Source organism: Furipterus horrens, unplaced genomic scaffold, assembly GCF_987537825.1.
Source record: "Furipterus horrens unplaced genomic scaffold, mFurHor1.1.pri manual_scaffold_1, whole genome shotgun sequence".
In the NCBI taxonomy this organism is placed as follows: domain Eukaryota; kingdom Metazoa; phylum Chordata; class Mammalia; order Chiroptera; family Furipteridae; genus Furipterus; species Furipterus horrens.
Genome location: NW_028327171.1, coordinates 8,806,621 through 9,035,275, shown reverse-complemented (window position 1 = coordinate 9,035,275; position 228,655 = coordinate 8,806,621). Strand labels below are relative to the sequence as shown.

The 228,655-nt window shown below is 50.3% G+C and overlaps 3 protein-coding genes, 1 long non-coding RNA gene and 1 other non-coding gene across 10 annotated transcripts; 2 read left to right on the top strand and 3 right to left on the bottom strand.

Annotated features, from left to right (window-relative positions):
- Positions 1–17,750: 17,750 nt before the first annotated feature.
- RRP1B (ribosomal RNA processing 1B) lies at positions 17,751–43,060 on the bottom strand. 2 transcript variants are annotated; one of them, XM_090272063.1, is made up of 16 exons: positions 42,895–43,060; positions 35,666–35,748; positions 33,760–33,817; positions 32,191–32,276; positions 31,774–31,835; positions 31,285–31,414; positions 30,623–30,687; positions 29,973–30,151; positions 28,010–28,104; positions 27,428–27,525; positions 26,371–26,390; positions 25,436–25,564; positions 24,175–24,881; positions 21,077–21,232; positions 18,902–18,965; positions 17,751–18,015 (listed from the first exon to the last, which is right to left on the bottom strand). In XM_090272063.1, the coding sequence occupies exons 1-16, from the start codon at positions 43,010–43,012 to the stop codon at positions 17,822–17,824; spliced, it is 2,244 nt and encodes a 747-aa protein (XP_090128189.1). In that variant the 5' UTR covers positions 43,013–43,060; the 3' UTR covers positions 17,751–17,821. The 2 variants fall into 2 exon arrangements, with proteins under 2 accessions (XP_090128189.1, XP_090128184.1); XM_090272058.1 differs by lacking the exons at positions 35,666–35,748; positions 42,895–43,060 and adding an exon at positions 32,865–32,963 and having other exon boundaries at positions 33,760–33,794.
- Positions 35,378–35,514, bottom strand: LOC150020607 (small nucleolar RNA SNORA2/SNORA34 family). Its single transcript, XR_016513702.1, has one exon. It is a non-coding gene; the product is annotated as a small nucleolar RNA SNORA2/SNORA34 family (small nucleolar RNA).
- A 3,152-nt stretch (positions 43,061–46,212) lies between the features above and the next one.
- On the top strand, positions 46,213–122,814 carry HSF2BP (heat shock transcription factor 2 binding protein). Its single transcript, XM_090272070.1, has 7 exons — positions 46,213–46,363; positions 62,240–62,343; positions 71,401–71,550; positions 73,483–73,615; positions 77,890–78,007; positions 88,912–89,015; positions 122,387–122,814. Exons 1-7 carry the CDS (start codon positions 46,216–46,218, stop codon positions 122,593–122,595), a joined length of 966 nt encoding a protein of 321 aa, XP_090128196.1. The 5' UTR covers positions 46,213–46,215; the 3' UTR covers positions 122,596–122,814.
- A 44,683-nt stretch (positions 122,815–167,497) lies between these two features.
- On the bottom strand, positions 167,498–171,937 carry LOC150020604 (uncharacterized). 5 transcript variants are annotated; one of them, XR_016510065.1, is made up of 6 exons: positions 171,784–171,937; positions 169,878–170,721; positions 169,603–169,685; positions 169,022–169,165; positions 167,844–168,101; positions 167,504–167,559 (listed from the first exon to the last, which is right to left on the bottom strand). It is a non-coding gene; the product is annotated as an uncharacterized LOC150020604 (long non-coding RNA). The 5 variants fall into 5 exon arrangements; XR_016510064.1 differs by lacking the exon at positions 167,504–167,559 and having other exon boundaries at positions 167,739–168,101; positions 169,878–169,978; positions 170,489–170,721; XR_016510068.1 differs by lacking the exon at positions 167,844–168,101 and having other exon boundaries at positions 167,498–167,559.
- A 27,956-nt stretch (positions 171,938–199,893) lies between these two features.
- Positions 199,894–211,605, top strand: SIK1 (salt inducible kinase 1). Its single transcript, XM_090272042.1, has 14 exons — positions 199,894–200,060; positions 200,680–200,847; positions 201,270–201,386; positions 203,899–203,962; positions 204,152–204,313; positions 204,470–204,594; positions 204,693–204,816; positions 205,457–205,677; positions 206,006–206,155; positions 206,574–206,696; positions 206,819–207,032; positions 207,610–207,891; positions 208,587–208,818; positions 209,308–211,605. Exons 2-14 carry the CDS (start codon positions 200,692–200,694, stop codon positions 209,690–209,692), a joined length of 2,355 nt encoding a protein of 784 aa, XP_090128168.1. The 5' UTR covers positions 199,894–200,060; positions 200,680–200,691; the 3' UTR covers positions 209,693–211,605.
- The last annotated feature ends 17,050 nt before the right edge of the window (positions 211,606–228,655 follow it).

The following is a 228,655-nucleotide window of genomic DNA, read 5'->3' as shown; positions in this document are numbered from 1 at the left end:
CATTCATTGATTCATGCATCAGGACCGCCAGCTCTGCGCCCCGCCTCCGACCTCCGTCCCCACACTCTGGGGGCCGTGGTACCACTAACGGATCTGTTAGCAACAGCCAAGCAGGAAATGCACAGGCGCCGTGACGCAAAAGTGATCGCGGAGAGGGTGGCTGCGGAGGCGGACGGGGCTGGAAGTGACCGGACTGCCGTCCCCACGGCCCTGGTCCCCACTCCAGGGGCGACAGGGCCACCGAGACCCCCGCAGGGCCCGGAACCGGCGTCCGATTCACAGCCGACCCTCGGACCACCGCGCGGACCGGCCCGAGGACCCATGAGCCCCACGCCGCCCTGAGAACCAAGGTCCCAGGCCCACCACCGTCACGCGCCTGGGCGCACTCGCCGAGGGGATGCAGAGCTGATCGACGTGAGGCCGGCGGGCACCGAAACTCCCAAGAGGCCTGGTGGGGGCAGACATCCCCGCAGCGCCATAAGACAGACACTTGGGGACACTGAGGCACCCAGTCCCAATCCTGACCGTGTAGCTAGTGGGATCTCTGCCTCAGGGTACCCTGGCTGGACCATGTGGCCCGTGCCCGCCCCACCACCCATACTCTATTTCCACCTTCAAAACCGGCTTTCCATGGGATGGGGACCCAGCCCCACCTTCACAACCCCCTCTTCCTACCCTTGCCGCAGCTGAGGCGCTCCTGCGGCTCCCCTGCCCCTACCCCCACCCCTACCTTCAGCCCTCCAGACCTGGTGGTTTGTGTCCTTTTATGGTGACTCAAGGCAACATGTTTAGAGCTCTCTAGCCTGCTAAGGAGGCGATGCAGCGGCTGGCAAGTGCCGGGATGGTGAGGAAGTGGGACAGTGCAGGAGCTATCCAGGTTTTGAAGAGAAAGTTAATACTTGTTGATTAATAATCACTAACACTTATTGAGCACTTACTATGTGCTAAACACATTTCTCACATTAACACATTTACTCTTGTTGTAACTACATAGAAACTTCATTTTTTAAATATGATTTTCCTTCCTTTTAATGTATCCCCTATCTTCTCCTTGACCCCAGGTAGCCCAAGGTCAAAAGCCTAAGAATGGTATTTTGGTGAATTCACTTTTCCTTGGACTTTTGGATCTCTGTTCCTCGTTCCCAATGCCTATGGTCCCCAAGCTGGTCACATAAGGGTCAGCTCAGGAACCTGGGAAAGCAGTTAGGGACCCAGCCCTGTCTGGTGTCACTAAGCCTGTCCCCCTGTGCTCTCTCAGCTTTTCAAATGCTTCTGAGACCACCCAAGTTTGAGACACTGTCTAGGCAGCTGAGTTAATTTGGTATTTTTATAAGCACTGTCAATTGCCCGTAATTACCTGTCCAAGAACAAACCTCTCTCCTTGATGAGTCAGATAGTGAAGACCTTTCAATGTGTTGGCCATCCAGGTGATGGCTAGGCTGCCTCACCTCTGCATCAGGGTGAGGGGCAGAGCCCCAAAGGGCCCCCACCCCCATACATACTCATTCCCATGTTCCTCTTGGTTGCTAAGCAGCCTTTCCTTGGAGAGAGTACTGCAGGGCAACCCTGGGCTGGTTAGGAAGGGAGGGCACCCTAAAGGGTCCTCTGGGATGAGGGTGGCTAGTGAGGCAAATGGATGGTGTCCAGGAGAGGACCTTTATTGTAGTTTCCATGAGAAAGGCCAGGCCAGGCAGGTAAGCAGGATGAAGTCATTTTGGCAGGCGCTGGGGTCTAGCAGCTGCCTCTAGTTGTCTGTTCCCTAGTCCTGGGGTGGTTCAGGCAGAGGGCTAGTGCTTCCTGGAGGGTATGGGCCAGACAGAGGTGTGAGTTGCAGGGTGGGCTCTGGATTGGTGAGTTTGCATGCAGAAGGCATGCTTGCTATCTCTAAGGCTTAGGTGGCCCTGGGAGGGACAATCTCTCCCTGTCAGTGAGGCACCAGATGCCAGAGCGTCAAGAATGCAGGAAATAAGAAAATGTAGTTAACGCACTGGGGTGAACTCCAGACTCTGCAGCCACACTGCCCAGGTTGGAGTGCAGCTCCTCCAATGCCGTGTCACCTTGGAGTGACAAATTAGGGTCAACTCTTGGACTCAGTGTTCCCCTCTCCTCAAATGGAGAAATAGTAACAGGATATCCATCAAAGTGACGTTAGGGGATCCAGAAGATTGACCCACGTGGAGCCTGAGAACGGGGCTTACATGAGCCCGTGCTCAGGAAAGTTGTCCTGTCACTGATTCAAGTTTCCCTGGTCCTGGTGAAATGGAAAGTCTGCTTTCTCTCCAGACTCGTGGACTGACTCTAAGCTGCCATTTTAGGAAGTGGCTCCATCCTTTCAGGAAGAGTTTTTTGGATATTTCCCAATTCCAGAATGTCTTTTTTTTTTTTTTTCCTTCAGAATATCTCCATAGGCAACAACGAACTTGAAGCCTGGATTATAGGGCTTTTTTTAAAAAAGAGTTTTATTAGAGAATTGTCTTTTTTCCTTTCCTTTTGGGAATAGCCAAGGTTTTTTGAACCTTTAAAACACATTGGCCCAGGGTCTTTGAAAACACTAGAGAATACCCCAGATTTTTCTTGAACTGAGTGCAATTTGACTTTTTTTTTTTTTTTTCAGCACGGTTATTAAAGCTGGGGCAATGAAACAATGAAGGGCTTAGGACAGAAGAGGCAACAAGAGAGCTTTGGTGGGGCTGCTTTAGCTCACTGAAAAGTCAGAGGAAAGGGGGACTTGGGGACAGGTTCTGGGGGGTAGCCTGGGACAATCTGCCACCCTCTATCGCTCCCTTGGTTGCAAGTCTCCTAGGGACCCTTAGAGTTTAGGAGATGCACTCCTGAGAGGGAAGAAAGGTATGAGCATGCTCCAGGGAGGAAGAGTGCGGCAATTTGACTTTTTAAACCTCAAATATGCTTATCTGGTTTGACGTTCACCTTGCAGTCTTGGATCAGTGAGCGGGCGTCATGACAGCCTTGCAGACTCTGATAGTGCAGGCCCCACCTGAAACAACTCCAGTCCATCTGGAGAATTTTCTCCCAAGAGTTCAGAAAAGTGTGTCATACATTTCAGCTTAAGCCTATGAGGGACTGTCACTGTTCACAGCCCTCCCCCTCAAAGAAATAACCTTGAACCTCACTCTTTATTCCTGACCAGCCTTTATTGGAAGTGCTTTCTCTCTCTCCTTAGTGATACTTTAATTAAGAAGAGAGTCAAAATCTGGGAAAATAGCTTAGAATTTTAGGCCCTTAAGGAGCCTGGTGAGACAACTTATTCACCAAGAAAGAAAAGAAGAAAAATAAAAAAATTCTCTTTTCTACTGTGAGTTCATCTCTCTTGTACAAGACCATTTGGACTTTTCTCCTATCTAACCGGAAGCAAGTTTGCTGACCTAGATAGATGCTTTGGGATTATCTTTGCTGCAATGGTTGCTTTTCCTATTATAAAGTGCACCATCAGAGATTCTTCAACATCATTCACTGTGCCTCTAGTTTGGGGAGAAACTTGAGTTGTAGAAAACTTGGAAATTTTATACACATCACAAAGAAAATGAAACCCTCATTGTCCGAATTCATTGTCTTGGAGTGTATAGCTTTCTGGTCTTCTTTCTATGTACAGCTGTCTGGTTTTATACAGCACACAATAAATGCTCAAGAAACATATTGATGTTAGATTTTTTAAAATTGGGATTGTAATATATTGTGTATATACATAATATATTTATACTTTCACATAACATCCAATATATCAGTGATTGTTCATGGCTACATTGTTTCCATCACATGAAGTTACAATTTTTTCTCTAATCCCCTATTTTTGGATAGTTAGGTTGTTTCCAGCTTTCACTATTGTAAATATTTTATTAGTTATTTGTAAGTCAATCTTCATGTGCATTTTTTATTACTTTCTTACTATAAATAATGAAGTGGAATGACAGGTGAAAGAGTAGTATACATCTTTAGATTCTTAATCTATAACCCAAATTATACCCCAGGGAAGTGTGTAATCAACACTCTTGTTGGCAGCTGATGGTAATTTTAGCACAGCTTCATCTGTATTTTTAAAGAATTCTTGAAAACCAGCAAATAGCCCTGGCCAGGTGGCTCAGTTGGTTGGAGCATTGTCCTATAGACGGAAAGGTCTCAGGTTTGACTCCTGATCAGGGCACATGCCCAAGTTGTGGTTTCAATCTCTGGTTGGGTCGTGTACGAGAAGGCAACCAATCTATGGCTGTCTGTCTGTCTCCTCCCCTCCTTCTTCTTTCTCTAAAAGCAATGGAAAAATGTCCTTGGAGGAGGATTAAAAAAAAAAAAAAAAAGAAAGAAAGAACAACAACAACAAAAGAACAATATGGTCTCTAAATACAAGTCAGTATTTTTTCTGGCGCTCAGAGCAACAGGGCTCCGTTCCAACACTAGAGGAAGAACTGGTCACTGGCCTGCACGGAGCGCCTCACGGAGCTCCCCGGCAATTGGTTCCACCTGAGATCCACCTATGGGGTAACTGTAGACCCAACTCCTGCCTTACGAACAGCTCTAGGAGTATATACTTGCACACAACCCCCCCCCCACACACACACATAATTCTCTTAATGTCAGATTTCCAGCAGTGGGACTTTTGGATGAACAGGCGTGTGCATTTCCAAGAATTTGGATGCCTGTTGCCAAGCTGCACTTGTGTGGATGTGTGCCAGAGAAACGCCTACCAGCTCTGTCTGAGAACGAGGGGGATAAGTACATCTGAAGTGGGGCAGTCAGTGAGGGATTTCACCGGAGACGGGACGCAGACAGGATGAGTAACTGCAAGCTGATTAACAGGAAATAGCAAACTAGAGCACACAGAGAAAATAGAATCTTTAAAAAATCATAGAACATCAACAACACATGGAACACAGTTAAACGTCTCATGCCTGTGTAGTGAAAGAGTCCCAGGTGGAGAGGAGAGAGAATGGGGTTGAAACAATCTTTGAAGACAAAGTAGCTGAGAATCTTCTGAGACACCAACCCAACAAATGAAGAAACGCAGTGATTCCCAAGCAGGACAAATATAAAGAAGATTATTTCCAGGTACATCGTAGAAAAATTGCTGGAACTCTTTCCAGCCCATGCCATCCCCACAAAGGGTCTCCAGTGACCTCTATGGACAGTGGCACTCAGCTGGTTGTGTCCAGCTCAGGGTGCTTTGGGTCTGCACCCACTTTTGATCATCCAAGGGTTAGGGTGCTCTAGTGGCTTGCTTTTTGGGCAAGACAGGCTTCCCACCCAGCAAAGTGCAGGATCATCCCCCACAAAAAGAATTGGCATTTATGCAAGTGGGTGAAAACCTGTTAACGTGATCCCAACTTAGAACTTAAGGTGTTTTACACCAAACCCCTGCTGTGAACTGAATTGTGTCCCCCCAAAATCCACATGTTGAGGCCTGAACCGCCAGTATGGCAGCATTTGGATCAAGAAAGTAATTATGTTAAATGAGATTGTAAGGGTGGGGCCCTTATCCAATGGGTATAGTGTCCATCTATGAGGGGACACCAGAACGAGGACACAAAAACTAGGAACAGAACTCTCACCAGATCCCTATGACCATGCTGGCCCCCAGATCTCGGACTTCCAGCCTCTACAGCTACGAGAAGTTAATGTCTGTGGTTTAAGCAGCCCTGTCTGGGGAATTTGTTATAATTGCCCAAGCTAATACAAGCACAAAGACATTTTTGCATGGCTTTAATATAATTTTCCAGGAGTTCAAACTATGCAAATGGACAGAAGATTCTACTTTGATTTGCTCTGACCTTTACCTAGAGCTCTTCAGCCTTTCATAAAATCACATTTCCCATGGCAGAGCCTGATGAGATCTGAGTGGTCCATTTGGTGCATTGCTGGCTTTTCTAGCTGTTGGAATGACTCTGCCAGTCAGACCAAGCACAGCCCTTGCCCAGGCATTTCCATGTTGAGATTCAACTGATGTTATTATAAATGTATTTCTCCTATATCTCCTTTATATTATACTCAGGGCATTATATTGACTTTTATTTTTTTAATTAATTAATTTATTTTTAGAGCAAGGAGGTGGGAGAGAGAGAGAGGAATATAAACATTGATGTGCAAGAGAAACATCTGTCCATTGCCTCTTGCGTGCCCCCAACTGGGGACCCGGCTTGCAACCCAGGCCTGTGCCCCTGACCGGGAATTGAAACGGGACCTTCCAGTTTCTGGGATGACGCCCAACCCACTGAGCCACACCAGTCAGGGATGACTTTTATTTTTAAATAATCACTGGCTTGCCTTTATTTTATTTTAAAACTCTTATTGATTGCTTTAGAGAAAGAGGAAGTGAGAGAGAGAGAGAGTAACACTGTATTTGTTGTCCCACTTAGTTATGCACTCATTGGTTGATTCTTGTGTGTGCCTGGACTGGGGATTGAACCTGCAGCCTTGGCGTATCGGGACAACACTCTCTCCAACTAAGCTACCCAGCCAGGGCCTATATATTGACTTTTTAAACCTTGAATGTAACAGTTGGTACATCCATTTTGTGTCAGAAAGGAGGTGTTCTGTTTTTTATTACAAAGGAGAGGCCTTAAATCTGCAGGAGACAACGTGTCATTCAGGAATAACATTCTTCCCACCAGACATAAGGCTTGAAGCTCTCGGCTCCCGAGGAGCTCACCTCTGAATTCAGCTCCCGCCCAGGGCAGTCCAATCCATTTTGATGCATTTCAGCAAATCTTTGTGGAGAGCGAGTGTAGACAGGGGGTGATGCTCGTGACCTGGGTTGAAAACTGGCCCCATCACTTCTAGCTTATAGGAGCCTTCTCTGCCTCAATTTCCTCATTTTTAAAGTGGAGTGTGTTAGTTTTCTAGGGTGGGGATAACAAAATAACAAACTGGGTGGCTTAAACAACAGATTTATTCTCTCCGAAGTCTAGAGGCCAGGCTTCCAATTCTGTGGGCAGGGCTGGTTCCTTCTGAGACTATGAGGGAGAATGTTCTCCATCTTCTTCCCCAGCTTCTGGTGGTTGCTGGCAATCATTGGGTTCCTTGGCTTGTAGAAGCATCACCCCAATCTCTGCCTCTATTTTTACATGGTGTGATCCCTGGGTTCCTCTCTGTGTCCAAACTTCCCTTTTATAAGGATACCCATTACATTGCATTAGGACTCACCCTAGTGAACATCATCTCAACTTGTTCAGCTGTAAAGACACTTCTTCCAGATAAAGTCACATTCACAAGTCCTGGAGGTTAGGGCTGCAGTATCATTTTGGGGACAGAATTCAATGCATGGCAATGGGGTTAACAACACGGGAAATTAAGTGGGGTGATCTGAGCCCCGAATGCATTCCCGTGTTAATTTCGTAGACTCGCTGTGCACACAGAAGTCAATGCAGTGAACCAATACACACATAGTTCATGAAATCTGAAGGCACACAGGATCCCCGCTCAGCCAGGAGGTGCTCACCGAGCTCACTGCACATTCTACAAATGTTTAGAGCACCTTCCACGTGGTTCTGAGGATTCAGAGCTGGAGGGAAGGGCTGAACGTGCCTTCCAGCCCAAGGAGCTGTGTGAACAAGGTGTGTCAGGAGCAGGGCGCATTTGGGGACAGGTGAGCTGTGTAGTAAAAATGGGCTCAGTGAGGCTGGGACTGAGGGAGGGGAGGCCAATGGTTCCAAAGGCAAAAAAGAGGAACTTGGCCCCAGCCTTAAAAAAATTGTCATCGCAATGACAAGAAACCGAGTGTGCATTTAGGAAAAGAAATTTTATTTTGGCCTAACTGAGGACATGCCTGAGAGTGGAGTTCCAAGAAGCCTTGAAACAGTGTCAGACTTTAGGTAAGTGTGGGGATGCTGACACAGGCAGGAGGACAGAGAAACGCACCTGTGCACAGCAGTGTCGGTCAGTTCGTTACATACGTTCAAGGATGAAGTTTGACATCAGGTGGAGAGAATATTCAGATAAGGTAGGGGCGTCAAGCACTTGAAATTGGGTGGTCTGGACGCAATTATTTTCCCAACTTTTATCAGGATTTAGAAGGAACGGGCACTGCCTTCCACTTAATTGAACCGTTGGAAATATTGTCAGCCAGCTCCCCAGGAGGACCTTGGTGAGGAGCTGACTGTCCCCTGGTTACGGAGCAAGTTGAAGCAGTGTAGACGCCCTTCCCTTCCTCGGTCACAGAATCTCATTCCCCTTTCTTGATCGCATTTTTCTTGGCAGGCTTCAGCACATAATCACACGTCTATCACATGAGATAAATTTGCCAGCTCAACAGTGTCAAAACAAGCAGTGTTGCCAGATTGCTTGTGGGGAGGAAAAGGCGACGTCTCTTTTTACCAGGAGGTCAATTATTGGGGGAACCTATGAGGGTCGGAGCCCCCTGCCTTTTCAGAGTTGCTATGGTCAGTGTGACATTTGTGAGCTGTGACAGCAATCAGTGGTGCCCCATAAAAGGAAGCTGTTTATAAAGTGGGACTCAAATCCAGGAGCTGCCAGTAGAGTACATTTTCAACTTCTATTCTTAAAACCCTAGGCTGAGAAATAATAATAGGATTTAAAGATTGACGAATCAGAGACTTAGTCACCAGGCAGTGACTAATGCCGGGAAGAATTGCAGCCATATTTAGAGTGGGTTCAGCAAGGTAGTGAGTCCCTGAACAAAAAGCACGTCAGAGCCCTTAGGAAACGTGGAGGCGGGACCACGGTCACCACGCAGGTGCCTGGAAATCAGTTCGTTGGCTCCTGCTGGCTGTGTTCAGGGGCCCAGTGTGACCCTGCTGGCTGTGTTCAGGGGCCCAGGGAAATGCACCACCATCACCCACAGAGAAGGGGGCACACAGCCTTCCCTGAAATAAACTGGAGCCTCACGTCCCCTTGGGTCCCACAGTCAGGACTGACAGCAAGGACCTGATTTGGTCCCACCCTGAAGCCCCGGCCCCTTGGGCCCCAGACCAGGCTAGTCCCCACGGCACCCGGAGATACCACTCTTCTGGTGGGTGTTCGCAGAGGAAGGTCAGAGGGCAACACAGTGTGATGAATTCAAGTGGCTGCCCCCCCTCCCCCCAGAAGACTGGAAGCCCTCACCTGTCACTTCTCTGAAGCCCCACCTCCAGCCTGTCCTCTGCTCCTCGGTCACGTTGGGCAGCTGAAGGCCAGTTGGAAGGCCAGCCTGACTCCTAAGTGGAGTGAGGACAAGGTCTGCATGCTGCCCAGCTCCCAGCTCTTTCTGGAAGGAGGGAAAGGGTGGCCTAGGGCATGACCCACGCCAGAAAATGGGAGTCACCGTTTTCCCATTACCCAGGACCTCCCAGGTGGGTCAGAAACCTCCCTCCACCTCCCAAACCCCCTCCCTCCCTACCCCTCCCAGCTCTGCCCGGCTGAGCTCAGACCTCTGGCCAGTCCTCCAGCCTCTCCTGCATTCCACCTGTCCTTTGCCTGCTGCTTGGCAACCACCCACCTCAGCTCAGCCTGCCTGAAGCGCTTCCTTCAGAGATCCTTAAAGTGTCCCCAGGACAAGTCCAAACCCTCCTCAAGGTCCTCACAGTACTCCCTGACCTGGCCCCACCTCTGCGCCTTGGCTGTAAGGTGGCCCACTTGTCCTCTAGGCAAACCTCATCTCACCTTTGGATGCAGAGCCGCCATGGCCTCAAGACACAGAAAGCTGGGATGTGGCTGGTCCCAAGTGATACATGCCTTTGGCATAAAATACATACTTGGTTTCACAGACTCACTACAAAGAGTCTGCGAAATAGCTCTGTACTTTCTTAGATTGATTACATGTTGAAATGTTAATTTGGGGTTTTTGGGGGGTAAATGAAATGTATTATTAAAATTGGTTTTACCTGTTTCTCCCTTTTGTAATCCTTACTTGAGGATATTTTTATTGACTTGCAAGGAAGGGGGTGAGGAGAGAAACATCAGTAGGTTGCCTCCTGTGTGTGTCCCAACAGGGGATGGAACCTGCAACCCAGGCATGTGCCCTGACTGGGGATCGAACCCACAACCTTTTGGTGTGTGGGACGGTTCTCCAACCAACTGAGCCACCCGACCAGGACTATTTCTCCCTTTTTAAAATGTGGCTACTAGACAATTCATTGAAAGGGACAGCTGTGACTCAGATTTGAGGCTGGTGGTGATTTTCTGCTGGACCAGCACTGGTCACTTTCTTTCTCTCTCTCAGCACCCCTCATTGGGATGCTGAGCAGACCCTGTGGCCTTTCATATCTGTGCCCTGGTGCCTGGCGCTTCCCGGGCAAATGTACCCAAGGAGAGGAGAGCACTTGGGGCGCCTTTCTCCAGAAAGTGTGGGGGGTGCCAGGGCTGGGGAGGGGGCGGTTCTCCTGTTCTGGCTGTGGGTTGCACATAGCCATGTGCTCAGGAGGCAGCTGGGCATTCTCCCACCTCTGAATCCCTCAGCGGGGCACTAGGGAACATTCAGATCTGTGTTTAGATCCGGTTCCTGCAGGGTTTGCAGAAGACAGATGTAAGCCCAGTCATTTTTCTGTGTACATGTTTTTAAACAAAACTTTGACTTGGCTTAAGTTCCATTTGTAGAAAAGTGATATTTATTTAGTTGGGGTGTTGGTAAAATAACAAAGTTTATTCCAGGGTTCTATCCGCTCACTGCACTAGCCTGCCACGCGTGGGCTGCCTGACTGCTAACCCCAGAGTTTATTGACCCCTGAGGTCCTCTGTAGATCCACAGCTTAGAGACCTCTGGGGAGATGGTACCACTGGGTCCCATGTCCCCACGGTGCCTGGCTTAGCTCCTGGCCAGGAGAGAACTGGCTGCCTTGGGTTATTTTCCTGAGACAGAGGACCAGCCGATTCCTGTGTAAGGACCTGGGCTGTCCGGGCCCAGGTCTCAAGGAAAACAAGCCTGCGCTCCAGGAGGTCCAGTGCTGATGCTGGGAGCAGGGAACTGCCCTTCCTGGAGTTGAAAAAAGCCCCTCCCTATCCCAGTTTCCTGAGAAAGCTGCAAAGCTGAGGTTGGAGCTATCATGGCAGCCAGCCCATCACCCTGAGGCCTGGCCTAGCTCAGCATGGCCAGGGGTCAGACTGCCAGGGCTCCCATACCGGGTCCCCATGACCAAGTGGAAAGGTCACAACCCCTGTTGGACCATCCTCAGGGCGATCACAGCCCTCCTGTGGGCTATGGGGTCCAGGTTAGACACACTCTTCAAAAATGCCAGGTCATGAGACAAAATAAGGCAGGTTCTAGAATAAAAGAAACTTGAGTCACAATGAACGAGTGCAATGTGCAGTCCTTGGTGACTTTCTGGTTAAGAAAAAATGTTTGGGGACAACCGGGGGGGAAATCTGAACATGAACTTGTGGGGGAAGTGTCAGATTTGGTGTGACTGCGATTGAGACAGGCTAGTGAGAAACTAGGAAAATTCCTGGGCAAGTGGAATGGGGAAACTGAGACAAGAAAATTAAACAAGGCCAAACAGTTGGAGCAACTTAGAGCCCAGCTGGTGAATCGCAAGAACTTATCTCTCCTAACCAGGCACACTTGGGAGTGAAGGTTCCTACCGCTCCTTCCTAACCAAAGAATACACAGCTTAAATCTCCCTGGCCTGGGAAACAGAGAACAGAGACCCGATGCATGCCATTTGTGCCAGCTAAACCCAAAGACAGATGAAGTCAGGGGAACAAACCACAAAAATCCCATTAAAAGCCAGCCAGACCAAAGATAAAAGTAAAACAGCAAAGCAGATCAAAGAATGTCCCCAGCCCCTCCCCCTGCATGTGCTCATTTTGATACATCCGCGTATGGAAAATGCACCTGGGAAGCTGGTGAATATTCTGCTGAAACGCTCCCCTAAGAGTCTCACCTGCGGAAAAAAAAGATTTAAGAAGCCCTCAGGACAAAGACTCCGTGCAGGCTCGCTCTAGAGCAGACCCATGCCCCTTCTTGGGCATGAACTTTTTGTCCCCTCCTAAACTCTAACGGTCCCAAGGAGGCTTGCAGCCAGGGGGAGCAGTGGGCAGCAGCAGCTCATCCCAGGCTTACCCCCTGATCCTGACTCCAGGGCCCCCTTCTTCTCTGATTTCCCAGTGAGCTCACAGCAGCCCCACCTTGGCTTACTCCTTTCCTATAACTTTTCTAGGGAGCCATAGCAGAGCACCACCCAGGCTCTCTTCTGCTGCTTCTTCTACCCTAAGTCCTTCCTTTGTTTCACTGTCCCCAGCCTTAACAAAAACACTCTCAAAATCACCTAGAGTTGGGTTGTGACATCTTTCCTACACAAAGTCAAGAACCTACATGCTACAGCTGGCCTGAGGCAGACCCACTCTGGTTCAGGCCTTTGTCCGGTAACCCCCTGATGTGCTTATAGAGATCGCTCTTGGGCAATGTTGGCCCGAGCGTTCGGGAATAAAACGTTATCCATAACCGACTCCGAAATGGTTCAGTCAAAGAGAATATAAACCAGACACACAGCACCAGGTCACTCGAAGTGACAGTGTGTGTGCCGTGTGCTTCTGCTCTCATGTATGATGAGAACGTCAAAGGCTGAGGCCGAGGGGTCTGGCAGGAGTTCCCCTGGTTTGGACCACCAGGATCTCCAGCAAAGGAAAACCCCTTTGGTTCTGCGGTTTTTTAACTGGAGTGAATTCGATGCAGCAAATACTTATTGAGTGAGGGCCGTTCTGTGTGGAGGGCGTCCAGGAAAGGCTGCAGGTCTTCGCACCAGCTTACGTGGCCTGGTGAGATGCTGATTCAGTGGCTCCAGGTGGGGGTGTGGGCCTGCGATTCTGCACCCCTAATCAGCTCTGGAGGTGCCCTGCTGCTGGCCAGGGTCTAAACTTGGAGAAGCAAATTCGCAGCCTGGTGGGGCCAGGGGTTGCAGGGGTAGGAGTAGGTCAGGACCTGGCCTTTGCAGACCCAGGGAGCTGGGATCAGACTCCCGCTCAGACACCTATGAGCTGGGAGGACTAGGCAAGGGCCTGGCTTCTGCAAGCCTTGTTTCCTCATCTGTGGACAAGCACTCATCAAACTTCCCTCCTGGGAAAGCTGTGGGGCCGCCTGCAAGTTGCAGAGCCTGGCAGAAGAGAAGGCTCTCCCCAGGAGAAGCTCTGTCACCTCAGAGGGAGTGGAGAGTGACACAGGCTTTTGCTCCCTGTCGCTGAGTCCCCTCTGTCTGAATCTCGGAGGGTGCATCGTCCATGGCACCTACACCAGCCCTGCACCTGCCTCGGAGGCCTGCTGCCGGCGCTCCCTCGGGAGCTGTGGGAGCATATAGGTAAATGTCTCTCTGGCTGCTGGGTCTGTGTGGAACGGCTCTGCCACCCCAGGGAGATGGGGATGGGGGGCTGCTGCTCAGCTGCCAAGCCCACTGAAGCAGGTCTGCAAGGGAGAGCTGTGGGCGCATGGTTGCAGCCAGCCCCAATGTCATAGCCTCTCACTAGTCTTACCCATAAAACCTGGGAATTTTATGGAATAAACGCTGCTCAGTTTGTTGTAGCCTTTTGATCAATCTCTAGAGACTCCGAATGACTGTCTCTGCTAATTCGGCCAGCATCTCAGATGTCTTCCCTAGGGACAGCTGGGTTCCCCGATCTCCTGGCACTGCCACCTGGAGATCCCTGCGGTTCCTTCTGTTTGCAATCCTTTCTCCAGAGACCCACATGGCTCACTTTTCAACCTCTTTTGGTCTCTGCCTTTTTATAAACAAAGAGCACTGGCCAGCAGAGTCAGATAAATTAGGGAAAGAAAAACATAATCCCTGGCCAGATAACAACTTGTTGGAGCATCGTCCTGATATTCCAAGGTTGTGGGTTTCATTCCCGGTCAGGGTACACACACGAATCAATCAATGCATCAGCAAGTGGAACAATTCGATGCTTCTGTCTCTCCTTTCCTCTCTCTCTCTCTAAAATCAATCCAAAAAAAATTTAAAGAAAAAGACATAAATTATGGATTCAGTTTAATATTCTTTTCAATATTTAATACCTAGCAACTGCTTTTTAATTGTCTATATACTTCTTTGTGCTTGAAGTTCAGTAAAAAAAGGAGACACATTTGTCAGGTTGGATAGCAATCGGTACAAAACTGTTCTGACCTCCTGGGGTGTGGGGTGCAGGTGTCCCTTACAGGTCAGCACCCGCATCCAGCACATCTCTGCCTTTTCCTTGGTTTGCTTTCCCACCGGAGCTCTCGTCCCATTGACAAGCATGGTTATCTGCTTGTTGCCCGCACCAGGTCAGACATGGTGTTCATCTGCCACCCGCTGCACCTGCCGCATGTCGCCCAGGACAACGCCAGGCACAGCGGGCGTGCAGCACCTGCCGAGTGGTGTAGAGCACTCACTGTCAGTGACCGCAGGGGGAAGTCGCCACTGGCACCGTGTCTTCTGGGAGGGGGGCTCCTGTCACAGGCAAAGCTGTTCTGCGCTGAGCACCTTGCAAGCGCAGGTGGAAAGAGGGGTGACAGCTGAGCCATGGGGGCTGGAAGGAGCTGAAAGCTGTGCATCTAGGACAGGAGGGGTCGGGATGGCGGGCGCCCGCCCCTGCTGGTGCGAGAGCAGGGGCCCGCTGGCGGCTGAAGGCTCAGAACTACAGGTGCGGAGATGGCAAGAAATCCCGGTAATGGTCATCCTGAATAATGACTTCGAGTGTGACCTTGTGGAGGGAAGGTAATGTAACCTCTATCCTAACGCTGTTCCCTGATGCCTGCGGCATCTTAGCAGGAGGGTCCTGGCTGAGACCCTGCACCCCTATTTGGGTGAAGGGACAGAGGACAAGAATCAGGCAGAGGAGACAATCAAGCGTGGGGTCCTCAAGAAGAGAAGCCCTTGCGGGATTCTGCACACACCTCGGGAAGTGTCCCGATGCCTGTAGGCAGGGAATGGGAACCTCAGTGGACACTGGAGCCAGGTGAGAGACTGAAACCTAAATGCCCCGTAGGAGGGATGAACACAGGTGCACCCGAGTGATGCAGAACATACGAATGGTGGGGGTAGGCCTCAGTGGGGGCTTAGCTGTTCTGACCGTGCCCTCAACACCACCTGGTGGCGGGCATGCCTGTGGGATGAGCTGGGGAGTCCATCCAGGGCTGTGGCACCTCTGCGCTGGTCCTCACAGGCCTAGGCCTGGCAGCAAGTGCCTGCTTCCCCCGATCCCGGGACTGTCCCAGCAACCTCTAGCTGGCTCTGCGCAGTGGACGCACGAGAGAAAGGTGCCTCAACAGTCTGCTTCCAAACGCTGACGACAGCCGCCAGCACCTTCTGCCCCTGCTGTGTGTGCTGTGACAGTTCCCAAAGAGGCACGTGTTCATGCGCACTGACGGTCACTATCCAATACACATCTGAGGGCAAAGACAGGTGTTTTTTTTTATTGAACTTGGCTTTGATGAGTACTGACAAACCCTGCAGACACCACTACAAACTGATTGTAAACAAACAGTCCTTGCCGGCAGTCAGGTAAATTCAGAGAAAATACACAAAAATCAAAAGATGGACTCAATTTCATATTTTCCCCAACACCAACACTGATTTATACTTCCCTTTGTGCTTTCAGATCAGTAAAAGTTAGAAAGGACAATACATCAGAAAGTACTATAAATTGTACAGGCGGTTGTTTTACAAAATACAGTGCGATCACCAGCATTAATTTAAAGTATTTCCTTCTGTGGACTGCCAAGTCCCCTTGGCAATTTTACCTAGGAAAATAGCATGCATCAAGTAGAAAATCGTTATTCTAAATAGTTTCTTTATGTGACACACTCTTGTTGTGTGTCTACGTAATGAGAATTTTTAAAAACTGTTTTTTTTCCCTCCTTGGTTGCCACAAATTAGAGATTAAAAATAAGCCACAGTAAACCTAGCGGACTTATCCACAAAACGGAGTGAGTTAGGGCAGATTTAGAGAAGGACAGATGCCATCCAAGACACCCGGTCACTTCTGGACACAAGTCCACAGGCAGGAGGTGTGTTTATAGGACATGCCACCGATGCCTCCGAAGAGACAGATGACCTACAGAGGCCAGGAAGACAAGGTCCTGCACGCATCTCAAGGAGAAAGACGCCATTTGTGCGCCAGAACATCTTGTTAACACGTCTTAACGTCAGCGTTGGATGACATGGGCCATTTGACTCTAAGACCTATCTTCGGAGCTGAAATAAAAGTTGTTAGAAAAGTAATTGGACCAAGGATAACAAAACTTATTAAAAACAAAATTAAAAATATTTGACTACTCAGATCTCATCTTTTTCCACTTCCGTTTCGGCTCTGACGCGACTTCGGGCACGACAGCAGGCGCAGCACACGAGACACACACCACAACACATGCCTCGTACATAAGACTTCTCCTTACAAGGACTAGCTACCAACACCACCACGTTTTCTTTCTTCCTGGCCTAATTGTGACACTTTGTTATAGAGCAGGCAAAGAACAGTCCCCCTTCCTTTTCACCGGGGCATTTGGGGGCATGACAGACCGCCTCCAGATTGCAATGAAGCCCAGCCTGGTTGTGTGATTAAGGAAACCAGTCAGCTGAATGATGCAATCACAGAGGGCCTCCCTTCACCCAAAGCCACGGCCCAAAGCACTGAGGACACGCAGGGGCCCTGGGCTGGGAAGTAGCAAAGGGGGCTGGCACTGCTTTTGGTGAAACTGGGGCTCTGGCTTGGGGTGGGGGGTGGGCAGGCTTTCACTCCTAGGAGGCCTGAGATCCCTGAGCAGAGAGTGGGCTGGGGAAGCACTGGGCACCAGAGGCAAAACTGTCTCCCTCGAGTTACGACTCCTCCTTCAGGTCTGCAATGTGTTGCTGTGCAAATGTAAGAAAGAGCCGGGGCCCAGGGGCTTTCCTGAGGTGACCACCCGACTCCCAAGTCTGCGTCTCATCCTTCGCTCAGGCTCGGGGCAGACCAGCTTCCCTATACGAGGTCAATGACCTGGTATCGCTGCCCCAAGTTGTGTTTGTTTCTCCAACTCAGGTCTGTGTGCCTTCCACCCCCAATTTTTTGGAATTAACTAAAATTAGGATTTATAAAAATCTGTAAGTGCAAGACTTCATATTTGAGATATAAGGTAGCTATGAGCAAATAAATACGCACAGACGGTCCTGAAAGCAGCCATGTCTGCCTCCCAGCAGGAGCTCGGCTCCCCAGAGGCTGCTGCCACACCCCTGGGGAGCTGAGCTTTCGTTTCAGGTGAAAAAAAATGCTCTGTGGACGCCAGACGCCTAGGCCGCTGGCGCAAGAGCAGCCCGAGCACGATGACCTGGATGGGCGAGCGTGCCTGGCGCTGCTGCCCTGGTGAGGACACTTTGGGTTGGCTGAGAGGTAGGAACACAGGGAAGGACACAGGCCACAGGGCTCTGCTCGCCCGCCCCCACTTGCAGGTTCATCCCCAGCTGAGCGTATGTGGAAAAATCACGGCATTGTGCATGCAGGTACAAGAGTCACCCCAGTCAAAAACCGCCAGCTACCCACAGAGCGCGGGAACACAGTCCCACGTGCTTTTTAAAAGACGGTTACAGGGAGACCTGCCAGAAGAGCAGCCTGGCGCGGCGGCCGCGAGCACGCAGCGACGCACGTGGGGACAGCTGGCAGAGTCCAGCTCCAGGCGGGCCACGTGTTCTTAGCTCCCGCACTCGGGGAGGCATGGAAGGCCCACGCATGTGGGACCCTGGTGAGCTCCGGCACAAATGGTGTCTGCAGCGAGAGCCTCAACCAAGATGCCCACAGTAGCGCCACAGCTCACACTCACACCCTCGTATAAACAATTTATGGGAATTTATAAAACAATAAAAAACACCCCACTTTTTAAAAGTTATAATTTATAGAGTAATCTGTACAAAAGTAGTCTTTACAAATAGACTCTGCTACTCTCCTAAAAGAAGTCCATAGCCGTCGGCCTTCTCTTTGGTGTGGCGGTCAGCGGCTTCTTGGTCCCCGGGGGGGTGCTGGCGGGGGAGCTGGTGGGTGTTTTCAGCACCCCGTGGAGGGGCCTCTGCTCAGGGTTGAAGGCCACTCGGGAGGCGCCCGTGGGACTGACTAAGATGCTCTTGTCTGTCTTCTTGAATTCTGTCAGATGGAAGGAAGCAAGGCCTCATGTCAATGGGTATAATTTCTCTGTCCCATCACGCCCAGACGGTGTCCCGCCTCTGTGCTGTGTCCCCTGCTCAAGCTGGGAGTCCGGGCACTCACCGCTGGGCAGAGAACCAGCCCTGGGGGCTTTCTAAGGAAATGAAGGTCACTAGCAAGAATGAATTGACTCTCCTAAGTAAAATGCCCTGAGGGCCACCTGGATAGACCTTGAGGGGAGTGTGGGTGGGCAGGGCTGTTTCTGGGACAGGGCAATGGGCGATGCCGAGGTTCAGTGAGGAGCTGCAGGGGGAGCCCTTCCTTCTGGGATCTGTTCCTCCCACTGCCTCTAGCTTTACAGACCCGACCTGCCCTGCGGGGAGGGCGGCTGCCCAGGTCTCTCCTGACACCTGCTCCTCTGTGTGCGGGCAAGCATACATACACACACTCACACACGCAGGTACTTGTCCCTAAAGAGTCAGGTCTTAGACGCATATACTTTAAAAACATTGGTTTCCTTTGAAAGAAAACAACACAAACGAATCACAGCAACGTTAAAAGCTGAAAGACAAGAGAGCCCTCTCTTTCCTTCTTTTGGGCAGGGCGGTCCTGAGTTTAGGTGTAGGTGACTACTGCTGACAGGCCACTGAATCTCAGGCCAAGGTAACTAATGCCTGCTAGGCAGGTGGGCATGGGGAGATGGCTGTTCACATCACCTCCTACCAGGTATGCACCTTCCGGAGACCCCCCAGAAACCTTCACACAACACCCTGCCCCTGCCACCACCTCCCCTGGGCGACCGGCTGGGCTCAGCCAGGGACTGAATCTGCCACTGGACCGGGACAGGGCAAGGGCCCTCCTCCTGGGGAGCAAACCCCGCACTCACCCGCAGTCATGTTTCTGTTCAACCCGAAGGTGACCTTTTTGGAGCTGGATGGTGCTTTGTTGAGCTGCAGAAGGAAGAAAACCGTAACAGAAGTAACAGAGGAGTACAAACGGGCCCAGGGGCCTTGTCTGTCGAGAGCTCCTGAGCACTCACAGGGGACCCCCAGCCACCGGGAGCACGCAGCGCGGAGGTGCAGAGGCCTGGGTCTGCCTCCGAGGCCTCATCAGAAGCTCACTGTGCACATCCCAGGCGTGGGCTGCACAGAAGTGCTTTTGCATGTGTTTGCAACAGGTCTGAGATGGGCAGAGCCAGTGCCGCTCTGCGGTGACCTGCTTCATGGCTGGCTCCTGCCTCTGTCTCCTGGGGAAAAACTACCATGTTTGAAACCTCCTGAGTTACAGGAAAAGGTTTACCACTGAAAAATGGTAAGGAGCTCCCATTCATTGTGTCCAGAGTTTCGGCTTTAACTGAGAAATGAAATTGATTACATTATGCCTATGATGGGATTGAACTTCAGTGGGCAATGGACCCACATTTTCCAACTTTTTGTGTACAGGACTCCAAACTGAGTTGAATATTCTAACAATTCAGCAAAATCAACTAAGTTGAGCCCTGGCTGGTGTGGCTCAGTTGGTTAGAGCATTATCCCATAAGCCAAAAGGTCATGGGTTCGATTCCCAGTCAGGGCACATGCCTGAGTTTTGGGTTCGGTGCCCAGTTGGGGCACCTGGGAGAGGAAAATGATTGATGTTTCTCTCTTGCATCGATGTCTGTCTGTCTGTCTCTCCATCCCTTCCCCTCTTCTCTAAGATCCATAAGCATGTCCTTAGGTGAGGATAAAAAAAATAAAAAGTTGTTTCACATTTGAAAAATATCTAGAAGCTGACTCATTTTGCATTATGCAGCACTTTTCAAATTCCTTCCTAGAACCCGCATTTCGGTGTGAATCCCCTAGATCTACCTCCTACCATTTTTGCTTTAACATTTTAGGAGAAGAACTGACTTCTGTAAGCCTGAAGCCATTTACCAACATCCCTAAAGTGTCTCATACATGAATATCAACACAGGCTGTGGTCACTCTGCCGGTCCGAGGCTACTTAAACAGCACCCACTCATGGGTCTCCCAGCAGGACCAGCCCAGGCACCTGGCCTGCAGCTCCACCCAGACCTCTGTCTTCTGGAGGCAACCCCAGATGAGCATCCGGCATACGATGGTCTGTACCTTGTCCCACCTCCTAGTGGCACTTGGCAGGGACGACCCTTTCCTTATGGTCCCCATCCAGCTTCCCAGAACAGTGCTAACCCTCCCCCACCATGACTGGGGGCTGCACCTGCTCCTTCTACGAGCCTGAGCACCCGCCAGTGTCCTTCGCAGGCCCCTCTGAGGGGGGAACTCAGTGGTTGGACAATTTTAAGTTTTAGGTAATAGTTAATACATGTAAAAAGCTATTATTCCAGGAACTGAAGGTATGGCCCACCCTGACTCTAGGAGACCAAAAGCAAGTCAACCTTTGTGCTCCAGAAAAGACCATAAGCAATCAGGATCGTATCTGAGCTTCTGTGTTCCAGGGAGAGACAGTCCGCTGCACAGGACACAGATAAAGAAAGTTGCCCAGGAAAGGGACACAGGACCCAGATAAAAAAATCACCAGCCAACGGATGAAAGGATGTTAGGAAAACTGCCAGACTGCAGCTTTTGTCAGATTAACCTCTTCCCTGAATTCCAAATCCCTTACCTACACATTTTTCTCCTTATAAAAAGAGCAGCTTGAAAGGGAACGTAAGACGGTCTGTTAGGGTACGTAACCTGCGCTCTCCTCACATGGCTGGCCATCTGAATCACCCCGTTCTGGCTCCATCTGCCCTTCTCTTACATCTGACTTTATATCCAGGGCTCTCGGGGCGCCTCCTGCCGCCCCCCTCACTACCCGACTCTCTAGATCTCCCCTGTTCCCGTGAGTTCTACGATGAGGCGCCCCTCACCAATCCATTGGGGTCCGCACCAGAGCCAACGCAGGCCCCTGGGAGCCCCAGCACAAGCTGCACAGCAGACCTGGGCTCCTCGATCAGGAACCTGTGCACTGTGAACAGAAGCAGAGGCGAAGCAGCAGCGTGCTGAGCACAGCCCCAGGCCCGGCACGCCAAGGCCCTTCCGGTGCGGGGCAGAGCGCTTACCTGCACAGCAGGGCTTACGGAGGTGGCAGTGCTGCTCTTGGCTTTCCTGAAGAACAGGGGCTTTGGCAGGAAGGGCGTATCAAATTTCACAAAGTCATTCTCGGTCCTCAGCTGCTGCTGCTGCTGCTTCAAAGGGCTGAAAGCGCCACTGCTTCCCTGAGGGCGGGAGGGGCGAGAGGAGAGGGGAGGTCACACCCAGAGCCACCTGTGCCACATCTACACACAGGAAGGCAAAGTAGGACGACAGGGTGCAGACGCCACGGGGCGTGAGGCCACAGGGCCCAGAGCGGCTCGGATGAGATCCATTCGCTGGCTCAGAAACCCCCCACCTTGCTCTTCCCGGCACCAGATACGCAAAAGCCCCTTTTCCGCAGCAGAGCAAAACTGCCACGTCTCCCTCAGGGCTCCCATGCCAGCAGGGCCAGAGGTTTCTCCTCTTTTCAGCCCTGAGAACCATTTCTATTTGTCTTCAAACATGTTTGAAGATTTCTGTCTCTCAAATACTACTGCCTGCCATGCACAGCTTGAAGACGGGGACACGTTCTGAGAAGTGTGTTGTCAGGCAATCTCATCACTGCGCAAATGCCACCAAGGCCCTTAGACACATCTGAACGGTACGGCGCCCCGCTCATCTCGGCTCTGCGGTACAGCCTTTGCGCCCGGGCTATAAGCCTGTGCAGCGCTTCCTGCCCTAAGTATTGCAGGCAGCTAACGCAATGGTAAGCTCCTGTGTATGTGAACACAGAGACGGTTCAGTAAAAATGCAGTACAATGGGAGAGGGCCCTGGCTGGGGCACTTCCCACGAGTGGAGCGTGCAGGACTGGAAGGGGTTCTGGGCGAGTCAGTGAAGGCCTGGTGCGCGAATGGGAAGGCCCAGGACGTGGCTGGGCACGGCTGTGGACTTTATAACACTGTGCACTAAGTGACGCTAAAATTTATAAAACATACTTTTCTTTCTTCAATGAATTAACCTTAGCTTACTGTAACTTTACTTTATAAATTTAAAATTAAAAAACAAAACAAAACAAAAACAAAAACAACCTCACCTGAGGGTAAGATTTTGAGAGAGAGAGAGAGAGAGAGAGAGAGAGAGAAACATTGATGTGAGAGAGACACATCGCCCAGCTGCCTCCCACATGTGCCTCAACCAGGGATCGAACCCGCAACCTTCTGCTGTACAGGACAACGCTCCAATTAACTGAGCCATGCAGCCAGGGCTAAACATTTTTAACTTTTTGATTCTGGTAATAATAGCTGAAGACAAAAACATTATACAGCTGTACAGAAATATTTTCTTTCCATATATCCTTATTTTACAAGCTTTTTCCTATTACATTTTTTTCCCCCCATTTTTAAAAGCCTCTTTTGCAAACACACACATTAGCTTAGGCCTGCACAGGGTCAGCAATCAGCAAGACCACTGTCGCCCCCTCTACCTCTTATCCCACAGGAGGGACTTCATGGCAATGACATGGTCGGAGCTGTCACCTCCCATGGCAACAATGCCTTCCTCTGGAATACCTCTCAAGGGACCTGCTTGAGGCTCCTCTTGAGGAGGTGCCGTTCTTCTCAGAAAGCACTAGGGTGGCCAGGAAGCTACTAGGCAATAGGACTCTTTCAGATCCATTATAACATTATGGGACCACTGTTGTATATATGGTCTGCTGGTAACTGAAATGTTGTTATGCAGCACCTGACTTATTAAATTCATTTTTTCCTTTGTGATCAAAGACATCATTGTACATCCAAAGTCTGGCACGAAAGTGTGACCTCCTGCTTAGGTCCCGTAGGTCCATCTAATGCAGCCTAAGAACGTTCACCAGGTGCTTCACAACTGACCACCGCCCCACACAAGGACACTGCTCTAGTTCTGGGACCTCGGAGGTCTGGGCACCCCAGTGCTGTGGCCAATCTTTGGTGCCCTTGGCTTGGAAGCTTGCTGCCTTCCCTGAGCAGAACCCATGAGGGGCAGACCCAGGAGTCCTCTCTCACGCGCCCTCCCGATCCTGCTGGCAGAGACGCAGAGGCACACCGCCCTCTTTGGGAGGAAACCCTCCGACAACCCCGTCATTTATTGAGCAACTGTTCAATCCTCTCTAAGACAGGGTGCAGGGGCCTGAGAAATGAGATGCGAAGGAGTTTTCTCTGCCATCCTCAGTGAAGAAAGGGCAGCAGGTGAACAGTGAGTGAAGGGTGGAGGCTGCAGAGCCAAGCGAAGGTGACGCGGTGACACAGCTCGTCAGGGCAAGGTCTAGGGTGGGAGCAGACTCCCAGAAGTCCAGGCGAATGCTTGGTTTTCCCCCGCGGAGCCTTTTACTGACCAGAAACTCAGCCGAGCACCCGTCCTGTGACAAAGGCCTCGCCCTCACGAGCGCCACACAGCAGTTCGTGCAAGCCAAGCACTGGACAGGGCTCAGCAAGCCTGCCTGCAGGGGCCGGGGAGCAGACAACTTGGCTTTGAGGGCCACAGGGTGTCTGTCCCAACTACTCATCTCTGCCGCCAAGGAGGGAAAGCAGCCACGGAAGCGTGCGCACGAACACGCGCGGCTGGCACCAGTGATCATGTGTGCGGGCCACTGGTACAGACGCACCATGTGTCAGGAGCCAGGGTGGAAACAGTAGACCCAGAGCCTGGTTGGTTCTCCTTTATCTGGGGCTAGAGATCCAAGCAGGAAGAAAGTCTTTCCATTGAAAAAACAGGCCGAACAGAATTCTGGGCCCAGGATTGGCCACGAGTTGAAGAAAAACAAGACCAGCGTTTGATGGAGACACTTGTCTGCCTGTTCATACAGCGGGCCAGTGTGCCTGCCTGGGCCACAGGGACAATTCTCCCAGCTGGATGTGGCCCTTCTGTAGCCCCTCGGAGTGAGCAGCCTGGTGGGGGTAGGCAGGGGGTAGACCAGGACAACTATCTCAGCCACTGAGACTGCTCTTATTTCTTTCCTCATTGGAAAAGGGTATCACGAGCCATGACAGCTCCTTAGTGCAGAGGTCTGACCTGCCCCCCCACTCCCAAATTAAGGCCTGAGGAGGTAAGAGCCCCTGATCTTTCGGCACAGGAGCCTTGTCCCCCCTGCCTAGAACCCAGTCGCCTTACCAGAGTCTGGACGAGCTTGAGTTCAGATTCCAATACTCTGCTGTGTTCAACCAAGTTCAACACCTCTTTCATTTTCTTCCTCTTTTTGAAGATGGCAGTTTTCTGAGAGGACAGGTTGTAGAGGTCAAGACGGCTGGGTTCCCCCTTCTTTTTCTTTAGTCTCCCATCCTGGGGCAGTGAGGCCGGGCCCTCCACTCCATCTGCTGGGCTTGCTGCAGGGCCCTCCTCCTGGGGTGGGAGCCAGGCCAGTGTGGAGGGGCTACCATTGAGCCAGGGAGCCCTGAGTTTCCGCTTCCGCTTCAGGGCTGGGGCTCCACTGGCTAGGGAAGCTTGGGGGGCAAGCACCTGAGTGTGACCATCGCCGAGGCCACCTTGACACAAGTCGTCCAGAGGTGACACTGCTGACTCTGTGATCAGTAGTCCCTGGCACCGCGGGTTCCTCTTCCTCGGTCGTTTCCTCCTGCTGTGCGTGGGAGGGTGCGAGGCAGGGCGCTCTGAGCGGTTCTGCTCCTGGGGGCTGGGCACGGCCCCTGCCCCCAGCTCAACCACACCTGCCTCTGGCTCACTGCTCCCGTTCTGTTCTGGGGGCATGGCTCCATCCCCTGACCCTAAATGTTCATGCTGAAGGTGGTTCTTCTTCTTTTTCCTTTTCCTCTTCTCAACACCACCTTTACTCTCCTCTTCCTCTGCAAGGAAGAACTTGTTTCCTAGAAGGGCAAATAAACCAATAAAAATGTGCCCCACTGCCAAGTGGACTGTGGATGTCGTAGGGGATTCTGGGGCTGTGGGAGTGGCTCTGACCCCCTGCACACCTGAGCTCCACTAATTTTCTCCTTTGGGCCCATTTCCTCGCTTCCCCGACTGTGATTAGAAACTTTCCAAATGCCTCTTCTAATGTAGATGGAACTGAAATATATTCAGACTTCTACCAATTTGCAGGGCGAAGGTAAAAGCCACAGACCCAGGATGGTAACAACAAACACTTCATAAGGCACTGAGTATCTGTATCCCCACATCCTCAGCCACTTTCTCCAAAGATGCCACCAGGAGTAAACAAATGTTTTCCGTTTAGGGTATGTGGGTGCCCCAGAAAAATCAAACACATGGAAACAATCTTAACTTTTCAGCCATAAAAGCAAAAGCTTTTGCTCTGTAACGGAGACAGTGGCTCAGATGTTCCAGGACTGCAAAGGCGCCTGCTGTCCCCGAGGGCCGTCCGCCCCTTTTCCCAGGCCTCGCAGGCCCCAAGCCTTTGTCTCACCTTTCCCTTTTCCCATGCTGGTTTTCTCTACAAGTTTTTTTCTTTTTTTCTTATGCCTTCCTTGACTGAAGGTTTGGTCATCTTCATCAGCAGAAATGTCCTCAGCAAAACTGAGCTGAGGTATACTGCCTGCCGGGAACCAAAGTCACATTTAGTCAGCTTCCCAAGACCCTCACAGCTGTCCCAGGGGCCTAAGAGCCATGTTCCCTCCCAGGTCATGCATGTAGATTTTCAACCTCAATTTTTGCTTCATCACTGGTCCTCACTACTTCTCCAATCTAAACCTCAAAGGTGCTGAACACAGGAACTTCAGACTTAAAACAACTTTGTGGCTTCCTCGTCCAAGGCAAGGGACAATAAACCTTGGGTGACAATGTCTCCAGCTCAGCTCCGGGGCCTGCATGCTGTCTCCACCAGGTCTGAACACGTAGGTCTAAGCACGCCCAGGGACCCAAGGGGTAGGGGCAGTGGGCAACCAATTGGCTCAAATGTAACGAAGTTTATAGAAAGCAATTCTCCCCCAGGGGACAACTGATCAACAAAAGGGACCCTGAGAGATCACTGTCCTTCATAAAGGGTCAAACTGAACCCTTTGGGGACCAACAGAAATCCTTCTTGTTAAAATACAATCCGCCCCCGCAACACTGCCCTCCAGTCTTACTCCATACTGATGAGTATAGCCTTGTGTCTGGCTCAGCCTGGTCCCTGGGATGGGAGAGTGGGTGGGCAAGACGGGAAAAAAAAAAAAGGCTGCACAGTGTGGCTCTTCTAAGGGCTTCTCTCAGCTGTGCATGCAAGTGGTGTGACTGACGACCTTCCAAAGGTGAAGGCCACTGCTATTTGTGATATTTTCAATCTTGCGTTCTACTATGTGGCATATAAGGGCTGAGTAAGTATTTAGGTAAGAACATCAGTTCTAACCCTGACTTCCTCACCTTCAGAGAGATCTTGGAATCTGAAAAAGAAAACAACAGAAGTTCATTAAGAAATTCTTCTTTCTGTCTTCTATAAAGATACGCACAAAACTTTGAAAAACATGGTATTTGTAATTCACTTTCTTTTTCCTCCAGAAGGGGAGACAAAAGAGGTAGTGCGACTCAAAGCGCAAACCTCTGGGACAAGACCATGCTTGTCATCTTTCTTGTTTCTTAAGGCTGAAGCAGCTTAGATCCCTGCCTCTACTTCGCTCTCCTCTTTACCAGGTAGAAATGCCAAGCAGTGTCTTATCTACGAGATTTTGGCGCATTACAGCACGAAGGGAGTGAGCACGGCTGTGTGGACTCGGGGGGCAGAGCCCTGGCGGAGTGGACAGGAAATCTGAGTCCTGCCCCGTGTCTGGCAGCTACGACCTTGGGCAGCCGGGCCAAAGCGGTGACTTCCCTGTGCCCAAGTTAACCCAGGTGTTGAGTGAGAAAATTACAGAAGCCATCGTATGGGGCTTTTCTTAATGGGAAATACGTAATTTAATCGCTGAGAACAGTGCCTGCTCATGTGGAGTGCCATCAAACTCAGCTGTTGTACGTCGTCCATCATAGCACACCAGCGGGCTCTGCAGTGAATTACTGGGACAGTTCTAATGACATTACTGAGCATAACCACAGTGAGAGGTGGGGGACGCGGTGAGAAGCTACACCCCTCCCCATCTCAGGAGCGCACCAGCAGGCTAACACCTCAGCACTACATTCACGCTGCAATTTCTCAATCTACTCGTTTTAGGCACCATCGCTAGACTTCTTTGTACATCACTATGAAACAGCTAAGAGAGATGAGTATGCCTGCATCTGAAGAATGGAACTGGAGGCAGAGGCGGGGGTGGGGGTGGGGGGGCAGGTGGGCGGCCGTCGTCATTAAACATTACAGTTCATATGGATATAAACACGCTATAAATAGAAAGGTAAGTGGTGACAGCTCGTCTTATACCACGGGATAAATGAAAGGGCTGGACTTATACGTGCATGAGAATCAAGTGACATCCTCTCACCCAATACGTACTTCTTGATTAGTTTGGAGAGACGTTTCCTGTTGAAGGGAGGGATGTTTTTCCTGTTGGTTATTTCCAGGAGTCGGTCAGCAACGGCCTTATAGTCAAACTACAAGAGAAGAAAAACTAACATAAGCCCGCAGTAACCTGGGACTGTAGAAGTTCTCACACAAGACCGTCTGGACAAGCACGTGCTAAGACTTGGCAACCAAAGGCTTATGGGAGATCTCTGAAAAACTGCTTCTATTTCTTCTTGGGAGAAGCTAGCTGTAATTCTTTCTTTTCTAATCGGCACTTGGTAACATAGTAAACTTTATCTGAGAAGCACTATTGGGCTAACTTTGCTGAATGGAATAGAACAGATCTTAGCAATTCAAGCCAAAATGAAGACTGATGTCTTTCCAAATTCCATCCTATTTAAATTTGTCTCCAATAAGCTCATTATGCAGAAGGTTGACATCAGAGAGTGAAGGGATGAAAAGAACTTTACGCATTAGGCCTTAGAGTTTAATTAGTTCTGACCCTAATTCCCAATTAGCCAGGCCACTCCACAGTGGCTCTATCTTCTATAAAAAGCAACAACTGCCACCAACCTGGAGAAGCGGCCCCGTGTCCTCCACGCCTCCACCATTGTGTCTCTCACCTTCATCACTGATTCCGTCTTTCCTAAAGTGATGTTTGTCCAGTGCTATCAAAACACAGCCAAAGACAAAATTCTGTAATTACACAGCAATGACCACTTCTGAAGGAGCCACCGTCTAATTAGGTGTCTCTTAGTGAAAACGAAAATTTCTTTAAAGAGGAAAAACCGTGCAAATACATTTATAATTTCCCAAAGATGTTTTGGTTTTTCAGCCCCTGGACATGACAAAAGCTCTGGGAGCAATCACAAATTCTGTCTTTTAAATCCGTTCCAGACAAGCCTCACAGCCTTCCCCGGTGTCCAGACTGTGGCAGGGGCTGGCAGCTGCTAGGCCAGCGGCTCAGGCGCAGGTGGCTCTGGCCTGGGAGGAGGAAAGCGGACTCAGGAGCCTGTGCCTAACTTCAGATTGGTTTGGGCTGCAGCAAACATCTATATCACGGTACACTAACTTCATGGGGCTGCCTCAGGAAACCCAAGTTAATATATCAAAGCAGATTTTAACATTAAATAAATAATTCAAAGCAGCACTAAAGCCCATGAAAAAGCAGATAAAAATGACTAGGATAACTCAGCTTCTCAAACTTGTAGTGTTTTGGATCCTTAGGAACTATGAGGGTGCGAGCTCAGGGTGCAGAGGAGAGAGAACAGGGTCCACACCGCAGGTGCTCACGAAGAGAGGGACACCTCCAGTCCAGACAGAAATGAGGGGAGTTGGTGTGTGTGTGTGGGGGGGACCCAGAGACAACTGCCGTGACCACACACAGAATTTGCTCAGGGATTTTAGTTAACCTGTCACTTATGTGGAATTTAAAATTAAAATGTTTCTTCTTTTCCTTTCTATTGTTTTCCTGATTAAAAAAAAAAATTATGATCCATGTAGAATATTTAGGAAAACAGACAAAAGTACAAAGCAAACAGAAGTCACAACTCTGTCACATAGGGCTATTAACGTTCGGATATATTCCCTCCCAGATATGAGGCACACGTAAATGTTAAAACAAATCAGCCCTGGCTGAGTGGCTCACTTAGCTGGAGCGTCGTCCGTGCACCGAAAGGTTGCAGGTTTCATTCCCAGTCAGGGCACATACCTAGGTCGTGGGTTGGATCCCTGGTTGGGGCGCGTACGGGAGGCAACTGATCAATGTTTCTCTCCCCCCCCCCCTTTCTCTGTCTCTAAAATCAATAAAAACATATCTTTGGGTGATAATTAAAAAAGAAACCAGGCTCTTTCCACAGAGTTTTGTGTCCTGCTTGCAAAAATATGAAATTTCCTTTGGTCACTAGTTTTAGAAAACTTTGCTTTCCAATGGCTTTGTAACACTTCAAAAGTGCGGTGTGCCCCGACCGTTCACTGCACTGCACCCCGAGATGCCGCGGGGCCACAGCCAGGGCTCTGGCAAGCTGCAGCTGCAACACATGCTCTCCGCACGACGGCGCGGACATAAAACGGGTAGGAACGGTGACAGCCCACAGTGGGCATTCAAACACCTCCAGAAAAAGAACCCCAAAGGAACCCAGGGATCAGAAAGACTGCGGAAACACGTGTGCGCACACAATAGACTGCACACGAGGCCTCCCGCCGAGGAGTCTACAGATTTCGGCCCACACTATGTGTTTAAATACAACAAAAACGCCAAAGCCACAGAAACAAGCAAAACCCAAAGCCACAGCAACGAGAATGCTAAGCCCTGGAGGATGTGTGTGAGGAGCAGGGTCTCCCCCAGAGCGCCCTGAATGGGTGCAGGGGTTAGAAACATGTGTCTGCTTCCTGTCTGAGGTGGTGTCCACGGCAAAGCCAATGCTGATGAATTCTGGGTTGTGGTCAGTGAGATCCCAACCAAGGTACTAACAAGTGTTTGTCGGATGAGGACTTTACCTAAAAAGAGAAAGACCGTTCCCGGAAATTCTCTCACCTGTCTTCTTTTTACTGAATGTTTTTGTCCACATCACCTCGTTTCCGGCTCTCTCTTCCGCAGAGAGGTTGCTGTCGCCCACTTTAGTTTTCTGCTCCTCCGTTGTCTCTTCCGGTACAGAAGACTGATCTACAATGACTTCAAAAACACCCCTAGCTATAGTCTGCACCAGTGTATGGCTGAGGGGGAAGCACAGCAAAGAGGATGTGATTAAAACCGATGGTCTGGACCTCGTTATCTGAAGAAGGACAGAGGGATGAGAGGAGGAGTCACCGAGCCTCCAATTTCAGCCGACCCAGAACCCGGTGTGACCGCTCAGCCACTCAGCCAGTACACTTCCGTGCTAACCCACTGTGGCTGCAAGAAGCCAGCCAAGGGCCTTGTGCCAGAAGGAGTGGGACAGACAGACTGAACTATGGGTAGGGGAGGTAAGACTCTTAGAATGACTGGTGTCACAGAGCAAAGCTAGAAGAGCCGAATTATGACTCAAAACTTCAAGCATCTTGCCGTTGGGAATTAAGCATTTGGCTGTTTTTAGCTTTGGACAACCATCCCAGGAACCCTGTGTCATGTTTCACGACACAAAACAATCCCCTCTGCCCCCAAATTAAGCACCAGCTGCAGGAATAAAAAACATGTGAATCACTTACTCCTTTGTCTTGGCAGCAATTTTGCAGAATGGATCAATAAATTTGAGATTCTGATCTGCCAAAAGCTGTAATTTAGAAATAAAATAGGAAAAAAGAAATAAAAATAAGGGGAAGAAGAACCTTTTCTCCTTTCTGACATGTCCTTGAAAAAGGAACCACTTGTTTTGCCACATGGGCTGAATCAGAGTGAGTGGCACTTATAACGCCCAAACGCACTGGGCACGCACTACCCGGATGCCTGGAGCCAGGCTGCGGCCGCGGCTGTCCTCCAGCCACGCGGGCATCTCGGCGCAGTGACTGCAGGCCTCCGCCCCGTCCAACCTGTGTTGCTCCATCCTTCCTCCGCTATGGCGCCATTCTGTGTAAGTACTGTCATAAGTTCTGTCTAAAGACTGCGGTGAGGGGTTGTTTTTTCACTAAAACATATATACTGTTTAATTTTTTAAAAATCCCTGTTCACTGCAGAACGCTTATGAAAAAAAAAGTAAAAACCGCTCACAATCCCAAATTCAGAAAATCGCTGGCACGCTGAAAACTGTTCCCTTTCCAGTCCTTTGCCTACACCGGTCCCAGCTCACAGCAGTATCTGGGGGCAGCCAGAGCCCTGCTCAGGCCAGCTGTGGTCTCGGCACTCTGCCGGCAGGTGCCAGACTGTTTCTTACCTCTTTCCCTCCCACTTTGGAGAGTTCATCCAGATAAATATCAATGAAGTGGAATTTCACTCCATTAGGAGACTGACTCTCAGGGTGCAAGACTTCCTTCATCAAGACATCGAGAAAAAGCTTGATTCGGCTAAAGAAAAAACACACACAGCTCCGTTAACCACGGCACGCCAATGCCCCGCTCTCCCCAGAGACGTAACATCCAGCCCCACTGCACAAGCCGCGTGAGGCTGAGGAAGTTTCACAAGGGAAAAGGCAACTACTGAAATCCGTATAAAAGGCTGACCGGCACGGGCACTCAACTTTTATATTGCTCTGCTGGATTTTAAGTTCTTTACGCAAAGGGCGGTTTTGCTTGTCACAGCACTCAACGGTGGAAGACACAGATCAGGCAAGTCATACTTGCTGGTTAACTGAAAGGCTTGAAAAATTCACTATTGCTTTAAAAGCTTTCAGGCCACCGCACGGTAGCCCAAATAGTTTACCAACCTTTCTTCCCAGCCATTCCGCTTCAGAACTACAAAGGACTCCCTCAGGACCAGACGGATCAGCTAAGGACAGACAACTTGTGTTACAAAAGGAGAGCAACAGTGATTGATCAGCTTCGCAAGGGTGCAGCCCGGATCCCCAAATGAAGAAACATTCACAATAATCATGTTTAACTTCTAGAACGTAAACTGTGAACTAAAGACCCAAACTCGTCCCCAGTCGCTGACAGGGACGAAGCAGAGGCCCCCCACCCCCCAGGCTTGAAGGCCGTCCGAGGTTCCCGCCGTCCTCTCCTCTTGGCACGCCTAGACCTTACTTCCCTTCACAAACAGCCTCCCCACCATTCGTAAGGTGCGGAATGCTCTCCCCCTCGCACAAGCCTCTGCGGTAACTGGGATGAAGGCCTGCGGGTCTCACCATGTAGTACTTGTCCAGGTGTAGCCTGTCGATCCCCTTCCACTCTCGGTTCATGGTTTGCCAAAAGGTCTGAATGAACAGGTATTCTGCGGTGAACAGAAGGCTCTGAATGCTTGGTTTTCAGGTTAACATGTTACCACACAGCACAAAAGTAACGAACAGAAACAGACTAGGACTACTCATTATTCAGTTTTCTCAAGAATTCTTGGATTGCTAGAAAACTTGGTCAATCATTAAATACACTCAATAATTTTTTACATTTAAGTAAAAGCACATTATTGTAACAGGAAGGCTGGTAATATCTTAAAAATAATTTTTTTAAATCCTCGCCTAAGGACATGATTATAGATTTTAAAGAGACGGGAAGGGAGTAAGAGGAAGGGAGGGAAACATCTATGTGAGACAAATATCCATTGGTTGCCTCTTGCACGCACCCTGACTGGGGATTGAACCCGCAACCCAGGCATGTGCACTGACCAAGGATCGAACCCACAACCCTTTGGTTTACGGGACAATGCTCCAACCAGCTAACCTACAATGGCCAAGACAAGACTGGTAGTATTATCTTAATGTCTAACTACAATGCTCCCTGTAACATTTTTCTTTATACACTGAAAGCATATTTCTAAATCAAAGGATTTTCTGAGCCATGCCTATTGGTCCTTTCCACCCACCTGTAGCTAACAATCCAAAGCCAGTAGTTCTGAAGAACACTTGGACGGCCCAGGAGGAAACTCAGCTTTCTGTTTCATGTTCAGCATCAGCTAGGAGAGCTATATAATAAAACATTCTATTTTTCTCTTCTGAGCCATGAAACTAGCATTTTTCTGTCCAAAAATTTTGATTTTTTTTTTTGTTCCACTTCTTTTTGCAGAACTTTCTTAATACAAGAAAACCTATATTATATTCTATGTGTAGAATTTTGTTCATTACATGTCAGCTGAGGCTTGGCTAAAGTTCGGAGGACCACGAAGGGTTACGAAGGCCATTGGGATGTTTTGTTCTCAGGAATGGTGAGCAGAACCAACCTCATTCTGCTGTCTCTTTCATCCTCTGTAAGTAATCAAAGCCTGACTGTCCCAGAAATAATGTCTCCTTTTGTTTATTCTTTTTATAAGGGGGGTTACTTTACACTCTATTATGAGTGACAACCTTAAATGGCTCTAGTTACAAGGATAACCTGGCATCCAGAGGTTACGGCACACACTGGCAGATGGATACACAGCTTCTAAGAGTGTTAAAGCAACTCAGAATTTGGAGATTCTGAAGGATTATCATCTAAAATATTTTTTTGGAAATCTTTGAGAGATCCAATATGACAGTCCACAAAATACCTCCTTCACCCTCTTTCAGAGTCAACACCTAAATTTATCATAGTTTCTTCCCGTGGGAGAAGTTTGCCGCCTGACATCTACGCACTGGCAGCCCCAGGTTCACGTTCAAGTAGACCACTGGGAGATGGGAACTTGGAAAAAAGGAGAAGAAAGAATATGGACAAGATATCCTAGGCAAGTTACTAAATCTGAAAAACAAAGAAGTTTTGAAAGTCATGAAAACATCAGGACTTACGGGCCTCTGAGTTCTTCACAGCATGGATGAGCTGAGAAATCGTGTTGGCTAGCTCCTCCTGCAAAGGTGGGGCGGGGAAAAACACTGGGGTTACTCTGTGGCAACACTGACAGAGGGCAGCACCATGGCCAGCGCCTCCTCCCGTAGCTGCAGGGGGCAGGGTAAGTGGGAATTTGTAGCCTCAGCTCTCAATGTCACTTGTGCTAAGACATATGCATAAGAGTATGTGAATTGTATTGAAATTCATATAAATGCGAAATCCCCAATCTCAATGGACTATTGTGCCGATTTCATATGCTTCTGAGATTTGCTTAAGCTGCATGTTTGAAAAAGCATCTCTAGTTATCTGTTCAAATGACCTACAGAAGAAATAAATTAGCTGTCAATTCCTGGCTTTAATTAATTATATTAACTTAAATACATTAACTTAAATATATTAGAACTTAAAACACTGATGCTCCAGAAGCAGCTGTCGCTGTAGTCAGACCCAGGACTGTCACTGCTGGGAGCTCAGTGAGTGGTATTGGAGAGCCCCTCCTTGGCTGGCTCAGGGACAGGTGGCAGTGGCAGGGTGGCAGGGGCACAGGAACAGCACTCTCCTGTGCTCTGTCTGGGACCAAGTGCCATTGGAAGCACAGCCAGCCTGTTTGTGGGGAGAATTTGGTGATCTGGGTCTATGGGGACACCTGCCTTGGGGAGTGTCACCAGATGAATTCTGTTTAAGAAAAGACAGACCCTCATGAATACTATCTGCACCTCCCCCGGCCTCAGGTCTCCCTCGGCCATTTCAGATGAACTCCCCAGACTTGAAAGTGGTGTTCTTGTCACGTTTTCTTCCTCCACTACAGATGCCGGCTCTTACTTTTGGATATAATTTTAAAATATTTTGCCTCGCTATCCTATTCAAAATGTGTTCAGGGGAGTAAAAGCGGCAACGTTGTGCCCTAAAACCTAGACAAGTAAAATCTTCCCAAAATGTTTTAAACATCAGAGGGTGTCCAATGGCATTGCAAGGCTTATCCCTCCACTTTGCTTTTACCTATTGCAACAGAGCTCTTCAGACAGTAAAAGTCATTTTTCTAACTAGTTGTGGTGGGGGCGCCAACGACCTCGGCAGACGGGGTTCAGATGCACACGCAACCCTGTGCTGAGTCCCCGCTGACGTGGGGGCCTCGGGGGGGAGGCCACTGATGGCTCTGTGAGGACCCTGAGCCCAGTGAGGGAGCTGCCTGGTTCCAGGTGCCCGGGCTGCTCCTAAGTTCTCAGACTAGTGCTGTGCCAATGACATTCTGACCACAAAGAACGGAAAACTAACAGAAACTGTAAGTACTGCGAACCCTACTGTGGAACTCTGAAACCATGGCAGAGACATAATAAACCTTTAATTTATGTGTCTTCTTTTTTTTTTTTTTTTTGCCTTTTTACATTGTTATTCTTTTACAGTTGGCCAAATTTGTATGCATTCGTTCTTATTTGAAAAGATAATTAAGCTCGGGTGTGAGGGCGATCTGGCTGCGACACCTGTCACCCCACTGATCGCCAGGGCTGCAAAGGTAATTAACCTCCATGCTTAGACACTGCGTCCCTTTCTTCCTTTTTTTCTCTTTTTTTTTTTCTCAGATGTTTCTTTCTAATGAATTGACCATTATATTTCCTAAGTTCTGAAATGGCCAACAGACCATAGAAAGACATTTCTTTAGGCTCCTGCTTGAAGCCAGCAGCTTCAGTAAACTGCTAGCCTTGATTCAGGGCCAATGCGTCCCTTTCTGTAGGACAAAAGGTGACAGGGAGTCCTTGAAGCGATGCTTTTCAGTTTGTCTGGCACTTCAGGGGACTGATGCAGCAAGGCTCTCTCCTCCCTGTACGCCAGAGGCCCAGGAAGACGGCCAAGGGAAGTGTGTGTTACCTGCAGAAGGGGTTCGTCCTGCACCCACAAGCAGTGGAAGAGTCCTTTCCATATTTTCAGAAGCTCTTCTGGACTGAAGCCTCCTAGAGGGCAAAACGGCACAAAAGTCTTACTTGAGAGCCCTCACACCTCCTTTCTCAAAGTCCAGAACCGCCACGGAAGCAGTGAGAATAAAACCACACACGTTTCCATCTGCAAAGGTCTTTTAAAAACATTTTATTTGAAGCACACATTTCCTTGTTGTTACAGAACAAACACACAGGAATTACGCAACTTTACCACTGTGGGGGCAGGGTGGGAGTGATGGCGTGTCCCCACTACCCACGTAATGTAAGGGAGCAAATGTCATCAAGACAAAGACTAACTAATGAAGTGCGCATGGACGAGATGAGCTCCCCAAAGTGCTCTTTCGCTTAAACTAGCATCTCACCCTGCACACCAACACTCTCATTGGTCATGAAAAGGAAAAGTGCAAATCCTATAAAAGATGCAGAATTTCCTCAAGTCTCATACCACTGGCCCGAGGGAAAGTGGCGCAGAGCTGAGATATTTCTGCTAAGATGACCCTTTTAAGGATTCCGCTATGAGGTCACACTTGGCTGTACCCTGATCTACCCCACTCCCAGTTACGGTTTTCATTTACTGGGCAATTTCAGTCTTGTTTTAACTGGCACCACCTTGGTTAGCCTTGTTCTCATTATTCAAGCCCTCTACCTCTGCCCGTACCACCTATGACCAAGCCACAGGACACGCACAATCTTCTATCCATTGGTTCAACCCCAGGTGCCATGAAATAAATGCTGAGTGACATAAGCAATCATAAAATCAGGGAAATGTACACCTTTGGAGTTTCCAAGCCCATGGAGAATAAACCAAACCCTCAAGGCTTACTGCAGCTTACAAATGGTCTTTATTAATATTCCACTAGGAGGTGCTAAGAAAAGTCTTTTAGAGCAGCAAACTACGACTGACTAGGTAAATGTAAACAAGTATATATTTGGAATCAATGTGATCTCAATACTGTAAAAGATAATTAAAAAGTGACAAACATCCTTTTGATTGACTGAATGAAGTTTAATTAGTGCATTCTGAGTGAGCTTCTACCTTTATGAGTACTGACTTCCAAGTTACTAAAAACTTTTCTTATATCAAAAATTTGGTAATGGTGCATTTTCTTTCTGATATTCTTGCTTAAGAGCAATATACCAGAAACCACAGTAAAATTAGTTGTATTCAAGTTCATTTCCTTCAGAGGTTGGGCATATGATGTGCCAATTTTTTTTCTCTCTCTTCTTGTTACAAACAAGCCACATCTGGGGATCTGCCTATCGAGAACTCAACAACACAGCTACGGTGCGAGTGATCAGTTCCGCCAGAACTGAGCCTACTGCAGTCCCGATCATAGTAATTTTGTCATTTATGTGAAGACTAGTGAATTAGTAGATCGGGGCAAGGAGCAGCAATGGCTGCTAGAACATTAGATTAAACATTACTGAGAACTTTAAAGTGGATAAATCAGACCAGTAACACACAAACCCACTGGTTCAACTCAACTTGCAAAGATCAGCAACTACTCATTCAATGCTGGAGAACACAGCACCATCTGTTAAGTAATCTCATGAAAACAGAAAAGTTGCTGTGGGGGTTCAGAATGAGTCACCCAAGATGTGCCTCTGTGGTATGCAGCCTGTTCTGAGCGGAAGGCAACCGAGACCCTGCAGCCTCAAGAAAAACTCTTACTTCTCCCTCAATGAATTTATATTAGGGTCCTTGCTCATAAAATAGCACCAGAAATTACTTTTTTTTTTGATCTCTCTGTAGGGCAGGACAAACTACTGATTACTGAACATCTGCTTTTCTTATCATCCTGCAATGACCTTCTTCCCTCAGAAGCCCCAGGTGCCTTATCTTATCCTTAGCTCAGAATGTCGCATGTATCTATATTTTGTCTCAATTTCTGTACGTGGGGATCTCTGACTCTCGCATGTACATGGGATTCCCATATGTACATATGCAATGAAATTTGGTTATCTTCTCATTAATCTGCCTCACTTCTATTTAATTATTAGACCAGCCATAAGGTAAAGTTTCTTCCTCCGCCACGTTAATGTACATTTCGTCAGCTCTCACGATTGATACCAATTTGTAGGAAATGCAGGGGACAGAGAAACACGTCAAATGGGACCCTGAGATGCAGACAGCACAACCCTAAACGTGGGAAACTCTACAGGACAAATGACCCAGTTTCGCTAACAAATAAATAGCAAGGAAAACAAGATGGATAAGAACTGTTAGAATTTAAAACTTCACTGATACATCAACCAAATGGAATGGATAGCTCTTGTTTGAATTTGTCATTTAAAAATTTTATGAAATGATGGGACAAATTCAACAGCTTGAATATTTCATATTAAGATATTTTTTAAAAGCATGTGATGATTGTACTGTGGTTATGTTAAAAAAAGAAAAAGAGTCCTTATCTTCGAGAGATATATACTGAGGATCTGGAAATGAAATGAGATGTCAGGGATTTGCTTAAGGATGTAGTGGGAAGGAGGAAGTGGACAGATCAGACAAACTGGCCAGGCACTGATAAATGCTGAAGCTGACTGATGAGTAGACTTTTTATATAACTGAAATACTCCTTAACAAAAAGAACACACCCCCAAAATAAACAAACAGACAAAAAACCCTCTATGATATAACCAAAGTGTTATTGTGGGCTCTTGTCTCTCTTCCTGTTTAGAAAACTCACTCTTCATAATGAGATCAGAAAAGCACGAACACTGATGACGGGATTTAAGTGACTCTGGTTTCTCATGAGGCTTGGTACTGGGCATTCCTTGACTTTGCTGAGCAGCTACACCTTCTTCCCCTCCAGGGCTGCCCACTATGAGGCAGGGCCTGTGGAAGGAGACAGTGGCCTGAGCTCAACTCCTCCACAGGGAGCAAAGCAGTGGACGGAGCTTACGCCAAACCAGCGCCAATTCCCTTGGCCACAGGGCTGGTTTGAGAACGGACCCCCTACAGGAACAGGTAAAGATCCCCTAGCTCGGGCTTTAGGAAGGTGTCCAATTCTCTCCCAGTACACTTGAAGAAGGCACAGTTTGGACCTGCGCTCAGTCACTTTGCCACATGATGGGCGGGGAGCCTGAAAGTGAAACCAGTCTGGGGGGAGCAGTTTGCTACAGAGAAAAACTGGGTCTGGTATCTTTAGTTGAGCTCTGCATGAAGCTGTTTCAGTTTTTCCCCTTAAAACAAGGGTGGCTTGGATGTTTTGCCAAGTTGCAACTGCGAGAGACCTAACCAATAAAAACATTTCACTGCAAAAAATTCATATACTACATCAAGTTCACAATCAAAAGTGCTTTGTTCACTGCCTACAGAACCCCCGTCTCCTCCCAGAGGGACTACTGTTAACTACTGATGTGAATTTTTCCAGATCTTTCCTATGCATTTACTTACATGTGATACGGAAATGCACAGTTGTGTGTGAGAGAGAGACCTAAATAGCATCACATGTTCTATATATTCTGTGTTCTGGCCCTTTTCACTTAAAAATAACACAGTGTACATCTCCATATGGCACTTCCAAGTGCTCCAAAATCTCAAACTAACTCTTAAGTGGTCACTTGTCCCTCTGGGCAACCCACACCTGCAATGGGTGAAGGTACAGGATGATGTACCAGATGCTTCTGTAATTGAAAACAGATTTCGGCACAGTAGCTGTGATTAACAGACCTTGGACGGCGGGCAGGAAAGGGAGCTGGACCTGCAAGCGTACCCTGACTGCTTCATCCCACAGGAGGAAACAAAGCAGTGCAGTGGAATCAAGTGCTTGGTCAGGCCTGGGCTTGCCACTTACTAGCCGTACAGTGTTACAGAACTGTTGCTCACTGGTCAGCTGGCCTGTGTCCTCACCTATAACATATACAATGTTTATGGTTCGGGCCAAAATTATGAGCAAGTATGAGAAGCATTTTGTAAGAGCAAACACTCAATCTGGGAGTATTAGGACTGTCTCATGTTCCCTTCCCTAGGCTGTTGAAGCTCTTCTTTCATTTAAAATATCTATTTTCAACATAAGTATAAAAACCACTTGTTTTCATCCAGGAAATTACCTGGTAAAAACAAGGTACCAATTTTTGAAGCATTTAGAGCAAAACAGACACATGTGCACATGTCCCAACACAATCTAACAACATTGTTTCGAACGAAGTTAAAGACAACTAAGCGCTACTAGAACCACTTTATGGAAAAAAAACAGAAGAACTTCTTGTCCAACCCAAGAAATATCCAAAGCGGACCTGTCTTTTCCTTGGGGGTTGAGATTCTTAAACTTTATACAACTAAGTTTCTGACAACAGTATAGGGTTAGTTAGTTTCAAACTGAGATGAAACGAAAGTGAGACGCGCACGTAGGAAATACCAAGCTTTGAAATGAGAAAATGCTACCATCTGTCTCATCCCGAGTGAGCACAGGAGTCGTTTCAGGTGGGGGTGAAGTGATATACGCGAAGCCACACCTGTGTCAGAACAGGTACAGTTCCAGTCATTACCACTATGGGGTCGAGACACTTATCAGTATGAAAAAACACTCATTTCTCCCGTTAGCGCCACAAATCTAACACCTACCAGCTGTTAGGGGCACTGTCATTTTATGCGCCACCAAAAGAAAGCAAGAATGCTAGTGAAGGTTGCAGAATTGGTGCAACAGGCAGGGTTTTTTTTTTTTTGTTCACGGTTGTATTACCAACGCCAAAAATAATGTACATTCTAATCAAAGCACATAGTAAGCACTCCGTTCATATTTGCTACATACAAGAATGAATAAATAAGGACAAATGAGCTCTCCTGAGTAAAACCACAGACAGTGATCATTCTGTGGTTGGGAATACGCAACACGAACAGTTAAGCAGTAGAGCGACAGTTGCCTTAAGCAGTACAGACTTCTAATTTGTTTTCAAAATCACAAAGCTATGCTGCTGGTGGAGAGTTTATATATCTGTAAGAGCAAAGTCTCAGGTTCTCTCTACTATGCCTAAGACAATACGCAAAAAATCTGAACCTGCCAATGAGACTCAAATGTCAGGCCCTTATTTCCAAACCTGTTTCTAGTTTGATGGAGCACAGCTGTGGCAGACAGCCTTTATTTTGTCCGATCCTCACTGTCTATAATACATTCTCTTTGCAGTTAGTGTCCTGAAGGCCCACTATCCTCTGTGCAATGTGGATACAGCACTGAACAAGAGGTACCAGACAAGCCGCTCTAGGTGTGATGGGCGCCAGCCAGACAAAACCTTGGGACACTGTTGTAAACCCACTGGCCTCATGCTCCTGCCTCAGCATTTCAGATCCTGGACCTGCTCACCAGAGGGGTGTGAGCAACAGGTTCTTTCTCAGCCCCATATGCATCGCATCTGGCCTTTCTTCTGTTCTTGTACACAGCCAGGCCCTTTTAAGCCTGGATGTGCTCCTGCTTCCAGCTAAGTAAACAGATGGGAGCTTACAGTGTTTGGATGGAAGAGTGACACATTAGCAGATAATTAAGAAGCACTGTAGCTAAGTGCTACAACAGAGATAAACTTCGTATTTCAGAATCCTAAGGGAGTGGGGGTGAGGTAAAGAAAGTGACACTCAATACTGGGAGCCAGTCATGGGTGGGAATCTTTCAGGTGTGCGCTGGAGAAGCAAAGACGGAGAGGTGAGAAGTGGGGTGTTGTCCACCAGGACCCAGGCATGGTCTGCTGTTGATGGAGCACGGAGCAGTCATGTAGGAAAGGGGGTGGGAAGAGAAGGGGAAAGGCGGTCATCTGCAGACCTGGAATTCCAGGAAGGTGGCGATGTGTTTTAGGAAGATGACTCTGGGCTGGTTTGTGGAGGATGGGTTCCAGCCTAGGTGTGAGATGAAGAAGATGGGCCAGAAAAGAATAATCAGGGGATGAAACAGGTAGGATCAAGGGACACTGGATGCGGGGTGGGAGACGTGGGGGTTGGAGAGGATGCGGAAAAGTCCAGGACAGTATCATGTACCCAGCTAGTCTGAGGGGACAGTGGGAACAACATGAGAGCACAGGTAGCAGGTGGGCAGCAGAAGAGAACAGGTTTTGGGGGGAAGAAAAATGAGTCACTTTTAGGCATTTTAAGTCTGAGGTGCTTGTGGGACATCCAGGTGGAGATGCCAGGTTAGCAGGGCATTGCGGAGCTGAAGTAGCAAAGGCCTGGGCTAGAAATTTAATAAGAGCCTTCCAATATATCTGGGATACCTGAAACCATAAGAGTAAATTAAGTCTGTCAGAGAGGGACCAGCAAAACTGAAGTCAGGAATTTTGGTCTTTATTCCTCTTTCTAGCAGATGTCCCATAAAATTGTATTTCCTTTTTCCTGGGTAGCTTTTTGCAATTTCTCTACTAAATAAACTAACAAGGTCAGTACAGAGGGGAGAGAATATCTATTCTTTCAAGTAGACCCCGAATGTATTAGTAAATAAACCACACTTTATCTTAGGGCACTAGAAAACCTCCATTTCATACTGTAGCTCACACCTCGCGGGGGGGGGGGGACGACGACAAGGATCAATAGAACATTTTGCATCAGGTAAACGAAATCCTTCAACGGCACTCACTGCAGTTAAAATCCAACTACAACCCCGCACTCGACCCGGCCCCACCCTCCCTGACTTCCTGGTCTCTTCCAGCCATTGCTCGAGCACGCTCCGCTCTTCCTCCCGCCTGTTTATATATGTTGAACATCACCCCAGAGTGGCCTTCCCGGACCAGCCTCTGTAGAGGAGCGCTCTCCTCCCCTGATCTCCATTTCCGTTACACTACACAAGCTCCGCTTCAGCGATCTCCCTTCCCGTTTTTAAGAGCACACGTTCCTCTACGGTAGGGACAGTCTCTCCCGTAACCCCAGCTCCTAAAGGTGTTGGTCTGAGGACGGCGTGAGTCGATGAGCACAGCAGGAGAAACCAGGCTGAGCCCAGTATTTAAGGTACAGGCTCGGCATCGGACAGACCGGGTCTCTTCTCAGGCTCCCTCGCTCAACGTGACTTTCAGCAACTACCTAACCCCTGCCGGCCTGTCCCGCAAATGTAAAACCAGACTAGACCCAGCAGGACGCGGTTCCGATCACACAGAAGCACGCGGCAGGAGCGCGAGCCAGTGCTCCGCCCGCGGCTCGGCGCCGGTCCCGCCGCCATGTGGCGCGGCTGTCCGCCGGCCGCCCACCTGTCTCCCTCTGAGTCTTCACGCTGATGTACTGGCGCAGCTTCCTCACCGCCCGGTCCCGGATGCCCTTCTCGTGGGACGCCAGCCGCTGGGCGAACTGGATCTCGGCCGGCTGCATGGCGGGGGCCCTCCCGCGCTTTGGAGCATCCCCGGCCGCAGCGCGCCACCCCTAAGCCTCCCGCCGCTGCCCAGCGACTGCCGCCGTGCGGCTCCGGGTGCGACTGCGCGGAGGAGAGTGTCGGAGCGCGGCGTGATGGCGTCACAGAGGCGCCGGCAGCCGCTCGCGGCGCGTTCTGGGAGCGAGCGCGGCGGGCCCTGGCACCTGGCGCCGCAACCCGGGGCGGCTTGGCTCCGCGCCGCCACGCCTGCGCCGTCTTCCGGTAGCCAACGCCGTTGACGGCGAGGTCGGCCAGGGGTGGGTCTTGGCCTGGGAGAGTCGGATGGCCAACTGTAAATGGTCTTGAATCTTTTAAGTCCGATCACACACACACACACACACACACACACACACAAAAACCCACCCCTATTTCGTTGGCAGCTGTTCTACAAAATACAAAGCACCGAGTTGTTGATCGTATTATACTTCTTGGACCCCCTGGGCAGGCGGAGACTGGGAAGAAGGGCCGTCCTTCGGCTTCTCGGCGGGATGCCGGGGTCAGCCCCATGGAGAGGCCTCCATGGCCTGTTGCAGGCAGCGCCCCTCCAGCATCTTCCAGTGTCTTGGCGCCCCCTGCTGGGACAGTTCCTGGGGCAGGGGCAGGAGCAGGAGCAGGTCTTAAGTTGCGCAGAGTGAGGGGAGGAACCATAGGAGAACGGGCCATGAGTTTAAAAGATTTATTTGGCCAGGTGCAAACAGACGGGCTGAGATCCAAAAGGTGTCAGCCCTGAACAGCAACAAGGCAGGGGTTTTAAAGGGATAAGAGGAGAGGGATTTGAAGGGACTTGCTGCAGCTGGCTCTTTGGCTCTGAGAACAGAAAAGTTAGTAAATTCTTGCCAGCAGACTAAGATATATTTGAAGGGCACAGGCAGTCACTGGCGTCAGCAGTTACTCTGGGGGCAGCAGACTTATTGGGGCTTGCTAAAATTTGACCTGAATTCCCAGAACCCAGGTCTTACGCTTAAGAGCAGGTGAGAGCAGGTGCTGGGGGCAGGGGGCAGGTCCATGTGCGGAGTTAGGATCTTGGTGCAAGTGTGGGCAGGTCCCGGGATAGGGAGTGGGCGGGCAGGGATTTGGAGCCTGGGCTTGGGAGACTGCTCTCATGTCTGGAGAGCACACACTACTCTGGGGGTTTCAGAAACATACGAAATCTTAATTGTGAAGTAGCCCGGTACTTTGCGAACTCAGGGGGCCTAATGGGGCAAGCGAATGGACTAGGTGACGTCTCCAAGTTTATGGTGGTCAGCTTGTAGGGGCACCAAATATTCCCTGTAAGGAGTTTCAAAGGTCTGCTAAATATGTAGATATGTAGGGGCTTCAGATATTCTTTGTAAAGAGTAGCAAGGACTTGCTAAAAAGCCTGGAAAAGGGGAATGTAGGAAGGAGTGTAGCAATTGGTGATTTATAAGCTAAAAGGACCTTAGCCTCTATCACCTTCCATTTGCTTGCTTGTGTCTGGTGAAGGTTGGTGTGCTTGTGAAGGTTGTGCTTTGCAGAATGTCTAGCACTTTGAAGATAAATTGCTTCGCAAAAAGACCCTCCCTGGCTGGAGAGCTGTGCTGCCACCGGAGATAACCTTATAGCCTTGCGAATTTCTGTTCCTGTTACTGCCAAGACATTCCTGCAGTCCTGCCCAGCCCCCTCTTCCTAAGGCTGTTTTCTGCCAAAGAAGAAACAAAGGGGGCCTCATCAGTATAAAAACTCAGCGTTTTAGACGCCATTGTAGGTTGGAGCATATTAGACCAGCTCAGGGTCTGCGCAACTCCTGGCCATTATTAAAAATCCTTTGCTTACTTTATACACCGCTTCAGTGTTCAGTCTCACCTATGTAGCCGTAACAAGCTCAGTTAGAGCCAGCTGCCTAGACTGCTGCTCCCTTATCAGGGGCACCCTTCCCGGGGAGCCTGTTGTCTTAAGGTCTTGCTAAAGGAGTTCAGAGCTAGCGCAGGAGCATGGCCGCTGGCTGCACGGGTGGCAATTCTGTTGAATTCATTGCCCCTTAGTCTAGCATCTCTCGCCACCCAGGAAAGGCCAATTCTATTTATTTCACTTGCCACTTATACCTGGGTCTTACTGTTTTTCTACTTTGCAGTTAACAAGTTTAAAACCGAAGCGAAGCCAGAAGAGCCGAAGCGGAATCTAGCCGATCGCACGCCTGGTCCGCAATGCAGAGAATGCTGCTCAAAGTCGATGAGGTTTGAGCCTCGCCGCGCTCCATACCCGACGCCCGCCCCGCCCCCCCCCCCCCCCCCCAGTAGGGGACAGGTTCCCGCACTTTCTGGAGTGAGGGGTCAGAGGGCACGCCGCCGAGCAGGCACACGGAGCCGGGGCCGCCACGGCCATGGGCGAGGCCGTTGGTGCAGAGGCCTGCGGGGTTAGTGAGGAGGCCCTGGGCCGCCGCCTGCGGGTCTGAGTTGCCTCCATTTGCTTCCCCGCGCCGTGCTGCGGTCTGCGTGCCCAGTGCACTTGTTTATGGCGCTGGGCCTCGTTGGCCGACAGCGTGACCAGGCCCTGGGGTGCGGGCCAACCGGCCCCTGCTGTGAAACCGTGGTTGCGGGCCCCGAAGGCTGCGCGGTTGGGCGGTGGGTGCGCGAATGGGGGATGATGGTGGCGCCCCGCAGACAGCCACAGCCGGCCCTCCCCGCGGGGCTGTGACGCTTCTGCCCGGGTGGGTTCAGAGCTGCCCTGACGTCACTTCCACGGCACGTGATGGGGAAGAAGGACCTTGGTTCTGTCCCCTGTTCTTGGCGGTACTTTGAGGAGGTGACCCGGCTTCCTGGTTCTGACGTAGACAACCTTGAAGGGCTGTGGCGAACACTGAGTGCGGTGGCCAGCCAGGCCCTTGGCCGCCCGGCGGACTCCTTTCCTCCTGGTCAGCTCCGCACTGAAACGATAAGGAAAAGCTGCTGGCGTTTCCTTTGACTTTCAGGCCCCGGGTCTCGTACGCACTTAAAGAGACAGCTCCCATTTGGAAGACGGGCTACAGCCCTTAAGACGTGATATGTACAGCAGAGGGCACGTTAAGCGGAGGCAAAAAAATTGAAACTCGGAACGTAAGAGGCATTAGAAAGGAAACAGGGTGATGGCTTGCGGAAGAGAGATGTAATAATCTGAAGATCTGTTGGTTTTTTTTTCTTGTTTCGTTTTTATTTGTTTTTAGCTCATGGGAACTAAAGAAGAATTTGTTAAAGTTCGAAAGAAGGACCTGGAACGGCTGACAACTGAAGTGATGCAAATACGGGACTTCTTACCCAGAATACTAAACGGGGAAGTACTGGAAAGCTTCCAGAAATTAAAGATTGTAGAAAAAAGTGAGTCTTATTTCACCTCTAGCGGTCGTTGCTGGCGACAGCAGCAACGACCGATCTTACGTAGGAAACTGGAAAGTAACTGTAAATAAGCTGCGAGGTACAGTTGTGGTCCTTCGTTACGCCTGGGAGCGTCAGTGAGACACGGAGGGACAGGCTTGAATGAACAGCTCGGACATGTGTGTAAGTTTGTGTTGGAGGAAGGGTTGCGATTTTCCTGAAGTATCTGTGTGAGAATTACCCACAATAAGACACCGGGACACAGGACTTAGGCAGTAAACGAGGCCGTTGTTTATTCACGGATTTACAAGTCGGGGCGCAAAGGGTGCACCCTTACAAAGGGCGCAGAAGCTCGGAGCAGGCCGCTTTTATCCTACCGTGAGTAACCCCCCCTTCCCTCCGCTGCCCCTTCTTCTGCGTTTCTCCCTACTGGGTACTCCTGAGGTACAATCTAACGCAATTGACTTAATCAACTAAGGGTGGCAATTAGCTCATAAATAAGTTTCCTTAACCCGCCGACCATGCATAGTGCCCAGGTGATAAATCTGCCATGATGGGTGCCCTCATACTTGGTTAACTCTGTTTATGTTTCCAGCCTCATTTCCCTTGAAAGTTTTCTTAACTTGCTTATCGCATTTTCCCAGGTTACAAATATTATGTCCTTTACACTCTGGGTTAACTCTGTTTCTCAGGTGGTAAATATTCCTTAACTCTGACTATCTGTGTCTCTATTTCTTAACCTGCTTACCACATTTCTCTCTTGCTGCTAATCATTTCTTACCGGTTTGAGTGTCAGTTTTATTTGTCCCTCACATCTGTTACCAGCTTCTCTCTTTCCACCTGCCTTCCTTGGCAGAAGAATTTTATACTTTTATAATTGGAAAGCTGTGCTCTGAAAATTAAGTCCTTATGGGTGGAAGTTAAGGACCTTGCCCTGGAGTTACATGTGTCTGCAGAGGTGGCTGGTTGTGTGTTTCCCTGTCTCCAGGTTGATGGATGGGTCTGTGCTTAGCACTGGTTGTACAGCTGGCCAGGACTTGTCCATTTAGACATGGGATTTAAACTGAGCCCTTAATGTCACATGGCGTTCTAGGAGCCTGTTGAAATTCTTGGAGAGGTTCTCAGATTGATTCGGCACTCTCCTGATTAAGGCTGAATGACAGTTACATTAGGTTTTAGGGGTTAAGGTGAACTCACCATAGTGCATCTGACTCTTCGCCATCACTGTTAGGAAAGGGGCCCCTAGGGGCCCCAGGCTGTGTTTCTAGCTCTAGTCCAGGTGGGAAGGTATCTTCATAGCACAAGTGTCTGGTTTGTGCACACACGTTTGGTCAAGAGGCAGCCATGTCCCGTTGGAAGGGAGAGTGCTCACAGTTCCCCTAACTCCCTGCCTTTTGATTCTCTCTCTGGAGTCCTCAGACCCACTCTCCTCTGCCTGGTGCGGTGGACGCCTACACACTGCTTGCCTCTGGTCCCCTTGCTGGCTGCCAGGGGGCTCACCCATGGCAGGCATCCATGGGCAGAGGGAGGGACCGGGGTGTTTCTTCCTGCTCTCTGCACAGCTGGCAACTCTGGGGAGGACTCCGTCCACAGCCTCAGCTCAGGCTCCAGGAGCACTTTCCTCCCCGCATCCTTTAGCCGGGGGTCCTTGCTAGTTCTTGAGTGCCTCCCCATCCCTGCTGGGTCTCTTACTCCTGCTCCCCCATAAAGTCTCAACATCGGGGTTGATTTGTTTGCCATCAGGACCCTGCCAGATACGTCCATGTTACTGGTTAACCATACGGTCAGGTCATTAGCTTCTTAAATTCCCCAGTTCTGATGCCACGCTCGTCCACCTTCTGAGGACAGGCATACCGCGTGCATTTATTAAGTGAAGGGAAGTGCTAACCAGTAGCAGAGTGTGCCAGTCTGGTGGGTGGTTAGGGCTCTCTCTGCAAATGGGCAAACTGGCGTTCTGAAAAACGCATCAGGGTCTGGGAGGTGATTAGCACCAGTTGACCTCTGGAGGCCAGTCCTCTCCCAAAATCAAGTCATGCGTACGAAAGCAAGGGTCACACGTGACTGTGAAGATGTGATCGGAGTTAGACCTGAGGCCGTCTGGCCCCGTAGCCCCTGGCCTTCCCCAGACATGTAGTCGTCTTTCTCCTCTCTGATCTCCACCCATTTCTTCTCAGGCTCCTTTGCGGACTCATCCTCTCTACAGCAGCCTGTCGGCCGCGGGAGCTTCCTGAGGCTCAGGCCTGGGCCCCGACCTCTCTGGGCAGTCTTGCACACACACAGCTTCAGTTGCCGCCTTGGGCCAGAGGCTCCTGGATTTATCTCTAGCTCAGAGCTCGCCTCCAGGCTGTGTCTGACTGCTGGGTGGCATTTCTTCTCACAGGGGTGGCAGTCATTTCAAATTCTCAATGTCTGTCCTAGCCTAATCAGTCTATGACCATGAGGAAGGACCTGATAGTCTCAGAGGGTCAGGTTTATTGGCTCATTGCAGTGAGGGAGACCAAACACCACAGGGACGGCGGGCATCTTGCCAGCAAAGGGAAGGACAGAGTTGCTGTGGGATTTGGGCCAGGGTGGGCTTCCGGTAAAGTACAGATGTGGCTGTGTTTTGATGGGTGTCAAGCAAAGTAGGGTGTGAAGTGGTCAGCATCAGGTCTATCTGCAGTGGACCCAGGTCCTGTTTCCTTGAAAGCTATAAAATTTATATAGACATGGAACACAGTGTCTAAAAAATCCTTATTTGAATCTCTGCAACTAGCTGGATAGCAAGGCTGCTGCTCTGTGTCACTGTGATTTTGATCTTGCAGACAAGAGTGGGATGTCTCCTCCTTCCTGGTATAAGCAAAATTTCTGATAGCGTGGCATTTTACAGAGTAAGCTTTCTCTCAATAAGAGACTAGTAGTCACTGAAAGAAGGAGTCATTATGACACTTGTGCAGTTGCAGTGTGTCCCTTGGGAGAAATACTGCTTCTTGTTAACGTGGCAGCTGGCTTTATGTGTGTCTGTTTCTCCAGCCCGACAAATCGCAGGACCGAGTTTCACTCTCTCAGAGCAAGCTGGTTTTTCGCCTTCTCACGTGTGACTCATGATATTCACCCCCCCTTACCCCAGACTGGGCTGCCTGAGTCTCCCCAGGGTACCACCATCCAGACTAGAGACGGCCGAGCATTGTCCTTGTGGCCCTCCTCTCCTGCTCACTATTCACCTGTCTGCCAGTAAGTCCTGTACATTTCCCCTCCCTTTGCCCCAGTCTCTGCCCCCTGGCAGTGTGCGCTCTTCGCCACTGTCCCGTCTGTTCTGTACTGCAGCTCAAGTAATTGTTTTAGGTATATTTTATTGATTGTGCTATTACAGTTGTCCCAATTTTTCCTCCTTTGCTCCCCTCTGCCCAGTACCCATGTTCCCTCCAGCAATCCCAGCCCCCTTAGTTCATGTCCATGGGTCATGCAGTTATGTTCTTTGGCTTCTCCCTTTCCTCTATTCTTAACATCCCCCTGTCCATTTTTTTTCCTACCAATTATGCTTCTTAATCCCTGCACCATTTCCCCCTTTCTCTCCCTTCCCCTTCCCCACTGATAACCCTTCAAATGATCCCCATACCTATGATTCTGTTCTTATTATGGTTGTTTGCTTAGTTTATTTCTGTTTTTATTTTTTAGATTCTGTTGGTGATATTCTGAGTTTGTTGTCATTTTAATGTTCATTTAAGTAATTTTTAAAAATTCAGTCTGATTATGTCATTCCCCTGCCTAAGTCTTCAATGGCTTCTCCTTGCTCTGAGGATAAAGACCAAAAACTAAGCAGTACACCCACCAAAATCCACTACCACCCAAAAACCTAAACGAAACACAACACTCATGCCTAGAAAGGCTGTATATTATTGGACTCAGCTTCAGGCACAGTCTTACTTCCTTATCTGACTGCCTAGATAGGATGCATCATTTGTTAGATGTTGTCAGAGCACCCTGTACTCCTCCTTCAGACAAATAACTGGTTTTATTCTCATCTTATGGTACAAGTTGGTGGGAGGGTAGGGCCCTGTTTATATTCTCTGTGCCTGGCTGAATACTTGGACCTGAGGGACTTCCCTGCCCACCCTCCTGATTTGTGTGGTATCTCATGAAGTTAATATGCTATAGGAAACTGGATGTTAAGAGAAAGGAAGGATCAAAGTGGATAGAGTGGTTGTAGGAGGCTTTACTGTGAACTTGAATTTCAGCTGGCCCTTGGAGACGTCTGCTTCTCTGCCTAAGCCCGACCTAAAGTATCTTTCACCTAATTTTGGCTCATAAATTCTTACCACTTCAATGATAGGAAAGAAAACAAAAATCCCCACCCCCACCTTTTAAGGATTAGGTCTGTTGGCCTGTTTTGGGCCTTCGCAGGAGCTTATCTTCCTAGACTAACTGAGAGAACCATGGTTTGGAGAATGGATCCCACAGAGGAAAAACAGGGATCACATGGTGGCAGCAAGAGCTGTTTGATATGTGGTTCTTCCACCCTGCCCCTGGCCCTTGGCTTTGACTGCTAGCAGAGCTCCTGTTGCTTCTAGAGTTGTCATGTGCCTCCTATTGTAAGTGACGCCGAAGGGTGCGTGAAGGTAGGAATGAACGCGGGCAGGGCGGAAGTAGAGGGAAGCGTACACCTGGCCTGAAGGGGAGTTTCTTTTGGAGGGTCGGTTTGGCTCTTGGATGGCTTGGATGGGCTCCGGTCAGAGGACTTACGTTGATATGAGTATCAGCTAGAGAGTGGACTTAACTGTGGCTGTAGCACAGGAAGCTGGGCAGCTAAGTGATGGAGTTTGGAATAATACTGAAGAAGGTGCTGTCAGAGAATCGACAGGGAATAGGTGACGTTGAGAGAGGCATGATTTATTAGAAGGCAAAGGGGAAGATGTTGTAGTTGTTTAAAAATTCGTCTTTTATTGGTTCTAGAGAGGGGAAGGGAGGGAGAAAGAGAGGGAGAGAAACATCATTCCATTGCCTCTTGGTGTGTGCCTGACTGGGGACCGAGCCTGCAAACCAGGCACATACCCTGACCAGGACTGAACTGGCGACCTTTCCGTTTGTAGGACGATGCCCAGTCAACTGAGCCACACTGGCCAGGGCAGAAGGGGAAGATGTTTTAGACTAGAATGTTGGCATGTATGGAAGCCACAGAAAGGAGTGAGCAGAATTGCTTGTGGGTTAATGAGCTGATTTTTCTGCTTGACACGTGGACCAAGGATTGGGGTATGTATAGTAGAGTCTGTAAACCCAATATTGGGATCACCTGTTGGCCTGCTTTTATTATGTACTTTTCCTCCTGGTAGTTTTATTGATTAATGGACTTTTAAAGTGAAAACTCGTGGAGGCTCTGTGTGGTGGTGGTGGTGGTGGTGGTGGTGGTGGTGGTGATGTTGGTGATGTTTTTCAGTAAGGACTTTTTCCTCTGGCTTCTGCCAGTCAGAATACAGTCAGAGTAGATCACCTTAATTTAGTCAGAGATCCAGCTGATTCATGGCTGGTTTCAGTCTTAGTTCCAGCTGGCCTATTTCTCATTCATTGTTCCTCTCAGGGTTTTAGTCTTTCAAGGGCGTCCAACTGAGAGCTTGAGTTGTTTCCCAGCACCCTTCCATTTTGGTGGGCCCCATCTTTTGATTTAGATCTCTCTAGGGCCAGGAGACCGATTACAGCCCTGCTTGCATCCGGGCCTCTCCTCACTCTGCCCGCCTGCCTCTGCAGCCTCTCTGTGCTGCTGACACTGCTGGGTGCCTGGCGTGGAGAAGCAGCTCTGGTGGCAGCTCATGATTCTGTGCTCCTCTCTTCTCCAGGATCGTGACCTACTCTAAGTCTTGGCGCTCTGCTAGCTCTGTACTTTATGGTTATTTCCCTAGCCCGATGAGACTGTAGACCGCTCTGCCCAGCGCTGCTGCCTCTTTGCCTGTGCTGCTTTTGAATATGCAGATGCCCAGGGAGGAGTGGGTGGAAGCCGTGCCGCTCACGTCACAGGTTTTGGTCCCCAAGTCCTGTGTGACGTGGTAGCTCTCGGGTACCTACGAATGGTTTTTGTTTGTTTATAAATTCTCCTTTCTAGTTATTCTTGGTAGGAAGATTGATCTACTACATCACCACCATAGCTGGAAATGGAGTCCTTCCATGTATATTGTTGTAATTTTTAAATTGTAAAAATATATTGTAATGTCATACAGAAAGGCTAGGTTACGAGATATTCCAAATTAAAGGAGGCTAATAGTACATGACAATTACATGCAATACAGTACCTGACCCTACAGGGGATATTGTATCTTGAAGGAAGAAAATACTATAAAGGGCAATTTTGGATCATTTAACAAAGTCTGAACATCAGTTCCAGATTAAATAAAGGTAGTAATATTAATTATTATGGGTTGACAGCTGTGTATAGTAGGTGTCTGAGACGTTACCCCTATTCTTGGGAAATAGTCACTGAAGTATTTAGGAGTAATGGGCTGTGATGTAAGTAGGTAATTTACCCTCAGTGGCTCCGAAAGTACATGGTGTGTGTGTCTGTGTCTGGTACAGACGATGAGCAGGTGTGGTGAGATGTTAATAGTGGGGAAGTCTGGGCAAAGGCTGTATGGGTAGAGCATTCCCTTCCTTATCGCGGGTATTACGTTCCAGACCCCCCGCGAAGTAGGAACCTTACATTTATTCTACACTCTTAAACCTACATAACTTTTAACAACATACGTATACAGTACCGCAAAATCCTGCGATATAGCAAAAAATTCACAATAAGTAATTAAATACAATATTTTTAAAAATCCCGCGATACAGTGAGGCCGCGATAAGTGAACCGCAGTATAGTGAGGGACTGCTCTATTCTCTGTATTATTTTTATTCATGTAATATTTTATAAGATTGAAAGTATTTCCAAATGAAAAGTTTAAGAACATTGTAAAGTAGAAACCCTGATTAACTGTCTACAGAACCGTGAGTGTCCCTACTGTCCTCTTGGGTTCTCAGCAGCGATTTCTGTACCACATGGTTTCTGAAGAGCTGTGGGGTGACTTGAGATTAAGTTTCCAAGAGTTGGACATTAATGACAAGAGAAGGGGACCTCTGCTTCAGCTCAGGGAAGAATTATTATTTTTGGTCCATAGAAATATGAACTAGAGAGATAGTCATGAAGAGGGGAACAAACAAGCGAGTGCCAAGAAGAAATTACTTAATTTGACCAAAAGTTATTGTGGCCCAAATGAGATAAGATCAGAGTGCATCACATCCATGTCCTTGCAGGAAACAAAAGGGATGAAAAGCCCTGGCCGCTGTGGCTCAGTGGATTGAGCGTCGGCCTGCGAACCAAGTGTCACTGGTTCGATTTCCTAGTCAGGGCACATGACTAGGTTGCAGGCCAGATCCCCAACTGGGGGCGCGTGAGAGGCAACTGCACATTGATGTTTCTCTTCCTCTCTTTCTCCTTTCCCCTCTCTCTAAAAACAAACACAAAAACAGATAAAATAAAAGTAACTTTGTTAAAAAATAAATAATATATATTTTTAAAAAGGGATGAAAAAAGAATATAATGAAGGAATGGCAGACCAAGGTGTGGGCAGGCTTGGGGAACCAGCCCAAGGTTACTGTAGCCCCAGGAACTAGAAAGTGGGGCACCATGGCTTCCCCTGGGCCTGAAGGATGGCAGGACGGCTACCAGACTCGCAGGAGGGTAGGTGCTGAGCAGGACCACAGCCTTAGCCAGAAGGTCACATCACTGCTGACTTGATGCAGTGGGGGAAATCAGTGTTCCAGCCTCAGTCTCCTGTCCTTGTTCCTGGCGGGGCCCCTACTCTGCAGATCCGACAGGAAGCCAGTGCGAGGGGAGCTGGTTGCTGTGGGCTTGGACTTCATCGTCTCTGGGGCACAGGGCAAGGTGGAGACTTGTCTAGAATACAGGGGACTGGGAAAGAAGAAAACAGTCTCACAGGGGCTCCTGGACAGGAGGTTGAATAGTATCTAAGGGAGCATAGAGACGTTATTTGACTAGATAACTCCTAACCCCCAATTGTTAACACTGTGTTTGTATTCATATGCCAGTAAGTGAAAAGCAAGATTCCCTGACTCTGATTTGGGAAATACTTTTAAGAATTCATTTGAGTTCAGCAAGATGGAACATAGTTTTTTTTATGTGATATTTAAAGTCTTCCAGTAAATTTAGTTGATAAATTAATCTGGTAGGCATTATCTGCTGGATATTTGTCAGGCACAGCTAGGTAATGTGGGGATAGAAAAAGGATAAGATCGAATCCTTTGATAATTTACAGATAGACTGAGGAGTTCTCACATGTGGGTGTGAAAAAGTAGTGATACAAGGTAATGCCAGGTACATTGGCAGCACCAGCATAGACAAATTCCTGTTAGTCATACGTTTTCTTCCTTCTGTGAAAGATTACTCCAGTGGCATTTATGTTAGAAAAACAGTGGTTTTTGGAAGCAGATTTTTGGCAGTGCAGAAAGAAGAAAAATGCTATTTCCATGTTCTGGCTCCAAGCCCCCACCCCCACCCTACCCCTTTGGTTTGTTTTAGAAATTGGACAGTTAATTAAAGTGTTGTTTGGTTGGCTGAGAATGGGCCCTGGGATTTCAAATTCATTAAAACTCTTTGAGGGATTTTAAAAAAATGAAATCTGGAATATTCTCATTTATTCACTTTTTCAACTTATATTTTCAACATGCTGCCTCTGGCACTGAGATGGGAGGTGATTAAGTTAGAACGAGGTCTTTAGGGGGCCCTAATCCTCCTTATAAAAGGGGGAAATTTGGGCACAGGAACAGATGCACACAGAGGGAAGATAATGTGAAGAAACGGAGAAGGCCAAGTGGAGGCGGAGGTGGATTGGAATTGTGCTGCCACAAACCAGAAGGTGGAAGGAAGGAAGGATCCTTCCGCTACAGGTGTTAGAAGGAGTATGGCCCGCTGACACCTTGGTTTCGGCCTTGTAGCTTCCAGAATTGTGAGAGAATACATGTATTTCTCTTCTAAGCCACCTAGTTTGTGTGCTACAGGTATCCCCCGCTTTGTGAAAGTGTGTGTTCCAACACTTAAAAGACCTACATCAGTACCTGTTTTCACTCATTGAAACCAATCTGAAGATGATTTTTGCTTTTACAAGAAAACGCCGAAAGCGAAGATAGCATTCAGTGTTTGCTTTGCGGCGAAGGTTGCAGAGGCAGCGCGCACCGGGAGCAGGGAGAGTGGTCCCACCAGGCTCCTGGGCCCGGGACCACGCTCAGCGTCTCAGCATCAAGCCGCCAGAGCTTTCAGCTGAGTCTGTGAGCACCTGGGCGTTGTCTCCGTTTATTTTGTGCATCTGCTAGTGAGACATGTCCTAAGGTAATTGCTTCTTCACTTACATCATTTTGGCTTATGAGGGTTTCCTAGGAATACTCTACTTCTGGATAGCAGGGAAGTCTGTACCAGGAAATGAATACACCCTCCAAGTCTCAGCTCGAGTAAAGATGGAATTTATCAGTAGCAAATTCTAAATTCTTTTCTAGACCTATTAGTGATAAGAAGGTAAAAGTTAACGGCTTTTAAAAAGACTTTATTTTGGATGTGAGACTCTTTCCATAGTTATTTTGATCAAAAACAAATATTTCATATTAATATGAAACAACTGGTAATTTATTATAGACATGCCAGGTGATAAAGAAAGGGTAGGAGAACTTGATCCCTTTTGTATAGTTTAGATTTCTTTTGTTAGTGTTTTCATTTATAGTGCTCTATCCTGCCTATATATAGTTCTCTGTACCTTTCCTGTGAATCAGTTGAGCATTAAGTGATACATTCTCATATTATTATTATTTTTTTTTTTAAGTATATTTTATTGATTATATTGTTACAATAGTTCCAATTTTTTTTCCCCTTTGCTCCCCTCCGCCCAGCACCCCCCTTCCCCAACAATCCCCTCTCCAAGTCCATGCCCATGGGTCGTACATACAAGCTCTCCCGCCTCACCCTTTCATATATTCTTCTTCTTCTTTTTTTAAAATTAATTAATTAATTAGTTAAATATTTTAACAATAAAAAATAACAATTCCTCCCTCTCAGACTTAAGACCCTTTACAATCTTATAAAGGACAATGGATGAAGGTCTCGAGCTCCTCTAGCTGCTTCAAGCTGGACATGGTCGTCGTCCTACCTACCCGTGGGTCAAGAAATCCCTAATAAGAGTGGGGATGTGGAGGGGAGGGTGGCCTTCCCACAAGGGGAAGGATCGTGCAGACTCCAGGTTGGTTGGCTGTCTCTGGACAACGGCATGCTTGGTTTGACAGGCTGGCATCCTTGTTGTATTCTGGGGGCAACAGGGTTAAAGGACATCATTTAATCCGTAACCACTAGATGACAAAAGACAGGTATTAATTTTTCAATGTCCCACATTAGGGAAAAGAAGGGCTTCTTTGGAGGAAGGTGTGCCAGGTACATCTCACCTGTCCAAAACCCTTTTGCCCATTATACTTATTTTGGACTGAGGGAAATATTTTAGGTTTCCCCCATCTCAGGCCTCTGGGCTTTTTCTGTCCAAGCCATTAGGATAGAAAAGAGAAACCAGTTTTAAAGTGAAGCCCACAGACCACCCCGTTCTTCACCAACCCAGCCACTTAGTTCAGCCAAACCATTGAGTCTCAGGAGGCAGCAATGCAGACAGGATTAAGTGAGGCCTATGCATACAGATAATCACTCAGGTAATGAGATTGTAGGCTTATGCCCTTTGAAAACAGAAAACACATGTTAATTTATGTAACATAACCCACATACAAGTCTCTAAATCTGTAGGACTGTCTTATCGGAAGGAAAATCCTTGTCCTTCTAATATTCACTGAACTTGCATTTCTATTCTTTATATTTTTATTCCCCCCCCACTAAAAAATTTTCTGTTTGTTTGTTTTTCCACTACAGTTGTCTCACTTTTTTTCCCCCTCTTGCTTCCCTGCACCCTGCCCCCCCCCACAGTCAGTCCCCACCCAGTTGTCCATGTCCATGGGTCATTCATACATGTTCTTTGACTAGACCCTTCCCCTTCTTACCCCTTCTCTCCCTCCCATCTCCCCCTTTGTTACTGTTAGTTTATTCCTTGTTTACATACCTCTGGTTCAATTTTGCTCATTTGTTTGTGTTGTTCATTAGTTTCCTGTAACAGGTGACAGCATAAGGTAATTTTCTTTTGTTGCCTGGCTTATTTCGCTAAGCATAATTCTCTCTAGTTCCAATCATGTTGTTGCAAATGGTAGAAGTTCCTTCTTTCTTTCAGTACTTATTCATTGTCATTTTCCCCCTTTGTACTCGTGTTCCTCTCTGTCTCTCTGTTTCTTCATCTTCTTAAAGCAGACCCTTTAGCATCTCTTGCAATGCTGGTTTGGTGGAGATGTATTCTTTTAGCCTTCTTTTGTCTTGGAAACTCCTTATTTCACCTTCCATTTTGAATGAAAGCCTTGCTGGGTAGAGTATTCTTGGTTGTAGGCCTTTGTTTTTCATTGCTTGGAATATTTTTTGCCATTCCCTTCTGGCTTGTAGTGTTTCTGCTGAGAAATCTGATGATAGCCTTATTGGAGCTCCCTTGTATGTTATTAGTTGTTTCTCTCTTGCTGCTTTTAGGATTCTCTCTTTGTCTTTGAATGTTGGCATTTTAATTATGATGTGTCTTGAAGTGGGCCTGTTGGGGTTCATCTTCATTGGGACCCTCTGTGCTTCCTGGACTTGCGTGACTCTTTCTCTCGTCATGTTAGGAAAGTTTTCTGTCATTAGTTTTTCAAAGAGGTTTTCTATCCCTTGCTCTTCTTCTTCTCCTTCTGGAATTCCTATGATACGGATATTATTACGTTTCATGTTGTCCTGCAGCTGTCTTAGAACCTCTTCAGTCTTGTTCAGTCTTTTTTCATTTTGTTGCATTGTCTGGGAGTTTTTGTGTAGGTTGTCCTCCGGCTCGCTGATCCGATCTTCTGCTTCCTCTAGCCTGCTTTTAATTCCTTCTACTGTGTTCTTCAATTCAGAGATCGTATTTTTCATTTCCTCCTGGCTCTTATTGATAGCTTCTATGTCCTTTTTCATGCTCACGTAATTTTCTGTGAGTTCCTTGTAGTTTTTCTGGAGTTCTTTGAAGTTTCCGCTGAGCTCATTCAGCTTCTCCATAATCCATGTTTTGAATTCCATATCTGATAGTTCGCTCCCCTCTATTTCATTTAGCACTCTTTCTGGGGATTCTACCTTTCCTTTTGATGGGAGGTTGTTTCTCTGTCTCCCCATTTTTTTGACTCCTATTGTTTGTTGGTGCTTCTTGGAATGATCTGCACTTCCTGGATCTGCCTCTGGTGGCGTCAGATCATCACATTCTCATATTATTAAAACTTTCCAAAAGGATTGTAAAGTTCAGAAGACTTATAAATGTTGAAATGGCCTGTTATTTAGTTTGTTTTTATGTATTTGTATTCTGTCTAGGCCACCCTTCATTCAGTTAACAGTTATATGGAGATTTTTCCGTTATTTTGAATGTTAAAGATTAACTGTTGAAATACAATCTAGGCTGAGTGGCAGCCCCTTCCCTGTTCAAATAGTGAGGCTGGGCAAGATAATGTCCTGACTATATACAGTATTTCATTCACTGTTCATATTCTGTCTCTGATTTTTAAAAAAATTGCAAAAGTAGTACTCATTATAGAAGAATGAAACATATAATCAAAGTAGTTGTGTTTTTATTCAAGGATTAGCAGAAGGAATGTATAAAGAAGTGAAATTTATCGTTGAGACAAATATTTATGAGGTGCCTACTACGTGCCCTCATGCTGTTGTAGACGGCAGGTGTGGTGCAGGCCACGCTGAAAACGCAAGGTTGTCCAAATTCGTATGTTGGGGTCCTAACCTCTCGTATCTCAGAATGTGACTTTATTTGGAAACAGGGTCTTCACAGAGGTAATCAGGTTGCAGTGAGGCAATTAGGATGACCTCTGATCCAGAGTATGATGTCGTCGTCGGCAGCCGTCCGTCTCGAGAGACGATGGTGTAGCTTCCCAAGTGTCTATCTGCACCGCCGAGAATGGCTGTGCAGTCCGACTTGGGAGTGACACGGCATCTGTCTCCTCCCGTGTTGAATCGACATCTTGCGATGACGCTGGAGTGTCCTCTCCAGTGGAGCTGAAGCTACAGAGCCTGGGCAGGGTGATATGGAGGGTCCGCTGTTGCCCATGCAGCAGACCCCCCCTCTCTTCGCAGCTGAAGGGTCCAAGGGAAAGACGGAGTCGATACAGCTTGGCTTCAGGTGCGCCGCAGGAGTTGCCGGTGTTGACTACAACGTCAAACCGCCTTAGGGACTCCGGCTCCGGATTTTCTGTCGGGGTTTACTCCCTTAGCCTTTCCCCAGAAGAGGTATGCCGCAAGGCAGCGGAGGTTTTTTGGAGTCAGAGTTTTCCTTCTCTGATGTACCCTGACTGGAAGATCGAACCAGCGACACTTAGCTCGCAGGCCGACGCTCGATCCACTGAGCTAAACCAGCCAGGGCTGTAGAGTATGATGTATGTTCTTATAAAAGGGGAAGTTTTGGACATGGGGATATGTGTAGAGGGAAGACAATGTGAAGAGACCAAAAGAGAAGCTGAACCAAGGATAGAGGTCTTCCTAGCTCCTCGTAGGAACCAGCTCTGCTGCCACTTTCAACGCAGACTTGTAGCCTCCAGGATTGGAAGATAATAAATTTATTAAGTCAAAAAAATAAGTAAATAAAATAAAAAAAGGAAATGCAAGGGGGGAGTTTTGTCAGTTGAGGGCAGTGGCAGTGCTCCCATCTGGCCACAAGGGGGTGGCCTCGCACTGACGAAAGACACTTGCTTCCTCCTGGAGACTCGGCAGGGGCGAGTGTGGTGTCCCAGACACAGTTCTGTGGGGTGGCCTGGAGGAGAGCAGGGCGTTTTAACCCCGTCCTTCTGTTACGTTAACTTACAGGGAGGTGGTGTACAGCTATAGAGTGAGAGATGGTGAAGTTACCACCCCGAAAGGGTCAGATTTAATTCCTACAGATTTTTACACATGGTAAGGCTTGTAGAGTTGTACTATCCTGTCTTCTTTACAGTGTTTGAGTAATGCACAGTTTAGTAATAGAAGAAACATTTAAAGCTGCAAAAAATTTACATCAATAATTTTAGTTCCTTTTTTCATTTTGTTTCTTTGTGACCAGTTCATACTTAATACATAATTATAAGTAGCATATTTAAATATATCTTTATTTAGCATTGTTACAAAAGGCAACTATGTAGTTTTCCAAGCATAGTGCTTGATTGATAGTTGATTTCTTGTGTGCCCAGGATTGGTGGGACAAAAGAAGGAATTCCAGCAAAAGTCATGTTTTGGCATAATACATCATAAAAGGGCAGGAAAAAAACATTTATGTCTCATGTTACCTCACCCTAGTTTCTAAGAAACACCTTTTTTTTTTTTTTTTTTTTTTTTTTTTTTTTTTTTTTAAGAAACACCTTTTAAAAGAAACTTTGCCGGTTTCATAATCTCAGTATTTAGCTTTAGGTCTTCATTTTTCTTCCAGGACAAAGAGTCTCGAGGAAATACACACTCCCTTTATTCTCCAGAGCTTTTAGGATGCCCATGTTGTTCTTGGCAGGCCCTCTGAGCCTCCTGTTTGGGCTTCCGCTTGCCTTATCTCTTGAGACCCCAAGGTTACAAAGCCACACCCCTTCTCTTTTGTCTGCACGTCACTGGAGGAAGTGTCTGTAGGCCACATTTCTCTACGGTGAAGTAATGTTCCATTTCTTTAGGGGTCTGTTCTCTGAGGACCTCTCACCGTCCTCTGTTTTTCTGCCCTTTAGCATTCCTGCAGCTGGGTTCCCTCCATTGCTGTCACTAGTTATGTGCTGACGTCCTTTTAATTAGTGACGAGAGACCAGGCTGTTGTCCCAGGGCAGCTGTCTTCAAAGTCTGTTCCCAGACCTGCAGCAGCAGCCTCACCGGGTAGCTTGTAAGAAGTACAGAGTCTCAGGCTTACCTCCATTGCACTGAGTCAGTCTGAGGACTGGGCCACGCAGCCTGTGTTTGAACAAGTCCTCTAGAGTCTGAGAATCACTGTCCTCAAGTATTTCTGCTTTAATGAGGAAAGTGACACCGTTAGCTCTGAGCACACGTGTCTTCCCAGTCTCAGTACATGGCAGCATAAAAACTGATGACTTCTCAGCCCTTGAAATCAGGGCACTGAAATCTTGAAGTTACATATTTCTTGGCTTTTTGATTGCCAGTATTTCTGCTGTATAATACTCTTTAATTTAAAGTGATAATACTTTTGATTTCAAATTTATTAATGTGATGTTTTCTGGGGTTTCTGTTCGTCATTTGAATCTCTAAATGAGTGTGGTGTAGAGGAAGTATTCCGTAGTCCTCACCTTTCACAGCAGCCTTTTCTTGTCTCTGTCACCAAGTTCTCCTCCATTGACTACGACTGCAGCTGTCCCATTGAGTCACACTGCCCGTTGGTGAGACCAGCTTTGTGAATCAGCCCCGACTGGCACTGTCTACTCACTGAGCTGCCTTCTGCTTTTCCTGGAACAGATACAAGTTTGTGCCATGAGACAGTCGGGCTGCTCAGCCCTGCCTCCAGTCCTTTAAATATACACTTTCTTAAAGCCTGCGTGTAAGTTTGGCAGTAACGTGAGGTCCTAAAAACAAAGCAGAAAACAGAAAAAGTGCTTTTTACTATGGGCTAAAAACTGATAAAAAGCAGGACTCGTAGAATATTGGTTATTTAAAGACTGGTTATGCAAATACTACTACCTAGGAGCTCAGTATAAGTTTTCTGAAGAGATCAGGCAAAATGGATGCTTAAGAGACATTGGTGATTTTAAACAGTGGGTTTTTATGTCTCTTTCTTCTAGATCTGGAAAGGAAGGAGCAAGAATTAGAGCAGCTGAGAATGGACTGTGAGCACTTTAAAGCCCGCCTAGAGACTGTGCAAGCCGACAGCATGAATGAGAAGCAGGTACGGTGCTCACAGATGCTGCCTGAAACACCAGCGTCCTGGCTGCGTCCCCTGCGGGCTGTTGGCGGCAGTCTTTCTAGCCTCCAAGCCTCAGGAGATTGTGTTTTTAAATGTATATGTATTCTGAACGGGTTGGAAAATAGTTGAACATTTGGATTTTGTACTATTTACTGTGAAGATGATTTACATGATCCCTTTTAATAGTCAGTTGCTGTTAATTTTTATATTTAAAGGGCCATACCAAAACATAAAAATTCATAAGAAAAGTCTTGAAAAAATGTTGTGCACATAATTTATATCCACAGATAGATACATTAAATCAGAAATGTTTATAATTAATTTAGGGGATCATTTACTGATATTTTAAAAATAACCAATTGTAATATTAGGGGAGACTAATATTTTTAATTACATATTAATTTTACTTTTTATGTGGAAGAAATTATTTCTTCTGTAAAACGAACTGTTCTGCCACTTACAGTAAATTTTGGAGCTTGGATGTATTTTTATTTTTGGTAGTAAAACAATAATCGACTAGTAATACCTAGCTGGTGTGCATCGTCCACTGCATGCTGGCAGGTGCTCAGCAGCTGTCCATGCATCTCACTGGCTTCTCCCAGCACTACTGGGGCAGCAGGTACTACTAACTTACACGGATGTCCCCCTGCCTGTGTACAGAGCTTTGTTTCGTACTGTCTTCATATGTGAAGGGATTCTAAACGTGGCTCACAGAGGATTTCCAAAACGGGGATTTTGTATAGACTTTAATATTGAGCAAGTAGAAGAGGTTAAGGGAAAGAGTTTTAATCTCAAAACTGAGTTAGGTGGAGCATCACATACGGAAAGATGAAATTTTAGCTTTGTCATATTCTGCTTAGATCATGATAAACTGAAATTGCAGTGTGGTGAATTTGCCTGGGCCTAAAGGTATCATGGTCTGAAAGAAGTTGACCAACAGGCAAGAAGGAATTTAATCAGTGTTAACAATGCAATCCATTGGTTCAGTTTTTTCTTAAATTTCTGAGACATTCTTGTTAAAGTTGAAGTTGAAATTGAACAGAATCTTAGATTTCCTGTTTTTTAAATCGAAAGCATAGGAAAAATGCATGTTTGCTGGCATGTTAGAGGTAATGTTTAAAAATAAGCCATTCAGCCTTGGCTGGTGTAGCTCAGTGAATTGAGCACCGGCCTGCGAGCCACAGGATGGCTGGTTCGGTTTGCAGTCAGGGCACATGGCTGGGTTGTGGGTCAGAACCCAGTTGGGGGCATGTGAGAAGCAACCACACCTTGATGTTTCTCTCCCTCTCTTTCTCCCTTCCCCTCTCTCTAAAAATAAGTAAATAAATAAAACCAAAAACCTATGCATTTAAAAAGAAATAATAATAAGCCATTCTGCTAAAGTGTCAGTATAGAAGATGAAATGGCCATGAAAAAGCAGCATCACATCACCACCATGTTATTGCCCTCACACTTGACCTTAGTTAAAGTGAGACTATTTTACATTAAACTATTACCTGTTGAGTTTGCTGTTTAGTAGGCCCACGATATAATTTCAGTTTGTGTGACAAGGCCATGTCTCTCCTTGCTATGGAGAACTGGCAGCTGCCTTTTCTGTGGTCTCTGTCCAGGTCTGCTCAGGTCATGTGCCAGACTCGGGGAGCTCCCCTTAGAGTTGAAGAACGAGGGGAGAAGCCAGGGGCTGTATCCTAAATCAGCGTATTGCTAGTAGGTACTTCAGCGTGGGTGCAAGTCTTTAGGGAAAGGTGGGAGCTACTGAATCCTGTATGTAAGAAGAGATCAGATCACAAAGTGTGGACTCAAATTCGTACAGCAGCAGTTCCCAGCCCCTCTAGAGGACGGTGACTGGAACAAGGAAAACTTGGTTCCTGACCTCAGTGATGCCTGAGTCAGATCAGTGAAGGAGGCCAGCTGGGCCTTGATGTGATGAACTCAGGGGCTGGCCTGGAAAGACCTGGCAAAGCAGCCTTTGAACTCTAGAGAAGAAAGCCCAGCTTTCACGGTGTAGGTGAAGCTGTCAGAGGGTGTCTGCATGACTTTTTGAAGGACTGCGCTGTCACTGAGGTTAGAGGAGGCTTTCCACAGAGCCCCTGCTGGCAGACCTTTGTTAAGGACCTGACTGGCTTTCTGGGTGGGAAATGATCACAGGCAACGGACAGTTAGTTCCCCTGTGTTCTTGGGGAGCAGGCCTTTCAGTGGTTCACCTGTGGTTTCGTCCTCTCGGTGTTGCTTCCCTATGGCGTGCGCTTTTCACAGTCAGTAAGCTAACTGAAGTGCGGACTGCTAGCTTTTTGTTATCTATATTTTTAATTTGGTAGGAAAGAGTTACTACTTTTATGGTGATAAAAGGCAAGTTGTTGCGAACCTTGTACATTATTTCAGAAAACTTAAAAGAAAAATTAACTGGTAGTGTAGTTGAGTTAAACAACCAGAAATGAACTACAAGTTTTTGAAGGAATCTTGGAAGTGTTGTGCTTGATACCTTGTTATGTATCAGTGTTCACTTTAAGTAAGCAAATACATCAGGGTTGATTATTGTTTATTTTAGAACAACTTTATTGAGATACATTTATATACCACAAAATTCACCTGTTGTACAAGTATAGTTTATAATTTTTATTAAATTTATGCAGTTGTATAACTATGACCCCACTCCAGCTTTTCAAAAAAATTTTTAGCTACTGATTTTAAAGAGAAAGAGAAACATCGATTTGTTGTTTCACTTAGTGACACTTTCACTGGTTGATTCTTGTATGTGCCCTGGTTGGGGATCAAACCTGCAACCTTGGTGTATGGGGATGATGCTCTAACCAACTGAACTACCTGGCCAGGACCCCAATCCAGTTTGTTTTTTGGTAAAAAAAATTATGTTGAAATAATTATAGATTCATAGGAAGTTGCAAAAAGTCCAGGGAAGGTCTGCTGTGCCTTTACCTAGTTTCCCCCAGTAAAAGCCAAGAAACTGACATTGATTTTAGCTGTAGGTTTTTGTAGATGCTTTTTATCTGTCTCTGTAGATTTCCCTTTTCTGAACATTTTGTAGAAATGGAATCATACAATATGCCGTCTTTTGTGTATGGTATAATGTTTTGGAGGTTCATTGATGTTAGCTTACATTGTTTGTTTCTTTTTGGTCCTGAAAAATAATTCATTGGCTGAATAGACCACATTTTCTTTATCTTTTCACGCTAGTTGGTGAATAAAGTTAGATTATTTCCAGTTTTTGACTATTATGAATGCTGCTATGAACATTCTTGTACAAGTTTGTGTGTGGACATGTATTTTAATTTTTCTTGGGGAAGATACCAAAGGTAAAATTGCTGGATCATACAGTGAGCATATGGTTAATTTTCTAAGAAAGTGCTGAACTGTTTACTAAAGTGAGTATCATTCTGTATTCTACACAGTAATGTATGAAGGTCCTACTTTTTCCATATTCTTGTGAACATTTTGTATTATTAGTCCTTTGGATTAGAGCCATTTCAGTGTGCATGTAATGGTATCTCATTGTGGTTTTAGTTTGCATTTTCCTCATTACTAATTAAGTTGAACATCTTTTCATGTGTTTATTATTATGTATAGTTTATTTAGTTAAATATTAAATCTTTTGCCTATTTTTAATTGGGTTGTTTATTTTACTTTTGAGTCCAAGATGTCCTTATGTAGTCTTCATACAAGTCCTTTTTAGAGAAATGATTTAGAAATATTTTATTTTAGTACATGGCTGCCTTAACTTTCTTAAAGTTGTCTTTTGAAGAGTAGAAGTTTAAAATTTTCATGTTCGATTTACTATTTTTTTAATTAATCATGATTTTGTTGTGATAGCTAAGAAATATTTGCCTAATCCCAAGGTCACAGAGGTTTTCTTCTAGAAATTTTATGTTTAGGTCTATGATTTATGTTGAGTTCATTTTTTTCACATACAAATATCTAGTTGTTTTAGCATCATGTTTTGAAAAGACAAAAATTTTTCCATTGAATTGCCTTGGCACCTATGTTAAAATTGATTCCCATAATGTCAGGGTTTCACTGAACTACTGTGTGTCCATTCTTATTCCAGTGCCACACTGGTTTGATTTTTATAGCTTTATGGTAAATTTTTGTTTTCGAAATCAGTGTTGGTCCTCTAACAGTTTTTCAGATTTACTTTGCATTTTCACATCAATTTTGGAGTCAGATTATTACTTTGTACAAAAAAAGCCTACTGAAATTTTGATAGGGAGTGTGTTGTATCTGTGAATCAATTTGGGAAGAATTACCAATTTACTAGTCTCGAGTCTTCCAGCCCATGCACATGGTGTGTCTTTCCATTTACACAGGCTTACCTTGGAGATACTGTGGGTTCCATTCCAGACCACTGTAATAAAGCCGGTCACACAATTTGTTTTTGGTTTCCTAGTGCATATGGAAGGTTGTTTTTATATTATACTATAATCTCTTTAAGTGTGCAATAAGGAGCATTACCTCTAAAAATGTATGTACCTTTACTCAAAATATTTTATTGCTAAAAAATGTCACCATCATCTGAGCCTTTGGTGAGGTGCAGTCTTTTTACTGGTGGAGCATCTTGCCTCCATATTGATGGCTGTTCACTGATCAGGGTGGTGGTTGTGACAGTTTCTTAAATTAAGACAACAATGATGTTTGCTGCATTGATTGACCCTTTCACAAATGATTTCACTATAGCATGTGATGCTCTTTGATAGCATTTTATCTACAGTAGAACTTTTTTCAAAATCGAAGTCAGTTCTCTCAAACTCTGCTGATGCCTTATCAACTAAGTTTATGTAATATTCTAAACCCTTTGCTGACATTTCAACCATTTTCACAGCATCTTCATTAGGAATAGATTACATTTCAAGAAACCACTGTCTTTGCTCATCTTTAAGAAGCAAATCCTCATTTGTTAAAGTGTAATCATCAGATTACAGCAACTCAGTCCTATCTTCAGGATCTAATTCTAGTTCTCTTGCTATTTTCACCACATATGCAGTTACTTCCTCCACTGAAGCCTTGAACCCCTCAAAGTCATCCATGAGGGCTGGAATCAATTTCCAAATTCCCATTACTATTGATATTTTGACCTCTTCCTATGCATCACACATGTTCTTAATGGCATCTAGAATGGTGAATCCTTTCCAGAAAGTTTTCAATGTACTTTTCCCAGATCCATCAGAGGATTCACTATCAATGGCATCTAGAGCTTTATGAAATGTATTTCTTAAATCCTAAGATTTGGAAGTCTAAATTACTCCTTGGCCCATGGGCTACAGAATGGATACTGTGTTAGCAGACATGAAAACAATATTAATCTCATTGCACATCCCCACCAGCGCTCTTAAGTGACCAAGTGTGCTGTCAATGAGCAGTAGTATTTTGAAAGAAATTTGTTTCATCGCGTCTCGGCCTTTTGGCTAAGATCAAGTGAAAGAAATTTGTTTCTGAACAGTAAGTCTCAACAGTGAGCTTAAAATATTAAATGAACCATGATTGTAAATAGATGTGCTGTCATCCAGCCTTTATTGTCCCATTCATAAAACATCAGCAGAGTAGAGTTTGCATATTCTTAAGGGCCCTAGGATTTCCTAGATGGTAAATGAGCATCGGCTGTAACTTAAAAGTCACCAGCTACATTAGCCCCTATGAAGAGAGTCAGCCTGTCCTTTGAAGCTTTGAAGCCAAGCACTGACTTCCCTTCTCCAGCTAGGAAAGCCCCAGATGGCATCGTCTTCCAACATAGGGCTGTTCCATCTACATTGAAAATCTGTTATTTAGTGTAGCCACCGTCATTAATGACCTTAGCTAGATATTTCCGATACCTTGCTGCAGCTGCTACAACCGCATTTGCTGTCTCACCTTGCACTTGTGTGTTACGGAGATGGCTTCTTTCTGTAAACCTCGCGAACCAACCTCCACCAGCTTCAGACTTTTCTTCTGTAGCTTCCTCACTTCTCTCAGCCTTCGTAGGGTTGAAGAGAGGTAGGGCCTGACTCTGGATTAGGGTTTGGCCTAAGGGAGTGTTGTGGCTGGTTTGATCTTCTGTCCAGACCACCAAAAACTTCCTTCAGACCAGCAATAAAGGCTGTGTCACTTTCTCCTCATTCATGTGCCCCCTGGAGTAGCTCCTTTCATTGCCATCGGGAACTTTTCCTTTGCGTTCACAACATGGCTAACGGGCAGCAGGCCTAGCTTTCGGCCCGTATTAGCTCTCAGTATGCCTTCCTCACCTAAGCTTAGTTGTTTCTAGCTTTTGATTTAAAGTGAGAGATGTGTGACTCTTCCTTTCACTTGAACACTTAGAGCCATTGTAGGGTAATAAATTGGCCTCATTTCAGCAGTACTGTGTTTCAGGGAGAGAGAGCCAGGGGAATGGCTGGTCCGTAGAGCAGTCAGAACACGCACAATGTTTGTTAAGTTTACCATCTTAAATGCGTGCAAATGCCGTTTGTTGCTCCCCGAAATAATTACAAGAGTAACATCAAAGATCACTGACCACAGGTCAGCATAACAAATATAATAATAATGAAAAAGTTTGAAATATTGTGAGCATTACCAGAATGTGACATAGGGACATGAAGTGAGCGAAGCTGGGAAAAATGGCAGCAATAGACTTGGCTTGACACTGGGTTGCCACAAACCTTCAACTGGTAAACAAGCAAACAAACGCATATCTGAGTGCAGTAAAGCAAGTGCGATAAAGTGAGGTCGGCCTGTATTTAAATCTTTATTTTTTCTCAGTAATGCTTTGTAGTTTTTATTGAACAGCTCATGAGCTACCTTTCTTACGTTTACTCTTTTGTTTTTAAAGATTTTATTTATTTATTTTTAGAGAGAAGGAAAGGGAGAAAGAGCTAGAGGAAGAGAAACATTGATGTGAGAGAGAAATATCAATCTGTTGGCTCTTGTACACACCCCCACTGGGACCGAACCCACAACCCAGGCAGGTGCCCTGACTGGGAATCAAACTGGCGACCTTTGGCTTTGTGGGATGATGCCCAATCATCTGAGCCTTACCAGTCAGGGCCCTGTTTTATTTTTGATATTGTGAATGGAATTGTTTTCTTTGATGATTTTTTTTTTTTTTTAATATTACTATACTATGGGTGCAGCTGGAGGTCAGGGCATATCTGCCTGTAACCACCAAATGGGACCATAGTGAAGGCAGCCCTGCCTGGTCACTTTCAGCAGTTCTTATGTGACCTTGCAGAAAAATCACCATCACCAGACTAACAGACTGCTTCAATTGTGAGAAAAGCTAGAACTCTTTTCTTAAATTTCCATTTATTTATTTATCCCTTTTTATTGAACTTATTGGGGTGACATAGGTTAATAAAATTGTGTAGGTTTCAGGTGTACAATTCTCTAACACACCATCTGTATATTGATTTGTGTGTTCACCACCCCAAGTCAGTCCTCCTTCCATCACTATCTACCTCCCCTTGACCCTCTTCTGCCCTCCCACGCCCTTTCCCTTCCCCATAATGTTTTCTATGTCTATAAGGTGTTTATTTCTTAATCCCTTCACCTTTTTTCACCCAGCCCACAACCCTCCTAAAAGCTAGAAATCTTAAAGGAAGTGCTGGGATCCAGTTTTTTGCGTATGTCACCATGACCTGAGTGGCTTCCGCGATAGACGCCTAAAGGATGAACCTAGGAATCCAGATTGCTGTTATGATGAAGTCAGACCTTAAGAACCCAGAGTTGAAAAATCACATAATGCATTTTTAGCGTGTGTCATTGGTTCAGTGACCACTGTTCTCCTAAAATAAGTGTGAACACATAGCGGTGGGCAAAGGTAGGTTTATAGTTCTTCGTATGGAAAAAGACATGCAGGCTGTGATTATTACCATAGCTTTATCAACTCTGTGTTTCGCGTACTCACAGCTGTAAGCCTCGTTTTGCCCTTCCTGTATGTGGGATGTGTATGAAGCTCCACATAGCAAACGCAGCCTCCCCAGGTAGATATGAATGGGCCACCTGAGGCCAAGTTATGAGGTCAACAAAGTTTGATTTGTCCCCACTGCTCTCTTTTCTCCCCAAGACGAAAAGCCCCTTGACGTTGTCCTGTACTCTCCTTCTCTAAATGAAGAACCTGGAACATCTAATACACTTTAACTTTGTGGGCTGTTGAGCCCATCATACTTTGGAATAAGTTAATTTATGTTTTTATATTTTTAAGTTTATCTCTTATTAAGGAAATACTATCACCTTCTAAGGGAACTGCAGGTAACAAGGAACAGTGAAACTGGCGGTGGTGGATGGGGAGGGCAGGAATTCCCATATCGCCTAAGACCCACCTAGAGGTGCGCCTTGAGGAGGGCTTGGTGGTCAGAGGTACACCAGGAGGACAGGTCACCGTGTCTCTCCTGGGTAAGAACCCCACTCAGACTTGCCAGGTGGGTTTCCTCAGAGGCTGCTGGTGGGACAGTGAGAAATCAGTCCTAGCCTCCATCTTCCTGAGACGCTGGCACTTACCTCGCTGTGTCAGCGCCCGCCTGGGAGGCCCTTCCTTTGCGCTCCCTGCCGTCCTTCACCCCGTCTTTCCTGTGTGACCTCGGCTGTGCCCTGTAGCATTCTTACAATGGAGGGAGCCGTTCGGAGGCAGCAGGCTCCTTTGTTACAATGTTGCTGTGTGTGTGGACTGCTGCGTGAGGTTGTCACGTCGTTCCAGTGTCCCAGCTGGTGCTGCTCCTGGGGATAGCCACGTGGGACCTGGGATGCCTAATGTTCTCGTGTGACTCGAAGATGAACCTGTGGCCCTGCTGCTGCCTTTTCTCCCCCGGGTGAACAGCTTCTCGACTTCGGCAGTACATGTCTATAGACAAACTAATGCAGTAGGATGTTCAAAAGTGTTAATTTTGCCTCTGAAGTTGATTTCTAAAATATAGACTATGGCTTTCTAAGGACTAGTTTTCGTTTGCCAACTATTTTCCGTAGTTTTGCGTGTACTCCTTTTCTTTAAAATGTCATTGAGAGAGAAAACATGAGCTATTTTGAAGTTGAATGCTCTTCATTTTTCTGATCTTGTTTTGATTTCAGGAGAAACTGGCTCTTCGCCAGCAGCTGAATGAAACAAAGCAGCAACTTCTGCAGCAGGCAGAGTATTGCACGGAGATGGGGGCGACAGCCTGCACCCTGCTCTGGGGCGCTTCCAGCAGCGAGGAGACCGTCAAAGCCATTCTGGGAGGAGTAAGCACAACCGGCTGGACGTTGTTGATTAGAGTTTATGTGAATGGCAGGATACAGCGTGTCTGCTAGGGCTCACGGGCTGCATCCATTTCTTTTGTTCACTCATCAGATAATTTTGGGATGTCGGCTCTGTGGGGTCCACCATAACCTGATGCTCTGGGGGTATGTAAAAGTGAATGCAGTAAGATCCCAGAAGCTGTATGGCATTTGTGGTGATAGTACCACTTTAGTATTATTCCTTGGCATTTGTATACGTTTAACAAAGTGTAAAGTGCTTTTACATGTGTTATCCATTGGGTAATGCAATGTCTAATTGATTGAATGTTATATGTGATTTAACATACACGTTAATAGCGTGCATGCACACACACACACACACACCAACAGAGGAGGAGAGAGAGTTGAGATGGACCTTGATGAACCTGAATAGGCAGTGATGGCGTAGAATGAGGAGGGTGGCCCATGAGTAGAGAAACAGCACATCGAAGGCACAGGGCGAAGTCTGAAGTTTGTTTAGGGACAGGGAGTGAGTGAGTTGACACAGACTGGAGGGCTGTGTGGTGAGAGCATGGGGAGAACAGGCTCTCAAGGTCAGGCGGAGTGTGATTTTGGAAGATGGTCACTGCAGGCTGGTGACGCAGCCTAGGAGGTGGGAGCACGGGATTCCTGGAGGTTGAGTAGAAGTAGATGGGACGAGAGGAGAAGCTGGGAAGGCTGACCTGAGGGAGAGTGATTAGAGGTAGGGGGCGGGGTCTGCCGGCTGGACAGAAGGGCGAGCTGGGGTTCCAGTGGCTCAGGCTGGGGTGAGCTGAGCTCTGTGAGCGAGGCCGGTGGGGTGACAGCGTGCACTCCAGCTGACGGAACGGAAGGAACCGAGGAAGACTGAGGTGTGAATCTGGGAGAACGGGGTGTCACGAACGGGGGTGAAGGTCAGGAGTGGATATTTGGCCAGAGGCTGGTGATAAACTACACATCATGTATAAAAATTACAGTTGACTTTCAGGGGAGAGACTGAATCTATTTTTAAAGTTTATTGAGCTTTATCGAGCTGTAATCTACACAGCGTAAATTCACCCGTCTGGAAGTGTACTGCTCAGTGGGGTAGCTGGGTCCCGGAGTTGTAGCGTGACCACAGTCCGGCCCTGGCACCTGTGTGTCATCCCTGAAGCTCCCTGCTGCCCTGGTTTCCAAACAGTTCCTCAGAGAAGTGCTGCAGAGGCTCTGCAAACGTGGAGTGCTTTTTGCCTAGTCACACACTGCTGGATAAGCCTGTTCACTGTCTTATCTCTTCCACATGTTGAGATTTCAGTTAAGATTTTATTTGAAAAGCAGTTTTCCCAAAGGTTTGAAAACCTCTGGTTTCATGCCTGGAACAAACAGTGGACATAGTTTTCCAGTACATTTTTGGGTGAATTCATCCCAGTAGTTCCATCATTGTGTGAATTTCGAGCTGTTTCCTGTATGTGTGTGTGTGTGTGTGTGTGTGTGTGTGTGTGTGTATTTAATCCTCACCCAAGGATATGTTTATTGATTTTAGAGAGAGCAAGAGTGGGCGGGGGAGAGAGAGAAACAAACATTAATATGAGCAAGAAACATCAGTTGGTGCCTCATGTATGCACTGCGACTGGGGATTGAACTTGTAGCCCTTTGGTGCGCCGAATGGTGCTCCAGCCAACGGAGTCACCTGGCCAGGGCTCCCATTATATATGTATTTTTACTCTTTGAATTAGTCTTCAGTGTAATTTTTTTACTAATAATTCTATTAGAGTCTAGTAAGGTAAAACCTTGTTTTCCTCATCTTTTCAAGAGAAACTTTTAATGAGGAATAGATTTTTAAATATTGCTTCTATAATTAACACCAGAGTCTTTCTTAAAATGTTTTCATACTGCTGTTTGTGAAAGGGTATGATATTCTCATTTCTGGACTTTTAGGATAAAGCTTTGAAGTTTTTCAACATCACTGGTCAGACAATGGAGAGTTTTGTGAAGTCACTGGATGGGGATGTCAAGGAGCTTGATTCTGATGAAAATCAGTTTGTGTTTGCTTTGGCTGGAATTGTAACAAGTAAGTAATTCTTTGAAGCATATAACTGTGACAAGTGTGTCCTAGAGCAGTGATGACAGTCAGGGACGTGAGCATAAACATCTCTCAAGGACTTTTTCAGGTGCCATGTGGTTCTTACCCTAGAGACGCCGGGTGCGTGGACCGGGGGCGGGTGCCAGGCATGTGAGCTGCGGCCCGTCGTGCAGGTCGTGCTGGCAGTGTGGCCTTGCGGAGCGAGCACGACTGGCCTTCGGCAGCCCGGGGGCAGGTGGCGTGTGCGGGTGGTGCGGCTGCGAAAGTCAGAGCAGAGCCGTGCGTCGAGCTGCCCGTTGTTTGGAGTCATGGTCGCTTTCCTGACGTCTAGTCAAGTAAAAGCCTGTGTGAAGCTAAGCTGTGCTGTGTGTGGCTCAGTAATTAAGGAGTTCCAAAACCCAAATTGTCTCTTTAGTAAAATTCTCCCAGGACTCATAGTTCCGATTATGATAGAACTCTGTGGCAAAGCTGCTGTGAAGAATATACCCAGATAAATAGCTGATCTCTGGGTGCAGCAGGAGGGGCCTATGCTAGTGAGGGCTGATGCTCTTTGTTCCGAAGTCAGCGGAATAGGTAAGTTGCTGGGACTTAGTCTTTCCATGGCTCTTCTGTCTCTGCTGTGCATGTTGGGGTGATTCTTTGCCACTGAAGAGAGGGGACGTCTTATCTTTCCTCTCGGCATTATCCTTTACCTACTGACATACTGATGGGGCGGGTCCTGGGTACACACTGTCCCTTCATATTTCCTTGTGCTCCTTCTGGGGAGGCGCTGGGAGTCGTGGTTCCCAGGCCAGTCCCGGCTTACCCAGCACCTAACCTGCTGCAGGGCGGCAGGCCCCACGCGCTCCTGTCCTCGCGTCTTTGGCCGCGGGAGGCTTGCGTTGGTGTACCTTAAAAAACACTTATAACAGTGGGCATTTGCAAATGGCACCAAAAGTCTCTGACATATGTGACTTGTCATTCTGCTGAGCTGTGAATTTGAGCTGCTTGAGTTGCCAGCTGGTGTGTAGTGGCGAGGCAGCGGGCCAGTGCGTAGAGCCAGCCTGGTGCCCAGCGTACAAGCTAACTTGGCTTTGTTTTCCTCTGCGTGGAGTGGCTCACACAGGAGCGCTCACAGAGTTGGGAAGCAGACACTTATGTGTCCAATTTTTACTTCCATGCTGATGAGTTTTACTGGGAGTATTACATAGTACGGCGGTTTTACTAAAGTGCCGTTGTGCAGAGGCCTTGGGAGCTTGTGCATCTCCAATACTGAGACACTGTCCCTTGGGGAGTAGCCAGGACAGCGGAGACCTTGGTTAGCTGTCACATAGCTGTCCTCTGCCTTCTAAAACAAGGATTCTTTTTAAAAAGTTCCAGACAGTAAATTCATCCTTTACAGTTTTTTCCTCACCTTTTGTACAATTCCGAGGTTTTGACAAATGCCTGTTGTCGTGTAACCAGTGGTTAGGATGTGGGATAGTTCCGTTACGTCCCCAGATCTCCCGAGTATCTCCCACCCCTTCCCTATGCAGTCACCCACTCTCTACCATCAGCCCAAGGCAGCTGCTGCTCTGGCGCTGGGTTACAACTTGTAGCTGGAGTTCTCTTCCTGGCTTGTCTGGCATCCAGCGTCTGCCCCCAGTAAGCAAGTGCCCGCCTCCTGTCTCCTCTTGGAGCTTCTGCCTTTTCTTATGTCTTGTGTTAGTTGGTTGATCTCTGACCTTAGCTATCAGATGTGTTCAAGAAAAGTTGTTATTTTGCAAATTACTGCCCCCACCTTTTAAAGAGTTGAGGTGTAGCTCTTTCCTGTTTACTGGATACTAAAGCAAAAACTGAAAGTCAGGGGTTTGTTTAAACATTGACGTTGCAAGACTTCTCACTCGCCCGTAGTCTCCGTCCTTAGTAATAGGTTAGTGTAGGGAAAGGGTCTGGATTTTCAGGCACCGCGAGTCCACTTCCCAGGCTGTAAGTTACCTGGGTTTTCTGTTCCTCATCTGCGAAGTGGAACACTAGTACCTGCTCTGATGGCCTTACACACTGTTGTAAATATTCTGCTGAACTATGGCAGGGGATAACATATTGTAAACGAAGCTGCTGTCCAACAGAGGGAGTGTGACTGGTTTCAGTAACTAGTGTAAGGGGACAAATGAAGAGGGTAAAGAAGATGGCAAATTGTTATCACAGTCCTGTGAAGGGGAACTTGCTTTCCTTGCAAGTGTAAAACTTATTTTTCTAACTGCTTTTTCTTCTTTTTTTGGTTACTCAAAAGTCATAATTATACTCCTTGCCTCTTTATTCTAGGTTTATTCATTCGAACAATATTAAATAATGATTGCAGAATCAGAACTCCTTTTTGACTGTTGATAATTTATGGGCAGGACTGGATGCAACTTATCTTTCATGGACATAATTGTTCCACGAAGTCAATGGAGTATCCTCATGTCAGTGACCATCACGTCTCCTAGCCCCCCGATATTTCTGCTTCCTGTTCCCTTTCTCCACACACTCCCACTAACACAGGGAAGCTGTGTGGTGCGTGAGAAAGAAGACGGGATGGGCATGGAGGGAGGCCCAGTGTCCAGCTTTGCTTCCGCCACTGACCAGCCCTGTGTTCTTGCATCCGTGACCATTGATTCCGTCTTCTGAGAAGAGAGTCCTAGACCTCAGCTGATGGCTGGGGTCTCCCCCAGCCCTGGCTTGTGTGGTTCAGCATGTTTAAGAGTAAGGTGCCCGTTCCACTGTGTTCTGCTAGTTACACCTTAGTCGTAGGTCAGGGACAGCCAGGGTTCCCCGTCAGAGGCATAGTTCAGTGGGAAGTAATTTTTGCCAACCAGCTACCAAAGTTCACAGCCAGGACATATGCCTTCCTGTGGGCTTCCAGAAGGTGGTCAACTGTAGTTACGTGAAGAATGTTTTTTCCCTGAAAAATGATTTTAAGATGACTGTTTATAGCTTATGATGCCAAATGCTCAGAGCTTCATTTCCCCTCCTAACAGTTCTCTAGAAAAAATAGAGTGTATCATAGGCTAGAAAATATAGTTGTCAGATTCAAATTCATTGAACAAAGAAGTGTCCTGTTAGTAAAGGGTCCTGTCTTTTATAAAGTTATAGCTATCATGAATTATATACCGGATAACACAGCACCAATTTATGAGGCAAAAATTGCTGGAAAGACAAGGAGAAATGGGAAAAAATGGTTAGATTTAGGAAACTTCACACCTCTTGTGATTCTTCTCAGTGCAGGAAACAAAAATAAATAGGAATGTCCAGGACCTGAATCCATGAAGGTGATCTGGTAGCATGACGAAACTATATTTTGCCAACAGAACACAGTTAAAGGACAAGCAAGCCATAAAATTCATCCTCAATTCTTGATAATTCTGAGCAAAATGAAAATACAAGAAAATGACCTTGAATTAGTAAGGTAGCTACCGGAATCCTACCTGAGGCCCCACACTTGGCTGTGATGACCGGAAGCATTTCCGTTCAGTCGGGGCAACAAGGATGCTGCTGCCCTGCTCTCTGCCACCGTGGCCGCTCGCTTCCGTTAGGGGCTTGGCTCCCTTTGAGTCATGTGTTCGATTCAGCTGAGAAAAATCTTACCAACACACACGTAAACGTACTTGAGTGTTTGATGTGTCCGCACAGGTGTTCAGGAATGTAGCAGAGCCAGTGCCACCTGCAGCAGTGGCCATTGGAAGCGATGGTCTCTGGAGGGCCTTGGGCATGAAGAAATCCGATAGTTGCTAACCCACAATAGGATGTAAAAATTAGAGGAAAAAAAGCTTTTTTTCAGAATTACTTTTTATCCTCTTTTTGGCCTCATGAGTTGGGTTTGGCATTGTGGTTCAAAGTCATTAGGATTTCACTCCCAGGATTGAAAGAAGACTTCAGTGTCCTTGGTCCCAGATAGAGTACTCAGTCCCATTTCCGTGTGGACCCAGACGGCCCACAGCGGTCCCTCCAGGGTTCTGCAACATGGCGTCCACTTGCTGTCCCATGGTTGGCTGCAGACGTGTGTAGATTCCAGTGCTCTGTTTCCCTGCCCAGGTGTTTGCTCATCACAAAGCACATCACTCACTGTCTGAGTAACTGTTGTGGTTGTCGGTTCTTTCTGGGCCGTCAGCTCTGTGGGCAGCGCCGCTTTTCTACACCTCGCTGGCTACTCTGTTTTCAGTAGGTCTTCTAGGAGAAAAACAGCACCAAGTACTCATCGTGGACAAACTTCTAGAGTCTGAAGTTAGAGAGATTTTAAACTTGTTTTTCTCTCTCCGTTGCAGATGTTGCTGCCATCGCGTGTGGTCGTGAATTCCTGGTTAACTCCAGCCGCGTGCTCTTGGACACCATACTACAGCTTCTGGGGGACTTGAAGCCAGGACAGTGCACCAAACTCAAAGTGTACGGTGGACAGTGTTAAAGAGTTAATGTGTATTTACAAATCAGTCAGAATTTAGTGATTGGACCTCTTTTTCAGGAAAACGCAATTTAGCAAGTCCTAAAAGAAATGGAAAAAACAAATTACCTGGAGAATTCAGGGATGTAGCCTATTGAGTACTATTTTAGAAAAATAATATAAACAAAAGGAATGTTCTCACCTTAGAGCAATGAATAAATCTCAAATGCCGTACATGATACTTAAGGATTATATGAATGACCTCAAAATGAACTTAAATAGGTATTTGTTGTGGCAGCCCTTCACTGTCCACTTACTACTGTTGTGTAACAAATTACCACCAACTTAGTGGCTAAAATAATACCTAGCTCACAGTTCTGTAGGTCAGAAACCTGAGTGGGTTTAACTGGGTTCTCCATCTGGGGTCTCACAGGGCCAAAATCAAGGCATGGTCCAGGGTCAGGCTTATTTTCCAGAGGCTCTAGGGGAGAATGCGTCCAGGTGCATCCACGGTACGGAGGAATCCAGTTCTTTGCCTTTGTAGGACTGAGGTCCTTGTTTCCTTGCTGGCTGTCAGGTGGGGGCACTTGCAACTTCCAGGGATGACTGGATTCCTTACCACATGACCTCTCCTTATCTTCAACCACAGTAGCTCACTGAATCCTTCCTGGAACCTTTAGGCTTTTGCTGGGCTTAGATTTTGATGGGTTTAGATTAGGCATAACTGGATAGACTCCCTTTGATTAACTCAGTCAGCTCGTTAGTAACTTAATTATATCTGCCATTTCTCTGCCATGTAACTTCCCAGGGTGTGCTATTCTGTGCTCAGTCCCAGGACCTAGGGCGGCAAATCGTGGGCCATTGTAGGATGCTGTGTACCATTGATTTTGAGTGTTCCCTTTTCTTCTTGGAGCATTTCTCATAACAGCCTCTTTAAAGTATTTCTCAGATATTTCCAAAATCTGTGTCAGCTTGGCCTTGGTGTCTCTTGGTTGTCTTTCCCCTTTGAGTTGGTATTTTCCCTGTTTCTTCGTATGCTGAGTGACTTTGGGCTGCATCCTGGACATTTGAATATTATGTTTTGAGAACCTGGGTCTTATTTAAATCCTATGGAAAATGTTGATGTTTTGTTTTAGCGGGCAGGCAGCCTGGTTGGGTTCAGGTTGCAAATTCTGACCAGCCTTCCCTGTGTCGTGGTCTCAGCTCAGCTCCGTCATCAAAAAGCCTTTGCAGCGTTCTTGGGCCTGCCCCTCAGGTGCGCCCCCTGGGGCCAGTGTCAGCCCTGAGTAACAGTGGATGTTTTCCTTCTCAGAATGCTGGATTTGCTGTTCATGATCAGATCAGTGCTCGCGTAGCTTGGGCCGAGCCAGGAGTTAAAAACAACCTGGAGGGGTCACTTTCCTGAGCTTTAACTCTCCACAGTGTCCCTGGTCCTTGCTGGTTTCCCAGGGCTCCCCTTTTCAGTCATCCATCTGGAATGCTGGGCTTTTGTGTGCCCTGCTGTGTCACGTTTCTGCACCCAGGCCGAACTCCTCAAGTCTGAGCCCGAGTCTTCCTGGCACCCTTCCCTGTGTGGCTCAGTGCGCTCCGGAGGTGGGGGCCGAGTGGCCAGCTCACCACCGGTTTGGTGGCTCTTCCACTGCTGGTCTTCTTCCCAGTCCGCCTGCTGCAGTTTACTTTCCGGGGCCTCTCGTGGCTGTTCCATACATTCCGTTCAGCATTTCAGGCTGCATTCAGTGGAAGCCAGTGGGTGGGTGTGTTGACTCCATCTTACCTGAACCAGAGGCTTTAGTCCATTTTGGTGTTTGTACTAACAGATATGTGTGCGCGAGCAATACACATAACAGTATAATGTGAATTATATAGTTTTGTATAGACTTTGTAAGTTGTTTATGGATTTAGTTAGTTCTTGTTAAATATCTGTCATCAAAGAAGATGGGACATTGGGCTATCTTTTCCCTGGCTGATGGAAGTTCAGGTTATTTTCAGGTTTTACTCTACAATCATAAGTGAACAGCTTTGAGAGATATCTCCTGCTAACCTGGGTGAGATTTCTTCTAGCAGTTTTTGCAGAAGCGGAATATTGGAGAAGCGGGTCACGCATATTTTCAGTTTTATAAGATTTTGCCAAGTTAGTCACTGAAGCACACACTTCGCCGTCAGTGTTCTGTGCTTCCCACACCCTCCACATGGCATTATTGATTTGTTCTCATAAAGAACTTGGTGCTGTCTGTCGATATCTATCTGCCTGTGTGTCTTCACACTAGATTACCAGTGAGGCCGAGACCTTTTTCTCATGTTCAAAACATTTGATTTACCTGTTCGTGTCTATTGCGCATTTGCTATTGAGTTATTTTATTTTATTTAATTTTTGATGATTTGCTCTTGTTCCTTATGTGTTCTGGATACTAAGCCATTGTCTCTTTTCCTTCTGGGTGTGTACAATGTCAGTATTTATGGGTCCAGCTAACCCCCTCCTCCCATTTCCAAGGCAAAGCTTTGTGTGGTGCCTGGGCTGCTTCTCTGGTCCCGGTACAGGGAGCTCGTGTGTCCTAACGGGCCCTTGTCCATCGTGTTGAAGATGAGGAGAACTGCCTTCAGAGAAGGCTGCTCACTCTATTGGTAGCCTTCCACCTGACCACTGGGCAGAGCGCACGTACAGTTAGTCTCAGGCCCACGTGGGGCTCAGTATGCGCCAGACCGAAGCGGGTCTTCTCACTTCCTAATCTTGGGCTGCCTTCTGGTAGGCATGCCATGTGTTCGCTTTCTTCTTCCCTGCTGACGCTAACCTTGAGTCCACTGGAACCAGGACCTTTCTTATACTCTAAGCTTGCTTTTCTTTCTGGCCTCTTCATTCCTTGACTGTAATTTGCCTCTTTCCTGGGGATTTTGCTTTCTTTGCAGCCTCCATAAGCAAAGGCTACTCATTTCGGCAGCTTGGGTGCCTCAGACCCAGAGATGAGATTTAAAAAAAAAAAAAAATAAGAGACTTAGGTGTTTGTTTTTTTGAGCAGTTTTAGTTTCACAACAAAATTGAGAGGAAGATATCAGAGATTTCCCCTATACTCCTACCCCCACTTATGCCATAGTTTTGCCTTTTCCAGAATGCCATATAGTTGGAAGCCTTCTCAGCTTGGCTTCTTTCACTAAGTAATATGCACTTAAGGTTTCCATGTAGTTTTTCATGGCTTAATACGGATAATTTCTTGTTAGCATTGAATAACATGCCGTTGTCTGGATGTGCCCAGTTACTTCATTCACCCACTGAAGGACCTCTTCCAGGTTTGGGCAGTTATGGATAAAGCTGCTATAAACGCTGTGCATAGGTTTTTGTGTGGACACAAGTTTTCAGCTCCTTTGGGTAAATACCAAGCAGCATGACTGCTGGGTCATATGGTGAGAGTATGTTTAGTTCTGTAAGAAACCGCCACACTTTCTTCCCGAGTGGCTGCACCATGTTGCATTCCTACCAGCAGTGACCGAGAGTTCCCGTTGCTCCTTGTCCCCACCAGCAATGGGCGTCATCGGTGTTCGGGATTGAGGCCGTTCTGATAGGTGTGCAGTGGTGTCATGTTTTAATTTGCGTTTTCCTGATCCTATAGGATTGGAGTGTCTTTTTAAGCTTATTAACCATCTGTATCTTCTTTGGTGAAGTGTCTGTTAAGGTCTTTGACTCATTTTTTAATTGTGTGTGTGTGTTTTTCCTTACTGTTGACTTTTAAGAGTTCTTTGGTCAACTGTAATAGAAAAACAACAAATAAATAAATAAATAAACAAATAAATAGATGAGTTCTTTGTGTATTTTGGATAAGAGTCCTTTATTAGATACATACATCATATGCAAATATTTTCTCTCAGTCTGTGGGTTATCTTCTTTCTCTTGACATTCTTCTTTTACAGAGCAGAAGTTTTTAATTTTAATGAAGTCGAGCTTATCAAGAAATTTGTCATGGCTTTTGACTTTGGTGTTGTATCTGAAAAAGGCGTCATCATGTCTGAGGTTTTATCCCCTGCTGTCTGTCGTCTAGTTTTATAGTTTCACACTTTACATTTAGGCCTGTCATCTGTGTTGAGTTAATTTCTCTGAAATGTGTGAGGTCTGTATCTAGGTTCATTGTTTTCCATGTGGATGTTCATTTGTCCCTGCACCATGTGCTTCATTGTATCGCCTTTGCTCCTTTGTCAGGTACTCAGGTGGGCCTGTTTTTAGGCTCTCCATCCTGTTCTGTTGACTTACTGTCTGTTCTTTGGCCAGCGCCACACTGTCTTGATTACTGTAGCTTTAGAGTAAGTCTTGATGTTGTATAGTGTCAGTCCTCCAACTTTGTTCCTCTCCTCCAGGGTTGTATTAGCTATGCTGGGTCTTTTGCCTCTATATACATTTTAGAATCATTTTGTCAATATCCATAAAATAATTTACTAGAATTTTGATTGGGATTATATTGAATCTGTAAATCAAATCAGGAAGAACTGATATCTTGATGGTATTGTGTCTTCCTAGCCATGAACATGGAATATCTTTTTATTTACTTAGTTCTTTGACTTCATTAATCAGAATTTTGTAGTTTTTCTAATACAGGTCTTATATGTTTTGTTAGATATATATCGAAGTATTTCACTTTGGGGATGCTAATGTAAATGGTATTGTGGTTTTAATTTCAAATTCCACTTGTACATTATTGGTATATAGGACAACATTGACTTTTATGTATTAACCTTGTATCCTGAAACCTTACTGTAATCTTACTGGTTCTAGGAGGATTATTTTGTTGATTCTGGTGCTTAGTAAATGTTACTAAATGAGCAAAGGAGATGCAAATAACTTTCTGGGTTATAATCATACCTTGTTTGTTGTTAAAGTCATACATGTGTTACCATGCATTTGGGTTGCCTGATACCTTCTTCACAGGAGTGGCTTAATGCCAATTGAAAGAAATCTTCTGAATTGTTTCTAATCAAAACTTGTTATATTAGGTAATAGGAAAGTTATCATTAAGGATGTTATATTTCTAGGATGTTGGTTAACAGTTAAATATTTTGAAGACAAATATTAGATAATGTTGAAATTTCTTAATTTAGAGTTGCCAGCATTTCCAGATATTAACAAAGGTCACCAAGCTTCTAAAACGTTTATTTGTAACACTTGGGGTCTCGGAACTAGTACATATTATTTTCCAGACAGTGGAGCTTTTAGCCATAAAATGTTTAACATCCACTGAATTGGGCTGGTACTTAGTTATAAATTAGTAGTTGGTGCTATGAACGTAACCTCAATTCTTCTGAAAGGCAGTTTTGGGGTCCCACCCTATCTAGTTTGATCATTTTATGTACATTAAAAAAAAAATCTATATTTGGCTTTTTCAACAAGAAAAAGGCAAATAACCTAATATACATAAGGGCAAAAGAGTTCATTAGGCAGTTCACAAAAGAAACACACCTATAATCTTCATAAATATGGAAAGGATTCTCAGCCTCAGTTGTAATGTGGATTATAACCATAATGAGCTTCGGAGAGGATGTGAGACTAGGCAGAGCTTACTTGCACCTGCCCACTTGCTGGTGGGAGAGTGATGGAGGCAAGTGAGCAGCACCTGTTCAGGTTGAATATGCTCATGTTGAGGGCAGGTGGTCCACATCCGTGGAGAAAGTTTTACCCACAAACCCCAGGATGCTTGTGCAGAAACGTGGTAGCAGGTGTGTTGGTAATAGTTTGCACTGGGAACTTACCTATACCTCTGTCAGCTGAAGAATAGGTTGTGATCATTTAATATGTTAGGACACATCAGTGAAAATGTGTTAGAACTGTAGAAATTGACATGGAAAGCATCTCACCGTGGTGTGGAAGATTATGTTCAGTATGCTGCTGTAGATACAAACCTGTCAGGTTCTGTATATATTTTGTAAAACTTTATAGAAATGCATGGCTGTTTCACATATCAAATGGTGATAGTGGTTCCACCTCCCTGGAGTAGGTATTCAGAGCAGCGTTCACAAAGGGTATTTGACTATGAGAAGATTTTCCTTCTTAACTAGGGAGGTATGTATTGTTCTTTATATCTTGTGTGCCTTCAATGTTACATAGTAGGTAAAAGTTAATCTATGGCTATTTGATTACATATGGCATTGACCACAGATTTTTAGTTTCTTGATTGGGGTGGGGACACAGAATCTAAAACAAGAATGTTAAGTAGTTAATTACTGCACTGCTCTTCCAAAATCCGTGGGCCTGTAGCTGCTGGTTTCTGTCTGCCATGTGCTGGGAAGTGTCTGATTGCTCTGCCACTTGTTTCTCTGTCATGTAACATCTGCAGTCTTCTGTGAGGATTGCATTGCTCATTGTTCCTTAGAATTACTTGATGGTGCTAATTGAGCTTCTTTGGATTTTAGCCAGTTTTGGATGGCTGATGTGTGGTTTTTGTTTCTGATGCGGGAAACATCATAATTGTGCCCTTTTGTTTATTTTTATTGTTGGTGTGTTTTGAAGTACTGGGTGTGTTTATTCTATGTTAGTTGTAATTTTTTTTAAGAAGAATAAGGAAGTTCGGTTGAGTCACTGTTACTTTTAGTGAGCCAGCCTTGCCATCAGACTGTCAGGAGGACTTTCTGGCTTCTCTCAGGGAGAACCTGTTCCTTCCAGCCTGGTGTCCCCACGCGAGGGAAGCGTCCTTTTATAGTGAAGGAGAGTTACTTGTGGTGCTGTTGTAGCGTTTTAAGTTTGCCGGTCCCTTTTCTCTTGCCTTGCCTTCAGTCCTTTTGTGATCAATGTCAGATGTCTCTAAAATTCTCAAGACTGCAGAGCCTGTGAAGTTGTTCTTTGGAACCTATTGATCCACTTGTAACGGATCTTCCACTTAAGTTCATGGTAGGGAGCAGGGTTTGCCTGCCTTTTCTGTCATTGGAAGGGGAAGTCTCACTCCCAGTTCTTTGGTACTTTGGAAGTGACATTTGCATTTAGTGTCTCAGTACTAGAAGAGCCAGTTGAACAGCCAATTTCTTTGGACTTGACAATTGGATACTTGATACAATTACTTACAGAATACTTTTGCTTGGAATAGAAATGTTGGAATGGAAGCATTTGCTTGAGAAACCCATTCTGGATTTGTTGTTTGCTAAGACTTGTGTGACCTTGGAGAAGTTGCTAGTCTTCTGTGAGCTGTAGCCTGGCAATCATACGGAGTCTCACATGGCACCATGGTCATTGCAATTACAATTTGTTCTATCTTAACTTCTTAAGGAGGGCTGATTTTGACCAAGGATGAACTTTTAAAGATATTTGTCAATTTGTGAGTAATTTTTAACACCTTAAAATGAAATGCCATTATTGGAGACTTTCACCTGGACACGTGTTCTGGAATTTGCCCCATATTACAGTTATCTCCCAGAGATTAATTTTGCCTTTTAAGATCTAGAAAAGACTGGTTTCTTTTATTATCATACTCTAAAGCAGAGGTTTGCAAACTTTTTCTATAAAGATGTAGATAGAGAATATTTTTGTCTCTGTGGGCCAAAGGATCTCTGTTGCGATGACTCAGTCCTGCTCTTGTGGCATTAAAGCAGCTGAGACAGTCCATTTAATTTTAAGGAATTCTAGCTGTCTGTGTTGGTCATCTAAAGTAGAAACTTTTGCCCTGGCTGGTATGGCTCAGTGGATTGAGCGCCAGCCTGTGAACCAAAAGGTTGCTGGTTTGATTCCAAGTCTGGGCACATGCCTGGGTTGCAGGCCAGGTCCCCAATTGGGGGCGCACCAGAGGCAGCCACACATTGATGTTTCTCTCCCTCTCTTCTCTCTCCCTACGCCTCTCTCTAAAAATACAAATAAATAAATAAATAAAGTAGAAACTTTTCGCTCTGGCTGGGGTGTTCAGTGGGTTGAACACTGTCCTGCGAACCTGAAGGTCACCAGTTTGATTCCTGGTCAGGACACACGCCCACTGGGTTGTGGGCCAGGTCCCCGGTTGGGGGCATGCAAGAGGCAACCCGATTGATGTTTCTCTCCCTCTCTTTCTCTTTCCCTTCCCCTTTCTCTGAAAAAAGGAAAGAAAAATATCTTAAAGTAGAAAGTTTTCTCTTCTTGGGATATTGGATTAGAGATCTCAGAAAATTCTAGTGAAGGTGCTGAATTTTCCTCACAAATATGACATTTGAATAGCCCTTAATAACTTATTAAATAGTGCATAGATTCCAGATATGTATAAAAATTGTCAGAAAAATATGAAAGGATTGCAATTTTGGCCATGTTGAGGCCTGAGAGGAGGTTGGGGATCATAATGAGAACTGGGTGCTGCTCCTGAGCTGCTGCTGCTGGTGGTGTGTAGACTAGCCTGGCCTTGACTTTGAAAATGCTCGCGGAAGCGCAAGGAGAGCCTGTCTCTGTGTGTTTGCCCTGCTGCAGCTCTCTGCCTCTGGGAGTCGCTCACTTTCCGTGTTTACACTGAATACTGACTGTGTCCTGGATGGTACCAGCCCTTGTGGCCCATAGAGATGAACAAGCCATGGGGTTGGCTTTTGACAAAATAGGTTTAGTGGGGAAACAGAAAACTAGAAAACATGTCCCCTGGTGTGCATGTATCCATGTCCCGTCATTTATTTAGTTGGTCCCTTTTCAGTGGACTCAATTGCCATCACTGATTTTCCTTTTACCAAAAGCAAAATTATGTCTTTGCATAGCACTGTGACTGTCCCTCCCATCTTTATTTAAAATGTTGATATATTGCTAATCGTGGAGTCTTTTTGTCTGCAATACTTTTGATTTAAAAATTTTTGTATTGCAGTATATTTTACAGTTTTGGTTACTGAGCATTTCAGCACCCCTTAAATTTGCATCCCAAACAAATGCCTTATGCTGCTCACCCCATGTGGCCTTGCTAGTTAAATATCCGATTGTATGCCAAACGTTGTTGAAGATACGTTGTGGACTCTGGACTCTGCTGCATTTCCCTGAAGAGAACTGATGTTTGTCCTCGCAGGTAGTTAGCTTGTCCTGACTCCTCAGCTCTGGCTCCCTTGAGCTGGTCAACAGCCAAACCCCACATGCCACTGCTGGGGGTGCCAACTGTCCTCTCCACTGGGCTCCTGCTGTCAGCCTCGAGCCGGCAGTTTGAAGCTCCGGGGCCTGGATCAATTCTGTGTTTTGTGCTTCCCTTGTTCTGGGGTCGGCCTTCTGGGGCTTCCTCCTTCTTAGCTTTGCTGTTCGCTGCCATCTCTTCGGCTCCATTTTCTGTGTAGCATTTCTCCTTTACCATGTGCCAGGTGCCCTTGAGTTTTACAGTTTGATTATTATAGTTTCCACTTTTGTAAGTTTAACTAGGTTCTCTTTTGAAGTACCTGGTCATTTATAATTCTCAGATCTTTGATCATGTTTTTAACTTTTTTGAGTTATTTATGCCTATTAAATATACTCATTTTCTATTCTGCAACTGAAACCTCTAGTATATGACCATTTTAAAAAAAGTCTGGTTCTCATTTGTCCTTTGTGCTGTTACTTATAATGCCTTGTTTTTCATGTGTTTATTTTTATTATGAACTCACATTTGTTAGTACTGTATTTGTGGGAATTCTTTGCAGACCAGGTTGAGGGTCCTTTAAGAGAATGTTTGTTTACTTTGGCCAGGCAGCTAAAGGAGCCCCTATCCCGGGTCTCTTTGTGTTAAAGTTATTGGCTCGTGGATCTTCAGGCCATACAAAAAGCATGGACTTAACGCTAGGCTTGAAAGTTAACTTTTTCCTGCTTTCTGCAGGGCTCTGTGGTCTGAATCTGTCTTGCGTTGGTCTGAGGCTCTCTGTCTACGTGAAGCCATTAAGTCTTAAGCTCTGTGCTTCCGAAGTCTGTCATCCTCAGCGCTTACCTCCCTGAATTTGTGCTTTCACTTAGTTCTTGGTCAGAGATATTTCCCCTTCATTTCTTGCAAGCCCATCCATTCTTTTAAGGGTTTGTAAAATATTTGTGTAGCCTTTTTTATTGCGTTGCAGTGTGAAGTTTTGGAGATCTCTATTTTGCAGTAATGTCAGAACTAGTCCTATAGTTTTCCAGTTTCCATTAACTTCTATATTACCAGTTGTGGTCAGTTCCCAAGATCGCTTATAAAATCCTATTTCACTTTGCATACTGTTTTTTTTCCCTGGTATTTATTCATTCATTCATTCATTCATTCATTCAAGTCCTCACCCAAGAATATGCAATATGCGATGAGAGAGAGAGAGAGAGAGAGAGGTTGATGTGAGAGAGAAACATTGATTGGTTGCCTTCTATACGCACCCTGGCTGGGGGAGGATCAAACCCGCAGCTGCAAGTATGGGCCCTGACCAGGAATCAAGTCCCCACTCTTTGTGTGTAAGGGGTGATGCTCCAACTAACTGAGCCACCTGCCAGGGCTGCATACCGTTTTGTTGGTGTTAGGAACGGGAGTGGCGTTCTTCATCGCGAAGGCTGGGGATTAAACAGGCTGGTGAGGCCTGTCCTGGCTGCGCCGGCGTCATGGGTAACGTTCATTGGATGAAAAGATAAGCTTAAATTTAAACAGCTAAATTGAACTTTCAGAGTACAGTGTACATACTTCTGAATTGAGGGTTACGTGTGTGTAAATGCAGGGTTGGTAACAAAAGAGATGACTCCATAGGGGTGGTTTGTGAGGTTTCTTCTCTGCATTTGTGTCTCTTGATTCTGTGAGCCTGTAAGAGGTGGTGTGATTGACTCTGCTGTTAAAGTTTCCCGTTTTCCTGCAGACTGACGGGAACAAATATTATTTCACATGCCTTTGCTTATCCTTCCTGTCATCCAGACTTTAGAATTGGACATTTGGTGTGTAAGGATCCCCTAAATATGCTCAGGTCTTATTAACCAGGAGCTGGATTTAGGGTAAAGTGCAGCGTGGAGGGGCCAGTACTTCACCACCTTCTCTTTGCGTTGCAGGTTAATGCTGATGTCCCTGTACAATGTGAGCATCAATTTGAAAGGCTTGAAGTACATCAGCGAGAGCCCAGGGTTCATCCCTTTGCTGTGGTGGCTTCTGAGTGGTAAGGAAAGTTACCTGCACGTCTCCCCATACAGCTCACATACCTGAACTCTGTGGCTGAGGGACGTTGTCATGTATTAGAAATTAGGACCAACTGTCCCATGATGTTACCATTTCTTCAAAGGAATATTTCAAATGATAGAAAATTCATTTGTGTGCCAAGCTATTTATAGTTCTGTTTCTGAAGTATTGCTTTAGATTTAGGTATCATTTTGTGACACAAAGAGAAATTACGAAACAGTTGGTAGATGTTGTTAACCTGTTTTGTCCTCTGAGGACTATAGTCCAGCACTGTAGATGTTGTCTGTGACTATCGGGTGAAGGAAAAGTCCCAGTGTTAAGGAATGTGGGGAAAGGAAATCTGAGCGATACTACAACTCTACAGCTTTTACATACACACACACACACACTGTAATATATATAATTATATGTAATGTATATGTATTCTTTTTGTTTTCTTTGAAATAGAAGCTATCCCTACTGTCTCTTTTCCTCTTCTCCTTCACAACTAATTAACCTACATTTTTGTACCAATCTGTTCATCATAATTTTGTTTAATCCTCACCTATGGATACGTTAATTGATTTGGGAGAGTGAGAGAGAGAGAGCGAAACATTGATGTGAGAGAGAAACATCAATCATTTATCTCCTGTACATGCCCCAATTGGAGATCAAAACCCCAGTGTAGGTATGTGCCCTGACTGGGAATCGAACCCACAGCCTTTTGGTGTATGGGATGACACTCTAGCCTACTGAGCCTGCTGGCCAGGGCTGTTTATTATAATTTTTAACACTGTATTTAGTAGGTACATATTTCACTCAAGAGTGTAAAATAATTGACTTATTTTTTTCTAATTAAATAAACCTTTATGTTTGAGCTTCAGTTCCATGTGGTGGCAAATGTTCATTTTTTGTGACAGGTGTTTTCAGGTATAATTGTTGTGCAGTGAACTGCACACAGTTAAGGCAAACAGCTGATAGGTTTCCACATACACTTACGCCTGTAAAATCATCACCGTAATCCAGATAGTGAGCATATCCCCCGCCCCCGAAGGTACCTTGTGCTCCTGCCTCCCAACCACCCACCCTCTCTGTCTGCACTCTCAGTCGGTTTCCATTTTCTACAGTTTTACATAAATAGGTTCATATATTTCGTTTTCTTTTATACCTGGCTTCTTTCACTCGGGAGAATTATGTTGAGATCTGTTCGTGCTAAATAGTATCCTATTGTGTGGACATACCACAATCGGTTATTTATTCAACTGTTGGGTTGTCTCCAGGTTTTGGCTGTTATAAATAAAGCTGCTATGTACAGTTGGTATGACTCTTTGCATGGAGATATGCTTTTATTTCTCTTGGGTAGATACCTAGGAGTGGAATACCTAGGTCATGTGATAGGTGTATGTTAGTTTTCGTGAAGCTGTCAAACAGTTTTCCAAAGCGGTTGTACCACTTTACTCTCCCCCAAGCAGTGTGCTAGCTTTCTGGCCTCTGCATCTCCTTGTCAGTCTGTGGTGTGGTCGTCCTGTTCAATTTTAGTCATTCTAATAGGGCTGTATCAGTACCTCACTGTGGTCTAATTTGCATTTTTGTTATGACTAATGAAGCACCTCAGAGATAGGAGCCTGTGGTCTGGGGGACTTCTCAGCAGTACTTGCCTCTGAGTCCGGCTTGGCTTGGCTTCTGAGATAGGACATCCTGAGACCATATGCCCCTCTCCGCCTCAGCCAGCTTGCAGCCAGAGGTCCTCAGCGCCTCTGCACATCGGTTGCCTACTCATAAAAAGAGGACCCCTTCTGGTTCTCGTGCTCTGGAAATTTGCCTGGGCTGAGGGAAAACCGTTGTGAGTTTCAGCGTACTTTGTGCAGCTCCCCCGTGAGCCAGCGTCCCAACAGGGCTCCTCACACTCGCCCAGCCTGCTGCTCTCCAACCAGGTAGCTTGTTCCTCTTTAAAGCTCGGTCATGCTCAGTGGGGGTGGTGCAGCTTTTTGCCACGGGGGCATCAGGCTTCCTTGTCCATGAAGTCAGTACCTTTTTTTTTTTCTTTTAAACAGAGTGAGCATAGCTCAAACCCTCATAAATCTTTTTTAAGGTTAGAGTTATTTGTTATCACAGTCAAAAACAAAGTCTATCAAGCCCAGGATCTTTGACCCCTGAATTGTGTGTGGAATTACCTTGATTTAAAAATTGAAATTTGTTATAGAATTTGGTGTGTATTTCAGGAAGGTGAATTTGTATTTTACTATAGAATAGGAAAATAGGAACAAAAATAGGTCCCTGAAAAACAATGTCTGCTTTTTTTTTTTTTAGACAGTTGGAAGACAGATTTTTTAAAAAATTATTATTTATTTGTTTATTTTTAGAGAGAGGGGAAAGGAGAAAGAGAGGGAGAGAAACATCACTGTGTGGTTGCCTCTCATGCACCCCCAACTGGGGACCTGACGTGCAACCTAGTCATGTGCCCTGACTGGGAATCGAACCAGCGACACTTGGCTTGTAGGCCGATGCTCAATCCACTGAGCCACAGCAGCCAGGACAATGTCTGCTTTTGTTGATGCTTGGTTCTGGTGGCGTGATTGCTTTCAGAACTCTAGACTATAGTAGCTGTGTAGGACTAGGAGAGAATTCGAGAACTGGCTTATTCTAGACAAATAAGAATCTCGTCTCATTTAAGAAAATCTAGGGAAAATGATTTTATTCTCTCAGTAATCAGCTTCTACTTTGATCAGTTTTTCCATTAGGAAATTCGATGTATTTTAAAGAACATGGACTTTGGATTTATTAGACCCAGACTGAAATTGCTGCTCTCCTACTTGGAACTTACCTAACCTTTTAGGATCCCTCTTTTCTGATCTGTGTGTAAGTGAGGATTTTTACCTCAAGGGTCTTCATGTTTATTAAAATGCAGTAGTGCCTGGGCCACACCTAGTACTCATACAGTAGGTGTTAAATAGGTGTTAGTTTCCCTTTTTATTTTTAATCTGAGTCTTTCATGCCAAAATGAAGGGTCATTTTCTTTTATATCATCTGACCTAAAGGTGGCAAGTTGCTTTCAAGCATCTGGACTTTTCTGATAATAATCATTTCTGACTAAAGAATCTCATTTCTTTTAACCTTTGCTGGATATCATTTTCCTTCCCTTTATTCAGCTATGTGGCTGGCTTTTTCCCAGGCGTTCTCCAGATTCTTCACATTCCTTTTAAACCACAGGACTGGCAAAGAATTCCAGCAAATAGCTAATGAGGACAGAGTGTATTGGGATAATGACCCCATGTCATGTAACCGTTAATACAAACTAGTGTTATGATGACTCTTTTAACAGTAGTGCTGCATTTCCTACCCATGTTTACGTGTCGACTAGGCATTTGCAGACCGTCTTACATTTATTTGGTTTGTCTAAGTAATATGAAACAGTGGTCGGTTCTGCCAAATTTGTATCCCCAGCTCAGGCTTCTCCCCTGAACTCCAGACTCATATGTCCAGCTATCTACTGACATCTCCACATGGACGTCTAATAGACCTTCAAACTCAATGTGTTTAGACTAAATTCCTCATCTTCCCCCACACTAAGCTCTACCTGTGGCCTTCCCAACCTCAGTTGATAGCAATTCATTTTTTTTCCAACTTCTCACGTCTTTAAAAACCTTGGAGTAATTCTTGTCTTTTTTTTTTTTTTTCCTCTCAACCCACATCCTATCTGTTGGAAAGTCCTGACAGCTCTGTTTTACGATATATCCAAAATCTGACCACCATTGACCATTGCCATTTGGCTTTGAGCCAGCCATTATCTTTTGTTCAGAGAACTTCAGAGCCTCCTACAGCTCTCCCCACAGTGCCCCCTTGCAGGCCAGGGATTGGGAGCCAAGGGAAGGATGGGATGGATCCTAGGCCAACTCTCCATGCTGAAAACAGCCAACATGTGTTACTGGACTCTAGGGGTCTATTTATTTGCCTGCACGCATCAAAGCCCAATAAAACGGAACAGGAGTTTGCAGCAAAGAAACTAGAGGTTTATTTAAGGAAATGGCGCTAAACCCAGAGGCATAGGTGAACGAGTATTCTGAAACCTGGCTTCCTGCAGGTCTGCGTGGGAACAGATTATATATGGGAAAAATTATTAATTGTGGTGACTAAGGGAGTTGGGAGTGGTTGATCATTGGTAGCAAGTCCTAATGTCAACAGTGGCGTCATTCTGTCTAATTTCGTGAGAATGTGGTTGGTAGGGTTGTTCTGTTTTCAAGGGCCTGGGGCTAAAAACACAACTGAGGTCAAAATGTTATCTTTAGTTTGACCTAAATGTTGTTTCTGTGGTTGACTGGCCTGAGACTTTGTCCTTAAAAGTTTGATGCAGACCAGGACCTGATGTCCTAAGGTCTTAATGATTAAGGACAGACAGAAGGAGAAGGTCATGCTGGGTGACATCTACACAAATACTCCTCTGAGCTAGAAAAAAAAGTAGTTGTACCCTAATTGAAAAAGCAGAGTGAAAGTGGGATGCCAGAGAAGTTAACAAAGAAATGCTTTGAGGGCATTTGTCAGCCTTGACCTTCAGTTTCCATGGCCTTGGGAGGTGGGGACAGGAAGCAAAACCCAGGTTGCACCCCAGCTGAGTAGCCTAATAGGGGACTCTCCAAGGTATTTACCAACAGTATAAAGGTAAACTGAAGACACTCCTCCAGCCCTTGGGGACTGCAGGAAAATAGCCCGTTTTGACCTTTGTCATTGAGCAAAATGGAGGAAAAAATCTGTTAGAATCAATCATCAGAGGCTGGTTTCCATGCAGCCTTTTTTTTTTTTCTTCATCATTTTAAAAAGTTGTTTTTCTATTACAGTTGTCCCACTTTTTCCCCCGTTGTTTCCCACCACCCCGCCCACCCCGTCTCCCCCAGTCAGTCCCCATCCCGTTGTTCATGTTCCATGGGTCATTTATACATGTTCCTTGACTAGACCCTTCCCCTACTTTAACCCTGTTCTCTCCCTCCCCTCTCCCCCCTGTTACATGCAGCTTTGAAGACTTAATTTAAACCATCTGGGTGGTCCCCATTTAGAGAACAATGCAAATTCTTTCTGGAGAATTCTTTGATTCAGCCAAGTCCTTAAAGAATTTTGCAGGTAAAGTTCTAAGAACTTGAGCTCACATATTAAAAATCACAAAGCTTGGGAAACATTATTAATGAAATAACAGGTTTCCATCATCAGATATTCATCATCAGAAAAATCATCAGACCAATTGCAATAAGGACATTTAATGTGTTTAAAGAAATAAAAGAAGGGATAGATAAAAAAAAAAAGATCAAAGTCTCAGTAAGGATATACAGGATTTGTAAAACACAGTCACCCAATTTGCCCACTGGATGCATAGAAAGAATTCTCCAACTATATTTGTTTCAAGCACGCAGGGAACCTTTATAAAAGTGACTATTTTCTGGGATATAAAGAGACTCTCAGTAAAGTTCAGATTATCAGAATCATGGAATATCTTCTTTAACCACAATACAATGAAACTGGAAATTAGTAATAAAAAGAGAATTGCTAAAATCCCACATGTAGGAATGAACCCACGAGTAAAAGAAATTGTAATAAAAATCAGATATTTTGAACAGAATAATAAAACTATTACATATAAAATGGGGAAAATGGGGAAATATATCTAATTCAATATTTAGTTGAAAGTTTATTAGTTTGAATGTGTATATTTAAAAAGAAGACAGCAGAAAAATGGGATAACTATACGAACTTTATTTATTTATTTTGCATGAATAGTTTTAAACTTTAATTACTGTAACTTTTAAAGTTACCATTAAATAATGCTGGTCTTGTGTCCTGAGTTTTGGAATGTAGGAGCTATAAGGACGTGAGGTTATACATTAAGCGGTTACGATTTGTCTACACATTTAGGGGCACGAGTAAACTGGGGATTGAAGTACAACTCAGTTGTAATTGTTGGAAAAACCTGTTCAGGACCGAACTGAGGTCCTTGGTTGCTGTCCGAACTTCCTTGACTACAGCCTTTATTAATCATGAGAAACGGCAACAGCAGGATGGATTAAGTCATTGGCGTGTGCCAATCTGGATGGTGCGTCACAGGGCTGATAGGAGGCTGGCAGCCTGGCCGGCGACTGCAGCTCATGGTCAGGAGCGGGGAGAACAGCGGGCTGCGAAGTCTAGAGGCAGAATGGCTATTTCACTCCATAAATCCTCTTTTTCCAAACCACCTCCTAGATGCTTTCCTCAAACAGGATACTATATGAACTTCTAAAAAAGTGAAACAACCCAACTAAAGTATAAAGAAGAAAGTAATAAAGAAAAAAGTATAAATTAATAGATTTCACTGAGCAGGTTGAGCAGCAAATCTGAGCTGGCAGCAGGAAGATTTAGCAAACTTAAAGGTAGATAAGGGTTATTCATTCTCAAGAACAGAAGCAAAGAATGAAGAAAAATGATCAAAGCTCAGAGACCTGTGGGACATTATCAAGGATATCAGTGTGTGCATAATAAGAGTCCCTAAAGGAAATATGAGAGAGAAAGGAGCCGAAAAATATATGAAGAAATAACATCTTAAAATTTCTAACTTGGATGGAAAAGTCTGTACATTCAAGAAATATAGTGTATTCCTAGTAGGATAAACCCAAAGAGATCTGTGTCTGGACACATGATAGTTAAACTGTTAAAAGTTAAGACAAAGAGAACATCTTGAAATCAGCAAAAGAAAAGTGTACAAGGGAACCACAATAAGATTAACAGCTCACTGCTTGTCAGAAACAGTGCTCATAAAGCAGGAAGATGTTTTCAAAGTTCTGAAAGAAGAGACTGCCTTCCAAGAATTCTATAATTATATCCAGATATACTGTTCTTCAAAAATGAAGGAAAATATATTCCTGGTTAGACAAAGGCAGAGACATTATTGCTAGCAGACCTTCTTAACCAAAAAGGAAGTTCTTAAAGCTGGAATAAAATGACACTGGAGGAGCTCCAAGTTCAAGAGGCAGGTCCCTCTCCTGAAGGTTTCTAGTTTGTAATTCTGGGTGAGTCCCTTAAATTCTGTGACACAGGATACACATACTGTTTTTGTCTACCTCAAAGGGAGCCCGTGGGCATTGAGTAGAACAGTAAATAGAAGTGCTTTGTAAGCTTTTTTTTTTAAGGAGAAAATAGTTCTTTGAGAAGAAGAGAGTCTAACAGTGTCAGAACTCAAAGATCAAGAAAACAGGAGTGGGGAAAAGAGTTGGACAACAGAGAACCATAGTGATGTTTGAGAAGACTTTCCATGGACCACGGAATTAAGAACGAGGGAGGTTTCAGGAGGGAATGGCAGAGAGGAAGCAGGAGTGAGGGTAATGCTGCCTGGGTGGTGGGTGGGGTTTAGTCAAAGAGTTTTGTGTGTTTGTATTTAAGACTAATTAGATTCAAATTTTCAATTTCAGATAGATATAATTAAAAGTAAGAATTAATATACCTGACTTCGAAATACACCATGACCTGAACATATTTTTGGACTAGGAGTTATTTTCTCTTCTAGTTCATCTTTAAATGGTGACTTCTTTTCTGGCATAAAACTTAAGTTATTAAAATGTGCTGTTTGCTTCATTTTTGGTGGTTTGTTTTAATGTAAGCCACTAATATTAGAATAATTGTTATAATAATTTTCTACAAATTCTGCATCATTCTTTTAAAAAGAATAGTATTTTTCATTAACTCACTGATGAAAGATCCAGGGCTTAGGATTATTGTTCTTTATGAGGTTATTAAACCCAGCTAATGAAATTTCCCATGTGATTTGTAAGCCTCCAGCTGTGAACATGTTCTACTGATGACATTAGTTATGGAACATCTCAGAAGCCGTTTTTATTCAGAAGTCAATAGAACCATTTAGAAGGTGAAAACTGGGGAGTTAGCATTCATTAAATATTTGTTGTTATATTTCTTCGACACAAATACAACATTTTAAGTGATAAAGTTGTAGAGAAAACCTTTCATCCCCCGAGGCCATGTGGTTCAGAAGAGGTCCTGGCTAGAACGGGAAGGTGCACAGCCAGGGCACCTTATAATCCTGCTGGCATCACCCTCCCAGCCAGGGTGTTCCACCGGGCCACAGAGACTTACTGCACAGCAGAGACGTTGCAGATGTGCCAGGTGGCCACTGTGACTTCAATCTAGGAGTGTGCAGAACTCAGGGACCACCATCCCCCACTGTCCAATTTGATCTGGGAAGGTGCTCATTAGAGTCCTGCTTATGTGCAATTTACAGGATTCTTCAGAGTAACCTGTTACAGTTGTAGCAGCTCATAGCGCTCTAAGTTTACTACCCCTATTTTGCATGACACAAAACTGCACTAGACAGAGCAGAGGGTAACACAGTTCCTGAGCCCGTTGTAGCCTGGGTTAGGAACCACACTGCCGTTCTTCCGTGACTTATTGGTTGTGTGTCTGTACTGGACGCTGGGCGGCCCCTTGTCTCTTCCTTGTACTTATTCAGGGCTCCACTCTCTCTTTCTCGGCCCGTATGACTTCAGGAAAGAGACCTTGAACTCCATTGGGGGTGTTTGTGAAGAAAAACGAAGGAAGGAAGGAAGGAAGAGAGGGAGGGAGGGAGGGAGGAAAGAAGAGAAAAAACACGCATGCACACGCGCACACACACGTACATACACTCCCCTCCCCTCCCCTGATAGTCCAGCTTGGTCCCATCTCTAATGACTGTAATCTAATTGGTTGGCAGTGGGGCCCCAGCATCAGGCTTTGTCACACCTCTTCAGGTGACAGGGTTGGGGCAGTCATGGCCGTCCTGTCATTATGCCAGTCACTGGTTTCAGTGTCAAGGCTTATGCCAGTTAGTGCATGGCTCCCTTCTGCCCACAGTCACTGGTCTGGAGGTGGACACAGGAGCTCGGTAGGTCCATCCAAACTCCAGGGATGGTAGAGAGCTTCTCCCCAGTGGATGTGAACAAGGAAATGCTTAGCCTTGAACCCTGGTGGCACCTCACCGTGAGTGAGTGTCACAGGTGATGCTGTGCGGGACAGAGAGGAGAGAACGGACCAAGGTTTTTGATGACATAATCAAGCCACTGAATGCAGCCCTGCTTCTGGACTCGAAATAGCAATGTCATTACTGCTTAAGCCACTTTGACCTGGAGTTTTATACTTCTAGTTGAAGTATTTTGAGTCACTGTTTCTGTAGTGAATATAGCAAAATCTCCTGAATTAGTTCCCAGTTTCTCAATACGCAGAATGAAGGGATAAAAAGAGGGTACAGTAGTTGGAGGTAACATCTGCGTTTGCTTGGCAACTATCCTGCCACTGACAAAACTATGAAGTTGCAGATAGAAAGCTGACAACCCTTTGCCTGTGGTGAGACGTAGAGGTGGCAGAGGAGGGATGCAAACCCTGCTTGTTAGTTGTTGGTCTTGAGCAGGTTTGTCGACTTGCTCCCCCTCTTCATCTGTGAAATGGTGTCAGTGACCTCTGCTGCTGAGCTGTAGCAAGGATTCAGGTCATCCATCCATACAGAGCCCCCAGCGCAGTGCCTGCGCACAGGGCCCGGTGAGCCCTGTGAAATTGCCGGTACTTGTCCATTTTAGACCTGCGAAGATGGCGATTCCACATGGTTTAGCTGAACAGTTTCTCTGATAATGGTAGCAGTTAATATAAATAATAAGTGATAATTGGGTACTGAAAATGTGATCAGGATAATTAAAATCATTATTTTGTCTTCAAATAACATTCAATGACAGTTTTTTTTAAAACAGCCATGTTTCACTTTACTTTGCATGATTTAAAGCCTCAACCAAACATAATTACACATATAATTTTTAAGATGGCAGACAGAGTGCTTAATTCTTAGGAATATGGATAATAATCGCCATTCTTTAAAAGATTCCACATCGCTAAGACAGGGCTTGCATCCATGAGATGTGCTGGTAGGGGGTTGCTTTCAACATTATATTTTGTGGAACAGGCATCACTGGCCTATTTGCATCTTGGATTCGGAACCGCACTGCAGTTCTCCCGTGACTTATTGGTTGTGCATCTGTACTGGACGCTGGGCGGCCCCTTTGTCTCTTCCTTGTGTCTGTTCAGGGCTTCACTCTCCCTTTCACGGCCCCTATGACTTCGGGAAAGAGACCCTGAACTCCATGGCTCTCAAGGTAAACACCTAACTTGGAGATTTTCTGGATGACTTCAGAGGGGTCAGCAATGTGTGGCAGCTGACTGATGAAAGGTTGGTGGGTTGTTTTTTTGGTCCAATTTAAGTGCTAAATAGAATGGCCGGTAGGTTGAAAGGGCATGGTAAGGTGACTGATGATTCCCAGCGGGAGCCTTGATGGTGCCCGTCAGCCTGCTAAGAGGCCTGCTGGGCTCGTGGTCTCTGCGTCCTCCCTCTGCAGGGCCCCAGGATGGTGTGGATAATGAAAGACTGCTTCAGGTCATGCTTGCTTGCAGAAACTGAGGATTATAGAGCAAGAGGCTAATGGAGTAGTTGACCTGGGGTGGTCAGTGCAATGATGAGGATGCTCTCATCCCCACCCAGAGCACCTTCTTCCTATGTCGCAGATTTGTCCCCAAAGCATGGGGAGGATGTGCAGAGCATGGAGGCAGATGAACCCCCAAACCTGGGGTGTCACACTGGTCCCTTAGCATGGAGCTTGGCTCCAGTGATGGGCCCGTGTTCTGCACAGTCCTCAGCAGCCTCACTAGCACTGCCTCTGTGTGACCTTACGCCACACTCAAGCCTGGCCGGCCTCTCCATTTTCATATGACCTGCCCCACCGGGGTGCCCAGCGTTACGGTCACACTGTCTGTGCCCTGTAAGTGCAGCCTCCGAGTCCTGTTTGAGGCTTATCTGTTCCACTGATATTTATCAGAGGGACGAAAGAACTTGGGTCTAGCCTCTGGAGATTGCAACAGGGTCCACAACTCTTCTATTTTCAGGTATGTTCCTAGTTTATACATTCTAAGTGTGGGGTTTTCCTTGTTGCACTCAGAGAAAGTGGTGGTATTGACAAGTTCCTGGGGGAACCCTGTGTCCCCTGGACTTGCTCACTGTCCTGGGCCACTGCACAGGGGGCTCACCCTCCCAGTGTGTGCTGAAATGGGCCACGTTCACCCCATCTGTCACATTAGGGGTCACAGTGCTAGAAAGTGGGGGAGCAGGGATCAAACCCGGCTTTGTGCACCCATGCAGAGATACGGCAGGTGACTTCTGGTGGACATGTTTACTCTTAAAATTCACTCCCTCATGGATTCATTCATTTATGCCCTGAACCTTAGTGAGCACCTACTACTTACCGAGGACTGCTGTTGGTGTGCAGGTGGGGGTGGCTGAACCTCCCCACCATTGGGATGTAGGAAGGCAAAGTAGAGCTGGTGACATAGAGTTACTCCTGTGATGGGGGACAGCTGGGCCAGATGTCATTCCATAGTGAAAGAAAAGATGAGCAAAACCCAGAGACAGAGGACTGGGGAAGGCCCTTAGATCTCACATCTGGATGTCCCAGATTCCCTGGGAAAAGCAGAATCAGCTGAGCTGTGGAGAAAACTGTGCTTAAGAAGGGCTGGGGCTTGAAGAGAGGAGGAGGGAGGGGGTGGCGGGAGCGAGGAGGCAGCTGGTAAGGAGAGGGGTGTCTGTGAGTTTCAAGGGGAGCAGCCTACACAGCATCAGTGCATACCAGAGGCTGTGGGACAGATCTCCGGAGTCTCCTAGGGCCTACAGTTGTGTCTGGGGGGCCTCTTAAGGATCCCTGAGTAATTTGCAGTGAAGAGAATGCTTCTGCATCTTTATGTTTTGAAAATAAGCGAATTGTTATCATTATACATGACCGATACACTATGTAACATAATGTAGTATATAAAATGTTTCTAGCCCTGACTGGCATAGCTCAGTTGGTTGGGCTGCGCCCTGCCAAGTGAAAGGTTCCTGGTTCGATTCCTGGTCAGGGCACATGCCTGGGTTGCAGGTTTGGTCTCTGGTTGGGATGTGTGTGAGAGGCAACCGATTGACATTTCTCTCACATTTCAATGTTTCTCTCCCTGTCTTTCTCCCTCCCTTCTCTAAGAACAAATAAAATCTTTTAAAGAAAATAAAAAATAATAAAATGTTTCTAACTTGTAGAGAATTGTGATACCATTCGTTTATTTGACTTTGTGACATCACCTACTTTTCAGTAGGTTGTATGGCACAAGCTCTAATTCAGACGGACTTATTTAGCTTCCAGATACTGTGTGTGGAGATTTTCCAGATAGCTTTCTGGTCCTGGCTAATTTTATTCCACTGTGGTCAGAGAACATGCTATGTATGATTCTAATCCTTTTAAACTTAATGAGACTTGTTTTATAGCCCAGAATCTAGGCTATATTGTAAATGTTCCACATGCACTTAAAAATAATGTGTATTCTGCTGTTATTGGGCGGTGTGTTCTACAAATGTCTACCCTTTCAGGCTGGCTGATAATGTGTCCTGCTGATTTTCTGTCACTTGTCCTATCAGTTATCAAGAGGGATATCAGAATCTTTGATTCTCATTATGGATGTTTATTTTTCCTTTCAGTTTTGTCAGTCTTCATTTGTTTGAAGCTGTATTATTAAGTGCATATACATTTAGGATTGTTCTGTGTTTTAATGAATTGATTCCCTTATCACTACGAAATGTCCGTCCTTATCCCTGGTAATTATCCTTCCTCTGAATTCTGCTTTTCCTGAGGTCAGTATAGCCACTGCGGCTTTCTTTTGTTTAGTATTAGTGTGTATGTGTGTGTATAAAATTTTAGATCTATCTTCATTCTCTTTCCTGTGTCTTAATACTTAAATGTAGCTTTTTTGTAAGCACTATGTTATTGTTGGGCCTTGTATTTTTAAAATTAATCTGACAATATCTACTTTTTAATTGTAGTATTTAGATCATCTACAGTTAATGCGATATTAACTTGTGTGTGTTTAAATGTCATTTTGCTATTTGTTTTCTGCTTGTTCTATCTATTCTTTGTTCTTTTCCCCTTCAGTGTCTGCTTTCTTTTGGATTAATTTAATATTATTTTGTGATTCTGTTTTATCTCCATCATTGGCTAACTAGCTATATCTTTTTGTTTTAAAAAAAATTTTTAGTAGTTACCCTGGGGTATGAAATATACATGTTTAATTTATCATAGTCCAGTTTCAAAGTACACCACCTCCTCAGGTGGTGCGAGGAGTATACGGCCTTGGATTCCTTTCCTCTCTCAGTCCTTTTGTTGTCATGCATATGGTGAAAACCTCAAAACAGTTTTATTACTTTTAAATAGATGTGAGAGAAACATCCATGCATTCACCATTTCTGCTGCTTTGCATTCTTTATGCAGACCCCCGATCTCCACCTGGTTCAGAGTCCTTCTGCCCAAAGAGCCTCAGCGTCCCCTGAGGCGCAGGCCTGCGGGGGTGGAGCCCTCTCGGTCTCTGCTTGTCTTACAGAGGGCTCCTTCTCCCTCCTTTTGGGAAGCTGCCTTTGCTGGGTGCTGAGTTTGGGGTTGGCAGGATTTTTCCTCTCATTACTGTAAGGGTGCTGTCCCGCCAGCCTCTGGCCCGGTGGCCCCTGACAAGGTGTCTGTGGCCATTTGGCTCTTCGCTCCTCCCTGGCTAACCTGTTTGTTCCTCTTGTAGCTTTTCAGAGTTTCTCTTTATGCCTGGTGTTCAGCTGTTTGAGTATGATGTGCCTTGGTGTGGTTTTATCCTTTCAGATCTGTAGGGTACAGTTTACCTTAAATTTGGATATTTCTGGCTGTTACTTCTTCAAAAATTGTTCGTGTTTTCTCCTCTTCTTTTAGGACTCGTGACATGCTTGCTACTATCCCACAGGTCACTTGGTGCTTTTTGGTTTTCTTTTTGTTTTTCTTTCTTTTTTCCTCTTTATGTGAGGGCAAAAGTCCAGTGAAGAAAATTACATGTAGCATGAGGGAACTTGGTAGCTTCATGGCTTCCTTGGGGTCCTGGCCATCGTCGTCCTCAGCAAGCATTTGGGAATAGGCCGTATGTGCCCATCACCCCTCCACACCCCCTGCCCTGCCTCTCCCCACATTGTGCCACCACAGTAAATAAAAACAGCGTTTGTTGGCACAAACTCTCATACTGAAAATTTACTCCTCGTAGACTAAACTTTCTGGAAAACCCAAACCAAAAGGTAGTTCTTAGAAAGATCCTTCTGATGAGATGCCTACATTCTCTCAGGCTGTAGGTACGTGATAATCCTCATGGCTGAAGGAGGCACAATGGCCAGAGTCCTGACAGCTGGGAGTCCTAGAGCTGGTGGAGTACCAGCTGTACCTGGCACAGCATGCATGTGTCACCCAAAGTGCTCTGTGAGACTCTTGGGACGGGTGCACTGCCAGCCTATTGAAGAGGAAAGCGAGCCACAGAGAACATGAACACCCTACTTGGTCAAGGCCAGTCCGGTAGAAGTACCATATTTAGTCACCACGTTCTGGCCCTCCGCCTGAGCTCGTGTGTTTTCTCCTGGACCATGCTGAATTCGTAACTTAAACTTACATTTAATTTGAAATGTAAAAGTTATATGTTGCCTCCATTTAATAAATGATACACCATCCTGAGGAGTCTGTATTTGCCAGTGGTATTTCTGTGATGGTTACTGACATCTGCTTATTTTAATGTATTTTGACATGTGTGGAAGTGGGACTAATTTGGTTGTGATTCAGGCTCTGCATATACATCAGAGCTGACCCATCTGCCATGCGAGTGTATTTTAGAAAAGGAGCAAATTCCTCGTTGGGATAAGTAACACCTTTTCCACTTCTCTCTGTATGTGATCTGTTGTCTAAAGTATGGTGTTGAAAAGTTGAGAAGTGATTTTGGAAGGAGGCAAGTGAGGAATCTGTTGCTAGAGTGTAATTCAGAAACAGATGAGCTAATGCAAGAAGCCAAGAGGAGGGGGTTTTCGTTTGTAATGGTTGAAGTAATAACATCTCGTTGGCTTTTGGAGAGACAAACTTAGAAACATAAAATAGACTACTCTGTAGAGCCTCCCTAGCCCACCTCACAGTCATCTAAAGGCTGGGCCGTTCCCGGGCCCTCAGAACCCAGCTTGAAACTGCTCTCTGGGAGCCTTTCCAGGCATCCTGTCCCCAGGTCTGAGCCTTCCTTTTCCAGGGCCCCATGGTGGGCGTGACAGACGGGCTCACATTCACACTTTCTGGTTCGTTCCTTGTTCATAGCCTGGAACTATTTTATTTTTTTTAATTAAAAAATCCCTAACTAGGTAAGAGACTAGAGACTAGTTATTTTATTTCTTCTGTTTCCCACAGAGTACGCTGCAGGGGCTTGGTCTCCCTTCCACAGACTCTGTTGCTGAGCTGAAGGCTCCACCTGCCCCTGTGGCAGCAGCGGATTCTGCCTGCGCCGCCCCCCGCCCAGTGGTGGGGGGCTCTGCCTGTCTCCATGGCTGTGGGGGCTTTCCCTGACTTCATGGGTGGGAGGCCCTACCTGTTCCCCAGGAGGCTGGTGCCATGGGCAGGGTGTATTGCGGCTTGGAGCGCACTTGGGCAGCTCATTATTACAAGTATTCATTGAGCTCTGAGTCCTGTCCTAGGAACTAGAGGTTCCGAAGGGAACAAGACAGAGTTCTTCCCCTGTGGAACTCATATGCAGGTGGAGAGGCTTGACAGTGAACAGGTGGAATAGCGTACATCATGCAACACGAATAAAGATGGAGTGGCATGAGGGCTCAAGAGTGACCACTTTTTAGGATCTGCTCTGTGGGTATTTGAGTGGGGACCTAAATGAAGCAGAGATCTGGGAGCAGCGCGTCATGGGCCAAGGACGGGCAGCGGGGGGGCCTGGCAGCAGCCACGGACAGTGAGCATGTGGGAGTGGAACAGGCCGGTGTGGCTGGGGAGGAGGCAGAGTTGGGCCTGGGCCCCTTAGGCTGGGGTACAGCTGAGAGGACTTAGGGCAGCACTCTGAGCGGGGCAGGCTCTGGTCTGGCGTACTGTTTGCTGAGCTCATTCTGGCTGCCGTGGGTGGGGGAGGCTGAGGGGGGTCAGAGGCTAGGTTAGGTTGTGGCAGCCTGAGCAGGTGGGGGCAGCGATGACGATCGAGGTGACCAGATTTAAGGTGCACTTTGAAGGGAGAGGCATACGAGGGAGGAAGGTCCAGGGAGACACTTAGGTTTGGGGGCTGAGTAGCTGGGTCATCGTCGGTGCTGCTGGGAGTACTGGGGAGGAGCAGTCGGGGAATGCAGTTTAGTTTGGCGCAGGTAAAGTTTGAGGACCTCCCCCCCACACACACACACATTAAAGGGAGGTGTAGAGAACATGCATTCTTTGAGAGGGGACAGGACACTGTGTCAGACTCGACAGAGCTCATTCCCCAGCGTCACCCTGTGGCAACAAGAGCACTGTAGGGGCCACTCATGAAAGGGTGACAAGATACGCATCCAGGATTAAAGAGCCCCCACGAAAGTGTTTGCTCACTGTTACTGTATTATAGTGCGAAGTTTACCCAAACTGCTGTTGTAACGGGGGCTCCTGTGGCAGAATAAAGCACCGTGAATCTGATCTGTCTTCATGCTTACAGCTCAGTAGCCGTCCCCTTAGAGACTTAGGACATCAGTTTTGGTTGATTTGTGAAAATGGATTTTGTTCTTATTATAATGGGATTTTTTTCTTGATCCAGTGAGTTTTTCCTCCATCATAGAGAAGTAACTGTAGAGAAATCCCTTGTGTTGCTTCTCTCAGGAGTAACATGGCGTTTTCGTTTATGCGTCAGGGTTGGTGGGTGTGGCAGGAACCTGAGAGGAATAATCAGGGGCCACTGTAGGGGCAAGGACAGTTGCCATGTGAGAGGCAGTGCTGTGATGGCTAGAGAGATTCATAAAAGAGTGTGACAAAGTCAGAGATTTTCTAAGTGCTTGCTTGTCACTTGGAACAAGTAGTGTGTATGATATAATTTGGGTTACTTAAATTTTAATTGAGAATACTCCGATGACTTGAGAGATATTTGTGCGTCATGGTTGAATGTTCAAAGTACCTATTTCTTTAACCTAAAGAAAAAAAGAGCTGCAGGGAACAAAGGAAAAACAAGTAAATATCTTATTTCTCGGCTAGGTGAGCTGCTGCAGTGATGTGTAGCTTATTTTGAAGGCATGTTGGGTATTATTTATTTCCAGAATTTGTCCAAGGTCAGACTTGGGTTTAAGAGACAGTCAGCTGGGGCTGACACGCCCCAGGAGCAGAGGTTCCTGCTGCAGGACGTGAACAGCAGCCCTCCTGCCTGCCTGGGGAGGCAGGCGCACATGGCGTGCAGCGGGACTCCCTGTGGTGCCGGTGCGGTATTAGACAGTCCGCAAAGGCGTGAGCGTCAGGAGTGAGCACAGCACTGGTCTGGACCTGTGAGGGTTACTGCCTTGTAGCCTGTGTTAAAGGACTTGAAATCTGCAGAGGTGTGTTAGTCAGGTTCTCCAGAGAAATAGAACCAACAGGATCTGTCTGTCCGTCTGTCCCCACCCCCAATCCATCCATCCATCCATCTAGATATAAGAGGAGATATGTCATAGGAATGGGCTTATGTGATTATGAAGACCAACAAGTCCCCACGTCTGTCCCCAAGCTGGAGATGCAGGGAAGCCAGTGGTGTCATTCAGCCCAGCTCCAAACGCCCAAGGACCAGGAGAGCTGATGCCTGAAGGCAGGAGAAGAAGCTTCATGCTCAGGCGGAGAGCGAACTCGCCCTTCCTCTGCCTTCTGGTTCTGCTCGGGCCTCTGTGGGCTGGTGAGGCCGCCCACACTGTGAGGTGGTCTTTACTCAGTGTGTGGGTTCACCTTCTCAGGCACACCCAGAAATCCCGTTTTCCAGCTCCGTATTTAGCCCAGTCCAGGTGACACAGGACGACAAGGCTTAAACAAATTTAGGCTGAGACAGTGCAGGTACCTGATGAGGTGGTGATAGCTGGCCCTCTTCCTGAGCACATTACATGCAATTAACTCACAGATCCCCTTCACCGGCCCTGTGAGGTCACTACCAGTGCCACCCAGGGATCAAGGGGCCGAGCTGGGACCTGAGCCGGGCAGCAGGGCTCCTAGTAGAGAGAGGAAGGGGTCCAGGGAGGAGAGATACCGGTATGGGCTCTAGTGGGTGGGCTGAGTGGGCTGCACATGCCAGGGGGACAGCAGGAGCCCCATGGGCCCCGGGGATGTGGGAGGGGCTTCTTTGGAATGGCTTTGGCCAATTACTTTTCTTTCTGTCCCCTCCCAGCCTTCTCCCCTTTCTTCCTCTTTCCTTTCCTTCTATTATCAAAATAAATTTAATAAGTGCACACATTTAGAGAAAAGTATACAAAACACAGCAGTGAAGCTGAGAGGAGTGTCACAAAGGAGCACCTACTAGCACCACCCAGACAGAAACGGCGAGACGCCAGCTCCCTAGAAACTCTTTGCACCCTCCGAGCCTCTTCTTGCTGCCTCCTGTTTCCCAGTTTTGAACATAAGGGGAATCATGCTTCTGTGTCGGCTCTTCATTCATTTTGTTTGTGAGGCTCCTCACGTGCTGCCTGTCCCTGTAGACACGTTCATGGCTGTATTGTAGGCTTTGTCAGTGCTGGACATTCAGGCAGAGTAGTTCTAGGTGGGGGCCGTCACAGGCGCTGCAGGCCGTTGAGCAGCAGCCCTGGCCTCTACCCACTCGTGCCAGTGGCATCCCCCGGTTATGACAACGAAAAATGTCTCCCAACATTGAAAATGTCCCCTGGAGGGCAGAACGCACACCCAGAGTTGAGACTCACTGCTGTACAGGATTCCATTATATGAACTTGTCCACTTACAATTCGGATCACACATTTGGATTGTTTCTGGATTTTGGCTTTTACAAATAATGCTACTCCAAAATTCTGGTGCCTGCCTGTGTAAACAACACGTTTTCCTGTCGGGGGCGCCTATTGGAGATGGAAGTGCGGGTGTGGATGGACGTGCGCGTCTTCAACTCCAGCAGCTGGTGCCGGGCTGTTCCGCAAGTGTGGCACCAGGTGTAAGTTTCACCTGCAGCACGGGAGCGCTCTGGTCGCTTTTCTTTCCCACGAACACCTGCCATGGTGGGCCTCCCTCCTCCGCCGGTGCGCTGAGTGTTCCCTCGTTTTAGGTCTCACGTGCGTGTTCCTCATGGGTCCCTGTGTTTGCTCGGCCTCTCAGGTACCCTCTTCTGCGAGGTCCTGTTCCACTCTCCCACCTGTTTCTCTGGTAGGGCTCTCTGTCGTCTTACTAAATTTTACATTCTGGAAACAGAGTCTTTGTTGCTTTTGTAAAAGTTGCACATAATATTTTACCATCTGTGTCTTCCTTGATCTCTCCTAACAGTGTCTTTTGATGACTCAGAAGTTCTCTGTCATCTAGAAGCCTTGTCTTTCTGCCTTTCCCATTTAGTCGTCCCATCTCCCTGGTGTGTATGTGTGTGTGTGTGCGCGTGCGTGCGTGCGTGCTGTGTGGTAGGGATCAAGTTTAATTTTCTTTCCATAGGGATACCACAGCTCAGAACCATTTATTAGCAGGACTGTCCTTTCCCCAGGGCTCCTCGGGGCGGCCCTTGTCCTTCACCTGCCTTCCACACGTGCTTCCCCCCTCTCCGTTCCATCTCTGTCACTTTGCAATAGCACATCGCCTCTTACACAGCCGCTCAGGCACTTCCTCCCAGCTTATTTTTCTTCAAGAATGCCTTTGCTGTCACTGGCTCTTTTCCATGTAATTTTTAGAATCTGTATATAAAACTCCACAAAGAAAGCAGATTGATTTTGATTGAAATTGCGTTGAATCTGTAGATCAGTTTAGAAAAACGACATCGTTATGGGGTTGAGACTTCAGTACATGGCATGATAAATGTCTTCACTGTTTAGGTCTTTCTTTCTCTCAATAGTATATTGTTTTTTTGCACAGAGATCTTGAATGTCTTTCATTAGATTTGCTCCTAGTAGTGACGTTTTACTCTTTTGGATTTTGTAATTCCTTTGCCCTCTGTCACTGGATGCTTAATTCACTCAACAACTCCACTGATTTGCCCCTACTGTGTGCGGGCACTGTTTTGGCAATGAGCCACACGACCTCGAGACCATGCCTTCATGGAGCTGGTGAGTGAAGAGAGACAGTAGAGAAAATAAGTAAAACAGTGTGTTTTGTCATATTTAATGCTACTACGGTAAAAGGCAGGGAAGGGGGGAAAGGAGGGCACTGTCTGCTCGTCTTAATTTTAAGGTGTTCATGGAAGGCTCCTGAGCAGCTGACCTCTACACGAAGACCTGAAGGAAGTGGGACGCTGGCTCTGGGGTTTCTGGGGACGCGTGTTCCCCAGAGGGACGGGCGCTGCGCGAGTTCCGAGGTCGGGGGTGCCGGCCTGTGTGGTGAGAATGGGCTGCTGGTGGAGAGAGTGGGGTGAGGTTTTGTTTTGTTTCGTCTGGAAATTGCTATTTATGGAATGCCAGCTACGCACCAAGTTTCGATAGACACTTCCGTGTGTCTCCTTGTCCAGTCTCTCCAGTAACCATGTAGGTGATTTAAACTTCAGTCCACAGGTGAGGAAACACAGGCCTTACATGGCTTTGGTAGGGCGATGGGGGGAGACTCCAGGTTACACGCCTCACCCCTGTATGACGTCCTGTCGTGGAGGGGCACTCACAGCTCACCTCACAGTCCAGCTGATGCATTTAATGCGTGCCTTTTTACAAACAAGGGTGGCTACCAGATAAGTCAGTATAGACCATTTGTTTTCATCTTCGCATGACTGAGAACGGAAAGGCCCTGGCAGTGTGTGTGAGTGTGTGTGTGTGTGTGTCTGGGCTGTGCCTCAGGGAGCCATGTCAGCTGTCAGGAAATCCGTCGGGCTGAGTCTGTCACCTTTCCTTTGTGTCAGAGTGCGTGCCTGTGTTTGAGGAATGTGACATGGGGCGTCAGTGCCTGTGACAGGAGCTGTCACAGGGTATGTGGAGTAGGGATGTCTCAGTGCCGCGTCCTTGTCTTCTAGTCCTTAGTTAGCCACAGCTTGGTTCCCAGAGAGCTGTGTTTTCCCTGCCCTTTGTTCCCCTCCCCAGTGGGGAAGCGTGTAGTAGACGAAAACATCTGTCACCATCTGGGGACCTGGTGTCCAAGAGGCCCACCTCTGGACCCATGCTAAGCTGATGGTGGTGATGGTGTGTGTCTGGAGAATAGGAAGGGGTGTGCGGGCAGGTGGGCGGGGGAGTCCTTCGGCCCGGCTTCCTGTCAGAGGGGGAGGGAGAGCCGTGCGCGCCAGGGCTTCTTTCTAAGGAACCCAAGTCGGCCTGCACCAGCTTTAGCACAAAACATTTCAGTTCTGCTTGTGTGCAAAGAAATACAATTTAACAATTTCTAATTGTTTTATTGAGATGTGTTTACATCCAACCTCCCAGTCTGGCTTTTCCCGAAATCTCTGCAGATAGTGTTGGGGACAAATGTTGCCTGTCACCAACTATGGTGAGTCCTAGTCCTCAGCCAGTGATAAACCCTCCACCCTGACACCTGGCCTGCTGTGGGCACATGGGAACTGAGCTGGCACAACCTGCAGAGCCAGTGGCCTCTCCGCGGCTCAGCGTGGCCGTGGTCCAATGATTCAGGCTGAGCTGCAGGTGCAGTTCCTTCCAGGTACTACTGCCGGTGACAGATGGGACAAGTGAGCTGCGTGCTTATTATAAGTGACAGTCTATGCCAGATACCAGTGACCGAGCATGTAGAGTTGTGGAGGATGTCACCCAGAGAAATTATTTGGTCAGCTTGTTAAAATTGCATTATTGATTTATAATGGTTGGTGCCCTGTTATCATAGCTTCTCTTCCCCACACGTCTCCTTCCCACACCCAGATGGCTTAAGCATTAAAAACATCCACAAAGACCCCTGGCTGGTGTGGCTCAGTGGATTGAGTGCCAGCCTGCGAGCCAAAGGGTTGCCAGTTCAATTCCCAGTCAGGGCACATGCCTGGGTTGCGGACCAGGTCTGTAGTTGGGTGTGGTTGGGCATGTGGGAGAGGCAGCCAGTGGATCGATGTTTCTCTCTCACATCACTGTCTCTCCCTCTCTTTCTCCCTCCCTTCTTCTCTCTCTAAAAATAAATAAATAAAATATTTTTTTAAATCCACAAAGAAATCTGTCTGCTGTTTGGAAAGAGACATATATGATGCAGTGATTCCGTGTTCATCCAAACTTCTAGTAGGACTTTGTGAGAATAACTCCAAACGTCAAGAGGGGACTAAATTTACAAAAAATGTGGGGAAAAAACCCAAGCAGAACATTATTTTATTTGGTTTGATTTGCCTGAGCTTTAATAATAAAATAGTGCTTTAAAAAAAAAGTATGATCCCATATATATGGTTTTCCGGAACGGGCAGAACTCATCTGTGGTGGTAGGAATCGGGACCTCGGTTGCCCGTGGGTAGGGGCTGACGGGAAGGGAGGGCATGAGGGAGCTGGACGCGGCTGCAAGTGTCCCCCGGTCAGAACACCCACGTGCCCCTGCCAGGCCTTTCTGAGTTGTACATGAGATCCGTGCGGTGTACTCTATGTAAAACTTCACCTCATTTTGACAAGGACCATCCAAGAAAAATGTTTTTATTCATGTAATTTTATATTATGTATAATAACTAATCTCCATCTACTGAGTCAACCTTTGTCCAGTTTATCTTTCCCCATTTGTTCTAAAAGTATCTTAAATAGTCTCCCCGTGTACATTGAGAACCACACCAGAGGTTGAAATAATTTTTGCTTCAACCAACAAGCATACTTTAGAGAACACAGAGAAGCAGAGTCTGTTGTGTGTACGCTTATTTTTTATCCTTTTCATTGTTCTTCCTTCCTTCTGATATTCTGAGGTTTATTCTTTTATCATTTCCTTACTGTTTAAATAACTTTCTTTAGCTCTTCTCTCTTCTGTTTCTCCTTTTAGATTTACAGAAAAGTAGCAAAAATTGTACAGAGAAGATCCCTCACCCAGCTTCCCCTAATGTTAAACTCCTAGAGTAGTTTTTGAAATAGGAAATCGACATTGGTTACACCCCTATTACCGGATCTTCAGCCCTAACTCAAATTTTATCAGTTATCCCACTAATCTCCTTTTTCTAAAAATGGCTTTTTGTTGAGATATAACACACATACCATAAATTCAGCCACTTGATAGTACCTAACTCAGCAGTTTTTAGTGTATTTGCAGTTGTGCGGCCATCACCACCTCTAAGAATATTTTCATCACTACCCTAGAAGCCCCATACCCATTAGCAATCAATCCCCATTGTTTTTCCACCCAGCCCACTAATATGCTTTCTGTCTCTATGGATTTAACTATTTTGGGAAATTCATAAAATTGGGATTTTATAATATGTAGCTTTTTGTGTCAGCTTCTTTCATTTAGCGTGTTTTCAAGGATCATCCATGTTGTAGCATGTATCAGTACTCCGTTCCTTCTCATTGCCAGAGAGTATTCCATTGTGTAGATAGACCACATTATGTTTATCCATCCATCACCTGATGGACATTCGTGTTGTTTCCACTTTGGGGCTGTAGTATAAATTGTTAAATTAACACTTAGTAAATGCAGCACAGGTTGCTGGATAGTGAGCTGCAGTTCAACAGTAGATCACAAGGGAATTGAAATAGAGAAGTTTATTATTCACAGGTCCTGGGGGAGGTACCTGGCAAACTTGGAGGGGCCGTATGGGGAGGTCAAGGCAAAGGGCAGACAGAGAGAGGCAGGACCTGGGGCTCATGCCTTTATGAGGGTCTGTGGGTGGAGTGCTTTGAGGTTCCCAGGCTAGGGCTGGAGTGGTGAATTCAAACCAAAAGAGTGGGTTTGGGGCAAGCCCCACAGGGGTCTATCTAAGGGGCACATAGGAGAAGGCGCTGGGAGGCAGGGGAGACTGTTGATCTCAGGGCACTGGAGAAATCGTCTCAGGGCTTCCATTTGCTTGTGGCTCTCTGGGCTGTTATGGAGGGCGTGGCTTGCATGAGGGGCCAGCGTTACCTTAGGGATCCCCACTGGGCTGAACAAAAGGGAAGGCCAGGCAGCAATACCATAGAGGAGCTGATTTACACTCTCAACAGGCTGTTACTGAATCATGCACCTAGGAACTTCCGTGTACCAGTTGTACAGGTTTTTGTGTGATTAGCCATTCTTTTAGAGTTTGCCTGGGACAGCTTCTCTTAATTTTTCTTCAGCTGAAGAATGTCTTGAATTCCCCTTCACTTCTGAAGGACATTGCCCCTGGGGAAAGGATTCTGAGTTGACAGTTCTTTTGTTTCAACACATGGAAAATATTGCATCCATTCCTTCCGGCTGCCATGGTTTCTGATGAGAAATCTAGTATTACTGAATTGTTTTTCTACCATAGGTGAGGTGTCATTTCTCTCTTGCTGCTTTCAAGATTTTGTCTTTAGAAGTTTGGCTGTGATGTATCTTGGCACAGATCTTGAGGTCTACTCTGTCTGGCATTTGCTCAGCTTCTTGGATCTGTAGGTTTGTGTCTGTTGCCAAATAGAGTAAAATCTTAGTGATAATTTCTGGGAGTACTTTCTAGCACTGCTGACTTTCCCTCTCTTACCAGAACTGCAGGGACTTGAATATGAGATCTTTGCTACAGTCCCGTTGAGCACAGAGGCTGTGTTCATTCTTTTGCTCGGTTTTCTCCCTGTCGCTCGGGCTGGGTCATTTCTCTTGTCCTGTCTTCCAGATCACTGCTGCTTTCCTCTGGCCCCTCCATTCTGTCCCCGTCAGGTTTTTAATTTCAGTTACTGTATCTTTCAGTTATAATGTTTCCATTTTGTTCTTTATATCTTCTGTCTCTTTGCTGTGGCTTGCTATTTTTTCTTTTGTTTCCAGCTTGGTATGGTTGTTCACCGAAGAACTTTTATGATAGCTGCTTAGAAACTCCTGTCAAAAATGCTAACATCTGTGTCCTGTCTGTGTTGGAGTCGGGTGAATGAATATTCGCCTTTTCTCATTTAAGTTGCTTCACCATTTCTAAACCCCAAACTGAGCCGTCTGTGGGAATGTTCTCAGTCTCAAGTAATTAGGTTTTCCACGATTGTTTTAAAAGATAAATTATGTAGTTATAACTCAGAATGTGCTAATCTGTGGCCCAGACAGATCTGAGTTTCATGCTTTTCTCCCCCTTGTATAGTTTGGGTGCTTATAAGCCACTTGCCTTTCCCCCAGTCAGTGTTCCCTTCCAGCGTGGTCATCAGGCTGACTGTTTCCTTATGACAGTGTCACCATGAAGTTGTTCCTGTTGGGCTGCACCCCTGCCTGCGTGTGTCTCATCACATATGACCTCCAGGGGCTTGTTTTACTTCGCCCTTTTTTGAGGGCTGCACTGCTGTCTCTGCAGCTTGCCTGGCCGTTCTATTTGTTCTGAAATGTTCCTATCATTTGTGTTATATCAGCCGTAGCCACGTAAAATGCAGCCTTCTCCTTCATTCAGCAAATACTGACTGTACTGGGATACAGGGTAGGGCAAGGCAGACAGGGTCTGTGCTTTCCTGAAGCTCTTCACTGGGGCTGGAGGGAGAGAAGGTAACTCCACAGAATAACTGATATCCAGAGAATTAAAGTAGGGTGATGGGTGACAGAATGAGTGGGTAGTTACATTGGTGGTAAGGGAATGACTCTCTGAAGAGAGAATATTTGAGCTGAAATGGATCCTGTTTTGAAGATTCCACTTCTCTGTTCACATTGCCCTTCTGTTCTTGCCTTCGAGCCTGTTATGGGCTGAACTGTAGAAAACTCATGTTTCGAAGCCCGAACCTACCCAGTATCTCAGTGACTGTGTTTGGAAACAGGGATGCTAAAGAAGTAATTAAGTTAAAATGAGGCCACTGAGGTGGGTACTAATCCAGTTTGACAGGTGTTCTCCTAAGAAGAGATTAGGACGCAGGGAGAGACACCGGGCATGTGTGAGCCGAGAGAAAAGGCCATCTGCAGGACAAGGCCTCAGGGAAGCCAGCCCTGCCGCCACCTAGATCTTGAACTGTCTGTCAGCCTTCAGAATTGTGAGAAAATACTTTCTGTTGTGTAAGCCACCCCATCTGTGGTATTCGGTCTTGGCAGCCCGAGCTGGCTAGTACAGAGCCCGTAGCTTCTTTTCGATCCTGGTTCTTTTCAGTTCCCTGTCTGATCATTCCGAAATCTGTCATATCTGAGTGTGGTTCTGAAGCGCGGTTTGTCTTTGCAGACTGTGCATTTTTCCTTTCAGTGGGCCTTGTAATTTTTGGTTGAAGGATCAGTGCTGTTTCCTGGGTAAAGAGCGCTTCAGTGTGTGGTTCTACGCTAACCTGGCTGGGGATTGGACCTGTTCTGTGGTCCCAGTGGCTTCCTGCTCCCCTTGTTCTCACCGTTTCCCTGTCACCTGTGGGTTTCTCTTAAGAACTCCTCCCTAGGTAGCATCTGCCGTCTCCCAGCTATGACCCTTGTGCTCGTAGTTCCTGCCGTGTGTGGCTGTGCATTGTAATCTCTGTTGGTGTGATTTAGTGTGTGTGTGTGGGGGGGACAGTACTCCAGCATCTCGTGATACTAGTGGCCTATGTCCCCGGGCGGCGGCCCTCCCAAGTGTTTCCTAGCTCCCTCCCATCTTTAAGTGAGTTGGGAATCGAAGGAGGGGCTGTAGTGGGAGAAGTGCCCTTCCCCTTGGGTGCTGGGGTCAGGCTTCGAAAAGTCCCTTCTCCTGGAGAAAAGCATTTGTCATGGGAAGCACCCTAGTGTATTTCAGGGTGGTTACTCTTCATTTCCCTCTGGCAGACTATGCAAGAACCTTGTAGGGTTCTTGGAAGTCAAACCCGCAAGAATGTGGGGGTCCCCCTAAGATTGCCACATACACCCTGGAGTCTCTTACTGTCATGGCTTCCAGCAAGTTGTCAGAATGATCAATTACAAGTTCCAGTCAGTTTCGGCTCCAGTGGTTCTGCTGCAGGAATACTGATCGTGGCTGTCACGCTCTACGTTTGCCTGTCATCATCCCGCACCCTCGTTTCAGTGATGGGTCCAAGGAAAGTCTTTGATTTTCAGCTTGTTGCGCTTTTCTTGTCATACGGGTGGGAGCAACAGTTGCCAAGGTCTTCACATGTTGGAGTTGAAACTGTTATGCTGAACTTTGAAAGGAGCAAGGCATATGAAGGTTGGGGGAAGGGCATTCTGGGTAGGGTGGGCATCTAGGACAAAAGGACTTAGGCACATGTAGGGACCCAAGAGCAGGCCAGCGTCACTGGTGCCCAGTGAGGAGGGGCGAGTGCTGGGAGATGAGCTCAGGGAAGCAGCAGGGCCAGGTCAGGTGCGGCTTCTTGTGCCAGGTTGGAGAACAGGGTTTTATCCTGGGTGCAGTGAAGATCTGTTGGAGAGCAGGGAAGGGACAAGTTTTGATTTCCATTTACAAGGTTTCTTCTGGTTGCTGTGTGGCGAGGGAAGAGGGATGGGAGGAAGAAAGAATGGAAGTATTAAATAAGAAAGCCACCGACAAGGGTATTGTAGCGGTCTAGGTGAGACAAGATAGCCTAGCCCAGGGGGTGGTAACGGGTTTAAGGTGTGTTGGGGGGAGAGTTAACGAGACCACGGACAGATGCGCAGGGAAGGAGAGAGGCATCAGTGACAATCAATACCTGTTGTGGTTTGAGCATTGGGTGGTTGGTGGTGCTGTTTATTGAGACGAGGGAGACAGGGCAGGGACAGGTGAGGGTCCAGGGGTGTAAATGCATCCCTTCTAAAAGGTCAGGTTTCTTGAGTTATAGTTTACAGAGTGGAGTTCACTTATTAGTAGACGGTTCTGTGATTTTTTTAAACAGTTGCTTGTACCATGTGACCACCACCATAATCGAGATGTAGAACAGTGCTGTCACCTCAGAATATTCTCTTGTGCCCCCTTGTAATTGGCCCCTCCTTGGTGACCCGGCCCCGAGCAACCACTGGTTGGTTTTCTGTTCCTATAGTTTTAACCATTTCCAGGTGGCGTAGAAACAGAATCACGAAGTACGTAGATATTAAAGTCTGGCTTTTTTCCTGAACATAATGCGTTTGAGATTCACCATGTTATTGTGCATATCAGTTGTTAATTTCTTTTGTTGCTAATTACTCTTCTGCAATATCCAACAGCCTCTGTCTGTTCATCAGTTGAAGGACCTTCGGTTATTTTTAGTTTTTGGCAATTATAAGCATAGACACTGTAAATAAAATATTTGAAAAGACACCTCGTCGTCGTCGGCAGCCGTCCGTCTCGAGAGACGATGGCGTAGCTTCTTGAGAGTCTATCTGCACCGCCGAGAATGGCTGTGCAGTCCGATTCGGGAGTGACAATCCCTGCCGCACTTGGTACAGGTGAAGGCAGATGGCTGTTGTTGCTGCTGCTGACGCTGCTTCCGCCTCGATCTTTTCTGGACCGCCTCCTCGTTGCGCGCAGCCTCCGCGCGTGACGTACCTTGCCTGACCGCGAGCCTCCAGGCTAGGCGGTCGTCTGCTTGAACTTCCCATGTGTTGAGATTGATGGAGCATTGTGTCATGTCCTTTTTGCAGATGTCTTTGAACCGCAGTTTTGGGCGCCCTGTCATCCTCTTGCCTTCTGCTAGCTCGCCGTAGAGGAGGTCTTTGGGGATACGGCCTGCATCCATTCTTTTGACATGGCCGAGCCACCTGAGGCGTCTCTCGCTAAGAACTGCATGCAAACTGCTCATATTGGCTCGCTTCAGCACCTCGGTGTTGGGGACCTTATCCTGCCAGGCGACATGCAGGACGCGTCGCAGGCACCTCATGTGGAAGCTGTTGAGTTTCCTTTCGTGCCTTGCGTAGGTGGTCCACGTCTCGCTGCCATAGAGGAGAGTGCTGAGTACGCAGGCTTGGTAGATGCGCAGTCTGGTTTTCTCAGTGAGGCTGGAATTGTTCCACGCTCGCCGGTTCAGTCTGGCCATAACTGTGGCTGCCCTGGCGATTCTCCGGTTGACCTCCAAGTCGACTGACAGAGAGCTCGAGATGGTGGACCCGAGGTAAGTGAAGTCGTTGACAACCTCCAGGGTGTATCCGTCGATGGTGATGCATGGGGGAGTCCCCGTGCCTTGAGTTCAAGAAAAGACACCTAATCGAAGAATATATACAAATGTGAAGTAAGCACATGAAAAAATTTGTATTTTCAGATATTTCGGGGGGATCACCAGGTTGCCTAAGGAGGGGTGAACCAGCCCAGGTTGGAAACAGGTCAAAACTCAAGTGCTGATCAAATATTTTGTCTATTTTTATTGGATTGTTTTGTTGTTATTGAGTTTTCAGAGGTCTCTTCATATTCTGGATTCAGGTTTTGTTTGTTTGTTTTATCACGTAAGTGTCCTACAAATATTTTCTCCCAGTCTAGTGGCTTGTTTTTTCATTTCCTAACTGTATCTTTTGAAGATCAGTTGTTTTTAATTTTTAAAATAAGAAATGAAAGCTGTGATAACTTATTTGAGACCTTTGTTTTTTTTTCCTAATATGAACATTTAATGCTATAATTTCCCCTCATAAGTACTAATGTAACTACATCCACAAATTTTTATAATGTTTTCATTTTCATATTATTTACAATATTTCCTAGTTTCCCCTAGGACTTCCTTTTTGATCCAGAGATTGTTTAGAAGGGTGATAGTTTATTTGGGGATTTTTCACATGTTTTATTGTTTATTATACATTTTTAATTTCTAATTTAATCCCCTGTAATCATAGAATGTCCTCTGAATTCTTTTAAATGTCAATTAGGTCAAGTGGGTTGAGCATTTATTATTCAGGGATTCTGTATCCTTACAGATTTTTTTTCTTCATTTTTTAAAATTAATAATGGAAATAAGAGTGTTAAAAGTTTCCAGCTGAAATTGTGAGTTGGTTTATTTGCCCTTGGAGTTCTATTTTATTGTGCTTTGTGTCTTTTGAAGCTCTGTTGTTAGGTGCATGAGTAGTTAGCACTATTGTCATTTTCGCTCATTGACCTCTTTATAATTATGCAAAGTTCCTCCTTATTTCTGGTAATAGTTCTTGTTCTAAAGTGTTTTCCTATTTATTAACCATATTTATTTCAAATTCCTTTTCTGATTGTTCTTGTACTTGGTCCTGTATCTGGGTCATCTCAGTCTGGTGCTTACTTACTTTATTGCCTTGGGCTTTCTGTTTCCCTGGCTTTGGCATTGTCAGCTCTGACCCGATGCTGGACATTGTGTGTAGAGCAGTAGAGGGTGTGTGTGGGGTAGGGGGAGGTCTCGCAGACTTTTCCTGTAATGGGCCAGGTAGTAAATACTTTGACCTTTGAAGGCCATGTGTGGTTTCTGTTGCACACTAGTCTTCTGTTTGTTTTTCTTTTTAAATAACCCTTGAAAGTTGTAAATATCACTCTTAGCTCACAGACTATACAGAAATAGGTTGTGGGCTGCATTTGGCCTCTGGGCCATGGTGGGCCAGCCTCTGCAGGAGAGAATGAAGTCAATGTGTTGACTGCAGAAAAGGCCACGCCTCTTGTCAGTCCGTTGGGGCGTTACGCTGCGTTTGGGTTTTGTTGCTGCAGTGGTTACCTTCTGTGCTGCTCTGGCTTCATGTTCCTCTAACCTTTGCTTGTGCTGAGGGTGCAGATACATGCAAAAAAATGAAATTGGACCTCTTTCTTACATCATATACAAAAATAAACTCAAAGTAAAGACTTAAATATAAGACCTGAAACCATAAAACTCCTTGAAGAAAACATAGGCAGTAAACTCTTTGACATCAGTCTTAGTAATATCTTTGTGGATACATCTCCTTGGGCAAGGGCAATAAAAACAATTATTTTTCAAAGCGACTACATTAAACTGAAAAGTTCTTGCACAGCAAAAGAAATCATCAACAAAATGAAAAGAAAATCTGTTTAATGGGAAAAGATATTCACCAGTGATACATCTGATAAAGGGTTAATATCCAAAATATATTCGGAACTCATACAACTTAACACCAAAACAATTTTTCAATTAAAAATGGAGGACATTTCTCCAGAGAGGACTTACAGAGGGCCAATAAACATATGAAAAGATGCTCAACATCACTAACCACCAGGGAAATGCAAATCAAAACTACGGTGAGATAGCACCTCACACCTGTCAGAATGGCTGTGACCAGAAAATGAACCGACAAGGGCTGGATGTGGAGAAGAGGGCACCCTCGGGCCTGGTTGGTGCAAATGTAAACTGGTGCAGCCACTGTGGAAAACACCCGCCGTATGGCCCCGCAGTTCCACCTCTGCGTATCTGTCTGAAGAAAACAAAAACATTAATTCAAAAAGATATATGCGCCCCTGTGTTTATTACAGCCTTATTTACAACAGCCAAAGTATAAGAGCAACCTAAGTGCCCATCAACAGATAAATGGATAAAGAAGATGTGATGTGTGTGTGTGTAAGGAGCATTACTCAGTCCTAAAAGGAAGGCAGTCTTGCCACTTTTGACCACACGGATGGACGTAGAGGGCATTGTGATGAGTGAAGTCACTCGTCACTTACATGTGGAATCTAAACAAATGAATATACAAAACAAAACAGAAGCAAACCCATGGATTCAAAGAACAAGGCGATGGTTGCCAAAGGGGAGGGTGGTGGGAGGACGGGTGGGAAAAAATATTAAGATATGACTAAGTTGGGTGGTGAGTACATAGACATTATTTATATTCTTTTCTCTAATTTTGTGTGTGCCTTATTTTATAATTTTTAAAGGCTTCATTAAGAACATGTAGAATAGGGATTTGAAACCCCGTGTCCCCCCCAAAAGAAAAAAATCTCACTGGAGGTACTTAAATTTTTTAATGGAAGAACTGCTTATAATTTATAATAGCATAAATCACGAAAACCCCCAAATATTCATTAGTAGAAGAATGGACAATAAATTGTGATCAATTCATGCAGTCGAATGGATGGGAAAGGGGTGAACTACAGCTTCTGTTATCCGTTCAGACGAACGTCTACAGCACAATGTTGAGTGAAAACTGCGCATTACAGACAATATGCCCGTAAGCAGAAGAAAAAAGGGAAACAGCGTAGTGAAGATACTGGTTCTCTTCCAAACTCATATCCTGGTTTACTGCAGTTTCAATCCAGATTGCAGCAAAATTTTTAACAGTGGCAGACAAAGATATACTAGAATTTATATGAAAAAGCAAAGGCATTAGAAGAGATAAAACAAATTTGATAAAGAAAAAGTTGAGGGGTTACAAATTCCGCTCACCTTTCCTTGTCTGAGGGTGGGGCGGAGTTGTCAGCATGCCTTCCTCAGTGTCCTGCCACAACCCCCCCGGCCCCCCCCCGCCCCCCCCCCCGCCCCCCTCCCGCTTCCATTTGGGTCTGTGCCTCAGAGGGTGTCCTTCCGTCCGTGGCTCCTCCGCTGGGCTCCTGGTGGAGGATGGAGGGGGCATCTCTATTGTTTTGGTTCAGCTACTGTCCCGGCGTTGGGGTGGTGGGGGCTTCCTAGTGACGCTATCCTCCCTGCGGCAGCCACTTTGGCAGGTCTCGTACTGACATGTTTCCCTCCTTCCCCTCTGGGCTTCAGACATCCCTGCCCCTGTCCAAGATACAGCAGGGTTTTCTTTTCTCCCTTCCTAGCACAGCAGTCCTCACGGTGCCCTGGGGGCTCTGATTCAATCGGGCGAGCTCCGAGTGGGCCTTGGTGTTGTGGCCGTTCCCACTGAAGGTTTGTTCCATCCACTCTTTCAATTCAGCTATTTCAAAGGTTTTGTAAGTGTGGTGCTATGAAAGAGGGACTGATTTTGAGCCCAGTTCCAATTACAATATCCAATCAAGAAGTAAATTAATGGCATGTTAAAGGCTCCCCACAAGGAGAAATGGTAAGGAAAGCTGGTTCCACGTGGTTAAGGGGTAGGGCTTTGTGTTGGACTGTTGTTTCAGTCTGGCTGTTTTCAGTGGTTGCTACAATGTGTGCAGGGCTACCGGGTTCTGTAACTCACGTGGAAAAAATGGAATACAGTGTGAAGGCTGCAGCCTGTGGCTGGAACTCAGTGTCCTGAACAGACACCGTGGTTTCTGAGGGATTTGCTGCAGTCCGAGTGGAGATGAAGAAATACCTTTGAAAAGAGTCTTGCAAATGGACAGAATTATAGTCAACAACGTGAAAAGCCCTTGTATTTTTAGTTCAGCATTTTGAAGTTACGTGATTGTGAGTAATATTTGAAGACAGGATGTTACTAAATAGATGATGGCTGAGCTTTGTCATGCTCTTCTTATGAGCTAAGCTTTTACATCAAGGAGTGACGCTGTTTCTGGGTCAGCTTGTAGTTTTCAAAACTGTCAGATCTGTCATTCAGAAAATCCAGGAACCTTGAGGGGTAGATTCTACCCTGAGATCCCTGCAGGAGTTTTATTCTAACCAGAGTGTTACCTCTTTCCCCCCAGATCCAGATGCAGAGGTGTGTCTTCATGTTTTACGACTTGTCCAGTCGGTGGTTCTGGAACCAGAAATTTTCTCCAAGTCGGCCTCCGAGTTCCGAAGCTCCCTGCCCCTGCAGCGCATCCTGGCCATGTCCAAGAGCCGCAACCCCCACCTGCAGACCGTGGCCCAGGAGCTCCTGGAAGACCTTCGCGCTCTGGAGTGTGATGCATAGCCATGTTCCTTCCCCTTCCCCAGGTCCCCACTTTGCTGACGCCATCCCTGTGTGCCAGATGTTCTTGACTAGAGATGGATTTGAATTCATATGTACCCACACAGCTTCCTCCTGGAAGTAAAGGCACTTGTGGGTGGGTGGTTAATCTTGCCAAGGGGAGCCTGAGAAAGAATCCATCCTGTTGCAACAGCCATATCAGCTGTGCCTGGCTTCTTAGAGTGGTTTCTGCTGCTCAGGGGACTTTCTGAGACCTGTGGGTTCCCCCCCAAAATGGGAAATTAAATAACCACCTACCCCATTGGTCAGCATTTTCCTGAGACACATTTCTTTGAAAAACAGTCCATCCTTTCTCTAGTAATTATAATGAATCCCCCAAATGCAAGTTTACCTTTAAACCTTTTCATGAACCTGCTCGTTCAGATGCCATTGGACATTTCAGCTCTGTATTTTTGTGCCTCTTTTATTTTTGAATAAAGAGAGTCATAAGAGTCATTGCTGTGCTCCAACTATTGTTTTCTGAAATATTACGGACTTGATAGTAGGAAGCCGTATATGACAATGCTTGGTAGAAAAACTCCCCTTGCGTCATTCTGGGCCCTTTATGAACTCAGAATGAAGTCTGCTGTTTCATATAATAAGTGTCCTGAAAAGGGCGTCATGGATGAGAGCAAATGCCGTTGGTTCCAGTTCTTTAAATGATGTACAAGGTGTGTACCAGGCTCCCTTCACCCTAGATTTCCTTCTCATCTGCAGCTAGGCCCTGGCTGATGACAAGGGGGGACCCCACTTCACTTCCCATAGACACTAGTAGGTGTGGGAGTGGAAGTCCATCTGAATCACTCCGTAAGGTCATGTCAGGGAACGCGGTCACTTCTTTCTTTTGGCGATGCTTCCTGCAGCATGACGCCGGGCCGTGGGCTGCGCGGGCCCTGTACGCGCGAAGACACACGCAGGTATCTCTTCCACCAGCAGCCTTGGATACGTTTGTAAGCGGTTTCTGCTGTGTGGCATTTTAGAATAACTTCCATTTTTCTTTTAAGTAGACTTGTATAGGCAGCGTGCAATTTATGGCTGAGGCTGAATGAAGGAGCTTAGGCGAAGGCACAGTTGCTTGAATTTCACAAGCCAGCATATTGTGCAACACTAACTCATCAGAGCCAGAGAAATGTTGTAAAAAGCAATTTAAAATTCATGGAGGCAGAAATTGGTCCATCTGTGCTGCATGTTTCTGTAAGGCCTGATGATTGGCGAATAAAATTGAAGATGTGTTTTTGTAATTTTCCTATCATGGTATCATTTCCTTTTTGATTGTTTGATAAGGTAATGGGAGCTACACTAATGTAATTAGTTTGCGCTGCCTGTAGTAGACACGCAGGGTCTTTTTCCTGCTGAAGGGGGAGCAGCGGCGCATAGAGAGAAGTGACACTGGGCCAGACCTGTGACTGTTGCGTCGCTTTGCTGATTAGTGGATGGGCATGTTTAAGAAGGATGAGTTTTCTCTCCTCAGTTTGAAGTGCTAAGGATAGCAGGAATTCTTAGGAAAACTCCTTTGGGAAGCAAAATGACAAATACATGTCATGAATGTATGTTACAGGAAAAGTACTTAAGGCCAACTTGAAAGTGTGGCTAGCCTTTCTAATATTCTGCTCTTTGTGTGAAGGTCAAGGAGAAAACATGAGTTCTTTAAAAAATTTTTTGCAGCTAGAGAGCAAAAGAAATATAATTTTAAAAATATGCATAAAAGCAACTACTTGACAATGTTTGAGGTCTGTAGTGAATTTAAAAACCAAAAACAAAAGCAGTAAAATGACACATTTTAAAAATTTAATTTGTGAAGAATTGCTCTTATATTTAAGTTAAGGAACTCTTCCCTCCTGGTGGTGTCAGTTTTTCGTGCAAAGGTGTGAAACCTGTCAGGCCTGTAGTCTTCACCTCCCCTGGCCCCCCCGCCCCCCACAGGTGATCTGAACAGGCCTCTTATCCCCGCTTGAACCTGTCCCTGTGAGCTCTGCAAGGAGTGGGCCTCGTAGATGACTTTGCTCCTATCTGCTCATGGTATGAATTGGGAGAAGCCTAATGTTGTAAGGAGTTCTGATCATCCCAGATATTTATATAGTCCTGTGTCTTTCTCTTATTCCAGAGGATTTTAAAATTAGAGAACCAAGCCAGCAACACAAGTCTGGGACTGAGAAAGTCAGCCCAAGGTTGGAAGTCAGACCACGGGCAAGGAAGGGTTTCAGACAAGTTGTACGTGTGCCCATCACACCGATTCTGCCAGACCTAGCTATACTCCATGACATAAATGTGAATGGAAATGGCGATAAATACTTTCATAGACTTAAGTGATTTCCTACTAAGTCCTGAAGGTGAAGGTTGCTCTATTTATTTATTTTAATGATGTGTGTGCTTAGACTACTGGGGAAGGACTTCTCTGACCAGGGTAAGGTCTCCAGGGCAGACCCTAGTCTAGTGTAGGACACACCGTAGCATGCGGCATCCTGTAGGGGGCATGCACGCACAAGAAGGTGGAGGGAACAAACCCAAAGTCTTTGGATACCTTCTAAGTCCAGGCTCAGGTGGGAGGGCAAGAGACCCCTGGTTCACCTCATCTCCACAGGACTCATCGTGAAGGCCCCTGTCACTCTGCTCTGAGGCCAAGCCCACATAAACTTGTCTCCAGATGCAGGCGTGGACTGAGGCAGCCGTTGAATGTGCTAGTGTGTGTTACAACGTGACTGTGACTGTTGTGTTATTTGTAGTTTTCCAAGTTTTTAAAAACTATAAAATTTACCGCATAAACATAAATGCTAAACATAAAATTTAACCATTTTTAAGTGTAGAAATCAGTGGTATTAAAAACAGTCACAGTCTTATATAATCATCACCACTATTTATTTCCAGAACGTTTTATCATACCACTCAGAAACTGTACCCATTAAGCAATAACTCCCATTCTCCAGCTGCCCCCTCCCAGCCCCGGTATCCTCTGTTCTGCTTCTGTCTCTAGGGATTTGAGTTCTCTACCTAGCTCATATAAGTGGAATCATAAAGTATTTGTCCTTCTTGGTCTGGCTTATTTCACTTCGTATATATAATGTCTTCAGGGTTCATTCTCGTCATAGCCGGTGTCAGAACTTCATTCCTTTTGTGGCTGAGGAGTGTTCTGTTGTACCTGTGCACCACAGTGTGTCCCTCTCTGTCCGTGCGTGTGTTGGTGGGCACTTGGCTTGCCCCCGTCTTTTGGCTGTTGTGAATAATGCTGCAGTGAGTATTGGTGCGCACGTCTCTGGGTTCCCGCTGCAAGGTTTTGGGTGTACACTACCTGGGAAATTGCTGTATCATATGGTAATCCTGTGTGTCATGTAGCCAGACCGCCAGCTGATAAACTTCCACAGACCGATAAACCTCTCCATACAGACTCTCCACCTCCTCACCACACTTGCTCTCTGTTTCGGTTCTAGGATCCCAGCCATCCTAGTGGGTGGGAGGTGGTCTCTTGTGGTTGTGATTCGCATGTCCCTGATGAGTCATGGGTGTGGGGCATCTTTTTCGTGGGCTTATTGCCCATGTGTGTATCTTCTTTGGAGAAATATCTATTCAAGTCCTTTGCTCGTTTTTTAATTGGGATGTTTGTCTTTTTGCTGTTCAGTGGCAGGAATTTGTCTATTCTGATATTAACCCGTTGTTAGCTATATGACTTTTTAAACTATCTATTTCCATTCCGTAGTTTATCCTTTTACTTTGTTGATAGTGTCCTTTGATGTACTGGAAATATACGTTTTGATCAAGTCTGACGTAACCTGTTTTCTCTTTTGTTGCCTGTGTATTTGGTGTCGTGTCCAAGAAGTCACTGCCAAATTCATGGTCGTGTGTATGACCCCTGTGTTTTCTTCTAAGAATTTTATTGGTTTAGATCTTACATTGGGGTCTTTCATCTATTTTGAGGTAACATTTGAATGTGGTGTTAGGGCAGGGTCCGACTTCATTCTTTTGCATGTGGATGTCCAGCTTTCCCAGCATCAGATATTGAATTTTGTAATTGTCACTTGGAAATATTGTTACAAATATGATTTTCAAAGTGCAAAGTGGTATTTAGAAATATCTGGTTTGTTTCACGAGTAACCTTGATCGTGAGGGTTCAAGCTGTCCCCAGGGGATTCCCCCCCCCCAGCTGCAGCTTCCCCCCATGAACGAGTACTTAATGTCCTGAGCACCTGGCACAAATGGCTGTCCAGAAAAATGACTCCTGGCTATATAGTTTATTATATTTTTTAATCAAAGGCATATTTGCAGCTCAACTTTTCAATAGAAATGGTTTTATGCAAAGGACTACTCTGGGGTAAGAGTCCAGGCATCAGGAAGAGTGGGTGCAAAGGCCCTAGAACACGTGACTGGGGTCATTTGAAGACTGCAGGGAGTGAGCGGATGCAGGCCACAGGCAAGACTTTCTGGTTCCCTTTATGTGATGGCAGATGATTGGAGAGCTGGGGCAGGAGCAACCTCTGATTCACATTTTTAAATGTAAAAACACTGACTCTGACTCCAGCCCAGCGGATCCTCTACCAGCCCCTCCACTGGGAGCAGCAGGAGTCCAAGATACCAGGACCCGGGCAACCAGTCTGTTTTCAGGGCAAAGCCTTCGATCTTCCTGGGCGACCCGGGCTGCTCCTGTCCCTCTCAGCCCGCAGCCCACAGACTCACCACATCCAGGCCCACGGTCCAGTGTGCAGTTCTCCCTGGCCTCCACCCGCGCCTGCCCGGCTGCTGTGCGTGCATGGCATCACGCAGAGCATGGATGAAGATGCGGAGGGGACACGTACCTGCAGCGGGGGAGGAGAGCACTTGCGTGGTCTGCGTCCGCTCCCAGTAACTCACGCCAGCAGCCCTTTTACCAATCGTCACCGCATCTGCTCTTTGCTTGATGGCAGACCCCGAAAACGGCGGTCCTTAGCTATCACGCAGCCACGCAGCTCTTGGACACCCCGTCAGCTTCTCTACGCAAAAATGCACATGAGCACACGTGCCGCTTCCCATGCAGTTTTGGGGAGTCTGTGGGGTAAGGAGTCCTTGCCTGGATGGGAGAACCACGTTTGTGGAATTCATGTGCCTGATGCAGTGCCAGGCACATAACGGGACACTCTGGCAGGAAAAGCATCCCTGTGACATTGCAAGGTCTCCCACATGAGTGTCAGCCCTGCTCCTGTACAGGAAGGGTTTGGTGTCTGGCTCGCACCAGCTCAGTCCTCGTAGCCACTTTCTGCAGGTGAGGGGATGAGCCCAGAGAGGCTAAGCTGCCTGCCTGAGAGGCCGAGCTGCGATTCGAACCTGCCTCCCCTTTTGTAGCCTTCATCACAATGTGCCGTCACCTCTGCCTCGCTGGGGGTGTGTCCATCCTCACCTGTGGTCACCAGTTCTCACACCAGGGCCTGGTCCTGTCTTGAGCCTGGTGACTAGTGGTTTAAATTCGTCTGGCATCCTTTTAGACCAGCAGGTCCACGGGATCGTGGAGGGAAGGGAGGCCGAGGACAGTGGCCAGAGGTCCCCCAGTTAGCCCTCTGCCCACCCCAAGGGTATTTAGACAGCACGTGTTGATCATGACAGGCTCCTGTGGCTGCCTGATCACATGATAACATTTAGAAAGACGGGGGGAGATGTAGATTAGTCACTGATGTTAAAAATATTGATTTTTAAAAGGTTCTGTTCAGTATCTGTAGGGCAGTTTGCAGAGTCACTATGACCTATCTGACCTTTGCCTGGGATAATTCCTTCAGTCTTGCTTTAAGACCCCGGAGAGTTTAGACAAATGAACCTAGGAGCAGACAAATTCTCTTACCGCTGGCTGTAGGCGAGAAAGCCGGCTCCAAACCAGCCAGGACTGATGACTGGCTTAGCCCCCGGCCCTAGGGCAGGGCAGAGGGAGAGGTGACCCCCTATGGGAATGGCCAGTGCCTTTTCTTTTCTTTTTGTTCTTTAAATGATAATAGAAGAGAAAGGTCACCGAAGGGCAGAGTGGAACAAGTCCCTGAGTTGCTGGAAACTCACCAAAAGCTATTCCCCAGGACCAGAAGCTGGCCTCAAGCCTCAAAGCTGCTCCTGAGGTGAGCCGTGTTCATGGCCGGCCAGCTGTACAACACACAGCTCACTTGCTGCCTTTCCATGTTTTCCTTGGCACATTTCTCTCTCCTGCGTGGATCGGGGGTCCCGCCATGCCTCCCAGGGAAGTGAGTGTTCGAGGATCCAGGTGGTGCACTTCGACCTTTGAACAGACTTCCTCCCATGAGGAGCGGAGGAGGCTGTTCCTCCTGCTGGAATGAGCTGCTCGCAGCCTCCATGTGCCTCCAGGAGCACAGGTAAGTGCTGGCCCGGATGGGCCCCTGTTGGTCAGAGGTAGTTTGGGTTTGGCTCTGACCAGCCACTGGGAATGGTGGGACCTTTGCGCCCCAGCTGAGCTGTGGTCCTGCCCGAGGCAGCCCGGGCCACGTGCTGTGTCTGTGGGCACAGCCATGTGGGACTGTTCACTCCTCAGGTCCTCCTGGGTGCAGGAAGGTGCCCTGGAGGGTGCTTGTGGGAGCAGAGTAGAGCCCCTGCCTGCACCGTCGCCTCCTGTGGAGCCTCGCCCTGGCGGCTCCCTCAGATGGACAGTCAGCTCCTGGAGCCCCCGCACCCCTTGGGTGGGCCCAGCGTCATCTTGCTTCTCCCCCGTCTCTCACTTTCCACCCTGGTTCCTGGGACACCACCACGGGGTCTCCCCACAGCCCCTATCCGCACCTCCAGACACTTCCTGGGATACAGCCAGCTCTTGTCTGCTCTGTGTGCATGTGTGCACATGTGTACCTGTGTGCATGCATGTATGTGCCTACATGTGGGCTCTGTCATGCCCTCCTTCAATGCTAAGCCTGCATCTTCGTTCCAGTCCAGCCAGGTTACCCTGTTATGTCTGTTCTCTGAGCGCATGAAATCTTGGTGGGAATTTGGCCACAAATAAGAAAATATGAGGCTCCCTAATGTAGATTTCTTCCCAGAAATAGGAGAGCACATAAAAGAATAAAAATCTCGAGGCAGCAGCATCCTGGGGTCATGTCCTCTGGGCAGAAGCCTCAGTCCTGTTCTCAAGCAGGTGGGGCAGAGGAGAGGGCTGGGTCACTGAGCCCCTCATGAGGAGCTGGCCCTTCGCTACCCGTGTCCTGACTGAACGGACTCGTCACAAGGGGATGATCATTTTCTATGTGATGTCCCCGTCAAGCACTTCCTGTGCGGAGCTAAGAAAATCCATAGTAATATTTTCCAGGGCAGACAGACCCTCTGCTGAGGGGGATGGACAGGGTTGGAGTGGACGTTTTCTCCTTGTGTCCTTGCTCTGTGTCTCCATGTGGGACAGGGCCTGTAGGACGCCCGACAGGCCCAGGAGGCCCAGGAGGTGGGTTCTGGCCCCCAGTTGACACTGAAGACTTTCACATGGTGTTTCTGGGGATGCATATCTGTTTAACTGTTTTGGCTGGAGTACAAGTGTACTGTGCTCAGACATCTCAAGACCTAAGGAGGCTGTGACAGGTGACAGAAGCCATCTCTGAACCCTGCAGGATAAACCAGGAACTCCCTGTCCTGTGCCTAATGCCCATTCCTTAATCTTGTTTGCTGTACTGGAAGAGAAATCTCATTCCTGGAAATTGCCAGGAGAAAAGCCCTTTCTTAAGGTCAAAGAAGCAGGAGTCACAAGGGAAATGAATAGGTCCTTGCCGGCAGCCTGGCTTTGGGATGAGGGCTCCCTGCCTTAGAGGCTCAGATGCCTGCAGACCAGCTTCCTCCCCTGCTCCCGCCCAGATCAGACACTGTCTCATGCCCCGTTGACGTCATCAGCATAAGAGACTCAAAGCAGGGAACAAAACTGCATGTACTCTCTGGGGCTGCTGATGCTATCCGTAGGAAACCCTGACCGAGCTCTGGGCAGGTGAACAGCCTTCCTGTTTGTTCCACAATTAATCACTCTGATTCTGGGCCAAGGGATGTTGCCTGCTCCAATGTTAATCCCCAGGCCGCTGCAGCCAACGGCACTGACACAATGGGCACTTGAGGCAGCAGGGCGGCTTCTCTTCCCTGTCATTTGCAACCCCTGCCCTGCTCAGCACGCGTTTCCTCTTCCCAGTCCGCTGGAACACTGGGGGCCGAGCTGCGCTTCGCTCTGCTCAGGGGAGGCCGCCTTTGTCACAGAAGGAAGCTCTGTTCCTGTGCCTGGAGGGTCTGGCCTGAGCGCCTGGCTGGATGAAGGGGCTACATTCATGCTTTGGGGTTCCCAGGGACTGAAGAATGTGCACACGAAGAAAAGCAAACTAACCAAAGTGCAGTTTGTTTCTGTTCTTTACAAATCTGCATGAACTATCTTTGGGGCCAGAGGATCAATTAAATTATTTGTCACAGCCTCTGAGCAAGGCATCTCTCGTGGCTCCAGAGTGGCTGCAGGCTGGCCAGGCCTGTGCCCCATAGCTCATCTTGGGGGCCCAGCCCCTCAGGGCAGGAAGCAGACCCCCTCTTACCAGCTGCTGCCTGTCCCGGAGGCCCACCTGGATGAAACCCAGGGAAAGTGGGGAGAGTGGGGTTCAGGGTTGCCCTCCTCAGAAGAAGAGAGCGTGTTCCCACAGTAGCTGACCTCCATGAGCCCTCCCCTACCCGTGCCTTGACGGCTTTCATTCTTAGTCACACCACTGTCGGGGCAGTGCGACAGGGAGGCCACGTGGAAGAGCGGAGCTGGGAGTTCCCATCTGAGTCAGCTTTCGCTCTGGCTTTGGAACATGTCCCACATTTTTGCCCATTGTCATGTTCTCCCTGATTGCATTTAGTTGGGGCTCCCGTTAAAAATCTGTGCATTTTCCTAGCACGCCCCAAGCACAGGAGAGGTGGGAGAGGGAACTCCAGCCAGGGACCCAGATGGTCTGCAGTCAGTGCACACGGAGGGCAGGTGATGCTGCCAGGACAAGCCTGTCCTGATGCAGGGTCCCTGAGGAGGCTGGACGGCGGGGCAGCACAGCCCCCTCCACACCCTGACCGATGGGGCGACCTGCACGCCCCGCCCCGCCAGCTATACTGCTGGCCTGGCTCTCCATGGCTACCCAATGTCTCACAAGTCCCTCCCTCTGATATCTCCACCATCCACACCTCAGTCTTCTAGAGGGTACCAATTAGGTGAAAGGCTAGCAGGGAGTTCACAGGGTCTCTAGCCCAGAACCGTTCTCCATGTGACCCAAGGCGAGGGACTGAGCCCTGGACCCCTGGCTCATTGTCACTTCAGTCAGAGCCATCTGCAGGTATGGCCTGCAGTCCCTACCCAGCTGTGACCTGTCCTTCGCCCTCTGCCCAGGCTCCTTGGACAGGGCAGTGGGATGCCTGGCCCGCCTGGCCAGCAGTCTCCTGGGCAACACACATGGTCCCCACTTCTGGCCTGGGGCAGACAACACTGTAGTATATTCTCCTCGGGTCCTCCGAGGGTCCCCAGGCACTGAGCTGAAGTTGCTGCCATGGACTGCGTGTTTTGTCCCCTCCCCCAGATTCATTGTCATGGTATTAGGAGATGGGATGGGGCCTGTGGGAGGGGGGTGGTCATGAGGGTGGGGCCTTGGTGATGGTAGTGGCCTTATAAGAAGGGACGAGGGATGACCTCATTCTCTCCCATGTGGGGACACAAGGAGGATGTGGCTGCCTTTGAACCAGGATGTGGGCCCTCAGCAGACCCCGGATCTGCCTGCTCTCTGGCTGCAGAAAGTTCCGGCACCACGCTGCCCTTGACCGGCCTCCCCCTGAGCTCTACCCTTCCTGGAGACAAGCGTCACCAAGGCCTGCTCTTCCTAGAAAGCTGGTTACTAGAATTTTCCCACTGGCTAGATCCCTTCTTGGGAAACCATTAGGAGGCCTGAGTGTATACATAAATGTTGACTTAGTCCCGGCATCTGGTTTCATATCTGGGATTACAGACTCATTCTGAGTTGGCAGTGAGAGGCTGTTGCCACATTTTGGGGCTCACATCCTGACATCCCCCCACCCCGTGTTCCCTGGTCCAGATCTGCCTGGCCCTGCAGAGCCTCTGAGCTGGAAGAGGCTAGGGGCCCGACTTGTGGTCCTGGCCTAGAATAGCACCCGGCACACATCCACAGTAAATACTGCAGTAAACATTGGGGCAGGTCACTCCATCGCGGGGCCTGCCATCCAGGGACACTGCCTGTCTGCCCCTCTGGCCTGACCTCTCTGGGCCATAGCAGGGACAGAGCTGGGAGCTGAGGGGGAAGACGCACGGCTGATGGGCCCAGGTTGCCCAGTGTGAGCCACACTTGCCCCAGCTCCTTCCCTCTGCTGTGGCACCTCACGTTTGCTGCCCCTGTATTTTGCAGGCACATGTGAACATTCTAGAAGGCAGAGCTTGAATGGCAGAGCATCACCCACGGACGGCCAACACCGGCCCCCTCCTCTCGCATCCCCCTTGCAGGAGGCTGATAAGAAGGCCTGTGGGAGACCGAAGCTTTCCTTTTCAAGTGGCTCTTCCTGCCTCCTTTCTGTGACCTTGATATGTTCTCCAGTCACTTCACTTGTAAGGTTCCTGAGACCTCCAGGGTGCTGTGTGGGGCTCAGCTCAGGCCACAGAGCAAGCGGGTGGTGTTTGGTGCCTCCCACGCCAGCCACATCTCCCGACGGGTCTGCGACCATAAGCGTCCTTCAGTGCTAGCGGGTGTGCAGACCGGCTGGGCTGGGGCCTGGCGAGCCCAGGAGCCCTGTCTCCCTTGGAGACTCTCAGCTTGTGCCAAGGCCCCGAGAACCCACAGTGAGACGCCTGTTTACCTTGACATCCCAGGCCGACCCACCCGGCCAGAGGCCCCCGGCCCACACTCATATTCTATGTAGTGTTACTTGAATTGCTGAGCCAGCCCAGATCTTCAATTTATAAGAAAGGGAACTGAGGCCCAGGTGGGCACAGGGACCTGCCAAGGCCCGTACAAAGTTGTGAGTATTGGACGAAGCACTCAGATTCAGGCAGCTGCCCTGGGGCTGGGAGCTCTGTGCCCAGCTCACACCAGCCAGGACTCAGTGCCAGGGTAGTGAGGAGGGTGCCCAGCTGTGTCCGTGCGAGACAGGGCAGTGGCAAGCTTTGGTACCCAGGGCCCAGCGTGACACCAGACGGTTCAGTGTGGCATGGCGTCTCCGGCTAAGGCCTGAGGTGGAGGACACGTGCAGGTCGGCTGAGCTCCTGTTGTTGGCAGTTCCATCCGCTGAGAAGTGCTCTGCTCAGAGGGCATCGCCTCCCTCGAGCTGCTGCCTGTGTCTGCTGCCTGTGTCCGTTTCATTCCCTCCCGTTCTGGGCAGGTCTCCCCTTGTGTGAAGAGAGCTGTCCTCTCTCCATCCTGTGCCAAAGAGCAGTGACAGTGACTTTCTTAGAAGGCACAAAGGCAAAAGGCTGGAGAAGGATGACTTTTTATTTTTAAGTGTATTTTATTGATTATGTTGTTACAGTTAGTCCCAATTTTTTTCCCTCTGCCCAGTATCCCCCTTCCCTCCAGCAATCCCACCCCCCTTAGTTCATGTTCATGGGTCGTGCATTTAAGTTCTTTGGCTTCACCCTTTCCTATATTATTCTTAACTTTCCCCTGTCTATTTTGTACCAACCAATTATGCTTCTTAATCTCTGCACCATTTCCCCATTTCTCCCCCTCCCCCCTCCCAGCTGATAACCTTCCAAATGAACCCCATACCTGTGATTCTGTTCCTGTTCTGGTTTTCTTAGTTGAATTTTGTTTTTATTTTTTTTTAGATTCAGTTGATAGTTGTGAGTTTGTTGTCATTTTACTGTTCACAGTTTTGATCTTTTTCCTTTTCTTAAATGTGTCTGTTTAACATTTCATAAAATGAGGGCTTGGTGATGATGAACTCCTTTAGCTTCACCTTGTCTGGGAAGCACTTCATCTGCCCTTCCATTCTAAATGATAGCTTTGCTGGATAGAGTAATCTTGGTTGTAGGTCCTTGCTTTTCATCACATTGAATACTTCTTGCCAGTCCCTTCTTGCCTGAAAAGTGTTTTTTGAGAAATCAGTTGATAGTCTCATAGGCACCCCTTTGTAGGCAACTCTCTGCTTTCCTCTTGCTTCTATTAAGATTCTCTCTTTATCTTGAGCCTTTGGTATTTTAATTATGCTGTGTCTTGGTGTGGTCCTCTTTGGGTCTAGCTTGTTTGGGACTCTCTGTGTTTCCTGGACTTGTATGTATATTTCCTTTGCCAAATTTGGGGAGTTTTCCTTAAGTATTTTCTTGCTCTTCCTCTTCTTCTTCTGGCACCCCCATGATTCGGATATTGGCACATTTAAAGTTGCCCCAGAGGTTCCTAAGCTTCTCCTCATTTTTTTCAATTCTTGTTTCCTCATTCTGTACTGGTTGACTGTTTTCTTCTTCCTTATGTTCCAAATCATTGATTTGAACCCAGATTCCTTCCCTTCACCATTGGTTTTGTGTGGATTTTCCTTCATTTCATTTAGCATAGCCTTCACTTCTTCCCTTATGTGTTTGCAACACTTAAGCATATCTGTTAAGCCTGTGAGCATCTTTATCACCAGTGTTTTGAACTCTATGTCTGTTAGGTTGTCTATCTCCTCATCTGTGAGGTTGGCTATCTCCTTGTCACTTAGTTCTCCCACTGGAACCTTGATCCGTTCCCTCTCCTGGGCCATAGTTCTCTGTCTCCTCATCTTGACAGGTTCCTGTGTTTGTTTGCCTCTGTATCTTAGGTAGAGCTGTTGCACCTGTTACATTGTAAGGGGTGGAGCCTTAGGTATTCATCAGTATAGGGTGACCCATTTCACCACATTGTGGCACTGTATGTGCGGGAGGGGTCTGAGAGGGAACAATGCCGCTTGCTCAGCACTTGCCCCTTTTCCAGGCACTTCTCCCACTTCTGTGTGGGACTGGCACCTCTCTAGCTGTTGCCCTGGCCGTTGTTTCCACAGTGGGCGGGTCTGCGGACTTTCAAGGACAGTGGGGCCCTTTAGACAAGCAGACTCTGCTGAGAGACAGACAGTTTCTTCCTCTGCCCCAACCCCCACTAGTTTGCACAGCCAGAAGCAATGAGGCTTGATTTTCCCCGGCGCTGGGACCGTGAGCTGTGAGGTCTGGTCTGGTGCTGGGAGTGCTCCCCAGGTGTCCCTCCTGACTTTTTAAAACATTTGACTGTGCTTTCTGCCGGCTGCAGCTGCCTTCACCACCACACTGCATCCTCTCTGCCCCGGCTCCACCCCTCCTACCTGTCTGGTGAGTATTTCTTCCTTATATCTTGGTTTGTTGGACTTCCATGCACTTTGATTTTCTGGAACTTTTTGTTGTCTCTAGTTTTGAGGTAGTTGTGTTCCTTCTTAGTTGTGGAGGGAGACGCAGCTTGTCTGTCTAGGCCTCCATCTTGGCCAGAAGTCAGAAGGATGACTTTTTAAATAGTAATTGCTCACAGGTTGGTGTGCTGTCCCAGACCAGGACCACCCCCTTTCTGGGCTTCCAGAAGGGGGTTGAGGGGGGCTGGGGGCAACAACTTGACAGTTGTTCTAGGAGCTTGGCCCCTTGGGTTGGTCCAGGCCGTGCTCTTTCTGCATGTGTGCATGCACACACACGTGTGCACGAGTTCACCATCACGTGGGACCTGGGGCCTCTGTCCCCCTCCCTTCTCCTTCTAGGACTACTGTCCCCTCCAGCCTCCCAACCTTTCCCTTGTGTTTTGTTCACACCCCTGCCAAAGCCTCCTCCATGGGTCTCCTTTGGAGCACACAGATGAATGGAGCACATCAGATGGATGATTGTTGGGGTGACCAGGGGGCTTTACTAGGAAGTGAGATGGGGCGCTGCCCCCAAGGTGAGTGCCAACACAGTGTGGCCAGGCTCTGGGCGCCGCCTGGGTCTTTGAAAGCAACTCTAGATGGTTCTGCCCCAGCGAGGCCAGTGGGCAGGGTGGGCAGGTGGAAGAGGGCCCACCTGGGGGGCATTGCTCCCAGGGGAGGGTGTGGAGAGGGAAAGGAGAGGGAAAGATGTGAACAGGCCTCCCTGCACCCCTCGGGTTTCCCACCAGCCACCCATGTGCTCCCCCAGGGCCACGCGTGCTCTAAGCCTGGGAGGCATGACAGGCGGCCGATCCACACACTGACTGGCTGCACTTCAGCCCTGCGGCGTGGGGGGCAATGTTTTATCACAGGTCCTGTTCCTCTGAGAGGAGCTGGGAAGGAGGAAGTGAGTTGAGAAGAACGGTTGCCATGGTGATAACTCAGTGTAGACCTGCACCTGTGCCTCCTTACAGGCGGCGGTGGGGAGGCTGTCTGAGGACAGCGCTGTGGGCGCAGTGCCCAGCGTTCAGTGGCAGCCGGGTGGCAAAGCCCAGGTGGAGTCACAGGCCTAATGGCCCGCAGGTACAGTGAAGCCAGAGAGAGAGGGCTGGGGGCGCAGAGCCCAGGTCCTCAGCGCCGTCTGCCCAGAGCTGGGCCCTGGGCCAGAGGCCTGGAACCTCTGCCCTTCTGTCCTGGGCACCAACGTGAATTCATGCTTTTGTAACTCGGCAGGACAGAATGATGTCTGGTTTTCACGGAAGGTGACTCTGCATGGACCCTGAGCCTGAGGGTGGAGGGGACACGTGGTGAGCACGGGTAGTTGGGGACGACTCCTCGTGGGCCAGGCCCCTGGCCCCAGGTAAGGACAGTGTGAGGAGACACACCTCTCACAGAGCCATGAAAGCTTCCACAGCCACAGCAGCCGTGTGGCTCGCAGGGCTGGTGCTGCAGACAGGCTGCTAAGACTCACTTTGAGGGCGGCTGTTTTCACCAACTCGAGCACTTTGGTTTGGGGTCAGCTGTCAGCTCAGGAGGGCCCCTTGGGCCCAAGTAAGGACAAGCAGGGCCCCTTCCCCATGGCTCTGATGGGCCGTGTCCCCCTCCACATGATGTCACAGCACCCTGAGAGCTGTCCGCAGCCCCCAGTCTCTGTCCCTTGGGCTCGATAGTGCGTTTTCAAAGCATCTGGTGAATCCTGCATAGCTGTGTGTGCGCGCCCATGGGAGTGTGTGTGCACGTGAGCTCCCACCTGCGGCTTCCTTGGGGAGCCCAGGTCTCCGCCATGGATGGGCCCCTCGTGGTACGGACATTCAGCTCCCCGCCCCAGAGTGCCGCCTGCTGCCTGCTCCGTGCTCCCCCTTCTGAGGGAGGCCATCCCAGGAGCCTGAGGGTCAGTGGCAATGTCTTTGCTGAAGAAAAGGCCACTGAGGCACCTCCAGCAGGTCGCCCTTCCCCTGGGGACTAGGCTTCCAATCCATCCGTACAGTGAACTCCCTGTCTGTGTCCCTCCTCTTCCGTTTGGCAGCAAAACTCACTGTCTCGTCCACCGGGGGGGGGGGGGGGGCGGGGCGGGGGGCTGGGACCCCCGGTCTGTGAGTGGTGCTACTGTGGCCGGGAGCGAGGCGGCCATTGTAGGAAGGTTACAGCTGTCAGCAAGTGCCCGGTGAGAGCGAGGCCAGTGGCCCCCGTGGAGGATGCCTCCCCACTGAAGCGATGGGACCAGCATGCCTGCCAAGGGTGGCATCACGGGGAGAGCCTGCCCGCATCAGTCCGAGGAGCCTCATGGGCAAGTGTGCAGCAGCCTGGCAGGGGCTGTGCATGGGTGGGTCCAGCTCACTCACTGTCTAGTCAGCTCGGGCTGCTGTGACAAAAACCACAGACCAAGCGGCTCTCACAGCAGTTGTCGTCTTCTGGTTCTTGGGGCTGGGACCTCGGGATCCAGCTATGGGCAGGTTGGTTCCTCCTGAGGTCTTTCTCTGTGGCGTGTAGATGGGGTCTCCCCCCATGTCCTCACGTGGTCGTCCCTCTGTGTGTGTCTGTGTGCTAATCTCCTCTTAGAAGGACACCAGTCAGACTGGATTAGAGCTGCCCCAGTGACCTCGTTTTACCCTAATTGCCTCAGTAAAGGCCTCATCTCCACATATAGTCACGTGCATTTGGGGGACACAACAAAGCCCATGTGACCGACATTTCGGGTGCTCAGCGCCAGGCACTACTTGACCTGTAATACACATGTCTTTGTTTCTGTTTCCCATTTACCCAGCTCCCTGAGGTTTCTTGGGGGTGTAGTTGTTACCACCCCAGGTTCCCAAGTGGGGAGACTGAGGCTCAGAGACCCAAAAAGACATGTCCCAAGACCATGACCGTCCAGTAGAGGGAACAAAGTGTGGACCCTGAGTTTCAGCACAGCGTGACGTGACAGAGGAGTGCTGTGAAAATGGCATCTACGGACAGGGTGTGCTGACACCCCCAGATGGTGTGCTCTGCGAGGGCAGGCACCCCACTCACCCTGGATCCTGAGCAGCAAGGTCTGGTCGACAGTGGGCACAGTCTGAGCATCAGGTGGTCGTGCCTCTGGCCGTGAGGAACCTGGTTGTGTGCGTACCAGCCTCAGCTTCTGGCACCTTCTGTTCACGCTCAGGTGTGTTAGGATGGGACCAGCCGTGGTCCCTGGTAGCGCCATCTCTAGGGTCACCCTCTCCTGCCCTCACAGGTGCTGTTCTGAATACGTACAGCTGTGCACACCCACCACGCCGTGGTCAGCCCACGTTTCCATCCACGAGCCGAGCCCAGGCTGCTCTGCTCAGCAGGCGGCAGGCCCCGTGCTGGACGCCCTGCCCTGCCTGCCCCTGCCTGCCCTGCCCTGCCCTGCCTGCCCTGCCCTGCCCTGCCCTGCCTGCCCTGCCTGCCCTGCCTTCTCAGCTGTGCTTGCGCTGACTCAGCCGGTGCCTGGGGCTGGGCCCAAGGCCCCACACCGGGTAGTCCGTCCACTTGCTTCTGGGGCTGTGTTTTCCTGCTGACCACCTGCCTGTGAGGACAGGGTGGGGCTGCCTCCTGCCTGCAGGAGCTCTGGCCTCTGAGGCAGGTCCGGGGATGAGACAAAGCCAGGGTCCACCTTGGCCAGCTGGCCTTGAGGACACTGTGGTCTGGTCAGCTCTGACCCTGCCCCAGCATGCCCTCTGTCCTGCAGACCCTCGGGCTCTGGTGCACTCTGGCCCCCGACTCCTGGGTACTCCTCTCTAGCTCGGGCCACCCAGGGGCCCTGCTCACATTTATTTAATTTGTTTTGGGGGTCTCTTGAGGCCCCTCCAAAGAGGTATCCTTTCTAGGGTATAGTTGTCACCAGGAGGTAGGGTCCGTTGGAGCTCGTTTGTCCTGAAGTCAGCAGGGGAACAGGGATGCTCCTCTTCACAGCCTGGTGCCCTGAAGGGAAAGCCACCACGCTGAAGGCGGAGAGAAGGCGAGCCGCCCACTGCTCTCGAGGCTACAGGAGAAAATAGTGGGATGGGTACATTCTAAAAGTTTACCGAGAGCATGTTTACCGAAACCACCTTTAAGAAACGTAAGGGGCACACTGGGGAGAGGAGTCTGTGGCACTTACAACAACGGGGTCAGTACCTAAAAAGTATAGACTTCCTACCAACTGGAGAGGAAAAGTCAACAGCTCGTACAAAATGAGCTCCTGTCACAAGCCGCCATTTCGCAGTCATTCGGTCGATAAACCTGGGAAAAGATGGTCAACCTCTCGTTCCTGTGCAGAGGGGGTGCATTGCATCCACCAGCTTGTGGGGATTAGGAAACCCAGCAGTTCGGGGATGAGGGCTGCAGGCCTGTCCTCCGGTGCTGGACAGAGAGCTTTGGTTTCCCCCAGTGGGACAGAGGACAGGACAGAGGATGGGACTGAGCCACAGCCATGCCCGGCAACACCGATGCTTCTTAGGAACATAAGGTTGAGCACAGAGAGCAGCCCCGAGACCGCGCTTGGGGATCCGCTCCAATGCGCTGGCGAGCGCTGTGTGGCGTGAAAGCACATGTGATAGAACTCTAAGAAAAGCAGGAGGACTGAGGAGCACCGTTCTGGGTAGAGGTGGGAGCAGAAGACAGTCTCTGTTCTGTTCTTGCACTGTGGGGAGGTCCACAACGCTCACCTCATCATTGAAAGGCAGTTCACAAAAATAGAAGATATGAGTTATTGTCCACGTAATGGCCTTACTTGGACAAATGGTGAATGTGTGCCTTGAAGCAAGGGTCTGTACCCTGGGATTCTGTGGAAAAGGGAGAGAAGGGGAGGGCAGGAGGAAGGACAGTCCGCCTGAGAGAGTGTGATCTCTCCCATCCTCTGTCCTGTCCTTTATACCCTGTTCCCCCCGCCCATCCTCATGACTCCCCCCTTCTCTGCCATTGTGGGCGTGAGGGCAGGCAGGCCTGCTGAACGCCATAGCCTGCCTCCATTTCTCACCCAGGGGCACTTTGGGCTCTACAGTCCTCTGATCATCTTCCGTCTCCACCCGCAGGGGGACTCATGGTGTGAACGGGCACCCGGCTCTGGCTGGAGCCTGTCTCTGTGTGAGTGGCCTTGGCTAGGTGGCCACGCCCACGCACCTGAGCATCTCCACAGAGCCAAGCACGGTGCAGACTTCACACCGGTTATTCTCTATCCTCCTCACAACTGAGTGCCATGGCTCCCACCACCCATGTTACGGTTGGGAGCTGCGGGGCCCGCGGGCAGCCTGGGAGCGTTGGCCCTACCGATCCTGGGCAGAAGGCTGCTCTCTCGGCTCCGCTCCCTGCACAGCTCCAGTCTGGGCGCCCACCTCAACCTCTGGGACCAGAGAGTGCAGACCTGCAGCCAGCGGTGAGCCACGAGGCCACACGGGTTCTGCAACATCTCTCTGGGAGGTTCTGTGGCCAAGGCAGGGAAGGGCGCTGGCAGGGTGTGTGAGTGCAGGGATTTTGGGGAGAGGCTGGTTCGCGAGTCCTTGACAGGGTCCAGGAAGGGAGAGGAGACACATCCCTGTTTGGCGAAGCTGAGGTGTGGCCGTGAAACAGAACCCACGGGCTGTTCAGTGATGAGGGGCCCAATTGCCCACCGCCAAAAAGCATAACTCCCAATACCAGAGTTTGGTGGAAAGGAAAGGAATTGTCTACTTAAAGGTATTACAGATTTAGATTAAAGGCAGATTTCTGCCGTTAAGTCTTACTTTCTTTAAAACACCCCAAAACACATAGTTCTGCCTCCCCCTGCCAAACCAGGCTAGTTTTAGAACAGAAAAGTCAGAGGGACTGTCTCCCTCTAGGAAAACAGAAGTCGATGGCTTTGTATTTCCTGGTTTTACCCGCAGCTCCCAATCATTCAAGCCTGACTGGGGAGGTCTGGCCCGTGTCACGGTGCTTTTCAGCTCTTAATCCAGAACCACGTGGCACCTTCTTACCCACCTGACCTTATGGCCGGCAGGTGAGGGGCTTCTGCTCTCTTTCAACCCCAATGGCTTTCTCCTGCTTAATGGCCACCACCTTATTTTTAAATCCCTGACCGCAGCCTGTGTTGTAGTGGGTATGGTGACCAGTCACAGCCACTTGTAGAATTTTGCGCCGGCCTTGTAAGCTCTTGGTCACCATTCTGTGGCCAAAGCCCCTCCCGTCTCCTTGGCGCACGGAATGGCCATAGCTATTTATGTATTAAGAAACTAGGTATTTCTTAGGAAAATGGCTGTGCTCCACTGAACCCCATCCCCCATTCCCCAAACCATGGATTATGAGGAATTTGGGGATCCCACTCTGCAACAGCAGGCCTAGGGCTTGGCCAAGGTCACAGTAGTCCTGATCCCTCCCCGAGACCCAGGCTGCTCGGACTCTGTCTGCGTTCCCGGCCAGTTCTGGGAACACAGGAAATGGGGGAAGCTCTCTGCTTCCTGAGGAAGTTTCTTCAGGAAACGTGCTGAGCCCCGGGGAGCCCAGATCCGATGCTGGAAGCAAACCTGGGGGAGCCTGGGCAGTGGCCTGGCAGAGTAGAGGTGGTGGGAGCAGGGACCGGTGGCTGCAGGAGCCCCACGGCCTCTGCTGTCGGGGAGCCAGAGCCCAGGGCAGCTCTGCCCGCGCACTCCATGCCAGGATGGGGCTGAGCCGCCTGGGACCAGGCTTCCAAAAATTGGCCCAGGCCGGGGCCTGGGGCTGTGCCGAGCTTTTAGAAAACACCAGCTCATGAGGGTTTGCTGATCCATTGGTTGCAAAAGGAAAGATCAAATTTAGGCTCCTGCTGGCTTCAGATCGATAGATGGCTGTGTTCTCTCTCGGGAATTGCTGGGTGGGGTCACCCCCCCTCTACCTGGCCAGGACCCCCAGGCCAGACCTGCAAACCCAGCAGGCCTGTCAACATGGAGAGAAGAGGCCAAGCCACATCCTGATTCTGCTCTGGGGCCCCTGGCAGCAAGGCCGTGGGTAGGGACTGCACCCAGGCTTCCTGCACGAGAGGCCGGTGGGAGTCCCGACTCCCCCCCAGCACTGGGCCTAGCCTGAGCGGGGCCGAGCAGGGGTCAGCTTTGAGATATTTACCCTGAGCTTGGTCCTTGCTGTGGTGCCCGTTGTCCCCCAGTGGACACTGTCCTTTGATCATACCTTGAGGCAAGGTGATAGGCACCTGGCAGTTACGGGTTTCTACCTGCCCAAGGCTGAGGCAGGAGAGAGCTAGACTTGGGTGAAGGTTGAGGACAGCCGGAGGACAGGGTACAAGTCACACACAGAAAGGGAGGCAGGTGGGGCTGGGTGGGGGAGGGGAGGGATGCCCCAGGAGCTCAGGACCTGCCCCCCCTGGCTTTTTTGATGCAAGGAGCAGATCCCCCACCCCCACCCCCACCCACCCTTGGTGGCAGTCAGCTGTGTCAGGACCCGGAACTTCACCTGCAGCCAGCAATCCTGATTTCCCCAGGAACCCCCCTGCTGCCTCTCACTCTTTCTCCTCTCCCATCCTGTCACTGCCCATGGACCTGGGATGGACACTGGGTAGGACATGGCAGACTCCAACAGGGACAAAGATAAGTGAACAAATCACTAAATGAGATACTGCTACTGGTGAAAGCCATGAAGGACAGGACAGTCAGCGAGAGTGGGGAGAGTGCCAGCCAGCTGGGACAAAGGGGCACAGCAAGTGCAAAGGCCCTGAGGCAGGAGAAAGCCGGTGCATGGGGACAGACTGGAGAAGCTAACAGGGCTAGAGGGGACCCTGGCATGGTACAGGGGTCAGAGCTCACTATTGCCTGTATCTTTCAGTTAGCAGGTGGTCAGGAATGGGGAAGGAAGGTTTCCTCTCCCAGGTACAAGATTGGTGGTGGTGACCTCGGAGTGTAGTGAGTGGCAGGTGATGATGGCTGTTCCAGACTAGGAAACAGTCCCATAAAATGCAGACCCACCTCCCTCCCCCACAGGCTCCCAATAGTGGGTGGGCAGGGTAGGGCAGGGGTCCTTTCAGCCATCTAAGGAACTCCTGGTGGGACAGGAACCGCTGTGGCCGCAGTTGACACTGAACAGTCCCCACAGCCCTAGGAACAGGGCTGAACAGGTCTTGGCCTTGTAAGGGCATTTCTGGGCCAGCATCTCCATTACTGCCAGTTGCACAGGCTGAAATGTAATCTCACTGAGCCCGGCTCTTAACAGGCAGGAAGCTCTTCCTGGCAGACATCCCGCACTGCCCATCCCATCCCGACAAGCCACTTCAATTTTGGATGGCGAGAAGACACCCAGGACACGACCCGGAGATGCTCCCCCAGTGCCGGGGGGTTGACCACAGATGTGGAAATGCCTGAAGAAGCCCGTGTTCCTGGCATGGGGTGGGGAGGTCTGTCTGGAGTCCTGGAGATGTGTGGTCAGGGCCTTGTCACCCTAGTGCAGTGTGCTTTGCTGTTCTTCGTTAGATTCAGGATGTCCCAGCTTCCCTCCCTTGCCTGGATTTGGGCTACCTTTGAAGCCAGCTGTGCTTATCCCTGCAGGAGGCCTTAAGCAGAAGGGAGAGTTTGGGGGGACCCATGCTGGGACCACCCAGGGCTTTGCATCAGGTTTATGTGGGGTGGGGGGGGGAGATGAGGTAAGGTCTCCGGAATCCTGGAAAAGCATTCTCTCCACATTCCCAGCCCCTCTTCCAATGGCATCTCTTAGCCAGGCCCCACTGAAGTCAGGGACGGGGACCCCCTCGCCATCGCAGGGATTTTGTAGCTGGGCTCTGCATGCTAGGACACCAGGGGACACTCTCAAGGCCAGCTGCTGAGCCACCTGGGCAGGCAGAACTTCCTGAGGCAGCTTGTCCCCCAGGCGGGCAGCTTGGGTTCCCTGCCTCCCCTCGTTTTGCTCCTTGTCCCCAGCCACCCATGCATCGTCCTCATAGGTCCATTCCACTGGCTAGCTGCTCATTGGAGACAGGCCTGGGTGCCCAGCACACAGTAGGTCCTCAGCAAGTGTGCTGGGAGAGCGGCTTGCTGCTGCTGACCGCTCTCCTGGTCCTCACGGAGCCTGGAGGAGCAGACAGCACCCCACACCCGTCCTGGCTTCTGCCTTGTCCAGGCACCAGGAGGGGAAGCTGTGTTAATGCCCCAGTGAGCTGTGCTTACAACCCAGGACCCCTCCCTGCAGGCACAGCCTAGAGGCTCATGGGGTACAGCGGGCTTGTGCTCCAGCATCCACATGCCGGGCAAGGGCAGGAGGAGCACAGCCGCTGCAGTGCCCGGAGCAGCGGCTGCAGAAAGGCCGGGCCCAGGGTTCTGGAGCGAACATGCCTAATGAGCCAGCTGCCTGGACCCCAGTTGGCACCAGGCTGCTGTATTGTGTCCAAGTGTCGGGGTTCAGCCCAGTAAAGGGCATCTCTGGAAAACCCGCAGCAGACAGCACACAATGGTGAAAGGCTACTCTTTCCCCTATACGTTTGCTGGAGTTGCTGTAACAAAGATCCACAATCCTAGTGGCTTAAACAATAGTTATTTTCTCTCAGTTCTGGAGGCTAGAAGTTCAAGGTCAAGGCATCAGATGTCAGCAGGGCTGGTCCCTTCTGAGGCTGTGAGGGAGAATGTGCTCCATTCTCTCCCCAGGCTTCTGGTGGGTTGCCGGCCATCTTGGGGTTCCTGATCAAGCTTGCTTTCCAAAGCAGTGAGGATGGTTTCCCACCCTGGAAGCTCCTAGTTGCCCCGCTGGGAGCACAGTCCCACTGGGGTGGGTGTGGGGCTTCAGAGACCCCAGAGGCCATTGAGTGCAAGGCAGAAACCCCACCCACCCCCAGGCAGCCCTGGGGGTGTGTGGTCACAGGCAGGTGTCCACAAGAAAGGACAACAGGGCCCTGTTGGCTTACTCGGCCCTGTTCCCACGGCCCCCACCTGCTGCCCACAGCGCAGGCCAGGGGAGGAAGGGCCTGTTAGCAGAGACCCGGGTTTACCCGTTGGGCCACCTCTGCCACAGGAAATGTACCACCGATTTGAAGACTGTTCCTGGAAACGCAGCTGGCTCCTTATTTCCCAAACAGGAGGCTGTGGGGACTAACCAACATCCCCAGGGGTCGGGGAGCCCTAAGTCGGGAGGAGGCCTCCCCCCACCCAGCCCTGTCGGGGGGGCTGCTTCTCCCCTCACCAGCCTGACACTCAGAGTGGGGGTGTGCGTGTGAGATTTTGTGGCTCAAGTCACGTTGATGGAGCCCTGTCCTTAGCACCATCCTGCTGAGGGTTAGTCAGACTGTGGTAAAACGACCTTTTAGGGGAAGGACCTGGCTGGGAAGTAGGGTTGAAACTCTGCATGCAGCAGATGGTGCTCCGGGGAGGGGGCTGTGTGCTATGAGCCTATGGAAAAGCCTGGAAGCTTCAGCCAGAGAGGCACTTAAGCCAGACAATCTGCTGTCTGCCAAGGGCCAGTGTGAGGGTCTAGACACCCAGCACAGGGGTGTGGGCCAGCCGGTGGATGAGCTGAAGGTGGATGGGTTCCAATAGGGCCATCCTGAGGGTCACTGCCAATCAGCGCCAAGTTGCTCTGACCCCGCAGGTGTAATCCCACGCTCCCCACCCCCCCACACATAGGCTTTGGGGTCAGGAGCAGCTGGCTGGTTGACTGGCTGTGCCTGTCCTTGAACACAGATCTGAGTCTCCAGGCTCAGGCCAAAATGAAAAGGAGCCAGGTGGGCGTGCTGACCTCTCGGGCAGCTCAGGCCTCTTTGAAGATCCAAATAAGCCCTGGCCCCTGACCTGGTCATTGCCATTGGGGCTTTGGGACCAGAAGGAAAGCCCCACCCTTGGGCCAAGGTTTTCCTGCTCTTTGAAAGGATTTTGGTTCCAGAGTTCCTCCCTTGAGAGGTTGCTGGAATCAGCCTGTCCTCCCCTGCACCCTTGCCACTCCAGGAGCACCCAAGGGGGAGGTGGGAATCCAAGGGAGCAGGGTGCGTTTGTTTGCCCCCAGGTGCTCCGTCACACCGCACACTGATGACCCATGCGCTCCAGAACAGTAAACCAAGGCCCATGGCCACTGGGCAGCCTCCCAGCAGAACTGGGTTCCAGCCAGATGGCCGGCAGGGAGAGTCTGGGACTTACCTGTGTCCCACCCACCAGTGAGGGCAGAGTCCTAGCCATGGACACACTGAGTGTCCTGGCCTGGCCACTTGTATGGAGCCCTACTGACTGCGTGGCACATGTGCACGGACAGCTCCAAGGTTCCCACAATGCCTGCGAGGGGATCCCTGGCTAGGGCTGCAAGTGTCTCACGTTTTCAGTTGCACATGGAGGTGGCGGATGTGAAGCTGAAATGTGCACTGGTCTGCAGGGCCACAGCACAGTGCCACTGCGCCCAGAGACAGTCCCTTCCATCTGAGGCCCTGTGAGGCCATCGTGCCCGCATTAGCAGGCATCTTGGGTGCAAGGCTCAGGGACCATGTTCCGGCAGCTTTCATACCTGTTGGCGCCATCTGAGCTGGGCTGTTCTCAGGCCACAGTGCTGTGTGCCTTCCACCCCAGCCCTGTACCACCACCCCCATCATCCTTCCAGGAGAACCCCCGCAACTCCCAGCCTGTGGGGGCTTTGTGACTGTTACCAAAGTCCTCGCCCTGGGCTTGTGCTCCCATTTATGAGGCCTCTTCCCATAAGGTAAAGGCAGCGTTTGTCCCTCTCTCCTGTCCCGGGGAGCTGTGCCAGATGCCACCTCCTGGTTTCCAGGTTCTGAGCCTGCAGGGAACCCAGGCCTGGGTGGTGGGTGCCCTAGGCCGGGCCACATCTCCACCCAGGATGTGTCCTCGGCCCTGTCAAGCACCAAATGCCAGGGCCTCACCCACAGCCAGAGATCCTCCTTTGGGACGGACACTTGGGGGAGCAGCACAGCCCCCCTCCCTTGTCTCCGAAATTCCAACAGCCCCTGCCTGTCCCCAACCCGCAGTGCTGCAGGAATGAATTGGGGGAATTCCGTGCATTCTGTCCCCAGAGCTGCAAACCTGTATGCGTTCCACACACATGCTGTGCACATAGACGCTGTGCACACACTCAGGCTGCACCCATATATGTGCACTGTGGACTCCCCTGCTCAGACATGCGTGTGCATGAACCATGTTTACATACCTGGGGAGGGGGTAGTGGCATTGGGTTCTAAGGCCACGAGCAGCAGCACTGGGAACCGGAGGCCTTCCACGCTGTTGCAGTCAGAGGCAGGGAGAGTCCCGAGCCTCAGCTGGACACCCCCTCCCTGTGACCGCCTCCCCCCGGGCCCACTCCCTGCAACAGGTTCGTCCTCCGGGTGGCCTCCACCTGGCACCTCATTGAACCTGCCACCTGTCCTGGGTTCCCAGTGCCTGCTTGTTACTCCCGCCCTGCCTCTTCCCTTGTCTGAATTCTGAGAAGTTTGAAAAGTCAGAGAATTACAGTGACGATCACAGCAGCTCTGCACCTTCCTACCGCCAGGGACAAGCAGCCGTCCACATTCTGTCGCTTTGCTCTCCGTCTTCCGTCTGTGCTGTGCTGCGGGCGGCAGGGGACCAGGGGAGGGTCCTCCCACTCTGAGCTGCCCCACGCGGTGGGAGCACTGCCCCCGACCCCAGCCATCGCTGTCTACCAGGGTCAGGGGCCACCGACCTGCAGCCCTGCTGGTCCAACCCGGGGTGGGGGTCCTGAGCACACTGAGCGTGTCAGCGTGAGTGTGTGCATGTGCTATGTGGTGTGTGGTGGAGTGGGTGCTGGCTGGCATGAAGTGTGTGGTGTGTAATGCATGTTGTGTGTAATATGTGCTGTGTGGCGTACATACCCATATGTGATATACGTAATATATGTGTGTGAGTATGTGTAGTATATTGGTGTGTGGCATGTAACTGTATGGGGTGTTGCTGTGTGTGGTGTGTGGTGTATGTGGTATGTGGTGTGTAGAGTGTGTATGTGGGTAAGCATGGTGTACAGTGTGTGGTGTGTACTGTGTCGTGTATAATGTGTATGTGGTGTGTAATGTGTATGTGTGTGTTGCATGTAGTGTGCAGCATATATGTTTGGGTGAGCATGGTGTAGGGTATGTGGTATGTGGTGTGTGTGGTATGTAGTATGTGTAATGTGTAGTGTGGTGCATGTGGCATGTAATTGTGTATGTGGTGTGTGGTGTATGTGGCGTATGTATATAGTGCATTTGGTATGTGGTGTGTGTGGTATATGGCCTGTAGTGTTTTTTTGGGTGAGCATGGTGTATATGGTATGTGGTGTATGGTGTATGTGGTATGTAGTGTGTGTAGTGTGAGGTGTGGTATGTGTGGTATGTAATGTGTGGTGTATGTGGTATGTGGTATGTGTGTATATATTGTATGTGTTGTATATATGTGGGGTATATGGTGTGTAGTGTGTTTTTGGGTGAGCATGGTGTATATGGTATGTGGCGTATGGTGTGTGTGGTATGTAGTATATGTAGTGATGGCATGTAATGTATGGTGTATGTGGTATGTAATGTGTGGGGTGTGGGGTGTGTGTGGTACATAGTAGGTGTAGTGTTATTTGGGTGAGCATGGCATATGCAGTATGCGGTGTGTGTGGTCTGTGGTGTGTGGGGTATGTGGAGTGTATAGTGTGTGGTGTGTAACATGTATGTAGTGTGTGTAGGTGCACATGTGGAGCAGGCCGGGGGCACGAGGCCCAGCACTGTGACGGGCGTGGTCATGCAGAGCTGGTGGCTGGTGTTACAGAGCTGCTTCTCTCATGACCGAGCTCTGACGCAGCTCAGACCCCCCTGGGCACGCTGGCAGCTGGCCCGGCCCAAGAGGTACCAAGGAGAGTCAGTCTGGGGAAGAATAATGAATCTGAGGTGACATTGCACTCTTCTTCCTTGGTTCTGCATTCCTTAAAGACTCAGGAAAGCAAGGAGGCCAGCTTGAGACGCTCTGTGGTGGGGCAGACCCTCGCCAGGGGCCGGGTCCCCTGGGCCCCAGACAGGCCTCATCAGCACCTTGGGAGGTCCCACAACTGGGGAGGGAGGAGGCCGCAGGCAGCTCACCGCCCGCACCCCGGCACATTCCTGTGGTTCATGGGCAGGATGGGAGGGCCACTGTCTGGTGAGGAGGCTGGGCCACCTGTCTCAGCGGGCTCGCCCTGCGTCAGTTCCGGCTGGTGACATCTGTCTCGCCTCCCTGAGCCTGGCTGGTTCAGCAGCTGCTGTTGGGGACAGCATATATACAGGGCAAGGACGTGGCCACCAAGCAGAGTGCCTGGCATTTAGATGCAGCCTCCTCAGGACTGGTGACTGGCCCTTCCAGGTCCTCTGTTGGTGGCTGACCATTTGTCCTAAGTCCCTTTCTGGGTCCTTTTTGAGGAAGGCCTTCTGTCCTGCCCACCCCTCCCGCTGAGGCTAAAAATACTGGGGTCATACACAGCCCCACCCTCCCCTCTCGGAGGGCCTTGTCTCCCAGCCCAGAAGCCACCCAATGCTTTTGATCACGCACCCTCCTCAGTACAAAATGTTGGACACCTCCGCAATTTATGCTTTTTCTTTAAATTATGCAGATCAGGTGTGGTGTTAAAACCAGCATTTGTGTTTTAATTGTCTCTTCCTGGAGACAATTCCCTAAATCAGAAGAAAAACATTCCTATTAACAACAGCTCCTGCTCAGGTGCGGCCAGGACCATTGTCAGCCCCATTTTATAGAAGAGAAAACTGAGGCCTGAGGCCCAGGTACCCCACGGTGAGCATGGGTCTGCACCTCCCCCCTCCCTGTGGAGGCCACACCTGGGGGACTTCGGGGCAAAGTCACCGCTTGTCAGCCCCTACCTGTACCCCACCACCTTGGGCAGACTCTCTCAGGGCAAATGTGTCTCTGGCTCAAAGAATAGTCTGGGTCACTGGACATGGCCAGAGGGCCTTCAGAGAGACCCTGGAGACTCTCAGGCATCACATTAGGGTCCCTCTGGGCGGCATGAGCAGGCATTGGACCTGATTGTTCTCCAGCCAAGGGGCAGGGAGCAGCATGTGCCCTTCTTGCAAGGCCGCTAGGCTCCCCGAGGAGGGATGAGGCAGGACAGTCAGGAGGCCCCTATAAAACCCCCTCTGGGCTCCAGTTCTGCTGCCTGCCTTTGGATGTCTCCAACAGAAGCAGATGGAGGTGTTTCTCTGAGTGTGGGTGTGGAAGGTGAAGGGCAGACCCCTCCGAGGGAGGAGGCAGGCTCCAGGGTTCCTGAGTGAGGGGCCATCATGGGACGACTTCCATGTCATGGGCTGTCATGGGGAGGCAGGTTGCTGGGCACCCTCCATAGAGACGTCTTGAGTCACACTCAGGTCAGCAGTGAGGAGCACAGCTCTCAGCCTCTTCATGGGCAAAAGCTTCAGGCCTTGGGAGTGTGGGGTACAGGGTCCACCTGCACAGTAGGAGCAAGCATGCACGTGGCTGGACCACGAATACAGGAGTAGGTGCACAGTGGGAACAAGTATGCAGCCTAGGAGGGGCAAATGCACAATAGGGCATGTGCACAGCAGGGGCTCTCACAGAGTGCGAGCTCTCCCACAGAAGAGTCACGCATTCAGTAGGGACATGTGTACAGTAGCAGCATACACATAGTGGGGGAAAGTACACAGTGACAGCTGACATACAGTAGGGACATGTGCATGGTAGGGGCATGCACACAGTAGGGATACGCACACAGTGGGAGCTCACATACAGTAGGAGCTTGCCTGATGCCTGGCATCAAGCAGTGGTGACTCCTGAGAGCGAGTCTAGCAGCAAGCTGACTTTGTCCCCATGTGTCTCCAGTGGCAGCTGGTCTGGAGTCACCTTACCTTTGGCAGCAGTGATCATTGGTGGGGGGTGGTCCTGGAAAAGGTCTGTGTTCTGGAGCAGGGAGATAGGAGGATTAAGAGCCCCCCCCTCTTCCACTCCCCGTAACTGTATAGATTTTCAGTACCTGGGTCTGGCAGACAAATGCTACAAGGGTTCAGATGGGCTCTGGGAACATGATATGGTGGACTGAAGGGTGGCACTGGGCAGCAGGGGGACAGGGGTGGGGCGGAAATGAGAGGAAGGGTGGTTGCTTTAGAGAATCTGCTACTACAAAGAAAGAAAGGAAGGGACTGCTGGACAGGGTGGCCCAGAGGGAGTGGTGGCCAGGGAGGAACAGGCAGGCTGGCAGTCTCCTGTACCCCACACAGCAGGGGAAAAAGGAGAAAGCTGCTCCTGGGGGCTTTGGGGACTGTTCCTCTCTGCTTCTGCAGAGGTCACATCCTCCTGAAACACAGGCCTCAATGCATGGAGCAGCCAGCTCGTGAATGGAGCAGGAAGGGACTCTGAGTGGCTGCTGGCAGAGGAGCAGAGGGAATGTGGAGCATTCCTGACTGCCAGACACTTACTGAGCTGTGACATTTTGTTTACTCTTCCCAGCCACTCTGAGGGGGAGCTGAAGCTCAGAGAGGGTGAGGAACTAGCCTGGGGTCACACAGCTAGCAGAGGTAGAACAACTAGTGCTCCACCACACTCTAGACATCTACTTTCTACTCTGTCTTCAGAATTAGATCAATTCACTGAAGCCATTTGCTCAGAACCGGGTGGACCCCAGCGATCTGTTTGGTGAATAACTGAGTATCCCCCAGCTTTTCTCTCTCTGGCTGCTTTCTGGCAGATGTGCATTGGTCTAGCTGAATGGACTGCCTTTTCTTCTCAATGTGCCCTTGACCCCTTGTCCTGGCTAAGATATTTGGCCAGAATTTTCAGCCCTTGCTTCTGCCCCTGCTGGCAAACAGCTGCAGCCAACTGCCCAGATCAGGTTTAAAATATTTGTCTCAAGATTGGGTAAATGGACCATTTAGAGAATTGATTTTTCAGCAAACTGGTCAATCAAAGTCATTTTGTTAAATGGCTTTTGGAGGATTGATTTCCCATATCTTGATCCAGAATGTTTCCCAGGATGCCTCCGAGTGCTTTTGTGAGTCTGTGAGGATCCCAGAGGGTCCCATCGGTGGTCCTAGCAAGTGCCCACAGAGACCCTGCGGGCTTCCTGGGCTGGTTCCCTAAGCCAGGGGGCAGAGGTCATGGGCATGTGGCTGCCTGGTATGGAAGGGCTGCCCAGACAGTGGCAGGGACCCAGGCAGGCAGGTTCACCACCAGGGCCCAGCCCCCCCCCCCCAGGCCCCTCCCAGTTTCTCCACCTGCGGCCTGGTCTGCCTTTACCCTCCTGCCCTCTCTGGCACACCTGCGCTTAAGCAGACACGACAGTCCTTACGCCTGCTTGGACCTGAATCTCTTCTCCTGGGATGTCTGTATGTGTGTCCTGTCTCCCACGTCTGTACAGAGTCAGTGGTCAGTGTGGGAGAGTTTTCCCAGGGCCACACCATGCATCGAAGCCTTCAAAACAGACTCCACAGGCCCTTCCTCCACCAGGACAGCCCTGCCAACTTAGAGAGGTGTGCTTCTATCAAAAATAATGTAGAAATCAGTGTCCCATGAAAGAAGTATGGACTTTGGGGGGACAGCCCTTTCAGCTCACACCCCACAACCCTCTGTCCAACGCAGGGTGAAGGGAGATGGCAGGAGGGCTCAATGCCATGATTGTGTCTCCGCCGACGAGACACGGGGTCACCGTGTCCGGAGACGAGGCCCACGGGCTCTGGGGGAAGTGTGGCGGGTCTGCATTGGGTCCCTGTGAGGGGACTTGGCTGCCGGGACCCAGGCCCACAGCTGAGGGCCAAGGGCGGGGTGGGGCTGGGGTACAGCTGGCTCCAGCCTCCAGGACACTGTGGGGGAAAAGCAGAGACAACGCTGGGCAGGACCCGACCTATGACGGTGCCAGACCCCTGCGGGTCACCAGCCCTGGGGCCGGCTGGCTGGCTGGGTGGAGGCCGTGGCATAAGTTCCAGACACAAAAGGAGGGAGAGACAAAAATAAAGCAAAAGCGGAAACCCAGTGACAAAACAATAACCTACTCAAAATAAGTCTGCAAACCCAAATCTAAATACACGAGATCTTGTGTGTCTTGGTTGCACAAGTCTGAGTGTAGTAAATGACACTGAATTGGACATTTTAAAATGATCACTTTCGTGTTATATAAATTCACCTCGCTGTAAAAAAAAAAAAAAGCCAATCAAATCCATACTCAGAATATGAATTCTTTCCAGAGGAAGTTTACAGATGTGTATAATAGAAACTCTGAATCTGTCTGCGACACTCAAAGAAATGAATGAAGGAAGTATGTCCACTCAAGGAAACCAAGAAATCAATGTGGTGGACCCTGGGCAAGAGAACATTCTAAAAATCTCAAAAGTTGGCTCCCAGTACCCAAGGAGAAGAGGGCTCATGACGTGGAAGACAGAACTCGGGATCTGCCCAGGATCCCAGACACGGGGAGGCTGAGCAATGTGAAGAGGAGACCACACATGTCTAAGAGGGACCTCAGCAGAGGAGCAGGAGGTGGGGTGACGGTAATGAGGGAAAGCCCAGGATTTACATCCATGACATTTGGGTTGAAAATACACCCCTGGCAGAGAGCAGGGGAGAGTCAGGTATGCACCCTCACTTTGTCAGTATTCTTAGATGCAGCCAGAAGAGTCCATCCTCTCTGGTCTTGGCACAAAGGGACTTAAAGTTAAGGGTGCGGAAAGCTCTCAGGATCACTGGGAGGGCCGAGAGGCAGGATGCACAGCCTCAGGCCCCCAGCATGGGATGGGGCCCGCAAGACGTGGGTTAGGCCTCTAGACACGCCTAGGGAACGCTCTCAGGAATGACGAGACTCTCGGAAACCCCCAGAGAGGGGAGGGGAATTATTTTCCATGGAAGGAAGAGCAGGAAAGCAGGAGCAGGGGCAGCGAAGGCAGCGCAATGTGGGTAGTCACCTGTCGGTCCTGCCTGAGCGGGAGGACGGTATGGGACCACCCTGGCTCACAGAGGCTCACTGAGACCCAGCAGTGGCACCGCAGAAGCCACTACTGAGAAGAGTGGGCAGAGGTGTGTGCTAAAGGAACACGGGAGTGGCCACTGATGAACTAATCGCCACCTATAAAGGGGCTGTGCTGGGGGGCTTAGAGGAGCAAAATGATATTTCCCGGCGGCAACTTGAAAATGCAGGCAAGGTGGGTGGGCGGGGCTGCCCCACCTGCCACGCGTCCACGGCTGCCTCGCACCCGAGCCCTTGGGTGCGTGGCCCGGCCTGCCTTCTGCACCGACTGGGCTGTGGGGACACAGACACCCCTCTGTCTGCAGTTCACACTCCAGGGAGGTTGTGGGAGAAATGCAGAGACGTTCCAGAGGACAAAGCGATGAGGTTGTCCATGCGGCATCTCTGTCTGCCGTGAGGAACGGCCTGGAGGCTTGGGTCCAGTGGTACCTTCCTGGTGGGGTGACCCGGGGAAGGGCCAGGAGGATGCTGGTGGCACCTGTGGGCCATCCTGGTGGTACCTCTCAGCCAGCCGTGGGCCTTGGCGTGCTGGTAGGGTGACACCATCGTGCCGAGGACGGGCCTACAGCAGCGGTCCCCGCACGGGGGGCAGGATGAGGAGGCCAGGGCAGCAGAATGATGCGTGTGATGCATGCAGCGTGGGTGGGAACCCTTCAGAAGGCTCCCCTTTGCTCCTTCAGGAGGGAGCAGGTGGCCCGGCAGCCGCCCAGGGTGGGGCTCATCCAGGGAAAGCTGGTGCCCAAGCCGCCCAGGCCTGAGGGCAGAAGGCCCTCACTGGGCAGGCGGGGGCTTGTCCTTGGTGAGAAGCGTGCACAGAGCGGCCTGGGTGTGGGCGGCTCCAGCTTAATGGCAGGTCCTTTCCCTTCAGAAGCTGTGTCACCTCTTCTGATATGGGCTGGGATAGGGACAGGCTTGACCCTGGAGAGGCTGACCCACAAGGTCACACTGCTTGCCCTGCACGAAGACCTGCGGGCTCTCTAATGACCACCAATGCCTGCATCTGGCCCTCCGCCCCCAGCTCAGGGCCCTGGGTCCTGCAGATGACAGCTGGCCAGAGCTCATGGGACAGCTGGCATGGACCTGGGCCTGGAACCAGCTCTGCTGTCCTACCTTGTGGCCCAGGGTGAAGAAGGGACCTGCAGCTGGCCTAAGGAGGTTGAGAGTGACCTGCCCCTGGGTGGGCACTTGGGCTCAGCCAGAGCTTAGCTTAGTGACTAATGTCCTCCGAGGTCCCTCGGGCTTGACCCTCCAGTTGGAGGGAAAGGGCCTGGTCATGACACCTCCGGTCAGTGGGTCTCCTTACTTGGGGAATGGGAGTGACATCAAAACCTGGCACAGATCCCGAGAGAAGGCTCAGTAACACTTGGCCCAGGGCATCACCAGGTGTGAGTGGTGGCCATGCGGGCCTTGAGCTGCAGATGGGGGCTATCTCCCCATGCAGAGTCACTAGCCTGTCCTTCCCAGCATGACCCCCCCGCCCCCAGGTCCAGAAGCCTCTCTGACCCCTCACCAGGTTGCCATAGTCACCTCCCTGACCCCTGACCCCTCGGTCCTTTCTCCCTCCTGCCTGTCCCCCTGCCCCACCTTTACTCACTCCCCTGTGGAATCTCCCCCTGCACTGTGTCTGTCTTGGGGTGCGCCAGGCCTGCGCGCCCTCCCACGCCCCTTCCCCTGTCTCTGGGAGCTGGGGACTCGTGGACTCTCCTCTGTCCTCACCAGCTCAGCCCCTGTCCAGCTCCTGGGCAGCACAGTTTCAGGAGAGCCGGGCAGGCTATGTTCAAGCTTTGTCTCCAGATGACCAACTGTGTGGCCCCGGACAAGCCGTCTACTCCTTGAGCCGGCTTTTCCTGCTACCTCCTTGGAAGGCAGGGGTGGCTAAGGAAGGGAGGGGCTGGTGGCTTTGGAGCCCAGAGTGGGGAGGTCCTGGCTTTACCTACTCTGTGGTGAGGTCTGGGGCAAGCGCCTGCCGGCCTCAATAGTGATGGGGCTACAACCACAACAGACTGCGTGCTCTGTGTGAGCCAGTCTGCATGGCTCTTTCTGGGAGCAGGGACCCCTTCCTCCCCGTCACGCCCCAGCAGGGACACTTGGCCACTTCTGTGTAGGAAACTGCTGGGCTAGAATGAAGGTCAGCAGCCCTTATCCTGGGGAGACGCACGGTTTTGTCCTCCTCCATGGGCCTGCCATACGCATCCCTCAAACTGCAGGTGTGGCGTTAACACCCTCTTAGACGGACTCACAGCTCAGTGGGGCCAACGGTCCAGTGCCCTCAGGCAGAAAACGATTCCATGTTTAGACAAGTGATTAAGATGCAACCATTCACATGCTGAACCCCTTTCTTTTTAGAGCAGTTTCCCTGTCATGGGAATGTTAGGTTCAACCTTAATGTCTTGAAGTAGGAATATTTTGAGAGGGGCCCCTGTTCTGATGTCCGGGGACTTTTCCGTTTCTGTAGATTTACAAACATGTTCATGAGCCCCGAGGAGGCCGGAGAAGTGACATGCAGGGGTTGGAGGCACCAGAGCCACTGGGCAGCATGGAGGGACCGAGCTGGAGCCCCTCCTCCCTGCGGGCCGCCACACAGGCTGCTTCCCTGCTGGTTCCCTGGGACAAGGCCTATGGATGGCCTTCTCCTTGGGCTCACCAGCCTATTCAGATAATGCTGCTTCCTGCCAGCTAATCTCAGATGAAGTGAGGTCAGCTCACCACTTACTGGGCCAGAGGTTGCAGAAGACTTCCCACCGGGGGAGTGAGACAGAACACGGCCTCTGTGAAGGTCAGGAAGTGGAAAGCCCGCCTTCCTGTGCAGTCAACAAACCGGGGACGCGGCTCCTGAACGCAGCTGAGTGCACACGTGAGAGCGCGGACACCTCCAACCCGGGGGGGGGGGGGGGGGGGGAGCACATCACCCAGGGCCTCCCACCCCAGACGGATGGCCCTGTCCCCAAAGGACATGCTAGACTTCGGGCCAGTGCTTTCCCACAGGGCTACTTGGGAAGCCTGGCCCTGACAAAGGGTCCCCCGCTGCCACCCAGCTGTGTCAGGTGCTCTCGGCACTGCAAGTCTACTGGACACTCCCTGCTGTGGCCTTGGCCATGGCCTTGGCCATGGCCCCCTGCCTGAAACCTCCCTTCTCTGCCTCTCAGAGGCACATGGGTGCTAGGCCCGTGAGCTCTGACACCTCCTGGCTGTGCCTGGCTCTTGGGGCAGGTCTGGCCTGGACACTGTGGGTCCCAGGCCTCCCTGCCTTGCCAATGTCATGTTCAGTGTCTGGCCAATGTCATGTGCTGGTGGGAGCCTAGGGGTGGAGGTAGGGAGAAGCAGGGGTACTCCTTCCTCTCGCTGCCTCCAGCTACGTCTCCAGTCACTGCTGCCTTTCCCTGTAGCTGGGGTTTTGCAGCATGATCCTGGGCCTTGGGTGCTGGTAACACCCTCTCCTGCTCCTGTCCCTCCAGCTTGGGACAGAAGCAGCCTGTTGCCAGCGCTGCAATAGGGGCCTGGCACCCAGTGCCCCGTCCAAGCCCCTGACACTGCCTAAAGGATCCCTCTGTCCGCAGGAACGAGACATGCCTGGCGGTTGATGACTCAGGAGCACTTGGTAGTGAAGGCACGGTTGGAGAATGAGTAGCCCCCTTCTCCTCCTCCTGGGGGGTGGGGGGCGTGGCTCTGAGGGGTGTTTACAGTCTGTCAGAAGTCCCCAGGGCTGTTTTGGCTCCTGCCCTCACCCAGACCCCTCCTGGTGTGTTGAGGGTCACCTGCCACTCAAACTGTCCTAGAATCCTGTCTCAGCATCTGCTCCTGGGGGACCCATCCAAGTAAGCCTCCTGCTCTTGTCTCCCTATCCCGTGATTGGCATCTCAGCGGTCCCCTCACCCCATCTCTCTTCCTGGGTCCCCAAAGCATCCTCGTCCAGGGCAGAGGGCGGGCCTGCCTTTTGGCCAAGCCTCTGGTTGCTGCTCTCTGATTGTGGGGTTGCAGGCAGGGGGCAGGAAGACAAAGATGGAAAGTGGGTCCACATCAGGAGGCGAGGTGCTCACTGCCTTGACCTGTTTGAGCGCTGGGGACTTTGGCCGGCGCCCTAGATTGCTGGTGGCCCCCCAGGCCTGGGACAATGAAGCCTGCTGGTTATGTAAAGCACTCCTTACATAACCGGCATGAAGGTACATGAAAAGCCGGGCAAGTCAAAACAACCGTAGCCGGGCGGGGGAGGCTACACAGACAAACACCGGGAGAGCAGTGAGTAACAGGGCGGAAAGCCCTGGCCTCCAGCAGGAAAGGGACTCTGGGTGGGGCAGCCCTTGAAGAGAAAGTGGTTGGACAGACCAATGCAGAGGCCACGGCCGGCTCCCAGGGCCGAGTTGGGCCTGGACACGCAGCCTTCCAGCACTCCGACTGGCCCACACTGCTGTCCTTCCTCACACAGTGCGCCCACGGGGGCTTTTTTCAAATGTCCCGGTCCTGCTGACCCTTCCTTTCCTCCTCCAATAGGAGCTCTTACATCCTACCCCCGACCCGTGCTTTTGGGATTATTCTTGTCTTTACCAATCTTTGCTTTGAAAACTTAGCGCTCTTTATGCCCTTTGATTGAGCATTTACTTCGGACACTAGACTTACTATGTGTATTTACAGACACAGCTATGACAGACTGTTTTTCCCAGGAGGCTGTAAGGCCTGGCGAATGCAAGTCCATGTCTCACCTCCCCGGCATCTCACGCAGCGTTGACTGCAGGGCCCACGGCAAGCACACCAGAAAACCACTCGAATGGGATCTCCTATCAGCTGGCCTCTAGCTGTCTGAACCCAGGGACTGGAAACATTCTGATAATTTTTGAGTGAATCCTTCAGCAGTCACACTGCTGTTAATCCTTCAGCAGTCACACTGCTGTTATTTGCCATCCAAAACTTAAGGACCAGAAAACTGGGAGATTCCTTGCTACCAGAACTTGCTCTACCCGAGCTCAGGAACCAAATAGACAGCGGGGACATCCGACCTCCCGGATGCACGCTGTGGTTCGGTGGCAGGATCAGCATGTGTCATCTCGAGACTCCAGCTACAGCCTGTTCTGTCCCGACTCCAGCCCACGTGGAAATCGTCATACTGTTATCACTGTTACAAGGTCTGCGCATAGATTTTGACTTGAATTCCGGGTCTGGCACTTAATTCTCTATGCGCCACTTTTTATCACCTATAAAATTGTAAAAATTATATCTTTTTTTTTTTTCTTTTTTTTAGGATTCTTCTACAGAATAAAAAACAATATATGTAGAGTGACTGGTGTATATAGGAGGTGCTTGATGAGTGACAGGTATTATTTTTATTTTCATCAACATTGTTGATCCACTCATTCACACACGGGTGTCTTGCGGCAGGCCTGGTGTCTGCCCCTTGCCTGTGTGGCCCCTCCTTTCACACCTGCATTTAGGGACCTATCAGGAATCCAGGATGATCTCAGTGAGAACCTAATTTAGTCCCATCTGCAAAGACCCTACTTCTGAGACCTGTTACACGCACAGGTTCCGGGAGTCAGGACATGGATGTGTTTTGGAAGACATTGTCCAACCCGCTCCAGTTGCCACAGGAAGGCTCCTAACCATCTGGCTCTGCTGTGAGCACCAGGAGGCTCCTAGAGGCGTCCGGCCCTGTGGGAGCGACATGGCTCAGGCCAGAGCTGGAGGCCTGGGAAGCGGCCTCCTCAGCACAGCGGAGCCCCCACATACACACCCATGCCCCTGCTTTGAGCTCCTCCCCAACTCAGACTGCCTTCACCCCAACTCTCTCCCTTTCTGCAATGCCCCCCTGCCCCGGCCACCTCTCCTCCTTATCGCATTTCCCACCCAGGGTACAGAGCTGCGCTAAGAGCCCCATCTCATCCCCCAACTTTTCTGGACAGTAGATGAGCCACTTCCCCTGGCCCTGGTACCCAGAGTGGGGCAGCAGAGGGTACCTAGGCCAGCTGTGAGTCTCAGAAGCAGTGACAGTGGAAAGGGGGGACAGAAAAGGGAAAGAAAGAGGGGAGGAGGGGACCCAGGATGCCCCCGGACCTCCCCAGGCCCGTTCAGGCAGCCCACCACCCACTTTCATGCAGACTGACCCCTGACACTAGAGCATGTGGGCCTACCTCTCCCCTTTACCACTTACAGAGGCCCCAGAGAACACTGGCCCAGCCCCGAATTTATTGGGGAAACCAAGGCCAGAGGAGGCTGCTTTGTTTTGATCTCTGCTTCCTTAATGGGGGCTGCCCTGGAGTTGTTCTTTCTGCCTGTCACCTGAACGGTGCTCCCTGGGGGGGGGGGGGGCTGGGTGCCCCCTCACCCCCTTATTCCCCCATTCTCACCTCTGTGGCTATCCTGGGAAGGCAGATGCATAAAAATAGCTTCAGCTTGCTAAGCCACACGCCTCTTTTCTGGGAAGTGGGGCCCCTCTTCTGGCTTCCTGGGACACCAGCCCCAGTCGCATGGAGTTCAGCAGCTGTCTGAGCTGGCAACGCCCAGCCTTCAGCTGCTGCGTGTCCCTGGGAGGCCACTGGCCCTCCTGCCATCTCTCTAGGGACCCAGTGGGGTGTGGAGCATGTGCTCCACTGGCCTCGTGTCATCCCTTTTTAGAGCCGTATTTATACCCAGGGTGGTGCCAAGGGTCGCCCAGCCCTGCTCACCAGGAGACCCTGCGGTAGCAGCCTGGGGGCAGTGGGTAGGGACCTCCCACCCCCACCGGGGCCTCTCAGCCCCATCCCCTTTCTATGGCTGGAAGGGAATCCGGATATTTTTATCCCTGGTGAGTGGCTAGACAAGAAGCCTTCTCTGGAGACCCAAAAAATGACTCAGAATGGAAAATGGGGTTGCTCACCGAAGCTCTGACCCGCCCAGGCCTTCCAGCTCAGTGGAGGTGTGTGGGACCCCAGGATGCTGCTCCCCTGCCAGGAGAATAAGAAGGAACCTCCCAGGAGTGATGGGCCAGCAGACCCACAGGTGCTTGAATGGCACCTCCCACTAGTCTTCTGGGGTCCTGAAAGCCCACTGTGGTCCAAGTGCGGGGACGGAGTCTCCAATGTCACGCATGGTCTCCTGGTCTAACATTTAGTGTCAAAGCTGCTCACCTCCTGGCACTCTGGTCCCTGTTCCTGCCGTAAACCTGTTCTCTTGGCTCCTACCTCATGCCCTTCCTGGAACGTGACTGTTGATTCGTCATTGACTGTTGTTTTTTTCCCAGTAAACACATGTTGTTATTACTTTGAACCTGCACTGGTATGTTTACGCCCTTTACCTTCAATGTGTCACTGATACACCTGGGTTTAGCCTGTCGTTTTACTCTTCACTTTGTCCCCTCTGATTTTTGTCCCTCTGTTTCCTTTCCTTGCTTTCTTATTTCAGTATTTTGTCATATTCCATTTTAACTTATCTATTGGCTTTTTGGCTATATCTCTGTTTTTTGTTTGTTTGTTTGTTTTGGGGTTTTTTTTTAGTAGTTGCTTTGCGATTATAATCAACTAACCCTAACCTCTCACAGTCTTCTCAGGGGTCCTATTTTACATTTTGAGTAAAACGAAGAAGCCCTAGAACCATGAACTCCTTCTCCCTTCTTTCTTTTAAAAAGATATTGTCCTACTATCTTTCAGCCACCATGTTCATTTTTTAAATTTTTCTTGTTTTTAAAATTCTTGCACTTTTAAGTTTTGTACCTGATTTCATTTTAATAGACACTTTTGAGTAGATTTAGGTTTACAGAAAAATTGAGCAGAAAGTACAGAGAGGTCTCACATACGCCCTTTTACCTGCTTAGTTTCCCATTAATAACATCTTGCATGAGGAAGACACATTTGTTACAAGTGATGACCAATATGGCTACATTGTCATTAACCAATGCCCACAGTTTACAATGGCGTCACTCTTGTGCTGTGCATCCTACGGGGTTTGATAAATATATAATGACATGTATCCACCATTACAATATCATAAGGAGTAGTTTTACTGCCCTAAAGTTCTCTGTGCTCCACCTGTTCATCACCCCCAACCCCTAGAAACATTTTTTAGGGGGTGTCCATAGTTTTACCTTTTCCAGAATGTCACAGATTGGGGACTGACTATGCAGTGCGCAACCTTTCAGACTGACGTATTTGGCTGAGCAATGTGCATTCAAGGTTTCTGCATGGCTTTTTGTGGCCCCGTGGTTATTGATGAGAAATCACTGGTCATTTGAATTGCTATCCCCTATATGGCATGTCATGTATCATTTTTCTCTAGATTTTTTCATTATCCGTGTGTGTGTGTGTGTGTGTGTGTGTGTGTGTGTTTAGCTGACTGCTGTGTGATGTGTCTGGGTATGGCTTTCTTTGAGTATAGTTTGTTTGGAATTCGCTCAGCTGTTTGAACTGTACAGTGATATCTTTTTTCCAAATTGGGGACTTTTCTGCTATTATTTTTTCAAATATTTTTCTGCCCCATTTTTCTCCTCCTCTCCTCTGAAACTCTAATGAGACTAATGTTCAGCCTTTTGATATTGCCCCACGGGTTGTTCAAGCTCTGTTCATTTGGTTTTTGGTCTAATTTTCCTCTCTATTGTTCGATTGGAGATTTTCTATTGATCCATCCCTAAGTTTATTGATTCTTTCTTCTGTCATTGCTGTTCGGCTATGAAGCCCATCCAATGATCTTTTTTAAATTTCCAATATTATGTTTTTCAGTTCTAACATGTATTTAGTTCTTTTCTGTAGTTTCTATTTCTCTACTGATAATTTCTATTTTTCCATTCATTTCAAGTGTGTTTTCCACATGGAACATGGTTATAACACATGTTTCAACTCTTTATCCGATGAGCTGAGAGTCTGGGTCATCTCGGGGCTTCCTTGATTGTCTTTCTCGTGAGAATTTTTGTGGTTCTTCATACGTCAAATAATTTTGGATTGCATCCTGACTATTTCAAATATTATGTTGTGTAAGTCTGGGTCTTGTTAAAACCCTCTGGAAAAATGTTGTTGTTTGAAGCAATTATCCCGGTTAGGTGTGACCCCAGTTCAGTCCTACCTTCTGTGGCAGCAACCTCCCCCTCAGCCCAGCTCCCGAGGCCTTGGCAGCGTGGCCGGGGCTCCGTGCGGGCTGAGCCCAGGACTGGAGCAGGTTCGCACACAGAACGAGGGATCATCTTCTCCGGCTCTTCCCTTCCAGGATGCCTCCCAGAGTCTTCAGCTCGCAGGGCCCCCTCGGCCGCTTCCTCTGTCCAGAGAGATGGCGCTCCTCCCCGAGTCCTGGCTGCCTGTCCCTCTGCTGCTGGGAGGCGCCAAGAAGCGAGGCTTGCCCCTTCTTCGCTGGGACTGGAAGGCCGCACTTATACATACAAAGTCATTTTAACTGGGGGAGCTGGCACAATATTTTCAGGCCACTAAATTCAGTTGCATAAAAGTTGCAATTTTATTTTTCAGGAAATAAGGTCAACCCGTGTTTGAAACCTTCCATTCCTATCGATGGCAAAAAATTGTATCTTAAATCATTCTGTTTAGGATTTTCTCTTCCCCAGCTCACTGGTGAAGAGTGATCAATAGGATGGTCAGTGGGGGGCTCGGGGGGGCTTCCTAGGCCACCTGTAAATTGCTGTGGGAGGGAGGTGCCCTGGTTCAACCCCCCAATAACCAGTTCTAGAAGCAACCAGCTCCATGACTGTGAGGGGTTTGATTCCAGTTGTCGAGCTGCCCTGGTGACCACAGAAGCCATTGTCACACCCTCCTCGAGGTCTCTGGGTCCCTCCTAAAGTGTCCTAGAGAATGGAGCACAGCAGCGTGGCCAGGAGCTACGCTTAGGGGATAACACACATGTGCATCTGTGCTCTGGGCCTGCACACCCCTCGTGGGCTGGAAGCTGGGGCCTGCAGGCATCCCACGGCCCAGCTTTCCCTGTGGGTTCCCCCCCACACTGTGGGACAGTTATAGGACTTGGGTAAATCCAGCATTTGCTCTGAATCCCTGAATCCGGGAGGCAGCGTCGTGGCAGTGACTGGTGGCCACCGCTGTGATTTGCCTGTCCTGGCTGTCCTAGATTTGCGTATGCTTTAATATAAATCACTTAGATGTTAAGTAGCCCCCCTCCATTTCTGCCCAAGTCTTCCCACACCGTGGGGACTGCAGAAAGATGGGTCTCGTCTACATGGCTTGATGCACTGCCTGGCACATTGGGATTCACATGGGGCTGGACCCTCACCCTGGGCCGTGAGCGCCATGCTGGTCTATTGGGAGCGTGAAGGATGCTTTTTGTCATTGTGGACACTAAACAGGTGTTGGGGGTGTTGGTGGGAATTCAGAAGCTGAGCTCCGGACCGTGCGAAGACATGGACCCCGGGATAGAACTCCTAAACCTGCGAGCTGTGTGAATATCATTCTTCCGTGGGAGGAGGAAATAGACAGCAGTGTCTGAAAGAGCAACAGGAAGGACTGGGCAGCAGATCTGACACGTGTCTGCCATGAGGTGGGGAGGGGGGGATGCTCAAGGGAGGCCGTAGCCCAGCGGGATGTCCCCAGAAGGCTGTTCTGCTGCCCAAGGAAGGTGGCGTGTGCAGGTCTGGCTGAGTCATACTGGGTCCTCCCCTGACCAGCAGGCGCATTCTAGAGATGGGTGGCAAGAATGTGGTGGCCTCGATCTGGGACACAAGCTCAAGTTTTCCTCTCGGCAGAGTGACCAACCACCAGCACAATGGGAGGAAAACCTATTTCCTTAACTTTCTTAGGGGAAAAAACTTAAAGTTCTGAACAAATGCATGGCAAGAGAGCCCTCAGTTTTGTCTCCTAAAATCCCTGTGGACATGCACAGCCTGGGTCTCAGGCTCGACGTTGCCAGGAAGCAGCCGCGTGACTGTGAGCATGCTGCCCCACCTACCCAGCCTCAGTTTCCTCATCTGTAAGTCCCAGGAGTTGGATGAGACCGGCGTACAGGACCTGAGAGGGCTGGTGCTGCTTCACTCCTGACATTGCCAGCTTGCAATGCTTAAACACCCTTGGAAATGAATTGCTGAATCCTGGCTGGTGTGGCTCAGTCAATTGAGCATCGGCCTACAAACCAAAGGGTTACTTGTTCAATTCCCAGTCAGGGCACAAGCCTGGGTTGCGGGCCAGGTCCCCAGTTGGGGGCACATGAGGGGCAACCATACATTGATGTTTCTCTCCCTTTCTTTCTCCCTCCTTTTCCCTCTCTAAAAATAAATAAATAAAATATTAAAAAAGAAAAAAGAAGTGAATTGTTTACATTTAAAAAAGAGGTAATGTCACCTAATCCAGTTTTCCTGAAAACCAGGCTATACTGGACTCCAGTACAGATGGCACATCTGTCCCAGGTCACTGATGTCCCCACGACTGCGTCAGCCTTTGTTGTGGACGTTCCTGCCAGGGCCCTGCAATCACTGACTCCTTAGACCTTGTCCAGGTGCCTCTACTGCTCTGTTTGAATGGTGACTGGTGGTCACGGCCTGGGGACCGAGCTGACGCTGAGCTAAAACAGGGTCTAAAAAATCAGTGGTGCCTTGTGGTCCCCAGTGAGCACAGCCACCAGGTGGGCAGGGCCCTGGTGGACATGCTGTCTCCCAGCTTGGATGCAGGTGCCACGTGGTCACTGCCACTGTGAGCCATGTGTCCCCAGAGCACATTGGCCCCCCCCTGCTCACCCTCACCTTTGGAGTCCAGCTGCTTCCAAATAATGCCACTTAGAGATGGGCAGGGCCACCCAGCAGGGTCCCAGGGAGCATGGGGGGTGCAGGCCTGACTGACTCAGAGGAGGTTGTTGGGGTTGTCCAGGTGGCCACTGCCTTCTCTAAGAACCCGAGTGGGGTGCCAGGACCTTGGGGGTGGCACGGTCCCCAGATCTTTGGGGGACATTACAAGGATGGGGTACAGTCTTCAAGGATGCATGTCAGTGTGAATGTTTTAAGGAATATGGGGGACAGTGGCCTGGTGGTAATAAGGAACCAGGAGAAAAGCCAGCACCCCCATCCCAGCAGAGGGGAGTGGGGGAGAGAAGACACTCCCCCCCCCACCCACACACGCACGCGGCAGGAGGGGAGAGAGGAAACAGGTTTTGGCAGTTACAGCAAGGGGTCAGGGATGCTGAGTTCCAGGGGAGGTGCCACTGGCTCTGATGATCCCCATCTGTCTCAGAGGGGCTGCGAAGGGGGGGGGACTGGAGTGGGTGGGCAGTGAAGGTGGACTGGGTGCAGATCTATTGGGGGCTGTGGTAGGTGTCCTGGAACCTTGGGCCTTTTGTGGGCACTGAGGGTAGGAGCAGGGGTGTGGACATAGAGATGGGTCTGTGGATCTCAGGGCAGGCGGAGGGTGACCGGGGTGTGAGTGTGTGTGCGATGAGTGGGGGGGGGGGAGCAGACCCCCAGGGGAAACGCCCAGCGCTCGGCCCCTCCCCCCACTCCCTGCGTGGCAGCCCAGAGATCAGCCCACGTATTGGCCTCGCCCCAGAGCCACATTCGGGCAAAAGGGGATTTCCCAGCCGCTAGAAGCCTGGAGTTCGGTCCTGAACTAGTGTTTAGAGAATTTAGAGGGAGGGCATTGGAACTCTCAAAAAATGTTTTTTAATGCAAGGCATTTACCTAAGGAAAGAAATGCTAGTACTTCCAGGGGCTGTCCTGAGGTCAGGGCACAGTCAGCATGTCTTTCTGGCCCTGAGCAGTCTGACAGGAGCTCTGGAATGTTCCAGACTCCTGCAGCGTCAGCGGAGGTCTTCTATTTCCTGCCCGAGGCAGGGAGCAGGTCGCAGGTCGTGTGTTCCTCACTCTGAGCTTCACAGGCTCCCCTGCTGGAGGTGGCCCTGGGATGGGGGAGGGGAGCTCCTGAGCGTGGGTGCTGTGGTTCCAGCCTCCAGCAGGGCCAGGAGCTGCTTCTCTGGGATCCTGAACTCATCTCCCTCCCTGTGGTCTTGCCCGGGGTGGATCCCACTAAACTAGATCTGGGCCCTGGAACCTGATGGAGACGCGGTGCCAAAGCTGCTGGCACAAGCGTGGCCTCAGCCCGGCTGCTTCCACAGCCGCAGGCCAAAGGCGCCAAGGGACCTAGTGATTTATGGGCGATGAGGTCACACGCAGTTAAACCCACCAGTCAGCATTCTTCGAGTGTTCGGACATTTCCTAAGACCAACTGTGCGTGGACTATGTGCTTTGTGATCTGAAAGGACATCTGGAAAACGTGCTCTTTGGGTGGAATGTGTGATTCCTGGCATTCTTAAAACTTAAGAGTTTTGAGTTCTGGAAAGTGACTGCCGAGCACCTCCCTCGAGGTCTCTGCAGCTGTGGGAAAGCCCTTTATGGAAGTTTCGTACCGTCCGAGCGAGAAATCAGAGGGGAACCCAGGAGTCTGTGGGGAGATAAGAGGGTGTGTTGGGGCACCTTGTGGTGATACTCCGCCACCCCTGTGGTTTCCCTTGGTGGTTTTTTAAAAAAGATCTTATTTATTTATTTTTAGAGTGAGGGGAAGGGAAAGAGAAAGAGAAGGAAAGAAACATCAATGTGTGGTTGCCTCTCACACCCCCAACCAGGGGCCCAGCCCACAACCCAGGCCTGTGCCCTGACCGGGAATCAAACCAACGACCCTTTGGTTCACGAGCCGGTGCTCAATCCACTGAGCCACACCTGCCAGGGCTCCCCTGGTGATTTGTTTGGATGGGGTGTCAGAGGGCTTTGGTCCCCAACTCTCTGTTGGCAGGAAATTTCTAAAAGAAATCATTGGAAATGCAGGCCTGGCATTTCTGTCCTATTGGGGATCCAGCCCCCAGCCCCCAGGGCCATGCCAGCAGCTCCCGGGAAGACTGTGACTTACGGGAGAACGTCAGGGTGACAGCGGTGGGCAGAGGGTCAAAGCTGGCTGTGGAGCCGGAGTGAGTCATGGGCACACGGCCACCAGCTCCTCACCCTGAGGGGGCTGCCTGCCATCTTGGAGCACAGTGATGACATCAGCACAGGACAGCCTCAGGCCAATGAGGGCAGGGCCTTGGGTACCACTCTCCTGTACAAGTTCTCCAGGAGGGTGGTCTCCAAGCTTCGGTGATTGCTATGGACTAAATATTGTGTCCTCCCAAATTCTGATGCTGGAACCCTAGTCCCAATGTGACGATAATTGGAGATGAGCCTTTGGGAGGTGAGGTGTTACAGTGGGGCCCTCAGGAATGGGAGCAGTGCCCCTATAAGGAGAGATATAAGAGGGAGTTGTTTCTCTCCCCACCACGTCAGAACGCAGGGAGAAGACAGCTGTCTACAAGCCAAGAAGGGGGACCTTACCAGACACCGAACCTGCCAGCCCCTCGATCTTGCTTGGACTTCTGGCCTCCAGACTGTGCGACATGATGTCTACGGTTCCAGCCGCCCGGTCTGTGGTAGTTCTGCTATAGCAGCCGCAGATGATTGAGACAAGGATAGTCTATTCTTTAACAATAAAAGGTATTAGAAAACACACTGCCCATATGGGCCATTATATATGTAAATATATATTTATCTTTTCACGTCCCATGGACTAACATGCTACAATATTATATATTATAGAATATAGGCACCTTAACTTTAAAGAAGGTGAGCTACAAAATAAATAAAATGGAAATGTTAATATTTTCTCCCTGTGCAGTTCTGGGGTGTGGGCAGCTCGCTCTGTTGTTGACCCTGGTCTAGGGTTTGGCGACCGCAGAGTCCAGCTTCACAGGAAGGATGGGCTTGCTTTTTGCTGTTGATAATTTTTTGTCATATATTTTCAACTATTCATCAAGAAGTACTTCAGTGGGTAGCTCTACAGAACCCCTCCTTTTTTAGCCCTGACCAGTCTGGCTCAGTTGGTTGGGTATCGTCTCACAAAGCCAAGGGTCACTCACCAGTTCGATTCCTGGTCGGGGCATGTACGAGAGGCAACCGGTCGATATTTCTCTCCTTCTCTTTCTTCCTCCCTTTCCTCTCTCTAAAAATAAATAAATAAAATAGTGCCCCCCCCCCAAATCTACTTTTTGGAGTTGGTTTCTTTGAATACAAAGTCCACAGCTTAATAAGATTCTGAAGGCTCTTTTCAACTCTTAGCTTCCCCCTCCGCTCCCCTCCCTCCACGGTCTCTTCCCCTCCCCCTCCTTCATTGTCACCCATGGGTTAAAGATACCTGGTCATTTGCCTAGTAGAAGTCCCTACATTCTGGATTTTGCCCGTTGCATCAGCACAGTGCCATTTAACGGATTCCTCTGTCCCCAGGTTCCCTGTAAACTGTAAACCAGAAGCTTCATGAGGTTCTCATGGGGCAGGACCAGGAGACTGGGAGCCATCCTCAGAGGCCGTGTGCTCTCCTCACTCGATTGAACACATCAACTTGACAGAGATTCAGGCCCATCATGGTGACGGCATCCATCACCTTCCTCCTGGCGATTTTTGCTGCCTTTGGAGATCACTGCCTCACTCTGTTATTTTATGTCATTTTTCAATTAAGAGTTAACAGCCATACATGGTGGTATTGGTTTCAGGTGTGCAACATCCTGGTTTGCTATTTGTATACTTTGTGAAATGATCACTATCAGTCTAGTTACTACCCATGACCACACGGTTATTATGTATTAGTCTGTTCAATGGGCAAAGGTGAGACATAAGTTCCATCTGTCACCAGAAGTGGCAGAAGCTGAGTCTTGAGGAGGCTGGCCCCTGAAGGACAGCAGGGTGACATGCAGCCTCCTCTCGGCCTGGCCCTGCTATCGCCAACGGGACCACGGGCAAGTCCTTCACCTCCTTGCGCCTCCGGTCTTGTTGGAGGCGGCAGCCGGGCTTGTTCGCTACCTCCAGGAGGACAGCAGTTCCTGCAGAAAAGGGCTGGGTGGGTCTCCTTCCTGGGGAGTTAGGAGCCCAAATTGCTTCTCTCAGCTCCGCTCGGGAAGGCACAGACTCCCCGCCAGCCGGCACCGCGCTAGCACACAGCCATGCAGATCGCTGTTTGTAAGGCCTCGTTCTCTCCTGGAATCCTGGGTGAGAAAAAGTTGGCTAAAGAAACAGTCTGGAGGGAGGGAGTGGATTTAGGAATGTAGGGGGAGGGGTGCTTAGAAAAATGAATTTACTCGGAAATATGGGCCTTAGGCAAGAAACAGGGAACCGTTCCCTACCTAGTCACCATTGCCAAGGGAGCCTTTCGTCTCCACCCCATTCACGAGGCACCGAGGGCTGCGGTGGGGGCGGGGTGCTGGGTGTGGGGTGGGCACAGTCACTGGGACACGGCCCTAGTCCCACACTGTCCACAGGCACAGAGCTCCGGCAGGCAGGCTGGCCAGGCGGGTGGACACGGGCCTCCACCTTGGCACTACGGTCCTGTGGGCTGCAGATGACCCACAGGGAGGCTCACCAGGAAGTCCCAAACACCACCTTACAGAAGGCTAGCCGCCCCCACCCCCGCGTTTTCGTCGTCTCCGGCCCCTAAATCATGATAGCGGCACCACGAAGCTAAGTGGTGATTTGTCAAAGTAAACGCGAGCAAACCCGGCCCGGCCTGGCACACTGCCCAGACCCAGCCCGGAGTCTCTGGGTTGCCCGCCCGTCTGCGTGGACAGAGGCCAGGCAGCTTGTCGGACGGCGGGCTGCCCGCACAAGGGGCCCGCGGCCAGCCTCTCTGTGGTGCGGGGCAGCTGGGTTTGTTCAGAATGGCCATGCTGCTGCCTGACCCTCCTCCTCCTCCTCCCCCTCTTTAAATTAATAGATTTAATGCGTTTAGAGACGCTTTCCCTTTACAGAGAATTTGGTGGGAAAATACAGATTTCCCACATCCCCCTGCCCCGCTCCGGCCCAGGTCCCTGTTATTTACGCCCTGCACCGGTTTGTTACAATTGATGAGCCAATACTGACGCATTGTGATTAACTGAAGTCCATCGTTTACACCGGGATTTACTTTTGGGGGTGTACATTCTCTGGGTTTTGACAAGTGAGTAATGAAAAACATGTGTGCCCCATTAATGATCATACAGAACACCTTCACTGCCCTGAAAATACCCGGTGCTCTGCCGGTTCATCCCTCCCCACCCCTGGTAACCACTGACCTTTTTGCTTCTCACTGTCTCCGCCATGGTACCTTCTCCAGAAAGTCATCAAGTTGGAATCACATGTATGCAGCTGGCCTGGCCCTTTGTAAATGACACACATATGAAATTCCAGAGCCAGGCAGCATCCAGCAGCATCCAGGCTCCTTCGCTGTTTCTCTTCTCTTGCTTGCACTTGAACCTGTACAAACCAGTCCTTCCTTTTTTTCCTTCAGGCAGTGGGGTGTGGGTGTGGAATGATATTCTTCTCAGAATTCAAGGAGGATTGGGCTGGAGAGGCCTCAGTCTCCTTCTAGGACGGATGAGGAAAGGGTGAGAGACAGCATCTTTCCCAGGGCCCGCAGCTTCTCCAAGGCCCGCAGCTTCTCCAGGGCCCGCAGCTTCTCCAGGGCCCGCAGCTTCTCCAAGGCCTGCAGCTTCTCCAGGGCCCGCAGCTTCTCCAGGGCCCGCAGCTTCTCCAGGGCCCGCAGCTTCTCCAGGGCCCGCAGCTTCTCCAGGGCCCGCAGCTTCTCCAAGGCCCGCAGCTTCTCCAGGGCCTGCAGCTTCTCCAGGTGGGGTGGACCTCAGAACCCTCAGTCATCCAAGGCTGTGGTCGGGTTCCCCTCCCCACCCCTTATGGCCTTCTGCTCTAGTTCTGGAGGGTCCTGAACATCATGTTCCACTAGGACACCTGCTGTGCTGATGTCCATCTGTTTGTCTGTCTCTCTTGCTCTTTATCAGTTGTCCCTGGCTGCATGTTTTCACAGTTGGCTATCCCTCCAGCCTTCCTCTGCCACAGTTCAGTTTTACCAGCAGCTCCCAATCATTCGAGCCTGATTGGGGAGGTCTTGCCTGTGTTGCGGTGCTCACCAGCTCTTCATGCAGAGCCACGTGGAGTTTCCAGCCTCCTCGTAAACCAAATGGAGTTCTCCCTTCCCTTTCAAAGCCGAATGCAGTTCCCCTCCAAAATGCCTGCCGCCTCATTTTTAAATCCCTGACTGTGTCCTGTGACGCAGTGGGCAGGGTGACTAATTGCAATCACTCGTAGAATTTAACTTAGGCCCTGTAAGCTTTTTGTCACTATTTTATGGTTAAAGCCCCTCCCCTCTCCTTGGGGACCCTGCTCTGTAACAGGAGTTCTGTGTCTTCTGCAGTGAAGACCCCTCCCCATACCTACTGAGGAGCTTCCACTACCCGGGGTCCCATGTGTGGCATTCCCCACACGTAAGACTATGGGAGGCGTCACGGCTCCCATTTGGACTCCTGGAGCCCCAGTGCCTGGCACTTGACCTCGTGCTGTTGTGTGACCTTGGGTGAGCGATTTAAGGCCTGGGAGGGGGTGAGGGAGACCCTTCTTGTTCGCACTCAGGGAGAGGGTGAGCGGGCTGGCTCATGTCCAGGTCGCAATGATATGCTCTGGAGCAGGCCCATGTGGCCTGGATGGGCCCCAGGGGCACGCTGGGCTGAGTGAAGTGTCCTTGTGCCCATATCCGGGACAGCATCCACCCTAGGCCTCGTCCCACTGGCTGAGAGGTCCAGGGAACTGAGCCCGGAAAAGGGGGACAGGAAACACCTTAGAAACAGGTCTCAGGAGTCCAGGGGTGGGAGGGCTTTGGGAAAAGGGGGTGCAGAGGGGGGGTCTTGGAAATAAGATGAGGCTGGAGGAAGAATTCGCAGGGGCAGGGCTTCGTGTTCTTGCTCCTCTCCCTGGCCCCGAGGTGGTGGGACCCACAGCGAGTGGCAGAGATGTGGCTCCCCATCGGGGAAGTGGGCTTCTCACCCCCAGACTGAGAATGGTTTCTGTTGCGTGAGCCTCCGGTCTGTGGTGCTTTGTTGGAGGCCCCAGGACCTCCGTGCAGCAGCGCCGCGCCGGCCCCCCCAGCCCCCTTTGTCAGTGTTGACCTAAAACATTCAAAGCTGCAGAGAATTTTTGATGAGCTTACTTGCGCCAAACTGATGACAATCGCCAGGAAGCAGAATCTTAATGGTGGAGAAAACGCTCTGGAGGATGGCAGTTTTGGGACAGGCTAGTAAGAAGCTAGGAAAACTCCAAGGTGAGTGGAAGGGGGAAACAGACAAGAAAATTAAACAAGGCCAAACTGCTTAAGCAATTTACAGCCTGCTGGTGCATCGCAATACCTTATCTCCCCAACCAAGGACTCTCAGAAGCTCATGATTTACACCTCTCCTTGGTGATCAGAAAATCCATAGCCTCCCAGGCCATAACCCACAGGTGTCGTTGGGGGAAGAGAGGACTGAGGGATGCTAATGCAAGCGGAGAGATAACACGGAACACGGGGGCCAGCTGGGGAAGAAGCTGCCCACTCCCCTTTCAGCGCTCCTCCCCTAACTCCCAAGAGAAACAGCACATCTGTGCTCCCCCTAGGAATCAACCCCCACCCCAATTCTCATATTTCCGCAGTATGAACTTGCTTCTGAAAGCTCAGGGAAGGTGGATGTTAGGGTTTTTGCCCGCCACTGTCTCAGATGGCTGGCCTGTGGTATTAATAAAAACACAATTATCCTCCACTCCCTGTGTCTGCTTTCTGGCTGAGTGGTGACAAGCAACATGAGCCCTCCGCCCTCTGGTTTCTGTTGTGCCCCTATTTCATACATTACAATCAAAGAAGGAGGTGTAAGGAAGGTGATGTGAAATCCACACGGGGGTAGGTTAGGGAGGGGCGAGAAGGCAAAGTAGGGAAATCTCTGGGATTGGATAAAGAGCAAAATGGAGAGACACACACTTCTTTTACACTGGTGGGTAGTTAACAATGCTCATTTAACAGCACAGAGAGATGGTATTTAGGCAACAAGATAACAATGAGAGGTTTGTGGCTTCCTGCTCCCGTGGGAGACTGCCCTGAGGGGTCTAGGAAAAGGAGATTACTCTCACATTCCAAAGGTGTGTGATGGTAGAGGCAAGAAGACAGCAGACAGGCTCAGTCAAGGGAAAGACTGACCTTTGTCAAGGAAGATAACTAGCCTAGGACGTGACTACCATTCCTGACTCACTTTTAGTTAGGAAGTTTTCATTTCAGACCATCCTGTGTGGTTGGTTACTTAGGTCTCTGAGTTTGTAGGGCCACCTTGCAGGCCGCCCCTGAACTTGTCAGGTTTAGTACCTGGCCCTGTTTTCATCCACATCAGGGTCCTGACAGCGTGTCCCCAGGGCCCTACATTCAGACTCTAAATTCCTGGTGGGAACGTGCAGGGGGCCAGAGACATGTGCCATGTGCTGCTCCCACGAGAAAGAGCCGACCAGGGAGCTTCCCTGTGCACCCAGCGAACAGCTGACCCCATCCTGGAGGGTGATTTCCAGGAGCTCTGTGTCTCCAACCAGGGCGCCCTGATGGGAAACCGCCCGTTGGTGAGCCTTGCAGAGGAGCGGGTCTGCGGGGAGATGCCACGGATACCCGCGGCTTCTGGCTGAGCGGCCAGGCTCAGAACTCCGGGGAGCCTGGGAGGTTGGGCTCTTCTTCCGGGGGCACTCAGACAGCTGGGCACATGGTGCCCCTTTCACACCTATGCTCTGTTCTGGGCTGAGCTGCCACACTCAGGTCTGTCCCTGTAGGTTGTGCCACCTCAAAGCGGGCAGGCAGGTCCCTGGCCCTCGAGTGTCCTGCAGCTTCTGCTGAGGCCCTTGTTATGTCTTCTCCTGGATGAAGCTGCCCCCCACCCGGGGCCTCTCAACACCACCGGCTGCCCTGGGTGGCCCCACGGCTCCACCTTTCAGGCAGGGATATGGAAGGGGGCGGGGTGGGGTCTCTCCCGGCTGCGAGGGCCCAGGCCCCACCCACCCCAGTGCAAGGATGGTGCAGACCCTGCCCTACCACAGGAAGGGGCTGACCCTTGCCCTATGCTCTCACCACTCATTTCAGCACATTCCCCCAAGGGCCTGGTCACTGGGAGGGGTCACCTGTCCTGAGAGGCCGGCTGGGGCAGGGGAGGGAGGATCTCCTGGGCCCCTAGTGATTGATTGAAGGTGCCTTGGAGAACATGAAGGGTGTCTGTGTTTGAAGGAAAGCGGAAGGCCAGGATTATTAGTTCTGTTTTGCTCGATTTATGTTTGGGGCCCTGGGGAAGTGTCCGTGACCCTCCCAGGACACACGTGTCTCTGTTTTAGAATGTGCCTGAGAACAGACTGTGCCATGCGCAGCAGGTACAATAGTGTCTGGGTTTTACCATCCCCTCCATCTGCCTCCAGCCCCTGGAAGCCCCTTTCCTTCCAGCCATGACCCAGGTCCCCAAGAGGGGATGCCCCAACGTGGGTCCTAGTCGGGAGCAGGGAGGCGAGGTGAGGTGAGGAGCAACCTGTGCAGGCAGCTGCTGGGTCACGCCGGGCCGCAGTGTGTTCGCCAAGTTTGGGCGCATGAGGTTAGAGCAGAGGCCATGGAGGTTCCCTACTGGGCTGAAGGCTCCTGGAGGACATCAGGTGTCTGGGTTCTCCCGGGACACCCCACACCTCTAGCACAGCACTGGTGTCTGGAGAAGTGTGGACTGAGCACCTAACTTACAAGGGCATCAGCCTTCTCAAAGGGCCTCTTTCTGCTTCAGGGGCTCCTCCCCACCCCGAAGGTGTTTGAGGAAGAAAATGGTCAAGAGGTCAAGACCCTGCCAGGGGGTGGGGGCAGAGTCAGTTGAGGGGTACAGGCAGCAGCTGGCGAAGACGTCCCATTTCAGACAGTGTGGGGGAAGCTCACCCACCACCCTCCTCCTAAGGGGCTGCACGGGGAGTGCCTTGCGGGCCTTGGGAAGGGGGGTGGAGCTCCAGACTTAGCAGGCACTTGTCGAACTCTGCAGAAGGGGGGCTCCTGGGCTTTCGGGTAAGGGTAGAACAGCCCCCCACCTCGGGCTGCTGGAGCCCCAGTTCTGTAGTCGTTGTGAGCAAGAAAAGTGTTACCCCCTCCCCGACCAGTGCAGACTAAACCCATGTCCCAGCCCCAGGGGCAGATGGCCTCGAAGGGACGAGGTGGGCACCAGAAGGGACAGGAAGGGCTGCTGCGTCTGCAGCCCTTCAGCCCATGGAGCTGCGGCTTAGCTGGCTGTGGGAGTCTGGAGGGACCAGTTGGAGCAGATGGAGGGACGGACAGGCTTTGAATCCCACTGGACCGCTCAGCAGTGCCCCTGTGCTTGCAGTGATATACTGGGGACCCTCTCCTCCCATCTTTATATGAGTGCATGAGTTCAGATGTTTGGCACTGCACCCCCCCCCAGGCATAGAGATGGGATCAGCTGAAGAGAGCAAAGGACCCCTTGATGGGAGTTGGGGTCACGAGAGATGGAGGGGGACAGAGAATGGGCAGCAGAGACCAGACACAGGCAGGGAGCGGCTCCTGCTAACTGCAGACCTCAGGGGCATCAGGAAGCAGCCCAGCCCCATGTGGGCAGCATTTATGAGGGGCTTTCTTTAGAGCCAGGATCCTGCTGTTTCCATCAAGGGACCCTTGGTTGGCATAGCACAGGGGCTCGGAGTTAGCCATGGACCCCAAATCCCCATGGCAGCCCACAGGGAGCCCCCACAGCTCCCCTCCAGTGGGTAGAGGGTACATGAAGCTGGGCAAGGCCCCACCTCAGCCCAGACCTCACACTGAGAGGAGGGCATCCACCCATGGGGCTGGGAGTGATAGAGCCTGAGCGCCTGAGCTCTGGGACAAGACCCCTGAAATAGCTTTCCAGGAGCCTCAGGGGGCTCCCACAGGGGGGGCGTTGGCTGCAGGGCATCTTCCCCTTCCCTCTTCTGCAATTGTGCTGCCACATGGTGACGGGGGGCTGGGTGTGCTCAGGGCCACCACCCTCAGACGGGCAACACCTGCGCCTGCTGTTTGGAGCCCTTGAGATGCATCACCTGCCTTTTCCAATTAAAATCTTCCTTGATTTCAGAAATGTTTCTTCTTTAACAAGGAGTGGAGGGTGATTTTTAAGTGGAAAGAGAAGCTCACTTGGTAAGTTGCTAAAGCTGGCAGGCGCTGTAAGGGCTTCTAGCACGGAGGCGCAGGTGCTTTCCAGGGGCCATGTTGTGGTCCCCACCCCCTGTCAAGCTCTAAGGGCTCAGAGAAAGTGGCTTCCTTCCTAGGCTGGAGTGTGGAACAGCGGTGCCCTGAGGCTGAGTGGGAGTGACCCTTCCCACCCACAGATGGCTCCTGGGGGACTGTGGCATGTGGCAGGCGATTGAACCCAGAGCTGCTGACCAGGCCAGAGCAATCAGGCCACATTGGGCCATTTAAGGAGCCGCAGGCTGCTTGGAAAGTCCGGAATTAGAAAGGCATCCAGGCCTGTGGTGGGAGATAAGGAAGCCATGGTGGGGCCCGGGCTCCCAAGGGTCTGTTATCAGCGGGCAGGCAGACAGAGAAGGCTATGGCTCCACCTGGGCTGTTAACCCCTAGAAAGCCCCAGTGGTTCTGCTGAAATCCAGGCTTCGCTTGCCCAGCAGCTAATGTCTGAGTGGTTTTGTGTCACTTAGGAAGATGTGGACGCTTCCCTATCTGTAAAAGCAGGTGCTGCTGACCTGCAGGCTCTGGACACGTGCTCAGCATGGCCTCAAAGTCTCATCTTCACTACAACTCGGAGGCAGGCCCCTTGTTTCCCGATTACATACGTGGGGAAACCGAGTCTCAAGGTGGTCACCCAGCAGAACGTCTAGGTGAGCTGGGCCCTCTTGGAGCCCAGGGCACATCCATGGGGGTGGGGCCCTTCACACCTGGCCCTCCCTCATAAGCCCTCCCACATCCCATGACTTTCCTGCCTCTGACGCATCTGTCCTGACCTCCCTTCACTTCTCTGCCCCTGCACTCCCGGGGGTCCCCCTCACCTTCCTACTTGGCCTTTCTTGTTCTCCCACTGGCCCATCTGATAGTTCACTCCCCGTGAATACAACAGTGAAAACGTTGGCCTTGCCTTTTGTATACCTTTGCTTTTTTAATTTCATATTTCTAGTTGCTCCTTTTTACTTTATTTTGTCAAAGTACAGGTTTGCGATGGGTTGGCAAATCACAGGGGGCTCTTCCCTGCACAGCTGGAGAAGTCCCACACACCAGGCCTTGGCCCAAGTTCCTCTGCGTCCTCACGTCCATTTAACACTGGGGGCAGGTGGAGCACCGGGACATGCTGGCCTTGCTGATCTGCTGGTGCCCTCTGTCCCCCTGCCCGCCCAGGCCTCAGAGACTGTCAAAGCACAGGTATATTCTACCTGGAAGAGCCCATTGTCTGGAGAATGCAATTATGATGATCAAGAAACCAATGCAGAACTTCAAGAAATGCACATTCATTGATATGGCCACCTGTTGTCACTGGGTGTCCTACACCAGGCACAGCACACCTGCCTCCTCTGCCCTTGGCACAGACTCTGCCACTTGGCTGAATGATGAATTCAGGAGAGAGATGGGTTTATAGACTAGAGAAATGTCACAGGTTCCAGGACACACAGATGAGAATGTTCCAGATGTTCTGCTCATCAGAGACTTCGCAGGTCGATTATGCAATTGTTACATGTGGAATAGTATACGGCAGTGAAAAGGAAACACACTATTGAGTGAAAAGGAGCTAATTGCAAGAGACTTTATGATACATGCGTCAACTTGTATAAAAGCCAAAATCGAACAAAACAGAACAGTATGTTGTTTAGAGCTTCATGGTAAAAAGTAAGGGTGCTTCAGAATAGAGGTTGCCTCTGGGAGGATAGAGGGAGAGCTGGGGAAGGAGCGAGGGGTGGGACTGTGTAGGTGTGCACCAGCTTATGGGGTACCTGGGTGCCCAGTCTCGAGGAGGAGGGCACACACTCTCCCAGTAACTGACAATGACAGATGTGTCTCTGGCCATCCGAGGGAGCCTAAGTTGAGATCCAAACACAAAGCCAGCAGGCCCATGTGACCAGGCTTTCTCTGCCCAGAGGCCCCCCACAACTGCAGGAGTGGGGGTTCAGGGGAAGGAACACTTCTACTCAGAAGGGTGCGGGCAGCCCTCCCTACCTCTCGGTGGGACTGGGTGGCAGAACGAGCTGCTGGTAGCATGTCGCAGAGGCTCCGAGAGGCTATCATGTGAGGTCACCTGCTTCCCAACTTTGTCAGGCTCAGGCTCCTGATCTTGCCACTCTTTTGAGGTCATATCTGCCAGGACATCCCAAGAGACACAAGCAGGCAGGCAAAGGTCAGTGCATCCCCTTCTGATGTTCAATGCTTGGAGGGGACGCCCTCATCTCCCCTGAAGGCATCTCCATGACCCACTGTGACTCTGGCTAAGACTCTGACTCCTCCCAACAGAGCCCTCCGCTCCAGGGCAGGGACCCTCTTCGCTCTGGAGGATGTTGGAAGATACTTTGAAAGGGGTATACCAAGGTCTGCCCCTCCAGAAGGGAAACACCTCAACCTTGTCCTGCCCCTGAGAGGCCTGGGCTGTGGGTTCCCGATGTCCCCGGCAGGCACAGCCTTGCTCGGGTCACCCACCCCCTCCACATGTCACCTCTGGCACATTCTGGGAGATAGCCCCTGAGTGTCAGTTGGGCAAAGTGGTGGGGAGCTAGCATGCCAGGGAGGGAGAGAGGTGAGGGGAGAATCATCTCAGGTCCTGGGGATTCCTGGAGGCAGCAGAGTTGCCCCTGGCTGGGGCATTAAGGACTAGGAGGGCAGGGAGGTGGGACGCAGCCTGCAGGTGGAAGTACCTAAGGAACAAGGATCTGAAGGCTCAGGGGCCCGATTCCAGCAGAGCAGAGAACCACGTGCTCTGGTGGGGGCGGGGGGCAGAGCTGGGGGATTAGCAGGCTGAGTCACAGTCTGTGGGGGTGGAGGTGACAGGAAGGATGACAGGTGAGGACGCTGGTCCAGGGGCGGTGTGCAGGGAAGGGAATGTGGTGAGATTAGAGGATCCTGGGGGACGGAAGCGTTGGCTGTGTGGCTCCGGCAGCCGCTCCAGGAGAATGTGCTGGAAAACAAGCAGAGGCGTGATGTTACATTGGGAGGGGGGTGACATGAAGGTCCCAGCCCTGGAAGGGGCTCTGACAGTGACGGGGAAGGGGCCGGCCCAGCACAGAGAATGCTGCCCAGTGTCCTGGTCTAGGGGCAGGTCCTGGACACCCCTTCCCTCTGCAGTTATCTGGGGCCCTCAGGCAGCAGCTCCAGGGTGTGGGCAGACCCAGGGAGGTCTTGACGCAGCCCCACAGCTGCCCACTCTCTGCTGCACAGCGGCTGACCCTCCCCCATGAGGACGTGGGGACATGGACCAGGGGCCCACCCAGCAAGGGTGCCAGGTCCCACCAAGTCCCATAGGGCCTCTGAGCTGTGTAGGGCAGCGGGGCGGGGGGGGGGGGGGGCGGGGGGGGGGTGATTGCCAGACCCTCTGGTTTCTGCGTGTGCAGTGTTTTGAAGTGTGGGTTTTGTTGTTATCCAATATGGTGAGGCCAACAGGTCAGGAGGCGACCGCCTCTGAGAAGAGCTGGTTTCTCATGTATCTCAAGAGGAGGGGCCCCTACGCAGGGCCTCTCAGGGGAAGCACCTGGGCCAGGCAGGAGCTGGGGAGGGGCAATGTGGTTAAGAGCCTTCCCTGTGGTTTCTAGGGAAGGAAGGAGCCGGGCTGGGTCAGCTGGCTTAGAATCAGCTGGTTTGCATAATTTTGGCAGGCTGGGGCTTAGGGGACGTCTCTGGTTGCCTGGCACCTGGCCCTAGGATGGCGGCCTGGAGTATTGGGCATGTTGGCTCTGGAGAGGTGGGTCTGCATGCAGAAAGCAGCTTGCAACCATGTCTCTTCCGTCTCTAGGAATAAGCCAGCCCTGGGAGGGGCTGTCCCTCCAGAGTGAGCAGGCCCCAGATTCAAAGCCTGAGATGCAGAAACAGAGCAGGAGCTGGGAGTGACCAGAGGGCAGGGTCCAGGCCTGGGGACCTTGGGCTTGTGCAGCCCAGCTCCAGTGGGGCCGTTGAAAAGGACAGTTTTGTGCCAAACCTGGGCTTGGTTTTCCCTTGGCCGTCTTTCAGATCTGATGGAAACAGCACAGGAGGAAAGGGCTGCTGGAATTCCTTTCACGGGATCTGAGAGCCCTTTTGCTGACATCAGCCCCTGACTGCTGGATGACCGATGAGAAAGCCCCAAGGTTTATGTATCCCTCTGCACTTGGAAAGAACTTTCTGGAAACATGACTCAACCTCCCACTCTTGCCCCTGTCCCTGCAGAGTGGATCTTGGGTACTTGGATGTTCTTCCTCACCCCTGTGCCCAAGGAGCTGTTCTGGGGTATGGGGAGGAGAGTGGGAAGCTGGGACCCCTCCCAGGCCCCACCTTGGAGCTGGGGAGCATGGACCCTGCCCCTCTGGCCCCCTGTTTGGCCACAGTCTGGTCACCACTGGCCCCTGCAAGGCCAGTCCTAGTGCTGTCCTCTGTTGACATACTGGCTTATTCAAATAGATTTTTAAAAAAGCTTTTGCAGAAAGAATAGCTTTCAAAGTAGAGACAGAGACTTACTGTCTCAAGAGGCTGAGAAGCTTTGGGGCTTGCCTCGATCTGGACGCCCCTAGGGGTACCTTTCCCTGGTAGAGCAGGGGCGTCCAGTGGAGGTGCTGGCAGAGGAAGCCCAAGGGAGTGGCCCGGTCCACTCGTGGGGCCTGGAGGGCCACTGTGCCTGAGAGGACTTTTCCTTTCTCAGAGGGAAGGTCTGGGTAGACGGGGACAAGAGGGAAACCCGAGCGGTGGTGCGGGTTGGTAGGTCAGAGGCTGTACTCTATCTATTTCTAATTTCGATGTGAAGACAAGCACACACAGCTGGCCCTGCGCGGGTGCACGCGGCCCTGCGGGACCCTAGTTAGCGCTACCTCCCAGACAGACACGGCTCTGCCGCGGTAATCAGAGAAGGCTCCTTCATAGAGAAGGTGAAGCATATCCCCACCCCCCGGGGTGTCCGGTGGCAGGGGTGCAGGCTCCATGCTCCTCGTAGGGTTCCAACCCCTGCCCCTTGGACCAGCGGCACCTACTCTCCCTGCCAGAAATGGGGGCGCTGGAGACTGACCCATTCACAGGGGACATCTGTGTGCTGCCTGATGAGACCCACAACCAGCCCGTGAGGCCAGTGCGCCCATGTGGGACTAGACCCTGAGGGGTGCCGGGCAGAGGAGCTGAGAAGCGGTGGAGCTTGCTCCTTGGTTGCCCTCCTGTGTGTTCACTGCGGCCTCGGCCCTGGGGGGTGTGCACTCTTCCCCCTTCCCGAGAAACAAGACCCCGCATGACCAAGCAGCTGTCCTCCTGAAGGCCACTTCTCCTTCACGCTGTCATGGGTTCTGTGTCCCCCCTCAAATTCCTGTGTTGAAGCCCCGACCCCCAGCCTCTCAGAACGTAACTGTAGTTGGGAGACATGTCTTCACAGAGGTGAGTACATTAAAATGAGGCCATGAGGGTGCTCTGATCCAATGGGACCGGTGTCCTTATCAGAGGAGACGAGGACACAGACCCACACAGAGGGACGACACAGGAGGACGCAGGGAGAGCACAGAGTCTCCACCCAGCCGTCTTCCTCTCCTGCAGGCACCTGGCGTGTTGCTGGCCCTCCACCTGCAGGGACTTGCTTCCGGGAAAGCTGCATTTGAAAGAGTATTTGTTGCTCAGGCCAAATTCAAAGAAATCATTTGGGAACCATTAAGCAACCATAAACAAGTCCTCAGTAACTTGCATTTTGTTGAAGTTTGGATTTTAATATGTCAGGTTTCCTGAAAGTGGGTCCCTGGGAAGCCCCCCTGGAGAGTCACAGTGGGGGAGGGGCAGGCACAGTTGGTGGGATTTTCCCTGCTTTCCTGCAGGGATGCCCTGATTCAGCTCCCACGGGGTTGTGGCTGGGCAGAGCTTTGCAACAGCAGGTGAGTAACATCATTACCAGCAGAGCTCTAATGGGTTGCACAGTTTTCTCTGATTAAGTCAGCCATTAGTTGCAGCTGAGGTTATTTCCACCCTCATCTACGTAAGGTGGGGGTTCACGGGCTCAGGTTGGAGAGAGAAGGAGGCAACACGGGTTGTTGACGGTTGACGTCACGGGATTACAGGACCGCTGAGCCTGTGCCATGCTGCCGCGGGGACCTAACAACAAAGCTCTCCAGCCTCTGTGCCATCCTCTCCCCGTTTCCCCCAGCTCTAAAGCCTTCTCGGTAGTGTTTCTTTACTCTGCTGAACCAGCTGAGCAGAGAAGGGTCTTTGCTCTTCACGTGCCCTGCTCTCCCACCCCTGGTGCTGGAGGGGGAAAGGGAAAGAAGGGGTCTGGGTGTCTGCCCCGCCAGGGCTCCTGCATTTGCTCAGAGCATCACCACGAGCCACGCTCGGGTTCCCCCAAAGACAAGGTGCAAGGAGTGTATTTGGACGTGGTCTCAGGAAGCCCAGCGAAGAGGTGGGACAGGGAAGGGACGACCCTTTACTGAGTGGTAGCTGCCCTGGGTAATGGGGCCACTGGGAGGGTCATAAGGGACCCTCTGCATAGTGCCTGCGGGACAAGGACGCCGAGATTCATTCACCACGTCCTGGCATTATTGATTAGATTTTGCTCTTGGGGTTTTGGACCAGCCCTAAAAAGGCCCCCAGGCCAAGGCAGAGGCACAGGCCAAAGAGAATAACCTCCTTGCACCCCATAAGCCAACGCGTGATTCCATGTAGGCTGTGGGCTGCCCACCACCTGGCAGGCAGGGACACACGCTTTTCAGGACTCAGGTTCAAGGTTGGCATTCAGGAGGGCGTGCTGAGCACCTCTGGAACTGGGACAAGGTCAGAGGCAGGCTGTCCCTGCATGAAATGAGCATGGACCGAGTGACCCTTGCAGGAGCTACCCGGTCAGTCCCTGGCTTCTGTGGGACACTGAGCAAGGGTCAGGTACAGTCGTGCGGTGGAAGGACACAGCTGGGTCCTGAGGACAGGTGGTCTGAGGGAGGGCTGGTCACCTGCTGGGAGCCAGAACAAAGGGCTCAGTGGCTGCCCTGCAGATGCGTGTCCTCACAAGGACCCGGCCCTTCCACCTCCCAGGACACAGGTCAATGTAAAAGAAATTGGCACTTGCTACACGAGCCTTTGTCTATGCAGGAGTTAATCAGTCAGGTTGAGGGTCTGTCTCGGGGCCCTCAGAGTCCACCACACGGAGAGGCCTGGGCAGGAAGCCCGGTTCCATGAGCTCCTACTGTCCCCTCTGACTGTCTTCTTGCCGGCTCTCGCTCAGCCTCAGACCGCTTCCTCCTCCCGCCTCCCGCCTGGGACCCTCAGACCCAAGGCCTGGGCTTGGCCTTTCTGTTAAGGCCACCTGCTACCCGGTGTCTCCCTCCTGGGCACTCACATCCCTTGGCGGAGGGGATGGCGGTACCTTTGGGCCTGGGCATGCCTGCTGTGCTCCTTGCTGGCCCTTCCAGGCTGCAAGGCCAAGACCCTATCCTGCAGGCAGCCTGCTTCCTGCAGCCAGGGGACCTTGCGGGCTGGCTGGGTGAGCCAGCTGACGGCCAGCTGACCTTGTCCCAGTGGGCCTTAGGACCACAGTCTTCCTGGCAGGAAGCACATCCAGCAGCCCCGAGAGGCAGCCTCCAATACATATTGCAACAGGCATGTTTACACGGGTTGGCCAAGTGTACACTGGCACAGCTTCTGTCACGCCTCCGAGAGGCCTGCAGCAATACCAGGTGGCTGGGAAGGGAAGTGGGAAAGGATGCGGGGGAGGGGCTGTGCAGGGGGCCCACAGAAGGGGGTAGCAGAGGGAGCTGTGTGTTTGCACATGAGTGTGTGTGTTCAGGTGTGTACGTGGGTATGAGTATGAACGTGTGTGGGAGAGAATGTGAATCTGCTGGGGACACGTTTGGGATCCTTCAACCCTGAAGGACTTGCAAGCATTTTTCTGATTTGTGGAGTTATTTGAAATCTATAAAGGAAGAACATTCAATCACATGTACTAAACACAGTAAAATTACAAGAAGGTGGGGTTGTCCCCAAATCGCAAACACAGGGACCTGCATTGCTGCTCTGTGATGGCTGGGCCCCCTCCCTCCCTGGGCCTGCAGGTCCCGAGACAAACCACAAAGTGTGATGGGGAGGCCCCTGCCCCCCACCAAGAAATTGGTGACTCTCCAAAGCAGCCCTGGAGGGGTGGCAGGAGAGGTGCGGAGCAGGCCACAGCCCCTGTGTGACCCCTCCTCCCCTGGTCCTGCCCAGCTCTGAGGTCAGCAGCAGGAGGGCTTTGTGGAATGAAAGCCTGCAGAGAGCTCTGACTGGCCCCCTCCCTAGAGGGAGAGGGAGGGGAAGTGGCTCTTTGTCCCACTGCTGAGCTGGGACATCCCTTCTTCCTCCTTGGACTCAGACCAGGACTTAGAACGGGGATGCTTTTTGTTCTCAGGCCCTTCCACTTGGACTGAATTCACCACCAGCTCCCCTGAGTCTCCAGGATGTAAACAGCAGATTTCAGGGCTTCTTAGCCCCCAAATCCATGTGAACCAATTCCTCACAAGAGATATAATTACCTACCTATCTATCTATCTATCCAACTCTGCCTACCTACCTACCTATCTATCTATTGGTTCTATTTCTCTGGCAAACCCCGACTAATACAATGCCTATTTTGGGGGGATGCTTCCATCTAATGTGATCCTGTCCCAGTCAGTCACAATTGTTCCCCACCCTCACCCCTCCAAGACACCTCCCATGTGTTGTTCTGCGGCCCTGAGGATACCTCCTTCCTGGGCAGGGGCTGTAAAGGGGACAGGATCTAGCAGGCCTTGTACCCTGAGGGCTGGCAGGTACCCTCCCTGCTCTCTAAGTCACCTCCAGGGCGGGGGAGGGGAGCATGATCTGTGCAGTGACTTGGGCCACAGGTGCCCCTGTCACGGCCCCACACCCCTCCCTGCTCTCCCTGCCCCAGGCCCCACCCAGCACGCTCATTCCTGCCAGCTGTGCAAAGGCAAATGTGTCTTCCTGGGCCCACAGTGGTGTGGCCCTATTGCCAGGAACCTCTGAGATGCCGTTACCCTTGAATTTCAACATAAAGATGTGACTTGGGATCCTAACAGTGAAGGGGGGAAAGCAAAGAGTTGACGGTGACAGCCCCCTGTCGAGTTTTACAATAGAATCTACCCCTTGGAAAGAAGGGAGAGGAAGGGCACGGGGTGGGGCGGTGACCGTGGGGCCAGGGCTGGGAAGGACGGTGCCAGGAACCAGACCTTGGGTTCCACTTGACCCTGGGGCCCGCCTGAGAGCTCCTCATAGGCAAGTAGTGCCAGCCACTGGGAGGGTCAGGCCACCCCCGTATTTACCTTAGGTGCAGGTTAATGAGATCAAAGTTACACTCCTTATCACATGTTTAAGATTGAGAGAGGACTTGAGACCTACTCATGCAGAAGTAGCCCTTGGCATTCTTTTCTGTAATTGCACAACCAGAGTGACTTTTATAGGCACAGTGCTTTTATTAGGTGCAGTAACAGTTCCTTTGCTTTAGCATTCAGCTGTGACGTCCGTGGTAATAAAGATAAGCTTTGCACGCCAAGTCATTTACTGAAGTACGAGACACACGAGACATAGCTTTTTCCCCTTCTGCTCAGTGGCAGTATTCACACCCAGAGAATGCGGCCTGACACAGGACTCTGATTTAACATAGTAGTGCAATGACACTACAGAGTAAGGCGCCACAGGAGTGACACAGCCCCAAATGCGGCATATGGCATCCAGAAGAAAAAAAAAAAAAAAAAAAAAAAAACACCCATAAAGACAAATGTAAAAAAAAATTATGTATAAGGAAGATGTAAAGAACTAATATCCTTAATATATAAAATGAGTTCTCAGAATAAATAAGTAAACTAACATTTACCCTACTAGGACATCTTCTGATTTTACCCACTCGAAGGAGTGTGTGGCTGCTTCTCCTGGTCACAGCTCTCAGGAACCAGCCTCTCCCACCCCCGACGCTCAGTCCATGAGATTTGAATGGGTTGACCTACACTTCACCTCCAGAGGTCAAACATGTGGCACACACCTGGCCAGGGAAGGGCCTCCCTGAGTCACTGGCTGGAACTACATGGGCCATTCCACTGGTAAGATATTCGCTCTCTTTACTGCAAAATGGCACATGCAGTGTAAGAACAAAGCCAACAAGGGGAGCTGAGCTGAGAAAGGCTGGTGAAAAGATGGAAGAGAACAGAAAAACATCTGAGGACCCAGGTGTAGCTCAGCCTGAAGCCTGACGTCCTCTGAACCCTTTAGTTGTATAAACCACTACTCTTCCTTTTAGCTTAAAGCCCTTTGACTTTCATTTCTGTCATTCACAACAACCAAGGGAGCCTCGGCTAAGACTCGCTCATACAAAACTGACACCCAGGGAAATACAAATGGCCAATGAACATGAAAACAAGGCTCAATCTTAGTAGGGACATTCCAGAATTACACAGTAAAATGAACACATGCTGTGATGGGTTGAAACGTGTCTCCCCAAAAGCTATGTTGAAGTCCTAACCCTAGAACCGTAAACTGGGACCGTATTTGGAAATAGAGTCATTACAGATGTGATTCGTTAAGAGGAGGTAGGATGATCCTGATCCAATCGGATTGACGTCCTTGTAAGAAGAGACACAGGGAAAAGACGGCCACATGCTGACAGAGGCAGAGATTGGAGAGATGGATCTCCAAGTCAAGGAAGGACAAGTACTGCCAAGAACCGACGGGAGCTGGAAGAGGCAGGGAGGACTGTCCCCTAGAACCTGGGGACACCTTGATCTTAAGACTTCCAGGTTCCAGAACTGGGAAAATAAATTTCAGCTGTTTGAAGCTCCCCTACTTGGTGGTGCTTTGTTACAGCAGTCCAAGGAAACTAATGCAGACGCCACGTATTTCTACTTCTACAATTAGCAAATTACTTTTCAAATGAAAATTCTTAAGGGCTGGCAAGATTTAAAGTCAGGAGTCTCCTCTAGTAGTTCAGCAACATGTACCCAAGGCTTTAAGAGCATTTATCCATTTCATCAATTCCTTATTTTTTTAAATCCTCACCCAAGGACACTTTTTCTTTGCTTTTTTAGAGAGGAAGGGAGAGAAACATTGATTTGTTGCCTCCTCTACATGCCCAGACCAGGGACCAAACCTGCAACCCAGGTATGTGCCCTGACTGGGAATCAAACCTGCAACCTCTCAGTTTTGGGACGACGCTCCAACCAACTGAGTCATACCAGCCAGGGCTATCAATTCCATTTGTAAGGCTTTATCCTAACATAAAACTTCACATAGAAATGAAGAGCTTTGGAAAAGATGCTCATGACAGCATTATTTATAATAATGTAAAAAAATAACAAGCCCCTCAGCACCACCACCCAGCTCATGCTGTGAGGCTCACAGGACAACACTCAGTAAGGATTGAGCATTCAGGGACAGGAGTGTCACTCAGCCAGGCCATCTGACATCTCCCCAGAGTTATGGGACAAGCTGACTGCATTTCCCTGTCCCCTGCAAAACCTATGTGGAAAACCCCTCAGGTTTTCCTAAGATCAGGCCGAGAGGGGCAGGGCTCTGCTTTGATGACTCGTTTTCTCCACTCTCCTCCCCTCTGGAGCGCTGCTGGTGGTGGTGGTCAGGGGGCTGGCTGGTTCACTGAGCCATCTTGTGGGAAGGTGGGCACCACCTGGGGAAGGCAGGCTTGTCCCTGACCACCCGCCACCCACCGCCTGGGACCCTGGGACCAGCTGAGCCCTGCTGGGTGTTCACCTTTGCCCTTAGGGCAATGGACATTGTCCCCAAGCTTCAAGCCATGTCAGCGAGGTCCTGGCTGGGCTCCAGTGGCAGTGCTGGTCCCTGCAGTGCCAGCTGTCTGCCCAGGACCACCCTGATCACCCTGTGTGGGAGAGGGTCACCTCCTTGCAAGGCACCAGTTGGGCTGGGTAGGGCGGAAGTGTCTCAGGGCCCCAGCCTACCAGTTTTCAGTCACATGACTTGAGGGTAATGTCTGGATCAGGTTCTCTCGAAAACACCCATGGTCACATGACCTGCAAAAACACTCATGGTCACATGACCTGCACGTGGCTGGTCAGGGTGATCAGTCAGGCTGTACTCCCTGGTGGGTCTGGCTGCCGCTGGACTGGGACTTCTGAAGGAGAGGCCAGCGGTCTTGCTATTGGCTCTGGCTCCTGGCCTGCCCAAGTCTCATCCGCAGCCCTTGGTCTGCTGATCCCATGCCTTTCCACAAAGCAATGTTATTCCTTTGGGTCCCCACAGCTGGCGCCCAGCCCAGGGGTGCTCAAGGCCTCGTAATCCCAAGAACATTAATTTCCCTCTATCAGTGGGGGCAAACACCCTGGGTGGCTGGGTCCTAGAAGGCCCCAAAGCAGGAGCACAGCCATGACCACAGCCAGAGCCAAGCATGTGCATGCACACACACACACAAACAGATGACATAGATACATCCCCCACACATACCAGAGACATACAAACAGCACACACACATGCCACAGGCACACACAGGCACCCACAGCACCACACTTCTGCCCGTCCTCATGTGTGTGCAAGCGCCAGCTCTAGCGCCAGCTCTCTGAGAGAGGCGTGTCACCTGGGGGTGGTGGGGAGGGCTTTGGGTCTGTCTGTGCTGTTTGATTTTTGCAGGAGAACGTAATCATGAGTCACAGGTGTAATTTAAAATAGAAGAAAAAGGCTATGAGTCAAGCCTGGACACTGGGAAGGCTGCCTCTACGTCGGTCTCTCAGGAGCTGTGCTGGGTGCTGCCTCATCTGGTAGGAAGTCCTGTCCCTTCACAAGGTTGGAACCAGCAGGCAGGGTGCAGAGGTGGCCAGCATCCCCCTAGAGAGGGCACGTGCGGCCTGCCTCAGTCCCAGAGTAGCCTCAGGTTTCTAAAATTGAAGGGCTGCCAGGTGGTCCTGTGGCGCTTGCTTTTGGCTCTTGCTGGACCCTTGGACCTGGCTTTTTACAATTTTTCTGTTTTTATTATGGTAAAATATACATAACATTTACCATTTTAACCCTTTTTAAACGCACAGTTCCGTGGCGTTAAATTCATTCACATTGTTGTCCGGTCTTCACTACCATCCATCTCATAACTTATTTATCATCCCAAACAGAAACACTGCCTTCACTAAACACTAACTCCCCCTCCCCCACCCCCTGCAATCACTGTTCTACTGTCTGTGTGCATCTGACTCCTCTAGGAGTCTCGCAGGACTCTCACGTCATCATGGAATCAGTAGAATATGTGTCCTTTTGTGACTAGCTTACTTCACTGAGCATGAGGTCATTGAGGCTCATCCACATTGCAGCATGCGTCAGAAATTCCTTCCTTTTTTAAGGCTGAGTAATATTCCATGGTGCGGACGGGCCCCGTTCGGTTTATCCACTCCTCTGTGTACGGACACTGCGGCTGTCTCTGCCTTTCAGCTGCTGTGAACAATGCTGCCGTGAACTTGGGAGGTCAGGTTCGAGTTCCTGCTTCCACTTCTACTGGGTCTATGCCCAGCATTGGGATTGCTGGGTTATACTGTGATTCTATGTTTAATTTTTGGAGGACCCCCCTCCCCCCGCACTATTTTCCACAGTGGCTGCACATTTTACATTCCTACCAGCAGTGCCCAAGGGTTCCAATGTCTCCACAACCTCGTCAACACTTGTTATTTTCAGATTTTGCATAAAAAATAATAGCCATCTTAGTGGATATGAAGTGATATCTCATTGTGGTTTGGGGAAACTGGCTCCGTAAAGGTGATGGAGATGAGGCCGTGGGTGGGGCTCTCGGCTCTCAGTGACTGAGGGCTGATGGCGGGGACAGTGGGAGCGGGGCTATGAGCCAGCCTTGGAGTCCACAGAATCCAGCTTCCTCCATTGCTTGGCTGCCACTGACCATCCAGGCTGCAGCCATGGCAACGAGGGAAGACAGATCCTTCAACCAGGGTTCCTAAGTCAGCCGGGACTCTGTGCAGTATTTGCAGGCCTGGGTAGAGGGGGTACTTTCTGAGAGAGACTGGGATTCCCTCGGCCCCGAACTGGCACCAAAGCGGGTAGGCACACCCCTCCTCTGTGCTTCCTCTGTTTGCTTAGGTGCTTAAGCTTCTTTTGGTTTCTGAATAGATCACATCACATCACATCACATCATCCTGTAGCATCTCACATCCGCTGTGGGACAACACCGAGGGACCCGAAGGTGGCCTGCCCCACCCTCTGCACATCTGTGCCCCGCTTCTGAGAAAGGGGAAGCAAACCCAGCTGGGTTGGGGATGCGAGAGTTCTGTAGTTTCAGTCCTAGTGGCCCAGGTCCTGAACCTGACCTGCTGATTTTATGTCTGTGGTTTACTTGTGAGAAGGTTCTAGAAATTTCCCTCCGGGTGCTAGGGGACTCAGATGGTTGGACCAGCTTGTCCTGAGAGGCTCCACCCCCCTTAAAACTCTGGCCTTGTTCTAAGCAGTTTTCAACTGAGCTGTGCTGTACAAGAAAAGTGTGCTTTTTCCTCCACACTTTTGTTCATTCTGGTTTCACAGGGATCGCACTGGAGATACCAGTGTGATGAGGACTGTGGACTTTGTCTCACTTTGTCCCATGTCCTCTATCTTTGCACGGCTCATTTGTTGTTACAATGTGCCTGTGAGGTATTATTATGTGGCGCTTGGTCTGGGGACTAGTTTACAGCCATTTTTATTAAGTTGATGCCGAAGACGTCTTTGCCTCCTCGTGACGTAAATCTGTGTGTTTTCTTTCTAAACAAACAACACAACACCACCAAACGCCATGGAAACCAGGTCAGAAAGAATGAGAACACCTTTGCAGTCTGCACCAAAAAAAGCTGGACGCTGAGCTGGGCGTTGCGAGGCCTCCTGAGCATCGGAGGCTTCTAGGTCACCTTGGCAACCAGGGGATCGGGCACCCTGCTGCGGTGGCCTGAGCCTGCAGGTCCCCAGGGGCACCTGGAGCCCCTCGGTTTATGGGATGGTGCTCTTGGCCCCCAGAGACCACCCTTCGCCCCGGAGCGGTGCCATCCTGAGCAGGCTGGCCCAGGCGTCTAGTCTTGACCCGGCTGCTCTCAGACGAGCAAGTCTTTCGGAGAATGAGGGAGGAAAGGCCCCTCAGAGTAAGATGTCAGATGGAGGGGGAGGAGAGGGAGGGGGCAAGCAGGGATCAGTACAGCCACTTCCATAACAGAATTCCAAGCAGACGATGACAATTCATGGTTCGGACTGTGTAATGACATGGCAAGCCCTCGTTATGGCCGCGGGAAAGGCAGGATGGAAAACTCCAGACTGTCGAGAGCATCCCCAGTGCTCTTTGTTCTCATCGCTACACATTTCTGTCTTTTCTACTGAGTCTCATACCTGGGAAAACAACGTGCTAATTTATAGGAAAATATTCAGCGGAGGGAGCATTTCCTTTTGTTCCCACTTGATGCTGCTGAAAGCGACTGGGATCCACCTAGAAGCCGCCAGGGCCTCCACCGACCCCCAGTGGGGCCCCCTCCACTCCTCACTCCTTCCTTCTCCAGCTGGGAAGCCGCACTCCATGCCAGATCCTCTGCCGGACCAACACCCCCAACCCCTTCTTCCGCATCATCCTCTTCTCCCGGCAGTGCCCCACCCCTGGTTAAGTCCAGGTACTCACAATGCCACACCGTCCCTGTCCAAGCATCTCCGGAGAAGAATCACACAACCACTGGAGCAATAAATGGACAATGTTGAGTATTTCCACCAGTCTCAGAGCTGGTCCCGTCTCCTCTCTCATCGTCTCTCCCCGCTGCCACCTCCTCCTGCCCCTCCTGCCTTGTGTGCACACCCTCTGCCTTCTCTGGGGTGGAAATGGCAGGAGTCCCCACGCTAAGGCCACTTTCCCTGCCAAACCGTCTATTCCATCTGCGTGATTATTTTCTTCCTCTCACTCCCTGCCTCTGAGAGCATGTCATTCATCATCGATGTCTTCGTTGTCTCCTTAAGTAGGTGACAACCCTCGAGAGAAGGCATCTTATCTGTTTCCTTCCCTTTGTGCTCAGGACCCAAAATAATGCTTAGCACACAGGTGGGTTATGAGCCTGGGTCCTGCTGATGACTCCCACAGCACGTTACACCGTCTCAGGACCTATGCCTTCCCCTCCAACTTTGTCCCTACTAGCGCGCCTGTCTGTCACAATTCAAGGCAGTCCCATGCTCATTTTCACTGTCTGGCATAGTTCTTGCCAAGTTCTGTAAAGAGTAGGAACTCACATGTTTTTTGAATGATTGAGTCGTAATTTAAAAAGACAGTACTATATATGGTGCCCAACACCAGCAGACGCCCTGGAGGCAATTAAATGAAAAGCACCATTTAGAAGTTTTGAATCTCCCAGAGGACTCAGGGTGCTCCATGCAGCCCCTGATGAAAGCTCAGAAGAAAGGATGTGGTGGCACCCTAGCCCCACACTGGGACTCTAGGCCCTGTTCCCCAGTCTGCATGAGGCCAGAGCAACCCAGGGGATTCCACACCACAATGTGAAAGGAGCTGAAGCTTTTCTCCCTGATTGTATGGTCTGCCAGAAACACAGTAGGAAGCTCTGGCTTTCAAGCTCACTAGTCCTTCCACCTGAGGTTTTCAGCTGGTTTCCTCTGTGGGTGTGGCAGGACAGGTGACCACAGCCCATGAGGCTTCTCTCTCTCTTTTTTTTAAGTGTATTTTATTGATTATGCTGTTACGGTTGTTCTAATTTTTTCCCTTTGCCCCCCTATGGCCAATACCCCCATTCCCTCAGCAATCCCCCCACTAGTTCATGTCCATGGGTCGTGCATATAAATTCTTTGGCTTCTCCATTTCCTTTACTATTCTTAACACCCCCCTGTCTATTTTGTTCCTGCCAATTATGCTTCTTAATCCCTGCATCTTTTCCCCCATTCTCCCCCTTCTCCCTTCATGCGGATAACCTTCCATATGATCCCCATACTATAATTCTGTTCCTGTTCTAATTGTTTATTTGGTTTATTTTTGTTTTATTTTTTAGATTCAGTTGTTGATAGTTGTTTGTTGTCATTTTACTGCTCATAATTTTGATCTTCTTCTTTTTCTTAAATCAGTCCCTTTAACATTTCATATAATAAGGGCTTGGTGGTGATGAACTCCTTTAGCTTTACCTTGTCTGGGAAGCACTTCATCCGCCTTTCCACACTCTAAATGATAGCTTTGCTGGATAGAGTAATCTTGGTTTTAGGTTCTTGTTTTTCATCTCTTGAATACTTCTTGCCAGTCCCTTCTTGCCTGCAAAGTTTCTTTTGAGAACTCAGGGGACAGTCTTATGGGAACTCCTTTGTAGGTAACTCTCTTCTTTTCTCTTGCTGCTTTTGAGATTCTGTCTTGATCTTTAACCTGTGGCATTTTAATTATGATGTGTCTTGGTGTGGTCGTCTTTGGGTCCAACTTGTTTGGGACTCTCTGTGCTTCCTGTACTTGTCTATTTCTTTCACCAAATTAGGGAAATTTTCTTTCATTATTTTTTCAAATAAGTTTTCAATGTCTTGCTCTTCCTTTTCTCCTTCTGGCATCCCTATGATTCAGATGTTGGCACTTTTGGAGATGTCCCAGAGGCACCTTATACTATCCTCATTTTTTTGAATTCATGTTTTTTCATCCTGTACTGGTTGTTTATTTCTTCCGTCTGTTCCAAATTGTTTATTTTAATCCTGGCTTCCCTCCCTTCACTGTTGGTTCCCTATGAATTTTTCTTTATTTCACTTAGTTTAGCCTTCACTTCTTCCCTTATGCATTTGTCATACTCAATGAGTTCTCTGAGCACCCTTATCACCAGTGTTTTGAACTCTTCATATAATAGGTTGGTTATCTCTGTTTTGCTTAATTCTTTTTCTGGAGTTTTGCTCTGTTATTCCATTTGGGCCATATTTATTTGTCTTCTCAATTTGGCAGCCTCCCTGTGTTTGTTTCTGTGTATTAGGAAGAGCTGCTTTGACTACCTGTCTTGGCACACCTGTTACATTGAATGGGTGGAGGCTTAGGTATTCGCCAGGGTGAGGCAACCTGTTTCACCACTTTGTGGTGCTGTATGTAGGGCAGGGGTCAGAGAGGGAACAATGTTGCTTGCTCAGTGCTCACCCCATGTCCGGTCTCTTCACCCATTTCCCGAAAGCAACTGGCACCCCTCTACCTGTTGCCCTGGTGATGGTTCCAAGAGTGGATGGGTTTGCATACACCTAGGACCCTGGGGGCCTCTAAACAGACTCTTATGAGAAACAGGCAGTTTCTTCCACCACCCCAACCCCCACTGGTTTTCACAACCACAAGCTATGAGGCTTTATTTTCCCGGTGCTGGAACCCCGGGCTATACAGGCTGGCCTGGGGCTGGGATCACTCCCCGGGTGTCCTTCCCAGCTTTTATCTGCTACACGTGAATGTAGGATCACTCGTTGTGACGGCCACTGCTGCCTTGTGCTGCCACACCACATCCTCCCCACCCTGTCTCCCCATTTCCACCCCTCCCACCTGTCTGGATAAATATTTCTTCTTTAAATCCTTGGTTGTCGGACTTCCATACAGTTCAATTTTCTGGCAATTCTGGTTGTTTTTTATTTTGAGGTTAGCTGTAATCCTTCTTCTGCTTGTTCGAGGAGGCGAAGCATGCCTACCTACGCCTCTAGCTTGGCTGGACCCCCTGAGGTTTCTTGATGCTACTTTTCTTAAAGGAGCCCACCATTGAGTACTGATGCCTCTATTTTGGGCCCTTGCTGACTCACTGCTGCTCACCTCACTCCATCCTGCGCCCCCACCTTCCGCTTTCTAGACAACTGTGTTTAGAACACTGATTAGGGAGTTAGACACCCTAAAGTCTCTTGGGTCTTCAGGTGCGGTATCAACCACTGATCTCCTTTAATATTGGGCAACCGCATCGGCCCCATCAGCGACTGATCTGTGCGACAGAAACAGACATGGGAACTAGAAACCCTAGAACTTTGATGTTGGAAGGGCCAGTGGTCTGTGCATCAGAGGTTTCTGCTGGGCTAAAAATGTTGGAATTCTGCCTTGCCTGTCCTATGGCTGCCTTTTTAGACCCCCTCCCTGCCTGGGTGTCTGACTCTGGTCCCAGAGTCCCCAGGACCTGTATTCCAGCCTGCAGAGGACCTGAGCCGAGGAATGTGGTCATCACTGAGGCAGTCACAGAGCACATGCAGCCCGGAGCAGCAGGGTGGAGAAGATGATGCCATCGGAAGCTGAAATGCCAGCCTGTGTATGGCCAGCCAGTTCATCTGGGCTCCTGAGTTAGCCTGCGAACAGCTGGGCTGTCCACTGAGGGTTAGTGCTTCTCATCCACCTGCTGGACCCAAGCCACACACTGTAATTCCCTGATGCAGTGTGCACTTGTCTATTGAGCGTGTCTGTGTCAAGCTCTGCAAATATAGCAGGAGGCCAAAGGAACCAGGGTCACCCCTGAGGACTGAGGATGCTGCCGGGAGGCTGATCTTTCTTCAGAGTGTATGTATCTTCCATTATGTTAAGGGGAGAATTCTTTGAATCATTTGATTACGCCCGTAGAAGCACACACTGTTGCTGTTGTTGGTGGTGTGTATGTGGAGACTAGAAATCCAAAACGAAATAAATGAAGGAATTACTGCCTCCAGGGGCCATGGATACAAACAGCCATAGACACTCAAGCAGAGACCCCCAAATTCACTGGGGTGCCCAAAGAGCCCCCCGCCCCCCCCGGGGTAGCAATGACAGCGATGCTGACGTAAGCGTCATCCTCTGCCCTGCCTGCATTCTCCAAGAGCAGGCTCCTACCAAGGGTTTGGGAACAGCCACAGCCCGCACAGGGCTGTTCAGGAAGGGCTAGGAGCAAGGGTCAAGTGCACCTGGGCCCAGGAACCCTTCCTGGGAAGGCAGCTCCAGCCCTTTGGCTGCAGTTTTTATTCAGTGATGACAAAATGTTTCCAAACAGCCAGCCAAGTGTTTGCAAACACCTAAGACCTTTCAAAAGAATCTAACTAGCCCTGGGGCAGTTGGGTGTGAAGGGGTGGAGAAGTCGGTTTGCTGGATGACACCTGAGGAAATCTCTGAAGTCACAAAATGAGAGAGAGCAGGTGAATGTATTCAGGTCCCTGGTTTCTTCATTCTTCCTCCTGTTCTCCTAGGAACAGATTGGCCGGGCTCCCAGAAGGGGAAGAAAGCGGTTGTAAACCATTCAGCTAGAAGGAAGTAAAAATATTTCTCCGAATTCTCACTGGATAAACCTGGGACAGATAACGAGGGTCACTTTTGAAAGACACAGAGGAAAACTTTGGTCCTTGAAAGGCTTTTTCAAGCAAACTGACTCACAAACCTTTGCCCAGGGAAAGGGTGATTGGGAAATGTTTGGCTGGCCAGCGATTGTTCACCAGGGGAAGCAGGTCCAGTCTGCCTGCTGCGCTGGCCCGGAAGCCACGTGTCCAGGTAGCTGCCCACGCGCACACCACAGCTGCCCCTCTCTGCCAGATTTCTCAGTTCTGCATCCATTTCACTTAACTTTTGCTCCCTACCCGCTACTGTGAAGCGGTATTTTTAGTGAACACAAGGAAAAATTATTCTAGGCTAGATGCAGAATCAAAATCCTAAATTTCTGCCTTCCTAATGTTTAAAGAAAACTAATCACCCATAACCTCCGTCTTCCCTTGGGAAACATTTATTTTGTGACGGGGTGTAAGGAACATAAAGTGAGCAGCCATTCGAGTGTAAATTGTCCTCCACTGCTACTTTCATTCCCTCCCCTCTAGCGGAGATGAGACCGCCAGGCACCTCAGTCCAAAGGGCACAGGTCCTGTCCCGCCACTGCCCTGCAGCTCTGGGAAAGCAGTGAGGTGGTCCACTTAGCACACAAAAGTAACCAGGGCTATGGGGTGGCATCCTCACCCACTGCTGACTCCACCCACCAGCCCCCGTGGGTTGGCCCTTCCTCCGGGGCAGGGTCCTTGCGCTGTCTGTACAGAGCACCTGGTTGGTGCTCAGTGGACGCTTGTCAGGTGAGCCCACACATAAATGAGCCATCAAGTGCTCATTTGAGGGTGTTGCTGACCCAGCTTCCCACTACTCTCGTACTTGAGAACCTGAAGACCTCAGTGAGCAGAGTCCATTTCTACCTGGACCTCTGGTCCCCCCAAAACCAGCCCGCTGGGCCTTTCTTCCTCTCTCCATCCTGCTGGGTTCCTTCACCAAGCTAGCTGCATCATAAAGGACCCAGGCTTTCCTCGTATCAGCTGGCTTCTGACAGTATCTGATGGAGAAAGGCGAGGACCCGCTTCGGGCACCGGCCTGGGGGCTGCAGCAGCAGCACCCATTTAGGGCGTCAGCTCCGGTGATCACTGGCCAGAGACGCTGACCAGCTTTCTTGTGCCTGTTTCTAACTTGCTGAACATTTCAGATTCGCACACAAGAGAAATCAAAGTTGGGCGGCCCCAAGGTTCTCGAATATATATATCACTGCCAAGCTTCAGAGGGTCCCAGGCAGTGGGTGGTCCCTCTCCAGGATCTGGCGTGCTCCCCTCAGTGGGAGCTGACGTGCTGTCACCTGGCACTGCCTTAAAGCCTCATTCTACGAGTCTTCGAGGTTTCCCTAGTCTCACCTGGTACTTTGCCCAATAGAGGCTGCAAGGCTGAGCGCTTCCGATGGAAGCTGGGGGATACATGAGACCCGTGCCTCGATCACCGGGACTGGAGTAGGGATCCAAAGAGAACCCAGCAGCGCTGCACTTCGGCCTTTCGGAGCCGCCCTAGACCCAAACCTTTTTTGGGTGGGTGCAAGAAGAGGGGACAGGCGCGAATGCGGCCGAGCGCATGGGAGCATGCGGGAAGGTTGCGCCCCTGGGACGCGAGGGTTAAGCCACTTGCAGCGTCCACGGCGCCCGGTAGAGGGCGCGCGCCGGCGGGGACGCGGGCGCGGGCGCGGGCGGACCTCCGCGGGCCTTCGGAGCCCGGCGCCCCTGACGTCACCGCCCCGCGGTCGCCAGGGCGACGGCCTCATCAGCCCGCGCGTCAGAGCCGCCTGTCTCTTGGCAACGTCCCGATCTCCCGCTCTCCCTCCGCCTGGCGCTGAGCCGCGCGTCGTTCTGGCGTCAAATCGACGTCAATGGGACTGTATCAATCCAGCACGGCGGCGGGGCGGGGCCGACGGGGGCGGGCCGGGGAGGGTCCGGAGGAGGGGCTGGGGGCGGGGCCTGGGCGGGGCGGTGGCGCGTGCGGCTGGTTGCGCGGCCCGGACTCAGAGCTGACATGCTGCGCGGCGCGGCAGGCTGTAGAGCAGGCGGCTGTGGCGACCGGAGCAGCAGGCGCCAGAGCAGCGCGAACGGCCAAGTGATCGGTGGGGGCTGCGGGGCGAGCGGCGTCCCAGCCTCGGCGCCCCGGAGGCGGCGGAGGTGAGGCGGCGGCCGGGGTGGCGCCACGGGACTGGGCTCTGGTCTCTGGCGGCCCCGCGGGTGCGCGCGTGGAAGTCGGGCCGGGACGCCGCTCGCCCCGCGGCCGACTCATCCCCTTTGTTATGGGGCGGCGGGAGAGGATCCACGCACCCCACGTGGTTCGGGGCTTCGGGGTTCGGAATAGAACCGACCGCGGGCGGCGGGGTATACGGCCCGCGGGGTTCGGGGTTTCGTAGGAGCCCGGCGCTGGGGACGGCAGGGGCGGGTCCACATGTCCCGCGGAGCTAAGGTGTCCGGGGGACTGGAGTGGAACCGATCGCAGGGAGTGGGGTATGCGCCTGGCGAGACTGAAGCGCTACAGGGTTTGGGATAGAGCCGACCGCGGGCGGCGGGGGACGGGTGTAGGAGCGGGTCCGCGCGCCCCGCGGGGCTAAGGGCCGGGGGCACTGGAGTGGAGCCCACCGCGGGCGGCGGGGGGCGAGTGTAGGGGCGGGTCCGCGCTCCCCGCGGGGCAAAGAGAGTCGGCGGTGGCGGGGGGACTAGAGCGGAGCTGACCGCCGGCGGCGAGGCTGGTAGGTGTAGGATCAGGGTCGTCGCTGATCGCTCCCGGCGTCCGCAGGTGCCCGGAGCCATGGTGATTATGTCGGAGTTCAGTGCGGCCCCAGCGGGCGTGAGTCAGAGCCAGCAGAAGCCCCTCCGGGTGGGCTTTTACGACATCGAGCGGACCCTGGGCAAGGGCAATTTCGCGGTGGTGAAGCTGGCCCGGCACCGCGTCACCAAAACTCAGGTGCGTGGGGTGGACCCTGCCGGGGGGGCAGCTGGCCTGTTGGATCCCTATCTGTAGGGTTCATCGTGTGAGGTCTGAAGGCTGACAGTTTTTAGTTTGGTAAAGAAAGAAAAAAGTTTTATATTATGATTGCATAATTTGAACAAATAACAGGGGACAGCAAAGAGGATAATAACCCAGGAGTGCAGTGCTCTCGGTTCCAGAGCTAAAGCCCCCCGAAGTGAGCCTGCAAAGATTTAGGTCAATTATTTAACTTTGGGTATTTTAAGTAATATTAATAATTATTTTGGTTCCCCCCTCCCAAACTTTCTGTGACCTTTTGGGGACATAAAGTGTTTAGAAATTAACCTGCACAAAATGCAATGTGTACATTAGATTAAGAGAGATTTTTTAAAAATCCTTTTTCTTTTAAAATTCTATAGGTAGCAATAAAAATAATCGATAAAACACGCCTAGATTCAAGCAATTTGGAGAAAATATATCGTGAGGTTCAGATCATGAAGCTTCTGAATCATCCCCATATTATAAAGCTTTATCAGGTAAGGACTCACATTTGCCTTTTACTGTGACTTCTGGTGAGAATGTTAGTTTTTATTTACAACAACCTAAGTCTGCAGTTCCTGAAGGCTGCCCCTCTCTTTGAGTATATGTTGGTTTGGTACCTGGTAAATAGATGGATTCCTGTAAGTGGTGAAGATGCATTTATAGTTATTTTGTTGCTTTTGGGTCATCATTGAGATTTGCTTCATGAAAATTTTCTTTAGTGTTATAATTTATTGCAGTTTTATATGCGTAGAGGTGGAATGTTGTTGCCTTTACAATAAAGACAAACAACCAGATCTATGTATTGCCACAAGTCAAGCATTTCATGTAGAAGGACAAATTCTAGTGAAACTTCTGCCTTTGCAGGTGATTATTGAACTTTCAGACCAACTGCTCTTACCAGTTTTCGTAAACTTAGCTCTGCAAAGGCAGCAGTGAGCATTTGTCTTCCTTGTGTAAACTCTTCCATCAAAGACAGAGAGATGAAACACTCTTTGCCGCAGTGTGAGCAAAGGAGCTTGTCATTTAATCCACGTTAAGGACAAGCCTCACCCTGCCCATCTGTTGGTTCGTTTCGTGACCATACTTTTGTTTTCCTGTTGAAACTAATAAATTATATCTTTGGAAAATAAGTGTTGGTTTAATTAGGACAGCAAAGCAGTCTCTTATTTAGTGGCCACTTCTTCGAAGATGATATTGGGTCTGGTGCCACAGAATAAGTTCTTTGCAAATGCTCCATTTCGTCCAGTTGTGTTGGCTTTTAGTTCCTTTTGCTGACTCTCATGAAACCCTGAGAGTCTGAAATGAATATGGGTTGGTGTGAGTGTGCAGTTGGCAGGGGTAGGTGTACAGTGGGCAGGAGATAGGACTGTAACTGAAAATCATCCCACGGAAGGCTCTTTACACAGTTAAAATGAAGGTAGCTGTAGTCATCGGAGCTTGTGTTTCCAGAATGCCGGTTTACTCATCTTTGTTAAGTGTGGGATACACGTCATGTATGTGTGTTGTTTCTGTTGTCATTTGTAAGTTGCCGTCTGGATAAGAAGTTTCCTCCCGGGTCACTGATGTCAGCGCCTGAGAAATGTGCCTGGCCTGTTTCCGCAGGAGTAGACTGACCCCTGTCTGTTTTTTGACTGAGTGGGAGGGATGGGCCAGAGTGTGGCTTCCTTGTCCTTCTGTCCCCCGCTGGCCCCTGTGTGGATCAGCTCAGTCAGCGATGCTTTGCCCTCGTGATCCAAGTGAGAGGTCTTCTCTGGTGTGAATTTTCTTATTGCTCTGTGTGCTGCTTTAACTGTTTGGGATAGCGATTGTTCTTACCCTGGTTTTGACACTGGTATCTGATTTTCGTCCAGCTGGCTCAGGCCCGGGACCTTGGTGAGACTCTAAACTCTTTCCTTGAGGTTTTTTTTTTTTTTTTTAAAAAAACAGATTCACTCTTCATTCTTTCTGCATCACTTTTTTTTTTCTTTTTTTTTTTTTTTTTCATTAAGAAGGGTGGACTTACACACATTGAGGGTCAGGGCAGTAAAAATTCTAGCTAAGCTGCATGATGTTGGCGTTTTAGACTTACAGCACAAGGCGGTTGTCTTTAAAGTGTATTTTTTAAAGGAATAACTATAGTTTAAACCCCGATGAAATCCTTTTCTATGAGAATGTATTATCTCTGTCTCCCTCTGAAATTGTTTTAAATACTCGGATATGAGTTAGTTTTACTTTCAGTACCATTTGAATTTTACCTTGTTTCTTAGTTATGTTTTAAAATCTTAAATTTCTTTTTCAAAGTGAAATAAAATTCTCAGTTGATAAGGGAACCTTTAAGGCAGAGGTCCCCAGCCACTGGGCCACCCCTAACCCCCATCTTCCATGAAACCTGTCCCCAGTTCCTGGTACCCCAAAGGTTGGGGACTGCTGCTTTAAGGTGTACTTGGCTCTAGCTGTTGCTGTTGACACATGCTGAGTAGTTTGCTGTACACAGAGCAGACTGTTGTAGCTTGCCTGGCAAAGCCGGCTTCTTGTGGCCTAATTAGTCATGTACCAACGCATGTGGGGAAGGGGTATTTGTTATCCATTATTCAGCTGTGCCGGCCATTGGCTTGAATAGTCTGCTGCCTGCCAGGCTTCTGGAAGAAAGCCCTGGCAACCCTCTCAAAATCGCTATTACTTCTGTAGCCCCCAGAGTCCCCAGGTGGGTGAGGCAAAATGAGTTAAAAATACAACGTAGGAGAATTCTAATACACTTAGACCTTCACTGAGAGCAAAGATATATGAGGATAGGCAGGCTCGTGAGGAATTCACTTCTGAATTTTAAAAAACTCTCTTTCTGAATAGGAATCCTCTCATTCGTTTCTTTATTGCAGAACTTCTTCTTTTCTTCCCTTTCCAAAAATAATGAATGCACTCATCCATAGACGTTAACAATTCCCTCGGGTTCGGGTAGAGTATTTATTACCGTTGGTAGGTTTCCTTTTTGTGTGGTTAAATGTTAGGTCTTTTATTTTATTTTTTTAGGTTATGGAAACAAAGGATATGCTTTACATTGTCACTGAATTCGCAAAAAATGGAGAAATGTTTGGTAAGCCACACTTACTTTTAATACCTGTTCAAAACAAACAGCGCTCACTCATCAGGAACTGCTCCTCCGTTCCGATGTTTGGGGCTGCTCACCTCAAATCCCACAGCGTTCATTCTTCGGCCGCAGCCTAGACGATGCTGGCCACGCTGGTGGACTCGGGGGCTCTAAGTTTGTTCTGTTGCTCCTCAGATTATTTGACTTCCAATGGGCACCTGAGTGAGAACGAAGCCCGGAAGAAGTTCTGGCAGATTCTGTCGGCTGTGGAGTACTGCCACAGCCACCACATCGTGCACCGGGATCTCAAGACCGAGAATCTGCTGCTGGATGGAAACATGGACATCAAGCTGGCAGGTGAGTCGGAGGGCCACCCCAAACCCAGGAAGCACAGTCCTGCGGGAGGGGGCCGTGTGCAAGCGAGGGTCTCAGTGCTTTTTGCTCACACACCTTTGAGCCCGAGACCCCTGCTCTTTCCACCATAGCGGCATCGTCTGTTTCTTTGTCTCTCAGACTTTGGATTTGGGAATTTCTACAAGTCAGGAGAGCCTCTGTCTACATGGTGCGGGAGTCCCCCATACGCAGCCCCGGAAGTCTTCGAGGGGAAGGAGTACGAAGGTCCCCAGCTCGACGTCTGGGTAGGAGCCCTGTGCATAGCACGTGTTAGCTGCCAGTACTGGGTCAGTGTTGACCAGCGAGTCAGCTGGCGCTGACCATGCTACCCGGTTGTCCACAGAGCCTCGGGGTGGTGCTGTATGTCCTCGTGTGTGGATCTCTCCCCTTTGACGGGCCCAGCCTGCCGGCCCTGCGGCAGCGGGTGCTCGAGGGCCGCTTCCGGATCCCCTTCTTCATGTCTCGAGGTGGGTGTGTGCCGAGCCCTCTCCCAGGTGGCCGGCAGGTGCCAGGTGCCAGCCTGCTATGGGGCTGTTGGGGAGCCTGGGATGGGAGTTTTGGAGGAGGTGGAGGGATTGGTTTCCTGAAATGCCTGCTTGACTGTCCTCTGGGTCTGTGAGTCAGCCCGTGTCACCAAAGGGTGTTTACCTGCAAGAGGAACCCAACCCACGGGGTGTGTTTGCAGTGCCCTACTTATGGGATGGACAGGTGCCTTCCTCTGAGGGTGTCCCCTGGAGGGCCAGCTGAGGGTTGGTCTCGGGAGTCCCCTCCCAATGCCCTCTGAGCTTCACCTGCTCCACACTTGTGCTTTTCTCTTTCATTCAATAAAGGGGTGACCTGCTGCCTACTGACCTGCATGGTCACAGCAGAATGGGGAGCCTGAGTGGTCTCTGTAGGGACATTAGGAGGACTGTGTCCCCCTCAGAGGCCCATCCCTCCATGGGGGGGGGTCTCATGGCCTCGGTGTTCTTCAGAAGGGTCATTTGTCCAGTTGCCTGCATGAAAGGAACCTTGTTCCCTGCAGGGCTGCAGTGGGAGCCCAAGGGTTGGTGGGGACTGTGGGCACAGCGGCCCGCGCATGCTCAGTGGCCCTCCCTTGACCCGCAGACTGTGAGACGCTGATCCGCCGCATGCTGGTGGTGGACCCTGCCAAGCGCATCAGCATCGCCCAGATCCGGCAGCACAGGTGGATGCAGGCTGACCCCGCCCTGCCACACACCTGCCCCGCCAGCGCTGCACTCAGCTACAACTCCAACCTGGGCGACTATGACGAGCAGGTGCTGGGCATCATGCAGACCCTTGGGGTGGACCGGCAGAGGACCGTAGAGGTGAGGACCGCCTGTCCCTCCCCCAACTTGGCTTTGACCGGAGAGGTGCTTGCTTAGCGGTGGGGGTGGCGACTTTGTATCAGGAAAAGCAGCCACTGGCCAGTTGAGTTAAAACGGGAGCACAGGCTAATTTAAGGGCCAGCTTGTTCACTCTTCTAAAGGGTATCCTGGGCCACCCAAGAATAACCCAGGGAACAGCCTTGTCAGGGAGCCTCAGCGACTTGAGGAGACATCCCGAGGTGCTGCCCGCGCACGGGAGCCCTGCAGCTCCTCTGTCCCCTCCTGCGGCCTGGCTCTGACCTGCTTCCCCGCCTCCCGCCTCTTCCAGTCACTGCAGAACAGCAGCTACAACCACTTTGCAGCCATTTATTACCTTCTCCTGGAGCGGCTGAAGGAGTACCGCAGCAACCCGCCAGCGGCCCGGCCTGGCCCGGTCCGGCAGCAGCGGCCCAGGAGCTCTGACCACAGCGGTGTGGAGGTGAGCGGGAATCTAAAGCCGCACCCCTCGGTCCCCCGAGTTAGGAATCGCTTGCCCACATGGGCCTGGGAGCGAGACACAGGTTGAGCTCCGCCTCCCCATTTATGTCCCCCCACCCAATAAGCCCTGGGTCGGGGAGGGGGTTCCCCTGTGAGCCCTAGACCAGAGGATACATGGAGAATTGGGGGTGCTGGTCACGCTCCTGGGCGTCAGGCCCCACCTGTGGCCACTTGTTCCTCACCGACCGTGGTGCTGGTCACTTCCACACAGCGCGGCCTCGGAGGGAGGGTACCCGTGTTTTCAGCCTGATCAGCCGGTGGCTGGCATCCGTCGCCAGAGCGAGGCCAGCAGGGTCTTTCTTGCGATGCCCGTGGAGCCACCTCCCTGATGACATCTGTCCTTCAATGCTGGCTCACAGGTGCCTCCGGAAGGCCTCCCTGGTGACGCTTTCCGATCCTCCCTACTGTGCCCGCAGCCCCAGACCTTGGGGCAGTCCATCCTGCAGGCTGAAATGGACTGTGACCTCCACAGCTCGCTCCAGGTCTGTGAGTGCGTTGGGCGGCATCTGGGGTGGGGGCTTGTCTCATTCCCAGCGGTGGTGACGACCCCCATGCCGGGTCACGTGGAGCCTCAGGGTCACTGGTTTGTGTCTGTCCCACACAGCCCTTGCTCTTCCCTGTGGACGCCAACTGCAACGGCATGTTCCGGCAGCGCTCGGTCTCTCCCAGCAGCCCGCTGGACACGACCATTAGTGGGGCGGCCAGGCAGGGCCCGCGCCCGAAGGAGGAGCCAGAGACACAGAGGCCTCTGCCTGGCAGCACGGGCCGCAGGCACACGCTGGCCGAGGTCTCCACCTTGTCCCCATGCACCCCTCCATGTAAGTGTCCACGGGGGCAAGGGTGGCCTTGTGGGCGGGGTTATGGTTGGGACTACGAGGCGCCGACACAAAACACTCCTTTTCTGCTGGGTGGCCTCTTCCTGTTACAGCCCTTGGATCTGCTACTGGTTTAACCCCCAAGGCTAGAAGGGTCACTCTTAGACATTCCATGTGGTTGATCAGTGGTGGGGACAGAGTGGGGTTTAGCTTCCCTCAGGTGCTGGGAGAGCAGGTCCTCATCTCTGGCCCCTTTGTGTCCTTGGTCAATTCCACCGATGAGCTGCAGCTGGGGCTCCTGTGCTGGCCTGTTGTCAAGGCTCCCTGGCCTCTGGTGGCCTCTGGCTGTCATAGACTCCCACTTCCCCAAGGTTGGGGATAGACACAGGGAGGCCAGTATAGCTGTCTGTCCCTGTTAGCACATGGGGAGGGCTGTCTGGGGGCCTGGGGGCTGCTGCTGTGGGCGTGGGGAAGGCAGTGGAGCCGGTTCCTCTCCTGTGAAAACTGGCGGGTCCTGGTGGGTTGAATTGGCCTTGGGGAGCACGAGGGCCCCCTCAAGAGCACCATGCTCCGTCTGCAGGTATAGTCATCTCCTCCACCTCCGTGGCGAGTCCTTCGGAAGGCACCAACTCTGACAGCTGTCTGACCTTCTCAGCGGGTGACGGCCCAGCGGGGCTTAGTGGACGCCTGGCCACTCAGGGGCTGGTGGGCACCTGCTCCCCGCTCAAGCTGGCCTCACCGCTGCTGGGGGCCCAGTCTGCCACGCCAGTGCTGCAGGCTCAGGGAGCCCTGGGAGGAGTTGCCCTGCTCCCCGTCAGCTTCCAGGAAGGCCGGAGGGCTTCGGACACCTCGCTCACTCAAGGTGACTTCCCCTTTCACTCTCCTTTCCGCCTTCACCAGGAGATGCCATGGGTGGCCCTGGCAGGTGTCACTTTGTCATCGATGGCAGAGGTTTACCTGTTCTCTAGCCAGGCCTGGGTGGGGCAGCAGTGCTCCCTGAGCAGATCGAAGGTGCCACCTGGATTCTGGATGGCCTGGTCTCCTGGGACAAAGTCGCCTGGCCTCTAGTGGCTGGTCTTAAAAACCAAGAGACATTTGGATGCCAGGCAGCAGCTCCTGACCTAGAGAAGGGATGGGGTCAGGGAGAGACCCTCCACACCTGGCTGCCTGGGCTCCCTCCATGGCACCCAGGGCTAGGGGGCCCTGAGCCCCCTCCCTAGTCCCATGACACTGCTCATGCCCTTCTTCTGCGAAGGGCCCATGGTCTGCCAGACGCATGCCTTTTCAGTATTGGAACGGCTGAGCCAAACCAAACCCAAAGGATGACTTCCTAGCCCTGCATGGGGCTGGGGGGTGGGAGGGGGCATGAACAGCAATTACATGACCAGAGAGCACCCTCAGCCCCGTAGGAGCGCATACCAGTCCTTTCCCATCACTTCCACGTCATGCGTCTCTCCTCCCTCCTCCCCACCATCTGGAAACCCCAGCCGGCCTTGGGCTGCTGGTCCTGGGCTGGGGCCTGGGGGTCCACGAACAATATCCATTTGCCTCTCTCAGGCCTGAAAGCCTTTCGGCAGCAGCTGAGGAAGAATGCGAGGACCAAAGGGTTTCTGGGCCTGAACAAGATCAAGGGGCTGGCTCGCCAGGTGTGCCAGCCCTCCTCCAGCCGGGCCACGCGGGGCGGCCTGAGTGCCTTCCAGCTGCCCACGCAGAGCACGGGCCTGCACGGCAGCGGGGCCAGCAGCCGGGAGGGCAGAAGCCTGCTGGAGGAAGTGCTTCACCAGCAAAGGTAGGCCCGCCCTGTGCCCGTCGCCCGTGACCTTGGCAGCACTCATGTTCATCGGATTTCTTGAGCAACCTTGCTTCTTAAGCTCCCCCTTCTTCATGTAATAAAATGAGTGTACCTCCCTACCCCCAAGTATGGGGGGGGGGCCTGTGGGGCCTTGTTCCCACAGATGGTGGCAGAGGTGGGGAGCAGTCAGGTTTTGTCACTTTGAAGCCTGTACGTGGGGGATGGAGCGGGGCAGTGAATAAAAATGTCATGTCTGGTTGGCATCTCTGAGCTGCTATAAAAGCATGATGGGGAATGGAAATGTCAGAAATTGCTCAGGGGATTAGTCACGCACGACATCGCATGTTCCGGGCAGCTCCAGCCAGCGCTCCGTGGGGTGTGGGAACCCGGTGGTGTCTGAGCCCGGCTGGGTGGAACTTGTCAGGAGAAGCACACTCAGAGCTGGCAGTGACCTGTTCTCCTCCCTGTTCCCTCGTGTCCCCCCAGGTTGCTCCAGTTACAGCACCACCCAGCAGCCCTGCCCAGCTGCCAGCAGGCTCCCCAGCTGCCCCCCGCCCCCCTGGTCCTGGCCCCCTGTGACAGCGCCCTCCTTGTGTCGGGACTCCAGAAGGAGCTGGGGCTGGGGCCCGGCCCGCTGCTGCCGCCCCACCTCCTCCAGGCCGGCGTCTCCCCGGTGGCCTCGGCCGCGCAGCTCCTGGACGCCCACCTGCACATCAGCACCGCCACGGCACCCCTCCCCGCCGCCACAGCCCTGCAGCCGCACCTGGCCCTGCTGCCCCCGGGCTTTGACCCCATGGGGCTGCCGCAAGGGGACTGTGAGATGGAGGACCTGACCTCGGGCCAGCGGGGCACCTTCGTCCTGGTGCAGTGAGGGCCGGCCCCGGCACCCTCCTCCCGCGTGGGCTCTCGGCTCCTCGAAGCAATAACCTCGGAGTATGTGAAGACGGTTCTGGACTCAAAGCCAATAACTTCCTATAGAAGCGAAACAAGCAATACGTTTGGTGTTTTGGCTTTTTAGTTTATTTTTCGTTTTATTTTCTCCTTGCACTGGGCAACTGCTGCCATGAGTAGGGACTGGAAAGTTTCTGAAGAAAAATAATAATGGAGGGCGTGTCGTGGGGGCGGGTGGACAGGAGGGGGGCGGAGGGGAGTGAGGTGAGTCCCCAGGGCAGCCTGGCGGCAGGAGGGGACCACAGTCACTTCAGGCCCTGGCGGGCGTGGCCTTGCACGAAGTCGTGCTGGGAGCTGCGCACCGTGAGAGCCAGCGTGTGCTGTGTTCAGTAGTACCCTTTTCTTAAATGAACAGTTCTCCACTTCCTGAAACAGTTACGCTTCAAATGAAAGCTGTGAACTTTGTGCTTCATGTATCGGTTTTCAGAAAGCTGTAAGGGCCAGCCCAGGAGAAGACAGTCTGCAAAATCTTGGAATTCTCTCCCCTGAAGTCAGTAAACAGAAGATCACTTTTTCTTATTTTCGATGAGGAGTCTGGTCAACTGCTCGAGGGTTGGTTCCAGGATTCTTCGGAGGAGCCACAAGGAAGAACCTCGAAAGGGCGGGCTGGCTGCGGGGTGGGTGCTCCCCCGGCACTTGGCACAGGGCCTGGGTGCCTGCCAGGGGAGTTGCCTCCTGCCGCACATCTTATTTCCGCTGCTAATTAAGTTTTTATGCATTTCATTATCAGGGTCCAAAAAGAACAACTGACTGGGGAGATGTGCAATATAGCGAGGCTGGGCCTGGGACAGGAACGGGCGGCAACCCGCCGGCACGCACGGGTCACTGTGGGCAGACAGCCCTGCCTTCCCCAGGCCCATGCTTGTCAGGCGTTTGTTCAGGCAAATGGGACGAGGGGTCGGGTCAGTGATGTTCAGCTTTGTTCCTTTGTAAGCAAACACTGTACATGTGTATAAATAGACAGATAGACACTACTTATTTTTTATATTTTTTACTACACCTTTGTGTTCCTGGTTTAAATTCCCCTCTGGCAATGTTACAAAGCGCGACACCAGGTCCGTGTAGAGGAGGGAGACCAGGTGCGCCCTTACCTGGCAGGCAGACTCAGGCAGCGGCTTGGTGGGCCAGGGGCCTCTGGAGGGAAGGGAGGGTCACTGCGTGCTCCCTCGGCCTGGTCACCCCCAGGTGCCTTCAGCTCACATGGCTCTCACACCCTCAGTATTAAACAGGTGACAGCGAGAGGGGAAGGTGGGCATTTGTAAAAGCCAAAGATCACTGGAGTTCCCGGGGGGTGGGGAGCGGCGGCCCAGCGAGGTCACCGCCCTGCCAGCCCTGCATCTGTGTCTGCCCGGCTTGCTGCTACTGTCCCTCCCGCCACCACCGCTGCTGTTGCTGCTCTGGCTGCTTCCGAGGATTGGGGCAAAGGCCTGTCCTTTCGCTGGGCCGCTGAGAACTCTCCACAGCCTTCTGCTGACGCATGAGGAAGGTTGGGGACTGAACGAGAGCCTGGTGGCGTGGGGCAGCCGGGGCCTTCGCCTCCTCACAGATGGAGCACAGGGACCCCAACACAGAACCCGTTCCCCTTTGGAAATTAATTTCTGTCCTCACGCCAGAGATCAAAGGCCTCAGAACCATGACAAGCACTTTACTTTCACGGTGGTTTTCTTTCTCGTTGCTGTAAGTCACGTTGTATGTCTTGTTTTTGAGTGTGTGTGACGTGTGTTTATAGGTTTCTCCGCAGCGCTGTTCTCGAATGAATGCAGAGTGGCCTGTTCAAAGGCACCATGTGATCTGATTAAGATGTATATGGTTTGGTTTCCTTTTTTTTTTTTTTACCATAACAATTAATTATTTTGTTTATTATGTTAACAATGGGAAATGTATGCCAAATGATTAGTGGATGTATGTTTTTTAATTTAATATTTAAATAAAACATTTGGGGGAAAAAACCCTTGACTTTTTCCCTTGCCTCTCTGTGGGAGCGCCGTCCTAGCCACTTCACTAAGAGGCCAAGTCCTCCAGGCTCACTGGTGTCTCAGATCTTAAAGGAGAGCGCCCGGTGCCCACTCCTGCATTCAGCCTCACCGCGGGCGCCCCTCGCCTCGCCTGGCAGTGGTGGCGGGCGCACGGCAGTCAGGGCGCAGGGAGGAGGGCCTGAGGCTGGCATCCGAGGGTGTGCGTCCAGCCTCGCTGGCTCTCAGGCTCCCTCCCGGGCTAATCCACCAGCCATTGTCACACCCAGGTCTGTTCCCAGCTGGTTCTGCTCCTCCCAGAGCACTATTCACCCTTTGCTCCTCCCCTCACAGCGTTATCTGAATCCACTTATACATCATCAGGGGTTTGGAAGAATCTGATGGCCAAACTATTTCCCGGTCTCCACATTGGCTTTGCGACCTTCCAGCAGGAGGGCAGATGTGGCTGCCTGTACCTGGAAAGTAGTTTGTGGTTCAAGCTTTCCATTTCTTCTCACCCTTAGGATGGTCATTATAAAAAAAAAAAAAAAGTGAAGTGTTGACGAGGGTGGAGAGATTGGAACCCTCATGCGCTGCTGGTTGGAGACGGTGCGGGCTGTTCCTTAGCGTGTTAAACAGAAACACCGTATGGCCCAGCAACCCCAGTTCTGCGCATGGACACGAAGGAACTGAAAGCAGGCATGCGAGCAGGTACAATTCCTGCACACCTTTGTTCACAGGGGCACAATAGCCACTGGGTGGAAGCAACCTGAGGGTCCCGCCAAGGATGGTCATATAAACAAATGTGATCCATCCGCACAATGGGATATTATTCAGCCTTAAAAAGGAAGTTCTGACCCCTGCTACATGGATGAACCTGGAAGACATCCTGCTCAGGAAACAAGTCAGGCACAAAAGGACAGATCCTATGTGATTCCACTTCCACGAGGTCCCTAGAGCAGTCCGATCCACAGAGACAAGAAGTGGCGCAGGGGACAGAGTTTCTGTTTGGGAAGAGGGAAAGTTCTGGGGACGGGTGGGGGAGGTGGCGGCACAACAATGTGAACGTACCTAACGTCACTGAGCTGCGCACTTAGACATGGTCGCAATGGTAACTTTTGTGTCACGTGTCTTTTACCACAATGCAAAGGAAAAAGGTTCTTTCAGGAGAGATGCTCAGAGAGGGGCAGTAGCTTCCTCAGGGAGAGCGGGGCTTCGGGGCCAGGCGAGAGTGCACAAGGGCAAAGAGGACACACTGCCGTAGTGGTCAGATCCACAGGGAATCCGTGAAAGCCCAGAATATGTTTCCATGGCCTGTGTGTGTGGAACGACAGCCTGTCAACTGCTGCTTAAATGCAGCCGATGGGTCTAACAGGCCGGGGGACCTCAGCAGCGTTGGGGAGCAGGCCTCGCCAGCGTCTCCCTGCTTTCCAAGAAGTGTCTTCAGTGAGGGCTGTTTGGTTGAGAACAGTTACAAACTTCGACAGGAGGTGAATCAGGGCACGCCCCCCACCCCCACCCCCCACGAGGAAAGGTCACTGACCCCCAGCGGATGCCAGTGCTGGGCTCCTGGGTGGCCCACACAGCACTCCGCCTCTTGGTCACCAGGGCCTGGAGAGCGGGGTCCAGCCTCCGTTTGCTGCGGAGAAGACTCCACGGAGAACTCAGTGTCCTGTTCAGGATGCCCAATCTTGTAAACAGGGAAGAACTTAATGTGTATCTTGGCCCCTCAGCTGGGGGGGTCCTCTCCTGTGGGGCCCATGGGATCCCAACAGCCCCGAGCTCTGTCAGGCACGTGTGTGGCTCCCTAACAAATAGCCGGTAGTCAAGGGGCTCCCCTGTTCACCTGTTGGTTCTTCTGGAACTTGTGCTGTGTCACAATCCTTATTATTATCATCATTATTATTAATAACACTTAGATTTCTCAGGTTGGAAATATAAGCCCGGCTCAGGGAGCCTCACGAGGACCTTGAGGGAAGCTAGGACACAGTCCCAGGCTTATTAATCTGCCCACGAGGCATTTCCCATCCCACAGACGAGGAGGAGACCAACATGGCTGTGCGATTCAGCAGGGCCATGGGACTCGGCGGGGCCGGCTGTGGGTTAAGGGGTCCCCTCTCTGGGCCCCCCCACCTGTGTCTCGCTCTGCCAACATCTCTGTGCCGTGGATGACCGCACCTGCTGGGCGTGTCACAAGATGTTGGCACTGTGGATGTGTCTGTTCCTATCAGGGTGCAGCAAGGCTGAGCGTGCTCCGGTACCTGCCTCAACATGTGACCATACATGACAGGCACTTGGGGGTTCTGAGACTTTCTCCTCCTTCTCTGGGGAGGGTCTAGGTATACCACTGAGGACCAAGTGGCTGCTAGAGTCCTTGCTAATGCAAGGTGGAGCCGGCCCCAACAGACCCCACACAGAGAGGGGCATGTGGCCTAAGAAGGTGTCCCTGATGTGAGACACACCTGGGTTTGATCCCTGCTCAGCCACTTACTGGTCCTGTGACAGCGGGTGATGAACCCATTGTGAGTTGGCTTTATAATTTTCAAGATGGCGCCCGTGACAATGTGGGGTTTTGAGAACACTGACTCCCACAAGAGCCACTTAGCGCTCCTGGCACACAGTGAGCGTGCCATGAACACAGCGGCAACCAGGGTGTCATCATCGCAGCCAGCAGGGCAGATGTCCACACGGGAGGGGGTGTCAATGGCCCAGGCCACGCATCTCAAGGCTGCTGTTCCAAATGCTGACTCCTCCCACAGCAGGTAGGAGACCTTCACCCTGAGCTGCTCCCGCTGCCATCCATGTGTTCCGTCACCCAGAACTGGTGGCACTGTCGCCGCAGGGCCACAGGGGCACGAGTGCTAGTGCAAACCCTGCTTTCAGGAGGAAGTCCTTCTGGGCATCCGGAGATGTGGTAGCTCAGGAATGAGAGTGGCTGCCGTGGCGGGGACAGGGTGGACGGGGCGTGAGGGAAGTTCTGGGTGGAGATGAGGCTCCTCCTCTCTCTCAGACGCAGGAACCGAATCCGACCTAAGAGGAACTGACTTGTTTGGAGCGGAAGAAAAAGTGTTGGCCTATCGGGTTTCCTTCCAGAATAATAATACCAGGGTGTTTCTGTGGTCAGGGCAGGGTGCACAGGGCCGTCCCGTGGCATGACCTTTGGTCTTGGCCGAGGGTCCCAAAGAGCACATGCAGGGTGGAGCATTCTGTAAGGGACCCCTAAGGTTTTTCAAGGCCTGGCTCTGTGGACGATTGTCCAGGCTGAGAGAAGAGAACAGGAAGCCAAGGGGCCTGGAATTGGGGCTCAGGAAGGGCTGCTTGGCGGGGAGGGCTGCGGGGGGGTGGGGGCAGGGATGGGGAAGAGGGCGGAGAGAGCATGTGCAGCTCCTCTCCTCAGGGGAACTCCTGGGGTCTCAGTCTGACTCACTGCTCTTTAATTATCATTATTCACTCATTTGAATGTGATTTCTGTAAAAAATAGAGAGGGCTTAAGCATTACTCAGAAAGCCCAGGTGGCCAGAGTGCTGTGTTCCCCTTTGTCATTGTCGAAAGCTGTGTGCTGGGGCGAAGCACCCAGCTCCAGGCCTGCGGCCTCGCAGGCAGGCTCCAGGCCTCTGTTGTTCAGTCCGAGAGGGGGAGTATCTCTTCCTTCACAGAGTGTGTCCCCTTCCAGCAATCAGGGGCTTAAGTAAAAGGCCCAGGCTCCTGGGCCTCCCTGGACTCAGGATGGGGGACTGTGAGGGACAAGGGGATGTGCGCCACCCCTCAGAAATCGGCGCCCCTAGAACAGATCAGCTTGCCCAGCTGTAGCTGACGTACAGGAAAATGCACCTGCCGTAAGGGAAGAGTTCGAGGAGCTTTGACAACGTGCAGACCTGTGTGACCACCCCCGATACCAACACCCAGGATGTTTCTGTCCCCTAGAATGCCTGGGCCTCTGCTGAGGACCCTTCCTGCTCTCCTGGCCCCCAGGCAGTGGATGCCTGCTTTCTGTCCCCATGGACTTGTTTGCATTTCCTAGAATTTTCTACAAATGGTCACGCAATGTTTCTGGCATCATTCACTGGCAGAATTAGGCGGAGACTCGCCAGGGAGTGCGTGTACCGCTGGCTCAGTCTGGTTTTACCTCTGAGTCGTGTTCCCTGGTGTGGGTGGACCCAAGGATGTTCATCCAATCACCTGTTGACAGACGCCTGGGGCTGTGACAAGTGGAGCTGCTGTGAATATTTGTGTGTGAGTCTTTGTGTGCACATGTTTCATTTCTCTTGGGTAACAGAGGTGGAGATGATGGCCGTATCATATGCAATGATAGCTACCAACGTCATGAGAAGCTGCTGCGCGGTCGCCAGAGCGGCTGCAGCAGCCTACCTTCCTCCCACGGTGTATGAGTTCCAGGTGCTTCACCTCCTCACCAGCACTGGGGAGTGTCAGCCCCTTGAATTCGGGCCATTCCAGTAGCTCTGTAGTGCTGGCTCATCATGATTTTGCATTTTCCTAGTCACTAGTGATGTTTAACATCTTTTTATGTGCTTACTGGCCATTCTATTTTTCAAGTTTAAGCCTTTGAGAATTGATTTTTTTGAATTCTTATTATTGAGTTGTAGGAGTTTTAAAAATATATTCTGCACATACTTTTCGTCAAATGTGTATTGTATATTTATGCCATACATATGTACATACATGCGTGAATACATATATGTATACACACACCCATGCCTATACACACATAATAGGCGTATGGCTGTATACACATATGCATATATGTGTATGTATGTATACACACACACATGCACAGAATATTTCTCCCATCTATGGCTTGCCTTTCATTTGAAGAGTGGAGTTGAAGGTTTTAATTTTTATAAAGTCAAACTTACTATTTTATCTTGTATGGTTAGTGCTTTTTTGTCTTGTCTACCCCAATGTTGGCAAGATCGATGTTACCTTCTAGAGGTTTCTACTTTCAGCTTTTATGTCTACATCTGTGATGCACTTTGGGATTATTTTTGCCTATGGTTTCGATGGCAGCTGACTGTGTCTTCATTACTGCATCTGTGTCCACGCGGAAAAATGTGTGACGCATCCCCTTTGTCCACTCTCACAGGTCAGACTGGGACACACGACCACACCTCGTGTCAGGGGAACTGTGGACTTCAACGAAGCTGCCCACTTCTACTGTGTTTTGTAGATCTTATGAAAATATAAGATTTATTTTTATGATAACAACAATAATGACAGAAGTTTGAAAACCAAGAACTAACGCAACAGCCTTAATCGACGGATGTGGAGCTAAAGAGTGAGGGACAGTGCGTTCACTTTTCCGTGAGCTCCGAGCCTGGCTCCGAGGCTGCTCGTCCCACCTATGGGACTGCACCTGAGCCGTTTGGCTGCGGGGGGAGGCAGTGAGTCCCTGCACCTGGCCCGGCTGGAACCTCTCCAGCTCCTTCTTTCTGCCTGCCACACAGATAACAGCAGCACATGCCCCAGGCTGTCAGAGGACCAGTGAGGGCAGGCCGGAGACTCCGGGCAACATGAGCTGCCCCTGTCATTATGAAGCTTGTCCCTATCGTTTGCAACCCAGATGCCAAAGTGTGTTTTAACTCCTGCCTGATGGGGAAGGCGGGGCCCAGAGGTTTGGGGCTGGTGTTTCCACCTGGGCCAGCTGAGCCTGGCTCCCAGCCCTGGCCCCTGGACGCTCCTGCTGCCCACTTCTTCTGGCTGAGAAGACCCCGAAGAGCAAGGGAGGGAGAGAAAGGAATACTAGGGTGGGCCAACCATTCAAATGGGCGGAGGGACAGCCTTCCCCATGCATGCGCCACCTTGGCCTCCAGGGTACAGAGTCTCCAAAGGCACAGCTGGGTCAGCCAGGGTCTTGAGTCAGCTCCAGCCCAGGCCCCTCCCGGCAGCAAGCTGGCTGACAGGCTCTGCCATCCAGTGGAACTCCCCTGGTGGAGCTTGATAGATGGATGGCGGGGATAGGAGCTTATCGGCAGGGCCCAGAGCCCTGCTTGCCACCATCCGGGAGACCTGCAGACCCCTAGAGGCTCTGCCCACCGCCTCCTGTGCTCCTTGTTGCAGGCAGGCTGTGGTGTGGCATTCTGGGCCAGTGCGTTTAAGATATTTAACAGGCGAGTTCCCTCTCCGCATGGGGTATAATTAATTTTCCTGAAATAGGCATGACAGCCCAATAGTCCCTGCCTGTCTGAGTCAGGTGGTGATTATTGCCTCTCATGGGCACGGTGTGCCATTGGCCACTGGGGATGCAGGGCGCCTACAGACAGAGCTCAGGGACAGGCCAGAGGTCAGGGGACGCTGCCCTCCCCAGCCACCCGGTCCAGAAGCCTTGGGGGACCAAGAGACACGTGCAGGTCTCAGTGCAGGGTTGGTGCCAAGAGTGCCATGGCAGGTCACAGGGCTCCTGGTGGCAGGGTGGGGGAGAGTGGGGAGGGACAGTCAATCTTGAATGGGGTGGACAGAGCTGCCCTCTGTGAATGGAGTACAAAGCCTGGCCCTATGGGGGGGATCCACTCCAACACGCATCCCAGCAGGGGCGGCGGGAGAGAGACTCCCCAGGACCCAGTGATGTTAGAGCTGGTCACAGCCTTGGGCTGGACACAGCTGGTAGTGAGTGGTCAGAACAGGTGCAGGGAGAGGGGCGGGAAGAGCTGATGTTTGAGACCCACGTACCCAGGTATTCTGGGGTCACCTCTCCCCTCCCCTGGGCCCTTGGTGGCAGCTGACATGGAGCAGCACCTGCGGAGGTGCTGGGGCCTGCTTGGGATGGAGCGGCCCTTCTGGGTCAGGGAAGCAGGTACTGGCATGGAGGCTGGACGTGCATTGTCTTCAGCTGTGGGAGATGTGGACTGGGGACCCCTTCAATGCTTTCCGGCCCCCCACAAGCAGGGCCAGGAGGCCGCACCTGGTCCCCCGTCCATTCCTGTGGTTCCTCTTCCAAGGGTGAGGTTCAGAAGGTCTGGAGCCTCATCCATCAGAGAGGCTGGAAGCAAAGAGGCTTTGTTCCCCTAGGATCACAGAGGGGGCAACAGAGGCCTCAGAGATTAACTGTGGAGGGGCGCTGCAGGCCTAGCTGCAGCAGGAGGGTTCAGGCAAAACCCAGGACCCACCGCCCCCTCCCTTCCCTTTGCTGGGGGATGGAGGTTCTGTGGCCGGCGGAGCAGCATGCCCTGAGGGTGGCTCAACCCAGAACCCCTACTTTAGCTCCCCCGTTGTCTTCACTCAGCCCTTTTCACAGATGGAGATGTGGAGGTTAGACTCCTTGTCCCAGGTCACAGAGGTGGTCCACGGCCACCACGCCTGGCAGCCAGACCCTGGAGCTCTCCTGGGAAGTGATGGAACTCTCCAGCCCACCCCTTCGCCTCTGGATCCCCTCCCAACAGACCCTACCTAGAACAGACATGGAGTCAACTCAGACCCCCTAAGGGGCCCTGTCTCACCTTCTTTTTGAGAAGGGTGTTGTGGGTTGCACTTGTCCCCCAAAATGACATGTGGCGATACTAACCCCTGTACCTGCAAGTGTGACCTTATTTGGACCTTGAGTCTTTGCAGATGTAAGCAAGTTAAGCTGAAGTCATCAGGACAGGTCCTAAATCCAGCAGGACTGGTGACCTCATATGAAGAGGGACATTTAGACCTGCATGGAGGGAAGCAGGTCGTGTGAAAATAGAGGCAGAGATTGGGGTGATGCTGTCACAAGCCAAGGGATGCCTGGGGCCACCTGGAAGAGGCTGGAAGGCCCCGTCCCTGGCCCTTCTGGAAGGTGTGCAGCCCTGCTGGCATTTCGATCTGGGTTCTCAGCCTTTAGAATTGAGAGAAAATACATTTCTGCTGCTTCAAGCCTGCCCACTCCCTACCAGTCTGTCGTATTGGCTACAGCAGCCCAGGACAATAACACCGAGGCCAGAGCAGGCAAGTTCCTGTCTCTGAAGGAAACAGGACCCACAGCCGTGGTCCCAGGTCTCCCGGTGGGGAACTTGTGGATGGGTCCCCTTTCTGCTGTGGCTGCTCCAAGATGCGCTCCATCCTGTGCCCTCTCCCAGCTCCGAAGCCAGTGGACTGACTCGCCCTCCGGCACGTGTGTTTCTGCCGTGAAACATACACTCCTGCTGTGAGCAGAGCCATCTTTATAGAGACAAGGGGCCTAGTGAGGTGGGGGCGGGGGTACCCAGGAAACAGGAAGCCACCCCCTGACTCCCCTTCCTCCTCGGGAAGCCCGGCCTCTTTAACTCCAATCTCCAAAGGAAGTGAGATTCCGCCCGGCCGGCACATTCGTGCCTTCCTGTGGGATGGGGGTCAAGATGTGCTGGGCTGTGTGTCCAAAGGCTGGACCCAGGCAGGACGCACAGGGCACCGCGCCCTACCGGACCAAAGACTGTTTCCTCCGCCCCCAGGGTGATGTTGGGGAAATACAACCGGCTCCCTGTGAGGCTAGGCTTCGTCGGAAACGGCTCCAGGGTCTCCCCCTGGGCTGACAGGGACCTCAGCCACCTGCTGGGAGGGGCAGTCTTACTCCCAGGGCCCAGGGCTGAGGGGCTGAGGGAGCAGCCAGCCAGCCAGCAGGGGAGGGCCAGGTGAGGGCGGCTGGGCCAGAGCCTGATCCATGAGGGTTTAGTGGGGGTTGGGGGGAGGGGGAGAGCGGGCACAGAAGGGGCCTAGCAAGGAGGTCAAGGAGCAGTGGCCTGCGCTGGGGCCAGCACTGTCCCCTACAGCAGACCGGGGGTGGGGCTGGGGCGAGAGGCTCACCCTAGCATGGCAGCCGCAGACTCACCCACCTCCCAGGCCACTTGTCCTGGTCTGCTGGGACGCAGGGGCCAACAGTGGGACTGCGGCGAATGTGGTGGGGTGAACTGGGAGGAGGCCGCACCCCACTATCTCCCCAGCCTTGCTCCCAGGTGTAGTGACTTGTGGCCCAGACGATGGCTGTTTCTTGGCCCTGAGTCTTGTCCCCTCTAAGGGCAGGTGGTACCTCTGACTTGTCCTTAGGAAAGACACTGAGTCCCAAAAGCTCACGCTGCTACTCTGGTGAGGGCCTGTCCCGGGTGAGGGCAGGTGGCCTTCCCTCCTTGGGAGAAGGGAAATGAAAACACAGGAGGGAAGTGGTTTGCCCTAGTGGGCAGAGCGGGTGCAGGGCAGAAGGTCACCTGGGCGCAGCGTTCGGAAGGAGGGCAGCAGGTGCTGGGCTGGCTGTGGTTCTAGAACAGAAGTTTCTGACCCCAGAAGAGAGCACTGGGCCCCTTCCGCATTCACAGCCTGATCCCTGATACATGTGGAAACCACCAAACTGCCTGGGAAAGCCCACTGGAAATCTTAGGGCAGCACCCTATAATCAGGCCCCCTTTGTGGGGTGGGGTTCCCACTCCAGAGCAGCCTGTGGAGGTCTGGAAGTGGGTGATGCTGCCTGGACGGTGGGTGGGATAGCATGGGCACACAGGGTCTGGGGAACACGGGGCAATGGGCCGAGATAAGGCACAGGAACATGACAAGCGGGTCTGGCTCCATCCCTGGTGCCTCAGTGGCCCATCTGCTCTAGGGGCAGCCAGAAGCACAGTCATTGTCACTCCCTTCCCTTGTCTTCCCTGAGCTCAGGGTGACTGGAGACACCTCTCTGGAGGTGGCAGAGCATGTAGCCTCATGCCACAGGTTGGGGAGAGCAGGAGATGCCCCAGGAAAGGACTGTGGGGACCCAGTGGGAAACTGAGGCCAGGAGGAGGAGGAGCAGCCTCAGAGCCACCAGCAGCCAGGGTCAGCAGAGACATGCCTTGTGGGTCACAGATTCGGAGCTGAGTCTAGTCAGCAGGGACTGCAGCCCAGCAAACAGAGTGCAGGACCCCTGGGCAGGTAGAGCAAGTGCCGCTATCACACACAGTCACTCACCGCACACCCGCCCGCCCACTGGGCAGGCATCGTGTCTCCTCTGTCCCGATGAGGAAGCTGAGCCCTGGGCGCGGCCTACAGAAGGGAGAAGGGAGGGCACAGAGCACACATGTGCACAGACCAGGGCACATGCAGGCACAGAGACCCATTGTCCCACTTGTTCTGACTTAGTCACCACAACGGGCCTGAAGAGCAACTGTTTGTCCCCATGCTGCAGAGGAGGAAGCTGAGGTTTGAGGGGTTCAGTGACTCAGATGGAGTCCAGCTCACCAGTTGGTGTCGGCCTATGTGACTGCAGGTCAGGTGCCTGAGAGCTGGGGACAGCGCTGTTGACCAACAGGGCCAGGTGGGCGAGCCCCTGGCAGGAGAAGAGCATCTCGTTGGTCAACGTGACCGCAGGGGGAGAAGTGGCCATAAGGGAAGAAGCGACTGAGGGGAGGGAAGTGACAACGGGGGGAGAGGTGACCACAGTGGGAGAGGTGACCGCAGGGAGACATGACTGTAGCGGAGAGCTGACTGCTGGGGAAGAGGTGACCGCAGGGAAGCAAAGCCCGCCCCCCAAAGCAGGGTGAGGGAGCAGGCGTCCATGGAAGGAGGGATGAGGAGTGGGCTCACCCCTGTGTGCGGGGGGCTGCTGGCTGAGGACGGCAAGCGGACTTTTACTTCCTCTGGGCCCGGAGGCTGGCCTGGGGCTGAGTGGCTGCTGCAGACCAGAATCCTCAGTGCCTTCGGTCCCTCTGCCGTGGGCCAGGGGTCTCTCCCTCAGTAAGGGGCTTCTGCTTCCTCAGCCCTGACCCATGCGCAGTTGTGGGGCCGCCCCAGAGGCTCATGAGAGCCAACCTGATGTCCCTCGTGCCAGCCGTGTTGACAGCTATGCTTGTCCCACTGTTGTGTGGATCATTACGTGCAGAACTCTATGTGCATGCGCAAGCGTGCTTGTGTGCATATGTGCATGTATGTGTGTTTGTGTGTGTTTCTGAGTCTGAACCTCTGTTGTAACAGGGTAAATTCAACATAGTCACAATGTCTTAGAGGGGGCTGCAGGCTATGCCAGGGATCTGTGTCACACGTGACTTGAGGAAGGCAAGAAAAGGCCAGCACCAGCTTTGCTCCGAGACCAGATCAAGGCAGAGGCAGATTTTCTCCTTCCTGGTCCAGCGGAGCCTGCACATCAGGGAGAAGGAATGGAAGTTTACTGCAAACTGGGTTTCTGGTGGCCTTAGTTTGTGGTCCAATATTATGACAAAGCCCTGCTTCACAGAGGGTCCCTGTGGGGAGTAGAGCCAGCCAGCATGTGCAGGGCCAGCTAGGCCCTAGGACTCTCACTGTTCGGCCCTGGGCCTGGGGTTCCAGCCACCTGTGCCCGCCTCCCTGCCCCGCGGGGCTGCCCTGAGCCACAGGACTGATTTTCTGCACGCCTATTGCTCTGTGATTGTGTAAATACGAGCCCTTTTCAGGTGGCATTTCATCCTTGACTTTGAAACTTAGGTGACTTTTTCTTTGCTTGTTTTGAGGAATAGATGCAGATCAAATGCAGAGACCCAGCAGCCTTGACCCGGCATTCTCTGGGACAGTGCACCTGTCAAGATCCTTCTGGGAGTTGGGGCTGCAGCCCCTTTGCCCCAGGAAAGCTCAGCCTGCCAGGAGGTCCCCTTTTCAGGTCCCTGCAGGGTAACCTCGGCCTCCTAGGGCTTCTGTGAATAGGGGCCCACCCTTGCCCTTGGCCCTCAGGTCAACAAAGCCCCCCACCCCGGGAGGGTGGGAAGCCCCCAGACGGGCACCTGCAGGAGCTCCCTGTGCCGAACATCCGCTCTAGCTCCTTGAGGTGTGGCTTGGGTCGTGTGAGCATTTCAGAATGAACGACTGGCTGGTGGAGGGGGTAGATGGCTGTCCTTATAACTGCATAGTGTCAGCCCCATAAGAAAGAGGTTTGCTGCCCAGCAAAGTGGGGGGAGGAAGCTGAGCAGTGTCTACACCTCCCCAGCCAAACGGATGAGCTCCTTGCAGAAGGTCTGTGCATTTTAGGTGCCTCTGCACTCCCATTCCCTTGCACAACGCCTGGCATGTAGGTGGATACAATTTTTACTGACTCCCACCCCTGCCCTTAGGGGCTCTTTGGTCAGGGAAAGTGAAGCCTCTGGGCTTTGGAGAAACTGTCAGGTGGCAAGGGTCATGTTTAGGAAGCGTTCAGCCTCCCAGGCCTTGGCTCTTCCTCCTCTGGTGGTCTCAAGCTAAAGGACTAAACCTTGCTGCAGAACTGACCGGGGGAAAGGGTGGGCAGCTTTCCTTGCCCTTGAAGCCCTCCTCACAGTTGTCACATTGCTCAACCCCCAGTCAGCACCGTAGCCTGTGAGGGACAGCAGGATAGAGAGCAAGCATGAAGTGAGAGCTGGACACTGGTTGCCAGGTTGTTCTGGGCAGGATGTCCAGTGCCAGCCTCGGCAGGGAGAAAGAGCCTTGAGATCCTGGATCCAGCCATGCCTGAAGCTGCCCTGGGTGATGTTGCTACATAAACCAATAAAACTCACTTTTCAATTTAAGTTCATCTGAATTGCTGTCCCACATTACCCTGTCCCAGAATCTGGAAGAAGAGAGTGAGATATTTTGGAAGAATATAACTTAAAACATCTTTCCCTGGCTGCACAGTTGTTGACAAGACCATGTGCTCCCAGGGTGGACAGTGAGGTCAAATGGATCTGGCTCCCAATGGGCGGTATATTTCCTTGGCCTTCCTATGTCCTGGGGCTGGCTGCTTCCAAGGGTCTCCCTCCATGAGAGGCTTCCTGCTCTGCAGACACTACCGAGAACCGCCCCCCCCCCACACACACACACACACCAGTGAGGGGTACGGTATGAGGGACGGAGAAGATACCGCATGCAGTCTGCTGCTGACTGCAGGACACCGCGAAGCCTCCGTTTGCGACATTTGCCCAGGTTTTCTGGTTCACTCTCTCTCTCTCACTATTTCCTCTCTAACTCCCCTTTCCCCCATTCCCTCATTTTATTTACCAGGCTAAACACTGGCTCCCTAAAATGCACACAAATGCATTTGTCCTACTGCAGTTGTTTCTCTTAAGATTCTGCGAGTGATGTAAGTTATTGCAGAAAAAGCCGATGTGTTCTCTCCGTGTACAAGATGGGTCGCCGAACCCCAAGCCGCTGTGAGCACAGAACTGTTTCATTTCACCCAGTCCCGGCTTTTAGTCATCCTCTGTCCACCTCCCTCCCCCAACAAGCCCTGTGCGGACCCCACTCCCGCCTGGTCACTTTGGGTCTAAAGCAGCCCTCCCATGTCCACTCAATGCTTTCCTTCCCTCTTGGGAGCTAGCTGGTGTCTCTCAGGGCTTGGGGTGGGGGCGCAGGCATGTTTGTCCTTCCCCTCAGCCCCTCCATCCTCTGGGCGGGCGCCACAGTGAACCACCAACTCTGAGGACCCTGCCTTCCCCAGCCCCACGCACAGGCTGGGTCAGGAGCGGGGCTTGGTGTTCGCCTCGTCAGTTCTCATGCATGAAGCCCTGCAGGGAGGACCTCTTAGTGTGTGTATGTGTGTTGTGTGTACACACACGTATGCATGTATATGTGTGTGTATGTATACGTGGATAGACATGAGTATATGTCCTATTGGTCTGTCCCTCTGAGAAGTCCGACCGGCACAGTGGGTGTTGACACTGCCCTCCGGGACTTGCCTACCACTGCGGCTGCAAGGACACTACCTCTCCGTCCTCAGGTCTGGCGTGGCCACAGCCTTGCTTCCTTAGGTCCGTCTACACTCTTAATGTCCCTTTATGAAACACTCCTCAAGTGACCCACTGTGAGTGTACATCTATTTCCTGTCAGGCCCGTAGCTGGCACTTCCCTCCACTAGGCAGGGCACAGCGAATTGCCATCGGGGGGACTTTCCCAGGCCTTTCCCAGCAGGGGACCTGGAAAGCAACTTTCCTCTTCCCCTCAGACTTATCCTCAGTGGCATCAGCGACTGGAAAGTACTTTCAATCAAGAAAATGCAGGCAAAAGCACTGCGGGGGTTTTTCGCTTTCTGACCCCTATTGGTCGACTTCCAAAATAATCATGCAAAGGGGAAACATGCTAGAAAATGCTGCCCACTTAGCCTCTTCTGGGTCTCCTGGGGCCCAGGAACCATACTCCCCCAGGGAGAGGGGGTCTGAGGCTCTCTTCCTGTGATCTGACAGCGGATTCTGGGAAATTCCAGGAAGAGGGACTTCTGCTCTTCACGTGGAATGGTGTTCCCTCTGCAGGAAGCCCTGGACGCCAGCGCTTCCTGGCAGGGATCCCCCTTGCTAGTATCTGTTCCCACACCTGGGCTGTTGCCAAGGAAACGTGGGAGGCAGCTGGTGCCTCTGGAAGCAGGCAGCACCAGCCAGATGCCTGGCCCCCTGGGGCAGGGTTGGAGCCTCCTTTGTTTAAAAGTTTGATATCTTGTTTCTCGTGAATTGTGCACTTTAGATTTTTAGAGCTATTGCCCTAAAATAGGATTGCTCTCGACTAGTGAGTTTTTTGGCACTCCCCTGGGGCCCGTGTCTGGTTCCTGTCCTTGAGTGACACGACCCACAGGGCTGAGCTGGGCGCTGCAAGCGAGACCAGAACCAACGAGAGCCTGTGTCGGACAGGAGACTGGAACTCCGGCCCCAGGGGAGGCAGCGATGGGTTCTGCTCCGCCCTGTGCCTGCACCTGGAGGGCCCAGTGGAGGCCCAGTAACAACCAGTACACGTAAAGGGCCTGACACAGCCAGATCAGGATCCTGGGCCATGGCAGACCCCGGCACAGCCAAAGGGGCAGCGCTGAGAGCCACAGTGATGGCTGCAGGTCTGTTCTCCCTGGGCCAGCTGTCACTCCGGGCAGCGGCCGGGCAGGGGGGGCCACTGTGGCTTCTGAGGCAGGAAAAGCCTGAGGTCCGGGCTGGGTCCTCCCACAAGAGGGCCTGGGGGGCCGTCACGGGCAGCAGTGGCCACGGCATCCCCTCAGCCCTGCTCTTCAGCGCTCGATCCCCCGGCCCTCCCCCGCAGCGTGGCCCAGGGCCCCGAAGCCCCTAGGATCAGCATGCCCCATCTGGTTTTCAAACTTCCTCCTTGGCCGTCAGCCGCACAACACACGCCTCTGCTCCGTTCCCTGGTGCCCGCATCTTGCTGAGCCACATTTTGGGGTGTCAACATGAACAGTGTATTTGGAAGCAGGTCAACGAACAGCATGATCCCAGACATGCAGAGCACAGGGGACCCTTGCTCCCCATCATCTCTGTGAGGTCTCCCAGCCCTGACCCCGGGGACTTATCATTCCATTTTATAAATAGACGAGGGAAGCCGATGGCTCCCCCATGGGGGGTTCTATTAGGGGCTTCTTTTGTCAACCACCCTGACAAGCCTGACCCTGTGTTACAATCGCTGCTCAGGAGGTAAGTGACTTGTCTGAGGTCACCCAGCTAGTGCAGCTGGCCAGGAGGGGACCGTGCTGAGCTCCAGCGCCACTCAGTTTCCTGGAGAGGAATTCCCCGTCCAGAGGAGGAGAGCCCACTTCCGGCCTGCCACATCCCGGCTCTGTCCCCTCAGAGCCCAAATTTGGCCTGGAAGCCAGAAAGCCCCCGGCAGTGCTGATAGGGGGGGTGCCTGGCCAGGACAGGCCTGTGTGCAGGGGGACGTGTGCGCACATCACACACATATCTCACATGCACTATGCACAGACCCATATATCACACACGTGCCTCATACATCATCCACTCACACACATACACATTCCCTTCTTCATCAACTCACACACGCTTGTGCTTACACATGAACACATGCGCCCACATCACACCCGTAGTTTTTCACAGACACTGTCACACACACACACACACACACACACCCCAGGTTGTCCATCAGCCCCAGCTGCGCTCTAGGTCTCACCCTCTGCCCCACGTACCACCTGTCCTGCTCCTGCAGGGCCAACCCACCTGGGCACAGGTGAGCCTGAGCCGCTCGCCGCTTGGCCAGAGCTGCCCCAGGAGGGGTGAGGCCAGTGTCTAGCCCCGCTTCCTGGACGGTCCACGTGAGCACGTGCTCAGAGCTTCTTGCGATGGGCCAGGCCGTGTTCTGGGCTCTGAGGGATCCGGAGAAGCGATGGGCAGGTGATGGGCAAACACGTTAAACCAGATCATTTCTGAAGACAATAGAGCAAGAGGCCATGAGAGAGGCAAGTGAGGGAAACAGACTCCGTCCTCTGTGGTCAGAAACAGCTTCTGATGCGGTGCCTTTTGTATGACACTGATGATCCTAAGGAGCCCGCCCTGCAGAGATACTGCCAGTGGGTCATGGGCGGGGTGCAGGTGAAAGGATTTAAGGTGGACCAGGGCGGAGGACGGCTGTGTGGCTGCATGCGGTGATGGGGGGGGGGGGTGTCACGTGTGGATGGCACCTTCCTCAGGCCCCCCTGAAACCCTGGGATGGGAAAATGTCAGGGGGTGGGGGTTGCTGCTGGGTGACATCAGATCAGAAAGCTAGCCCTACCTACTGCTTCTCTCCCCCAGGGCCTCAGAGGCAAGTGGCGAGCACCCCTCTTCCTGGCCCTATTGCCCTCAGTCACCACTGCCCTTCCTCCTGCTGAACCCAGACACAGCCCCAAGTGTTTCCCAACGCTGCCCTCCAGGAAGCCACATCTGATAGGAAACCCACTGGCCACGAGAACACAGCCAGGATCTCTGAGGGTCGATTCTGTTTACTATTAAACAGAGAGAAAGCATCTTCTGAACCTTGAGCTGTGCACCATTAATTATCCAAACACGAGCCTTGATTGTACACCATAAGTGGAGTGGGGCAGAGGCCCCAGGGAAGGCACTCCAGCCAGGCGGACCAGGTGCCCGGCCGGCCGCTGGGAGCCATGAGGCCCAGGCCCCTTCCTCACCCTGCACCCCCTCCTCCCCATCACCCGCCCAACAGCGGAAGGAGGTCACTCTGTGATGGATGAAGAATTGCCGACCACAGCAGGTCATCCTGAGATTCCGGAACAGGTCCAACCAGGAAGGCTCAGTGTCTGAGCACAGCTGACCTCC

Coding starts and splice junctions, on each gene's coding strand:
- RRP1B (XM_090272063.1), bottom strand. CDS start 43,012: ATGCAGCCGGCCGAGATCCAGTTCGCCCAGCGGCTGGCGTCCCACGAG. Junction 35,749..42,894: donor GAAGACTCAGAGGGAGACAG/GTGGGCGGCCGG, acceptor TTTGCCCTCTAG/GAGGCTTCAGTCCAGAAGAG. Junction 26,391..27,427: donor CTCTCCAAACTAATCAAGAA/GTACGTATTGGG, acceptor TTTCTTTTTCAG/ATTCCAAGATCTCTCTGAAG.
- HSF2BP (XM_090272070.1), top strand. CDS start 46,216: ATGGGAACTAAAGAAGAATTTGTTAAAGTTCGAAAGAAGGACCTGGAA. Junction 62,344..71,400: donor ACAGCATGAATGAGAAGCAG/GTACGGTGCTCA, acceptor TTTTGATTTCAG/GAGAAACTGGCTCTTCGCCA. Junction 89,016..122,386: donor GCTGTGGTGGCTTCTGAGTG/GTAAGGAAAGTT, acceptor CTTTCCCCCCAG/ATCCAGATGCAGAGGTGTGT.
- SIK1 (XM_090272042.1), top strand. CDS start 200,692: ATGGTGATTATGTCGGAGTTCAGTGCGGCCCCAGCGGGCGTGAGTCAG. Junction 203,963..204,151: donor AAAAAATGGAGAAATGTTTG/GTAAGCCACACT, acceptor GTTGCTCCTCAG/ATTATTTGACTTCCAATGGG. Junction 206,156..206,573: donor CTGACCACAGCGGTGTGGAG/GTGAGCGGGAAT, acceptor GCTGGCTCACAG/GTGCCTCCGGAAGGCCTCCC.